The sequence below is a fragment of the Poecilia mexicana genome, unplaced genomic scaffold, assembly GCF_051168715.1.
Source record: "Poecilia mexicana isolate PSO_F unplaced genomic scaffold, ASM5116871v1 scaffold_16, whole genome shotgun sequence".
In the NCBI taxonomy this organism is placed as follows: Eukaryota; Metazoa; Chordata; class Actinopteri; order Cyprinodontiformes; family Poeciliidae; genus Poecilia; species Poecilia mexicana.
Window position 1 is genome coordinate 1,878,810 of NW_028263385.1, and position 258,691 is coordinate 2,137,500.

Below are 258,691 nucleotides of genomic sequence, written 5' to 3' on the forward strand. Positions count from 1 at the left end.
TCCCAACCATTCCTACAGGAGCTGATCATCCTTGATGTTTCTACAACTTCAGTGGAGCCACCTGTGGAAAATTCAGTTGATCTGACTTGATTTGGCACACCTGTCTATATATGGTCCCACAGGTGACAGTGGAGGTCAGAGGTCAAGCACAGGACTGTCATGAGGCTCAGATCAGCGGCCTCCATCGCTGGTCAGAGGCTTGGAACCAACCTGCTGAGGCTCACATGCTGCAGCTCATTTTAAAACCAGCCAGGAGCTGAAATGTCATTTTTGCAGGAAAGTAAGTTAATAAAGTTTATTGTGTTATTTTCAGGAAAAGAAATACAAGATGCTGCCATATTCCACAAACCAAAACCTTCAATAAAATCTGAATCAGAAGCAGTAAAATGAATGTGCAGCTCTTCTAAATAGTCAAGACTGCAGAGTTTCTCAGTACAGAGAGAAACTCTGCAGCTTTCCACAGAAACAATCAGTGGCTGGATCAACAGGTTCTGGTGTCAGAGAGTTGATGAGACGTTTCATCAAACATGTTTGATAAAATGACACTGAATGTTCACATACTCTGATCTTCATCCAAGGACATTTTCATTAAGACAAACTAAAGACTTGATGCTTCTTGACAAAACATGATGTTTAAATTGTCGACTCTTCTATGAGGTAAAGCACTTTGAACTGCCTTGTTGCTGAAATGTGCTGTAAAAAGAAACTTGATTATTGATTAACCTGTAAAGTGCAGAAAGAAAACTAAGAATCTTAAATTAACAAGAAAGTCTGAAAACTGGATTAAACCTTGTTTGGCACAAGAAACAGATTTTAGCTCCTCAGTCCAGAGCCAGCATGCCTAGGTGGGCCCCATGTGGGGGAAAGGAGGGCTGATATATGGGTCCCATATGGGTTTGTCCGCGGTTCCACAATGGCCCCACATGGGTTTGTCCATGGAGGGCCAGAGCCCACATGGGCCCTACATGAGCCCTATATGGACAAACCCATGTGGGCCATCACCATATAGGGCCCATGTAGAGCCCATGTGGGCTCTGGCCCTACATGGGCAAACCCAGGTGGGGCCATTGTGGAACCCGCAGACAAACCCATATGGGACCCATATATCAGCCCTCCTTTCCCCCACATGGGGCCCACCTAGGCATGCTGGCTGGGAAGTTGTATTTGTGTATAGAAGTATTTTATTTTTCTCCCTGTTCAGAGACGAGCTTGTTGGTTCATGACTGGCTGAACTGCAGATCAAGTGAGACTGATAAAAACTCACAACTTTAATGAAATATGACTTTCATTAAACTCATTAAACTCATTAAATTCATTAAACTCATTAAACTCATTAAACTCATACTTTGTGACATCTGTATCCTGTGATTCAAATCTCAGATTTCTTTATCTGGACCAGGCTGCTGCACTGAGGGACAAACAAGAGAAATCAGTTTCCTCGTAGTGAAAGGATTTCATCTGTGATGCAAAGTAAATATTTATTCTGCTGGCTGACAGAAATAAATCTGGATCTGGATCATCTGAGATCCTGCAGAAAAAGAAACAGAAAATGATCTGAGGATCAGATATTTTCAAACTTTATGAAATCAGGAAAACTTCATGCAGGACATTTGTTTTCTCTTGAATTGATTTTTGTACATCTAGTTAGTTTACTAGTTATTCATATTTTAAACTTTAAGCCAAATACAATATGTTTCAATGCAGGAACGTTTATTTGCAGTCAACCAATCTCAAAGCTCATCTGACTTTATTCACCACTGAGCCGATCTGGAACCTGATCACCACATGGGTTCATCTTTCTTTCACATGTTTTTATGAGGAAAACCTCAACATGTTGAGATGAAATGGTAAAAAATAAAGCATCAGATGAGAATCAGCTTCAGTTTCCCAGTTCACTTCTTTTTTCTTCTCCACCTTTCATGAATCTCTCCACAGAGTCAGAGCGCTCCCTTGTGTCCTTTTACGTTTTCCGTGTCCCTGAAGTAATTATTTATATGTAACATTTGCACTGCATAATGAACAGAAATATAAAAATGTCCAGATGGTATTATAAGTCCATTAAATGGATGATAAATTTAAAAAACCACATATTCCCTGTGAACTGCTCAATTTGTGATTGTCAGTTTATGCATGTTTGTTTTCTGCAGCAGTTCATCTTTACAGGCAGCAGACGGAACATTTACATTTATTTCTCTTTACAGACCTGTAAAAGCATCTTGGTGCTTTTCTAGATCTCTGACTCCTAAGCAGATTCATGAAAACTAGAACAGAACTTACCCATCCAGAACAGTTATAAGGTTTTAAATACAGTTATTGTTTTTTGTCCTGGACAGTTGAGGCTTGTGGTACGAAGTGTGAAGTTTTGAAGCATCCGCTCACATCCATCGTTTAGTCAAACTTTCCTCATGACAGTTTTTGGTTCAGTGATTCTTGAAGATCTTCTGGGAAAATGTTCAGATCTGGAAACACAAACAGTGTCACACAGTTTGACCTGAGACGGTGTTACGCAGTAAACACAGTGAGAAGAACACTTCCTTTAACTTCATGATGCTTTTATAACTTTTTATTCTGTTTTTATGATGTGAAGCACTTTGAATTACTTTGTTACTGAAATGTGTGGTACAGATAAACTTGATTGATTGATCACTATTTCCTTGCATTTTTTTATTATAGGGTAAAACACTAAAACCACAACATTATCATTTCAGTACAACGGCTGTTTAAAGTGCTTCATAACATAAAGAAACATAATAGATGTTTACATTAAGAAGGATTGATGTATTTTCCTGATATTGATGGAAAAAGACAAAAATAAAATGTACATATAGTTTGTGGCTTAAACAAAAGGATCCCTGACATGACTGTCTTTCTGCAGGTGCTGAAAATTACTGCAAAAAACTACAAGAAATGTTGTCATTATTGCTTTTATCTAAACTAACTAAAAATTAATGCATGGATGCCATATTTGGCAGGAAATAATATTTCATGTGTCAACCATTCATGCTCTGCACATCTCTGACATGAACAGTCGCATGGACTCACCTGGTGACACCTGGTGTGTCTCCATGGTAACTGAGATGCTAAATGCTAATGGGGGTTGGGACAACATCTAACGATAATGACAGATACAATCAATATCACAATCTTCAGCTATAGTTTCAGCTATCAACTATATTTCCCTGAAATCCTGCAGCTCTGATGCAAATATTTAGTGTTTATTCTTCAACATGAAGAAAAACCTGAACCACTGAAAAACCAAAGTGGAAGCATCAGAGCAACGCTGCAACCTCAGGATGAGGAAAACACCCAGAGCAAATGATCCAGTGCTGGAGGATTTCTGCTTCTCTCACTGCAGGGTGAAACTTTCAGCTTCAAACATGAATGTTTGGATTTAGAAAAAATGTTTAAGAGGACGGAAGGTTCTGGAGAAAAGAATCTGGAGCAGAGATGAGGTGTTAAACATGGTGGTGGTGGAGTCATGGTCTGGGCCTGAACTGCTCTCAGCATGTGGGACCTTCAGTGATGATGATGATGAAGGTCAGCAGAAACCTCTGATCTGCCACAGTTCTCACAAAATGAGTCCAAACTGGATCCATCAGCTAAAATATGAATTGAATCCAGATGAGTTCAGTGTCCTCAGCAGAGGAAACGTAAAGAGACGACAACAAGCTTAAGACGGCACACATGAAATATTTACACATAAACTATTTGCATCTTTAGAAGAAGTTATTGATAAACAGCTGAACTTATTTGAATTCGATTTTGTCGTGACAGGTTTGCTTCTCCTGCAGAGCTTCTCAGTAAAACTCACAGAAACAAATGAAGCAACTCTTTATTCTTTTAGATTAAAAGTGGTTTTAATGTGTTTCTTTTCATTCTGTGTAAAATAGATTTCATTTTCCTCCAGGATTTAATTTTTCATCAGATCATCGATGAGAAATCGTTGCTGGTCCTTCAGGATTTGGAGGAACAGATCCTTTGCGCTCCTGCCGCCTCCTCCTATGTCTCTGTACAGCCTCCTCATCTGGGCCTGGGTCGGCCGCAGCGACATGATCTCATCATAGGTTTCAGCTTGGATAACTTTGGCTTTTAAGAGTTTGTCCAAAATGGACGGAACGGTGGTGACTCTCTGGATCAGCTCGTCCCTGTGTCTGTCCACAAAGTGTTCCTCTGAGGAGAGAAAACAGGAAATGTTTAGTCTCTGCACAAGATTTAAACTAAACTTTCATTTCATTCTGATATTCAGATGATGTGCAGTTATAGTTTTATTCCCCCTGCTGAGTCTGTTTAGCTTGTGACTCTGCAGCTCCTCACTTTTATCCAGGCAGCAAAGTGAATGTTGGAGATGTTTTTTTCTGGGAGGTGGAATATGAAGGCTAACGTTGATCTACAGCAAAATAAATCATCTTAAAGGAGTCAAAGGTGCAGAAAGAGTAAAACTTATGAAGCTGTTTCATCCAACGCCGTCAGTCTCATGTAACTGAGTTCAGAAAGTAGAGCCAGCAGGTTCCACCTGCAGCAGTCAGCATCCAGGTTCAGAGAATCAGGCAGAAATCCGCACTGAGGAGGGAAGCTAACGAACCAATCAGGAGGGAACCTAACAAACCAATCAGGAGGGAAGCTAACGAACCAATCAGGAGGGAACCTAACGAACCAATCAGGAGGGAAGCTAACGAACCAATCAGGAGGGAACCTAACGAACCAATCAGGAGGGAAGCTAACGAACCAATCAGGAGGGAAGCTAGCAAACCAATCAGGAGGGAAGCTAACGAACCAATCAGGAGGGAAGCTAACAAACCAATCAGGAGGGAAGCTAACGAACCAATCAGGAGGGAACCTAACGAACCAATCAGGAGGGAAGCTAACGAACCAATCAGGAGGGAACCTAACGAACCAATCAGGAGGGAAGCTAACGAACCAATCAGGAGGGAAGCTAGCGAACCAATCAAGAGGGAAGCTAGCGAACCAATCAGGAGGGAAGCTAACGAACCAATCAGGAGGGAAGCTAACGAACCAATCAGGAGGGAAGCTAGCGAACCAATCAGGAGGGAAGCTAGCGAACCAATCAGGAGGGAAGCTAGCGAACCAATCAGGAGGGAAGCTAACGAACCAATCAGGAGGGAAGCTAACGAACCAATCAGGAGGGAAGCTAGCGAACCAATCAGGAGGGAAGCTAGCGAACCAATCAGGAGGGAAGCTAGCGAACCAATCAGGAGGGAACCTAACGAACCAATCAGGAGGGAAGCTAACGAACCAATCAGGAGGGAAGCTAACGAACCAATCAGGAGGGAAGCTAACGAACCAATCAGGAGGGAAGCTAGCGAACCAATCAGGAGGGAAGCTAACGAACCAATCAGGAGGGAAGCTAACGAACCAATCAGGAGGGAAGCTAACGAACCAATCAGGAGGGAAGCTAGCGAACCAATCAGGAGGGAAGCTAACGAACCAATCAGGAGGGAAGCTAACGAACCAATCAGGAGGGAAGCTAACGAACCAATCAGGAGGGAAGCTAACGAACCAATCAGGAGGGAAGCTAACGAACCAATCAGGAGGGAAGCTAACGAACCAATCAGGAGGGAAGCTAACGAACCAATCAGGAGGGAAGCTAACGATCATTACAGTATTTTGCTCTATGAGTTCTGGATCTGCTTCGTTTATCTGCAGGTTTATGACCAGCAGAGGAACAACAGGAAGTACAAACATAAAGCTGGGTTTTTCCTGCCTGACGCGGATCACAGGGATGAAAATCTGGAGCAGAAACAAACATCACTGCTGCTGTGATTATGAGCAGAGCTGCCTCCTGGATGTGCGGAGATGTAGAAACATTTCTGACTTTAACTTGTTTTAAATTTCTCTCTACAATGTTCTTATTAGGTGTCAACAGGCCGACCCGATCGGTTCTGGTTCTCCAACTAGAATCCCTCTGACTGCTGGAGCCTGAAGATCAGATCAGACACCAACCACTGAGATTTACTTTGACTGAACCTCATTTAAAACACGTCAAGTGAAATCTGTAAAATGTCTGACTGCAGACTGGAGTTAGTGAAGTTTGGCTGGAAAAATTGATCCAGAAAACGGGAAGAAGTGGATCTCGACCTTAACTCTACAAATAATTTCTGTCATATATAAAGTATGGATGATTTTCTTCAGGACATATTCTGTGCTGTGTGTTTTATTTTGAAGCTGCATCGAGGTTTGTATGAGAGTACAAACCTCACATTAGTTTAATATTTGCAAATTAAGCAAAAAGTGAAAAAAACTTGATGCCTTTTTTGTTCTAAATTATTTTGTCACATTTTCTTTTTTACATTGAAATACTAACATTTTTACAATCTGTTTTGTTTGTTCAGCTAAATGTGAATAATTTGACAGGCTGCAGTACAGAATGTAAACCACGTGGTGGCAGTGTTGAGCAACAGCAGATCATTCAGTCTCGCTATCCGGACTTCACTTTAATAGAAAGTAATTTATTCAGTAATAAAACTAATTAGTTTATGAAGCTCGTTGTCCGATCACAGCCCTGCAGCTTCCTGCTTCCACAACACATTTTAAATGAAGATGCTTCTTATTTACGTTCGCATGTAATTTTACGGTACAAATATGTAAATATGGCTTCATTTTAGCTGCCTGTTATTATGATTGTAATATCTCACATAAAATCAAGCAGTAAAGAGTTTAATGCTGTTAGTCCAACAAGATGCATTTTCTCTCTGCTGTCATTAAATGTTAATGTAATTAACATTTACAGTTTGTTTCTAACTCATTCCTGCTGTTTGTTTGAAATTGCCAATAAATGAACATATGAGCTGAACTTCGTCCGTCCAGCTGCGGCTCAGAGAGGATTGGAGCTACGCAGGAACTAACACGACTGCAGATCAAAAGGTTTCATTATGAAACATTTAACTATGACATAAGTGGTTATCAAAACTGGAAAAACAAATTAGTTCTTTAGAGGTTATTTATGTTCTAACTGAGTTCTGCTCTGTGGAGATAATCCAAAGGCATTTCTGGTGATTAAGAGAATATAAGTTATGATTTATTATTTATTAGCATGATCTTAGCTGGACTCTAAACAACATAAGGCTGCACAGAAAATGAAATCTAGAAATGGCGAATTTAGAGCAGAGTAACCAACAGACAGGAGGCTGAGGCCTTTGAGGCGCTGCACCGAAAATAAAACCTCTGACATCCGCAGCAGATTATGTTTGTTAGATTTCTCCAACATGTTGATTGAACAAGTAAAATCTTTATTCATAAATGTTGTTCATAAAATCAAAACTTGTGTATTTTGGAGTCATTTTGTTTTTAAAAACGTTTCTCTAGTTAAATTAAGTTTTGTCTTCTGAGGTGAATGACTGAGGTCAAAAGGTCGCGTTGGCCGGAGCAGCTGCTGTTAAACCTCCAGGTTCTTCATGTTATCAGGTAAAAGTATCGGTGTGTTTTCAGCACCACGTGTCTGAACAGCAACGACAACAGAAGCGATTTATTTCACCCAAAACACATTTTACCACTGAAAAACAGAAAAACGCAGATCTTCTCCTCCCTGTGGAAAATGATTGCTGCTGTTCATTCTGTAAATTATTTCTATCTTCAAAATAAAGTTGATGTGATTTAAAGTAACTTATGCTCCAACATTACCGCGTAGCTTCATGTTTTCTAGTTTTATGTTGAAACGGAAAACCCAAACAACGACCTGCACACGATCTCTGACTCGGTTTTTGTTTCTGGTGTTTAAAAGAAAAAATAACTCACCATCACTGGATCCATCAGAGGAACACAAACCTGCTTTTTTAGCCTCTTCAGCTGCAAACAATAAAAATTCAAAATCAGTGAATAAGAACAAAAACAAATTCTTTCTTCTGGCCAGAGGCATCATTTTAACCACAGTGTGTGTGTGTGTGTGTGTGTGTGTGTGCCTTTTGTCCTTTTATTTCCATAAAGTTTCAGTGTAAAATGTGTTCATATTAAATCATATCTATTTATATCCTATTTAAATGTACCGGATGTTCCTGGATGGTTTCACCCAGAGGCCTGGGGGCCTCCATGATGTTTGGCTCCCAGGAGCCACTTATGGGAGAATCTCCCGCAGAGCCAGGTACAGGGCAGCTCCGACAGACAGAGCTGTCAAAATGCGCTACTTTAGCGCATGAATCCTGAGAGCGGCAGCAGTTTGGATCAGCACCGATCCAGAACTAAACCGAGCCTAAAGCTTCCAGGAAGTCAGAACTAAACTGCTCAGTTTCTCAAATTCCCTCCAAGTGAGAAAAGAAAAGACTGAACTGAAATTCAAGCCCAATTTTTAGTTTTTGCGCATCGGGTTACTGAGTTGGAGCCAAAAGAAGGAAGCTGGTCTGATCTGGGTCAGCAGGAGTCGAAAGTGAAAGTAAAAAAGAGGCGCGCTGGTTTGGTTTTTCTCTGATGAATCACAGAGGAAACGATCCAACATGTTGCATTCTGAGTATAAAACCATCTGAATGTTTGATCTCCGTGTAGAAGGTAGATGGATCCAGACCCAGAGGATATTTACCCAGTTCGTCCGCGTCCTGCTTGCAGCGGATCTCTCTGAGGATTTCCTCCGCCACCTTCAGAGCGTTTCTCTCCGTGTAAACGTTGACCATCACCTCTGAAACCTCCAGGACGTCTTTACCCTCCACCTGGATCATCCTGACGCCGTCCTTCCGGTCCACCAGTTCCGTTCGGAACCTCTTAAAGTTTTCGGCGGACAGATCGTCCAGTTTGTTACATAAAAGCTTTTTGGCCGTTTTTGGAGGCATTTCTCACAGAATGATCCAGATGTGCTGCGACGGGCCTGATCTCCGGTCAGATTCTGACACTTTTCCGCTGTTGACGTGACGCGTTTCGGTGTTGTGGGAAAATGCAGTTTCGACATTAACTTCCTAATATTCATTAAAATGGTACATTTCTAGCCTGCAGATGTTTTATACATGAGTAATACATGATCGTGTTTCTGGATGTGCCGCTGGCTCCTTTTTCTAATTTTAAAACCCGCCAGTTTTCCAGCAGGTCCCTGAAGGCACCATGATGGCTTCCCCTCAGATTAGTTGTGAACATGTAACTAACACACCCAGCAGGGCCTGCATGTGCAGACTGAGCTGCTCAGTCTGAACTTGAACAGGCTCCGCCTGCAGAGCAGCTGGATGTTTGAACATTTACAGTCACATCGATCTCTGGCATGGAGCATGCTCAGTAATCGGTGTGTAAACCAGAGGTCAGAGGTTGAGAAAAGGGAAGAACGTGTGTTTTCCAATGTGAGGTCACGTGATCAGCAGCTTTACAGGAAATGTACATCATGTTCTACAAGCTGAACCATGAACAGAAACTCCTGCTATTATTTTCTATCAGCTTATTCCACTAATGTGATTCTTTCAAAATACAATATTGTTTCCATCTCGAAGCAGACGACCGCCTCGTTTGTCCCCACTGAGCTGGATGAGCAGAATCCAGGCTCTTCTGGACTTCCTCAGTGGAAGCAGCAGAACCTCAACCTTTACTCTTTAAACAAGATGAAAAATGTTTGACTGCAAACTAAGATGTTAAAACCTGCAAGACGGCCAAAAATAAAAACCGACTACAAGCAAATGAAATGTTGGAAGGTGAACAATCAGCTTTTTACCAACCGATTCCGTCAGGAGAAAAAATACCTGGCAGCTGAAAAAACCATCTTTCATCAGTCCAGACATAAACATCTGACACACACTCAGCTACACCGCCTTCACACACACACACACACACACACACACACCCTTCTGATGAACCTGACCTTCCACTGATCAAACCTGTTCCAGCTGCTGATCTTCAGGCATCTGCAGGACGGATCCTGGAAAACTGGCTCAGGTCAAAGGTCATTTCATCTACAGCCAGCAGCTTTACAAGAAATGCTCAGGTTGTAGGATGGGGCATTAGAAAACATTTCATATTTACTGTTTGAAATTGTAGAATTTCTTTGAACTCCTTCCTCCTCTGAATGTTGTATAGTTACAGACGGGACGAGTCACATTTTTCTGTGAGGAGGAACAAAACATTTTTACACAGCAGGAGCCTGACTGAGATTTACTCTACAGCTCAGCCTGAGAACAGCAGCCATGTTTAAAGCTGCGATTCTTCACTTGGTTCAGTGAGTGGGACGTTTTCAGGCTGCAACAGGAAATAAGTAACAAAATAAATAAATAAATAAAAAACAGCAGGTTTAGCAAACAAAATGTTTGTAGAAAAAAAAGCAATCAGATGTTTGCATCTCATCCACTTTTATTTTCATTTAAACAAAGTTCCCAGCACCAGAATCACATTATTCCAGACCAAAACATTTATTCATCTCCAGCAGTTGGATAAAAACACAGTAAAAAATAAATTCATTACACTTTATGATTTTAAATTAAAACTAAAAATGAGTCATTCATTTCCATTCTGCAGCTGAACTTCCTCTGGTTTCTGCAGAAACTTTGATTTCATCTCCATCATCTGCTGCTCCTGCAACACAACCATCTGGTTTCTATAGAAACACTTTGAGAGTCGTTATGAATGAAACATGTTTCAGAGCCACTCACCGTTAAAACGAGCTGCCTGTCATCTTCTCAGTTTCTCCTTCACTATAAAACAGATCAGAAACTTTCATGTAAAACTTGTCATATCAGTGAAAATCTGTTTGTTCCACCTGAATGGAAATTCTGCAGAAGTTGCTGATAATTTCAGTCCAGTTGATTTTTATTTATTTATTTATTTTATGTCAGATTGAAATACTTTAGGAACCTGGTAAAACATTTTATTCTGTCCTGATTGTAAAACAACATTTTTCATCATTACTAACTCCATCACGATGCAGTAACTAAAACAGACACTAGTGGGCGCTGATGATCATCAGGACTTAAAATAGTTTCGTTTAAATCTTCGCGTGAAATAAGTTAAATTTTGTTTTCTGTCGGTAACAAATAAGTCAAAAGTTAATTGAATTAAATAAGTAAAATGCAAACAAATCAGAATTTATTTCATTAATCTCAGGTCTGCAGTTTGTCTCCTTGTTTCCTCTGAACTTGAACTCGTTTCTAAATCTAAAAGCTCGTCGGCGCAGAGACAAACTGTCTCCTCAGCTCCAGCTGAACTCACCGAGTGTCTCCGCCTGATGGTTGCAGCCGATGCTCCTCAGGATCTCCGCGGTCACATCCACAGCCTTGTCCTCCGTGAAGGTGGAGACCAGAACATCCACGATGTCCAGGCGGCTCTTCCCCTCCACCCTGCAGCGTCTGACCCGCGGCTCCTCGCTGCGGTCCAGCAGCTGGAAGACAAACTTGTCCAGGTTGTTCTGGGTCAGGTCCTCCAGGGTTTCAGCTAGAAGCTGCTTAATGCTGCGAGGCATTTCTGTGGAAGATGAAGCTGCTGGAACCGAACCCGAACCAAAACCAGGGAGGAGTCTATGCTGGGAGGCGGGAAACAACGCAACACGTTTTTTTGGTAAGCTTTATTGAAAACATCTGCAGATGATATTTCAGGACAAGAAGCTATAAAAACATGAAAGCTTCAATAAAAAACACCAAGTTTTCAAACTTCATTTGAAAACTGATGAATCTGATGAAGGAAAACTTGATTTTATTTCCTTCAATTAAGTTTTTGTTACAAATCAATTACAGGACATAACATGTAACCTAAATCTTTATTAAAATCCCATTAAAACTGCCTACAGATCTTTATACTGTAGTCATTATGAGGCAGAGAATAATGCGCAGGATTCATTCAACTTATAAAAAGAATAATCTTTATTTACTCAAGGACTTTATAGTCTTTTAAGAGGAACTCAGTATGGCAGGTCAGGTCAGGTTTCCCCTCCAGAACCACTGCAGTTATCAAACATTCTATTAAAACCTGATAAAGAGTTCATGAAGTTTTTTAAAGACCACTTCGCTGCCAGTCTGGTGACAAAACCCAATGGGGTCCGAGTGCAGGAGCGTCTCGGTTGGCTCAGACAGAGGAGCTCAGCTGATCACTGGACTCACCTCTGACCCCTGACCTCATCCTCTCCTCCTGTAACAGAACAGCTGATCACAGCCGGCTCAGCCTCCCACCTGCTGCCCTCCAAACTGAGCTCTGCTGCGGGTCTCCACCTCTAGCTGCAGCTGAATTACTGCTCATCAGCTACAGCAGCAGTTCTGCTCACAAAAACAACTGGAGCAAACATGAAGCTGCGTGAAAATGTGACTCCATGGATGGTCATTCAACTCAATGAACATCAAACCCAATATTTTAACTTAAATTATTCAAATGAACCATATTTAGTTTCTTATAATAAAGTAGCAGAAATAAAGAAAGATGAAAAAAACCTCAGATTTAAATAGTCATTTTATTCAGCTTTGGTCACATGTAGATGTCATGCACATCGATCTGGGGATTTTAATTCTCCAGGAAGGAAAAGCAGATGAACTCCAAGCAGGTCGGGTCTGATGAGATCATCGAGGTTTAGACGATCAGATATAAATCTGAGGAACGATGCGAGTCACTGACACGAGAAATGAACTAAAATGTGTTCAAGAGAACGTGAATGAAGTGATCCTCCAGTAACAGAGAAGTGGAGCAGAAAGAGGAAATGTTCTTGTTTTGTCTTCAGGTCAAGTCAAAGTTTTCTATATTTTAATGATTTATTTCATCCAGTTGTAATCTAAACCCATTTTCCTTGCAGGGTCGGTCCAGATAAAAAGCAGCAGGAACAAAATGTGCATGGCATGAATGATGGTTGTCAGAACATTAGAGCAACTTTTCAACTGGACCCATGTTGGAGCAGAACCTCCAGAACCACCAGGAACTGAAATGTCCAGTTCAGTTTACAACAATATATCTGTTAATAAAAAAAACAGCAACTCAACAACAGGTGTTAACAGAAGTCCTGACCACTTTGGTTGGAAAAGATTTTTCTGTTTGTCAGTCAGAGGATCAACAACGTCACGATAACCAGAACCGAGTCTGAACCGAGTCTGAACCGAGTCTGAACCGAGTCTGAACTGTATCTTAACTGAGTCTGAACTGAATCGAGTCGGCACTGAACCTGAATCGAGTCTGAACTGAATCTGAACTGAATCTGAACTGAGTCTGAACTGAATCGAGTCGGCACTGAATCCTACTCGAGTCTGAACTGAGTCTGAACTGAGTCTGAACTGTATCTTAACTGAGTCTGAACTGAATCGAGTCTGCACTGAATCTGAATCGAGTCTGAACTGAATCTGAACTGAGTCTGAACTGTATCTTAACTGAGTCTGAACTGAATCGAGTCGGCACTGAACCTGAATCGAGTCTGAACTGAATCTGAACTGAATCTGAACTGAGTGTGAACTGAATCGAGTCGGCACTGAATCCTACTCGAGTCTGAACTGAGTCTGAACTGAGTCTGAACTGAGTCTGAACTGAGTCTGAACTGTATCTTAACTGAGTCTGAACTGTATCTTAACTGAGTCTGAACTGAATCGAGTCTGCACTGAATCTGAATCGAGTCTGAACTGAGTCTGAACTGAGTCTGAACTGTATCTTAACTGAGTCTGAACTGAATCGAGTCTGCACTGAATCTGAATCGAGTCTGAACTGAGTCTGAACTGAGTCTGAACTGAGTCTGAACTGAGTCTGAACTGAGTCTGAACTGAATCGAGTCGGCACTGAATCTGAATCGAGTCTGAACTGAATCTGAACTGAGTCTGAACTGAATCGAGTCGGCACTGAATCCTACTCGAGTCTGAACTGAGTCTGAACTGAGTCTGAACTGTATCTTAACTGAGTCTGAACTGAATCGAGTCTGCACTGAATCTGAATCGAGTCTGAACTGAATCTGAACTGAGTCTGAACTGTATCTTAACTGAGTCTGAACTGAATCGAGTCGGCACTGAACCTGAATCGAGTCTGAACTGAATCTGAACTGAATCTGAACTGAGTGTGAACTGAATCGAGTCGGCACTGAATCCTACTCGAGTCTGAACTGAGTCTGAACTGAGTCTGAACTGAGTCTGAACTGAGTCTGAACTGTATCTTAACTGAGTCTGAACTGAATCGAGTCTGCACTGAATCTGAATCGAGTCTGAACTGAGTCTGAACTGAGTCTGAACTGAGTCTGAACTGAGTCTGAACTGAGTCTGAACTGAATCGAGTCGGCACTGAATCTGAATCGAGTCTGAACTGAGTCTGAACTGAGTCTGAACTGAGTCTGAACTGAGTCTGAACTGAGTCTGAACTCAGTCTGAACTCAGTCTGAACTCAGTCTGAACTCAGTCCGAACTGAATCTGAACCGAGTCTGAACCGAGTCTGAACTGTATCTGAACTGAATCTGAACTGAATCGAGTCGGCACTGAATCTGAATCGAGTCTGAACTGAGTCCGAACTGAGTCTGAACTGTATCTGAACTGTATCTTAACTGAGTCTGAACTGAATCGAGTCGGCACTGAATCTGAATCGAGTCTGAACTGAGTCCGAACTGAGTCTGAACTGTATCTGAACTGAGTATGAACTGAATCTGAACTGAGTCTGAACTGAGTCTGAACTGTATCTGAACTGTATCTTAACTGAGTCTGAACTGAATCGAGTCGGCACTGAATCTGAATCGAGTCTGAACTGAGTCCGAACTGAGTCCGAACTGAGTCTGAACTGAATCTGAACTGAGTCTGAACTGAGTATGAACTGAATCTGAACTGAGTCTGAACTGAATCTGAACTGAGTCTGAACTGAGTCTGAACTGTGTTAGTTAAAGTATGGCTGCTCAGTGGTAGCACTGTTGCAGCAAGAAGGTCCTGGGTTCGATTCCTGGCCTGGAGTCTTTCTGCAAAGAATTCTGTTCCGACATCGTAGGAATGATTAGTTCTGACCAAAGAGCTAAAGTGGCTCATCTCATCTCCTTAATACAAACCTGCAGCTAACATTTCTCATTATATTGAACTAATCTGGGGTCAGCATATGGAAACCAGTTATTTAAATTAAATTCAGAAGTTCTTACACTTCCTCTTACAGCTGGTGCCTGGAAACATCTCCACCAGATCATTCCTGTTAATTTGCTTAAAAATGTCCTTGGTGAGCTCCACAGCCCTGTGGCTGTAGGTCTTCATCATCAGGTCCACCAGGTCTGAGGCATCGGCCTCATCCAGGAGAGTCACTGGGATCTGTGGGAAGCCTGAGCTCACATCCCTGTTCTTCAGGAACCATTTGAAGCCTTTCAGCTCCTCTTGTTTCAGGTCGTTCATCAGGTTTAAAAGCATCTCCTTATCTGATGTGATGGTCGCTGCCTAAAGATTTACAAGATCTTTAACAGTTCCTTGCTCAAAGTGCTGTGTAATGTTAGAAAAATGTTTACTCACTCTTTGTATCATTGCAGCCAGATGTTCATCCACACTCTGTATCTCTGAGGAGAAAAACCTTTCAGACTTTTATTTGGACAAAAATATTACAGACCGTCTGTACTTCCCCTCTACTTTACACAACTCTGTGGTTGCTATGGGGTACACAGCAAATTCAAAAGTGTTAGATTTTCAGTGATGGTGTTGTATGTTAAAATACAGTGTTAATTCAACAACATGAGTGTTAGTTTCCCTAAAGAGTTGGTGTTATTCCAGAGAGTTAAATAAAAGCAATTCGGTCTTTTGTTGATTAGAAATCAACACCAGACAGCTCCTCCCATAATTGCAACGTATCTGTGACGTCACGTGTCTGGCCTGGAGCGGAGGCAGCAATATGGCTTCTTGTCTGAATCATAACAAGGTAAGTTCCATGTTAAAATAATAATGTTTTTGACTATTTTTTATGGATGCATTAATTTTCCATTTGCAGAAGAGTATCTATTCATATACATAGTTTGCTTAACGTACGTTTATTTGTTTGTTTGCTATATATTAATAATTATTTGTTGTCTTAGCATTTTGTCAAAGATTAGAGCCAGTGTTGAAGACTTTCTCCTTACTGTGGAATCAAGACAGCCCTTCCACCTGCATGTTGGTGAAAACAAGAGCAGCACCAAGGACACTTCACCATCATTGATCACAAGACCATCCATGGCTGCTTTTGATGAACTTTCACAGCACACTTCACCTTCAGTGCAAAGTACCATGAATATATGACCTTTGTTGTAAATTGCTGGCAGTGCTGTTTGATGTTTTGAAATAAAAGTAGATTATATGCTGCAGCTTGTGTTGGTGTTTTTATAGATTCAAGTGGCATCTAATGTCTTTTAAAATGAATTTGGGGATTATTGACTACCAGTGGTATTTTCTGAGGAAAAAAAGGTTTTATTGGCCCTTGTGGCCTTTATTTGATAGTGAATTGACAGAAAAGTGGGTAATGAGAGAAGGGGAAGACGTGCAGTAGAAGTAAACCTGCGACAGCCATGTTGAGGACTATATGTAGGCTGTGCTTAACCATCTTACCAGTAGTATTTTAAATCTCAGATTTCTATGTTCTATACTTAACATTATTCTTTGTTAAATTAACATTTATAGTGTTAACTTTTGACACTACACACTAGTGTCAGGTAAATCAACACTGATGTGTTTTAAATTTCAACTACTGAGTTGGCCGACCGTGGCTCTGTGGGTAGAGTAGTCGTCTTGTGATCGGAGGGTTGTAGGTTTGATTCCAGCTTCCTCCTGCCACATGTTGATGTGCCCCTGGGCAAGGCACTTAACTGATTTGTGTATTGGTGTGTGAATGTGACTCTAGTGTAAAGCGCTTTGAGTGGTCAAAATTACTGGAAAAGCACTATATAAGTTCAGTCCATTTTTTTACTGTGTTGATTCAACTCCATCACAAATAACACTTTCATAAGTGTCATTTTAATACAATCAAGAGTGGACCAATATAGACACTTTCAAAGTGTTGAATTCAGCTCTCTAGGAGTTGAATTAACACTTCCAAATTTGCTGTGTATGAATACTTTTGAACACCACATCAGTTTGTCTTACCTTGTGCTTGGCCACTGCTTTGATACTCATCTGAAACGGGAATAAAACCAACCAATCAGATGCATTTGTTCCTCATAATGAGGCAAAGCTGCTAAGAAACAGTTAGTTTCCCTAAAGAGCCTTTTGTTCTGAATGAATAAAAATGAATGTGAACCGGACCTTTTCGAACAGAACACTCCCAAACCGGCTGGTCCTCTCTGTCGGGTCTGAGTGTCAGACTGAAGTTTCTGTTTGCATTTTCAACATAAACCTCAAAGAAATTTGGTTTTCCTCTTGGATATCGGAGTTTAATTCCCGTCTGAAAGCAGACAGGAGAACCGGCTCAGTGCAGCATCGCCTCAATGGCTTCTCATCTGAAACCATCCATCCATTTTCTTTACACCTTTACACCTTAGTGGGGTCGGGAGGGGTGCTGGTGCCTCTCCAGCTAACGTTCCGGGTGAGAGGCGGGGTCACCCTGGACAGGTCGCCAGTCTGTCGCAGGGCAACACAGAAACACACAGGACAAACAACCATGCACACACACACTCACACCTAGGGGCAATTTGGAGAGGCCAATTAACCTGACAGTCATGTTTTTGGACTGTGGGAGGAAACCGGAGTACCCGGAGAAAGCCCACACATGCACAGGCTGTGCAGCCCATCTGAAACCATTTAACACCAAATGCTTTCCTGCCTGAACTCATGTTCTGGTATCATCAGCTACCTTTACTGCATGCAGTGATGTTAATGTGAGAAACGGGGCCAATCTGATGGGAACCTGCAGTAAACTGGATGCAAAACATGAACATTGAAACCGTTTCAAACCTACTTTAGGAGAAACTTCTGCAGCCTCCAGGTCTGATGTGAGGAAGAAGTAATCGTTCATTTTCAGGGACTTCTCCGGGTCGGGCTTTTGGATCACTTTGTACCCATAAGAAGATTCTTTCTGGTCCATTGCCTGTGAATGAAACCAAGATGAAGTTCTGATATTTCTGACCCGTGAAGCTGGTTCTGTTAGACCCATAATAACCTGCTGTAAGGCCGGGTCGCGTGGGATGAGGTAAACATGCAGCGTGAGGAAAGCCGTGTTGGTCCGATAGAGCAACATGTTGCAGTAGACCTTCACAGGAAAGCCGGTTCTCATCAGAACCGCTCTGGGAGAGAAAACGGGTTCAGCCAGTTTGACGTGTGACGGTGAGACCTCAGAGACTTTCTCCACAGCGTCTCCACAGTCGTCCATGTGGAGGACAGCAAACTGCTCCAAAGGTTTACGGACGTCGTCTGAAGGAAACGCAAAGAGCAGGAAAAGTTCTGGGTCAACGGTGTTAAAAGGTTTGGTACCATCATGTTCTCCTACCGACACAGATCCAGTGAGGCAGGAACACCTCCGTCATCCTCCCAGTAATCAGACTGATGTCCAGTAAAGGACCAGCAGGCCGGTATCCTCTGCTCTCCATCCTCTCCAGGTGTCCGTCCCAGGAGCAGAACCGGTACCTGAAGACGACCCGTTCGGAGCAGAACCAGCGCAGACCAGAGACGCTGCACTCAAAGAGTCCAGCTTCACTCTGGAGGCTGAAATGACGTTGGGAAAACGTTTACTTGAAGTCTGGTGTTTCCTGAGCAGCAGGCCTGATGCTGCTTCACCTGTAGGTTGGAGATTCTGTCTGGTTCACCTCTGGTACCAGTTCAGTCCAGCAGCTGGAGTCCAGCTGCAGGATGCAGACCAGACACTGTTCTCACAGAGGAGCTAATAAATAAAATGTAAATATCACAAATCAAATACTGAGAAACTACCTTTTCTTCACGACCCTTGGCGACCCGTGAAGGTCCTGCTGGAGAAACAAGATTATTTAATCTCATGTATCTAATTTTACTTGAGGGTCGATGTTTTACAGAATCTCCAGTTTGCTAAAATTGTACAGGAAAAACGAAAGCATTCTGGTTTCATTGTACAGTAACTGAACAAAGGAGAAAGACTTAAACATGACTGGCTGAAGAGACGTCAGTGATCCATCGTCGTCAGAAAACTGACTCACCTGACGGACCTGCTGGGATGTTTCCTGAGATCTTCTGCACCAGATCAGAGCGATGAATCTTCTTTAAAACCAGCGCCGCCATGTCTAACGTCTGCTCATCAAACTGCTCCAACATCAGCTCTGCCACCTTCAGCTTCCTTCCCGTCTCCATAGTGACGGTTCCTCTCCCGGCTTTCCTGGACAAACTCTTCTGTACGACTCTCTGAAAATGTTCAAACTTTGCTTCACCTAAATCTTCAAATGTTTCTAGAAGTTTCTCCATAATTGCCGTTAGACTTGCTTCCTGAGGAGTGAAACAGATCATTTGTTTGTTGGAAATCATGTCTGAACAAATGAGAATATTATGAGAATGTTAGTCACCTTAGTGAGGCAACTTAAAATGTATGATAGTTAGAAAAGAGAGGGAACACACAGGCCTTCTCTGCCTGTAGAGACTACTGTAGCAATGTCCTCTGGGGTATTGAGACTAAAGTCAATATGTTTGGCTTTAATTAACAGAACCAAACACTGGCTGTCTGCTCAAACATCAGGATCCGAGACCTGAACCTTCCTCAAAAAGCTTGGAGTCTCCATCAGATTCTCTCAAATGGTGTCCTGCCCTGCAGAACCAACTGAAGAACAGGTCCAGTCTCTGGTTTAAAGGGTTCAGCTGTCTGAGTCCAACGTGGGAAGATTTATTCGTTTCTAGAGTTGCAGTCGCTGCTCAGAACCATCACTGGGTTCGGTTTATGGTCTACATGGTTCAGCTTAAACGGTTTTATTGAGCTGCAGTTTGGACCGACTGACTGCTGGCTTTAAGTTTTTCCAGAAGTTTGACCCTCTGAAGATGTTTTGGACTTTTCTAGACTCATTTTTAGGTGCATAGACCTGAAGATATGAAATGATGCAGCTGTACTTACTTTCTGGAACAACAGCGACTGAAACTCCTCTGAGGGAAAAGGACAAGAGGAACATTTGAAAATCTGTGACTTTTTAAACATGCTGATAATTCTTCCCTGTAAAGTCCAACCTGTTGATCCGGACCTGATCCCGGCCAGCTTCTGAACCACATCAGTTCTGTTCATGTCCATCAGAACCTCCTGGGCCACACCCACAGACTCCCCTCCTAGTCTCTTCACCATCTGATCCACCAGGTCTGCCGGTCCCTCCAGTCCCGGATCCGCCGCCCTGCCGGTCCAGTTCATGGGCCACAGCACGCTGACTGGGAGTTCTGGGAGGCTTTTCTGGAAACATGTGAACTGCAGCAAGCGTTTGAACCTCCAGACATCGCTGTGGCCCAACTCCATCATCATCTTCAGAAGAGTGCTTCTCACGGCCATCTTTCCTGGAACCTGAAACATTTAAAGACCTTGAATCATTTCCCAGGATCATGACAGGAAGTTTTATTTGCATCATCTTTCTGTAAACTGGGAAACTTTAGGTCAGATTTGTGAGAGAGCTGTGTTCCTGTTTCATCTCCGTTTCCTTGGTCCCAGTTCACGGTTTGGATCTACTGGATACAAGCCGACCTGCTCATTTCTCCAGGTGAAGTTTAACTCTGCCAATCATAACTCCTGCTCCACTTTGTTCTCTAACAAAAAGGATCACAGAATGCTTCACTTACTGTGTTTAGCATGGTCACTCTCTGATATTCATCTATGGACACCTTTCCTGAAGAAATGTAAAACATAATGTTCTGTAAGACCTTGAATTCATTTGAAATGAAGAACAACAAGAAAACCATGAAACATTTCCAGCAATAAAACATTGGAGGCTGATGCTGAGACTTCATTAAAAATATTGTTGCAGGAATTGTTTTAGACATTTCTTTCATTTTTAGAGAATTGCCACATTAAGAACTAATCAAAACTTTTATGTTTGAAGAGAACAAAAAATCATTTTATTTGCTCAGAAAAGAGAAACCTGGAGACCCTGGAGACCTGAGGAAAAGCTTTCCAGCCTGGTGGTCAAGCCTTGGTTCCTGTCGCTTTAAGAGGAGCAGGACGTCCCACCATGGGGACAGGATGTCCCACCATGGGGACAGGACGTCCCACCATGAGGACAGGACGTCCCACCATGTGGACAGGACGTCCCACCATGGGGGCAGGACGTCCCACCATGTGGACAGGACGTCCCAGCATGTGGACAGGACGTCCCACCATGGGGGCAGGACGTCCCACCATGAGGACAGGACGTCCCACCATGTGGACAGGATGTCCCAGCATGTGGACAGGACGTCCCACCATGGGGGCAGGACGTCCCACCATGGGGGCAGGACGTCCCACCATGGGGGCAGGACGTCCCAGCATGTGGACAGGACGTCCCACCATGAGGACAGGACGTCCCACCATGGGGACAGGACGTCCCACCATGAGGACAGGACGTCCCACCATGGGGACAGGACGTCCCACCATGAGGACATCCTATCAAGGTTGGGTGACTTATGTGCTGAAGAAGGGACGGAGGGGGACGGACGTGCCGGTGTGGGACGGTTTGTCTGACCTGCAGACTCTCTGGGCTTCTTTGCATCAGACAGCAGTTCAGCTGAACAGGTAACCAGAGGTAACCGTTGGAGACCAATGAAATGGGATGGCTGAGCACAACGAAGAGGAGAAACTGAGAAACGTGTCGGACAAACCAGATGAACTCAAACAAGATGAAAGTCTGGTGAAGGAGATTCAGCTCAGGATCTTCCAGGAGTTGTTGGAGTTTTAGTTGGAGGAAACTGGAGTCTCGTCCCAGAGACTTCTTCAGGTCAGGAGTTGAAAGCATCAGGCTTTTAAGTTGTAATCAGAAACTATCACACTGGTAGAGGTCACTAAGGAGGCCATTTTCTACCCACTTCAGTTCCCTGTGAGTGTCGTTGACGCTGACGATCCTAAAAGTCCCCAACAACGACAGCATGGGCTGTTAGGACCAACGTCTCCAGCTGGAGTTTCTGCCAGCTGGGTGATGAGTGTCGGTGTAAGAACGATGAAGCCACTTCCTCTGCTCCAGTCCAGTGTCACAAAGATGGCTCTCACTCTGCCTGTCCAAAATGTTAACCTTGTTGTCTTCAGTTTGCCAGAGAGGTCCAGACGAACTGCTGCGTTTGGTTCTGCTGAGTCGGTCAGTTTCTCTAAAAGTCCAGTTCCATTCCTGCATGTTGTGTTTGGGTGTTTGGGTTTGAGGTGAACTCCTCTCTGCCTGAGTGTTTCCAGATTAAAACATCAGGACAGATGTTCTCTCATCCTAAGAAGACCTGAGGCCGTTCAGACTGCAGGATCCAGATTTGTCTGAATTACCTTTAAGACCGGAGCTGGTCTCCAGGAGCCGCTCTGCCAGGTCGCTCCTGTTTATGTCCATTAAAATCTCCATGGAAACCTCCACAGACTGCAGGCCCAGCTCCTCCACCATCTCATTCGCAACGTTTGGGACAAACGGTCCAAATCTCAGCCTCATCGAAGGGTACCAGAGGTTTTTCCCAGAGAGGCTGAGGGTGGAGCGCAGCGACTTCTTGAAGTCCTCCAGCTCCTGTTTCTTCAAATCACTCAGGATTTCTGTGAGAAGCTGCTTGAAAGCTGCAATCAGAGCCACCTGCAACAAAACATCAGCACAAATGTGCTCATTATAATGTATTGAGATATAATCACACACAGCAGTTCGTATGAAGTCCTCCTGTCTTTAAAGCAACAGAATCTCATCAATATCTCTAACAAGAGAAAAGAACCGTTTGTGTAACAAAAGCTGAGCAGGAAAACAGACGTTCCTCACTTTCTGTAGAGCAGCAGAGCTTCTCTGGTCCGCTGGGAGTTTCTCTGAGAGAAAACCACGCAGAGCTTCAGACGTCAGACCAAAGCAGACGACTGACCAACATTTTTAAGGTTTAATCTTTACTGCCTTACTTGCTTGTGGTCTTCTGGATGCTGAAATGTCTGGAAGCAGATCTGCCCTCCTCATCCGTTTTAAAACCTCCCTGGTCATCTGCACAGACCGCTGGCCGAACATCTGCACCATCACAAGCACAGCGGGCAGCAGCTCCTTGACGGCCAGCAGTCTGTCTGCAACGTCACGCTGACTCTGACCCAACAGCGTGATGAAGAACATCTGCTCCTCTTCACTGAGATCACCCACAGTTTCCAGCAGCAGCTCGATGACCGACTCCATGGCTTCAACCTGGTGTCAAAAAGAAAATATTCTGCAAAAACAGCTGAATTTTGCTCCAACATTTTGATACGTTTTGATTCCAGATGTCTCTTCATCTGAAGATCCTGAACAACGGTGGCTTAAGAACCGGGGCCCAAAAACTGCCGTAAGTGGCCCTCAGGCTTTGGGCCCCTCTGACTGCAGCAGAGAGGAAAACCAACACAATGTGTAACGTAGCAACGTCTCACATTAAACCCATTTTAAACCAACATGCATTTAGTGAGAGTCGTCTTCCACATGACTCACTTTGTCGATCAGTCCGGGCCAAAGTTCCTCCACAGAAAGTTTCTCTGAGGGAAAAAAGATTTGATGATAATTAATGTAGTTTCTATTGACGACCAACTGGAGGAAAAATAAAGTTTCTGACTAAAACAGAAGAACCAGAATATGTCCAACCAACCAGCAGACGGGATGTTTTAAAGTTCAGGCTCATTTATGCCAGAGTTACTGTAACAGGTTACATTACCAGTAATGTACCAGGTAATAGCTATTAGCCTATAGCAGGGGAGCCCAAAGTGGGTCCTGGAGGCCCGGCATCCTGCATGTCTTAGTCTCTCCCTGGTTTAACGCAGCTGGATCAAATGGTGGCTCGTTAGAGGCCTCAGAGGAACATTGACCTGCTGAGAAGGTCGTTACTACCAGCAGGGAGAGAACTGAAACGTGAGGATGCCGGGCCTCCAGGACCGACCCTGGACTCCCCTGGCCTACAGCTATGACAGCTACGGATGTTTCTGTGCACCTGTAGCTTCATAGATGCACAGAAACATTTTGTTCACACTCTGAACTAAAAGCCTACATGATAAAATAATGCTGACAGCTGGTTAATAAACAAATCTGACATATTGTTTGTCTCGTTGCCATGGCGTTTAGCAGATAGAAATCATTTAGTGATTCTAACTGACCTGAAACCACAGACGTTCGCTCTGATTTAACTTCAGACTGAGAAGAAAGGTTTATTTTTCCTCTTTTGTTTGACTCATAAACCAGATCTCTGTGGATCCCATTCAGATGTTTTGTGGTTTGTTTTGTGTAAAAATGAGGAAAAGGCTGTTAGACGAGCGCAGCCTCCTGTCGGTGTGGATGAAAAGCCGTTGGTGTGATTTCTCATCTCACCTTCGACTCCACAGCTTTTCTCTGGCAGCTTCTCCAACAGGTCGGTTCTGTTCATGTCCATCAGAACCTGCCTGGTCACCTCCAGACACTGCTGGCCATATGAGCCCATCAGCAGATCCACCATATTTTTACAGTTTGACTTTTTCAGATCGCTCCATGAGATTTGTGGAAACTTGTTCTGGAAGGACTCAAAGTTCAGGAATATCTTGAAATTTCCCAGATCTAAATGATTCAAATCCATCAGAGTTTCCAACAGAATCTCTTTCACAGCTGCCATCGTTGCTGCCTGGAAAATGATAAAGAAATGACAGTTAACTGTTTTCCTTACATGATAAATGTCTTTAAGAAGCAACAGCTAATCAACATTTCTCTAAACTGTAACTATCTGACCTTGTAAACATTTAACAATAATCATTGAAACAGATTTTTTTCAGCCAGCAGCTCAGCGTTCGTACAACCAGTTAACTTTGGTCATGTTTATTTATTCAGCAGTAATTCTGGCAAAACTGTACCAGAAAAATCAAATTCACTAATTATCTGCTGTCAGGAAAAATCTAAAATTCATCTTAAGTTAGCAGCTTAAAGGTTAAAGGTCAGGTCACTGAACTAGTCTGACTGATTGGAAGGATTGAAGGAGAAACGCTCTTCTCTCCAGAAACAAGATGGCAGCACCAAATAGTGCTGCACATGAATGAAGGACCAGATTTCTGGACCGAAGCCAAATGTTTGGCTGAAATGACACGGTAGAGGAGGTGTGGTGATCCTGGCTTGTTTTCAGTCACAGGAGCCGGTCGGTCACCTTTGATCTTCTGTAAGTATCCGACCCATTAGCATCTAAACAAGCATCAAGGCCCAGACAGGATTTCACTCACTTTGTGGATCAGCGCCGACCGACGGTCATCAGGCGGTTCTGGTTGGGAGAAAATCACAGAAACAGGAGAAGCAGCTTCACAGAGATCAGAATGAAATGATTTAACTCGTCTCACTTTTATTCTCTTACTTCTGTTTCTGGGCCTGCAGTCCAGCAGACTCTGGACCAGATGGTTCTGGTTGATGTCCACTAAAATCCTCCTGGTGACGTCCACAGACTGTTTGCCGTGACTCTGAACCAATGAGATCGCTGCGATCTCCGGGTCGGTCCTCGGCGGCGCCAGGGCAGAAGGTTCTAGCAGCAGGTACCGCTCCCAGAACTCCCTCAAGCCGCCGCCGCTCAGAGCCGACAGCGTTTCCATCAGCAGCTCCAAATCCGACGCCATCACTCCCACCTGGGCGAGTCAGAGAGACGCAAGGAAATAACACACTTAGTATTATTAATATCAGTGGTATTAAAAACAGCTGCATACGTTTTACAGAACTGCACATTGTTTTATTTGCATTTTTCTTGTTTTGCTTTGTAAAACTGAACTTCTGGCCTCTGTCAGCCATTCTGTTTACAAAGTCATGTGTTTATTATGTGATCTAAATGAAATGGTTAAAATCAGCATATTTCATCATTTTTTACTGTGTTTTTCAGTGTGAGAATATTTCTATCTTCCATAAGTGAAATGTGTTGATGGGGCTGAAGTGACGTAACTTACTCTCTGGATTAAAGATGGATTCTCTAAAATAGAAACATAGAAAATATTTTTAAGCCTTTTATTAAGAAACACCAAAAATAATTCAGAATCACAAAGAAATTGCAGAAAGTCTTCGGGGCTTCCTGACCTCTGACCCCTGCCAGTCTGTGCAGCAGGTCCTGACGCCTCATCTTCAGTAAAATCTTCCTGGTCTCCTCCACACACCTTCCTCTGCACATCCTCATCATCAGCTCCGCCACAGCCTCAGTGTTTGCTGCCTCCAGCTCCCTCCGTGAGTCGGGCGGTAAAAACTTCTCTGCCACCATGAACAGCTTGAAGTCCCAGAAGTCTCCTGCACTCAGCTGATCCAGGGTTTCTACCAGCAGCTCTTTAGTCGTCATCGTTTCTGCCTGGAGAAACAAGAAGAAGCTTTTCTGAGAGCAGGAAGATGAAAAACTTCTGGCTTTCTAGAAACATCACATCTGTTTTAACGATATCTCTCTGAGGATTGGTGCCGTTCATATAATCACTAAACTTGATCACATCACAGGCCTGACTGGCTGCCGTGGATTTGTTGTTATTTGAAAGCTGCATTTTGTACTCAGGTAAGTTTACCTGGAATGGTTTTTATATTATGAAAGAAAAGAGTGAATCTTCAGACGATAAACCTTCATTACTGGTTGACTACTTGGAGAACATCCCCTGGCCTGAAGCAGGACCTGCAAAACGTGACTCTCTTCAGTAAATCGTTCCCTCAGTGAAACCTGGAGGACGTTTGGGTTCGACTGCTGGTTTGTTTGATGCGTTGAAGGAAACAGGAACCTTGAATTGCTGCAGCAGAGAGAACCTGTGATGAAACCTGCTGCAGACCTCAGACATCATTTATGGATCCAACAACAGAACAGCGACCCAAAACCTGAAAGCTGTCAGAAATGACTGACATACAGAATGAAATCTGCTCATAAATGTCTTCCCATCACATCTTTGTCCTAAACTTTATGAAATGTTTTGGTAACAGAGTGAAGAACTGAACAACCTGCTGCAAACTGGACTTTATTTGTTCAATTTTACTGAATATTTCAGTGAACAAATCAAAACCAAACTGTGGTTTGTGATAAGTGGGCAGTAAGGGATGAATTAAACCCTTTGAGTTTCTTGTGTTACTTCAGAGATCGTTCTGATTTCTTTAGGCATCAACTGGTTTCTCTGTAAACAGCAGGGAGATTTTCACACAACTTTCTGTTGTTCTGTCATCATTTTTCAATAAAACTTGATGATGATGTCAGTAAATTCAGTCATTTACTGACATTTTACAACACAAACAGATTACATGACTACAGGAAACATGAATTCCCCCAATAAAAACTTCCTTGAACACAACATCACCATAAGCTGCAGCCCTCTGACAGCTGTGATGTGAAACAGCAGCAGGGAAGAGGGAGAGCTTTTTACATTTTATGATCAAAACAGCTGCATCCTGTGAGCTGCAGGACAGCATGAAGCACCAACATGCTGCTTTCCCACCACTCAACTCGCTTTCATGACCAGTTACATCAAACCAGCCACAGATCCTGACCTGCAGCTGCAGGAGTGAAACCTGCAACCTTCTGATTGCCAGAAGGTTCTGCCCTCCGAGTTTCAATCAGCTGAATGTCAAAACAAAGATTTTAGTAAACTTACAGTACCTTCTGCCTGAGATTTTGTCTCATTTCCATGAAGTGTGTTTTAGTCTCACCAAATGTTTTCCTTCCTCTGAGTTTTCTCTTTCACTTCAACATGTCTGCCATCTCCTCCACCTTCATCTCCCTTTCATCCCTGCTCACCTGCAAAACCAAAGCAGGCTCCATCTGTAATGTTCTACAAGCATTTCATGAGAAAATGAACTAATCCTGCATGTCAGCTTTATATTTCACAAGCTCTGCAAAATCAAACTTAAATTACTCAACCCTGTCTCGTGCTCCGTTTCCGCATTTATCCAGGAAGTGACACCAGCACTTACACTGGTCACCTCGATTGTTTTAAAGATATTTAACTAAATGAATGAACACAAGCTCTTATAATGCTTAAGCTAAATACAAATGTTTTGAACAAATAGAAACGACAAAATGCACTAAATAAAATTCATTTTTCTGTTTCAGACAAGAATAAATCAAAGCTTCAAATAACATGTTGTATATTTGGAAGCTTTAACCGACCGAAGTAATGGATGTAATGTGATCTAATGTGATCTCAGATCAGGTGAGAACATTAAGCATTTGGTGATTATTAGCTCTGGGTTTCAGAAAGTAGTTTAATTTACAGCCGATCGATGATGGCTGAAATCCCTTAAATACGGTGAAATGTCCCTTTACTGAAGAACCGAGCGGATCGGCTTCAGCGTCACTGCAGCATCAGAAAAACATCAGCGGATAAAAACTGTTTTAAGCAAACAAACCGACTAAAAGTTCAGGACGATGTGAGGAGATCAGAAACAGGTGGAGGAAACTCCGCAGCGCTTACCTTCAACAAGCTGCTTCTTTCACGCAGATGTTTCAGGTAAATCCATCTGCAGGTGATCAAAGCTGTTCAGATGGAGACGAGCGTCACTGTTTCTGTTTCTGTGAACCAAAAGGTCTTCATCTGTATGCAGGAACTGAAGCCAAAGTGTTTCCTGCTGCTGCCTGGAGGATGAAGGATGCTGAGGGCAGAAAGCTTCACAGCTGTGATGCTTGTGACTCTACGGAAGCAGTTTGTGATCAGCACCGCGTTACAACAGGATCATTTTGATAAAACGTGATAGTTTCTTCCAGATGTTAGCGGTACAACTGATGAGTGTCAGAAACACAAATTGAATACAAAGAATCTGAAATGTAAATCTGAGAGTCTAGTGAGTAATTTCGAGTTAAAGTGTAAATCCCAACTCAATCAAAATGGTCTGAAGAACAGATTAACCAATCAGAAGCCACCTGGTGTAGCATGAGAAATACATCAAGATTCAGATTCTAACCGCAAATTCAATGGTTCTGTTGAAAACACGAGATGGTTTGACAGAAAATAATCATGAAACAATCAGCCCAGTTAGTTTTCTGAATTTCAAAATTTACAAAAGAAAAATTCCTATAGAGAAGCCAGGCTGCACAGTGGTGCAGTTGGTAGAGCTGCTGCCTTGCAGCAAGAAGGTCCTGGGTTCAATTCCCTTCTTTCTGCATGGAGTCTCCATGTTCTCCCTGTGGATAGAGGGCTCTCTCTGGGTACTCTGGCTTCCTCCCACAGTCCAAAAACACAACTGTTTGTTTGGCCTCTCTAAACCATCCTTAGGTATGGACATGGTTGTCCTGCAATGGACCAGTGATTCTGATGCCTGAAATGTCCTTCTGGAGACCAGGCCCTCCTGACCCTTCAACTTGGTACAAAATCATTTTTATAATGAAATACTGGGGTTATGTTTATTTCCCTTTAGCTCTCTTCCTGTCTCTCCAATCAAGAAACAGCCATTTAATCCAGGACTTCTGAATAAAAAATGTAAGTATGTAAAATTTATTTATATAGCAATCACATTGAAAATACAGGAGATAAAACACTAAAAAAAAAAAAAAATTAATAATAATGATAATAATAATAATAATAATAACAATAATAATAAACTGAGTACATACATCTAGTCTAAATAAATGAGTCTTCAGCTGAAAGAATCAACAAAATGAAGATTTCACAAGAGAAAAGCAAATCATTTCACAATCTGGTGGATTTCTTCTCTCTGGTCTGAAAATGTCAGATCAGTGAGTGTCTTCTCCACTGGAAGGGATTTTCAGAAGAGATGTATTAAAAATAAATGAATGAGAATTATGTAAAATGCTTAAAACAAATATTATAAATGGATGCAACAAAAGTCTGAACATTAAAGACCAAGACAGAAAAGTCTGACTGGTTCCATGAGGGTCGATTATAATTTTATATAGATTGTAATTTCTTGTGTTGCCATCATTTTACTTCAAACTGACACATATAATTCGATATACAGACTATTGTTTTCATTATGTTTATATCCAAAAAGGTGAAAATACCAAATATAAACCAACTAAGGCAATAAGAAATGATAAAAAAGGCTTAGAAAAATCACAATGTGAAGATACTCTGTAAAAAGTAAAAAGAAATAAATAAAAATAAAAACAGAAAAATAAAGAAAACGCTGAAAAATAAAAACAGCAACATTTCCAATAATAACAGTTTACTGGTGAGAGCTGTTATAAGTAATCCTCCTCAGAGGTTTAGGCTGAGGAGCTGATTATACTTTAATCAAACCTCCCCGTCATGGACAGACGACCCGGTGGAGTCACTGCAGACAGGTTCCTGTTACTCAAATTAAACTCTGAAACGTTTTCTGAGCTGACAGACTGGTGCATGTTTCTCCCATTAGCACAATTTGATTCAGGGGATTATTGGAGGTTTGTGTGCAGCAAACACAACATGCTGAGGGAGAGGAGTGAAGATGGTTTACTCAGCACAGAAACTCTGAGAACTCAGACCACATCCCACATCCAGCGTAAAGAGGTTCAGTGAATGTGGTGGTGAAGGTGTGGAGGTGGGTCACGTTGTCAGAGGAAACCCTGTAGAAGGACAGAACGCCGGCCGGACGGTCCACATACACCGCCACTCTGGCCGAGACAGAGGAGGCTGACGGAGAGGAGAAGAAGTAAGAAGAGGGGGATAAATGAGAAGAGGAAGAGGAGGAGGAGAGAGACGAGGAGGAAATGGGTGTTTTCTTCTTATTGTGACAGGAAAAGTAGCTACCATCACTGCAACACTTGAGACTCCAGGAGTGATCATTCACTGCAAACACAACGTCATCAACACTTCCCTTCTTTCTGATTCTTCTGTAACTGACAGAGACGTCAACCTCTCCTTTACACTCAACCTCCCAGTAACAGCGACCAGTCAGCTCATTCTGACACAATAATTGTGGCCAAACATCAAATCTGTCCGGATGATCAGGATACGACTGCTCCTGTTCCACACGCGTCACCTTCCTGTTGTCATCAGACAGCCTGAGTTTGCTGTTCACCGTGTTAGTGTCGATGGTGAGCTGACAGGAATCTGATGGAGAGAACAAACAGCTGATCATTTCCCCACACTGCGATGATGCTGCATTAAAATCAAATCATTCAAATGAGCAACACTCACACTTCCTCAGACCTGGTACCAACCACCGATCTCCATCAGGTGAAACCCTGCAAAGTGGAGGTGGATCAGTCCATCAGATATCATCAAAAACAACACTAACATGAACAATGATCTATTTTCTTTTAAGTCCAATCTAGTGTTGGTCATCTTCAGCCCAAATTAAAGTATAAAAGATACATCACCAATCACTTAGCAGCTGATTATCCATAAACTAGTGGTACATGGAAATATCCTAACTCCTTAGTGAAAATAAAACCTGTTTATTTAGATAGCAACATTACTAAAGGCAATTTACCAAGAAATGATTATATGCAGAAATGCAGTCAGTTCAGTGAAATCATACAGAGTCAATTATATACAGTCCAGTTCAATCATAGTTATTGAACAGTCAAGTCCAGAGTTTGGTAGACTGACGTATCAGCATATCCTAATCCTGAATGACAGTGTAGCAACAGTGAAAACTTCCCTTGAACAGGAAGAAACCCCCAGCAGAACCAGAACCAGAACCTGGCTCAGTGAACAGCAATCCATCTCAACCGACTGGGCGTTTAAGAAGACAGAGCACACAGAAAAGAGCACTGACCCAGGAGTACTTTCTGTGGTATGGAAAGTAAAGTGTTAAAAGCAGCAGGAGCTTCAGTAGTGGCTTCTTCTAGAAGAGAAACAACACTAAGCTTTGAAATACCCAGGTTCAACATATCACTAAAATATTTTTGGTATACCTAAACTTTGAGTATTTGGCTAATTCAGAAAATTGGAATGCTAGACTAGCAGATTGGAAGTTCAGGGGAAGACTAGAAAACAGGTGATGATCAGATTATTCTCCTCTGTCTGGAGGAAAGTGGTTGGTCTTTCCATACCTGAGAGATTCAGGTTTCCAGAGTTCATGCTCCAGCACAAATCCTGATTTTCCGAGATGATTGTAGCTCAGGTCCAACACTTTTAGATGGGAGGGGTTGGAGCTCAGCGCTGAGGCCAGAGAATTACAGCCTTCCTCTGCGATCAGGCAGCCTGATAGACTGCAAGAAATATACAGCACACAACTCAGACCCACAGAAACGGACAAAAACTGGTCAATTTTTAACATTGGTCAAAAAGTCATTGTCAGAATCTACAGAAATCCAGAAAATGGTTGAAAAACTGAAAATATGTAAATTAATTTGATCCTGTTGACTAGCATAAAGAGCGGCAGCCATGCAGGCTCTGAGCATCACCTGAGAACCTCCAGTTTGCAGTTTGGACTCTCCAGTCCAGCACAGAGCAGCTTCACTCCTGAATCCTGCAGGTCGTTGTTACTCAGGTCCAGTTCTCTGAGACTGCAGGACTGGGAGCTGAGAACTGAAGCCAAAGATTTGCAGCTTTTATCAGAGAGGTTACATCCACTCAGTCTGAGGATGAAATGTACAGAAAAGAAAATGTTAATGAGCAATCTGTCTTTTTTTACTCTGCCTGTAATTTTAATTGTTTCTGTATCAAAAGTCATGTGGAGCAGTGTGCACTAACAGAGCTTTGTTGGAAGCTTTGATGATTGGCAGCAGCTTCAGGAGAACCTCCTCTGAAGCTGAGTATTTCTTCAGGTCAAACACATCCAGATCTTTCTCTGAAGACAGTAAGATGAAGATCAGAGCTGACCACTGAGCAGGAGACAGTTCATCTGTGGAGAGACTTCCTGAACTCAGGGACTGTTGGATCTCCTCCTCTAGAGAACGATCATTCAGTTCATTCAGGCAGTGGAACAGATTGATGCTTTTCTCCACTGTAAGATCATCATTGATCTTGTCCTTGATGTATTTAACTGTATGTTGGTTGGTCTGTATGTCAGTTCCTCTCTGTGACATCAGATGTTGTAGCAGACTCTGATTGGTCTGCAGAGAAAGTCCCAGGAGGAAGCGGAGGAACAAGTCCAGGTTTCCGTTTGGAAACTGTAGGGCCTTGTTTACCGCACTCTGATAAAAGCGTCCTGGATCAACCTTTTTCTTAAAGAAAAAGAACCACCACATCCAGAAGAAATTCTGTGTTTCTTCCATCAGGTTGACTCCAGAGTTGATGAAGGTCAGATGGACATGAAGAGCAGCCAGAAACTCCTGAACACTCAGATGGACGAAGCAGAACACCGTGTCCTGGTACAGCCCTCTCTCCTCTCTAAAGATCTGTGTGAACACTCCTGAGTACACTGAGGCTGCTCTGATATCGATGCCACACTCTGTCAGGTCTGATTCATAGAAGATCAGGTTTCCTTTCTGCAGCTGATCAAAAGCCAGTTTCCCCAGAGACTCAATCATCTTCCTGCTCTCTGGACTCCAGTGTGGATCTGTTTCAGCTCCTCCATCATACTTGACCTTCTTCACTTTGGTCTGAACCACCAGGAAGTGGATGTACATCTCAGTCAGGGTTCTGGGCAGCTCTCCTCCCTCTCTGGTCTCCATCACATCCTCCAGAACTGTAGCAGTGATCCAGCAGAAGACTGGGATGTGGCACATGATGTGGAGGCTTCGTGACGTCTTCATGTGGGAGATGATCCTGCTGGCCTGCTGCTCATCTCTGAATCTCTTCCTGAAGTACTCCTCCTTCTGGGGGTCATTGAACCCTCTGACCTCTGTCACCATGCCAACACACTGAGGAGGGATCTGATTGGCTGCTGCAGGCCGTGTGGTTATCCAGAGGAGAGCAGAGGGAAGCAGTTTCCCCCTGATGAGGTTTGTCAGCAGAACATCCACTGAGCTGGACTCTGTAGCCTCAGTCAGGATCTCCTTGTTGTGGAAGTCCAGCGGAAGTCGACTCTCATCCAGGCCATCAAAGATGAACAGAACCTGGAAGTGTTCAAAGCTGCAGATTCCTTTGGTTTCAGTAAAGAAGTGATGAATCAGTCCCACCAAGCTGAACTTTTTCTCTCTCAGCACATTCAGCTCTCTGAAGGTGAATGGAAATATGAAGTGGATGTTCTGGTGGGCTTTGTCTTCAGCCCAGTCCAGAGTGAACTTCTGTGTTAAGACAGTTTTCCCAATGCCAGCCACTCCCTTTGTCATCACTGTTCTGATTGGTTGATCTCTTCCAGGTGGGACTTTAAAGATGTCTTCTTGTCTGATTGCTGTTTCTGGTCTGTGTGGTTTCCTGGATGCTGCTTCAATCTGTCTGACCTCATGTTCATCATTGACCTCTCCAGTCCCTCCCTCTGTGATGTGGAGCTCTGTGTAGATCTGGTTCAGAGGGGTTGGACTTCCTGCTTTAGCGATTCCCTCAAACACAGACTGGAACTTCTTCTTCAGAGCTGCTTTATGTTTGGGCTCACAAACAGCAACACGATGTTCTGAATTATCACAAAAACATAATTAGCATAATGAGACAATTCACATCTATGTCTCTTAAACAGAGATCATCCAAATACAGCGCCTTTCAAAGGTATTTGTAGCTATTGAACCATTTATAAGTTGTCACTTTACAACTGCAAAGTTTTTATTGGGGTTGTATTGATTGGGGTTGTACAGTACTGTGGTTCATAGTGCCTCAATGCACTGTGGGTAGGGCACCAAGTGGTCGAGGGGGAGAGAGCAGCGATCAGGCTCAATCGCTACATTAAGTCAGAATGACAACATATTTAACTAAAAATGTGTGAATAGATAAGAAATACATAAATCTGCTCCATAAAAAGATGAATCTCCTTCAGTCTCCCCCATGGTGCCCATCCCTCACTCTCAAGTTTGAACACAGCCTCAAAAATCCATCAAGTCGAACAAGAGACAAAGAAGAAACAACACAAAGAAGAAACTTGTGTTATCTTCCTCCCTCTTCTCTGAAGTGAGCCGTGGATTTGTCACGGCTGTGAGGGAGAGAAGCAGGATAGAGGATCAAAATTATTTTCCTGTTGATGGACAAATCATTTTACATGTAGTAAGCATGTAGAAAGCAGGACACAATATTGCTTTGAATAAATGGAAAACTTGATAAATTAAAATTACAATAGCAACAAAGGCTTTGAACAGCAGTGTTATCTAAAATAACTTCAGGTGAAAATGTTCACCTGTGCAGAATGTACGCATTTCTGATTTTAACAGGCTGCTGCTAATTAATCTTCCTCAGGGAAACAAAACCTGCCATGATTACATAGAATATGAAGAATTGTCCTCAAGTAGGAGCAGCACTACTCCACCATATTTATTCTCAAGAAAAACTAAGAAATATCCATCAAAGAAATAAGAAATGTAGAATAATCCTGTGGGACTTTCAGATACTAATGGACTACACTGTAAAAACAAAATATTACCAATAAATGTTGCTCTGGACTCTACTGCAAATATCTTAGTAGACTTGAAAAAAGACAAAACTAACTTAGAAATAACTTTTCAGCAAGAAATGGGAGCTTGGTTTAAGTCAGTAATTCTGTAATATGGATTAAAAAGTATTTGTTCCATTGACAGTTTATTTCACTTATCACCAGATAGTTTTCCAATTTTATAAGTGACACAAAAGGACTACAACTTTTTAATCAATATAAAAGAATTATTGACTTGAGACAAGCTGCTAGTAAGATTTTGCATCGTCGTCGTTGATGGGCAGCAGAAGACAGCCGCTGTGCTCGATGCAGCTTTCCTAAATGATGGAAGCAACGGAGGAGAGAAGCTGGAGAACCACCAGAGGCTCAGGGAGGAGCTGCAGCGGGCCTAGCAGGTAAAGGTAGCGGTTTTACCCCGGAGCATTGGAGCACTGGGGGAAGTGAGACTGGACAGGTGGTTCCAACAAATACCTGGAGAAACAGCTGGCATCTCAGTTCAGAGGAGAACAATCATAGAAACAGATAAAATACTGTGATATGTTGTAACATGACAAAATGGGAAAGAGTTTTGGGGGCGCTGATACTTTAGCAAGACTCTGTAAAAGATTTCCATTCATCGTTCATCTATCTGGTTAAATCTTCATGAAAACATGATCTTACTGCTCTGCAGGCGGACAGCCAGCTGCTCCTGCTTCATCCTCCTCAGAAAATGTACAATGATCTTCACAAAAGCTTTTCTGCTGCTTCTCTCCTGCTCTTCATCGCCCTCCAACACATTCTCATCCTCCCTCTGACTCTCAGCGAGTTTTGGACAGTCATCAGAGCTCAGAAACGTCTGGATGATCTTCAGCTCGTTTCGCACAAAGCTAACGATGTTGTCCTCCAGCATCTGGAACAGGATCAGATATGAAGGACTCATCAGGCAGATTCAGGGCAGATGGCTGCTGAACAGAGAGACAAGTCTCCGTCCAGGAACAGCAGCATGGAGATTATTGTAACCAGAACAGATGTAGCGTAGCTGCACATGTACACACCATGAATATGGAGTCCAGCTGTGCTTGATCCTGCTGTTCAGGCTGAACAATGGGAACATCTAACTTCTGCCCATCATCTCTGAGGAGGAACCATGAATAATTAGCTCCTATTAGAAAACCTGTTGTCTCCTCTGCTCATCTTCAGGATGTGCAAATACCGGGCCGCTCAGTCCAGAACATCAGTCAGTTTATTTACAGAAACTTTCTCAGTGGAAGGAAGCAATGTGGAAGATGTCGGATCATATAGTGGACCATGTGAACCCGTCCTGCTGGTTCCGGAAGCAAACCTAGTTTTTAAAATATCCAGCAGCTGTAGAACATTTTGTCTTTTCACACAAACTGGAGGGTTAACTTTAGAAGAGTTCAGAACCTGGAAAACTTATTTCAACAAGAGTCAGAAGAGAAGAAATAAATAGATTAAAACATTGCAGAGAACAAAAGTCAAAAGAGTCCAGCTGACAGTGGATTCTGGTGGATTGGTGGGTTCAGACCAGCAGATCCGATTGTCTCGGTTTGTGTTGGACGTTTCCCAACAAACAGAAGAGAAGCTTGATTTGATTACAGCTGTGAAGGTTTTGATTGCTGAACATCTAAGATGTTCTTGTCATGTGCCTTTTGGTAAGAAAAGAGGTTTTCTGTTTGATGTTAAAGGAGACAGCTTGGACCCGGATAAGTTCTGTTCTGGGTCAGGAAGGCAACAGAACCGTTGGTGTCGAGCATCAAGTCGTGTCCTGCTGTTTTATGTAGAGGTTTTCTGTGTGAGGACAGATAAACTATTCAGATAACCCAAAAGCAAAGAGGAAGGAAGAGAATATTATACAGTTTATATTAAACTTATTTTACTGAATTCAGGTTCTTGAAGAGGATTTACTTTCTTTTTCTCACAACTGTTCAGGTGAATGTTTACTTCATGGTTTGTGTTGTTCATTTATTTCATTCTTACTCTAATTTCTCTGTCACGTTTTTACATTTGCAGCTGATCCAGATACACACCTGTAACCGCTACAAGATGAATTTTGTCAAGACAAATGAAGTTTTGTGCCTTCAGTGACAAAATAAACATCAGTGACAAATAACTGGTCAATATATAATGACTGTAATATAATTTATTACAGTCAAACTTCAGACTGTGAACCTGAAACATCCCACCAATAAAATGAAATTGAAAATCAAATATTCCACTGAAACACGTCAGACGGATTTAAAGCTCACCTCCTTGCAGCCGCGGTGCGGCTGGACGTGAACTCGATGTTCTGAAACATGGACTCGTTGCTGCTGAAGGACTCGGGTCCAGGTTCTTCCTCTGGTTTCTCTCTCTGATGGATCCTAGGAGGAAAACATTCCTGATGACTTTCCTCTGCATTTCACCCAAATCTGATTCTGTAAAACTGAATGTGTTACTAATTATTCATCGGAAATAAAAGCTGGAGGGGAAAAAAAAAGATAAAATTCTAAACATACAATTATGACAAAAACATATTTAAGATATCATTTATCATCTTTAATAAATTTCTCAGTGTCTTTGGAAAAACCAAAACGCACAGTGTGTCTGATGGACCCGTGTGTTTAACATCAGTAAAGTGGGTGGCCATGCTGGAGCTGGTCCCCGGGTCACAGACGGGCTTTGGTTCTGGTTCCAGTCCGTTTCCATGTTCAGATCCAGCACCAGGCTCCGGTTCTGGACTGAGACTGTGAGTAAAGGCAGGTTAACGGGTCTCTGCAGCATCAGAGCTGACAGAACTCGGATCAGCAGAATAAACAGAACCAATACTGCTGAGACTGGAGACAAACTAGTTTTACTTTTTTGCTGAATTTATGGATTTATTGCTGCTATAGATAATGGAAACAGCTGAAAGAGAATCAAACTGTAATTAAAACAGAATTCATAAGACCTGCACCATGTGAAGGAGTCAGAGATCAGATTCTCACACATGCAGGTTGTTTGAGTCACTGATTAAACAAAATGCATTTTTTAATGTTAATAATTGTAAAAGTTATTGTTATTCACATCTTTCTAATTTCAGGACAGTGTTGATGATTGTTTCTGATGATCTGACATTTTAATCCAAATTATTGACAATGACTTGGTGGACAGATTACAGTGGAGACAGTTTTTTATTTGGCCTGTTTAGTATAATACTGTAGTAACATGAACCACATTCTGCTTCATTTTCAGCCACATTTTATCCACATTGACCAGTTATTTATTTTTTATTACAGTCAAATAATTTCCCAGAGTTTTAATACCATCTGATTTTATCTTCTGCTTTATTCCTGTTTCACTCGTCGACAGCCTTGGTTTGCATTGAGCAGTTAGAGATGCTGACCTCACCTCTGACCTTTGCTCTGACCCTCAGGTTCTCCACACGGATCAGTTTTAGAGAGGGGGTCTGCCTCCCCTCGGTCCTCACTCCGATCCATGCTGCTGAGTTCACACCAGATCACACACACTTCCTACTTTCACCTGCAGAGGAAACTCACATCATTCATCTGCATGTTAACACTACTGGATAAATAAATATAATTATTCCTCTATAGATCAGCTGCTGCTCCTCTGATTGATTTCTGTTCAACATCAGCATCCGTCCACTAAGTGGAGCCACTGAGCCAATGGTTAGTATAGAAATGATTCATTTAGAGCACATGTCAAACTCATGTGTCATTTTATGTGTATCCACCCCCCCCCCCAGCATTTTATAGGCCGATGATTGACTTAAAATACATTTTGAGCACGAATTGACTACAAACTACATCTCCCACAATGCATTCCGATTGTTACCAGCCAACATTACGGCTTCTCGCCGCTAGAGAGCAGCAGAGTCACCTCAAGCTGCTTATTGATTTTCCCAGCGAATAAAACTGAGACATGGACAAGCTAACATCAAAACGTCCAAGAAAAGAAACATCGATTTACAAGTAAGACTGTGAATGAAGATGTGTGAGTTGGTGTCAGGGCGGCAGGTGGCGCTAGACTTTTTTTGTTATCCGTTATCTTGACCGACAACATAAAAAAACTCGGACATGTACTATTTTTATCCTGAAATTACAATCATATTAACATCGGCTATTTAGCCGCATTTTATGCGGTTTAGTTAATATTCACCGTGAATCCAGATCCCATCACAAATTAAGCAGATAAATGCATCTACATTTTTCTCGTAGTGACAAAAACCACTGACTGAGGCCCCAATAACTTTTAATAAATTAAATTAAGCGACTTCACTTAAATTAGCATCACTTCACCCGCTGGGGTCTGAACGCACTTCCTCCTGGTTCCCATCTGCAGAAAAATCTGCGCTAATTCATCAGTCAGTTGGATCTGTCTGATCCAAACAGATCAACTGAACTCTGAGTGTTTTACCCTGCGCGGTCCGGTGTGAGTTTTTACTTTATTTATTTTGCGTGGTTTCGCTTCTCCGAAACGGACAGATGTTGCGTCTGCAGCTCCTCCAGAGCGCCGCTCTCCTGGGTAACGTGAACCCAGAAGGCTCCAAATAAACTACCGGCTTCTCAAATGGTTTAACACAACGTTGCATTCTCTTTAGTTTTCTCTGGTCTGTAATGGAGACTTGAATTTAACGCGCCAAAGGCAAAATGGCGCCTTTGGATGTTTATGGACTGAACAGACAGAAACAGTTACCATTATACCATTGATTTTATTTTTGAAACCTTATTTATTATAAAGTGTTGATTTTAGTTTTGAAGTATTGATTTTATTTTTGAACCCTTTATTTTGAAGTGTTGATTTTATTTTTGAGCCATTTTAATGTACTGATTTTGAAACCTTATTTATTGTAAAGTGTTGATTTTAGTTTTGATTTTATTTTTGAACCCTTTATTTTGAACCATTTTAATGTACTGATTTTGAAACCTTATTTATTGTAAATTGTTGATTGAAAGACCTTACACATGAATTGCCCCATACGGGGTTTGAACTGATGACCTCAGCATTACCAGCACGGTGCTCTAACCTGCTGAGCTAACTCACCTACCTTACAAACTGTTCAGTTTCCATGGATTTAAGAAGAACTTACATGATGTTACCACAATGAAGATTTGATAAAAGTGCTTATATTCTAATGTTTTTCAAAACAACATACATAATATTTTATTTTCCAGAGATTTTATATTTTGAAGTGTTTATTGTATTTTTAAACCATTATTTATTTTGAAGTGTTGATATTATCTTTGAACCATTTTTAATTTTCAAGTGTTGATTGTATTTCAGAGATATTTTTTATTTTAATGTGTTAATTTTATTTTATTTTTGAGCCCTTTTTTATTTGTAAGTACTGATTTTATTTTATAGCCATTTAGCCAAGTCTCTGTAGAACCATTTGTCTCTGCTAATGACATCTTCAATACATTTTTTGATCCCAGGCTTAGTTTATGGACTGTAATGTGAAATTAGGCACAAGTCTGACAGTTTGTTCACCAAGTTACTGTGCTCTCTGAGAGGATCTGTAAGTATTTGACTTTGTTCCATGCCCATCGTTGACATTAGTCACTAACAAAATGTGGATCATCTACCAGGAACACTGCAAAGAGCAGGAGTTCCTGTAGTGTAGTGGTTATCACGTTTGCTTCACATGCAAAAGGTCTCTGGTTCAAAACCAGACAGAAACAGATTTTGCATGTTCTCTTCATCACAGGTGTTTACTAAAGGTCAACAAGGTCCTGTGGTGTCATGGTGTGTACTCTGAATCCAGGCATATGAGTGCAAACCTGATTTGAAATTTTCATGTTGCATCTCACATCATCAACTTTGGAATCTCAAACTGAAACAAAGCAGAGAAGTTCAGTTCCTGTAGTGTAGTGGTTATCACGTTTGCTTTACACGCAAAAGGTCTCTGGTTCAAAACCAGACAGAAGTGGTTTTTGTAGGTTCTGCATCTCTTGGGGTGCAGTGAGACAATAAGAGCCTTCCTCTTTGGTGATGGTTCATTTGCCAATCGACTTCAATGTCGGCTTCTTTGAAATCAAAGCCACTTTACTTCAATTACCAACTGGCAGTTCTATGGCGTTGTTATTATTATTATTATTATTATTATTATTAAAGATTCAAGATATATTGAATATAACATTTAACTAGAAACTCTGTCCACAAAACTGGAGAAACAGTTTTGTTAAATAATGTTAAATAAAACCATGACAGACTGAAGATGCAGAACAATCAGCTAATAAACCAGATGATGTGAAGCAACAAAGCTGAATATAGGATCCATAATCTGAATGAAATAAATGTAATTTCACTGTGGAAGGTGCTGCAGGTTTCTGTCCTTTTTCACATTTAATCAGTTTTATTCACACAGAAAGAGATCAAAGTTTAACCTGGAATAAGACAAAATGTCTCCGAACATCAAGAAAACATTTTGAAAGAATGGAAAAAGCAAAACTTACAGTTATTCCAACCATCTAAAGTTTCGGAGAAGACGTCTTTCCTCAAGATGGGAGACCAGAACCGATTCGGACTTTGGTCCAGGTGAGCAGATCCCTGGATGGACTCAGAACCTCACCTGTTTTAGAGGCGGGGCAGAAACACAAACCTCACAGCCGCTACAGCCAAACTGAATTTCAACTTTAAATATTGATAATGATGTTCGTTCATCTATTCAGAAACACTGGAACCATGAGAACGGAGGCGCCAGTCAGGATGGACGTCACAGATCAACAGTTTTCATGTAATCTTCCTGCGTCGCTCTGATCCTCCCAGCACACAGACGGTTTCTGTCTGAACAATTTTTAACAGAACAAACGAACAAAGTTCATGTTAACGTAACACTGACACCAACCTGAAGACTGAAAGGGAAACATATTTAATGACAATGAAAACATGTTGAAAGGATTTTTTCTGAGACTCTTACAGAATAATGAAAACACAAAGATAGAAGGAAGTTAAAGTGACATTACTTTATTAAACAGACAAAAGAATCTGAGAAAAGCCTCAACTTCTTTTAAAAGTAATTAAAATTGATAATCGTCCAAAAGATTTTGATTCTGTCATAATACCATGGATAAACTTAGATATGAAATTTTCCTTTGATAAATTTCTGAATTGTATTTTCTCCAGGTTGTGATGGATTTACAGTCTGAATTATGTTGCTCTTGTCTGGTTTTGGTTTGATTTTTTTCTGATCTTCAGTTAAAATCCTCATTCAGACAAAACTTACATCAGCGTTCATTATTCACATTATTCTGTTGCTCTTTCAGTGGTCCTCACAGATGTATGAAAAAACTGTAACAAAGCAAAAATCTTGCCATAAACAAATTGGAACATTAAAGCAGATTCCTTCAGGTTTCTGCTTCCTTTTTGAAGTTCAAGTTAGAAATGAAAAATGTTTGTGTTTTGAAACAGACAAACGTTTTTCTCTTCATCTTTTGGATGTTGATTCTCCTCTGCAGTTTGGATTATTGATGGCAGTTCTGATTGTCTTATGAAACATAAAGCTACTTTCCTTAGACTCCACAGACTGCAGTAATAAATGCACATTTTGTTGTGTCCCATCTTTGTTCCTGTTTAGTATTTCATCCCTCAAAAGCAGCAGAACTTTTTAAAATTGTCTCCACCTGCAAGAAGTTTCTCTGGGGGTTTATGACGGTGTGTAAGTCCAGCTGGGTGTGTTAGCTGAATGTTTATAACGGAGCTGAGGAGAAATGGTGCCTTCAGGGACCTCTGTCTGCTGGTAAACTGGCCTGTTGTTTTACAATAAGGAACCCCGCGGCACTTCCAGAAACATTGTCATCTTTAATAATCTATCAAACATATGAAGCAACAAATGCCTGAGAGAAAATGTGTTTGAATTAGATGGAAAGATGTTGTTGAAACCGAGTGGCGCAACTGCACATTATTCAGGTGGATGCGAAAGCATAAATCGGCGCCCCCCCCCTCCCCCCCGAGGCGACGCTGCGTGGAGTGTAAAACTCGCTACATTTACCTCGTTATGTGCGAGAGGTGAAGGAGCGTGAGGCGCTGAACTGTATGGGAAAACATAATCGGCGCGTCGCCCCCTCCAGACGGGGTTTTGGCGCCCCCTCTGGTGCTGCGCCCCTATGCGTTGCATACGCTGCATACCCACTTTTTGCGCCTCTGTTGAAACCTCATTTCCTCAGAACTTAAACAGAGAACGTTCCCGCTGTCCGTTTGGCTGAGAGCGGAAACGTGTCTGGGCTGACTTCAGACCAGCTCATCTGGATCATGTTATGAGAAATGGCTCCCAAAACGGCCAAAAAGATTTTAAGTGACATCCTGGAGAACCTGTCAGACGAGAACCTTGACAAGTTCCGGTCAGAACTGCTGAACCGGGGAGTTGTGAAGACGAGCCAGGTGCAGAAGAAAGGGTTCTTGGTGATTACAGATGTGATGGTTCAAGCTTACACTGAGAAAAACGTCCTGAAGGAAGCGGAGGACATCCTGAGAGAGAACAACTGCAAACAGGCGGCGGAGGAACTGGGTAAATATCTGCACAACTTCTGGACCCGTTGATTCCTTCCGCACTGAGATCCGATCAGCTCAGCAGGAGAACTCAAAATGCTTCATCCTCAGGTTTTAACGTTTGAACGTTTTCTCTCTGAATGAACTGATTTCACAGAGTAAAAGTTAAACCAGTTCGCCTCTTTTTTACTTTCACAACCCTCAACATCCGGATAGTTCCCGTTTCCTGTTTCTTTAGTCTCTCAATGACCTGATGCGTAAAAACCACAGAAAAAAGGAGAAACGCCCTAAAACCGGCCCTAAGTTTCAGTTCAGACTTTTTTCTTTTCTTTGTTGGAGGAAACTGCAGTTTACTCCACGGGAAACTGTTGGAAACAGAACAGTTTAGTTCTGACCGCCCTGTTTGGATCTGGATCTGATCTTAAATGCCACGTCAGCTTCATTTTCTGTACATTACAGATATCTGATCTGAAACATATGACTAGATGCGTTAGTGAATTAAGATATCTCTAATCATATTTAATAATACTTATTTGATATATCTCTAACTTCTGGCTGATCATTGAGTCGTATGGAGGCTCTAATTCAAGATATCTGCAGTGAATTACTACCTACTATTACGATCAGTCATAAAGTGAATTTGAGATAACATGCTTTTTGTTCTGACTGTAGAGATATTGTGAATGACACCCATAATTCAAGGTATCTTAAAGGTATTTGTAGATAGTAGTTAAAAATCTTTAAAATACTTTTTGCGTAGAGGATAACCAGACAAACTGCAGAAACTGTTTCACACAGAAAACGATCTCTGACTGGATAAAGAGGCTCTGAGGTGACAGATCTGATGAGCAGGAGAGTTTGTGGAGAAACTTAAAGCTGAGGACTGAACTGTAAGGAAACTGCTGTTGCATCAGGAGTTTTGATGAACAGATGCAGCAAAAAAATCTAAACATTTTGGTGCAATAAAGGTTTTTGTGGGAATCGGTAAATTGAGAGAAGTTGAAGCAGCCATGTTTAAGACCCTGTGGCAGTTCCTGCAACAACATTACAGCTTTTCATCTCTAAAATATTTCTGTAATTGCAATAAACTATTGAAAACAAATATTGTTTTCTATATTTGCAGCTGAAGAAGCCAAGAAAGCAGGTCTAGGAACACCTGACCGTGACCCAGGTCCAGGTCCAGGTCTGGGTCCAGGTCCAGGTCTGGGTCCAGCTCTGGTTGGAGGTTAGCTCTACTTCTTTACTTCATTTAAAAATACAAAGCACTAGTAAAGTTTCATCCACTAAGAGTAAAATATTCCCACCTATCTTTGTTCAGTGATGTGCAGCTGGCTGTGCTTCAGTCACAACTACAAAGTTTTTACTTTTTATCTGATTATAGTTTTCCTATTCGGCACTAAAGCTGTTGGGGTGTTTCACAGAAATCTGTCAGTTCAAAGCTGACAGTTTGTAAATTTGTTTGAAGTGTTTGGAAATGTTCAGCATCAACTGGAGTCTGACAGTCCAGGAAGTGAAAGGTGGAGATCTGATGGTCCTTAAAGCCAGCAGAGACCCCGTCATGATGGCTGCAGGCTGCACCAGATCAGGCAGGTTTAATGGGTCAGTCTGTTCACAGACGCCCTGCAGCAGCAGCACAACACCTGGTGCAACAAGCCTGCAGGTAAAGCATGAAGCTCCCTGACCAACAGGGAGTGCCAAGTTTCCACTAAGATAGAAAAACGCCTCTGAGGTCGGCTGAGATGGATGAGAACGAGGTCCAGATGGACCTGCTCAGGTCCAGGCAGGCAGGCAGGCAGTTCACCAAGCAGACATGATGGCAGGAAAGACCTCAACACCATTTGGTCACATGACTGAACAAAGGCTGCTGGGAAATGGTGTTCGATAAGGAAAACAGAAACTTCATGGTATAAAACCTGCAGAATGTATTTTTCCTGTTGAGATGGTTTTTGTCAGAAACTAATATTGTTTTTATTGCTGCAGTTGTCTTTCCTCAGCAGGCAGTTCAAGCTTCAAATGCGTCTCTCAGTGATGGTGAGTTTTTCTGCTTTTTCCTCTTTAAACTTGTTGAAACATCATTTTAATATTAAAGAGAAATAAGAAATTTGAAAGCAGCAGAGAGCAGATTATTAAGCGACCTGCTGCTCCTGAAACTGAAACATTTCACTCCTCTGTGTTTTCCAGTAAAGTTTGAAAAATCTGAAAATGTGTTCTAATGCTGTTCATTTAAAATCATGAAGTGATTCTGTGACCAAGCAGCATGTCTGATGTTTTCTTTCAGAGTCTGACTTGAGGTAAAATCTGCACTACAGGGACCTTCCAGCCGCACCGTGACCCACTGAACGGACTGCAAGTCCATCAAGATGTTCCTGAAGAACCAGCAGCTCTTCACCGACATGCTGACCAGAAGTTCACTTTTAATCTGGAAACAATTACATGAAGATCAATTGTTGAACTTTAATAAATAACTGTTTAACTCTAAATGGCTGTTTAACATGAATGTATGATTGAGAAATTCAAGGAGCCTCAGTTACAGTCAGGATGTCAGTATTTACAATATGGAAGGTAAAAGGAATGATAAACTTTATCAAACAGATCATGTCCCAATCATTACCTGTTCTGTGGGATATTATTTCCATTAAAACCTGTCTGATAAAGTCACAGTCTCTCTTTAAGTGGTTGCTAGGTAACACAGCATTAAGAATCAATTATCTAAAGGGTTATTGACTTTTAATTCAGAAAATAATTAAAATAATGTTTTAGCAAAGCTGGTTGAATACAGAGAAGCTGTTCTTTACTGAGTCTTATTCTAATCTTAATTAGTTTAAATTTAAGCTAATTTTTATGCCCTTTGATTCAAAGTTCACAAATCTTCACACTGTTCTGTGATGCCACTGCTTTATTTTACTGGTTATTGGTTTCATTTGCTCCTTTATTCTATTTTATTTGTAATTTTGTTTAAGGCACTTTGAACAGTTTTCTGTTTTAGTTTGATTTCAAATGGTTTTCAGCCAAGTGTCTCTTGCTTAAAAGGGTTTTTGAGCTTCACATCATGTTATACGTTTACTCTCACCTGGAGAAACCTTGCTTTGATTCTTTCAAGCATGTTTGAGAAATCCATTGATCTCCATGGCAACCATTCATCTGTTAAAACGCCTGGGTGGACCGAGCCCCAGCTTCAGCCTCACAGAGCAGCGCTCCACCACGACGACACTCTGCTCCTACAGACTAGCCAGCAGCAATTAGTAAACACCTGGTGGAGCTGCTCATCAGCTGAGCTCTTCATATGAGCTACTTCTCAGTGAAACTCTGGTAAAAAAAAAAAAAAAAAACTTTGTTAAAGTGTTAGTAGAGGAACGATGCTGTCTGTTAACGTTGGTTTAATAATTGGAAGTGTGACCAACTTGGACTGAACGGCTTCTTTCACTTCCTCTGCTGCCATTTGTAAAACTACAGGCAGAATACAATAATAAAATAACTAGGTTACGTTCAAATTCTGGTGTTTTAAAGGCAAAATTAATACAGATAAATATAACTATAAAACAACCAACTGATGCTGAAAAACATTTAAAAAATTCAGGAAAAATTGTATGAAACTAATCCTTGCACTAGATGTTGTAGATGTATGTCAGAACAGGGTACAGTTCTTCCATTGACGATGTTTACAATATATTCATTTCAAAAGGCACCACAGGCAGAACAGCAAAGCTTCTGCACAAACAGGAGGTCTCACTTGGACATAAAATCTGGATGTCAGTGTCTCATAACTGCTTTGTTTAAAATATGATTTTTCCTCTCTCACAAAAGTCACTCATGTTGGGTAAAATATCTAAAAATGTTACAGACGTAATAGAAGCAATAAAGATATTGCTCTGATAAAAAGTACTGTGAAATAAAACTACTCCTAAAACTACATTAAAAAACCTTATTGAGGTAATCTGAGTAAATGTAAGTGGATGCAACCACCTGTTTGGATCGGCCTTATGGGGCCTTATGATGCCATATGGAGCCTTATGAGGCCTTATGGAGTCTTAGGGGCCTTATGGAGTCTTAGGGGCCTTATGGAGTCTTAGGGGCTTTATGGGGCCTTATGATGCCATATGGAGTCTTATGAGGCCTTATGGAGTCTTAGGGGCCTTATGGAGTCTTAGGGGCCTTATGGAGTCTTAGGGTCTTTATGGGGCCTTATGATGCCATATGGAGCCTTATGAGGCCTTATGGAGTCTTAGGGGCCTTATGGAGTCTTAGGGGCCTTATGGAGTCTTAGGGGCTTTATGGGGCCTTATGATGCCATATGGAGTCTTATGAGGCCTTATGGAGTCTTAGGGGCCTTATGGAGTCTTAGGGGCCTTATGGAGTCTTAGGGTCTTTATGGGGCCTTATGATGCCATATGGAGCCTTATGAGGCCTTATGGAGTCTTAGGGGCCTTATGGAGTCTTAGGGGCCTTATGGAGTCTTAGGGGCTTTATGGGGCCTTATGATGCCATATGGAGTCTTATGAGGCCTTATGGAGTCTTAGGGGCCTTATGGAGTCTTAGGGGCCTTATGGAGTCTTAGGGGCTTTATGGGGCCTTATGATGCCATATGGAGTCTTATGAGGCCTTATGGAGTCTTAGGGGCCTTATGGAGTCTTAGGGGCCTTATGGAGTCTTAGGGGCTTTATGGGGCCTTATGATGCCATATGGAGTCTTATGAGGCCTTATGGAGTCTTATGAGGCCTTATGGAGTCTTAGGGGCCTTATGGAGTCTTAGGGGCCTTATGAGGCCTTATGGAGTCTTAGGGGCTTTATGGGGCCTTATGAGGCCTTATGGAGCCTTATGATGCCATATGGAGCCTTATGAGGCCTCATGGAGTCTTAGGGGCCTTATGGGGCCTTATGAGGCCTTATGGAGTCTTAGGGGCTTTATGGGGCCTTATGAGGCCTTATGGAGTCTTAGGGACCTTATGGGGCCTTATGAGGCCTTATGGAGTCTTAGGGGCCTTATGGGGCCTTATGAGGCCTTATGGAGTCTTAGGGGCTTTATGGGGCCTTATGAGGCCTTATGGAGTCTTAGGGACCTTATGGGGCCTTATGAGGCCTTATGGAGTCTTAGGGGCCTTATGGGGCCTTATGAGGCCTTATGGAGTCTTAGGGGCCTTATGGGGCCTTATGAGGCCTTATGGAGTCTTAGGGGCCTTATGGGGCCTTATGAGGCCTTATGGAGTCTAAAGGGCCTTATGAAGCCTTATTGGGCCTTATGGAGTCTTAGGGGATTATTCAGGGAGGCAGAAAAATCTGTGACTATTTGATCGTTCAACCTTATCCTTATTTTCTTGTTGCCTTTTCTAAAAGTTGTTTTATTGGACTTTATGGGTTAATTAAAGGTAATTTTTAAACACAATTCATGTATCAGCATCAAGAGTTGGACAGAAATATTCCACAGACTAACAAAGTTAAAAAGGAAAATAAAGCACCACAAAGCTTCACTTTGTCCCATCAGGTAAATACACAAACTTCATTTTATCAAGATCTAAATTCCTTTAACTATCATATCTGTCATCTTTTGTGCTAAATGCTGTAACTCGGCTCTCCAGTCAGAAATCTTACTCTGGCAATAAAAAACACTGTCAAAAAACCTGAGATATGTTTTAGTCTAGCCATAAAATAGTTATTGAGGGTTGGATTGATTCAGACCGGGCACTACTGAAGGCCTAGGTGTGAAATGCACGGCCCGCCACTGGTTTTAGACTATTTTGGTCTGTGTTTTAATTCTGATTTTTAGGAAGAGTATGATAAGCATTTTCAAAAACTTTAAATATTCAGCATTACACAAAGAAAGTTTATGTTTTATGTTTTCTTCAACTTGATGCAGCAGGAAACAATGAATTCAAGGGTTTCATGTTTCTGACTGGTGAAAACTCTCATCACATAAACTTCATCACTGCAAACGCGCTGTGTTCACGCTCTCATCCAATGAGACTTTCTGCCCCTCATTCATGGCTTCAAGGTTGATTTCCCTGATTCCTGTTAACATCAGGCCTGATGTTGGACCCGTTGGGCAGAAACGACTCAAAATGTCTCAGGTAATGCAGTGAGTTCCACGTTTGTCGGAGGTTTGCTCTTCTTCCAGAACAGAAAATAAGATTCCAGCTCCAGCAAGGAGCTGAAATCTTCTGCAAGAATAAAACATTTTGAAGGCTAAATTTATTCACTGTAACATTTAATTTTGAGCAACATTTTTGAAACAGTAGTTAAGACCTTATAAAATAATGTATTCTTTTGTTAAAATATTTGCATCAAAAGTTTATTTGATAATTTGCACTAAAAACACATCATCCACTGAAGAACATGGGAATAAAAAATATGTATGGAGTTTTTTGTGTGAAGTGTTTCTGGAGTTTGTCCTGAATTTGTTTGGAAGCGGTTCCTGTTTGGATCATGAGCTGCCTCCGGACAGCGCCTCCAGCAGGTCATTCCTGGGTATTTTCCTGAGGATCTCCTTGGTTTTCTCCACGGCCTGCTGACTGAAGGTCTGCAGCATCAGATCCACCAGGTCTACAGCGTCTGCGTTCTGCAGCTGACCGTCTGTGATTCTCGGCGGAGCGGCTCCTCCGTCTGCTCTGCAGACAAACACCTCCACGTCCCTCAGGAAAAACCGGAACCTTTTCAGGTCCTGCTGCTTCAGATCTCCAATCACTTCCAGAAGCTTCTCTCTGTCTGAGCGCAGAGATGCCGCCTGGCGACATGGAAGCAAAGTTTATCAAATTAAATCAGTTTTATTGCATCTCTAATTAAATAGCATCTTTATTCATTTTGTAAAGTGGGAAGGTTTTTGCTCTGACTGAAAAAGACCAATGAGAGACTTAGAAGCAGGAAGAACGTTAATGACAACAAAAATAAATTAAAAAGTGGAATCAAACTCAATGCAGCTGAAAGAAAGTTTTAAATCCTCATCAGGAAACAAGACGAGACAGAAACAGTGAAAATCTGAGCTGCAGCCCATTAAGTTACAACCAGTAAACCAGTTTATTTAACTGGGATCTGAGTAATTTAACACCAGATGAGAGGCAAAGGCAGAAAAATGAAAACAAAAGCAGTGAAATTCAATACAAACTAAACAAAACCTGAAGGTCTGACAAACATTTATCCAGACATCAGGATGACGACTCACTGTTTGCGTGAGAGGAGACGGATGTTCCTCCACGTAATGTTTCACTGAGGACAGAAATTAATTAAAAATAATCAGAAACTTATTTTCTTTTAATGAGCGGTACAAAACAAGTTACCCTGGTGTGAATAAGCAACTCCAGTTGCTCCACCTGAGAAGAAATGTTTGTTACGTTTCTTTCTCTCCTTCAATGAAACTCAAACTCCAGAATATTGATTCATTTTTAACACTAGAAATGAATCTAAAACCCAAAATGCAGTTTTTCTGCAGAAACAAAGGATCTAATCTCTTACCTTTTCTCTCCTCAGTTTTTTGGTATTCATCTGAAATTCAAACAGAGAGAATAAAGATTTAGAGGTTTATTTTTAGCAGAGCGTTAAGGTGATGTGTGAGTCAGTGTGACTGTTTTAACGACCTTTCCGAAGTGCGCAGGTCCACACTGGGTTGAGCTGCTTTGCTTGTAAGAGTTTCATCTGGAAGTCTGTCTCTGGATTTTTAATGTACACTTCAAAGAAATTTGGCCTTGTGGGATTATACCTGAGCTTTAGTCTCTGTTCACACAGGAAAGGAAGGAAGGATTGGGTTTATTCAGTTCAAATCTGTGTGATACTGAGCTGCAGACAGAGCGAGAGCAGCAATCACACAACGCAGTAACAGAATCACAGTGACTGGTTCAAAAAGGTGAAGATCGAACATCTTTCTGCCCTGAGTTAATCTGCAGCTGCAGACCTAAAGCTAAGATAATGGATACAATAAATATGACTGGAGTTACATCACTTAGCAGCTTTATAATGTTTTATTTTGTTAATCTAGTATTCTTACGGAAGCTTTTGCATCTATGTGAGCAACAGACGTCTTTGTAATTTCTTCTAATCTAATATAATATAAATGATGATCAGCCTATCAATGCATTTGACCAGCAGCTCCAGGCTGATGCTTCTTTTCTTAAACCCAACAGAAGCAGAAACGGTTTCCTGACAGCGTTAGCTTCACCTTCGTTTAGTAAATTATGTGGAATCTGCTGTTTCTGTTTGCAGATTATTTTACGATTCACAGACAAAATTATATTTAACAAACAGCTGAACATTTCAGAGATTAGATATTATGATCAATAAAGGTTATTGTTTCTGGAGAACGGAGGATGTGCAGTGTACAGTCAGTGCTGATGTTGCTCAGCTCCATCCTCCTGTCTGCAAGACAATGGCCTAATTAAAGTAAGATACTGATTGCTCATAAATATTTTACAACACACCACTTGAAACAGCTGAGATCATGTTGTAGCTGCTGCATCCTTCCTCTGCTGGTCTGAAACGCAGGACTAATATCAACAGAAACTATCGTATTAAACATCACAGATGTGGAATCGTACCTCAGGACAAACTTCAGCCGATTCCAGATCTGCTGTGAGGACGAAGTCATCAAACATTTTCAGAGGCATGTCTGGATCTGGCTTTCTTATGACTTTGTATCCATAAGACGTTTCCCTTTGGTCCATTTCCTCCAAGCAAAAATAAGTTTATTATTTATTTATCATAAAAATCATAAATTATTATTATAAACTGGCTGTAATGTTGGGATTGTTTCTTACTGAGTCATTTTTTCAGTTGGTTTTATAGGATAATCAATAATTATTCATATATTTGAACATATGAGTGAAAGCAGTTATGTCTTTACACAGTTAAACTACTGGAGGTAAAGTGATGGAGAGTCATGTCTGATATCTGCTTAATTTCATTTTTAAAGATGTTTTTAAAAATGTTTTGGATGTAGAACTCCACATGCAAGCATGTCTTAAAGAGCGACACATTTCACTTCCCATTCTGTGCTTTATTTATGAATAGCTCTTAATGTGCAGAACATTATCACTTTTAGTAAAATAGCACAAATAAAACAAACAAAGATTAAGAGAAGCAGATTTCCAGGTACAGATTAAAACAGGATAATCTGGATTTCCATGGCATCACTGCTCTCCAGGATGGGAAATATTTCTCCAACAGCTAAACGTTGTGATTCTTCTAAGTGGGTCAGATGGATTGGAATGAGTTCATTACAAGCCAGAGAAATATTTACAATGACTCTGGACATATCAGCACGTTGTATGCATTACATTCTTCAACAATATTATTTAAATTTACAAAGTGCTTGTCAGTAATTTGGGTTTAATATGATAGTCTGATTTGATTCTGAAGATGTAAGAACCAAATACGACCAGCAGGGGGAGTCCCTAACGCTGTTTCACTCAGTTCAACTGAAATGTTTAATTCTGGCCAACAAACATGCAAAAAGCATTGAATCTGTTCTGGTCCAGGTCCTGCCATGTGAACAGACCCAAAGGAGAAAAGACTTTCAGATCTCAGCCAAACTGGTGACTCTGGGCTCGCCTTGTGTCCCGGTTAAGGACCGACAGCCTGGGAAAACTGAGGAGTTGATATGATAAAGAGTCAGCCATACTCATTAGGTTAAGGCAGAGAGAAGGTCTACTGTGGTTACTTAAGGCTATGAAAGCGTTAGTCGTGTAAGGTGTGTTTCTATTAAACTGGCTGAACCAAACCTGATGCGACTTTGGTTCTGACTGTGGCTGATGGCCTGTAGGACCCGGTACCAGCATTGCAGTTTGGGGGACTTTCAGTGCAGAGAAAAGAAAAAAAAGGAGAGAAGAAGAAGAAAAACCTCAAACTCTGTTGAGCTACAGTTAGCTGTTAGCTCCCAGCTAACGATGCTAACCCCAGGCTGACATGGTGTATGTCAGCCTTTGCATGAGGTTAGAAATGCTGCATTTATGCTCTGAAGTTTAATAACTGAGTAAGAATATTTTATAAATTGCTGTATCTTTTTTCATATGTGTATACTATAATGGTTTATAAGTCAACTATGCAGAAGTTCTGACCCGTTTTTATATGAAAACTCCTTCTACCATAAGACCTGCATATTAACCTGCTGTAAGGCCGGGTCGCGTGGGATGAGGTAAACATGCAGCGTGAGGAAAGCCGTGTTGGTCCGATAGAGCAACACGTTGCAGTAGACCTTCACAGGAAAGCCGGCTCTCATCAGAACCGCTCTCGGAGAGAAAACGGGTTCAGCCAGTTTGACGTGTGACGGTGAGACCTCAGAGACTTTCTCCACAGCGTCTCCACAGTCGTCCATGTGGAGGACAGCAAACTGCTCCAAAGGTTTACGGACGTCGTCTGAAGGAAACACAAAGAGCAGGAAAAGTTCTGGGTCAACGGTGTTAAAAGGTTTGGTACCATCATGTTCTCCTACCGACACAGATCCAGTGAGGCAGGAACACCTCCGTCATCCTCCCAGTAATCAGACTGATGTCCAGTAAAGGACCAGCAGGCCGGTATCCTCTGCTCTCCATCCTCTCCATGTGTCCGTCCCAGGAGCAGAACCGGTACCTGAAGACGACCCGTTCGGAGCAGAACCAGCGCAGACCAGAGACGCTGCACTCAAAGAGTCCAGCTTCACTCTGGAGGCTGAACAAAACGTTTCAATAAAGCAAATAAAAATGTGACGATTTATATTTTCAACAAATTTTGACAAATGTTTTTTGTGGAGAATTTTCTGAATCATCTGCATGTAGAAGATATTTTTAGTTTAGTTTCCTGTAATTTAATTGGCCACCTGGTGGACGGATTCCTCTCTGGTTTCCTCATCGTCTAAAAACATGTTAGATTTATTGGTGCCTCCAAACTGTTCATAGGAGGGAATGTCTCTGCTCTCATCTGTGTTTGTGACTGACTGGGTTTACTGGTGTTGTACTGGGAGGAACGTTGTTTTTCACCTGTAGCCTGGAGCCTCGTCTGGATCTGCAGTTTTCATCTCAGGTTCCACTGTAGTGCAGCTGCTGGAGTCCTGATGAGGACAACAATCAGGTTTACAACCAGCCAAGATGTTATGAGACGGTCAATAAAATAACGAAAGGAGAAAATCAAACATAAAAGTACCTTTAGATAATTGACTGTTTCTGCACATTTCAGTGGAAAATCCATTGGAATCCCTTTTTGAAAAACACAACATTTTATTTAAAGCTTAGAAATCATCCTTTACACCAAATCTGACACGCATTTAATCATCATTAAGACTGTTCTCAGAAATGCTTCAGCTGTGTGTGGGATCAGCTGGTTGACCAATGCCTTGGTCTTCCTCTGCAGGCAGCAGCTCCACAGTGAGACGCTGCATCTCCTCAGCATCAGCAGCTGACCCACTCATCCTTTTCTGACACACTCTTTCCCAGATGAAGGTATTCATAACCCTCTGACCTTAACACTTTTATGAAGCTCTCCATGATTTACCAGTTGTTCCTGTCTCTGCTGGTGCAGTGACCCCTCCCTGTCTTTGGGCTAATGGATTATGTTAGAAGCTGTTGCATCGTGTTTATTCTTATCATTGTTGCATATTTAGTTTGTTTTAGCTCCAGCCTCTGAGTGGAGTTTTATTTTCATGATTTCCTCTCAGTGCTCTGTTATGATAAAAGGCCTGAAATATTAATATAATTTATGGCTGATAATCCCGTCAGGAATTAAATTTTTTTAAACAACTTATTAGAGGTTCCTTAAACCTACCAATGAGGTTTGTATCTTTGTTAACTGCCTACAGGAGTGGAGTAACGTCCAGGTGTTTAGATTTGGGTCTATTAAGTGTATTTTTGCATTTTCCAGCCCTTCATCACAGAGGCTGATAATATTTCTGATCAAACCAAACATGCCACTGTTTTGCATCTTGTAAATCTTCTTTTCAGACATATGGATTACAGTTTCTAATCATATCTGTTCACATGTGCCAGAAGTTAGTCTACTCAAGTCATTGCATAACTAATATTTATATTCCACAATTAAACAGAACTATAACCTTTCAAGCATTTTTTGCTTTATGCCATGAATGTTTCAGTAGGTGAAGATAAATGCTATTTATTGGACAGCCTGATGTTCCTGTTTGCCACTCTTTCATAGAGCGAGTATAAATTTGATGCATTTTTGATCATGGGTTCTTTTACAGAAAACAAATAGTTTTCAAGGTTTGTATGAAATGAAAAACTTTTATTTTGAGTTCAGTTCTGTTATTCTGAACCAAACTGTAAATCATTTTTCTAAAAAGAGCTGAGATGGATGGGAAGGGGATGCATCGCTTTCTCTCATGGAGCCATTTCACTTTCAAGAGCAATCCTCCCCAATCATTTCAGGGCACTTCTCAGCAACTGACCAATCAGCGTTCCAAGTACAGTACTGCACAACACTGACAACATCTATCATAGAAAACACGGTCAGAGAGATTTTGAGGAAAATACTCGATAATCACGGTCCCAGTTGTCAGTCCCCACAGCCGTTTCCCAGAACATGCAGACGCTGGAATACAATTTATTACATTTCCAAAACCACAAAGGAGTCTGGATTAACGTAAGAAATGGATGTTGGTTTGCTGCCAACCTCATGTCCAGTTGAATGAAACTGATGGAGGGGAACAGCCATGTTAGTCAGCATGAAGGTAGTAAACATCCCATTTTTCATCATAATGACACTGATAGACAAATCAAGCCATGTAGTGGATAATTAGGCAAATAACTAAACACAAGTGAATAAAGAAAATTATATTTAGGATCCCCTTTGTCATGAATGCTGTTTTAAGCTAATATATTAGTTTTACTTATTAATATATTATCTGGAAGTAATTAAGGGCTCCGCACTAACAACTCACGACTGATGGATAAGTGTTAAATAAACACATTTATAGCTCAGCCTCTGTCCTCTTCTGCTCTGCAGTGAGAGGTTTGACTGACAGACCCACCAGGTCTGTTAACAATATTCACCCACTGTGGAAACTCAGTGACTTTCTTTCTGTATGTAGCGACATTTCAGACAAAAGAAAAATTCATTTATACCAGGTGAGTCTTTCTCACTTGAGAATGAGTACGGGTTGATTCTGAGCCTTCAGACAATTTTAATTAGAGAAGTTTCACTTAACTTAAAAGTTAATGTAAAAATTAATGTTTGTTTTAGCCACAAAATGCTTCTGCTCAGCAGCAAACAACAAATCCCAACTACAGCAGAGAGCAGCTCATCATGTAGCAGCCAGGAAGCCTGACGTAGAAACATTTAGCTAGACAATGTCAGACATTGATAACTTTTAATTATTGTTATCAAACGTTATCAAAATACCTCAGAAATATACAGAGTCACCATGAGAATGAACGAATTTAAAGTTAAAACTCAGTTTCACACAAATACAAACATTGTAGCATAAATGTTTGGCTGGTGAACCGGACCGGTCCAGGTCGCTATCATATATGTTAGCAGCTTTTCAAATCTTTCTGATAAACATTATGTTACCAAGACACAATAATATGCAGAAGAAGAAGAAGAAGAAGACATGCAGAAGACAATGGAAACATTTTACAGCTCCTACCTTCGGATGTGACCTCCAGCGGGCTTTGGTCCAGATCAGTCATGTCTGTTAAAACCTCTCTGGCTATCTCAACGGACTGTTGACCAAACTCCTTCACCATCAGACCCACCAGAGTCAGTGCTGTGGCCACCTGGTCTAGATGGGAATCTGGGATTTGCTGGAGGCCCCAATCAAAGCATGTGAACTGAAGAAGTGACTTAAATTTCACTAAAGTCCTCCTGGTCAACTTATGAAGAATCTCAAAAAGATCCCGGTGAACGTCTGCTGTGGTTGTTTTCTGAAACAAGACATAAAATTAGATTTTTAGCTTATTTAATTAATATTGCAGCATCGTTTGTCAACAGCAGAACTTAAGCTGAGCCACTCCTGTATGTTTTTAAAACACCATGTGCAAAAATGTTTTAAAATTATCACTGTTGTTAAATTTATGATTTATGATAATAAATGGTTAAAAGTTACATTTAAGCTGAATTCACTGAACTAAATCTTTGTTGAATAAAATCATACTTACTTGCTTCAGTAATAAATCTGCTTCCCCTGAGGAAAAAAATATAAAAATGAACAAAACAGAATTTGATCAAACTCCAACAAATGAAACAGATTGGGAATGTACAGTGGAACGAAACATTTCATGAAGCAACAAATGACGACAAATGAAGAGATGAATTATATAATTTTAAAATATTGAGCAGTTTTGCATTTGATAAATATTGGATACAACAGAAAAGTACCACTTAGTAATTGGTGCAGAAACATTTGTTGGGTAACTCAGAGTTTCAGTTTCTTCCAAAGACGGAAGCAGCTTTCAGCTTCTATGCACCACAAATCTGGAACAAAGATCCAGAAAACTGCAAAACAGCTGAAACACTGAGCTACTTTAAATCAAGACTACAAACCATGTTTAGAGTTACTTTGGAGCCAGAATGAACAGAATACTGACCAACATGGTTTCTCTACCGCTGACTAAATTTACAATGTTTGATTGATTGATTGATTGATTGATTGATTGATTGATTGATTGATTGATTGATTGATTGATTGATTGATTGATTGATTGATTCCTTCTTGTGCTCTCAGCCATGTTATGAGGGAGGCAGTTGGTGTTAATGGTCAAACATGCACACATCTTTGACATTAACAGATTTAATGTTTCTCACCAGTTTGTTGAAGATTCTCAGCCAAATCTTTTCTGTTTATTTCAATCAGAAGTTCATTGATCATCTTCACCGACTCCTGGCCAAACTTCTCCATCATCTCATCAATAACTTCTGCTCTCTCTGTCATGAACTCCAATCTTTGTGAAAACTTTGATGAACTTTCTTTAAACTTTAAAAACTCCTCCTGGGTTAGTTTGTCCAGAGTTTCCAGGAGTTGCTGTCTAGCAGCTGCCATCGTTGCCACCTGAAACATTCAGTTCATTCTAGAGAAAGCTGCTTCATTCAGGAGAAAATCACAAACATGGAGGCTAAGATTCATCACATTAGTAAACCGCAGCTTATTTCCTCAGAACCAAACATTAAATCCTAGAGGTTATAAATGATCTTTGTTTTAAACTCTTTCAGCTGAAGGACAGGAAATAAACTCCTGATGTCTCTTTACTCACTTTGTGGCTCAGAGCAGAACGATGTTGACCTGCAGAAGGTTTCTCTGAGGAGAAAACAGGAAGGAGAAAAGTCTGACCATCGCTTCTTTGTGCAACACAATACGATGTGATCAAAACCATGCAGAGAACATCACAACACAGTTATCAGCCATTCTGAGAAGTTTGAGATGTTTTAGTCTGAGATGTTGAACCTTTAGGTCCTGAGCTTCTGCCTGACAGCTTCGCTATCAGATCATCCTTCTTCATCTGCTTTAAAACATCCATGGTCTTCTCCACTGACTGGTGGAAATAAGTCAGAACAAAAACCACCACAATGTATCGCACATTTATTAATCTGGTTTCCCAAATCGGTATATATTCACTCTGATGGTCAATTTTATTCTGAGTAATTGTCTGAAACTTTTCCATCTCTCCCTCATCAAGCTCATCCAGTGTCTCCAGCAGCAGCTCCGTCACAGACTCCAACTTTTCCACCTGGTGAATAAAAACTCATCATCTGTCAGCTGAAACACATCAGAGCTCTTTTCATTAAACCAGGAGTTTCTTCTTCATGAGCAGCAACCAGAAGCTGATTCAGCTCTAGAAGAAACAAACTCCTCAGGATAAAGATCACATTTATTAAATAAAAACTGACATAACTCACTTTCTGGAGAAAAGCAGAGTTCAGCTTCATAGGAAGTTTCTCTGAGGAAAAGATGAAACATTGATCAGTTATCACAGATTCTGGTTTCAAATCTTTTTATTCTGAATCTGTTAGAAAACAGAGACTAACTAATCCAGATTGAAGCTCTGATTGATGTTTGAGTTTCATCAGATGTTAAAGATCCAACCATGTGGTACCTTTAGATGCTGAGCTGGTCTCAGGCAGCCTCAGAGCCAGATCGGTTCTGTTCAGGTCCAATAGAACCTCCCTGATCACCTCCACAGATTGTTTACCACATGTACTGACCAGAAGATCCACCACTCTGGTTCTGTTTGTATCATCCAGTTCATCCCATCGGATTAGAGGAAGATTTCTCTGGAATTTTGTGAACTGCAGTAACAGTTTTAACTCAATGAATTCAGGTTCATTTAAATCCTCCAGAGTTTCCAGAAGAACGACTTTAACAGCTGCCATGGTCGCCACCTTGGAGATTCAAGAACATTTTTCAGGACGTTTCTTCACAGAGAGACGAGAATAATCAGAATAATTTTCCTCTGCTGTCCACTGATCTGGAAAATCAAGATTTACTCACTTTATGGATCAGATCAGATGGATGTTTTCCCAACGGCATCTCTGAGAAAAACAAATGAAAAGTATAATCAACAGATCTAATCACTATATGTCATAAGGTAAGATTTTAAAATACAAAACAATGTTATCAAATGTGTGAGATTTACCAAACAGCAAAAGATAAAAGGTTTCCCCAACAACAATTTTCCACTTCCTGGTGTTGCGTCGCAGCCTGTGTTGTACATCTAAACTCGCAATTTACTCCATTGGCTTGATTTCCCTCAGGTTGTTTCCACTACTCTGTAGTGCAATACAAACTCTTTGTTCATGTAGAGTGTGCAGCAGAGCCTCTTCTCTGACAGAGGCGTATTTTAAACAACCGAAGAACTTTCAACATACTTAAAGATTTTCAGTCAGATTTCAGAGCACAAAACTGCAGCGGTGAAAGTTACTAATGGTATTTTCAGATTTGTGTTGGTTTTGGTTGTGTTAAATCTCAGTGTTGCTTTTGAGACATCAGCCACAATGTTCTGTTAGAAAGGTTTAAATGTGAAAAGGCTTAAACAAAGCAACAGAACGAGGCTGGTTTAAATCTGATTGGTGGAACAGATTCCAGTCTGTTCATGTAAATGATAAATCTCCTTCATCATCATCCAGGATGATGGAGCACCACAAGGTTCAGTGTTTGGACCAATACACCTGATATGCTTTCAATTGGTAATGTGATCAGACAGCATGGGATCAAATAAAGAGACTTCAACCCTATTAATCATTTTGTTAATGATAAATTATTAAGCAGAGTTATTAATAGTTACAAAGCCAAACATTTATGCAATACCTGTCGCAGTACACATGTGTGACTTATTTTTACGTTTCCAGGCTTTATCAGCTCACCTCTGGAGGGAGAGCTGCTGCTCAACAACCGCTGGGCCAAGTCCTCCCTCCCTACGTTCTTTAGAACATCTCTGGTCACCACCAAGGACTTTTCACCATTGGTCTGTACAATGAAAATCACCGTATCCTCCAGGTCCGCTGTCTCCTGCAGGTCTACCACCTCCTGCAGCCTCTGTTGCTTTCTGGGTAAATGCATGAGGTAAACATGACTCAGAATCTTTTTAAAGTCCTTGAGCTCTTGATCTCTCAGATGTTCCAGTGTTTCCAGCAGCAGCTTGATATCACTGTTCAACTTTAATATCTAGGACAGTCAAAGAAAATGCATAGAAAACATGTTTTCAGACTGTATGTTTAAAAATAACAGGTTTATGAATCCTGGTCATATAAAGAACAGTTTCTAATTCCAATCTTTATTTTCACTTTAAGTCTTTGCTAAGCAACATTTATCTAAGGTATATTTTATTTGGCCTCTGTGAACCTTTCTAAGAACTCAAACATTCCCAGATTAAATGCAACCAAACCTGAACCAAACATCTGGATCTCTCCTACATTTCCTTTAAAGTTTAATCAACTAATTTGTGTCTAAGATAATTTCACATCATCTGAGTATCAGCTGCAGCCACATCCTGCAGCCTTACTTACCCTCTGGTCCAGTAAAGATGGTTCTTCATCAACAGAAAGTTCATCTGACAAGAAAAATAGAAACATTCTGATTAGCAGAAATTTTATCATCTGGACTGTAAAATTTTAACCACAAAGTTTCACAACAGCAAAACTTTTCCAACATGTTTTCATTTATCGAGGCAACTTTCACTGATCAGAATAAGTTACATTTCCTAACAAGGTTTCCTGAAACAGATTCAGGAGGAAACATTTCTCTCTGCTCTGCTTCACCTTTTCCTCCTGAGTCAGTAGCTGACAATCTCTGCACCAGATCCAAGCGGTCCATCTTCATCAGAACGGTTCTGACGGCCTCCACACATTCTCCACTGCTGCTCTTCACCATCAGATCAACAACATCCCGAACGTTTGCTGCTTCCAGGCTGCTGGAGGTCACCAAGCTCGGCTCTGCTTCAGCCAAAGTCCTGAACTCTGCAAAATCTTCCAGGCTCAGCTGCTGCAGGGTTTCAACCAGGAGCTCGATCGTCTCCATCGTTCCAACCTGGACAATAAAACACAAAAACTTCAACATTAATGCTGCATTCTGGATGTTTTACATCAGTCACTTTCTGTGACACCATTAGTTTCATGTCAAAGTTTAACTTTACAGAACATGTAAAATTGAAATAAAATGCACAATGTGTAAAAACACTTCACATTACTCTGAACACACCATCCTCACTGTCAAACATAGTGGTGGCAGCATCATGCTCGGGGGGCTCCTGTGCAGCTCCCACCCACAGACATGAATACCACCCATTTCTCAATACTCCAGTATGCAAGTATGTTCTTGTGTTCTTGGCAAGTACATACCTGCAACATCAGTCAAGTCTGTTCTTACCGAGTTCACCAGGATGCAGGACGCTGGTTCTCCAATTGGAACGGGAAGTTCTTGATGATGATCTCTGGAGATGCAAGTGGCTCTTTGGCTCACAACATCAAATAATAAAATATTGCTCTGTGTTTTTGTTTCATTCGTTTTTAAGTGTCCCCATGAAAAAACACTGACTACCCTGGCCCTCGTGGTAGATTTAGTCCTGAAAACTCCAAACCTAACTCCTTATTTCTATAAATATTTTGTTAATATTCTTTAAAATACCAGAATGTTCACATAACTTTTATATTTTTGGCTGTCTGATGACATATTTTGAATATTAAATCAGGTGTTATGACCAGTTACTTTTACAGGTACTTTTTACACCGGCTTAATTAAAGCTTAAGTAAATCTACGTAAGTAAAAAAGTGTTGAAGTTATGCTACTCTGATTGGAATACAATTTTGGAGTACTCTAACCTTTATGTGTGAATGAACGATTGCTCTATGAATCTCTCTTTCTTTTTTTGTACAACAAACACTGCCATCACTGCAGCAGCCATGAGAGCAGGACGACTCAGGGCTGGTCGGCGGCCCTTATTTTAATTTCTGAAAGGTGCCGCTGTGCTCCAAGGCTCTGGTCTGTGCTGCCTCACCATCACTGAGCTGCATGCTGGAGCCGGCATGTTTTCAACACACACACCGGCTGACTCTGGTTTAAATGTTCTTATCGGCCTGGTTCCTTCTTATTTATGAACTTTTTCTTTGCATAATTGAAAGCCGTTATGGCTCACCATCAAATGACTCTTTGTAATTCTTTGTTCCCCCTGCTGGAACAGAAACAGGTAATAAAGCCTTCAGTTCCTCTGGCTCCGCTGTTCAGAACAACCTCATTCTGAACCGAAACTGTCAGAAATGTTTTCTCAGAAAGCTTTCCGCTCCATTTTAAGAAACTGACAATGGAAATCCTTTGAACAGGCCTTGTAAATTTTATATTCATACTGTGCTTTTAAAATTAAAATGGTTTTTGTAACAACAAAACTAACACTTTGCCAAATTTGCATGTTTTGGAAAAGAGCGTCTATGGCTAATGTTCTTAATGTTATAGGATATTAATTAAGACTTGTTGCTGATTTTGTAGAGGAGAAGCAACTTCCAGACTAAAAGTAAAAAAGACAAGAGTCCTGTTTAATAAATCTTTTACCTGCTGCTGCTGGTTTGAAATGAATCCAGTTAATCCATAAGTTACAGTAAGTCCTTCATGTTTCTGTTTTTGCAGCCACTAAGACAGAAAGTGAAACTCTGTGAAGCTCCAATGGCAGGAGGAAGTTGGCATTTCTGGATTGCTGGACTGATCAGCTTCTTCTTTTCCTTTTGGTATTTATTGGTGTTCAACAAACAACGTAATTGTGCATTACTGCTACCAGCTGGTAGGGAGTGTGGATTGGTATTACAAAAAAAGGAATATAAAGTCGTGTTATATTACCCCATTTTAGCAACCTGCCCTGCAGAGGATCCAGATATAGCAAGATTTCATTTTTATTAATGTTGTCAGCAGTGGCGGCGCCAGGGGGGGGCGCTAAGGGGTGCTCCTCCTCCTGGAAAAGTCATAGCACCCTCAGAAAATATTAGATTTTTTTTTCATCTGATTTAACATGTATGTAAATGCATGTTATTAATTTATTAATATAGAAAACTGTATTTGTCAGTTATGTCTAATATGCAGAACGATGGTTTCTGTGATTTCATACCTTCTTTCTTCACAGTGACAGTTTCTGTTGAACATCCTGTAGCTGACAGAGACAAAAACACAGAAACATTAAAGATAAATTCAGTTATGATGAAGATACAACCAGTAGTTTCCTTTCTGAACATCAACGTGACGCAAAATGAATTTTAAACATGAATTTCTCGTTTGAAATTAATCCAGTTAATCCATAAATTTAAAGTGACAGTAAGTCCTTTTCCTCTTTAAGCAGCTGATAAAACCCGCGGCTGCAGATGGCGGAACAGGGAGGCCAGATCCGACAGCAGCGTCCTCCTGTTTCCTCCCGCAGTAAAGTTAATATTGTCAGATTCTCTCCCTGCACACAGGCCGTGTGTTGGTACAGAGACAGCGGCCAGAGGCTCTGGAGCCGCTCGGTTCGGTTCGGTTCGGTTAGGGACCATCAATAAGTTCCAGTTGGTCGAAACCAGGGTGGCAACTCCATATTATTCAGGTGGATGGGAAAACATAAACTGGCGCCCCCTACAGACGGGGTTTTGACGCTGCACCCACTTTTTGCGCAACTGGTCGAAACAAATAATAATAATATAAAAACCTCCAGAAAACCATCAGCTTCCTGGCGACCCCAACACTGAGAATCAACCTGAACTCTGCTACAGACACACCAGGTTATTGATCAATAAGTATGAATACTTATTGATCAATAAAAATCCATGGATTTTTCTTCAGGAAGCTTCAAGTCATGAAAGCTATTAACTGCAAAATAATATTGTTATTATGTTTATTTTCCTTTGTCAGGTTTTGATAATTTGCTTTCATATTAAAAGAACTTATATAATTTTATAATTTTCTGTAATATTAATCAATATGATGTCAATATTCACCACTAAAAACTGATCAGTGAATCAGAACCAACAGTAAAAACGTTCCTGCTGACTCATCTTGTTTGGTGATATTTAATGAACTGAATGTTTGTAATGACCCAGTTTGACCTGTTAAAGGTTGTTTTGCTCCACATCAATGCAAATGTTTTGACTGATTAATTTTTTGACTGTTTTATGTGTCTTATTTCTCTTTATTTACATTTTGGTGATTATTGATGTTATCCTTTTTGTAAAATGTTGTTTCATGTTTTTCAGTTCTGTTTTCATCCAGGTCACCATGGAAACTAGATTTTACATGTCATCGGGTCTTTCCTGGTTGAATAAAGTAAAAATAAATGAAATATTTCCCCTCCTTTACTGGTTAAAACTGGAGGAACTGCGGATGAACAGGCTTGCTGTTGGACCGGATGTTAAGCTGCAGATGATCAGAAGCTCCTCCTCTCCTCAGGCTCAGGGCAGCAGTTGATCTGAACACCAGTTTGTGTTAAACACCAGGCCTGAACGGCGGCAGTCTGCAGCTCCTCTGAAACATGATTCTGCAGTAAAATGAGGGACCGCTGCAGGATTTCAGAGGGGAAACACCAGCAGCAGGTAGGAGAAGTTTCCTTTCTGGATGCTTTCATGTCTAATAACCGCGTCCTGACGCGTTCACACCTCCAGACATTCACTTCCGCTTCACCTGCGTCTTTTTCACCTGGAGGAAACATTTTGTTCTCGTGTTTTTCACAACACTTCATCTTCAGCTTCATTTGCATATTGACGTTAGAATGAAACGAGGAGGATGACCTGCAGAGCCGATGATTTATTCAGTTTCATTTTCTGATTTCTTCCGGGTTCATCATTTTCTAGCTTTTATTTTAACTCTGAACAGCAGAAAGAGAAAAGAAATCAACATTTGAGCTTAATGTTGGGATTTATTGATAAAGTTTTGCTTTATTTTATTGTTTTACTTTTTATTAGTTTTATTTCTGTTTATTTCCCATGATGCAACGCCAGGAAGGAGAGAGATGGAGGCTTAAAACTCAAATCCATCCATCCATCCATCCATCCATCCTTTGCTAAAAGAACCTTACATTCTCTCTTTACTGATATTTGAACGTTTTCGTCCCTCAGTTTTAAATTTTCTCCTGGTTTTTGGTGGTTTTCTCACCTGAGCAGGTGGAGTTGATGGAGTCCCTGGTGGAGCTGCTGCTGGGTGAGCTGAGTCCCAGTGACCTTCAGTGACCTCCTGCGGAGACGGCGCTGTCTGAGGGTTGGTGAGGGGCAGCAGGCGGTTGTGTGTTCGGTGGTTCTGATCGGCGGCAGGCTGGAACTGACCCAGCAGGTTCATGAACATGACGGATCTGGTCGACGCCATGCAGGACGGCAGCTCCACGGCCAAAAGTAAGACGACTCAACATTTTCAGGACAAAACAACAAGAGATGTCAACTTTAAACATGTCATAGATATTTTGTTTTTCATCAGATCTTTTCTTTTCTCTCCAGAAAAGCGGTTTGATGATCTTCTGTTCCACAGGGTGAGTGACGTCGCATCTTTGTGATGCTGCAGATAAAACCCTCATAATCATCAGGTGGCCATATAATAATTTTATCATGATATATTGCGTCACTGTTGTTATAACAATAGAAATGATAAACTCTTTCTTAGTTATTAGATAACTGTAAAGCGCCTCACACATAAATGGAAAAACCTTCCTGTTAGCTTTTTCAGAACGCCTCTCACTGAAAGAAAATGATTTATATCACTAACTGCACGAAGACAATTCATTTAATTATTTTTCACATGTATTGAGATTTATTGATCCTCTCATGGAAAAGAGCTGGTAAAATAGTAAAAATCACATTTCAGTCATTTTTTTACATTGACAAATGTAAATAAATGCTCTTCCCTACATCACAATGCTTTTTTAGATTGGAAGTCCACAGGAAGTCAGGTTGATCAGAAACTGATAAAATGATCATTTATCTGATCAGAAACTGATAAAATGATCATTTATCTGATCAGAAACTGATAAAATGATCATTTATCTGATCAGAAACTGATAAAATGATCATTTATCTGATCAGAAACTGATAAAATTATCATTTATCTGATCAGAAACTGATAAAATTATCATTTATCTGATCAGAAACTAATAAAATGATCATTTATCTGATCAGAAACTGATAAAATGATCATTTATCTGATCAGAAACTGATAAAATGATCATTTATCTGATCAGAAACTAATAAAATGATCATTTATCTGATCAGAAACTAATAAAATGATCATTTATCTGATCAGAAACTGATAAAATGATCATTTATCTGATCTGAAGGTTTGTTTGACATTTTTCCAGAAAACTGGACGTATAAAGTTAGTTCAATCTTATCTGTAGTTTTTGATCTTTAACAGATTTTATTCTCAGAAAATTTACTCTGTGAATTAATTGTTTGTTTTTTGATGCATTGACCGTTTTATAACCAGTTTTTTAGTTTTGTTGCTTTGGGACGTTTCATGCAGCGTTTACTGGATCTTACATAATAATCTAGAGAAATGCTTTTCCAACTAACTTGTAGTTTGCTGTTTTAAAAATCACATGTGGGACTTATTAATATTACTACTTTGGTTTGATGATTGGCCATTAAAGGTTTAGTTGTTAGTTTGGGTCACATGCTGGCGATTTGCTAAAACTGGAAACCAGCAGCAAACAGGACGACACTGGAACATCTGTGGCTGTGAACCGACAAGTCGGTAAATAAACTGACAGGCTTATAACTGCTGGGAGGCGATCAGTGACATGAGAGGAACAAACCAAACCGAGTGCAGAGGGTCTTCACCTCAGGGGATTTACAAAGTGACTGAATATTAAAGATATACTGTCTCCTTAGAATATGACTTTTTCATATACATTGAATTTAAAACTGAATGTTTATCCTGTGAAAATATTTACATACATTTTGTATTAACTGCTAAATTTCACCTGCAAACGTGTTGACCCTCTGGAGTCATGTGATCAAAGAGGCTAAAAGCTGCTTTACTCCATCCAGGCTGACTGCTTTGGAGATATGTATCTATATATATGATATTCTATTTTATCATTTTAAAATATATAAATATGTTTTTGATACGTCAAATTTATAACTAAAAGGGGAATGATTTTTGTTTTTAATCATTCGTGTTTTGAGGTTTGAAGCTTTGATTAAATTTGAGGATAAATGTTAGAAATGGTGTGATTTGTTTGTAAACTTAAATATTAGTTATATGTTTTCATCACAGTTTGGTTCCAGTCGATGTTCACACACAAAATTGCTCAGGACAAAGAGTCAGTTTTATAAATTACATAAGAGTATCTTCCTTCTAAGTCCAAAAGAACTGACCAATAAACAAAGACCCAGAGGTCACGACCTTGACTAGTTGGAGCTGATGTGACATTTCAGGTGTCAGCTGTGGACCTGCTGTTGGAAATCCTGACGGACCTGAAAGAAGCCGAGTTCTGGAAGTTCAAATGGTTCCTGCAGCTGACGCAGCTCCAGCAGGCTCTGCCTCAGGTCCCATGGAGCGCCCTGCAGTTTTCAAACCGCACACAGTTGGTCAGCATGATGTGGACCACCTGCGGTGATCGGTGCCTGGCGCTGGCTCAGGAGGTTCTGATGGACCTGGACAGGTCGGACCTGGTAGAGAAGCTTCCTCTGGTCACTTCCAGCGCTAAAGGTAACCAAAAATATTTATAAGTCATTTACAGAACAGCACTGCTTTTTATAACAATATGTTTTGAAAATGGACTATTTGTTTTGTTTTGTTTTGTTTTGTTTATTTAATTTTTTTAACCAAATAAAACAAAATAAGAGAAATTGAGCAGTTTTATTTTAACTCTTGATTCTGGACTCCAGATCTGCTCGGATGTTATATTTAAATATTTTCAGTAATTTTGCTCCAATATTCAAATGTACAGTTGGACGTTTTTATTTTTTAACTAATTATTAGCCAAATAAATATTTAGCTTCTTTGCTAAATATTTACCTCCAAATTAAATATTTATTTTGCTAAATAAGTTAAATAAATATTTATATTCAGAACTAAGCATTTAATTTTCACATGTTTATTTTATAAACTAAATATTTAGTTCATGCTTAAATAGGTAGCTAACTAATAACATATTTAGCAAGTCAGCTAAATATTTAGTTGCCTAAATAATTTATTTTGGAGCAAACTATGTATTTAGTAAAGTAAATAAATGTTAGTTTAATAATACTAAATCAGAACTTTCTACAGAAGTCTTTATTTTTGCAATGTTTTTAGTTTCAAAAGCTGAACTTTCACTTCAGCATATTGAATTTAAAAGGCAGATGTTGTATGTTTATTTCCTTTACAATCTAAAATGTTTAAATTTGAGGCCTAAATGACTGAATCTGACTTACAGGGAAACTTTCTCTGATGGATTTCTGGCCTGAACTGAAGCAGAAAGTGAGTAACTGGTCCGACTCCAGCTGACTGAAGCCTGTCAGCCTGTTGTGGTTTCCATTATTCTGTCTGCTGCTTGAATTGTTTAATCAGGTTAAAGACATGGAGTCTGTCATAAAGAAGCTGCTGGAGGTGTTGGAGGATCTGACCATCCAGGATGTGACAGATATCAGGAACGCCCTCAGCTGGGATTCGTCTGTCCGTCCTTATTTAAGCCTCTATTGGAGGCTGCAGGGCGTGAATGCAGACCTGCAGGAAACCGTGTTGCTGCTGGTGCAGACGTTCAGCCAGCGTCCTGTGGACAAGATGGAGGAGCTGCTGTCCAGAATGCAGAGGCCCGATCTGGAGTTCGCTCTGATCAGCTCCACAGGAAGTGAGACAATAAAGTACAATAATAATATTTGATCATGTTACAGTCAATATTTCATGACTTTAGTGTTTTTCTGCTTCATCCATTAGAGAAACATGTTGTGGGAAAACGGAAATCTGCTCTGGTGCAGAAGGTGAGAAAGAATCCGGATCAGAGGTCAGAGATCCACATTTATCATTTAATTCACACGAGAAAAGTTCATTTTCAATCATTCAGTTTGAAGCGAAATAACGGTAATTTTCTGTGAAGAATAACCTCTTGGTTGTTCCAAAGGTGGATTCAGCTGCTGCTCATAATCATCCTGAATGTTCCAGGTGGCTACAATGGCTGCTGTTAAGGCTCTTCTCCTGGAAACCTTCAACCGGCTGAACCTGAACGAGTTCCAGCAGTTCAGATGGTTCCTGCAGCTGACGGTCAGCCTGGAGGAGTTCCCTCACACCAGAACCTGGAGTCCGGCAGAGATCCAGAACAGAACCGACCTGGTGACGGTCATGGTGGAGGAGGAGGGAGTCGGGTCGGTGGAGAGAACCAGGAGCATCTTCAGGGTCATGAACAGAGCAGATCTGCTGCAGATGCTGCCAGGGAGCAGCGCCGGGAGGAAAGGTGACCGCTGCTGGGTTCTGCTGGGTTCTGTTGGGTTCTGCTGGGTTCTGTTGGGTTCTGCTGGGTTCTGTTGGGTTCTGTTGGGTTCTGCTGGGTTCTGTTGGGTTCTGCTGGGGTCTGTTGGGTTCTGCTGGGCTCTGTTGGGTTCTGCTGGGTTCTGTTGGGTTCTGCTGGGCTCTGTTGGGTTCTGCTGGGTTCTGTTGGGTTCTGCTGGGCTCTGTTGGGCTCTGCTGGGTTCTGTTGGGTTCTGCTGGGGTCTGCTGGGTTCTCCTGGGTTCTGCTGGGTTCTCCTGGGTTCTGCTGGGTTCTGCTGTTTCTGCCGGGGATGGTTCTGGTTCAGGATGTCTGAACTTGTCTGAACTTTGATACGCAGCCGGGCATTGAGCCATGTGGTACACCACAACAAGCAGAGCCAATAAAGGATCGAAACTCACGATGGAGGTTCTGTTTTGATGGGAAAAGATGATATCCAACATTTCATAACTTTATAAAATGAGAACTGTGAAGGTTCTGGTCCGGTTCAGGATTTTAACTCTGCTGCTTCAATGTGTTTCCAGAAGAAACTTCAAGAAGTTTGGATTCTGTGGATTGTGGAAGTGTGGAGGTAACCCATGTATTTTATAGTCTTGACCTTTGACCCTGTGTTTAATCTACGTAACATGTGAAACATCAACATGTGGGATGATGTGGTGCAGCAGGACTCCAGCAGCTGGACCAAAGTGGACCCTGAGCTGGACGGGGCGTCTCCAGACCAAGATCCAACTTACAGGTAAAAGCTCAGAGCCTGGAGGTCAGCAGGTCAGACTGTGACATCAGCACCTCAAACTTCCTCTTCCTGTCTGGTTCCAGCCTCCAGTCTGCAGCGGGCCACTTTGAGTGCAGCGTCTCTGGTCTGCGTTGGGTCTGCAGGGAGAAGGTGGGCTTTCGGTACCGGTTCTGCTCCTGGGACGGACACATGGAGAGGATGGAGAGCAGAGGATTCCGGCCTGCTGGTCCTTTACTGGACATCTCTGTCCTTACTGGGAAGGTGATGGAGGTGCAGCTGCCACACTGGGTCTGCACCGGTAGGAGAACCTCATGGAAAACATTATTTATGTTTCCAGAACCGATCCAGAAGTTTCTCACCGAGTTTCTCTCCCTGCTGCGTTTCAGACGATGTTCCTGAGTCGCTGAAGAACTTTGCTGTCCTCCATGTTAACGACTGTGGAGATGTTCTGGAGAAAGCGACCCGGGTCACAAAGACCCATGTCGGGTTGGCAGAACCAGTTTTCTCTTTGCTGGGAGCTCTGATAGATCTCATTTGTCATCCAAGAATCTCCTGCAACACGTTAATGTACTATCAGCCCAAAACGTCCTACCTGAAGATGCGCGTCTACCTGATTCCATCGGATCCTGCTCTGAAACAGGTGATCATTTACTCACTGATTTATTTTATAATATTCTTTATTTATCCACATTATGTCATTTTTAGATTAAAGTCTCTGTTTTAGACAAACAGCTTGACCTGGAAGGGACAGAACCTGCTGATATGGAGCATAATAATTTAACGTCATCTTATAATTAAATGTCATATCATTAGAGATGTTTAAACATGTTTTAATACAATAAATGAAAACAATCACAGATTAATCCAGTTACACGTCTTCCTGTTAAATCCTGTTTTCCAAATGATTTTTCTGTTTCTGCAGCATCGACTTTAAACTTGAAGTTTAAAATAAAAACATTTTATAAGCAGGAAGGATTATGAAAACTTTCCAGTCTGTAGTTTTTGTCCCTGTGATCAGAGATGCTTTAGAGTTTTAACTCCTCTGTTCTTAAAGATGAACTGATTTAACGTTTAGCAGCACCAACATCAGCTGAACGCTCAGTTTAGATTATTAATGATCTTTTTTACTTTAATTACCTTCCTCATTATGGAACCAATCTACTGTATATAAATATATTTTATTTACTTCAGATGCAACATGGCAGCAGGTTGATGGTTTCACTTCCTAGGAGAGAGGACTCTCTTCTGATTGGTCGTCAGTGTGAATCACTGGCTGTAGTTTAAAGCTCTTTGGGTTCCTCTGGATCAGATCAAGAGTTTTACAAACATCCCAGATAGCACATGATGTTAAATCAACGTTGAAAAATAGTTAGAATCGTTGATTTTTGGTTGAAGTCGACAAAGGACGGTGGATCAACCATCAAACAACCATCCAATCAAACCGTTGAAACTGTGACATTGAATCAACGTTGTTTTGTGGTTGAAATCTGATCACTGAAATGCCGAAGTCTGATTAATGGTTGATTTTTGGTTGAAGACGACAAATGACGGTGGATCAACCATCAAACAACCATCCACCTCTAGCCAAGTAACCAATGTTGAAACTGTGTCATTGAATCAATGTTGTTTTGTGGTTGAAATCTAATGACTGAAATGCTGATGTCTGATCAACATCTGATCAATATTGAATCAATGTCAGCTGTATTGCCGCACCCCTTCCCCTCCTCTCCTCCTCATCAGCGCTCTGGGTCAGAGCATTTTATTACTGAGCGGGGGTTATCACATTTAAATTAACCACTGCAGAGGATAGTCGGTGGTGATTCCTTTCTGTACATTTTCTTACTTGTTCATAACAATTCTCACTGACTGTGTGTGTGTGATATATTGACACAAAAACATCTACAACTTACTACAAGGAGTGGAGGGGTCCACCCCCACCGTTTACATGAGTGGGATGTCCCAAACACACAGCTGCTTCGCTGTTGGCTTGTTGGAAAATATGTTAATTCAATGTTGAATTATCATCACAAAGGTTGCATGTTTGGTTGAGGTCGACAACTGATGGTGGATCAACTATAAAACAACCATTCAATTCTAGCCAATTAACTAATGTTGAAACTGTGTCATTGAATCAATGTTGTTTTGTGGTTGACATCAAATAAATGAAATGCCAACGTCGAATCCAGTGTGTTTCAGCACTGGTCCTCCAGGCCCTACAAGTTTTAGGCATTTCCCTAATTCAACACACATGATATTAATTGACGTCTGATTAACGGGGTTTTGCTGAACTGAAAAAACGCAGGTCAGTTTGATTGATGTCAAGGTTTGGGGAAGAACTACCCAGATAGCACACGATGTTAATTCAATGTTGAATTATGATCACAAAGGCTGCATGTATGGTTCAGGTCAACGACAGAAGCTGGATCAACCATCAAACAACCATTCAATTCTAGCCAATTAACATTCATTGATTGAAATGCCACATCGAATCCAGTGTTTTTCAGCACCGGCACCAGGCACACTGCCCTGCAAGTTTTAGCCATTTCCCTAATTCAGCACACATGATTTTAATTAACATTTGATTAACAAGGTTTTGCTGAACTGAAAGCATGCAGGTCAGTTTGCCTTGAGGATAAGGTTTGGGGAAAAACTAGTAATCAAAGTGTTCAGGTGTTTTTTGCACCCCTCACCACCGCCTGCCATTCAAACGCCCAACCCCCTTCCCTCCACCCGCCAAAAACACACACACATCTCTTTCCCCCCACCTGGGCCCATCTACCCCTCAATCGGGTGAAACAACTTTAATTTTAAGTGAGGGTTTTTCATTTTTCACATTTTATTTTTTAAAAGATTGTTTTGGCTAGTGGCCTTTATTTGATAGTTAATTGACAGGAAAGTGGGTAATGAGAGAGGGGGGGGTAATGCAGCAAAGGTTGCCAAGGTCAGGAATTGAACCTGTGACAGCTGTGTTGAGGACTGAGTCCTTGATTGTGGTTTGTGCTTAACCCCTGCGCCACCACAGCACAACCCCTTTTAGGTGAGGGTTAATCACGTTTTAACTTAAGCACTATGTGTTGACAACTGAGTTGTGATTCCGTTCTGTACCCAGATTCACTAGCGGAACAAGTCAGCGTTGGGCCGGGGGGCGGGGCTAATTACCGGACCCCTAACGAATCACCAGGCCCCTGACGTTTATCGCCTGCGCTACCAGAAACTTTTGAGCGAGGGGCGGGGAGGTTGGTCTGCGTTTTTTGGTTGATCTTTACCCAGGAAACACATCGGCTAAACCGTGAGTGAAACGGTCACTGGGACTGACTAGTATATATTCCATTGAGGGAAAGTAACTTTAACATTAAATAGACCTTTCTCAACAGGCGGTAGACTTTCTCAGTCTATAATCAGATATTTAAGCCCCCCCCCATAGCTCTGCGCCTGCCCAGATTGCACATGATGGCAATTCAACATTGAATTAACATCTTTTGCCAACAAGCCAACAGCGAAGTGGCTGTGTGTTTGGGACATCCCACTCATGTAAATGGTGGGGGTGGACCGCTCCACTCCTTACTCCTTGTAGTAAGTTGTAGATGCTTTTGTGTCAATATATCACACACAAATGGTCAGTAGGACTTTGTTATGAAAAAGAAAGAAAATGTACAGAAATGAATCTTCACCCACTATCCTTTACAGAGGTTAATTTAGAATGTAATACCCCCCACTCACTAATAAAATGCTCTGACCCAGAGCTCTGATGAGGAGGAGAGGAGGGGAAGGGGTGTGGCAAAAGAGCTGACATTGATTCAACATTGATCAGTCGTTGATCAGACATTAGCATTTCATTCATTAGATTTCAACCACAAAACAACATTGACTCAATGACACAGTTTCAACATTGGTTACTTGGCTGGAGGTGGATGGTTGTTTGATGGTTGATCAACCGTCAGTTGTTGACCTCAACCAAAAATCAACCATTCTGATTATAATTCAATGTTGATTTACCATTGTGTGCAATCTGGGCAGTTTGTTGCAGCCCTCATCACCTCCTCATCTCCCCCTACTCCCTCCCAAACCTCCCCCACCCAGCTGCTCCTCCCAACCTTCTCCTCTTTACCCCCTCTCATCCCTTCTTCCCTCCCCCTCCTTGAGCTCTGGGTCAGAACATTTTATTACTAGGTGGGGGTTAATCATGTTTCAAATTAAGCACTACATGTTGAGAACAGTGGGTTGTGATTCCTTTCTGTACATTTTCTTACTTGTCTGTAAATATTATTACTGACTGTGCATAATGTGTTGACACAAAAACATCTACAAGTCTGTACTAGGAGTTGTACAGTCCACCTCCCCAATTTTACACTTGTGGTTTGTCCCAACCAAAAAGCCACTTTGCTGCTGGCTTGTTTGCTACCGGCTTCTGAATTGAATTCTCCGCTGAGCACTTTTATGGTAAGTTTTTCAATATTACTTTGATCTTAAATGTGTTTATTGAAAAAGAAGGGCATTGTTTTGTGCCCATAGTAATCCTGGTTATTTTGGGGCAAAACGGATATTTTTAATAATTGAGGTCATGTCTCCTTTTGTATTATTTTCATCCTACCCACCACTCCAGGCCTAAGTATGAAATCCTGCGAGATTTTGTGGGATTTGAGTTTTTAAAATAGGGCGGGGCCTATTGTTTGGTCTGGGAGAGCATGTGGTGGAGAAGGAAGTGTAAGGCTGGCTGGTCCAGGTGGGCTTTAAATTGTTGTGATAGTAATCACTTGTTTTTAACTTTTTATTATGATATGCTTAGGGTCGTGCTTAAATGAGCCTCTGTACCAGAACAGCTGAGTTGGATGATTACATGACCGTCTGCACTCATCAAGAAGTGCAGAAGGTTGTTAATCATCCACAGATTCAATCCAGGTGAGGCAGAAGGGAAACACTTAACATGTAAGGCAGGTGAAACACTGAACTAAACCTGCTAATGACTGATTCAGTCTGTTGATCCTTGGATTGGTAACTGGTTAAATTGAACTGGACTATTGTTACTTGTGTGGGATCTTTATTAGCATATAGACACTTTTTAAGGAATTTAATCAACTTATTTGGAAATATTTGTAGTTGATGGAAGATTGAACCAGCTATTTGATGGAAGTTTATTGTGTATTAATTATAATTTTTCCAACTACACTATAAATCACCTTTTGTTCGATTTATTTGTCTCTGGTGTGTTAAATAAACCTGATCCTCCCTGAGTTTTATTGTTAGGTTTTCTGATAAACAGCCCTTTATTTTAAATATTGATTTCATATCAATATCATAAATCCTACACTATACTGCAGCTTGATGGGTAAATGCAGTTGTATATGTAAACATTAAGATAAATATTAATGAAAGATTAAGATATTAATGTAACAGTGAGTGTACATGGGGAACTATATGGTTTGTATTTGTTCTCAGACCTGTAACCAGTACAGTGTTTAATCTTTCATTGTGTTTCAGAACTTTTCAAATGTTTATCATATTTCTAACTGGCACCTTCCTCACTTTTATTTTTTTCAGCTGTTGCTCTGCAGTTTGACCGAAAGCTGACTCCTGAGGACTGCAGCAAAACTGTCAAGAAGTGGCTTCATTATGCACCAGAATGAGAGGAAGACATCACAAGGAATCAAAGTGACGCCAACCAGAGTCAAACTGGGGTTACCACAACTTGTACTGTTTCCCTACTTCATACAGTACAAAGCTTAACTTCATGGACTCTGTTCTTCTGTGGACAACATACTGTTGTTTTGACAGTCAAAAAGGAATCAAATATGTTTAAAGATCTGTCCCTCTTTTCTTAAATAAAATGTTAAATCAAACCCATGTTTTCATTTTTAAACTTTTGTACACAGTTTACGCATCATCTGCCAATAATACAGTGTTTAACACCACTGAAGAAACTTTTAGTGGCATGTTATGATGTAGACCTATCAGACGTAAAATGTACATAAATCCTTAGCTTTCATTCAATATAAAAACAACCCAAATCTGCATGTACATCCACAGTCAAATGAGTGTTGAATCAACATTGATTCAATGTATAATCAACACAAATATGCATGCAGATCCACGTTCAGATGATGGTTGAATCACCATTGATTCCTAACTTATTCAATGTAGAATCAACACAAATATGCATGCAGATCCACAGTCAAATGAGTGTTGAATCAACATTGATTCAATGTATAATCAACACAAATCTGCATGCAGATCCACGTTCAGATGATGGTTGAATCACCATTGATTCCTAACTTATTCAATGTAGAATCAACACAAATATGCATGCAGATCCACAGTCAAATGAGTGTTGAATCAACATTGATTCAATGTATAATCAACACAAATCTGCATGCAGATCCACGTTCAGATGATGGTTGAATCACCATTGATTCCTAACTTATTCAATGTAGAATCAACACAAATATGCATGCAGATCCACAGTCAAATGAGTGTTGAATCAACATTGATTCAATGTATAATCAACACAAATCTGCATGCAGATCCACGTTCAGATGATGGTTGAATCACCATTGATTCCTAACTTATTCAATGTAGAATCAACACAAATATGCATGCAGATCCACAGTCAAATGAGTGTTGAATCAACATTGATTCAATGTAGAATCAACCGAAATCCGGATGCAGATCCACGTTCAGATGATGGTTGACTCAACATTGATATAATGTAGAATCAACATTGATTCATAACTGATTCAATGTACTATCAACACAAATAGGCATACAAGTTGACATACAGATGATGGTTGAATCAACATTGATATAATGTCAGTTATGGTTGAAACCCTAACGTTGATTCAACATACAAGTCACCGACCACTTTCAATGTTGTTTCAATGTCAGCGTTCAACGTTGATTCAATGTTTCTGGCTGACATTGATTCAATGTTGTTTCAATCATTCTGTGCTATCTGGGATTTTATTGCCTCAGTGTTTCTGTCTCCAGTTAAACTCTTGGACAAACATGCTAGGGGTTGAACGACTACATATTTTTTAAGGTCGACTACATCATGATAATAGTTGAGTCGATGTCGACTAGTCGCGGTGACGTCATAGTGACGTAAGCGCAAAAACCCTTCACAACTACTTGGAGGCTTTATCAGCTATTTTCACGGCAAATATTGACCCCCCCCACACACACACACACACACACACACACACACTCCCCTTCTCCTGCTTTTACTAAGTCTATTATGCAGAATTAAAAGAGCAATAAACAGATCATTCTTCGTGAGCAGGGAGAAAAGTTCGTTGTACAAAGTCGGGTCTGACTTTTTTTTTTTGTTTTTTTCCAAACTCCGGCTGATGCTGATGATCTCTGGATAGTTACTCGTATAGGAGTCAAATGATCACACTGACCACAATGGTGCTTTTGGAACATCACAAACCAAACTTATTATGAACGGATCCCGTTTGGTTACAGTTGAATTTAACGAAACCTCCTGCTGCTCCTCCTGCTGCTCCTCCTGCTGCTCCTCCTCCTGCTCCTCCTCCTGCTGCTCCTCCCGATGCGCAGCATGATCTCTGCTGACTCAGCAGCGGCTCTCTGAACCGACATGCAGACGGCGGCAGAGATCGCCTCTATGGGAGCTTGGACTTAGTTTCCAGATGTAGTCAAACCATCTTTATAAGAGCGTAAAGCTGCCAGGTTAAAAGCTTCAATACGCAGGGTGACGCTGATCAGTTGGATGGATAAAAAAGCCTGACATCATGACGCGTTGTAACACATTACTCCGGTAGTCTTTTTTATTTATTTATTTTTTTAAGGATTTTTTTCGGCACTAGTTTATTTGACAACAACCTGACTGTAAAGGGGCAGAGAGAGCGGAGAGAGGCATGGGCCCAGCGAATGGAGGACGGGAGTCGGACTCCTGACTACCGCGGGCTAAAGTCTCTGTATGCGGAACGCCGCGCTAACCACTGCGCCGCGCAACGCCCCTATTGCGGTAGCCTATGCTGTAATTTACAGTTTGTAATTATTAAATTATTTACATTTTTATACAATTTGAGCTTTCTGACGAACTCACCTAGTCCACCTTCTTTCATTTTCTGGGAAAAATCTGTTTAGTCATGTAATTGCGACTAGTCGACTGGCCCAGAAAAAAGTCAGTGCAGAGAAAAGAATCGACTAGTCGACTAATTGGTGCAACCCTCTGGTTTCTGTCCTGTCAGTTGGTCCACAGCAGAGAATCCTCCAAGGGATACGAAGAAATCATGAAGCCCCGACCAGACAAGCCTCTGAAGACGGACTGTGGTTTCAGCCTCCAGGCCACCGTAGAGACCGCCAGGATCCAGCCACCGGTACCATTTGGACTTGAAGCCCCACATACTCAGGCGCTCATCACTCTGTAGAGACTCACATGGATCGAAGCAGACACTGACCTGATACGTTCGCACTAAGATCCGTTTCTATGATCTTACTGTGTCACAGTAAACGTCTCGGCAGGAAGCCGTGTTCACATCCAACTGGGTTGGATCCGACACCGAGTGGATCCGGTCGGCACAAACGGTCAGAGAGACGCTTAGCGTGACTCTGACTGATGGCTCAGCATCCAGCCAGCATCAAATTTACTGGCATCCATTCAGATTGTGGGAAATGAAGGAATTCATGAGAAACGTGGGCGATGTGTACGATCAGCTAAAGCTGAGCCGTTCACAGCCAGACTGGGTCGCAGAACAACACAGAACACCTTAGGATGTGGGGACCTTTAGTTTGAGAAACTCACTTTTCATTTGAGTCCACTTTGGTTCTGATGATGGTATTTAAAACCAGAACCGCCCAGAGTGAATCTGGTGTTATAATCATTAAGCTGCAGGCTGTTTTTATTCCCTGAACCTTTTTGACCTCAGAGTCAAACTGACTTGTTGCTTCACAGGAAATCACTCTGAGGCACGACAGCCAGGACCCGAACTTCTACGAGGTTTTTATTAAGAATCCAGAAGAGAACTTCAACCTGGAGCTGCTGCAGACTCATTCAGAGAAAGTTTGGTTCTGTGAGATTAGGAAAGGTCAGTTTATGTCCTAATTATCACTTCTGTAAACTTTCAGTCTGAACTTCCCTGGTTAACTCGGCTTCATAATTCATGTTTCACATTGAGATTGTTTCTGTTTATTTCTAGATGATCATCCTAAAGCTGGTTCCACTGAAGGTGAGATGCTTCATTTAACTACAACAAACCTGCACTGAAGGATTTTTATGATTAAAATGACATTTTATGAAGAAACTATTCAATGAGCGACTTTTATATGATCATCTGAACTAGTTGGAAACAGACAGTTCAGTTTGATGGGATGAGTTAGAGCTGCGTCACGTTGATGTTCAGAAAGGAAACTACTGGTTGTATCTTCATCATAACTGAATTTATCTTTAATATTTCTGTGTTTTTGTCTCTGTCAGCTACAGGATGTTCAACAGAAACTGTCACTGTGAAGAAAGAAGGTATGAAATCACAGAAACCATCGTTCTGCATGTGAATATTAGACATAACTGACAAATACAGTTTTCTATATTAATAAATTAATAACATGCATTTACATTCAGGCCATGTAACGTAAAGAAATCAGTTTATTTTCAGTCTTTTTCTCTTTGTCATCAGAGGAACATTTTGTGGACAAACACAGAGAGACGCTGATCCAGAGAGTGAGGAACATCGGACCCGTCTTAGATGGACTTTTACAGAAGAAGGTTCTGCTGGAGGAAACCTACGACAGGATCCGATCCCTGCCGACCTCCGAGTCTCAGCTGAGGGAGATCTTCTCCTGCCTGAGAGCTGCTGATGACTGCAAAGACATCTTCCTCTCCATTCTTCAGGAAAAAGAGCCATACCTGATCGCCGACCTCCAGAGGAAATGCTGAGGAGGAACCAGGGACGGATCTGCTGCGGGTTCTGGTTCCTGCTGGCATGATGTTACTTTTTAATGAGTAAAAACTGAAACATTTGACCTTTTTAAAGGTTTCCATCCGCTGACCTACCAGAGGTCTGCATGTACAATTATCCTGTTTTTATTTCACATTAAATGAAGCATTTTAATGAAACAATATATTGAAGATGATTGAATAAACTTTAACTCATTTGGGTTTCCTTTGGTAACAAATATAACAATAACATTAATATTGTTGTAGTTTGTGAAATGTTTTTTTCTAAACCAGGTTGTTCAAGTGGAACCGTGATGAAAGGTGTTGGTCGGGTCCAGACTGAAGTTCTGACCGACTTCCTGTCTCCAGGATTTGAACAAGTCATCAGCCAATCACATTCCACCAACTAAGGAAATATTTTTGAGATCAGTTTGGTGATACTTTATTAAAATCTTAATTCTTAAAGTAAAATCACAAAATCTCAAGACAGTTTCAGATTTTAAAGGCTCAAACTGGATCATTTCAAACAAACAGTTAAAATGAGTTAAGAAACAGAACAGCGGTTACAGCACAGAGAGGCTTAAATAGATCTACCTGCGGGACTGCAGGTAGATCTGTGCAGGTAGATCTGCGCAGTTTCAGTTTCTGCGTCAGTTGACCCCAAACAGGACCGTGAAGGATTTACTGGATCTTTATTAAATAAGTGAATCATTTGAAACGAGCAACAGAAGGTAAAAGTTTTGTTATGAAATTTTAATTTGCCTTTAAGTAAATAATCAAGCAGACGTGGCAGATATTACAGTTTATTTATTACAACATTTATTCAGCTTGATGACTGAACTTCGCCCTGGGAGGAGCGAAGCTCTGAGTTTACGGTAAATAAGAAATTATAATAAAATGTTCTGCTGGTTGCCCAACAGCTTCGGTCAGCATCCAGCGTTATTCATGTTGTTTTAGGACACATTCAGTGCAGTTTTCTAAAGAAGTAATAAAATATTAAAAAGGTAGATTAGCTATAGGGACAAAATATCCCGACCAAATTTGTAGTCAAACAGTATTTGTGGTAATAGTGACGCTAAACGGGACTAAAGTCTTGTTTACAGTTTGGAAACAGCAAAAGTCATTTATGTTAATATGTTTGATTAACATAGCAGCTTAATTAAATAAAATTTACCGTAAACTTCTGAGAAACAAAACACAAAATGAAACTTCTACAGATATGACGGATTTATAAGAAACCGGTATGTGACGTAACATCGATGTGCGCATGCGCATTACCATAAAGGACGCAGGATTGACGGGTATGACAGACAGAACAGGTGTTCACGGCCAATGAAAATAACAGATCAGTTAGAGACGCATCATATCACCACGTCACCAGAATGAATCCACTGAAACCCCCGAAATGTTAACTAAAGAAGTCAGTTTGTGCTTTTTGTGACTACATGAACATAAAGCAGTGAAAAACTGATTCGCTGTTTTCACGGTGAATCAGTTTTTCTGCAGGGTCACTTTAAGGCCGGATGTTGTTATTTCAGCAGGACTTTATTCTTTGATTGCAGGTCAGTTTTGTTTGTGTTAGTTGCCTTCCGGTGAGTTTGGCTCAAATCTGTTATTGATTCTTTGACTTATTTTGCGTTGAAGTTTGATGCTTTGTTAAATATTTGTGGAATTATTAAATTGAAGTTTATGTCTCATTTTTGAACACATTTGTCCTGGTTTAAGTCTGGTTCCTTACAGTAACACTGAGGTTCTAATACAGTTGATTTGCTCCACACCTTCCCCTATAGCGCTTGGGAGTAACGATGACTTTGTGGCTTAAATTGACCAGCATTCTCTTGGTCTTGTCTACATTTATCTGTCGTTGTTTCTCTGTGCACCTCGTCACAAAATGATCCACCAGATTGCTGAACTCCTCCCGTTCCCCTCCATTCTCCATGTATCCGTTTTACTCTGGCTATCAGTTCATGAATGATAATAAATTATGTGTCCACATCCATTTCGTCCAGCTTCTCCTTTGGTAATCTAGGCTGCTGGTGTTAATGGCATCAGGTCTGTCCAGGAGGAAAAGGCCCTTCACAGGTATTTAACTGGATCATCCTCTCCTACATGGGGCTGGGATGCACACACCTGTGTCCTCAGGTACATCTGACCTTCATAATGTCAGAGGTCAGAGCTGTCAGTCTGTTTTCATCCTGGACTGTAGGAAATACTTTGCTTGGCACTGAGACCATAGAAAGGATTTTAACTTCATTTAGTACTTAAAATGTAAAATAATTTGTATTCTAAATGCTCCCACTTGTATATTAGAAGGAAGAAAAAAACTTTTTGGTTGAATTTAAAATAACTTTTGATTCATAAACAATCTGTGTCACAGAAAGTGACTGATGTAAAACATCCAGAATGCAGCATTAATGCTGAAGTTTTTGTGTTTTATTGTCCAGGTTGGAACGATGGAGACGATCGAGCTTCTGGTTGAAACCCTGCAGCAGCTGAGCCTGGAAGACTTTGCAGAGTTCAGGACTTTGGCTGAAGCAGAGCCGAGCTTGGTGACCTCCAGCAGCCTGGAAGCAGCAAACGTTCGGGATGTTGTTGATCTGATGGTGAAGAGCAGCAGTGGAGAATGTGTGGAGGCCGTCAGAACCGTTCTGATGAAGATGGACCGCTTGGATCTGGTGCAGAGATTGTCAGCTACTGACTCAGGAGGAAAAGGTGAAGCAGAGCAGAGAGAAATGTTTCCTCCTGAATCTGTTTCAGGAAACCTTGTTAGGAAATGTAACTTATTCTGATCAGTGAAAGTTGCCTCGATAAATGAAAACATGTTGGAAAAGTTTTGCTGTTGTGAAACTTTGTGGTTAAAATTTTACAGTCCAGATGATAAAACTTCTGCTAATCAGAATGTTTCTATTTTTCTTGTCAGATGAACTTTCTGTTGATGAAGAACCATCTTTACTGGACCAGAGGGTAAGTAAGGCTGCAGGATGTGGCTGCAGCTGATACTCAGATGATGTGAAATTATCTTAGACACAAATTTATTAAACATTCAAATAAATGATATGTAAAACTCCAGGTTCATGGTTCAGGTTTGGTTGCATTAGATGTTGAGGGAAATTTTGTTTTCTTAGAGAAGTTCAAAGAAACTAAATACAATCCAGATAAATGGTCCTTAGCAATATGCAACATTAAATAGAAAACTGTCCCTTATATAATCAGGATTTACATCATGCACTTTTCATCCTTGTTTGTCTAGAAACACATAGGTAAATACTGTTTTCATGTTTTTTTATTCTCTGACTCTCACAGATAGTGAGGCTGAGCAGTGATATTAACCTGATGTTGGAAACACTGGAGGATCTGAATGACAAAGAGTTCAGGGACTTTAAAAGACACATGAGTCCCTTCAGCAACTTCAGGTCCACCTTCAGTCATCAGGAGATCCAGCTGGACTCGGCAGACCGGCAGCATACAGTGATTTTCATTGTTGAGGCTTCTGGAAAAGAGTCTATAAAGGTGACCAGTGATGTTTTAGAGAACATCAGGAGGAAGGATTTGGTCCAGAAGCTAAGCAGCAGCTCAGCCTCCAGAGGTAAGCTGATAAAACCTGGAGATATAGAAATCAGCCTCACACGGTTCTTAACATGTTTCATATCCTTTAACACTTTAACAAAGTGAGATCAGCAGTGTGATCACAGTTAAGAAGGTGAGTTAATGAATGAACCAGAATCTTGGGCTTCATCAGGTCAGACAGCAGAGTGAGTGACAGCTGCTGCTGCCAGGGGCGCTGCAAGGGAATCTTGGGCCCCCTGACAAAAAATTTAATTGGGCCCCCTCACGCAGCTACTGTTGCAATTTCTTGAGATTATCTGACCCATGAAAAACATCACAATTTCAAAGGCTTGCAAGTGCCTTGCTTCTTTGGTCCAATACTGATAACTAGTACAATATTTACTGCTCATGAATGTAACATGCAAGAGTAAAATTCAGTCTGCATCCAGTATGCAAGTTGGTTGCTTAAACGTTTTCTATTAGTTTTAGATACTGAATGTCTCTCCATGAGCAACAGTCATAGGCAACATGCAAAATATACATAAAACAATCCAGACTTCTCAAAAATTCTATGTAGTTGGATTTCATTCAAGCTGCAGTCTATAACTTGAAAAAAAATATGTTTTCTCCATATTTGTTAAAACTGTCACCATGTCGTAGCAGTTTGTTATGAGACAGATAATCTGTGAAAACAATCAATCTCCTCCACCTCCTTCCTGAACTACTATTACTGGTTAACGTCATGCACCGTTCTGACCAAAACAACCACTCCTGCCACTGACTGGTTGTTTCTAGCACTGGGAGAAGGCAGAGGAAATAGATTTTTCACAGATTACCTCTCATACCATACTGTCACAACATAATGACAGTTTTAACAAATATGTGGAAAATATATTTACATAAAAAGTGACATACTGCAGCTTTAATTTCACTCAGGAGAGGACGGGTCAGGAGGGACGTGGTTTAGAGCTGCTGCTGACTGACTCATCTGTTGTTAAGTGATAAAAGGTACAAGGGACAAGTTCAATATATGAATATGTTGGTAATTTTTTTCCTTAATTCATTAAATGCTAGTGAAATGGAGGCAAACAGTAGTTTGTAGCTAAGCTAACGATGCTAAATGGTTGATAATCTCACACAGTCTACTCACCTCTCTCGGAGAAAAACTGGGTTATAAATTAACACTCTTGTCTTTCTCTCTCTCCCTCTCTACTTTTTTTTCTTTTTTTGAAAACCTGATTTTATATTTTTTTGTAGCAGCATAGTAACTGCCAGTCGTTCTTGTTTCCTACTGTCTGCTGCTGAACACCATCACCGTCAAGCGCTCCAAGCAGGAACGAACCATTTAACGCAGATGGGGGGATCAGGGCAAATATGGATGTGTGTTTTTTGATCTGGGAGTGGGAACATTCAATTTTTACTGCAAAAAACAATCTTCTAAAATACAATATGATTAATTTTGTATTTGACAGGACCTCAATTTTTTTATTTTATTTCTATGAACACAAAATAAATGAATAAATTGTGGAGGGTCCCCTGTTGTTCAGGGCCCCTATGTCATCACTTTTCCCCCCTATACCGCGCCCCTGGCTGCAGCGATGAGAGAAACAGAGTTAAATCAGAAAGACAGACAGATGGATCATCTATAGCAGAGGTCACCAACTTCCCTGAACATGATCCTGAATAAGAGCAAAATATATCTGTTGATATTTAATGCTCATGTTTTCATTTGTTTTTCTCAGAGATGCCGTTGGGAAAACATCCATCTGATCTGATCCATAAAGTGAGTAAATCTTGATTTTCCAGATCAGTGGACAGCAGAGGAAAATTATTCTGATTATTCTCGTCTCTCTGTGAAGAAACGTCCTGAAAAATGTTCTTGAATCTCCAAGGTGGCGACCATGGCAGCTGTTAAAGTCGTTCTTCTGGAAACTCTGGAGGATTTAAATGAACCTGAATTCATTGAGTTAAAACTGTTACTGCAGTTCACAAAATTCCAGAGAAATCTTCCTCTAATCCGATGGGATGAACTGGATGATACAAACAGAACCAGAGTGGTGGATCTTCTGGTCAGTACATGTGGTAAACAATCTGTGGAGGTGATCAGGGAGGTTCTATTGGACCTGAACAGAACCGATCTGGCTCTGAGGCTGCCTGAGACCAGCTCAGCATCTAAAGGTACCACATGGTTGGATCTTTAACATCTGATGAAACTCAAACATCAATCAGAGCTTCAATCTGGATTAGTTAGTCTCTGTTTTCTAACAGATTCAGAATAAAAAGATTTGAAAGCAGAATCTGTGATAACTGATCAATGTTTCATCTTTTCCTCAGAGAAACTTCCTATGAAGCTGAACTCTGCTTTTCTCCAGAAAGTGAGTTATGTCAGTTTTTATTTAATAAATGTGATCTTTATCCTGAGGAGTTTGTTTCTTCTAGAGCTGAATCAGCTTCTGGTAGCTGCTCATGAAGAAGAAACTCCTGGTTTAATGAAAAGAGCTCTGATGTGTTTCAGCTGACAGATGATGAGTTTTTATTCACCAGGTGGAAAAGTTGGAGTCTGTGACGGAGCTGCTGCTGGAGACACTGGATGAGCTTGATGAGGGAGAGATGGAAAAGTTTCAGACAATTACTCAGAATAAAATTGACCATCAGAGTGAATATATACCGATTTGGGAAACCAGATTAATAAATGTGCGATACATTGTGGTGGTTTTTGTTCTGACTTATTTCCACCAGTCAGTGGAGAAGACCATGGATGTTTTAAAGCAGATGAAGAAGGATGATCTGATAGCGAAGCTGTCAGGCAGAAGCTCAGGACCTAAAGGTTCAACATCTCAGACTAAAACATCTCAAACTTCTCAGAATGGCTGATAACTGTGTTGTGATGTTTCTCTGCATGGTTTTGATCACATCGTATTGTGTTGCACAAAGAAGCGATGGTCAGACTTTTCTCCTTCCTGTTTTCTCCTCAGAGAAACCTTCTGCAGGTCAACATCGTTCTGCTCTGAGCCACAAAGTGAGTAAAGAGACATCAGGAGTTTATTTCCTGTCCTTCAGCTGAAAGAGTTTAAAACAAAGATCATTTATAACCTCTAGGATTTAATGTTTGGTTCTGAGGAAATAAGCTGCGGTTTACTAATGTGATGAATCTTAGCCTCCATGTTTGTGATTTTCTCCTGAATGAAGCAGCTTTCTCTAGAATGAACTGAATGTTTCAGGTGGCAACGATGGCAGCTGCTAGACAGCAACTCCTGGAAACTCTGGACAAACTAACCCAGGAGGAGTTTTTAAAGTTTAAAGAAAGTTCATCAAAGTTTTCACAAAGATTGGAGTTCATGACAGAGAGAGCAGAAGTTATTGATGAGATGATGGAGAAGTTTGGCCAGGAGTCGGTGAAGATGATCAATGAACTTCTGATTGAAATAAACAGAAAAGATTTGGCTGAGAATCTTCAACAAACTGGTGAGAAACATTAAATCTGTCATAAGTCTAGTCATGTTTTTTTTTTTTTTTTTATGACGCTAGCATTGTATTTTGACCAAAATATAATTTAATACACACACACACATACACACACACATACACGCACACACACACACACACACACACACACACACACACACACACACACACACACATGTTTGCGTGGCTATCTTTGTGGGGACTTTCCATTGACTTCCATTCATTTCTACATCCTAACCCTTAGCCTTATCCCAACTCTAACCAAAACACAATTCACACCTTAGTCCTAACTCTAACCCCTGATCCAAAAACAGCGTTTCCCCTTGTGGGGCCAGGCTTTGGCTCCACAAGGAGCAGTGGGTCCTCACAACATTGTATGTGTCAGGAAAATGGTCCTTACAAGGTATCACAAACGCGCACACACACACACGCGCGCGCGTTTGTGTCACTTTCTTTGTGAGGACTTTCCATTGACTTCCATTCTTTTCTACATCCTAACCCTAACCAGTCCTCAATTCACATGTTAGTCCTAAATCTAACCCTTAACCCCAAAACAGCATTTCTCCTTGTGGGGAGCACCCTTTGGTCCCCACAAGGAGCTGTGAGTCCTCACAACGTAATGTGTCAAGAAAACGGTCCCCCACTGTACAGCGCCTGCAGCTGTATGGCTGTACGCACTCTGCGTACCCTGAGATTTTCCTTTGAGTAGAATATGTATATATGTAATTATTGTACTTTTATTGTTTTTCCCTTTGCTATTCACAAAATTGTGGAAAAAAATTAAAATTGTTTTTGTGTCTAAATATTCTGCATGTAGCCCACATCTGCATGGGTCTGTGGGGGTAGGTACGTGTCTGTCCTAAACCTAAATGTTACTTTACTTTTATTTGGCAGCTTGGCTCTTTCTGTAAGCTAAATGTGACTATGAAGTAAAGCTAGCTAAAAATGAGTAAGCTGACTTTTCATCCTCCTCCTCCCATGGATCACATGGGTAGGCTTTACTTTTCCATCTATTTTTTAGTGTAATTTGTCAAAAAACAAATGAAAGTTGGGTATGCAGGAATAAGTGTGTATCTGCGTTTGTGTGGCATTGTGTGGGACACATTGGGATATGTGTGGATTAGATGTGATATTCATGCGCATCTTGTTCCTATATCATATTTGTGTCGATTAGGTTTGTGCAGTTGATGCGTGTTGGAGATGCGGCTGCGTTCGTGTGGATTAGGTGCAATGATAGTTTTATGGGTACCCTGAGATATTATCTTACTTTACCCATGAGGCATCCAATACATGGGGCACACATACACACACATACTTGTTTTCCATACACTGTGAGGACTTTATTTAACCAGTAACTAGGTGGTCACACATGGGGACACAATTTTTTAAATGAGATAAAGTTTTGGTTTTTAGTTTTGGATTTTTTGGTTTTAGATTTGGATATTTCATGTTCCAGGGACCCTGAAACATGAAATATAATCTTTAATATAAAAATTAATGAAATTTAGAAAATTGAAAATCTGTCAAGTTTTTGGATTCACTTGTGTACATGTCCATCACCAACTACCACCAGGTGGCACTTTTTAAGTTTAGAGAACACTGAGATCCATATCAGGATGTCAAATATGAGTAATAATAGTTTTTTTAAGTCAATAAACTACATTATATTAGATTTTTTGTTTAAAATTATTTTTAAGTACCTGGCAACCTGTTTACTGCCAATCATCAATACTGAACACCACTTTCTGGTTGTATCAGTCCGTAAAATGTCTTGGTCCAAGTTTCAATAAATGTGTCTTGTTTAGTAGTTGTCGGGTTTCAGTCTTCCTTACCCTGGCCATGTCTCTGAGCACTGAATATTTTTTACTTCTGGACTCTCTAGGTAGGTTGCAGTTCTGGAATATGATGGTAATGGAAGATAACGGGTTCGTGGTAGCTTCACATTTGATTTTTCTCCAATTTTTGGCAAATAAGTTATTTGTGTTGATTAGGTCTTTATTTCTCAACACGTTTCTTGCGACACTATTGACTTTTTGATTGTTCTGTGATCAAGCCCCAGTATCTTAGCAATTTCAAGAGTGACACATCCTTCTGAAAGATTTTTTATAATTTTGGACTTTTTAGAGTCACTTAAATCTAATTTTTGGCCAATTTTGCCTGAGGAAAAGAAGCTACCCAATAATGATGGACACTCTTATATAGGGTGTGGATCTTCTTAGGCCCCACCCTCCTTCATTAAGCAAATACACATCAGCTGATATGTTTATATTCAATAAGCAATGGCATGGCAAAGGCCTTGGATACGCCCCTTTAACATGCACAACTTAAGATTTTAAAAATTATTACTCTCCAATGCCTTAAATCATCCCAATGAGGAGTTCATTAAAGTCCAACATGTATGAAAAGTAAAAAATGCCTAGAAATCACCCTTTGACCTTGTGTACCTCTAAGAGACTATTTTTCTTGTTTCTGTCGGTTCTGTACCAAATTTCAGCTCTCTACAATTTGCTAATTGGCCTATCTCATGTTTGGGGGCAATGTAGAGCCATTTGACCATGCCCACTTTTGATTCTATTAAAAGACAAAAACTTGACTTGGAGGATAATTTTTTGCAAAGTTTTGAGTTTTCAAACATATTTAATCCTCCATATTGGTACCTATTTGGAGGAGAATCACAATAATAAACCAGGAAATTTGAAGCACCTAAGCTTCACAGCACTTAGGTGGTTAGGCCTGATTGCATTTTTAATAAAAATAGAAAAAGTAAATATTGGTAAATTTCAGCTTTATCCATCCATTTTCTATACACTGTTGTCCCTTAGTGGGGTTGGGAGGGTCGCTGGTGCCTCTCCAGCTAACGTTCCGGGTGAGGGGGGGTCACCCTGGACAGGTCGCCAGTCTGTCACAGGGCAACACAGAGACACACAGGACAAACAACCATGCACACACACACCTAGAATTTGGAGAGGCCATTTAACCTGACAGTCATGTTTTTGGACTGTGGGAGGAAACCGGAGTACCCGGAGAAAACCCACGCATGCGCAGGGAGAACATGCAAACTCCATGCAGAAAGACCGGAACCGGGAATCCAATCCAGAACCTTCTTGCTGCAAGGCAACAGCTCTACCAACACTACTGTGCAGCCCAATTTCAGCTTTAATTAAAATTAAATAAAAAATTATCTATTGATCCCACACTGCAAGAAGTAAAATTAAAAAGCTAGATTAGTTAAAGTTGAATTGGGGATTAAATTGCAGTTCTCCTTCTGACCAATACTGGACACTAGAGTGAGCAGGCAGTGAGCAGGCAGACACTCTTCAAGAACAGTACACCTAAAGTGGACTGCAATACACATATGCTGGTCTCCACCTTTTTCGGAGGACAGGGCTATGGGGTCACTGAGAAGCTCCGGAGGGACATGGACTGCAATCAGCAGGTGGAAACACTTTGTGAGTCCATGGAACAGGAACTGTGGAACTGCAAGAGACAGGAGGACACAGAACTTTGTCTCTCTGTCTCATACAGATACTTTCTGATTTCCCAGAAAGACCCTGATTCATGCTTATACTGTCTGTTGTTGCTCTTTTTGGGGTTTAACGTGCACAATAAGGAAATACTGGGCAGATTCATAGCATAATTAATGGAGCAACTGAGAAAATATTGGGAATCTAATCAGCTTTCTTCTACTAGAGTAGGGAGATGTAAAATCATAAAAATGATCAGCAGTCAGTCATAATGAATTATTTTGGTCCGGTTCAGGATTTTAACTCTGCTGCTTCAATGTGTTTCCAGAAGAAACTTCAAGAAGTTTGGATTCTGTGGATTGTGGAAGTGTGGAGGTAACCCATGTATTTTATAGTCTTGACCTTTGACCCTGTGTTTAATCTACGTAACATGTGAAACATCAACATGTGGGATGATGTGGTGCAGCAGGACTCCAGCAGCTGGACCAAAGTGGACCCTGAGCTGGACGGGGCGTCTCCAGACCAAGATCCAACTTACAGGTAAAAGCTCAGAGCCTGGAGGTCAGCAGGTCAGACTGTGACATCAGCACCTCAAACTTCCTCTTCCTGTCTGGTTCCAGCCTCCAGTCTGCAGCGGGCCACTTTGAGTGCAGCGTCTCTGGTCTGCGTTGGGTCTGCAGGGAGAAGGTGGGCTTTCGGTACCGGTTCTGCTCCTGGGACGGACACATGGAGAGGATGGAGAGCAGAGGATTCCGGCCTGCTGGTCCTTTACTGGACATCTCTGTCCTTACTGGGAAGGTGATGGAGGTGCAGCTGCCACACTGGGTCTGCACCGGTAGGAGAACCTCATGGAAAACATTATTTATGTTTCCAGAACCGATCCAGAAGTTTCTCACCGAGTTTCTCTCCCTGCTGCGTTTCAGACGATGTTCCTGAGTCGCTGAAGAACTTTGCTGTCCTCCATGTTAACGACTGTGGAGATGTTCTGGAGAAAGCGACCCGGGTCACAAAGACCCATGTCGGGTTGGCAGAACCAGTTTTCTCTTTGCTGGGAGATGTGATAAAAGACTTCTTTCATCCAAAAATCATCTGCAACACGTTAATGTACTATCAGCCCAAAACGTCCTACCTGAAGATGCACGTCTACCTGATTCCACCGGATCCTGCTCTGAAACAGGTGATCATTTATTTCATTATCTCCTTTACTTATTTTCACCATGTAATTATTTAAGCTCTAATAACTACAAAACACACATAAACTGAGGCACTGTGTTGAAACGTTTTACAAATTATTAGATCTAATTATCATGAAGTGCGGTGTGCATGTGGTGAGAGATCCAGGTTGATGAGTGGAAAAAAAAGATGATTTTCCTGAAAACAGTCCACAAAGTTCCAAATACAGGCAGCACAGTTCAGCAGCAGACAGAGGCTCGAAAAACTGGTAGCAACTGTTTAACAGGGAACATCTGAACGAGGACAAGACCCGACAAGGACACATAGACACAGGTGACATTAAAGACACGGGGGGTAATCAGGGAACAAGGCCGTGGTTCAGTTCATTTTAATGTGTGAAGCTTGTTGCCTAAAGTGGATTTTACAAATTTCTGAGTTCCTACAACTGATCGTGATGTTTTAGTATGATCAGAAATGTGGCTGAAGAAATCTATAACTGATCATGAAATTGAGTTTGAAGGCTTCAAAGTCTCTAGAGCTAATAGTTTTGGAAAAGGTGGAGAATCAGTTTAAATTCAATCTGAATTTCAAAGACCCAACCCAGCGGAAGAAGATGGATGAATGGATGAATTTCAAAACAAACAATTCATTGCTTGCTAGTAAAGTCAGTCTTACTAATGTCTTTCACCTTACCTCATTAGGTTGCTACAGACCACATTCTGTAAAAGCTGAGACTCTTCACAGCTGTGTCACATAAACTCTGCAGCACTGAACTGATACTTATGGGTGATTTAGAATGGCTTCTTATGTCGACACAAATCCTGACTGAAGCTGGAGAAGAGCTTGTCCAAACAACTTTTCTGAACATGTTGGACTATGGAGTCATTTTCTACATGAAAGCAGCATTAATAGTTCTGTTATCTAGACATTTCAATGTGTTCCATTTTGTCACAAATGCCGCATTGAGGACTCACCGTTGTCAACGTTACGTCTTCCTCTCATGGCTTTGACTAAGTCAAAGTAGGCTTTTTGTGTTGATAAGTTTGAAAAAGGTGTTTTGTGAGTGGACTGCTTTTGTTGTATAGTTCTACTTTGCATACCCTGAAAGCTGCACTTTAGATTTTGGTTGTTCACCTGCAACATGATGATTTTTAGCTTCATTCTGTGAGAGAGAGGACTTTTATGATTGGTCGTTTATTTCTTCAATAGTTTTGCCTTCAGTAGATGAAATCTTGGAGAAACGTCTCGACCGTTTTCTGTCCTTACAGTCGATCCACAGAGAAGAATCCTCCAGTGGGTTTGAGGTTATGAAGAAACCTCATCCAGACAAGTATCTGAAGATGGGCCATGGATTCACCCTCAAAGCTACTGAAGAGACCGCCAGAATCCAACCGCCGGTACAGATTGGACTTAGCATCAGAAACTGGGTTTTCAATTTGGTTCTGGTGATCAAACTTTGATCCCAGAACCGACCAGAGTGAATCTGGGGCATTAATTATAAAACTGCAGGTCAACTTTATTGCCTGAAGCGTTTTTGACCACAGAGTCAAACTGACTTATTTTTCACAGAAAATCACTCTGAGAGTCAACAACCAAAACTTCTACGAGGTTTTCATTGAGAGTCCAGATAGAAACTTCAACCTGGAGCTGCTGCAGACAGAAACGGCTCGGATCAGAAAAACTTCACAAACTGTTTGGTTCTGTGAAATTCGGAAAGGTCAGTTTATGTCACAATTATTTCTTCTTTCCTTTTGCAGTCAGAACTTTCCATCCGCTCCCTTCAGCTCGGTAAAGCAACAGTATGTAAGTTTCATAAAACTTACATACTGTTTTATATGTAAGTATATAAAACATATGTAAACATGTTTTGTTTTTTTAAACTGTCATTATGTCGTAAATTCTTCAACTTGACCTCAAATCAGCAGTTAGGTTCTCAGAAACGTTCCAATAATCCACATGGTTCTGGATCAGATGAAGAAAGTTTATGGTTATTATGGATATTAATGAATGAAACTGAATGTAAAATATTAAGATTGTTTCTGTTCTTTGTTTTTTAGATGATCATCCCAAATCTGGTTCTGTTGAAGGTAATTATTTTTAAAAATCTGGATTTAAAGATTATGATGATTAAATGTGCAACTTTTCTCTGATCATCCAAACTAGTTGGAAACTCAACAGTGTGCTGGGATGAGCTTGGTCATGTTGGCATTAAGAAGAGAAGCTATTGGTTGGATCCTGCTGTTTGTTTTATCTTCATTATAACTGAATTAAAACCATTTCATTAATGTTTGTGTGTTTTTCTTTTTGATTGGGGGTCTTCAACAGAAGCTGCTGCTGTGAAAACAGAAGGTATGAAAGTTACTGCAAGACATAAAAACCATAAATCTGCATAAAACATTAGAAATTCACAACTGACATGTAAAGGAAAACAATCCTAAAAGATCTTTCTCCATTTTAATAAGTTAATAAATAATGGTAGCTGAATCCTGTATTCTGACTCCTCAGTTTTGGTTCAGTTTCTGTTCCAGCAGCTTCATCTTCCACAGAAATGCCTCGCAGCATTAAGCAGCTTCTAGCTGAAACCCTGGAGGACCTGACCCAGATCAACCTGGACAAGTTTGTCTTCCAGCTGCTGGACCGCAGCGAGGAGCCGCGGGTCAGACGCTGCAGGGTGGAGGGGAAGAGCCGCCTGGACATCGTAGATGTTCTGGTCTCCACCTTCACGGAGGACAAGGCTGTGGATGTGACCGCGGAGATCCTGAGGAGCATCGGCTGCAACCATCAGGCGGAGACACTCGGTGAGTTCAGCTGGAGCTGAGGAGACAGTTTGTCTCTGCGCCGACGAGCTTTTAGATTTAGAAACGAGTTCAAGTTCAGAGGAAACAAGGAAACTCCTGATTTATTAAGGCAAGTTTAAAAAAAAAATGCAAATTTGTTCAATTTAATTTTTGTTCATTTGTTACCTGTAAATCTAAATTGAACTATTTTACCTGCAGGAATTTTAGACAAAACTGCATTTTAGCCTTTACATCAGAAACGCCCCTTAGGTCTCAGTTTAGTTACTGCATCATGAATTGTTTAGTAATGTCAAAAGAAAGTATGCACAGATTAAATACTAGATTTTCCATATCAGGGCAGAGTAAAAATGTTTTTATGATAGCCTTAAATTATTTGAATCTGACTTCAAGTAAAACAAACAACAAACATCTACTCTTAGCTGTAGTGAACTTGTCATGAAGTTAGCTGATTTAAACATGGGGTTAAATAAACAATTTGGTTTTAATACATTTTGTCGTTGTGTTAATGTAACCTGGTTGTAATTTATTTTGTTATAATTACACAAAATGTCTTTTTTTTTGTTCTCTGTATTGTTCCTTATCTGACTGAAACACCTCAGTCATTGTTTTAACCGTGTTACTTTAAGATTGGAAGCCCCCCCTTTTTATTTCTTCTTCTGTGGTATTGTCTTTAAATTGTTTGCGGCCCCCTGGCCCCTCCCCTTTTGTCATGTTGTCCTGCGGGAGCACAACGCAGAAAAGGATCCGGTTACATTAGTACAACAACAAAATAGACAAACATCAGCAACGAGTTCAGAGGAGCAACTGGTGCTGAGAAGCTCAGAGAAATGACCAGGAACCTGAGAGCTCCATCTCAGACTCCACAGCAGGTTCAAGGTTAAAGGTCATGAAGGGACAGTTAGAAAGAGACTGAATGTTTATGGGAAGCAGAAAGTATTTTCTTCCTAAAACAAAATGTCAGCAGAACTTCTGGTCCTTTGGACTGATGAGATCAAATGTTAAACTGTCTGTTTCTGTCTGCTTGATATTTGCTGGATTTCCATTCAGAAGGAACAAACTTTAAAACTTTGTAAAAATTTCACTGATTTGTGGTGACAGATTTTTGTTTCTGATCTGTTTAATAGTGAAGGAGAAGCATGGAGGATGACAGGCAGCTCGTCTTTACGGTGAGTAACTATGAAATGTTTCATTCACAACATAATGTCAGCATTTAAATATTTAGAGAGCGAAAAGGTTCTACGGAAACGTGATGTTTGTGTTGCAGGAAACCTGAACAGCAGCAGAAGATGGAGAGATGACCTCCAGCTGCAGAATGGAAACTACTCATATTATCAACTTAAATAATATTTTTGTATCATGTTCTTATCCTACAATCCATTGCAGATAAATAAATGTTTTTATATCTGGGATGATGTGTTTTTGCAGCAAATTTCTGTTTAAATTACAATAAATTCATAAAAATATGAGTTCATTTTTGAAAGTCATATTTTCACCATGTTATTCCAACATTGATAAATGTCTGAGTTCCAAACTAAATATTTAATTCAATGACTAAATATATAAACAATTAACCTAGAAATAGACCTTTTAAAATCCCTAAATTTAAAGTAAACTAAAAACAAATGCAAGGAAAATTGAAAGTAATAAAATCAAAGAATAAATAGCTTTGACAAATTATTTTCTATTTTTCATTAAAGTAGTACTGATTATGCAAATAGTAAAAAATACCATCTAAAATAAACAGTATAAAGTTAAAGATTTTACACCAGAAAATTAGTTGCTCATAATACTTGTTTATTATCAAATTAGACTAGAAACTGTAAGTTAATTTGCCATTTTTTGAAATGCAAGTCGCAGCGTTTCCATGCGTGGCTGTAATTCCCTGACCTGAAGGCAGGGGGCGGTGGGAAGTCTCAGCGGCGGAGAGGCGCAGGAAGAAGAAGAAGCTACATAACAACACAGCGGACTCTCAGGTGAGCTGACTTCCAGCGGTTGGAGACCCTGTGGCTCCCGGAGCCTGGACGCGGCTTCCTGACCGGACAGAGAGCAGGTCTGGGCCGCAGCTTCCTGTCACATTTCTCGGTGTTTTTCTCTGTAAATCCGCCGTTAGTTTGACTATTTTAGCCAAACAATGAGGCTGTTATTGAACCGGCTGCTCAACGTGACATCAGAAGAATCCACAGAGTTGGTTTGATGTCTAGAGCTGCTTCAAGAAACTTCAGGAGACAGATGGCGCTTTGAACAGGTGTTATGAAGAGAAATGCCTGCAGGTGTTATTCAGGCTGAAGTTGGTGTCTGCTTGGACTTAAAGGGCCAGTACACTCTTTATTGTTCTGGACGCAATTAAATCTGTGGTAATAAATCAGAAACAGTTGGACTTGTGTCACCCGGCGAGTTTATCACACATTAGTCATTAGCATCAATGTCAGATTATTTTGGGCCTTTTTATGGTTTATCTGAGATGATTTTGCGTTAGTAGAAAACAGAACTAAGGATCATGAAAGAAAGTTTAGGGAAAAACATGGATTTATTGATGGTGTCTTTTTTAAATCACATAAAATCAAGTTAGGCTGAAGTATATCCGTAAACACCCAGTAATATTTGGTTGGTCAAGAAGCTCCTGCCATCATTCTTGGTAGTTTGTAAAAACCGATTGTTTCTCAGCTCAGATCCAGCAGGTTTGCACACAAGCAATAATTTAACTTTTACTGTTTCAGATGCTCTGAAGGCATCAATAAGTCTAAACAGTTCATATCCAGGATGTGTGGGGTCTGCAGAGATGTTTGCTGCCCTTTACCTGACCCTTGACTTCAGAAGGTGATCCAAAATCAGACTTTTTTTAACCCATTGTCACTCCTTCTACCTTGGAGATAAATGATCATTCAAAGGCACCAATCAAATAAAACCCAAATCAAGTTATTTTGCTGATAAGCTGTCTAAATTGGTTCTTAAGGCTGGTATCTTTATATGTCTGTGCAAAATGTGATATTTTTGTGGAAATGTATTTAATTTTGCAATATTTTAGCCTGAAACTGTCTCAGTGCTGCCCTCTGTGGGTCAAACAGTGGCTACTGTAGTTGAATTTGTTGTCCCATTAACCAGGCGTCCAGGTTGGTCGACGTCACTCAGTCCGAGTTCAGGTATAAAACCACCTGACTCAAACACACGCCCCCTGCTGGCGAGTCAGGAGGTGGAATAGTGAGTGAATGGACGACAGAGACTGACTGCAGCTGAGGAAGAGCTGAAGGCAGCAGACTTACTCAGGTCGGTTTCTGCAGAGCAGTTGGAGCTTCACACGTCGCCAAAGTCTCTAATAACAGAGAAAAAAGTTGCTACATTTGTCACTAGTTGCTTTTTTGAGAAAAATGGTTGCTAAGTTTATTACTAGTTGCTTTTTTGAAAAAAGTCAATTTGTTGCTAGTTGCTACATTTGTTGAAGGTTGTTTTGGGGAAAAGCTGCTAGGTTTTTGTAGTTGCCTTTTTGAAAACGTCACTTTGTTGCTGGTTGCTTTACAGAAAAGAAAAAGTCTAAATTTGTTGCGAGATGGGTTTTTGCAAAAAGTCAATTAAGGACCTGAAAAGTTGCTAAATTTAGCAGAAGAGTTAAGTTGGCAACAACGATTTCCCTCGTTTTGACCAAACGTTTGGACCTCCTAGGCTCACCCTGTCTTGGCCACGCCCCTCAGTGCCTCTTGGCTCCGCCCACTTAGGATGCAGATTAATTTTCCTGATTCTTAACGTTTTCTTTAAGATCTGCAGACGGTCCCAGAGATGACCAGCCGTCTCCTGCTGTTGCCATGGCGCCGGGGTTTCCGTCATGGCCGCCGTCTCCTCCTGTTCTCCCGGCGGTCCGGAACGTCCAGGTGGTTTAGCTCAGACGGTCGGATCAGCCGCAGCCTCCAGGAGAGCTACAGGGTGCTGCAGCTGCCCGCCGAGGGCCGCAGCAGCCCCGCGGAGGTGAGGGCCGCCTACCTGCGCCTCGCCAAGCTCTACCACCCAGACTGCGGCGAGCCCACCGCCGACGCCGGGCTGTTCGCTCGGGTCGAGGAGGCGTACCGGGCCGTCCTGGCCCATCAGAGTAAAACCCGACAGCCAGACGGAGCGACGGACGACGACGACGAGGACAAGACCCGAGGAGCCGCTCTGCAGCACCGACACTACCTGAGCTATGAGGGCGTGGGCTCGGGCACCCCCAGCCAGCGGGAGCGGCAGTACCGGCAGGTTCGTGTGGACCGGGCCGCCGAGCAGGTCCTCAGCTACCGCCAGAGGGAGCACGAGCGCGCGGCGGCGGCGGACGGGGCGCTGGCAGAGCGGGACGCCCGTCAGCGCAGCCACAAGATCAAGATCACGCAGGCGGTAGAGCGGCTGGTGGAGGACCTGATCCAGGAGTCCATGGCCCGCGGAGACTTCCGGAACCTGAGCGGCGCCGGGAAGCCGCTCAACAAGTTCCAGCACAACCCGTACGCCGACCCCATGACCCACAACCTCAACCGCATCCTGATCGACAACGGCTACCAGCCGCCCTGGGTGGTGACGCAGCGCGACATCCGGGAGGGCGCCGCCCGGGTCCGGAGCCGGCTGCTGGAGGGCCGGGCGCGGCTCGGCGACCCCATGACCCCGGCGGAGCGGCGCCACTGGGAGCGGCTCTGCGGCGCCGTGGAGGAGGAGCTGGCGAAGCTCAACAAGATGGTGGACGACTACAACCTGATCGTCCCCATGCTGGGCATGCAGATGGTCCACTTCAGCCTGGCCCGGGAGGCGGTGCAGGCCCAGAGGGTTGCCGAGCAACGGAGGGCGGAGCTTCTGCAGGTCCGGCAGGAAGAGAGGGAGCGGAGGAAGGAGGAGAAGAAAAGAGCCAACTCTGCAGGCAGGACTCCAGCTAAGAGGCGAGGGCTGGTGTCCTGGATGCAGAGTCTGCTCGGATACTAACCCTGCATAGCAACGGGCAAAAGTCTCCGACCAGCCGCTGCTTTACTCACCTTTAAAAGGTAAATTAAACTAAAACACAAGAGGGAAAACAAAGAATAATTTTTATCATCAACCCAGGATGTTTGTATTGTTCCTGTATGGAAAGCTCTTATTGAATTTAATGTGATGATCATTAAAATGATCCGTTCTAATGCTCCTTTGCACACAGACTGAAGGACTCTCTGGTACCGAGCGTTGGGTCGTCATCAGTTTTGTTTCCAAATTTAGTGCAAACTTTTAAACAGTGGCAAAAAAGAAAAAGTGAATTACCGTGTTTCCACCTGCTGGTTTAGAGAGAATCAACCAGGGTACGAACACGTAACTTCGTCACGTGTCTGGATTACGCTTGGCTGTAGCAAACAGGAAGTAGATGTTGCTAACTAACACAAACCAGTTTTCTCTGAATAACATGGAGAGAACCTGGTCTGTGCCTTACCACAGGCACAAAACCCAGGAGAAACTGCAGAAGCTCAGGAAGCGTCCAAATCTTCAGTGTGGTTTTCCTCTATGTCCTGTTCCTGTTCGTAGCCTGGTTGATTCGCTCCAAACCAGTAGATAGAAACATGCAGAATTCACTTCTTTTTTTTTTTCAGCTTTTTAAAAGTTCACTTATAATTTGGGTGGCACTTGTAAACGTAGCGAATGAGGTGAGAAGATGGAAAAAAAACAGAGCAAACACTAATGTTTGGTTACTGTGAGACATTAAAGATTATTTATTTAAAATCTTCTGGATATCTCACTTTGTGACATACAGTGCCATGCATGGTGGTGGCACCATCATGCTGAGGGGCTGTTTTACTGTAGCAGGGTGGCAGTGTTAGCAGATCATCCTCAGATGATCCTCCAGGTCTGGAGAATTGTTGGTTTATTCCGGCAGCGGCTGCAGAGCCACAGGGTTGCAGAGGACCACTGGGTCCTGGGCCCCCCGCTGCAGGGCCTCGGCTACGGCCCTGGGCGGCCCCACCACGGCGCTCCAGTCGTGGGCGATGTACTGGTGGTACGGGTCCTGGGAGCCCTCCAGCTTCTTGGACCGGATGTAGCTCAGCATGATGCCGAAGGTGAAGAAGCTGAAGAGGCCGACCACCAGCAGGATGAACATCAGCTCCTCAGGCTGAGGGCGACCCCTGGCGGAGGCCGCCGCCTGCTGCAAAGCATCATGGGTAGTGTGGTTCCCGGGCGGCTGGAGGCCGCTGCTGTTGAGGCAGTGCTGCAGGACGGAGAGCAGGAGAGACTGCAGCTCGGTGCTGTTGAAGCGGAGCATCACTGCCCTCTGCTGGCCACTCGGTGCACTGCAACCAGAGGAAAAAACCTACTGAAGCTGTTTATATGCTTATTTTTATTTTATATATAGTTCATACTTAAATTATGCATATACATTTATATATAAATACATTTTATAAATGTTATATTTATATTAGCTAAAGTTTAACATTTTGGATGGAGTAGCTTGACAAATAATTTTCCCTTGAAAATCAATAAAGTATATTCTGATTCTGTTATTCTAGGATTATTTTTGGTTTTATTTGCACATAAATAGCAAAATATAACAACAGAAACACTAAGCTTATCGTTTTCATTTCTATAAAAGGAAAATGCTGATAGGTTTGCCATAAAAAGTACAAAAAATTATAATAATATGCAGGAATTTCAAATATTTAAAGCATTTTAAACATTTCCAAAAGTATTTGGGTTGCACTGGAGGATAAATCTGATCACGTGAATTAAGAAAAGCCTCCATGAGAATAAACTCAACTCCTGAGTAATAATTAATCTTTAATGTGACTCTGATGATACATTTAGCTTTTATGTCAGCAAAATACATCTTTTTATCTTTAAAAATCCTCATAATGAAGAATATTTAACACTAATCAGACCTCACAGGACTTTTTTCTAGCCAACAAACTTCAGATTTTAATCCCGGATCTTTCTTGGCCGACCTTTTCAGAGCCAGTTTGTCTGGTCTGAAGGATGATAAGATCCAGCTTAAAGCCTCGTTTGGACCTACCTGGTGCAGCTGGGCTTCAGGAACATCTCCAGCTCTGCAGCAGGAAGCCGCTCCGAACCCTGCCGCCCGTCGAGGTCACGCTCCACGTAGAGACCGCACGTCAACACGTCTAATGAAACGGGAGGTCGCAGGGAAAGGTTAACGGATCCCTGCAGATGCTCCTCCAGCTGCTCAGGAGAAGAACCACGGGTCCGACCGGTCGGTTCTGTTGGATCTGTGTGAGTCTGGATCAGAAAGCTAAGGTTCTATCACATGCAGTGGTTCTGTTTGTCTCTTACTGGTCTTACTGGGTCAGTGTGATGCTGACCTGCAGCCAGAGAACAAAGCTGCTTTCAGGCTGAAAACCTGCAGCGGAGCAGAGATTCGGTTACAGCAGATCCACCTCCAAACGTCCTCTGGCTGTGTGTCGGCTGAAGATATTCAAGAGTCTGCATGGAACTCGGCTTCTTCTTTTTAACGTCATTCCCCACTGATGTGAGCATGAATTTGTTCAGCAAGTCTCCTTTCATGGAGCCAGATGATTCTGGTAAAGTTCTGGTCCAGTTCTCGGTTCTGTAGTTTTTCCTTCCATGGAGACAAACTTAAAAATCTCCAGGTTTTCTGAACATTTCTTCTCCAAAGATGACCTTGGATTGACCTCCAGAAAGCCCTGAGAACCACTGATGAAGATCCATTTGAGCACTAGAGGAAGGTTTGGTTCTTGGAAAGGGAAAGACAAAAACTGCAGTGGATCAAATTCAACAGAAATCAAACATTTCTAACGAATGTTAAATAAAAACCTGATTCATGAGGTTCAGTTGTTCTGCTGAGGCACGGCGGTGGCAGCATCATGACTGAGGAGTGGGCCAAAATTATGAAATCAAAAAAATGTTTTTAATTAAATCACTAAAAATTATGTGCATTTTCTTAGCTGATCAACAATAAACTAAGCATAAATTATTTTAGTTTTCTTTGTAGGAACAGGATGTTAAAACATAAATTCAAGAGTTTATCATGTATGTATTACTAGATGAAAGGTTAATCTTTTTTAAATTGTCTATTCTCAGCTATAAAAACTGGATCTATGTTAGACTTCATTTAAAAACACTTCCTGTTTTTAACCAAGTTTTAGTAAAACCAGATGTAGCTGCACCACAGTGAACTTTAGAGTATAAATCACTGGACATGTTTTCTATTACCATGAATTTAAAATCAACTGTATGGAGGAAAAATGATGAAAATGAAAATTTAATGGAAGAAACGGAACAAAAATGAGCAAGAAGAAAACAGGAGGATCTGACAAAGTGAAAGTGGGGAACATAAAGCTATGGGATGATGATCACTGGATGCAACAGAAATGAATAAATAAACAACTGAAATCAAAACAGATCAGGATCAATTAAATAAATTAAACACAAGATGGGAGAAAATGATCAAAATAAAATCAAAATCCAACAGAGAAGAGACAGGAAGACATGCAGTGATGAACTAACACCTGGAAATATATAATACTGATAAATATCGGTTATCTGTAGTAATATCAGATACTAATATCGGTCCAAGTTTTCACATCAGTTCATCCCTAGAAATAAGAAAACATAGAAATGATCGACAGACGGACAAGAAGAAGAAAGGAAATATTTTTTCTGCTTGGCGAATCAGGCGGTTTCCCATGGTGGCAGACAGGATGTGACATCAGAGTCCTTCATGTTGTCTCAGGTTAAGCTGAAGTGATAAAGCTGTCAGAACCACCTGAGAGGTTCTGGTGGTTCAGGTCAGACGTTTCCATCAGGAATAAACCTCATGATCATTCAAAGCCTTTCAGAGACGATGAACTCCTGAAGGATCCAGAATAAATCTGCAATCCGTCTGTCTGGATGTTAATTCACTTCTTAAAACTGACATGAGTAACTTTTATGAAAAATGTGGGTTTTTTTACATATTTATCAAACCTGTCATCATTACACTTTGTTGTGAGAGAAACAATCTGTGAAAAGATTGATCTGCTGTCTGAAGAAATGCTCCGAAAACAACCAATCAGAACCAGGAGGCGGGGCTTAGCGCTGTCAATCACCTCAGATTCAACAAATATGTAAAAGCATATTCGTTATGAACGTTTCAGGCTGCAGCTCCAGCGGAGCGTGCTGAATCTGCTCTGGCGTTACTCCGCCTGCACGCCGTCACAGGGATCCTTGGACTCCAGCAGTCTGGAAAAATCAGAAGAGACTGTGAGAATCAGCAGACAGGAAACAGAGAAACAGGAAGTGGAGACTCACGATCCCTCCGCTTCCAGCGCTTTCTTCGCCTCTCTCGCTTCGTGTTCGTCCCAGATCTTCTTGTAGCAGTAGACCATGACCAGGATGAGCCACAGCTGCAGCACCACGATCAGGACGTACATCACGATCTCAGAGATCACCGCCGTCAGCTCCCGGTTGGCTGCAGGAAACCAGCCAATCACGTGTCAGAAAGCTGGACCGGTCTGGGCTGGTCCCGCCCCCAGCGCCTCTCACCTGCGGCCACCACGGTGAGCTCCACCTCCTTCTCCACCACCACGTTCTCGGGCTGCAGCGGCAGGAAGAGGGTGCGGCGGAAGGTGCAGCGGTACGTCCCGCTGTCGTTGAAGGTGACGTTCTGGACGTAAACGGCGCCGATCTGGACGTCGTCGTTCAGCGTTCCCTGCCACTGCAGCCGGTCGCTGAAGTCTTCATGGAGGACGTTTGCGTTGGGGTGTTCATAGTGGAAGATCTGGGATGAATCAGGTCAGCTTTTGAATTGAACCCAATTGAATTTATTTACTTATATTTATTGAAAATATTTTCTGCTGATAAGCAAATCCCACACATTACCAGAAAACCAATCAAGCCATAAAAATTAGAAAAAGTATAAATTAACGTAACTTACATGTGATTTACCTAATTTTTAATTATATAATTGCTAAAATAAACTATATTTTATTTAGGTTTGAACAGTAGCACATTAATATCTAAAGTAATTTATTTTTAGATAAAAATTGAATTGTTATGACTTGTGAAATAATTAAATAATCTGCTAGATCAGTGTTTCTCAACCCTGGTCCTCACTGACCCCCTGTCCTGCATGTTTTAAGTATTTCCCTTCTGCCACACACCTGAATTGCATCTCTGGGTGATTAACAGGCTTCTGCAGTACTTGATGGTCATGCAATCATTTGAATCAGCTGTTCTGGAACAGAGGCACATCTAAAACATGCAGAGCCGGGGGCCTGAGGACCAGGGTGGAGAAACACTGTGCTAAAGTTTCAATTTGAAATTGCTGTTTTATCCGTTGAATGGATATGTTTTGAGAAACAGGATATTATGGCTAGAAAAAAAGACATAGAAATACATGATCATGTTATCTCTGCTCTGATTGGCTGATCAGGCCCTCCTGTCGCCTCCTCCTCCAGACACACGGGCTGCTAATGACCTTTTTTTTTTAAAGCAGTTTCTGATTTTGTGACCTTGTCTTTTTGTTTGTTTGTTTGTTTTAAGCAGTTGCTGATTTCCTGATGGTTCTGACTCACATGTGTGAACTCGTGGTCCTCGGGCCGTTTGAAGTGCCAGTCCACCGTGGCTCGGGCCGACACTTCCTCCCTCTTCTTACAGGAAATGCAGCCGAGCAGGAATCCTTCTCCGGCCACGGCTTCGGTCATGGAGTCCACCTCCGCACAGCCTGCGTGGCACCAAGGCACTTCACCGGAGAGCCGACCAGTTAGACAACAACAAACATTATCAGTCAGTCTGGAGATCAGATGTTAAAGAAATGAAACCAGAAATGTGATCCTGTTAGTTTTGTGGTTTTGTCTTTAAAGGGAGAAATATAGAAATCTCTTCTTCTGAGGAACTTTGTCTTCCATCAATTCAATGATTTTTGTATTTTTTGTTGCCGTACATGAGTTCAGACATGGAATCTGATCAGAGACCAAATCAGGATTTAAGTTTTAAGGTAACAATTTGAGCTGCAGATGTCTGAGCTGTTCTGTTGGTTGTGATTTCTTCTTCTTCTGTTCTTTAGTTCATCTTTTCTCTGGACACATCGTTTCTGTTTGGACAGTTTCTCCCTCTGGTTCTGGATGCTGGCCAGCTGGGATGATTTCCAGTTGCTATATTGTGTAACCGTGGCAACAAGATATTGTTTTTCCAACAGAGCAGGTGATTAGCATCTCAGAAGCTCAAATAACACCTGAACTTTGACCCCAAATCCCAGAGCTTCATGGATGCAGAGAAGAGACGGAAAGAGTTCAAAGGTCAACGTCTCTCCAACCGAACAGCCTGACAGATTTAAAGAGGAGCAGCAAAAGCAAAAGAGGTGGATTAGCACAGCTTTCTAGCAACTGATGATGTCATCCAGGACTTGTTACTGTGGAATATCAGATATTGAGCTGTTAGCAACAGTCTTCAGTCAGAGGCCTCTTCAGACACGCTGCGAGACTGACTGCTACTGGACTCGACTGTTTGAAGGTGTTTGGAAGATCTGAGTCACAAAAACATTTAATTGATTCACCTGCAGGATAAATAAAGGAGTTTTGAACTGAGCTGAATGTAAAAATCTATTTTTTTAATCTTTTATTTCCTTTGGTTTTAAGCTGACTTGGTTTCAGTGATTTCTCATTTTGTGGTTCTTTAAGCTACTTCAACCAGAATGAACCCGATTCGTGCCCCTTCTGGCTGGTTCCGGTTGAAAGCTCAGAGCATTTTCATGCTGGACTCACCAAGAAGACTGAAGGCGACTAAAAACGTCCAGCAGCTCATCGTTCTGCAGGGGAAATATTCAAACAGCTGCTGCAGAAAAGCCCAGACATTCCCAGATCCAGGAAAGTTCCTGCAGACTGGAGTTACTCTGGACTCCGGACCGGCACCATGCTTCTCCTGCAGGACCGCTCCACTCTAATCCATCAGAACTTCAGATATGAATCATCAGACATTCAGAGCCTCTGAGGTTTTACGGTAAGCTGTCCCTCTGCTGTCTCATCTGACTTTAAGGCGGCTAAATTTAGAGTGAGAATCCGGCGCTGGGCGTGTTGGGAGGCAGCAGAAACCTGAGATGATGAGACGTTCTCCGTAGCAACGTGACCGTCCACGCCGAGTTACACTGGGACGCTTTGGAGGGTTTCCTTCAGGAAAAAGATCATTTGAGTTTAAAATCTGTTTCTTCTTCTTGTCTGATGTCCTTCATCTAAAATCACCTCGCTGTGTTTTGTTAAACAAATATGTGAAGAGCAAGCAAACCCTGAGGTGAAAGTAAATATTGTCACGTGCAGCAGGAGGGTTTCATGTTGTCTGTAAATACAGATCATGTCCTACAGGTCAGAGGTCACGGCTCAAGCTGGACGGGACTCAGGGTTTGGATCAGGGACGTCCCAGCAGGACAAACACTCTTCTGTCAGCAGTTTGATTTGTTGTTGCTATAAAAATGCTCCATTTATTTTGTATTTTTACAGATTTGAATCTTTGATGTTTTCATCAGAAAACAAAGAAAAATTCTTTATTTGATTTTTGTTCTGAAATACAAACATTTTCTGTTTGATGGTCAGAAACAAATAATTTGCTTTTGATATTAAAAGTAATAAAAATAGCATTTATAGTAAAAACTGAAAACTGAACCAGTTTTTGTCAACAGACCTCTGATTCTTGTGACTGTAGGAGGCGCTGTTTTTACTCAGCTGTCGTTTCTCACATGTTTTCACCACAAAAATAACTTCACATATAAAATACAAACATCTGAAGCATCCATGACTGAGGATGAAACGTCTGTGGAAAGTTTCCAGCTGTTTGCTTTGTCTGATAGAACCAGAACTCAACTCTTTGCTAAAAGACATCATGATTTATGGCATCAGATATTACTGACTTGCTAACAAAAAGTGCAGCAAAGCAGGTTTTAACATCCAGACTGTAGACTGCAGAGGGAGCAGCGACGTGCTGCACGGCTTCTCCAGACGGGGAAATGTGAAGACAGACAATGAAGCTGGATCTACAACTTCTGGAAGGAACAAGTTATATTTCTCTAAGCTTCAAATTATGCTACTGACATCAGATCTCCTCTATAGAACATGCTTCATTTTTTATTTATTTCTTTTTTACCATAATTGAGACATAATCCACAGATTTGAGTGAATCTGTGTGAGCTGGTACCAGGCAGCGGCCCGGTCCATCTGGAGTCCAGGCTCATAAAGCAGATGCTGGCTGAAGGCCTGACTTGGCCCTGCCGCTGGCGTGATGAATGACCTCTGACCCCGCCGGGTCAGACTGAACACCATGTGGTCATCTGGGAGTTTTGCTGCAGCGAAGCGTCCCTGCCCCTTCGACCTCAAACAAGAACAGAAATCAGACAGAGCAGCAGCATAAACAGCGAAGCAGCAGAGGGGGGGGGGGCTTCAAGGAAATGTTGACATATGATAAACCCTGCATGCATCTGTACCCTGACCAGAACAGGGAGAGCCAGCTTCTCTCTCTCTCTGCTGCTGCTGGCGTTTCTTTTATTTTTAGCTCAGATCGAGTTTCCAGCCGTCAGTTCAGCTGCTGCAGGCTGAGCGTCTCCCAGCCAGCCGGACACAAGCTGTTCGCTGCACAGGCTGCGGCATGTGAGCTGACCACTGCAGGAGGTGACAAACTGGAGGCTGAGGGACGCAACATGGGACGTCTGGAAACTGCAGAGTCACTGTGATGCTCTGAAACGGGAAGGTAAAAACGCTCTTTTATTCGTTATGCAGTGACTGCAGCGCTCAGAGCTGCTCTGACGGAGAGTCAGGTTAGAGCCGGAAAACGTTTCCTCTAATCTGGGTTTAAATGCAGAACAATGAAACTCTGTAAATATCTTAGGACTTCTGTGTTTGAAACAGTTGATATAGTCATAAAAGATATAAAAGGCACATAAAATATTGTAATAAATATGATGATATTTTTATATTTCTTCTGTTTATGGGATTTAAAAAATCAGGTTAAAGTGACAACAAATCTACTGCGGAGCTGTTTCATAAATTATTTAATAATTCACAAAGTGAGTTTTCAATCTGTCAGGTTTATTTTACAGTTCAGCAACAAGGCAGTTCAAAAATGATTTACATAATAAAAACACAAAAATAAAAGTCATAAAAACAGCAGGCTGTCACCAAACATTACATTGTGTCTACAGCCATCAGCATAATCATCAACACACATCATGTATTTTCATATGCATTGATCATATGCAATCAAGCACATAATGCAATCTTTATAACGTTGCTGGATGGAATAAGTATTCATCTCAAATAATTATCATCTGCACTTTTAACCTGGTGTTAACCGAAAACTTTTTTAATATATTAATTGGCTTCTATCTTTGAATTTTAATAAGTTCCTTTTTATTTTTCATCTTTGTGACTGTGAGAATATTTATTCTTTTCTGTATTTCAGATCAGCGTGGTTCACCAAGTGTACAAAACTTTCTTTTAAAGCTTGAAAGATGTTGAGTCAGATATTATGGGAAATATCCTGCAGATTTCTTTTGTTTACATTATGACATTTACCAGAAGACTTTCATAATTGATATTGATCTTCCATAAAGAAATTCCAACTTAAACTATTTAAAAATGTTTTGCTCTGAACCCAAACATGTATAAAAGTAAATTGCTTTGTTTTTCCATAATGAGGGACGAAACAAACAATGCAGCTCCTCCTGAATCTGAGGCTCTGATATCCATCTGTCCAACAATATGATTAGTAAATTTGGTGAAATGAGTTTGAGATAATCCAATAAATGAACCAAACTCTTTCTGAAGCCATTCAGAGATTTAAAATAACAAGACAAGCTGATGAAAAGTGAAAACCTCTCCACTCAGAGTATTACATGTTTGCATCTTAGCATGTTTCCTTCTTTACGTTGTTTTTATTTTCAGCTGCAGTCAAGGTGACCTGCCATCCGCTCCTCTGGCTGTTGTTTCTGTTGAAGACATCTGATCTCCTTCTGGTGGGACTCTGTGGGATCAGATGAAGTGATGCCGCTACAGGAAGCAGGTGGGACTTCACTGTGCTTTACACACCCAATCCCAAGTATCGACCCCTTTATTACTAATCATTTCAGAGAGTTTGTTCTGAATATGTCTTCATTAAACACGTAAAACAGAGTTCAGGTTAAAAAAATGGATGCACAGACACTGATCGGACACCAGATGTCGCTTTGACACTGTGAATTCTTAAAGCTTGTATTTTTCCTCCCTTTAAATGAACTTTAAAGTTCAGAAAGTTGTGGGATTTTTTCTGTATTTGCTGTTTTCCGTTTCGTATCTGAATCTGTCATTGTGGTTTTCTTGTGGACGTACAAAAAAGACCGTTATTTAGGCGAAGTGTGGTTTTATTATTAAAACTGCCTCTGCATCGGACCAACTGAATGGTTCTTTATTTAAATTGTAGATTAAAGTTGATTAATCGCTTATTTTAATCTGTTCGCTGTGCTTTGTGTGGTGTAAACACTCCTTCCTCTCGCCACATCTTTGGGTACAGTGATTTCTCCCGGAATATACCAAAAAGTTTTCAGGCGGGGGGGTTTGGCGTGTTTAACTTAAAACGTATCACCATTTTAAGGAAGTATTTAGACTTTTTATCTATGACATGTTAAATCGTTCAATACAAAACATAATTGTAGATGTAATAATTTCTACAGTTTGCCCGGTTATATTAATGTAGCTCCGGAGGGGTTCGGTGTCCTCCCCTGTCTTTTGACTCAGTCTGCCGGTTAACTCACTTCGTTCTTTTTCACTTTCCGACAAAAACCGCTTTTGTTCGGCTCTTTAATCCGAGACGGTTCGGCTCTCTTGCCAAGCGTACTTCGATATTTAACCTACAATTAATCTGATAAAAGTGACTCTAACAGACTGGAGATGGACGGCGTTGGGACGGTGTTGTGTCTGCTGGAGGTTGAACCCTGCTGGTGATCGGTTTTCGGGCCTCTGGGGGTCCGCGGGGAGCAGCCGTTAGCCGGCTAGGAGCCGTTAGCTGCGGCCGGTAGATGCCTCCTCCTCCACTCTAGTCTCCCGCTGCTGCTGCTGCTCCTCCTGCTCCGTTTCTCGTCTGAGAATGTTGATGTGTTCCTGTGAGAAAGTGGATTTCAGCATCGGCTCCCGAACCGTGGCCCGGCTCGTTTTCGAGGCCGAACAAGACAGCAGAACCGCAGGAAACTCTTCCAATGGGAGGTAGGAGCTCCAAGTTTGGGCGTAAAGTTTCTCAGATCCGGCGCTGAAGCGAATAAAGGGCTGTTTCACATATTTACATCACCTTTAGTTTAAAATCTGAAACACGTAGTCCGGTCTAATCCGAACTGGGTCACGTTACGCTGCTCAGATGTTTCTGAAATGCAGTTTAAATGTTGCTCAGTGTGAAAACCAAACAGTGGAAACTGCAATGCTCTGACCTTTAGATCTCCTTGGATGGAGCAAGTCCAACTTGGAGTGGACAGCTAAAATAGCGGGATTTTAAGACTCATTTCACTCAGTTCAGAGCAGTTTGAGGTTAACCATGAAAACAAAAATACTGAAACAATTTAGAGGATAATTATTCAGTTTGTGGCTTTTAAATTAAATTATTCATGTAAATCGATCTTTTTGGCATATAGAACACCGTGGACAGGTTTGAAAACTTTACTCTGACTTTCTCTCTGAAATATTCAGTATAAAACAGGATGGCACAATATGAATATTCACGCCGATAATTACTACAGTAAACCACTAGATTTTTCTGCAGAATGTGACCCCAAATTACTTGTGGACAAATAGCTTTTTTACTATTGTTTTTCTTCTGTAAAATGTTCGACAGAAAACCCAGCATGGGAAGCTGAAATACCGTGTATCATCACCGATTGGCTGGCATTTGCAAAGCAGCCAATCCAGGAGCGCCATTTTTACCCCATTTGTCCTGATTGGCTGAACCGAGAGCTGAAGCGAGACTGGATGTTAGCATCTGCTTTAGCGCCAAAACGACCTGGATACTTTAGTATATGTTAAGATATATTTGGTGTTTGACCTGATATTCTGGGTTTTGGAGGGAGTCTGAAGCTGATGTTTCTCTGCTTCAGTTTAACATCTCAATCCTGCTGCTTCGCTGTCTGTCACATGACCAAACAAATACCACATGACCAACTTCCCCCATCAATTACTGTAATCATTGTGTTTTGAAATATTAATGCCTTCATATTTCAGTTTGCGGTTGAACTCTCATCAGCTGCAGTTCTCCTGCTGGAGCCCATCTGTCGTGACCTTTGACCCTGAAATAAACATGTTGAATTTGTCCTTTTTGCGTGTTTTCACACCTGGACTAAAGGGGGCATAATTCAGCTGAGCTTTGATTGGTCCAGGTGTTTCAGATGTTGAACTGCAGCTGTCGGCCTGGATCGTTTGAAAACAGTGGAATAGCCCTTTAATCAGTCCGACTCTAAAGCTCCTCTTTCCTCTCTCCACTTGGCTCGGTTCGGTTCTGGTCGGTCCAGGAAGTTGTCGGCTCATCATGTTGTCTTTCATCGCTCAGATTGTTTGGAGGATCAGGCTGTGCGGCTGCTGAGATTACGGTGGATTACTGAGGACAAACAAGCCGCTGCCCAGATTGTTCTTGTTCAAACAGATCGCTCCGATAGCGCTGGACGGGATCAGGATCTTTTCCCTGGAAGTTTCTGCTTTGAGGACAAACAATGGAGCGGAGCAGCCGGCTGCAGGGCTGCTGCATGGTTAGCGCCGGGCTTGGTTTGGACCGGATCTGTCTGCTGATGTTGGGTTCTGTCTTCTCTCTGTTCTGGTCGCCGGCTCACAGCGGCTACAACCACAAACTTTCTGCAACTTTTCAGTTCTTACTAAGGGAGTTTCCTCACAGTTTTTAAATATGTCCTTCATACATTTTACATTCTCTAATGTCTTAAGCAGTGTGTTACTTGCTATATTATTCACCACTGGCTCATTTGTATGGAAGATGATTAGTGCCACTGAAAAAAAATGTCAAAATTCTTTTTTTTTTTTTTTTTACAAAAATTTCATGGAAAGAAATGCCAATTCTAAATTTGTTTTACATAAATTAAAGGGAAAATGTCAAAATTCTCATTGTGTTTTACAGAAAATGGAGGAAAAAATGTAAAAATTAAAAATATTATCACAGATATTTGAGGAAAAATATTCTGAGATCTGAGGGGAAAAAAAAGTAAATTCTTTATGATCTGATACAATGTTGATTAAAAATGGTGACTTTTGAGAAAAAGTTGTTTTTCTCAGTTGTCTTCTGTAAACTCGTCATATCAGTCGGTTTTTTGACTCTGGGATTTTCCGTGATGGTAGAACTCGTCAGTCACCATCATGAGGCAAAGTGCTTCCTGTCTGAAGGTGCTGATGTCACAGACCAGAACCAGAAACACATTCACTTACATTGACAGTTTATTTACTTTACTTAACATAATAACTTCCTGGTTATCATGCTGGTCTTTAGTTTAAATAACCTTTAAATGCTTTAAAACGTCTTGGATTAAAGTGGCAGAATCTGTGATTTAATGCTGCAACCAAAACGATCAGATTCATCCAGAGATGAAGGTCTGTGTGTTGAGTGAAGCATATTGATCAGATCTGTACTGCAACACGAGTTAATAATCAACCATGTGGTCACATGACCCAGAGCGCGCGGCGGCGGCGGCGTCAGGCTGAACATCAGCTCTCTGCTCTCTCCACTCCTCAGGCAGACTCAGGTCAGGGTGGCGAGCCGCCGCCGCACCGCGCCTACGCTCGCCTGACTCTCTGATGCTGGCGCCATCTGGCGGGACGTTTTGGGCCAGAGGTCCAGAGGCTGCAGCTGGTTCTGGTTCTGGTCGGCTGTTGGAGTGAAGGAACGTCTGCGGAGCCGTTCTGAAACTGTTCTGTCTTCCACCAAACTTTCCTCAGCGTCACAGGGGTCGTGACCTGAGCCCCTCTGTCCGGCGCCAGCAGCATCATGGCGGAGACCGGGTCGGACCCGGCCATGGCCGCGCAGCAGTGACCCGATGATGAGCTCGTCGTCCCCGCTCAGAGTGGAGCCCGTCTCCGTCCCCACCCTCACCGTCTTGCCGCCGTCCTCAGACACAGAATCCTGGTCCCGCCCCCCCAGCCCCAGACCGCCGGGCCGGTCCCACCGCAGCAGGACCAGAACCAAGCGGCGCTGCGAGGGCCCGGCGGGCCTGCATGTCAGTGCCGCGCGGCCGGGATGGGGCGAGACGCCGCAGATCGTGGTGGAGGATGGTGAGCGGCGCCGCAGCCCGTCTCCCTCGGTGGAGCGGCGGAGCGAGGACAGCCCGTCACATGACCTGCTGCTGCCGCCGCCCCGGTCCTGGTCCAGAAGCCCCTCCCCCGGCCGGCGCTCCCGCTGGTCCCTCAGGAGCCTGCTGAGCAGAGACTCAGACGTGGACGGCTGCAGGTTAGTGAGCAGTCAGTCGGCACTGGACCGGACCGGACCGGTCTGCAGTTCTCCTTCAGCTCATCCACATTCAGGTCCAGAGAGGCAGTACCAGATTACTGGGCCTCAGTAATCAGATTAGGGACGTTTTTGTAGGAATTTCAGAACCGGCTGGATCTGTAGGGCGGAACAGATCAGAACCTTCAGATTCATGGTTCTGTCTGATGTCAGCTGGCCTGTTTCTGACCCGGTCAGAACAATCTGGCTGCATAACCTGCATGGAACCTGCAGATTACCGGGGTTCTAATCCCAATGTATAAGCAGCAGGAATAATGTAAACAAACAGGGAGAAGCTGCTGAGGAGGCGGGACCATTCCTCACCGTGATGACATCATCTCCAGCCAATGGGAGCAGGCTCTGGTTCTGATGATGTCATGTGAATCCAATCAGATCAGAGTGCATCACTGAAGTGGGCTGCATGAGCAGCTGCTGCCTTTTACTGCTGCTGCATGTTAACCATGCTGAATAATCTGCTGCATGTTAACCATGCTGAATAATCTGCTGCATGTTAACCATGCTGAATAATCTGCTGCATGTTAACCATGCTGAATAATCTGCTGCATGTTGGGTAGAAATAAAGAAATTCTGCTTAAAGTTTAGTTGAAATAATTTGTGTATTTAATTTAATCCAGACCTCCTTCAGATTTTCTTTGATACATTTATTATTCTCTCCAAACGTTTCTTTTAATTTGCCCAGGTTGTGGATTATTCTGAGTCTTTCATGTCGGTGTGTTGCCGTTGGAAACCAGTTTTCCTTATCGGCACTCGGACATGAAGAAACAGGAAGAGGAAAGAGAGCACATATAATTTTTAATCAGATAAAAATCATGACACTAGCTTGATGTTTAATCCTCCATTAACATGCCAGAGCCAAACCACAAACCAGATGAGATTATCTGCTGCAATAATCTGTGAAACTAACACCAGTCAGTCTCTGGGATGAGAACTTGTTCATCACAGTATCACAACCTGTCAGCTCTTCCACAGAAGTCAGTTTTCCTACACCAGCTTCCTCTGTGTCACTTCCTTTGGGAAAGTGGATGGAAGCAGTTAGAAATCCCACTTTTCTACACGTTCATATTATAGTGAACCCCAAGTATTCTCAGGGTCAGAGTTCACAGCTAAAGTCCATTATTTTGTAAGACCTTCTCTAAAATTCAGTTCAAATTCAGAAATACTTTATTAATCCCCAGAGAAAAATGTAAGACCCTGAATGCAACATTTTCAATTCTTCATATTTTAATCTACCATATGCATCAATACGCACAGTGACTGGGCTGAGGAGACTCCAGCTGTGTCAGGAGGACGTTCTCCTCTGCAGGAACCTGGGATCCTGCCAGACATTGAAGCTGGAGCTGAGCTGCATTCACAGTCTGGGTTTCAGGCTGCAGGTATAAAACTGTTGACTGTAAACATTGACGGTGAGGAGCATCATGGCTGCTGGTTCCGGATGGTTCTTGACCTCCAGCTCGTCCTGGTTCTGTTGGGTTTGCTGTTTTATCAACAGTTTGTTCATTGGAGCTGTTTTCTTCCTGTCATCTCTTGAAGCGTTTCTCAGAGTTTTTAACCTGATGTGAACGCAGACAGGAAGCTGATGAAACCACCAACTTCAGACCTCTGCTTTCACCCACTTCCTCTCCATGCTGTCGGCTCGTTTCATCTCTGTTCTCTTTGGCTCGGGTTCGGACCGCTCCTCATCGTCTGCAGATTACACAGAGGGACAGCCATGCATGCGGGCCTGGCTCAGGCCAGCCTGGATTATCATCTGGACTCTAATCCAGAGAGATGGACGCAGGTTGGGGGTTAAGGGATTGGGTGGGCTCGGCTCCAGTCAGGCCAGATATTCTGCTCAGATGAAGCCAGATTAAATAATCTGTGTTTTTCATGTAGAACGGTCTGGTGGTGAACGTGAGGCTGCAGTTTGTCCTTCAGCTCAAACCTTCAGTTTTCCTCTGCCTGGTCATCCTTATCTGAGCAGCAAGGCCTGCTCTTCCTCCTCCTCCTCTTCTTCCTCTGCCCCCTCCTCCTGTTACTCCTCCTCCTCCTCGGCTGCAGGGGGATTAGGGGTCGGCTGACAGACGGCAGCCCGTTACCGGCTCTTGTGTTCGGGCTAGTGGGTTGGCTCGGTCCGGTACCGGGGAGCTCCGCCCGCGGGACGCCGCCGCTTTCCGATCCGAGGCAGAGCGACTGAAAGGCGGCCGAGCTGCGGTCGGTGATCCGGCCCCCTGCCCGGATCCCCGGGCTTTCTGAGTGAGCTCACCGGGGGAACAGGCAGCCAGCGGCCGGCCGGTCGGCGGTTCTGGTCGGGTTTCATCTGGACCTCTGCCGCCTCATGACATGTTTGAGTAAGTGTTGCTTAGCGGGGCCGCGCTGCGCTGCCAGCCGGCTCTCTGCGCTCGTAGCCCGGCTTATCTCCGGGGAAATGAACCGTATCCTGCAGATTAGAGCGCAGCGCCGGTTAGTGGCGGTAAACAGAGATTTGACTGAACGGCTCGCTGCTGCGGGGCTCCTCCATCCCGCACGGAGCGCGAACAACGCGGCCCCGCATGGGCGCTGCTGCTCGGCCCCGGACCGTTGTTGTGCTGCTGATGCTGCAGGCTGCAGGCTGCAGGCTGCTGCTGACCTGTTAGCTGCAGTCCGAGCAGCAGAAGCCTCTACGGATGATTTATTGACGGGTTTAATGTGATGAAGGCAGAAGAAGTGAAGCCGGTTTACCGTCCTGACCTGTTGATCTGATTGGCTGCTTCCTGGTTAGCCTCCATCTTTAACCAGCATGGACTGGTTTCCAGTATGAGGGAGAACTGAGGTTTTAGCAGTTACGGTTTTGCCTGCTGAGCATCATGAATTAAAATCATTTCCATTCTGATGTTCTTTACAGAAACATCACAATCCATTTTATTTTTGGTTTTAGTTGTTTTGTATATTTAAAATATCTTCCAGCTACAAGTTCTTTACAAAATGAAACTTTATTGGTCTTTGCATGATGATGATATCAATAAATTACTTGAAAATGGTCTCACTACAACATGATTATTATTATTGTTAATTACAGTTTGTTGTCTGGTAATATGTGACAGGAAACGTTGTGGTTTCAAAGCAGCTCAAAATTCCCCTCATGAAGTTTTAGTACAGAAATAGAAATTACCTTTAACATCCCACAGAGAGGAAAGAACATGTCTGTCTGTAGTTTAACGCAGGGCTATGCTGTGCACTGCTGCTCAGCTGGCTGAATGCAGGAGAAATGTAGAATCTGCATAATGAGGAAGATCTCTGGAGTAACTAACATGTCTGTTTCTGGAATAGTTGGAATATTTGTTGCTTTTTATTAGATTTTGACCATGTTTTATATTTTTTGGTGGTGTTTTCTATCAGACTGGTGAACCATTTTTGATCCTTCTTGCAGCTTTTTTTAATTTATGTTTTTTAGTTCTGTACATTATCGGCTTCCTCTGCTGGTTGAAGCTTTCGGACACATTAACGGTTTCCTGTCGGGGGAATCAAAATGTTTCTGAGGGATTTTTCATGATCCGTCCGTTAAAGACGTCAGCTTTGTTTAGCTGGCGGCTCAGCTAGACGTCAGACCATCTAATGCCTCTTAAAACTACCAATCATTGCTAAAGAGATGTGAAACATAAAAGCACCATGATTCTGTTCTGAGCAACATCCAGTTTCCTCTTCATGTTGCTCATAGTTCCTGTATCAAATTCACACCACTAATGTGACAAAGGTCACATTAGTGGTGAAATCTAAAAGATAAATGGAGTTGGTTTGACTCTGATGTTCCTCCTGCTGGTGAAACGGAGCAGACGATCAGTTCAGACCCACTGCTGGGGACGGCAGAGGGCGTGTGATGCTCTGGGCCTGTTTCTGGTTGCAGATAAATTAATCGGCTTCGTTTGTGTGGATCCAGCAGCAGAGCGAAGCGTTTCAGAGCCTGTGCAGTCCTGCAGCTTCCTGCTTCGGTTGAAGCGTTTCCTCTGGACGGTTTGACTGTCCTGCTGAGCAGGAAGCTGAAGCATCGCTGTGATGATTGTAGGGAAGCTGTTATACATAAAGAGTGGAGACTGAATCCATCAGTAATAATCAGAGTTCATAAGACTGAACTCAGACTCCATCTGCAGTTTACTGATGAATAATTACTGGATTTCAGTTCAGTTTGTTGGTTTTACTCCGCTAATGTGTGTGTGTGTGTGTGTGTGTGTGTGTGTGTGTGTGTGTGTGTCTGCAGCACGGCCAGTAACTCTCCACGCAGCACGCCTGGCAGCTCCCCCTCCCTGCGGCGGAGGGTCCTGGGGGGGGGCAAGGCCAGCGAGGGTGAGGCAGGGGGGGGCGGCGCCGACAGCCCTCTGCCCTCCGTGCCCTCCGCCTCCTCCCTGTCCTCCGCCTACCCCCTGGCCTCCCGCCACTTCAGCCGTAACGCCAAGGTAAGGACGGCTCTGAAGGCCCGACTAGCTGGACCCTGAAGGGAATCTAAATGTTGCCGTAACTCTGATCATCCATGTGTTTCCAGTAGCAGTAAGTGTTGCAACGAATCTGGAAACGCCTCTGACTGAAGATGGTTAGCATATGATGATAAAGTGAGAACTAGAACGCTGTTCTCTGAGGGCCGATGTCCAACAAAATAAAAATAAGTCTGTAGAGATGTTTAGGACAGCAGACGCAGATTCAAAGAATCGGAGTGAGATTATTGTTTTGGTCAGGATTTAAAAATGAATAAAATGTCTTTAAATATTTGTGCATGAAACAACAAAATACTGTTAATAGTATTTAAACGAATACCAGCAGGGTATGAATACTTATTGCTTGGAGCAGTGTGACAGCAGCGTCCATCAGGGGCGTTATTTTACCCAGAATCCCTCTGGCTCGGTGCTCCGGGGGGCAGAGCAGCTCTTCCTCATGACTTTGTCTCCCTGCTTCCTCTCAGCTGCTGCAGATTCTGAATCTTCAGTCAGTTTTAGGGGTTTTGTATCTGCAGCTTTAAAACAGGGAAGCTGAAGCTGACGGGTTGCAGCAACCTGCTGCAGCAACCTGCAGAGTTTCCACAGCAGGCTGCAGCAACCTGCTTTGGAAACTCTGCAGGTTGCTAAAGCCCAGCAACTGTCTGTGCTGGTGTGAAATCAGTTTCTGTGGTGACCTTATCTGGCTGCAGAGCTTAGTGACTGTGTTGTTTCTCTTTGCAGAAAATGCAGAGCTGGTACAACGTGAGTACTCATTAACGCCGCCGCTGAACTTTGGCTTCACCTGAAGCCTCTGGCCTCTGAAGCCATGTCTGCCTTCCTCTCCCAGGTCCTCAGTCCCACGTACAAACAGCGCAATGAGGACTTCCGAAAAATCTTCAAGAAGCTCCCCGACTCCGAGCGGCTCATAGTGGGTGAGTTCAGGACGCTTACGGGTCGTTCTGGGATCAAAGTTCAGACAGACGCCCGGTTCTTCAGCCCGGCGGCAATGAAATGAGGAAGAGGAGTTTGGGTGATTTAGTTAGAAGACCATCGGCTGAAAGGAGAAGTGAAGTAAGAATGAATCGCTGCTGTTTGTCAGCCACATGGTTCCCTCACACTTTGCCCTGGAGGAACATCTAACGACCATCACACAGTTTCACTCACTCACACACACACACACACACACACACACACACACTTAGATCAGCCTCAGAACAAAGCAGAACTGGTCAGAACTAGAGCTGCGGTTACCATGACGCTAAAAACCCACACTGCACCAGGATGGGATGTTAAAAATGTGCGTTCTCTCTGCATGCGCTGCCTGAGCAGCAGGTTGGCGTTTCGTCTCGGTGCAGAGCTCAGGAGGGCGGAGCGTTGGGAACACTGCAGTCGGAGAGAAGGAATGAGTTTGGAAAATGTGGAACAATCGGAGCTGATATCGGTGCTGCGCTCTGTTCACACACAGCGTCTTAAAGGGGCGGCATGTGTTTTCTAGGCACGTAGTGATGTTTTATAGCACAATCAACTAACTATGTTACCTTCAGTTGGTATAAAAATGACTTAAATTTAATTTGATTTCACATCAAAGCATCACACCTGATGCCTTCAAATTGGACTCTCTCTTTAAGAAGCTCCCACTGTTTCCAATATGCCGCTTTCAGCACGTCATCACAACAGTGCTCCTCCATGATGCCGTTCACAACCATTCTACGTTGAGCTAAGGGTCCAGCAGGTGTTTGCTAATTGCTGCTGCCGCTAGTCTGGAGGAGTGTGAGGGGTTCTCTGTGCGGCGGAGTCTTAACCCTGTGGGCGGTTTGTGGTTCTGGTTTCTGTCTTATAGTTGTTGAGTTTTGCTAACTCTGCGGCTAATTTAGCCTGATTGACTGCAGTGGGGCTTCAGTCAGAACGCAGCAGGACGTCAGCAGATTTTAAACTGTTTACTGTAGAAAAAATTAGCTTATAGGAAGTTCAGTGCATTAAGGGTGTTTAAGGTTAGCAAAATAGTGAAGCTAAAAGTAGCTTCACTACGACATTATCAGATGTGCACACTACTGGATATAAGCAATATGAAAACAAGATGTACGTATGCTCCAGAGAGCGATTAATGTTGATGACCTGAGGAAGAACCTCTGGGTTATTTTACTGTTGTAGACAAAAAACACAGCAAAGCATCATTTTCCAGGCAGAGACGCCACAAAGCGCTGGTGTCTGACATCATGGATGCAGAGAAGCTGGACTGATGGTCTCTGCAGACTGAATCCGTTCAGATCCGTCTAAACAGAGTTGGTTTCACAACAAGCTGCAGATCTCTGGAAAGTCAGAAAGTTTCACAGGAAATCCTCCGGATCCACACCGTTGACCAGTCAGAACCTGACCTGAACCTGCGCTGAGGTTCGCTTTAAAGGTCAGACCAAAATCTGCCTGGAGACCAAACACAAGGGTGTCTGATTGGCTGATGTGTCTAAAGGGCAGAAAACACTGAAACAAGTTGGATTTACAGTTATTCCTTCACCAGTCCTGATTATTCTAGTTATGAAGCTTTCAGCTCTTCTCTGAATCATCAGTGAGACATCAGTGAGCTCCTCCATCCCTCAGGAGGGAGGAGATCCTCCTCCCTCCTGAGGGATGGAGGAGGAGCTCCTCCATCCCTCAGGATGGAGGAGGAGTGTTTACACGGTTTAATCGCCACTGTCAGCCCGACGTCTGGAGTTGAAGTGATTCCTGCAGAGGTGTGTGTGTGTGTGTGTGTGTGTGTGTGTGTGTGTGTGTGTGTGTGTGTCAGCTGACCTGCTCTCTGCTCTGTTTTCACCAGACTACTCCTGCGCTCTGCAGAAGGACATCCTGCTTCAGGGACGCCTCTATCTGTCAGAGAACTGGCTCTGCTTCTACAGCAACATCTTCCGCTGGGAAACCACTGTACGTCACACACACACACACGTTTGTGTTGCTATCTTTGTGGGGACTTTCCATTGAGTTCCATTCATTTGTACAGCCTAAACCTGACCTTTACCCTTTTCCTAACCATAACCAACCAAAACTCAACTTGTACCTTAGCCCTAACTCTGACCCCTGACCCAAAAACAGGGTTTCCCCTTGTGGGGACCAGGCTCCGGTCCCCACAAGGTATTACAAACACGCACACACACCTCACTGCAGACGTCTACTTCCTGGTCAAACTCTGCTGTTTGAAGGTTAAATGATTCATTTCACCATCTGAGGTTTTACTTATTAAGTTTAAAGGCTGACGTCTTTATTTCCACCACAGTCAGTTATAAACAGTTATAAGCGGTTATAACTGGGTTAGTTTAACCAGGTGTCTGCATCCTTAAAAAGTCTGAAAATATCTGGAACTCAACTTAAAAACCAAGTCGGCCTTTAATACGTTAAACACAGGCTGACATTTTGTCTGGACAGGATTATTTCATTTGAACATTTCTGTGGAGATAAAGGTTTTAATTTCCATTCATAAATGTCTTAAAAAGGTTTTGAAAGTTTTAAATTTGAGTTGCTTAAATCTGCAGAGAGCCTGTTAAAGCAGTAAATCATCCTCTAATTATGACATGAGGCTGCGTCTTCATCACCACGTAATGCAGAAGAGCTGCAGTTATAATAAACTGGAGCTACTGTAAAACCCCCTGTTATGAAATGAACCTCAGTTTATCACAAATCATAAGTTACAGTTTAAAGCTGCTTGTTGAGTTTTTCCTGTATGAAGTCAGATCTGTGGTTTAGGAGGTAGTGAACTGAGGAGGTGGTCATAATGTTCTGCTGGGTTTCTAACCGGTCTCGGACCTTCAGCAGCTGTAAACACAGAGGAGTTGTGAAGCGGCCCGGTACCGTCGCTCCTCTTGGTTCCAGTTGAAACAGTTCAATGTTCCTCTGGAGGTTCTGGTAGAACCCGTCCGCGGTGGCGGTACGCGCGGTGGCGGCGGTTCGCGCGGCGGCGGCGGTACGCGCGGCGGCGGTACGCGCGGCGGCGGTGGCGGTACGCGCGGCGGCGGTGGCGGTACGCGCGGTGGCGGTACGCGCGGTGGCGGCGGTACGCGCGGCGGCGGCGGTACGCGGTGGCGTTCCTGGAAATGAACCAGATTCATTTTCAGATTTATCCATTAATAACTGCATGAAAAATATTCTTAATAGGAAATTTATTGTTTTGTCTTAAATGGAAAGTGTTTCTATTTATTGCTCAGTTTTGGCTTAATTACATCTCGACTGTTGTTTTTCCTTTTTACACTCCAGTTATTGATTTATTGATTCTGAACTGGTTGATTATTTCAGCGCTGCTGGAGACTCTCTGCTCTCAGCTGATCTGTTTTCCACTCTTTGTGAGACCAGAAGCGCCGTCTGTCTGGACCTCTGTTCAGTTCAGTCGCTGAAAGGGAGCGAATCTTTACGCCGTCTCTTATTTTACCTTTCATATTTTTACTTGTCATTAATTCGTAGAAACAGTTTTCACTTTGACATGAGAAGGATTTTCGTTGTTGATCAAAATAAATTTATAAAAGCAACAAAAGGATAAAACAACCAAGGGAGCGAATACTTTTCATCCTGTTAATGACTGTATAGTTTAACCTGCAGGTTTTGTGTTTTTATTTCTTTAATGATGAATGAAGCTGATGTTGTTTCTCAGATCACCATCCAGCTGAAAGACGTGACGTCTATGACGAAGGAGAAGACGGCCAAGCTGATCCCCAACGCCATCCAGATCAGCACCGACAGCGAGAAGGTACGCCGCCCGCCGCACCTCCTGCTGCAGCAGCGATAGGCGCAGCGTTCCTGCTGCTGCTGCAGCAGGACGGAATCGGCTGACTCGGCTGGATCTCCTCACGCTGACGAAGCGAACGCAGGAAGTCCAGCTGTCTCTCTGTTCTCACGCCTTTCTCCCCGTTTCCTGCCTCAGCATTTCTTCACGTCGTTCGGCGCCAGGGAGCGCAGCTTCATGATGATTTTCCGCCTGTGGCAGAACGCGCTGTTGGACAAGGTACGGCCTCCCGCCCACATCGCCACGGTTACCGTCTCCGAGTGGATGACAGTCGGGAAGGAGCTGTGAAAACGGAACCACAGGCCCGAGGGAGCGGATCTAATTACCTGCTGAGTTCCTGAAACATTAGTTATTGGATGAATTGTGAAAAACTGTTTAAAGTTGTTTTTTAATCACCTGATCAGAATTTTCTTTAGTCCGTCGTAAAGAGTCGCCGTTTGTTTCCGTAGCTGTTGTAGGACAGTCCGGTCTGACGGTGTGAAGCAGGAGGCTGCTGGTGAAGTCTGAGTCTCGGTTCTGTTTGCTTTCAGTCTCTGTCCCCCAAAGAGCTGTGGCACATCGTGCACCAGTGCTACGGCACCGAGCTGGGCCTGACCAGCGAGGACGACGACTACGTCTCTCCCACCAGCGAACACCTCAACGGCCTGCTGTGAGTGTTTCCATGGAAACCAACCAGAGACTGAGCTTCAGATGAACTTCTTTCAGCTGGACTTTATAAAACTAAAGTTCCTCTGTTGTTTGCATCTGTTCCTCAAAAGCACAACCAGTTTTCAGCGTGAACATGCAAATGCTTCCCCTGGGGTTTCGTTTGCATACTCTAACCAATATTTCTACTGTCTGTCTGCTTTACATTAACCGCCTGCCTCCTCAGGCCGGGAGAGGAGTCTGTGTCGGTGACGGACCTGTTGGACCTGAGCACGGTGTCGGCGCCGTCTGCCGGCAGCTCCCCGCCTCACGTCTCGGTCCACTGCGGTCTGACCAGTCCGGCGTCCGCCCCCATCCTCAGCGGCGCCTTCCCGCCCCCCTCCGCCGCCTGCCAGCCCATTGAGGTGCCGTCCTCTTCAGGAAGTAGACCCGGCCCAGAACCCATGGAGCCCAGCCCGCCCAGCTGCCACGGCTCGCTGCTGGCCCTCACCCCCCCCATCACCGCCTCAGTCTCTGCAGCTGCTTCCTTCGTAAGTGATCGCAGCATCCACACTTACAATCAGCTCTGAAAAGCTGCAACTGAAACATAAACTGCAGCAAATGGAGAAACGTACGAAACAGATTGTTTAACTCTTTAACCTCTAAAGTTGCTTTTTTAACACATCCAGGATTTTAAATTTTAATGTCCTTGAAATTTTATGCTTTTTGTTCTGTTCTCTGAAATGAGTGTTCACTTCCAGATTCTGCTGCTTTTTCTGCATATTTTCTAATTTTCAAAATTTAAGGACGAAGAGCAAAATATGTTGTGATATGTCAAGTTGTTAATTTATAGTTTTTTGGGAATCACAATTTGTTACCAAGCTAGTTTACTGCTAAATAATGGAGTTTAAATAAACCAAGCTAAATATGCTGATAATGTAAAATAAGAAATCAGAAGCGTAAATAAATCAAGAACAGGAAAATTAAACTAAACTGAGAAAGTTCAACCCAGTTAAGGTGATGTTTAACACACTGATGTTAGCTGTGCTAAAGCAATGCATCGTAAAATAAGCTATGCTAGCAAAATGTATTTGCTGTGCTAATATAATGTAGCAAACTATGCTAGCACACTACATGAAGTGAACTGTGCTAATAACGAAAATAAGATACAGCGTAGCATAAAGTAAGCTATGCCGACGGCGTAAAGTAAGCTATGCCGACGGCGTAAAGTAAGCTATGCCGACGGCGTAAAGTAAGCTATGCCGACGGCGTAAAGTAAGCTATGCCGACGGCGTAAAGTAAGCTATGCCGACGGCGTAAAGTAAGCTATGCCGACGGCGCAAAGTAAGCTATGCCGACGGCGCAAAGTAAGCTATGCCGACGGCGCAAAGTAAGCTATGCCGACGGCGCAAAGTAAGCTATGCCGACGGCGCAAAGTAAGCTATGCCGACGGCGCAAAGTAAGCTATGCCGACGGCGCAAAGTAAGCTATGCCGACGGCGCAAAGTAAGCTATGCCGACGGCGCAAAGTAAGCTATGCCGACGGCGCAAAGTAAGCTATGCCGACGGCGCAAAGTAAGCTATGCCGACGGCGCAAAGTAAGCTATGCCGACGGCGCAAAGTAAGCTATGCCGACGGCGCAAAGTAAGCTATGCCGACGGCGCAAAGTAAGCTATGCCGACGGCGCAAAGTAAGCTATGCCGACGGCGCAAAGTAAGCTATGCCGACGGCGCAAAGTAAGCTATGCCGACGGCGCAAAGTAAGCTATGCCGACGGCGTAAACAATTCTATTGTGGCACAAAGATGTGCTAACAGTGTGAAATAAAATCAAATAGGCTTAGCTCATGTAACTAACCTAAACTAAAATAAGCTCAAGGGGAAAAAAAAAAATGTAGCCGTAGCTGCATCCCGTTTCTCACCCATCACATGACGCTGGGCCGTGTGCCCCTCTCACCCCCCTCTGCTTCAGACCCTGGAGGAAGGAGGCGACAGTCAGTCCGAGTCGACCAATCACATGCCGCCCCCACCGGCCGCCAGCCTGGGAAACCTCTCCTCACTGGACATCACCAACGACGAGGAGCTGCCCACCGACCCCAGCAACTCGTCCGACACGCAGGAGGAGAGTAAGTCTGATCTGTTTCCTCACATGAACTGGTTAAAAGAGGCTGAACTCTGGAAAACGTTTCTAATGAAGCCGTCAGAGGGGAGTTTTTACCTCCAAGACTCGGTTCTTAATTAATGTCAGCCTGGAAGCACCATGAGGCCGGTGAAGTTTAAAATTAAAGTAATTAATTAAATTAAAGTGACAGGGTCAGTGTGCGTGTGCGTGTGTGTGTGTGCGTGTGTGTGTGTGTGCGTGTGTGTTGCGCACACTCTTTAAAGCAAACAGGTCTCGCCTCCAAGCTCTTATTAATGATAAATATCTCGATTATTTGATTCAAACAAGCTGTGCTTAGTTCAAGTTCATCATGTAAAAACCAGCGTCCTTAAGAACAAAGTTGATGCAGAACCAGACCGTAACTGGACCTCAGATTGCTGAACTGTTAGACTCTGAGTTCACCCGGGTTGACTCTTTCTTTCCAGTTCAAACTTTAAATTGTTTCTTTCTGGGTCACTGTGGGTTTTTTAACCCAGCAGTGTCTGGAGAACCCGTCTGGTTCTGCCTGGGTGAATTCGGCCTGAAGGAGAACCTGCAGGTCTCTGAACTGACCCTTGACCTCACCTGACCTCCAGCTTACAGGAATGGTGTAACGGTTTGTCTGTAAATGCCCAGGAAACAGTTTTCATTTTCAGCGGCCTTTAAGCGGTTCTGGATCAGAGGTTCTGCTGCAGAACCGACCCGGACGGCTCTGCAGCAGAACCTCAGAGACGGAGATCTGTGACCCCACAGAGGTTGAATGAGCTTCACCTTTAAATCACTTTATACCAAAACAGGATTTATTTACAGCTGCAAAACATTCCTAAGATTTGGCCCAAATGTGACGTTTAATTGACCGAACCAGATTCATGTTCTAGGAATAATTTTAGATCTTTCAGAAAGATTAATTTTATTTGCATTAAAACATTTGTTTTAAAATGAAGCAAGAATTTTCTCAAAAGACCCAAAACGTTCCTGTGGATCATGGAAAGTTCTCCAGGTCTAGAGCCAGAGCAACCAGATCAGCTCCAAACTTCAGATTCAGGATGTTTCCACGCCTGCATGGAGGAGGAATGGCAGACGGTTTACTTTAACTATTCACTTACTGCAGATGAACAGCAGCCTCCAGTCAGCTCATTTCTGATCATCTCTGGATTTATAAATAAAATCTCTGCTTAATATTTTGTTTCCCTTTGGGTGGAAATAAGTATTTTAATTGAATTCAGTAAAGTTTCAAACTAAATAATTAGCTTGTAACTAAGATTAGAAATTATATATGTAGCTAAGAGCTAAATGTCTTACAAACTAAATATTTAACTTGAATTTAAATATTTAGCTTTAAACTAAATATTTAGTTTAGTTTTTGTTATCTTGGAGCTAAACATTTAGTTTGATGCTAAACATTTAGCATCAAACTAAATGCATATCTTGTAGTTAGATATTTAGTTCAACTAAATTTTTTGCTTAATAATCTAATATTTAATTTAGAACCTGAATATTAAGTTAGCAAGCCAACAATTTATTTAGTTGAACTAAATATTTAACTTCAAGATATGTGTTCAGTTTGAAGATAAACATTTAGCTTTATGCTAATTACTTGGTTTACAAACTAATTTTAGCTCCAACTAAGTTTAATTAACTACAGTTGTTCTGTTTTTTGTCAGGAAAAAATAAAAATACAGAAACATGTAAATGGATGTGAATTGTTGTGAAATGTGTTGGGAATGAAAGGATGTTGGTAGTTTCAGCTGTTTTCTGATGAGCTGAAGCAGCTTTGGCTCCCGGTTCTGTTGGTCCGTCTGTGCAGCCAGCAGTAACTGTTTGGGCCGGATGTCAGGGCTGCCGTTTGGTTTCTGTGAATGTTTGCTGGGACGTGAGCGACCCGCCTCTGTGTGTTGCAGCGTCTGGCGAGGTGGAGGCGTTCTGTTCGGACCTCAGCGGCCGCCTGAACATCAACACGGCGGTCCGGATGAGCGTGGACAAGCTGCACGACCTGCTGTTCTCCGCAGACACGCACTTCATCCAGCACCTGTTCTCCCAGAGGCACTTCACCGGTACGTCAGCCCCTCCCCGGCCCGGGTCCGGGCCCGGCCCTGTCTCCGCCTCCCTGGCGGTTCAGTCGGCTGGTTCTGCAGAGCGTGTGTGAACTTGTCTCTGTGAACATGAATGCCAGTTTTTCCTGTTGAGGCGGCGACCGTTGGAGCGTTTTGTTTTCTTGCTGCTCTCATTGAGCTCCTCAGACTGCTGACACACACACACACACACACACACACACACCTCTAACCGTGTGTGTGTGTGTGTGTGTGTGTGTGTGTGTGTGTGTGTGTGTGTGTGTGTGTCCTCCTGCTGCTTTCTGCAGCCGTCATGAGGAAACTTGCTGCTCATCAGATCATCTGAACCCGGTTCAGTCAGTTTGAGCTTCCAGATCAGTGTTCGCACAACGCCAGGGTGGAAAGACATCAGCAATGACATGGGGAGGGTCAAAGGTCATTTCCAAATGACTGGACGGTGACTCTCCTCTGCTGGTTTTATGGGAGTCCAGCAGCTGAATGTGGGTCAGCCGCTGCTGGTTCTGGTTCTGATGGAGACGCTCAGCGTCGAAGCTTTTCTCCAGGTTTAGAAACGATTTTAACCAAATTAAACTTAAATCACAGAAAGATCATAAAACGACCACAGCCCACATCAACTGTTTACCTTCTGGACTTTTTCATGTTTTCATGTCCGCCATTTTCTCTCTCTCTCTCTCAGACCTGTCGGTGGGCGAGTGGCAGCAGGACGGCGCCAGCGGTACCAGCAGCCGGGTTCTGAGCTACACCATCGCCCTCAACAACCCGCTGGGCCCCAAAACCGCCCCGGTGGTCGAGACGCAGGTTGGTTTGTGCAGCCGAGAGCGTCCAGGTCCAGCTGACCTTTGACCCTGCAGAACTAACCGTGCTGCCCCTGCAGACGCTGCATAAGAGCTGCTCCAGAGGAGAGTGCTACGTGGTGGACTCAGAGGTCCTCACGTCTGGGATCCCCTACCAGGACTACTTCTACACCGTCCACAGATACTGCCTGACCTCCATCAGCAAACACAAGAGCCGCCTCAGGTGGGCTGCGCGGCGCCGGTCGCCTCACCGCAGGGGGGCCAGCTGGTGTCTTGGTTTAACATTCAGAGTTATCTTTGGACACAGTAAGAAGAAACAAACATTTAACAAAATGATGAAATGACGTCGGTGAGCAGAAATCTGTGTAAAGTCACGTTATGATGATGATCTCATCAACCTTCATAATCTCAATCTCAAATTAAGCCACAACATGATAAACGGAGCTAATAAAACTTTATTTGACCAATAAATAAATATAAAACGACATCAACCATAGGAAACCACAGGATGTGGTTAATCTGTTCCAGGTAGAGCTGCTTCATGCTGTGCTGCTGCTTCGCTTCTTTGGGGAAAAACATCATTTCTGAAAAGTCACTAAATATTTGGACCAAGTTTCTGGTCCAAATAAGCATCCAGTCATGATGTGGGAGCTTCATGACTGTCTGAGTGTTTTTAGGCTTGAATTGGTAGAAAATATTAAAACTGACCCAGATTTAAATCTGTGGATTTAAATATTAATAACTTTGTTTTGTTTTGCGTCTGAGCTGCTCTGACCACCGTTGGCCTGCTGACCGGGTCGAGCCGCTTTCCTCACTCTCACTGTTTGCTCTGCGATAACAAACCAATCCATGATTAGATAAGGGAGCACAGACTGAATGATTGTGTTGGTGAGCGCGGGTCGGGTCAGAACCGCTGCTGCTCGTTGGCAGCAGCTCCAACGTTTCCAGCCTGTCTGGGTTTAGTGAGCAGGAGACGAGCGGCACATCAGACATCCACAAGAACAAAAGGCTGAAAGGTTCTGACCCGTTTGGGTCCATCTGAGGACGTAACTGATGAGGTTCAACCTGTTGAACTGTTTTACTGTCATCTTTCTCATGCTAACGTCTAGGAGTCGTTTCTGAATAAAATCGTAAAATGTTAAAGTTACTGTCCAATGTAACGTAAGCTAAGCTAACTGAGCTAGTCCAAAATAAACTCAAAGATGCTAAAGTTACTAAGCTAAGCTAGAACAGGCCATGCTAAAGTAAGCTAGGCTAACTAAGTCTGTCTGGCTACTTACTCAAGCTAAGTTAATGTAAAATAAGGTGAGCTAACATCAAAGCTAAGCTAACTGATACTGAGCTAATACAGAAGCTAAAGCAACCTAAGCTAAGATGAATTATGCTAAATGGATTAACGTGAGGACAAATCTAAGGTTGGTTCAAGTTTAGAAGTGAATAAAAGCCATTTTTGTCCTCATGAGTCGCTGCAAGTTGCTGCTGCGCGTCTGACGGCTTTGCTTGGTTTTCCCTCCATGCAGAGTTTCCTCAGACATCTGCTACAGGAAGCAGCCGTGGAGTCTAGTCAAAGCACTGATCGAGAAGAACACCTGGAGCGGCATAGAGGAGTACTACAGGAACATGGGTGAGGCGCCGCGCCGCGTCCAGCCTTCGTTTATCCTCATCATTCAAACATGGATGATGATGATGATGAGACTGGAGGTTTTCCTGCTTCTTTAAAACTCATAAAAACCAGATAATGTTTTAAAACCTGAATATAATAACCAATGCAGGTTGTTTTTTTCACTGAACTTTCACTATAAAACAATATTAAAGGTACTTTATTTGGATTTAATCACAAAATATAATTTTTTTAGTTTTTAAATGATTTTCCAAACATGTCATCCCTTCCTCCTTTTGAAAAAGTTTGTTTTTCTTTATTTTGAAACTTAAAATAGAAACAAATGTGATTCTGATTAAGACTCACTCGCAGCTCTGAGCGATTTATTTTACTGACAGCAAAAATGGCTTTTGATTAAAAATGTTGCCGACTTCTTGTTCATATTAAAGCAGATTTATGGGTTAGAATGGCCTAGTCAAAGTCCAAACCCAAATCTAGTGAAGTTCTCAGGGTGTGAATATTAATCTCCTTCTCACTCTTCCTCCTCCTGCTTCCCACATGCAGAGAACGAAGTGTGCAAGCTGGAGACGCTGCTGCAGACCGAGGTTTCCGTGGTAACCACAGGCGAAGCCGCGGGCGCCGACGCCGCAAAGACGCCGCCGTCCCTGCGACGGCGAAAGCGCGCCTCCTCCCGGCGGCAGAGCGAGAGGGAGGGAGGCGGTGCGGAGGCGGGCGATCGAGGGGAGCGAGGCGTCGGGGAGGAGCGGAACCGCAGGGAGGCCAGTAAGTCCAGGCCGCCCCTCTGCTGCCCCCCGGTGGCCGGAGGGAGACGTCAGAGCGCCGCTCGGTGTTTCCTGCTGCTGAATCGCTGCTTGGTGTCTGCAGGCGCTCCGTTCCTAAAGCTGGGCGAACGCGGGCGCGCCGGCGGACACGGCGGCATCTCCACCGTCCTCCTCATCGTCAGCTTCATGTAAGCGCCCCCTCTGGTCGCCGTCGGTCCTGCATGTTTGCCTCTCTGCTCTGATTGTCTCTGAATGTTCAGCTGCGTCTCAGTAAGTCAGAAAATCAGTGAGAAACTTAAAATAAGTATTTATTCCTCTTCATTTTAATGATTGTGGTTAAAAACACAATCTGTTTCTCAGATTTTATATTTTCCAGTAAAACAGATTTGGAGCTCGTTGAGGCTCCGTCCACATGAACCGTCGCTTTCCTTCCACTCAACTTTCCCCCCATATGTTTAAATATAAATATTTTTATTAAAGTTGTTTTATTGGTGTGATATAATCTTTATCTTACAAACATATTGTTTGGTTTCTAGCTGTAAATAATCTGTCGCTCTATAAATGATCCACTTCGTTTTTAATCCAAATTGATTTAAATCAACTTTTCAATGATATTTTTAACTTACTGAGACGAAGTCGAGTTGACCTTGCACGCTGACCCCTGACCCCTGCTGTTGACTCTGTGGGTCGGACTAACAGCCTTCCTGTTTCTCCCCCCCCATGCGCAGGATCTGTATCAGGTTCGTATGACAGCTTCTGCTTCTCTGCTGCATAAATGAGACGATGTGAATGACAAACGTCCCAAACTGTGAAAAATCCACCATTTAATGAGAAAGCCGCCTGCAGACGGAGAACTGGGCTGCAGAACCGCTCGGCTTCACGACCAGAACCAGAAGTCTGAAATATTCAAACCAATAACCTGAAACACAGAATCATAATCATTTTATTATTATGTGGCTCTAATAAAACAAGGAAGCGACAAATAAAATAATTAGATGTATAAACACTTGGATAAAGTGATAAAACTCTGATTATAGATGGTTTATGGATTCACTGAACTTCCTGATGGGTTTTTATTGGCTGAGAGATGAAAGTTACAAATATTAGTAAATGTTTAAATAAATGACGTTTTGGAAAATGGCTCCAGTTTGATGCAGTTTCAGTTCAGATGTGATAACTGAAGGTCTCAGAAACAAGTTTAGCCTCAAAGCTAAAGGCCGCCCCCTAGCATCTGAAGGAAGTACTGCGCTGCCGCAGGTTGAACAAACTGCTTCCTGTTTGTTTTAAATTCAGAGCCTGAAATCATGGAGTCCATAATCCTCCACATAGCTGCTGATTCCACTGATATTAAATGAATCTGACGTGAAGAGCAGCTGCAGTTACCAGTTTACGTCAACAGGAGGCAGAGTTGTAGCATTTCTGCAGGTATTCCTTCACCTTTCAATAGGAAACAAATCACTGTTATTAAAGATTATCTGATGGACTCTGAAATGTTTTCACTCCTAGACATGAAAAAATGATTTCTGGTTAATTCTGAACCAAAACTGAAATCCTGTTTTGATGATTCTGGGTTTGGTGGATTGTTCCCACAGTTTCATGAGTGTGTTGTTTTGTAAATGAGTCTGAACTGTTTCTGTTTCCTCTCCATCCCGTTTGCTCTGGTCTCCATCTTGTTTTGTTTTCTGGCTGAGTGTGCGGTCCGGTCCGGTCCGGGTGTGTCTGACCTCTCCGTCTCTTTGACCCCCAGTCTGGTGGTGCTGGTGGCTCTCAACATGCTGCTGTTCTACAAGCTGTACGCTCTGGAAAGAGCAGCTCACACACTGGAGAGGTGGCACTCCTACTCTGTGGCCGACAGGTAAACACGCCGCAGGTGTTTCACACAGAACACGAGCCGCTGGGATGGAGGAGGGGTTCTGGTCCCAGCAGGGTTCTGGTCTCCAGACGTTTTCCTCCCACTGAACTGTGTATTATCATTATGTCATAATTTACACTTTAGCTGCTTTTCCAGTCGTTTGCAGTTCATTAGCCAAACACTTTCTGTTGAATATTCTACGATTCATTGAGACTGGAGCCCAGAGTTTGCCAAATTATTTTCTTTGGGATTTTCATAGATTCTAAAACTGGAACAGAGTAAAACTATTTTAGCTCCAACAGAGACATGTTCGACATGTTTACATGCATCTTTCATTTCAAGAGCATGAAAAAAATCAGTTGTGTTGTTTTTAATGTGACTAATTTATTTTTTTAAAATATTAAACAGAACTTATTTAGTAATTAGTTTCATAACTAATTAGCTCTGATTTAACTAATCTTAGTTTTTCTTCTTGTTTTTATCAGATTAGCATAGTTTATCTTAACTTTTCTTGTTCTAGCTTAACTATTAGCTTAGTGTCAGTTAGCTTACTTTAGCTGGATTGATTTGAGCTTATATTATTTTATGGTATCTTACCTAGTTTGGCTGAACATAGGTTAGCTTAGCATGAGTAGCTTAGCTCCACTGGCTTTGATTATGTTAACTTGGGCTATGTTGCATTAAAATAGCTTATTTAGCTGAGTGCTAGTTAGCTTAGCTTAGTTGACCTTAATTACTTTAGCTTAGCTTTGTTGGCTTTTGATTAGCTTAACTTATTTAGCTTGGTGTGAGTTAGCTTAGCATCATTGGTTTCAATCAGCTCATTTTTTAATTTTGCTTATTTATCTTGGTGTCAGTTGGTATGGCTTTGATTATGTTCCATTATTTTAAATGAAGTTAGCTAAGCTTATTTTTTTATTTCTGTCTTACCCTAGCATAATCGTCCATAGCTTTAGCTTAGCCTTTTCTAGTTAATTTAGAAGAACTTGGCGTATTGAACATTTTTACCTTAATTGGTTTCTCCCAGTTTACTCTAATTTATTTAACTTATCCTAGCATAATATAGTTTCTTTATATCTTTAATAGTTTGATTTATACTAGCTTAGTTAGCCTAGCTTAGCTTGCCTTGGCTCCGGCATTAAGAGGTCAGGGACTGTTGTGACCGGTGAATGTGTGGACTGGATCAGAACCTCTGAACTGTTGTGACTTGTTGCTGCTGTGCCGTCAGTCCTCTGCCCCAGACGGCGGGCGAGTGGGCCCAGGTTCTGCACCTCCAGCGGCAGTTCCACCAGGCGCAGCTCAGTAAGTGGCAGCAGATCCTGCAGTCCTCCGTCTCCCTGCTGGACCAGGTCAGAACCCACCAGCTCCACACAGAACCAGAACCTCCCGCTTTCAGCCGCCGCAGCTGACCGGTTCTGTTTGCTCCCCAGATGAAGCATTCCCTGGAGAAACTCCACAGGAACATCGTGGTTCCGGACCAGGAGCCGGATCCGTCCGCTGACACAGAGTCCCTGTCTGAGACCTGACCTCCGACCCGACCCGCATCCCCCTGTTCCGGTCTCAGGACTCCGACACTTCCAACCAGAACCCGGTCCTGGGTGGGACAGACGGACGAACTACACTACCCACAACCCCCCTCTCCTGACTGACTTGAAGTCGCATCAGACGCCTTTAGCTTCGACCAATGAGAAGCTTCCAGAACCACAGCAATAAGCCCCTCCCCCCGCCGCCCCATGAACCTGAACAGAACCGGGCCACAGGCGGGCCGCCGGGTTCCAGACTGCTTCCTGACCTGCTGCGTGGCGCCGGGACCGGACCGGTTCCGGCCGGAGACGGACCTCCTCAGTATTTATTATTACCTCCCAAGTCTCGTCCTGCTTGAACAAGTCATGTGATGGCGGTTCTGCACTCTGATTTGCTGATGTTTGGACCAATAGGAGAAGGAGGTTCAGCAATAATGAAAACCTTTTGCTCTTTACGAATGTTTCTCTGAAAACTAGTTTATTATAATATAATGATAATAATAGTGATGATGATGATGAGTGCGTGAAGAACGAGGAGAGGGTGCGTCGCCATGGTTACGTTATCACATGCTACTTTTTCTCTTCAGTGTTTTTGTTTCTTTTTGCAAATTTTTCTTTGTGTCCAAACCTTCAGCCGAGTTGGAATGAAACGGACCAAGCAGAACTTTTCAGGCCCGGAAGAACAAAAAGGGAAATAGTGTTTTGTTTATTTTGTTTTGGTTTTTTGTGAAATTAATCTGAATTTACTCGTCATTATTTTTTACTTTTTCACTTCCTGTTCTAATTCTGACTGAGGATCGGTTTCTCATCTCTGCTTTCTGGGATTTTCTCCCGACTTCAGCGGCTGCAGAAGCTGGTCGGCCCTGCTGTGCACGGTCGTCATGGAAACGAGAGGCTGGTGTATTTATTGTGGAAGGATGAGGAGAGAATGTACTGTAAAATTGTGATTGTACAAAACAAGATGGAGAGAAATGAAAATCCTAAAACATGCAACAACTCGCTCCTGCCTGACTCTGAGGTTTTTCTTCACGTTATCTTGAAAAATATCAATTAAATGGTTAGAAATTATAAATAAAACATTTTAATTAATAAATGTTAATGTTTTTATTTTGTTGTGGAATACTAAAAAAGCAAATATAAATTTCCAGTGAGATATTTTAAGATTTTCATTCATGTATATGAAGCTGAGAAAATTAATCCCTTAATACATTTATATCCTTAAAAACTATTTAAGAATGTTTGTCTATTAAATCCTAAAATTTCACAAACACATTAAAAACAGAATTAATATTTAATTTCTTAATGGTTTATTTTTTCCTGAATTTGCTAAAAATGTAATGTTTAAATACTAAAAATAAAAAAATAGTAAACATATTTGAATTTGTCATTTATAAGAAAAACTACATTTTATTTTGTGTCCTAAAAATAACCAAATGTACAAATTTTTCATAAAATATAACTAAAATGTTTATCTGTGGAGCCTCTGCATTGAGAACTAAAAATATAAAGTCTCCAAAGTAAAAATGTATTTTTCCTGATCAGCTCCAGGTGGAAATATTTTAGATTTTCTGTCGGTTAATATTCAGAAGATCCATAAATATTCAGTTTCTTCTCCGTGTCGTTTTTTTCTTCCGGTTCATTCAGTCAACATGGCGGACTCCTCGGAATGTTCTTCGGGTTTTCTGTTGGTTCTGTTCGGTTTTCGGAACCGAACCAGTTGATGGTTTGTTTTCGTCTCCTTCACAAACTCATTCAGACCCAAAGAACGACTCAGAACCCGACCGGGAAACTTTTATGTTTTTATTATTAGGACTGACGTTTCCATGGCGACGCATGCAGCCAGCCTGCGGTTTTGTTTCCATGCAGCGGAACCGGAAGAGGAGCAGCTTAGCCTGGTTCTGTCCAGCTTGGTGTTCCGTTACCGGGACCCAGAGCGGAGCAGCGCTCTGCTGCCCCCTAGTGTTCACTGGAGGCAGGAAGAAAAGCTGCTGGAGCTAGCAGAGCCGGCCCAAGGCATAAGCTGGCCACACATCACAAAACTCTACATTTATGTTTATTAAAAATAAAACTTTCAGCGCGAGTACATGAAGAGATTTTAATTTCAATTTCAGATTTGAAATTGGTAAGTTTTACTTTGTAAAAATGCAAATAATCTGGATTATTAGATTGCAGTGTAACCATAGTAACAGTCTCATGCATAACAATACATTATCACTGATTACTTCTAAAATCACCCAATTAAACTCCACCACCTTTTCCAGATTTCACCTAATCTGGATTAAAACGCTGCTGGTGGAGAAAGTTTTAACAGGAAGACCAAGTCAATTTCTACGGAAGTCTTTAAGTGCCAGAACTTTACCCAACCTGAAAACAAGGCTTCACCTCTGACATTTTCTGAGGGTTGGTGTCGTGGAGCATTTGCTGCACGGCAGTGAGATTGCAGGTTCTGCTGCGATGATCCGGTGAAACGCAGGAAGTCTCGCTTTGAGCTGCAGCTTCCTTCTCGGCTCAGCGCCTAAACTTCCTGTTTTCTGCGTTTCTGGGTCCGATTGTCACTCTGTGAGCTCCCAGAAAGAACGTTTGGTTCTGAGCTCTGACTCCTGACCGCTTCTGGTCTACAGAACCAGCAGATTTCCAGTTCGATTCGGTCAAATTTAAATACGAGGAAAAAACATCAGAGGAGGAAAACTGATGATCAGACATGTTTAAAAAGAGTGAAATTTGAGATTCAAATGTGAAAAAACTCAGATTTTCTTTTTTCAGACAGATTTGGTTTGATTTGCTTCAGTTAAAAACAGATCAACAATAAATAAAATGTAACCAATGTGAGTTTTTCCATTGTTAAGCAGGAATTTTCTTTATGCTGGAACATTTGGACTGAATGTAATGTTCTGCAGGGTTCTAGTTCTGATTCTGCTCAGAAAGACGCTGGACATTCGGACACTTTTACAGGAAACTTCATTAATATATTAGAAATATAAACGTGAGCTGCAGCAGCGTGAGGCTTCAGCTGGAGCTTTGAATTATTTTATGATTACAGCAGATTATAATCCGTGGAAGGCAGAAATCGGCTTTGAGTTAAAGCACTTCTGGAGAGTCATGCATCGAAAAAGGACTAAAAACTGTCCAAATATGCCGACTGGAAGGTATATTTTAATATTTGCCGACTTTTTACTGGGCAAAGCACCTTTTAAGACATCATTTTAAGCCTGATTTGGTCCAGAGTTGCATGGAGGAGGACCCGAGTCTGCCTGGGTTCATCTCCTCGGTGCTGGTGCCGGAGCAGCAGATCCCACATCGGCCCTTTTCCTCCTGGTCCAGTTTAGTAAACATGCACAATTAAAATGTTTCCGCTGTAATAACGCAGGTTACTGACAGAATGTCCACAGCTTGATACTCTGCAGAATATTCAGCTGTGATACGTGTAGACTGAGGCCTGGAGTTTAATTTATTGATTTATTTGATAAATAAACCCCCTGAACGCCGCGGAGCATCCAGGCAAAACGCGTCGTTTCTCTTTTGGTCCACTGGGTGGCACTGCTGCAGCACCGTTAAGTCCTCTGATTAGACAACATGCAGAGGCGTGAAACATGAGCCAGTTTGGTTTTGATGCATAATAACTGATGAATAATGTTTGTTTTTCTCTTTTTCTGCAGGTTTTAGATGAGAAAATCCAAACAGGAAAAACTTCAGCAGCGTTAACAGTTGGCAGTGAGCAGCTGAAGGTTCTTAAAGGATTTTTTAAAAACTATTTGTTGCTGCTTTCCTTTTTAAAATGTCATCCTTAAAAGCAAACAGTGAGTTAAACCTGAGGAGGAAGGAAGGACTGGCTGCTGGTCAGCATGCAGTGGGAGGCGGACTGGAGTGGAAGCATATTTACAGCGGCTCTCCTCCTCCTCCTGCTGCTCTGCTCTCTTCTTCTCTCACTCCTGCCTGCGCTCAGGGCTTCCAGGATTTCCATCACGAGGAGAGACGAGAGGGAGGTGGAGTTCCTCAGGGCCGTCGCCTTGGACTCTCCATCAACCTGGAGGTTAAAGCCAACAGAAGAAAAGTTGCAGCTCCGACGTTTCACTGCATTTTGTTTTGGCTGCAGAAAAGTTAAAGGAACACAAATAAAATCAGAAACCAGTGGCGGTTCCTGATTGGGCTGGTATGGAACTACATTGGTGCAAAAACCTGGAAGAAAAGCGAAACATGATGCCTGTTAGACGTACCGGGTCATTCTGCCTCCTGGACGGCGCCGCAGTTCTCTTTACTCTCTGAAGCAACGGCTAAATACTCGGCCCTGCAGGGACAGAGAGACGGACTGAAACGGATCTGGATCTGGATCTGGATCTGGACCAGGATCTGGGTCACTCACTCGGTCTCCCTCAGCGCCTCCTCTCCGGCCGCTGAGATCTTCCTGTAGCAGTAGATCATCTCCACCACCAGCCAGAACTGAAGCCCGATGATGGAGACGTACATCATGACCTCGGACAGGATGGACGCCATGCTTCTGGTTACTACGGCGACACACAGGGAACACGGGGATAACAGCCAGTGGTTGCTATGGTGACCCAGTGACCTCCAGCTGTTTGCGCAGTGAGAACAGCTGCAGACCAGCAGGAGGCCGTGTTCTCCACTCTTTCCCATTTTGAGGAGAACCTGAGAGGAACTCGCTTCTCTGGTTTCCGACTGAAATTCAAAATAAATTTGACTAAAAGCTTCTTTTCATGAACGGCTGCAGCTTCATGTCGTATGAATGGATGTTTTTAGACTCATTTCTAACACAAATATTTAATAAAAGTAGAAATGCGTCATAAACGTGATGAAAGCAAACAGGAACACTGCAGACGTTTCTTCCTTTGTGATGAGTTGGTTTGAAAAGCAAACAAACCGACTGCTGCAGTTTGCTGAGCTGCAGCTCCATGTTTGACTAACAAATGAAGCACTCTCACACACACACACACACACACACACACACACACACACACACACACACACACACACACACACACACAGCTACTGCTGCAACGTTCAGCTGGATCAGATTACAGCAACAATCAGACACAAAACCTGAGAAGCAGATTTTATGTTTCCATCAAACGTCTCTGATGATAAAATAGAAAAAGCTTTAAAAAAGAAAATCATCTTGACTCAGTTTTCCTCTTATTTTTCCTTAAACGTCGTCAGGAAAAATGATCAAACTCCAGTTTTTATTATATTTAGCTAATATTTAGCTCCAAACTATTTATTTAGCATTTTAAATATTTACTTAAACTTAATATTTGGCTCAAAACTAAAATATTGAGCTAAATATTTAGATAATATTCAAATTAGTTTACTGATAAGCAGAAGTAGACTTTCAAAATAAAAGCTGGGTATCACAAACAATGTAAATATAACAATAGAATAAATTGATCTTTTAGCTTTCTAGCTAAATAATTGGCTTCAAACTAAATATTTAGTTTGCTAACTAAATTGTGATATGAACGAATGAACGAATGAATGAACGAACGAACGAACGAACGAATTAATGAATGATGGTGAAAATATGAAGCCGTATTTTAGTTTAACAGGATAAAACTAGATCTTTGTTTAGCTCTGCAGCAGGAACATTCACGGCGACCCGGTTCTTACGTTTTGGGACCACGTGGAGGCGGATCTGCTTGGTGGTGCTGTTCTCAATCTGGTAGTTGGTGTAGATGAGGGTTCTCCTGAAGGTGCACATGTAGGTTCCCGTGTCGTTGAAGGTCACGTTCAGGATGTAGATGGAGCCGTCCTGCAGGTCCTCCGTGTTTTTGCTGCCGTTCCAGTCCAGACGCTCCTCGAAGCGCGGGTCGAAAATGTTGCCCCTTTTCTCCTCATACTCATACAGCTGGAAGCAGAGGAGAGACAGGAGCCGTGAGAAGTTTATGGGAACCAGACCCAACCCTGAGGAACACCGAGCCGCTGCGGACCGCAGGCTTCCTGCCTGGACTCCTGCAGCGAGTGGATGACCGTCTGCCCAGAGGACAGGAGGATGTAAGACTCGGCTCTCTGCTGATGAAGGCGTCCGATTCCCACAGGCAGGAAAACCAAACAGAAATCCTGCAGACGATGAGGGAACCAGTGAAGCTGCTTCCAGCTGTAGCAGGTGGATCGTTTCTGCAGGATTTCTCTGCTGATCAAACTGCAGCTAAAATTCTAACTATAAAAACCTGCAGAGGAAAAACGGTGGAGCTGCAAACACCTGACTGACCTGAGCAGCAGTTTGGGATTTGTTCCCCTGAAGAGCGTCGGTGGTCATCTTCTGTTCATGACCTGTTTAGACAACCTGCCGGCGGAGAGCAGCAGAGTGATGAAGCTGTGGCTCTTACCGGAGAGAAGTCTTTGTCGTCGGCGCCTCTGAAGGACCAGGAGACCACGGCTTTGGCCTCCACCTCGGCTCTCATCTTGCAGGAGATGCAGCCCAGTTTGAAGCCCTCGTTGGCCACGGCCTCCGTGTCCGAGTCCACCTCCACGCAGGCGCCGCGGCACAGGCCGGCTGCAGAGAGGAGGAGTTCTGTCAGTTCCTGCTGGTCGCAGGTCAGAGGTCAGAGAGCCGTGGGCGGCCGTCGGGCTCCAGGAGGAGCTGCAGCGTTTTCTCTCAGTACTCGCAGGCAAACTCTCAGTACTTCAGAAAACAGCAGGAGCTTCTGCAGCTGTGGCTTTGCGTGCTTGCTAAATGCTCAACACATGCGTGACTTTTTTTTTTTGTTCTTTTTTTCTTGCATTGTTTTTATTTCCGCTCATCGCTTCACTTTGATATTTGATAAATTTGGGTTTCGGTTCTGCTGAAATTTTCTCTTCAAAATGTGAAACTGAGAGGAAATAAAGAGGCTGCAGTGAGACGGTTGTTCTGCATTCTGTCAGTTCCCAACCGGAGCCAACATCATATATAGAGGCGAGAGTCTATATATGCCGATTATCATCATCATCATCATCATCATCATCATGACACAAACTCGTCATCGGCCAAAGTAACACACCTGGAGCTCCACAGGTTTCTGTCTCAAACTGCATCTCGCAGTTTCCACTGAGGCCTCAGCACCGATCTCAACCAAAGACGTGCTACCCTGAACTTTCACCTCAGGGGCGGGACATGGGGGCATGGGGGCGGGGCATGGTGAGCATGGGGGCGGGGCATGGGGAGCATGGGGGCGGGGCATGGCGGGGGCTTTTATTTTAATAAGATGGAGGGGGTTGGGAGGTGAAGGGAGAAGACAGGAAACAACTGCAAATCAGATCAACGCTGATAAAAGCTTTAAAATGTGTTTGGTTTAAATCTGAGGCTGTTGAAGATCAGAGGAGAATGAAGGGGAAGAACGATGGAGGACAGAGAGGAAAACGTTCACAAGATGGAGATGAGGGGAGAGAACAAGAAGAGGTCAAAGGTTAGCTGCAGAGGAAAAGGAGGAAAAGAGAATATTAGGAGCAAAATTATATAGAAAACTGTTTATTCATCATTTCATATCGACCAACTGATCACTTATTGATTGTTTTTATGATTTATTCATTAGTTGTTCATTTGACCAGCAGCATCACAGTCAGAGGTACAAATGTGACGTTTATAGTTTATAGATCTGTTTCTGTCTCTGAGGTCAGGAAGAACCGATCAGCTGATCGATCAGCTGATCAATCGATCGATCAGCTGATCCATCGATGGATCAGCTGATCTGCAGAAACACCAAAGGAAACAGATCAGAAGCTTCTGATCCACAAACTGAAGCTGTTAGACCTTCAGATCTCATGAAGACCAAACAGCATCGCGATAAAACTTTGGGTTTTGGTCCAACCTTCACTAAGACCAAAGATCCAACCGATCATCCAAGTCCTTCCTGAAACTGGACCCAGACTTTATGAAGAACACTCAGTATCTCAACCAGACTTTGGATAGACCGTCTAAGACGTCTGCGTTTCCTTACAGACGATCCAAGCTCTCATCAAGCGTGTCTGAAGTCTGGATGGTGGATCCACATTCTGGCTGATTTTCATGTCTGGTCCAGAAGAAATCATCTTCTGATCATCAGCTGATCAACGGCAAACACTTTTATCCCACAAAACATAGAAATGCAACAATTTAACTAATAAACCAAAGCACAAAATCTTAGCAACATTATTTAACAGGATATTCTGCCGACGTCTCAGGGAAGTTATCTGTTATCTTTCCTCCTGCATCAGAGATTCTCCAGCCTGAGAGAATCACTGATTCCAACACAGAGAAACCAGACTGTCCTTTTAAACCACTGAGCTTCGAGCTGCTTCTGTCTGAGTCCAGCGCCGCCCGGCTGCGTCTCACAGGTTCATGTTTTAACCCGAAGCGACGGCTGATCTGAGGCCAGATTCTCCGGTTATCTGCCTGGCAGATCCGCAGCGCGCCGAACAGACCCGAGGCAAAAGGTGCATCTATAAATACTGAATGCCAGAAGAAGCAGCTACTTCTGGTGCTTCAGCTTCATCTCTGCTGCAATCATCTCCTTCGCCTGTGAGCAGCTCCAGCTGCCGGAGGGACACAAAGACACTCATCGCTTCACGGCAGAGACACGGACAGCAGCAGGCCTCCAGTTATCAAAACACTGACTATTCATGACACTCTGCAGCTGCAGGCAGGAGGGGAAGGTTTGATTGGAGAAAACCTGGAATGCAAGTAGAGGAGAAACTCTGACTCTGCAGCAAACACGGGAAAAAACTGGAGTTTGGCTGCAGGATTCATCAGCCTCAACGCAAAACAGGAAGCAAAGCAAAAAGGTTCAAATCTGGAGGTCAGAGATGGAAAAACTCACGACTCCACATCCCGAGAAATAAAAGCAGCCGACGCTTTAGGAAATAAATCCTTAAATGACTCATTTTAACTGATTTAGGAAGCAATAAGAGCATCAGAGCAGAAACTGAAGGTCAGCATCGTCTGCTGGAGTTTATCAGGGGTCTGCTGGTGTGTGTGTGTGTGTGTGTGTGTGCCTGAGGCACAGCTGCTGCTTCACATGAATCTCCACCATTCTGGGGTTTGTTCTTTGCCGTTCAGAAATCTGCGTCATTCTGGTTCATCCTGATTTGCCAGGAGGCGCCGCGTTTATCCGTTCAAACACTTTCATGATGTCATAGAGAGGATGGGAAAGTCCAACCGTCATTCTGCTCAGGAAGGAGACGAGCTCTGGTCCAAAAGGTGCAGATTAACTCCAGAACAAAAGCCAAAGGGTCAATGCTGCGGTGTTGGCAGCGTCATGCTGCGGTGTTGGCAGCGTCATGCTGCGGTGTTGGCAGCGTCATGCTGCGGTGTTGGCAGCGTCATGCTGCGGTGTTGGCAGCGTCATGCTGCGGTGTTGGCAGCGTCATGCTGCGGTGTTGGCAGCTTCATGCTGCGGTGTTGGCAGCTTCATGCTGCGGTGTTGGCAGCGTCATGCTGCGGTGTTGGCAGCATCATGCTGCGGTGCTGCTTTGCTGCAGGAGGAACTTCATAGAAAAAATGGAGCATCTAAGGCCAGGAAGTTGAAGCTGCAGATGGACGATGTCTGCCACAGTTTTAAAGACAGTTGTCCCGATCCTGAGGAAATGTATAAAAACTTTTGACCTTAAAGATATTAATCAATCAATAACAGATTATTTCTGTCATTGTTGAGGCTTTTGGTACATAGATGGTGATTCTTGCTGACCTGGAACAACAGACGTTTGCTCTGATTTAACTGCAGACAAGAAGACGGATTCCCTGGGTGTATGTAAACTTTTGGTCTCCACTGCACTAAAATGAAGCCGGATAATAAAGTTCAAACACGTTTTTAAAACAGGAGTTAAGAGATGATCCTGGTCGCTGCGTTGGAGGAGCTGGGAGTTCGGTTCGGATTCTCCGACTCAATCCAAGATGGCCGCCGCTGAGGATGGAGAACTTTAGCTGCTTCTGGTGTTTTTTGTTCGTTTGTTTGGTTCCATCTGTAACTCTGAGCGACTGAAACCGACCAGAGCAGCAGGAGGCGGAGAAAAGACGGAGCGGAGAGAAAAGAAGATGCAGAGCGACAGGAAGGAAGAGCGGAGTCATCACATCGAGGAAGGACGGTGATCCGGTCCAACAGCAGCAGCAGAGGCAACGCAGCAGCAACAGAGGCAACGCAGCAGCAACAGAGGCAACGCAGCAACAACAGAGGCAACGCAGCAGCAACAACAGAGGCAACGCAGCAGCAACAACAGAGGCAACGCAGCAGCAACGGAGGCAACGCAACAGCAACAGAGGCAACGCAGCAGCAACAGAGGCAACGCAGCAGCAACAGAGGCAACGCAGCAGCAGCAGAGGCAACGCAGCAGCAGCAGAGGCAACGCAGCAGCAACAGAGGCAACGCAGCAGCAACAGAGGCAACGCAGCAGCAACAGAGGCAACGCAGCAGCAACAGAGGCAACGCAGCAACAACAGAGGCAACGCAGCAGCAACAGAGGCAACGCAGCAGCAACAGAGGCAACGCAGCAGCAACAGAGGCAACGCAGCAACAACAGAGGCAACGCAGCAGCAACAACAGAGGCAACGCAGCAGCAACAACAGAGGCAACGCAGCAGCAGCAGAGGCAACGCAGCAGCAACAGAGGCAACGCAGCAGCAACAGAGGCAACGCAGCAGCAACAGAGGCAACGCAGCAGCAGCAGAGGCAACGCAGCAGCAACAGAGGCAACGCAGCAGCAACAGAGGCAACGCAGCAGCAGCAGAGGCAACGCAACAGCAACAGAGGCAACGCAGCAACAACAGAGGCAACGCAGCAACAACAGAGGCAACGCAGCAGCAGCTGAGGCAACGCAGCAGCAGAGGCAACGCAGCAACAGAGGCAACGCAGCAACAGAGGCAACGCAGCAGCAACAGAGGCAACGCAGCAACAACAGAGGCAACGCAGCAGCAGCAGAGGCAACGCAGCAGCAACAGAGGCAACGCAGCAGCAACAGAGGCAACGCAGCAGCAACAGAGGCAACGCAACAGAGGCAACGCAACAACAGAGGCAACGCAGCAGCAACAGAGGCAACGCAACAACAGAGGCAACGCAGCAACAACAGAGTCAACGCAGCAACAACAGAGGCAACGCAGCAGCAACAGAGTCAACGCAGCAACAACAGAGGCAACGCAGCAACAACAGAGTCAACGCAGCAACAACAGAGGCAACGCAGCAGGAAATCCAGCCTGCAAGCTGCTCTCTGAGGTCTGGGATTATCCAGCAGCAGCAGATTAGGATTTTGTTGCTGCTGGTTTTAATCTGTCACATCAGCAGCTGTTTGTCTCTGAGGACTGAAATGTCCTCCAGCTGCAGAAAAGGACGACCTCTGCAGCCACAGGGGACACAATAGGCCCGGTTCTGGTTCTGTGTGTGTCCACACTGGATCCTTTGAATCCAAAAGAGTAAAAACACTTTCCAGTAGAAGAGGAACAATGGTGTCCTCTGTCCTCAGACTGGGTCATTCCATCCATCCATCATCTCTGAACCACCGGTTTGGTTCGTTTCCAGTCCACTAACTGGTTTCTCCTGGTCCCAGTTTGGACAGCCGTCTCCGTCCTCCTGCAGGTTGGACTCATTTTGGGACAAACTGAAGACGTTTCCGGCTGAACAGCAGCTCTGATGTCATTCACAGAAACTTCCTGACGTTTCTCACGAATGAGGAGAAACACACACACACACACACACACACACACTCACACACACACACACACACACACACACACACACACAGACACTCACACACACACACACCCCCTCACACACACACACACAGACACTCACACACACACACACACACACACACACACAGACACTCACACACACACACACACACACACACACCCCCTCACACACACACACACAGACACTCACACACACACACACAGACACTCACACACACACACACACACACACACACACACACACACACACACACACACACTGTGCAGCCGTGCATCACCAACGCTGACGAAGCTGCTGCAGCCCTTCCTGTCCTTCTCGGTCCATCTGTCTGCAGGGCGTCATCTTCCTCTGCTGCTTCGTCTTCATCGTTTGTGTTTAACTGACAAGTTTCGCTTTTTGAAATGAAAAACTGGATTTTAGTTTCAGTTTTTATGAATATCTTTACTTTGTTTTTGTTCCAACAATTATTTTTGTTTTCTTGAGAAAAATAACTTCTAGTGAGAAATGGAGAAAAATGTAGATTTACAGCAACTCTTTGTTTTAAATGCAAAAGTATGTAAATAAAACTCAGGAGGTTTTAGAACAGGGAGCCCAGAGTGGGTCCTGGAGGCCCGGCATCCTGCACGCTTCCGTTCTCTGGCAGAAACAACCTCAGCAGGTCAGTGATCTCCTTAGGCCTCCATGAGCATCAGGTGTGTTAAACCAGGGAGAGAATAAAACATGCAGGACCCACCGGGCCTCCAGGACCCCACCGGGCCTCCAGGACCCCACCGGGCCTCCAGGACCCACCGGGCCAGAAGATTCCTGTCGGTTCAGGTGTGTGTGTGTGTTTGTGGGGGGAGTGTGTCTGTGTGTGTGTGTGCGTGCGTAATCAGGTCAGAGAATTATCTCGCTCCAGATTCTTCTGTCTGGGACAGACCCATGGAGGAAACCCGGAGCTTCAAACAGAATCAGAACCGAACTCCGTCCCGTCTGGACTCAGCTGCCAGACGGAGCCGAGCAGCGAAATCACATCCGACCCGTTTAGCCAAGCGATGACTCCGATGAAGAGCGTCAGTCAACAGCTTCCTGTAACCAAGACCAGCTGCAAACCTGCAGCGATTCATTCTGAAGGAACCGGTTCCGACCCGCTTTTGGGTCTGTTTGCCGTCAAACCGCCGATTAAGAAAGATTCTGCGGGTCAGAACCTGGAGGCGGTATCATGGTTCGGATCGTCGCCGTGGACGGAGGAAAGACGTCAGAACCTTAAAGACACCGAGTTTCACAAGGATCAGTGAAAAGTTACCTGTGCTGCTAACATGCTAATGCTAACATGCTAAACCAACGAGACGTTTAGCAAAAGCTAATGCTAACATGCTAAACCAACGAGACGTTTAGCAAAAGCTAATGCTAACATAAACAGCATGACTGTTCCCGCCCTGACAGCAGAGGCGGAGGCGGGGGGGCCAGTGCCCCCCCTGTCATCTGATTGGTCCCCCCAGTGGCCCCCCCTGATGATTGACATGTAACAGCACCAGGTCATTCCTGTACATTATTTGGAATCATTTTAAGCCAATCTAATATCTAAAGAAGAAAAACAATAATAAATATATGAAAAGAAAATGTATAAAACTTTATATAAGTCCATGTGATGACATAAATAGATTTACATCAGGCGCGATATCAGCCTCTTTTATACTTTTACTCATAAAAACGAGCTGATATTGATCTCCTGGATGTTTTAAATGTGCTGCGCTGTGGTGCAACTCAAAGGCTAAAACACTTCATACCTGGTGGTTGTAAAACACCAAGAAGTTATTTACTGATCCTCCACAAAAAAAACAAAAAAAAACGAAGAGGGGACGACAACGTTCGTAGTTTGGAGCAGAGGTTGCGATAGAGATTTTTCGTTGTCCGTCAAAGAAAAAATTAATTTTACTTCCAATTTGTAGTCATCAAACGAAACATTTAGTATTTCTCTGTGAGAATGTTTTTGAAATCAGGTAACATTTCACGAAATGACGTGATTAGAAGACGGCAGAACTCTGATCGTTTCCTGATCACTTCCTTCGGCCTGCGGGAGAAAAACCCCGCAGAAGCGGATCAGCTGCTGGTCGCTCCAAAGCCTCTGTCCGTTAAAGCGTCCAGATCAGAAATGATTCTCTGACAGATATTGTTCTTAGTATGATTAATAATGAGCTCCATGATGTTCTCTGTTCTCTGTGCGTAAAGTTGAAACTTCCTGCGCACCAAGTGTCAGCTGCGCTTGATCACAGTCTGGACAGAAATTAAATTAAGCGACTCCACTTAAATTACCATTAATTCACCCGCTGCTGTCTGAACGCTCAGCTTCACAAATTCTTCCTGGTTGCATCTGCAGAGAAATCTGCGCTGGTTCATCGACAGTTAGATCTGTATGAACCAAACCGAACAATTGAACTCTGCGAGATTTTTTTCCCCCCCTTTTAACCATGTGTAGGGTTCGGGCGTTTTTACCAGGATTTTTTATTTTTATTTTTTGCATGGTTTCGCTTCTCCAAAACGGACAGATGTTACGTCTGCCGCGCTCCTTCTGAGCATCGCTCTCCTTCTGGGTGCGGGAGGGTAACATCTTCAACTCCATTTGTTAAAACTGCAGGGCGAGTTAAGTTTAATTCTTCGGAGCGGCGGAGCCGCGTCCGCATTGGTTGTGCAGCGGACTGCGCATGGATCTAATTAACTTCTGCACCTTTATTTAGTTCCTCAAAATAAACTGCTGGCTCCTCTGTTTAGACTATAAATGGATTACAACAACGTTGCATTGTCTTTAGTTTTCTCTGTTCTGTACTGGAGACTGGAGTTAAAGGCGCCATTTCAACTAAAGATTTGCAATGATCTTCCTAACCAAGGTGTCCTGACCATCACTCTTCAACACGCTGTCAGCTCCCGGTCTGAAAGACACATTTAGTTCAGTGTCCATGAGATGATATTCAGAAAGGATTCTTTTATTGATTGATTTTAGTTGCCTCTGCAGTGAAATCTTTGCGTAAAGTCTGTCATGTCTCCATGTGAACCAGTCAAAGGTGTTTATATATATATATAAAAAAAAAATTCCCCTCTCACCCTCCGTGGGTGGTCTCTTTCATCCTCTGAGCTCGGGTCCTCTACCAGAGGCCTGCGAGCTTGAGGGTTCTGCGCAGTATCTTGGCTGTGCCTAGAACTGCACATTTCTGGACTGAGATGTCTGATGTTGTTCCTGGGATTTGTTTGAGCCACTGCTCCAGTTTGGGGGTGACTGCCCCGAGGGCCCCGATGACCACAGGCACCACTGTGGTCTTCACCTTCCAGGCCTTCTCCAGTTCCTCTCTGAGGCCCTGGTATTTCTCCAGTTTCTCCTTTTTCCTGATGTTGTGGTCACTTGGTATTGCTACATCCACCACAACAGCTTTCCTCTGCTCTTTATCCACCACCACAATGTCCGGTTGGTTCTCCATTACCATCTTGTCTGTCTGGATCTGGAAGTCCCACAGGATCTTAGCTCGGTCATTCTCCACCACCTTTGGGGGTGTTCCCCACTTTGACCTCGGGGCTTCCAGTCCATATTCGGCACAGATGTTCCTGTACACTATGCCCGCCACTTGGTTATGTCGTTCCATGTACGCTGTCCCTGCCAGCATCTTGCACCCTGCTGTTATGTGCTGGACTGTCTCAGAGGCCTCCTTGCACAACCTACACCTTGGGTCTTGTCTGGTGTGGTAGATCTGAGCTTCTATTGCTCTGGTGTTTAGGGCCTGTTCCTGGGCGGCCAGGATGAGGGCCTCTGTGCTGTCCTTGAGTCCAGCTTTCTCCAGCCATTGGTAGGATTTCCTGATATCAGCCACTTCAGTTATTTGTCGGTGGTACATCCCATGTAGGGGCTTGTCTTCCCATGATGGTTCCTCCAGCACCTTGTCCTCTGTTCCCCATTGCCTGAGACATTCGCTGAGCACATCGTCCGTTGAGGCTTTGTCCTTGATGTATTTATGGATCTTGGATGTTTCATCCTGGACAGTGGCTCTCACACTCACTAGTCCTCTGCCTCCTTCCTTACGGCTTGTGTACAGTCTCAGGGTGCTGGATTTGGGGTGGAACCCTCCATGCATGGTTAGTAGCTTCCGAGTCTTAACATCCGTGGCCTTTATCTCTTCCAATGGCCAGCTAATTATTCCGGCAGGGTATCTGATTACTGGCAAGGCATAGCTGTTTATTGCACGGATCTTGTTCTTGCCATTGAGCTGGCTTCTCAGGACTTGCCTTATTTGTTGGAGGTATTTGGCTGTGGCTCCTGTCCTTGTGACCTCATCGAGGTTGCCATTTGCTTGCTGTATTCCCAGGTACTTGTAGCTGTGCTCTATGTCTGCTATTGTTCCCTCTGGGAGTGAGACCCCTTCTGTGTGGATGACCTTCCCTCTCTTTGTAACCATCCGGCCACACTTCTCTAGTCTAGTAAATTAATAAGTAGATTAAAGCTGGTGGTAATTCATGAATCTGATCAGATAAATCTGCAGCTTGTTGTTTCCCTCCTTGGCGTCCAGCTGAACTTCATTCACTGCTTGAGTTTCATGAACGCAGTCAGTTCAGCTGCGGCTCTTTAACCGAGTCACCAAAACCTGAATCCCGCTGAAGACGCCCTTTGACCCTTTAGAAGATGAATGCAGGAAGTAAAGCGTCCGTGATGGAGAACGTTCTTCTTCTCCTGGTTTCAGGGATTTATCTCATTTTCAGACCAGCAGATGCTTTTGGGCCTTAAAGTGGAAATGATAAAAAAAAAAAAACATCTCACACTTAATCATCTAATCATTAAATATGAAAAAAAAAATTTGGTTGTTGGCTGAATTTTTAAAAAAAAGTTCCTCAATATAAACGTCTGACTTTTTAATTTATTCTGTCTTTTATTTAACCCAAACCGTCATAATCTTCCTCTTTCTTCTTCACGTCTGTTTCCCACTCATCCCCCTTCAAGACTCATCATCATCATCATCATCATCATCATCATCATCATCATCATCGTCATCATCCGTTTTTAACCCAATAATCTTCCACTTTCTCCTTCTGTTTTTCCCACTCATCCATCCTTACAAACCTTTCATCCCTCATTATTTTAATGAACTTTTACACTCATCCTTCCTGCTGATGTTAAATAAAAATCAACATATTTATCAGTTAAATATGATGTTTCCCAGCATTTTAAAGTAAATTATGGTTTTAAAGAACAGAAGGAAGTTTTGGAAATGAAAAGTAACTCCTCATTAAGCAGCAGCACTTAACGAGTTGGGTTTTGCAACTTTCTGTATTTTTTCTGCATCTTCAGCCGTTTGCTCAAATGGTCATGAATAAAAACTCCTGTAAACACAGCTAAAGTTCAGGAAAATAAAATAATGATATTTTAGAGCAGTTCCTCGTTGGATCAGACTCCCAGCATCTCCACTGTTTAATAAAAGAAGGACTAATCCCTCTTTGGTGACATTTTCAGCCTCTGTGTGGTTATTTGTCCCGTTCAGCAGCTTTAAAACTCAACCTTTAATCGCTGCTGATCGTTTCCTTCCTGTCCATCTTTACTTCTATCTGCAGCCTGATCTGAATATTTTATGACTGATGGAGGCGTCCAGAAGTTCACAGCTCGTCTTTAAGCTTCTCTTCTTTGGCTCTTTATTTCTTTCATGTTCTTATATTTTGGTTTCCAAGCAGCTGGGAGTTCTTACATAAACGATGATATTTCTGCAGCATCTCTGAAGGTCATGCATGAGGAAAAGTCCCAGAAAGCCTGAGGAAGTGTTGGTTAAAATATCAAAGTTTGCATGCTGACCTCCAGTAAAACAAACAGGAATCCTGGTGAAGCCAGAGATCAGCAAACAGCCACTCACCTTGAAGAGCCAGCAGGGTCAGAGGCAGCAGCAGCATCCCGGCTCCGTTCAGGCACCAAACACACACCGACACACACTCTGCGCCCTGCAGCTGGCAGCGCCGACACGTCCGGACCCTCTGCAGCCCGGAAGAGGAGGACGGAGCTGCTGGGACTCTGGGTGTGGTCTGCCCTCCTCTTCCTCTCCTCCTGATGAAGAGGGGAGCCGCCGAGGGAGGAGGAGGGGCTGAGGACCTGATGGAGGACGGCCGGTCCAAACGGATAAAGAGCTCAGAGTCCAGAGCAGGAAATGGAAGCAGCGTCGGGTCCTGGAGACGTTTCAGCTGCTTTTACTCTCACATTTCTCTGCTTCCTCCACAAAAAAATCTGATATTCTCCTCCAAAACCACCGATGGGTCAAAGGTGAGCGGATTCCATCCCGCCGTCCAGCAGGAGGACGAGCTGCAGACAGGCTGATCCGGAGCGGCCAGACCGGCCGAGGAATCGGCTCTGGAGCGTTTATTCCCTCAGAGCGACGCGCGGAAACTGACGGAGGGATGATGCGCTCCGGGACGGGGGAGGGAGGCGAAACATAGCAGCAGAGAGGAGGAGGGGGGGAGCCATAGAAGTGTTGCTATGGTAACGGATTTCCCTGTGATGTTTCCGTATCCTCTGAAGGTCCCACATGCTGCAGAGGAGAAGATGCAAAAACAGAAACAGGCAGGAGGTTTTTAGGCAGATGAAAAGGTTCTGCTGATGAGTTAAAGCGTCATAATTAACGGCTCCAAGTTCAACAGATATGACACTTTTAAGAAACAAACATAAAACAGAGAAGATCTCAGAGTTCATATCAGGACTTTTAAATCCTCCTGACCTGTAGGGGGGGCTACACAGTTAGCTGCACAAACCCTAAAACTCTAATCACAAATATTAGCACCACTAAAGCTAAAAGGCTATTCCAGCACTGTAATTAGCAGAAGCTAATACTAACGCAAATACCAACATAATATTAGTGGAAGCTATTGCTAAAGCACTATAACAACATTGTATTTAAGCTATTGCTAAAGTGAAATAGCATGATGTTAATGAAAGCTAATGCTAAACTGCTATACCAACATGGTATTTAGCAGAAAGTATGAAAAACGCTATAAAAACACATTTGATGAGAGCTAATGCTACCAGAGCTACAGTAACCATCATGGTATTTAATGAGAGATGAAGCACTACAATAACACGGTGCTAATTAAAATTGTTGAAGAAGATTTTAGGTTATAATAAATTTTGGAAAATTTCTGGCTCTATCTTCTTCTCACAGTTCTCCCAGCGCGCCACGTGTAGCCACACAGAAAACAAGTGTTGACGTCACATAATTACAGAGTTTAATCCAATAGAAGACAACGCATAAAATTACAACAGAAACTGCAGAACAACAGAGACATACATTCATTTACCTGATACAAATGGAAAAGAAGAAGAAGGAAAGACAGAAAGAAAAGCAAAGACGTGCAAAGATGTCTTTGGATAATTGCAAGAGCAAATCTGATTTTTTACTTCTGTGTACAAACTTTTATAGTAAAGGCGTATTCTTGTCTTTTAATTTATTCAAATAAGGCGTATCTTTGCTCATCCAACCAGGAGCTGTCTCAGACCCTCTTTAAAGTTAGAAACTCCCTGCAATTTGTTTCCAAGATCAAACACCAGTTGTCTCCTTTATCTAAACAAAGAGGAAGCGGAGACTCTCCTCTAGTGGCCTGGACTCCTGCTCTTTTATGGCTTTTCACGGATCAGTGTGAAGCTGGAACTTCTCCTGATTGTTTCCCACACAGACAAAGGGCAGATCAGAAGATCTTAGCAAACAATCTGCTGTAACTACAGGTTATATTTATGCAGTTGCATAAATAAATAATGTATCGAAAATAATTGGGGACATTAAGTAAAGCTGAAATACTCTCTGCTTCCAGGGGCTTCTCTCACTTCTGGGTGACAGAGGGACACCTCTAGAATACAACCAGCAAATGTTAACGTTGCGTGTGGGCCGGCTTTTCGAAGAGGCGGCTAGATTTAACACCAGTTTAAAAAACTTAATTTTTTTTTTATTTTAATTTTGGTACTAATTTAAGCTTCTCTCTCTCTTTTTTTTTTGTAAATCACTTAGCTGAAATTAAGTATGTCTTGGTTTTTATCCATATTATTAGTTTTTGGTATCACCACAGATTCCATCCAGGTGTGGCAGAAGGAAAACACCTGAAACATGCAGGACAGGGGGCCTGAGGACAGGAACTGAGAAACACAGCTCCTGTGTCCTGCCTTACAGAAATAAACTGCTGAAGGAACAAAGCAGAGCTTCTACTGTTATTGTTACTATTACTGTTCATATGAATTAGTCTGAGCCGGAGGACAGAAACTGAACTCAACATGTAAAGGCTGAGCGCCGTCAGTAAGGATGGCTTTAGTTTCCCTGATGATCCATTTATCGATTAGTTCTGTAAGTGAGCTTTTTTCAACTCTCAGATTTTATTACTAGTATTTATTACTTTGTTGTCCTAACACTAAGATTTCCAAACAAACAGAGGAGAGAAAACGTCAATATATGATCCATGAAATAGGATCATCGTATCAACCTGAAACTTTCTTAGAGCAATCTTTCCTGGCCCTTTGTTGCTGGTTCTCTGCAGGCCTGGTGGCATGGGTGGGCATTGGGAGGAGTTGGGGGGCGTTGGGGGACCCTAACCCATAGAGTCAGCCGTGCCCACCTGGGCTGGAAGCTGTTTTGTTGTTTTTACCTTAGAATGGCCAACTCTCTGTTATTCCTATGTCAATTTGATACAGTAGAGGCTTCCACACTTCACATATTTGTGTCCTCTGTCACTTTTATCAGCAGTTAAAACTGTTTAATCCGTTGTTAACATGTCGTAACCTGTTTTTCCGAGCCGCCTTTAAACGCAACATGATTGCTACGCTGCTCGCGCTGGGTTTCCACCTGTGAAGGAGACCTGCTGCTGCTGTGCGGAGCTACGTAGGTTTGTGTTAGAATCACGGCAGCAAACCAGCAAAACGCAAAGATCTTTTCAGTTTTTCCCTCCAAACGAACCGACTGAGTTGAGTGAAGCTGCTGGATGCAGGTAATGTTAGCTAAAAGATGACTAGCTAATGTTAGCTAAAAGATGACTAGCTAATGTTAGCTAAAAGATGACTAGCTAATGTTAGCTAAAAGATGACTAGCTAATGTTAGCTAAAAGATGACTAGCTAATGTTAGCTAAAAGATGACTAGCTAATGTTAGCTAAAAGATGACTAGCTAATGTCAATACAGAACCTTAAGCTTGTTAAGTACAGGCTACTGTTGTTTATGTTCAAAAGTGTGTAGTACTTGTTACATTCACTTGAGTAACTTTTTTGGAAAAAGGTACTCATAAAAGTAGTTCTACTGCACTGTACCGTTTTCTTTTACTTGAGTAATATTATTATTGCCCTGTAGGGTAACACTTTATTCGAAGGGTTGTGAATAAGACTGACATGACACTGTCATAAACATAACATCTGTCATGAACATGAATAAGCCTTCATGAATATTTATGACTGCTGTCATAAAACGTCATTGGCTAAATTATGACACTTTAATACAAAGTTGACATTATTCAAAATGTCTTTGTTATCCCTGATAAAAAAAAGACTATACTTTTTATTATCTAAATACAAAATTTTAACATACTTATCGATGTACTTCAACTGTACTATTTTGGAACAACTTTTGGAAAACTAATTTTGTACTTGGTATACTTTAGTAGTATTTAAATAGTATAAAACTACAATTAATAGTATACTTTAGTATACTATATGTACTTTTTTGGAACAACTTCAAGTATACTTAGTGTACTTAAAGTATACTTTTTAAATTTAATATTTCAGAGCTTTATTGTTATATTTTGATATAATTATTATATTTTGAGTGTATATAATTATGTCTCAAAATTATATATATATATATATATATATATATATATATATATATATATATAATATACTTCAAATATATTTTAAACATGCTATTAATATAATAATGTATTTAAATTACACTTAATTTTTATTTTTGATTTCCTGCTATTGATAAACTACAATTTTAATTACTCTTAATTCATCTTTATTCCTACGTACCTATTTTGTACATGTGACATCACAATGAAATAAAGTATCTTAAGCAAAAAATAAATAAATAAATAACCTCCGAGAATAAAGCATGGGTTAATGAAATACACATAATTTTTGTTGTATTGATATGTATGCAAGGATGTCTTGTATGTATGTATTTTATTTGTGAAAGTCCACGAAGTAAAAAAATATCTGGGTCACAACTTTTACCGGAACTGATAAAAGGAACAAGGGACACTGGATTAAAAGAGAGAGAAGTGGATGTTGTGCTCCCTTTATGAAAGTGTTAGTTCTTAAGGTACAGCCACCACAAGCATAGTAGAAGTTGTTCTCCACAACCCTCCTTACTTCTTCGTCAGGTGTTGTATTTTCCTTTGTGTGTCTCTGCAATGCAGAGACAGCACAGCATGGGCTACAGACAGTGCCAAATGGAAGAACTTGCCATTCAAACACAACTGGAGGTTGTATTATTTTCACATCCCGCCATAGAAATCTTAAGAGAGGTTTGTCCTCAGATAGCAGGCGGACCTGATGGAACATTCCTTTAATGTCACTTGAAATGGCAATGCTGTGTTGTCTGAAGCGCAAAAGCACTCCCAAAAGTGTAGGGCCGAGGGTTGGTCCTGGCAACAGATAGTCATTCAGACTCTGTCCTTGGTGTTCAAATGAGCAGTTAAACACAATTCTGTGCTTTCCATTATGTTCCACCATGTGGTGTGGTATATACCACGCTTCCTTTGTTTGTGCAACATCATCTGGCTTTAACTTGGTGATGTAGCCTGCATCTTCCAACTTGGCTATTTCTTTATTGTAGATGTCTGCTCTGTTAACATCCTTCAGCAGTTTCCTTTCTGTGCTTCTTAACAGTGGCAAAACAGCTTCTTGAGCAGCATGCAATGTGGGCATATTTATGTTGCGAAGAAGCGGGGTTGCGTACCTGTTAACACTGTTGACAGTCACTTTTGTAGTTTTCTCCTCTAGAAGCATAACTGCCTGACGATCTTGTGATCGCATAATCACCTTTTCATTTCTGAAGGGCAGCACATCCAATTACCAGAGTTGTTGCACATTCTTCATCAGGTCAGAGTCTGTGGAGCGTGTGGATGTGAAAAGGCACTGAACCTGTGTGGGAAGCTGCTCTTTTAACAAGCTTGTAGGACCCTGTAGAGTCCATCCCAGTCTGGTTTTAATAGCGGCAGGACCACCAGGGGGTCCAAGTCTTACAGGCTCGATTGGTGTGATTAAATGCGGATAGTCTGAACCTATCAAGAGGAGTGGCTTCACTTGATGGAAGGAAGTGAGGGGGAGGTTCTTCAGGTGAGCATATTTACTTTGTAAAGTGGCAACTGGGTGTGAATGTTCCGCTAAGCCTAAATGCTCTGCCGTAAAGGCTCCTGTTATTTCATACCTTTTCTTGGGATTTGAAGCTGGTGAGACTGTAAAGGAAACTGACTCACCTTGGACAACTCGAATGTCTTGTCTGACTGTCTTCAAGGCTAAATCCTCATGATTGCCATGGAGTTTAAGTTGCTGTGCTGCAGCAGATAGAAGAATGGTTCTTTCAGAACCTTCGTCCAAAATGGCAAATGTCTCCATATTATGGTTGCCATTCTGCAAGATGACCTTACTCATCTTGAGTAGTACATGGCTGGAAGCTGTTGGTCGGTCCACATACAAAACCTCACTAGATGAGTGTGGAGGAGTCTCTTCTTTTGCTGGTCTTGATTTACATCATGAAGGGCTTCTAAGTGTCTGCCATTGCATGTACTACATCTAGTTTTCAGCTTACACTGAGCAGCTTGATGATTCCTTCCACATTTCCAGCATTTTTTGTTACTCTGAATCCACACTTCTCTCTGATCTTGAGTGAGATTACTGAAGTTTGTGCAGTGATTCAGAAGATGTTGGTTGTTATTGCAATATGGGCAGTACAACTTAGATTTCTGACTGGCTGTGGATGACTCTGTGGAAATAGAACATGTCTGTGGAGGGGTGGCAGCTGTGGTCCTAGGTCCTGTGCTGAGTAAAACAGTAGAGGACTTTGGGTGTGCTTGCTTCTCTTGTCGCTCCCTCTGTCTGTATGGTCTCTCTCTGGAACCTGATATTACTATTTCACTTTCCTGTACCTGGACTTCAAATTCCAACCAGTCCGAGAAATCGTACAGTGTGGGTACTTGTATGTGCTGAGAAAGAGCATAGCGACGAAAATTAGTCCTTAAAGCATGTGGTAATTTCGATGTGAGTCGAGTGACGTGAGAACCACAAGTCAGTTCGATTCGTCCATTTTGTCCTAGTTGATCCAGCATTCCAACAAGAGCTCGCAATTTTAGAGCAAATCTGCGAAAAGATGCAGTATCACTGTCTCTGACATTAGCTCCATCCATTAACTCTGCAATTCTTTTTAAAGCGAGCTGATGAGGCTGCCCGTACTGTGCTGTGAGTGCCGCCATGGTATCACTATAGGGGGAGACTGAGTTGCTGTAGGAATCTGCAATGAGTAATGCATCCTCTAACTTGAGGTGGTCAACCAATATTTGATACTTGAACCGTTCTGTGGCATCACTTGGTAGAAGGTTGTCCAGAGCTATTTTAAGCCTGGAGAATTCTCTGGTATCGTCATGTATAAATGGGGGGATTGTAGGCTTCGGTCCCCTGTAGATCTTCTCCTGATTTTCTGGTCTGGGTACAAAATCTTGTGGTTGCTGATTCTGAGGATGAAGAACATTACTTGTAGCATGGGGATACTGCACTGCATGATAGTGAGATGGTTGTGAATATTCTGTGAGAAATTGGTACTGCTGTGGCCGAACATCACCATATGTGAGTGAAGGTCCTCCTTCCCTTACGTCCATCCTTTGCACATCATGACCTACATCTTGTATGTCATCATTCATCACTGAAGCCAACTTGAAATAGGAGTAATGAGAAGGAGACAAGCGTTGTCTTACAGCTGGGGGTGGGTCTTGAAGGGGTAAACCTTCCTCCTCCACTTCTGCATCTGCTTGACCAACGTTTGTCTTTAAACATTCGAATTGGGAAATGGCTTCTGACTCTGATCCAGATGTGCATGGAGAATCTTGAAGTTCCAAATCTTTAAATGACTTAGCTGCAATAGAATGTTGCCTTTCCTGCTGGACTTTGGGTTATCTGCAGCTTGCTTACTGCTTCTGTGAGCCGTAACATGTTCTCCTGCATCTGACGGCTTTCTTGTCGGATTTCCCTAATTGCTGTAAAGACCATCTCGTCTCTTGCTTGTTCACCGAAGGCTGGTGTCTTATTTCCAACTTCAAAGCTTTGTATGGGGAGGGGTGTCATCCTGGCAGATCCCTCATAACGTTGCTGATGGCCATTATGTAAGGGTGAGTGTTGATGAGTGTCCTTGCTGTACACTCTCTGTCCAACAGCTGCGTAACGTCCACCATACGAAGGTGCTCTACTTTGCTGACCAGCATACTCCACATAAAATTCATCGAGGTAAGGTGGCTGACGTATTTGCCGTCTGGGTCTAACCTGTTCGTCCCGCTCCATTGCATTCTCAGGAAAAGTCCAAGACATGCTCTCTTTGTGGCAACTGTAATCCGGCTCGAAGGACCATTAAATGTTGTGCTCCCTTTATGAAAGTGTTAGTTCTTAAGGTACAGCCACCACAAGCATCCGGTAAAGGATGAGAGGAGAGGTTGCAGGTCCAAACTTTCTTTAATAGAGCTGAGAGTGGTTTTTATTCATTGACACGCTCCCAGGTTCTTGAACAATCTCTTAAACAAACAGCTTTAACGCTCTCCGTCGATTACTCCCGTGAACTTTCTAATTATCCAACACTGAACATGTGCTCTAACAACAGTAACAGCTATTGGTAGCCTGAAATTCCAACGAGCCAATCACAGCAGACATTACTCAGACAGCTTGCTGAGCTCTTAAAGTGATATACACATAGTTACAATAGTCCATTTTCAACAGTGGGTGTGGCAGCACGCTGGAAAAGGACTCCGAGCGACGGACCGAGGAGCTCGAAAGATTAGCCCGGAGATACCTGATTGTTGGAATAAACGCGTTGCCAGATCAACTACTGAAGGAATCAAAAGTCTTCTGGAGGCAAGATAAAGCCACACGGGGCGGGTACGTTTACAGGCCTGACAAAGGGAACCGCCCGGGTACACCGACGCCTTCCCGGTGAGACTGATACATTTTTTGGGCCCCAACGTTGTTTTTTTTTGCGTGGACGGAACTTTATTTTTGATCGCCCAATTATGGACTTTTCGATTAACTATTATTATTGATGAAATATTTTTTCGTTTTGATTCAGAGGCTGGGCTATAGAATTGAATGCGGGGTTATTTAATTGTAAAAAGTTCCGAGAGTGACTGATATAATGCCATGATTCCAGGAATCAGATGATTGGTTATTAAACGTAACGGGCAACTCTTAGCCGCATCAGAGAGCAGACGTGTCCTATCCTTCTTTTTATTTAAATCAAATAATTTTTCTAGCTTTGATTAGGGAAAGCAGCGATCATACTTATTTCTAAATTTGTATAAAAAACAAGTCAAAGAACTCTCTTGGGCGTGTACATTTCTAGTTTATACTAAGATTTGTTAGACATGACATGCATAACTACACTACAGTACTTACACTGTTTTAGGCTAAAATTACATGGAAAGATCAATTACTCAAGATGCACAAGGTAATTCAAATATTTTTATTACAGACATTTTAAAATTGTCCAATTTTACTCACAACTTTATGAACTTTACATAAATTTTCAGTTTACACATCAAAGTGAACACATGAACATGAAAATTTAAGTGTGACAATAAAACATGAAAGTGAGGATCAACGACAGAACATTCCAGTTCACTGCACCTTACAGAAACCTACAAAAAAAGAACAATAGAGCAATTAAACAGAGAAAGCATTTGTATTTAAAGAGAACAGAAAAATGGCAAATAAAAAAATAATACTTACAATTTCAAGACGTTGTGGACTCGCCATGCATGTGACATCATAAGAACTGATTATGATTGGGACCAGATGCCTGGGGGGGAAAAACATTTCTGGGTGTCTTCTTTGCCTGTTTAGGTTAGAAGCAGAAAAAATTGTCAGCAATGTCATAGAATCAGTTGATGTTGGCATTAACTATGAAGCTGTTTTAAGTGTGGACTTAAGGAGACAAACTACCTTAAAATCTTTCCATCCATGATCTGAACATGCTGATCCTTGCAGGGTGGTGAGGGGGGCAGGTGGTGCCCATCTCCAGCAGCCATCAGATAAGAGGCAGGGCTCATCCTGGACAGGTCACCAGTCCATCACAGGGCCCTGAAAGCCAACAACAAATAAAAAAAGAAAGATAAATGTTAGATTAACAAGAAGAGAAAAATTCTTTCCAGTTATCTTTAAATCAAATCATGTTTATTAAGCACTTGCAGGGTTTCCCCCAGTGTATTATAAGCCTGGCGGCCCACCATGCTTTACTAGCCCCACCGCCAGGCTAAGCGTTGCTTGTTTACGTTTCTAGGGGGAAAAAAATCAAAATTTTTTTTTTTATTAAAAGCCTGGCTGCAAGCGTCTCTTTTGCTCTTAGCATTTCACTAGCAGAGCAGATTTATTCTTAAGGACAGGTTTATAATAGATAGGTTTATAGTTTATGCATTTAAAAGCCGACAGCGCGGACCAATCACACCGCTGGCGCCTCTGCGCTTTGCCTCGCGCGCTGCCGCTGCTTTACCTCAGCGGGATCGCGCGCTCCTCCTTTCACTCAAACTGGACACAGGCTGACCTGTATGCATGGGCGTAGGTTTGGGTAGGGACGGTAGGGACATGTCCCGACCAATATTCACGGGATATGAAAAAGTCCCGACCAATTTTTGCCATATTGACTCAAAGAACGTGGATCTACGATCTTTGATTAGCAGCAACAGGCGGTGCGCGGAACGGAAGCTTCTTAGTTTGATATTTATTATGAGCCTCCGAGACCGTGTCGGAACGGTGCTGTGGGGGGGGAGTCAGTTGAATCGTCGGACGTTCTTTGATTAGCTGCAAAAGGCGGCGGCTAGCTGGGCACACGCGTCTCCTTCTGAGTCTCCGAGACCATGTCGCCACCAAAAAAGAAAAGGACAGACATTAGAAGTTATTTCGCTACGTCGGCTGTAAGTACAGTGAGTGGACCCATAAGTTAGATATCTATCATGCAACGCATTTGTTGTAAAGTCCGGTGTTTAGTAAGGTCAGCACTGAATGTGAGGTAGGAAAGGAAAAAGTAAAGTGTTCTTGAACTGATCTGCTGAGTATGACTGTATCTGGTTGTATACACAAGATGTATGATATGGTTATGGTTGGGGGGAGGGGGTTATTAAGCCAATGTGGTTTCCCCCCCCTTCTCAAAAATGTTCGGTGCTCTTGGGCATTTCACTGTGCTGCCGGGGGGGGGGTCAAGGTCCCCACCAAAACTTAGACCGAACCTACGCCCTTGCCTGTATGGATATTTACATCAACTTACTGTGAGGAATTATGATCCTTTGGAGAAACTCTAGGTAAGAGTTTAAAACCCGCCGCGTAGCTCTGGTTGGGCAGCTTAATGTGAACCGCAGGAATAAGTTGTAGCAAATTCAGAGGCGCGTTGTGGAGCGGTGAGAATGATTTATCTTTGTGAACGAACAATTATATGTGGCGTTTACATCTCAACACGCTGCCCAGCGTGTGGCTCTGTGTCTGTCTTCCCTGTAAAGTTTATGTCTGTGGTCCCTGTTGGCCGGAGAGTTTGTGGATAACGAGCAGCGCTAACCTGATCATGCAGGTTCAGCCCGGTTGAGGACCGCAGTGAAGTTAGTTTCAAGTTGGATATTCGATATTCGAGCTCCGGGGAGTAAGCGGCGTTTAGCTCAAGGTTGATCTGATTTATGAACGCTAATGTCGGCCAGCGGTTCTCCACCGCTCCCGGCCCGAGCTCCGCGGAGTAACCGACGTTTAGCTGAAAGTTGATCCGATTTCGGAACGCTACTCTCGGCCAGCGGTTCTCTATCGCTCCCGGCCGCAGCGCCCGAAGGTTCACTTAGGGACTATCAACAAATTACTGAACCTAACATTCCTGTCAAAGAAATATAATGTTTTCTTCAATAGCTTCCAGGTCATTTGACCTAATGACTCAAAATCACTTTGAAATAATTATACTAGTCTCTTTAGATGAGGCACAGACATTTGTTTTCCATTTTAAATCATTTTCAATTTTTTATTAATTTTTTTCATCAAAATTGAGTGTTTTTCCTCAATAGCTTCCAGGTCATGTGACCTAATGACTCAAAATCATTTGGAAATAATTATAATAGTCCCTATAGATGAGGCACAGACATTTGTTTTCCATTTTAAATCATTTTCAATTTTTAAATAATTTTTTTCGCCAAAATTGAGTGTTTTTCCTCAATAGCTTCCAGGTCATGTGACCTAATGACTCAAAATCACTTTGAAATAATTCTAATAGTCCCTTTAATTGAGGCACAGACATTTGATTTCCATTTTAAATCATTTTCCATTTTTTATGAATTTTTTTCGTCAAAATTGAGGGTTTTTCTTCAATAGCTTCCAGGTCATGTGACCTATTGATTCAAAATCATTTGGAAATAATTATAATAGTCCCTATAGATGAGGCACAGACATTTGTTTTCCATTTTAAATCATTTTCAATTTTTAAATAATTTTTTTCGCCAAAATTGAGTGTTTTTCCTCAATAGCTTCCAGGTCATGTGACCTAATGACTCAAAATCACTTTGAAATAATTCTAATAGTCCCTTTAATTGAGGCACAGACATTTGATTTCCATTTTAAATCATTTTCCATTTTTTATGAATTTTTTTCGTCAAAATTGAGGGTTTTTCTTCAATAGCTTCCAGGTCATGTGACCTAATGACTCAAAATCATTTGGAAATAATTATAATCGTCCCTTTAATTGAGGCACAGACATTTGATTTCCATTTTTATCCATTTTCCATTTTTTATAGATTTTTTTTCATCAAAATTGAGGGTTTTTCCTCAATAGCTTCCAGGTCATGTGACCTAATGACTCAAAATCACTTTGAAATAATTATAATAGTCCCTATAGATGAGGCACAGACATTTGTTTTCCATTTTAAATCATTTTCAATTTTTAAAGAATTTTTTTCGTCAAAATTGAGGGTTTTTCTTCAATAGCTTCCAGGTCATGTGACCTAATGACTCAAAATCATTTGGAAATAATTATAATCGTCCCTTTAATTGAGGCACAGACATTTGATTTCCATTTTTATCCATTTTCCATTTTTTATAGATTTTTTTTCATCAAAATTGAGGGTTTTTCCTCAATAGCTTCCAGGTCATGTGACCTAATGACTCAAAATCACTTTGAAATAATTATAATAGTCCCTATAGATGAGGCACAGACATTTGTTTTCCATTTTAAATCATTTTCAATTTTTAAAGAATTTTTTTCGTCAAAATTGAGGGTTTTTCTTCAATAGCTTCCAGGTCATGTGACCTAATGACTCAAAATCATTTGGAAATAATTATAATCGTCCCTTTAATTGAGGCACAGACATTTGATTTCCATTTTTATCCATTTTCCATTTTTTATAGATTTTTTTTCATCAAAATTGAGGGTTTTTCCTCAATAGCTTCCAGGTCATGTGACCTAATGACTCAAAATCATTTGGAAATAATTATAATCGTCCCTTTAATTGAGGCACAGACATTTGATTTCCATTTTTATCCATTTTCCATTTTTTATAGATTTTTTTTCATCAAAATTGAGGGTTTTTCCTCAATAGCTTCCAGGTCATGTGACCTAATGACTCAAAATCACTTTGAAATAATTATAATAGTCCCTATAGATGAGGCACAGACATTTGTTTTCCATTTTAAATCATTTTCAATTTTTAAAGAATTTTTTTCGTCAAAATTGAGTGTTTTTCCTCAATAGCTTCCAGGTCATGTGACCTATTGATTCAAAATCACTTTGAAATAATTCTAATAGTCCCTTTAATTGAGGCACAGACATTTGATTTCCATTTTAAATCATTTTCCATTTTTTATGAATTTTTTTCGTCAAAATTGAGGGTTTTTCTTCAATAGCTTCCAGGTCATGTGACCTAATGACTCAAAATCATTTGGAAATAATTATAATCGTCCCTTTAATTGAGGCACAGACATTTGATTTCCATTTTTATCCATTTTCCATTTTTTATAGATTTTTTTTCATCAAAATTGAGGGTTTTTCCTCAATAGCTTCCAGGTCATGTGACCTAATGACTCAAAATCATTTGGAAATAATTATAATAGTCTGCATAGATGAGGCACAGACATTTGATTTCCATTTTAAATAATTTTCCATTTTTTATGAATTTTTTTCGTCAAAATTGAGGGTTTTTCTTCAATAGCTTCCAGGTCATGTGACCTATTGATTCAAAATCATTTGGAAATAATTATAATCATCCCTATAGATGAGGCACAGACATTTGTTTTCCATTTTGAGCCATTTTCCATTTTTTATTAATTTTTTTCATCAAAATTGAGTGTTTTTCTTCAATAGCTTCCAAGTCATGTGACCTATTGATTCAAAATCACTTTGAAATTGTTCTACTAGTCTGTATAGATGAGGCACAGACATTTATATTCGATTTTAGTCCTTTTTATAATTTGTAGGTATTTTTATATTAGCTTCTATGTCATCAATCAATCAATCCAATTTTATTTGTACAGCACATTTCAGCAGCAAGGCATTTCAAAGTGCTTTATATAATAAAAACATGAAAACACAGAGTCATGCAACATAGAATCAACAATCAAAACATTACATTAAGTTAAGAGCTGTCATTAAATTCGTAATTGATTACGTTTCAAATACAGCTCTAAACAGGTGGGTTTTTAGTCGAGATTTAAAGGCTCTCAGTGTTTCAGCTGTTTTACAGTTTTCTGGAAGCTTGTTCCAAATGTGTGGTGCATAGAAACTGAATGCTGCTTCTCCTCATTTGGTTCTGGTTCTGGATGCAGAGCAGAACCAGAACCAGAAGACCTGAGGGGTCTGGAAGGTTGATAAAACAGCAGATCTTTAATGTATTGTGGTACTAAACCTTTCAGTGATTTATAAACTAACAACAGTATTTTTCTATTCTAGTCTATGAGCTACAGGGAGTCAGTGTAGGGACTTTAAAACTGGTGTTATGTGCTCTATCTTCCTGGTTTTAGTGAGAACCCGAGCAGGAGTTCTCACTAAACTTTCACCCAATTACTCTAAATCAGTGTAAATTTGTTTTAGTAGACTGGAACAATGAGGTACGCTCATTTTTAATTCATTTTGACCCATTTTATTATTTTTTAGGCAATTTTATATTTAAAAAATATATTTCCTATTTTCTCTTCATCTCCATAGGCTGCCACCTTATCGTGATGAAAGGGTTTGAGTGCTGAAGTGACTCTAGGAGTTATGCTGTCAGGGGTTTCATACCCCTTGTAGGGTCACCCAATGCTAGAGGTCGTAGGTCATGACAAAGAGCAGCCCAAGACCCTTTATGAAGAGCACAATCAATGGATACAGTGTCCCCTCACCTGGACGCAGGTCACCAGGGCTCCACCCTGGAGCCGGGCCTGGAGTTGGTGCTCCGTGGCAGCATCTGGTGCTAAAACACATGGAGTCTGGCCAGGCTCACCCCACAGTGGATTCACCTTCCCATGGGCTCACCAACTGTGGGCCAAAAGGGCTGGGTGCAATGTGGGATGTTAGAAGGCCGAGGGAGGGGACCTTGGCCATCTGACCCTGGGCGATAGACTTTTCATCAGTGGGCATCACCTCTCTGGTGGGAGCCTGAGCTGGTGTGTGAGGTTGAGAGGTTCTAACTAGAAATAGTCTCATCTCATCATGACCCGAGATGAGAGCCATGCGCTAATTAATGGAACATTAATAAACAATCTGATATGTAGTGAGATAATGTAATGTTTCAGTTGTTGGCTGTGTTTCTGTGACTTTGTGTTTTTGTGTTTTTATGGTGCAAAGCTCTTTGAAATGCCTTGTTGTTGAAATGTGATATATAAATAAAATTTGATTAGATTTTTGGATTTGGGTGTTTTCTGTCCGAGGCCACGTTCTGCACAACCGGGGTTCTGAAGGGATCCATTTTGGTGGCCTTGGGATCACACCTCTGCTTTTGGCAGATGATGTGGCCCTACTGGCTTCATCAGGTCGTGATCTACAGCTTTACTGGAGCAGGATGCAGATGAGGAGGATCAGTACCTCCAGATCCAAGGCCATGGTCATGGAAAAGGGTAGAGCGCCTTATTTGGGTCAGGGAAGATTGTCCTGACCCAAGTGGAGGCGTTTAAACATCTTAGGATCTTGTTCACTGTTGGAGTTCATTCATTTCTGTCTCTGTTCTCCACCCATGTCCATTAACCAGTTTCAGGACCCGACCAGAACCACTCATCATAAATGACCTTGAGAAATAATCAGATTTGGTTATATATAAAAACAAGCTTTAATGCTAAAAGATGATCCAATTCCACAAGCCATACTTATCATCCAAATGGAACATCATGCTTCTTATGTTACATTCACCGTCAGGCGTTGGGCCAAGTGAGGCAAAGATTGTAGCAGGTTTAGCTTTTTATTCATCTCTGCAGTCTGTACCCTCCCTAAACGGTACTCTAATCAGTTTCAGTCTGTTTACATGTCAGCAGTCACATATAAACATGGTTATGTATGCTGCAGCGTGTTAAGAGGGTAAAAGAGATGGAGGAAAATACAGAATCCATAACATCAAGAATGAGGGCAAAATGGACAGGAGATCAATAGAAGGATTGGTGCAGTAAAGTGGTCGCTATGCCGATCTGTCGTGGTGAAGAGAGCTGGATCGAAAAGCAAAGGTCTCGATTTGCCAGTCGATCTACGTCCCTACCTTCATCTATGCCATAGGCTGAAGGGTCCTGACTGAAAGAACAAAATCACAAACTAACGGCCAAAATTAGTTTTTTCCATAAGGTGTCTGGGCTCTCCCTTAGTGATAGGATGAGAAGCTCAGTCATCCAGGAGGGACTGAGACTGAGCTGCTGATTTTTCACTTCGAGAGGAGCCAGCTGAGGTGGATCAGGCGTCAGATTAGGATGCTTCCTTGACGCCTCCCTAGTGAGGTCTTTTGGGCACGTCCCACCAGGAGGAGGCCCACAGGAAAACCCAGGACACGCTGGAGGGACGATGTTTCTCCAGCGTGGACGAGCGTTCCAGCTCCTCCAGGGATTCCCCTGGAGGAGCTGGAACAAGTGGCTGGGGAGACGGAAGTCTGGGCCTCTGCTGACCCCGCAACCCGACTGCAGACAAGGGGAAGATGATTGATTGATTGATTTTTCTTCAATAGCTTATGGGTCATAAGACCCATAAGTTAATTGGGTCTTATTAACTCAAAATCAATGTGAAATTATTCTACTAGACAGGATAGGTGGTGCAAACTCATTTTTATTCCATTTAGCCCTTTTTATTCCTTGTCAGTGGGTCACATGAAATTTAAGATATTAAACACCAATCATATTTTTTAATTTGTAAATTTAAATGATGTAAAAAATGGATAAAGATCTAAAATGGGGAAAAATGAGGGTGCCTCATCTCTAATGATTAGTACAACGATTTCAAAGTGGTTTTGAATCAATAGAACACATGTCTTGGAAGCTATTGCAAAAACATACTAAATTTTGACAAATTAAATTGCTAAAACATAAAAAAATGTTAAAATAGGAAACAAATGACTGTGCCTCATCTATACAGGATAAAAGAACAATTTCACACTGGTTCTAGGTCAATAGGTCACAATAACTGGAAGCTATTGAATTAAAATACTCAATATTGACAAAACAAATTGCTAAAAAATAAAAAAAATGTTAAAATGGAAAATAAATGTCTGTGCCTCATCTATAGGGACTATTATAATTATTTCCAAATGATTTTGAGTCATTAGGTCACATGACCTGGAAGCTATTGAAGAAAAACACTAAATTTTGGCAAAAAAAATTCCTAAAAAATGGAAAATGATTTAAAATGGAAATCAAATGTCTGTGCCTCAATTAAAGGGACTATTAGAATTATTTCAAAGTGATTTTGAATCAATAGGTCACATGACCTGGAAGCTATTGAAGAAAAACCCTCAATTTTGGCAAAAAAAAATTCATAAAAAATTGAAAATGATTTAAAAATGGAAATCAAATGTCTGTGCCTCATCTAAAGAGACTAGTATAATTATTTCAAAGTGATTTTGAGTCATTAGGTCACATGACCTGGAAGCTATTGAAGAAAACATATTATTTAATATTAAAATTATTGAAAATGTTGTATATGACTTTAAAATTTTATAGATCCTATTTTGGCTCATGTAAAAGCCTGAATTAGCACTGACAATTAGTTAGTTGGTTACAGTTCAAGGCATTTATTAACATTTCTTTGACAGGAATATTTGGTTCGGTAATTTGTTGATAGTCCCTAAGTGAACCTTCGGGCGCTGCGGCCGGGAGCGGTGGAGAACCGCTGGCCGACATTAGCGTTCATAAATCGGATCAACCTTGAGCGAAACGCCGCTTACTCCGCGGAGCTCGAATATCGAATATCCAACTTGAAACTAACTTCACTGCGGTCCGGTACCGAGCTTTAACGCTCTCCTCGGAGTCACGCACCACGCTGATTTTATATTATTTTATTATTATTTTTAGTATTATTTTTCCGGTTACACCATGCATCAAACCATATCAAATGCGTCGTCTACTTAGAGATAATGCATGCGGAGATCTGAGAAACTCGTCCCATAAAGTCGATCAACCAGAATAGTTTCTGTTACCCTCATTAAAAACTCAACAGACACGAAACGGAAGAGCTACTAAAGCCACATTAGCCGCATTGAATTAAATCTCCCATTTGTTGTGCATTTCTGCGTAGTGCAGTGGATTACCTCATCATGCAGGGCCGGTCCAAGGCTGTATGAGGCCTTGAGCTGAATTTGATTTAGGGGCCCCTTTTGTTGCTAAAAACATCCGCACCTCTAACAGCTTCTGTGTTAGAGTTAGTTAAATATGGGAGAAGGGAGTAGTTTAATTGGCCAGCTTAAAAAGCAATAAGTTATAATCGCAGTTTACTAAATTGGATTTGTAAATTCAAAGATTAAACTCACAGCATCAGTTTGTTGCTATGGTAACAAAACAATCTAACTGTGAATATTGTTCTTTGAAGTTTTACAAAGTAAACTTGCCAGCTCCTTAAAATCTTGTATTTAAATGTAAAACAATTTAAAATAATTTAATTTATGTATGCCTAAACAATTGAATAAAATTTAACAGCATTGATCATCTCAATAAACAAGCGTTACATTTATGTATCTGTGGTCTGTTTTAAATTATTAGCATTTATGGGGCCCTTGAAGCTCTTGGGGGCCTGATGGAGCTGCTGACTTAATTTGGATTAAACAGAAGTGCAAATTTGTTGTTTTTAGACTAATTGTGGGTTTAGATAACATTTCACTGGAGATCTTTTCCTGTAACATAGGAAAATGTTACAGGAAAATATTAAATTAGTATTTAATACTAAATACTAATACTAAATATTAGTATTTAGTATTAGTAAATACTAATATTTAGTATTTAGACTGCGGTCCGGTGGACCGACTCGACGCCCCGACCACCGGGCTTAGCAAGTTTTCTGGGGGAAACCCTGACTTGGTGTTGCTAACAGAAGGTTTTGTTGATGAAAATGTAGCTAGCTCCTCATTAAAAAACCAAACTTACATCATTAAGACGATGTGGAGGTTCATCCTCAGAGTTGGTTGGTGATCTGGTGGAGTCAGAGCTGCTTCTGAGACAAAAAGTCTTTAGTTTCCTAACACCCGATTTCTCTGGCTTCCTCTTTCATCTTCATTTGCTTAGACTGCAAACATATGTTGAAGATAAAAACATTGATGAACGAACAACAACCTCACAATATCAAATATATTTTCTCTCTGTCATATGGAGCTTAATTAAAACCAGGTTAGTTTATGAATTAAAGTTTAAGTCGCAACAAACAGCCTCCATGCAGTTATAACATGAAGCTGAATGATTACTATTGTAATAATCATACAAGTCACAATAAAATTTATAAAATAATTAAGAAACCAACGTAAGTTATATATCTTTACTGCACTCCGGGCTCCTTTTGTGACACACATTTCATTTCCATCGGTTGTTGTCCCATTGTGTTGTCGTCTAACTCGGATTAGGACGTCACCAGCTTGAATTTACCAAAATTAGTAACTATTGTCAAGACCCTCTCTACTTTTAAGGCAATATTATGCGAGTAAAAATGGCGAATTTGAACAGCGTCTGTTATCTTCCCTGCGTTCAAGTTTTTTCTTCTCTTTGTGGCGTTTTTTAAATAAATGAAAGTGTGCAATACCGCCACCATCTGGTCTGGCGTATGAACTGGAGCTAATGCCGTTGATTATAAGGTTTTAACAGCTGTGTGAAGCTGACACCCCACCCACGTCAAAAAATTCAGCAAATAGTCTGAATGGTTAGTGCTCCGTTTGTGCAGGTTTGTGCCGTTAAAATTTTCGTTTGTGCAGTTTTGGTTTCTGAGATATTAAAAATTATTTTTTAGGTCATCTAGAGTTCACCATCCCCCCATATCGCTCCAAAACAAACCAAAGTGGGCTATTTCGTTAGTGCTCCGTTTGTGCAGTTAAAACTGTCGTTTGTGCAGCTTTTGTTTTCGAGATATTAAAAGTTATAATTTTGGCCGATGACGTCACCGTCACCCCATCTTGCGCCAAAACAAACCAAAGTGGGCTACTTCTTTTAATTCTTCAGATTTTCTGCTGTTGTACAATGTGTACCTTTTGTTTTGAACTTCAATAAAGACTTAGAACAAGAAAAAATGTGTCTCAGTTCAAGTAATGTTTCAAGATAGCAATGTTTTCTCACGAACGTAGCGTTCTCTCCACAATAATTGAATCCTGCTAATAAAGGACATGCAGCCCTGACCCTAACGTAATGTGTATAACCTGTTCAACTGTGCTTTGATTTCGGAGGTGGTCTGAACAATTATTTTCACATTGTTGACGTACTGTCTGCTGATTATGCAGCAAACGTGTAAAAAAATATACATTAGCCTATAACGGTTCAAAAAATAGAAAAAAAAAATCCACAGCCAATTTGCTAGTTGCTTGAGCTAAGTTTTTGCAAAGTAAAACGGAAATGTGTCATTGGTTCAAAGTTCATCCAAGTAATGTACTTAATATTTAGTAAATATATTTTCAATGCAACGACTTTCATTTCATCCAATTTCTTACATTAAATGTGTATGGGCTTCAAGGATTTTGAAAAGCTCCACGTTTTGCAAACTTTGACATAGTTCTCACACAACTGGGATTGGCTCCACCCACACTGTAGTGAGCCCCCTCCCCCACCACCCCCGATCTTGTTTTGGCGGCAGAGCAAGTGTAATTTCAACCTCTCGTTAATATTGTAACCGGGTGGTTTTATTGGAAGATGTAGTTTACATCTAGTGGTTGTAAATTCCCACCGTGGGTTGGGCCTTTGAACACATCTAGGCCCCGTTCCCCACCGTCACTTCCGTTCACAGCCTTGTCGGGCTCATTAAGCGTATATAGGCACCGGGTGTGCACGCCAATCTGTGTGTGTTTGTTGGGTCCGTCGTTCGAGTTGGCTCTCAGGGCAGATGAGCGCTGGCGCCGTGCTCATCGGGTTGCTGTGAGTGTTCGGATCGTGGACATTTAATACTGGTAGGATAAATGGATTTTTATGTCACTACTCTACCTGTCTATTATTGTCAGCAGATGCGTCATTGTTTTCTTTTGGTATTGCAGACTGCTGCTGTTGCCTATTATGCTCCCACAAACCATACAGAACCACAAATATTGCAGAACCACAAATAATGCATAGCTCTTTATATTTTTTATTAGCTTGCTGGGCACAGCCTTAGGACTGGGTTGGGGCAATGTGGGGTTTGTTTTCTTTTGTCTAACATTATTTTGTGTTTCTACTAATTTGGTTTGCATTTGTTTTTGGTTCCAATTGCTTCTAGTCTTGTCCTGGGTTTTTGAGCCTTATTGCGTTTTAAATTAGAATAATAAAGTCTATTTTTAATATTGTAAAGGAATGTATAAATAAAATATATTTTGTATACTACTTCTGTTTCCTCATTCTCAGCCAGACCTACCTGGGTATCATTAATTGGGGAAACTCTAGACCACTTGATATTTCAGTAGTCTACCAGTTGGCTTTAGGGCCACGTCCTCAGTCACAATCCGGGTTCTTTCCCCCGTGTTACAATTTTCTGGTGTTGTTGGCAGGATCTGGCTGTTTGAACAGATGGTATACATATTTTTACATTCATTTCTGATAGCGATGGTGTTGGTTCTGTGGTAGTGTTGCTTTAGTGGAGAGCATTATTGCTGTATTTATTCATTGTTTGGAGCGCTTGGAGTGTGGGAGCATAATAGTGCAACAGTAGGCACATTGTGCGACCTGGCTGGATATTTCCGCCTGTGAATGAGGATCAGCGTTCCTGGGGCAATGGCTGAGGAACTTCAAGAACTCCGGGCTCGAGTCCAGCAGTTGGAGGCCGAAAGGAGCCGTCTGCAGCAGGAGAGGGATTCTGCACAGGCAAATTCAAATCAACAGGATGATGAACAAGCTGGCCCGAGTACAAGTGGAGCTCCGATGAACACTCGGACAACTGATCGCATAATCTACCTGCCGAGGGAGCGAAAGTGTCCAATCTTTCGAGGAACTCATGGTGTCGGGGTGGAGGAGTGGATAGAAGAGGTTCGCACCAGCATGCGAGTCCGCCATGTTGGACCCACAGATCAGGCTGCTTTCATTTTTGACCATCTTGAAGGTGAAGCTCGAGATGAGATTAAATATAGATCCTCAGCTAAACGTGAGAATCCAGAAACTGTTTTCACCATTTTAAAAGAACTGTATGGTTGCCAACAGTCGTATGTCGCATTACAGGAGGACTTCTTTTCACGGAGACAATTAGATGGTGAATCTTTGCAGGAATTCTCTCATTCATTGTTTTGCTTGATGGACAAAGTTACATCTAATTCTCCTCATGCTATGGCAAATGCTGACATTTTACTTCGTGATCAATTTATTCAAAATGTTAGTAATTCTGACCTGCGTCGAGAGCTAAAGCGTTATGCTCGTGATAATCCGAGGTGTACATTACTGGAGGTTAGAGCTGAGGCAATTATGTGGGAGCGTGAGGGCGGGGTGGAAAATAAAAGTAGTGTTGTCCCCTCTTTTTGTGCTGTACAGAGTGCCAGTGTGTCCCCTCCCCAAATTGACTCTCCCACTGGTTCTGTTGCCTCTCAACTTGCTACTCTGACTGTAATTGTACAAAAACAGCATTGACTAATCTGAACAGTTGGATCAGATTAGTCAATCCCTTGCAGCTATGCAGCAGTCCCCTGTGGCTAGGCCTCCCAGTTCTAGTAGTGTGATTTGTCACAAATGTCAGCAACCAGGCCACATTGCCCGGTATTGTACCGCTCGTGGCCGTTTTAAGTCCCACACACAAGTGGTGCCCCTCAGGTTCAATCCACCCCTAGCCATCAGCGGTCGGAAAACTAACTCCCCCTAGTGTTAGGAGCCAGACATTAGGAGGGGGTGGTTCAGGCTCGGTGGGTCCCCAAATTGAAGAGGTGAAGGCGTGTTTAATTGCATCGTGCCCTCAAGTCACTGTAAAACTATCTGGGGTTCCAGTCCAGTGTATTCTTGACACTGGTTCTATGGTTTCTACCATTTCAGAAAGCTTCTTTAAAAAGCATTTTCCAGATAAGTTAAAGTTATGCCATTGGTTAGAGTTGAGAGCTGCAAACGGTTTGAATATTCCTTACTTGGGTTATCTCGAGCCTGATATTGAGGTGTGTGGAATGGTAATCCCCAGAAGAGGGATCCTTGTTGTTAGGGACCCTCCAGGTCAGGCCAGTTCACCTCAAATACCAAGCATAATCGGGATGAATGTAATAAAGGCCTACTATCTTCAGCTATTTGACCAGTATGGCCCTGATTTGTTTAATCTTCAATCTGTTCAGGGGGCACAGTCTTCCTGGCTTCCTGCCTTTCAGCTATGTCAGCAGACTGAGGTTCAAGAAGGCCATATTCAAACCAGTGTTGCAAAACTTCGTGGTAGAAGACCTGTTGTAGTCCCTGCAGGCACTATAAAGTTTGTGCCTGCCACATGTTCAGCCATGTTAGCGCTGGCTGGGGCAGCATTAATTGAGCCGTTGGATGTAAAGTTTAGCTTACCTGAGGGTTTGTTAGTGTCTCCTTCCCTTTTGCAGGTTTTTTGGGGCACTGTTTATGTTCCTGTGGTGAATGTAGGGGTGTGTACAGTCACACTATAAGACCCCGTAGTGCTCTGGGTCTTTTGTCTCCTGTAAAAGTGGTCAGTTTACCGTCAGAGTTGCAGGAAGTTCCTTGTGCACAGGAGCAAGTCGTGGCTGCAGTCAGGTCCCATACTGCTGAGACTGGTTCGGTTGGAGAGAAGATAACATCACTTAATCTTTCTATGCTGGACAGTGAAGAGCAGCATAAGGTGAGAACATTGTTGCTAAAGTATGAGTCTGTGTTCTCTGCTTTTGATGGCGACCTTGGTGTTACTAATTTAATCGAGCATAGCATTCCATTGTTAGACAATGTTCCTGTGCGGCAGAGGTATCGGCGTATCCCTCCATCTGAATATGAGGCAGTTAAGTCCTATATTAACCAGCTGCTGGCAACCCAGGTTATCAGAGAGAGCAGTAGCCCTTATGCATCACCAATTGTCCTGGTCCGAAAGAAGGACGGCAGTCTTCGCCTATGTGTGGACTACAGACAACTTAATAAAAAGACCAGAAAAGACGCTTTTCCACTGCCCCGAATAGAGGAAACATTGGACTCTCTATCAGGCGCCTGCTGGTTCACAACCATGGACCTTGTTTGTGGCTATAACCAGGTTCCAGTTGCGGAGAATGATCGCCCAAAAACAGCCTTTTGCACGCCTTTTGGCCTGTTTGAATTTAATCGCATGCCATTCGGGTTGTGTAATGCACCAGGAACTTTCCAACGTTTAATGGAGAGGATGTTCGGGGCTCAGCATGGTCAGTCACTCTTGCTATACCTGGATGATATTATTGTGTTTTCTTCCAGTGTTGACCAGCACCTGGCACGGCTGGAGGTGGTGTTAAGTTGCCTGAAACAAGAGGGATTGAAGGTCAAGTTGGAAAAATGTGACTTCTTTAAAAAGCAGGTGCAGTACCTGGGACATCTCATCTCTGAGGATGGCGTGGCCACGGACCCAGACAAGATTGCAGCAGTGTCAAACTGGCCTCACCCTACAAATGTCTCAGAGCTGCGGTCATTCCTGGGATTTGCCAATTATTATCGAAGGTTCGTAGAAGGTTTTTCTCAACTGGCTGGCCCGCTCCATCGTCTTGTTTCAGAACATGCTGGGTCGAAGGCGAGTCGAGGACGAGGGAAACTATTGGGAGGAGCATGGTCACAAGACTGCGAAAGGAGCTTCCAGGAGCTCAAGGCCAAGCTTGTAAGTGCTCCCACTCTTGCTTTTGCTGATTTTTTCCCTGCCTTTTATTTTAGAGGTCGACGCCAGCCACAGTGGACTAGGAGCTGTGTTGTCTCAGGAACAGGGTGGCCGAGTACGACCCATTGCCTATGCCAGCCGCAGTTTGCATGCTGCTGAGAAAAGTTATAGCTCCATGAAACTTGAGATGTTGGCCATGAAGTGGGCTATGGCTGAAAAATTCAAGGAGTACCTGTGGGGCCACCGATGTGTCGTTTGGACTGACAACCCACTGAGCCATTTGGACACTGCCAAATTGGGTGCCACGGAGCATCGATGGGTTGCTGAACTTTCTGCATTTGACTATACGGTCAGATATCGTCCAGGCCGTGTGAATAAGAATGCTGACGCCCTCTCAAGGCAATCAACAAGTGGGGACAGAACACAACTACACCACCACCTCCCAGGGACAGCCATTCCAGAACAAATCTGTGAGATGTCGAGGGGGTGCAGGAGGATGCTGTGCAGTTGGCGATCACTGTCCTTCCATCCCGCAGCAGAGAAGATCTGTGCCTACTTCAAGGGGCTGATCCGTCCATTTCAGCCTTCCTGGAGTTTTGGCAGCAGCAAAGAGTGCCGAGTCGGGCTGAGAAGGAGCGTCTAGGGCCGGGTGCCCGTGGACTTCTGAAACAGTGGGACCGAATTGTCCAGAAGGAAGGCCTTTTGTATCGGCGCACCTGGAGACCAGATGGTGGAGAAGAAGTTCTTCAGTTTCTTCTCCCAGAGAGTCTAAAAGCAGAGGTGTTGCAGGAGCTTCATCAACATCATGGCCACCAGGGGGTCGAGAGGACAACTGATGTAGTGAAGCAGAGGTGTTTCTGGCCAGGAGTGGATAAAGATGTAAAGGATTGGTGCCAACAGTGTGAGAGGCGTACCCTTGCTAAGAACACCCAGCCAAGAGTTCGAACTCCTATGGGTCACCTGCTTGCTTCAAGACCAAATCAGCTGCTGGCCATTGATTTTACACTTTTGGAACCAGCCCGTGATGGAAGGGAGCTTGTAATGGTGATGACAGATGTATTTTCGAAGTTCACCCAAGCCATCCCTACTCGTGATCAGAAAGCGACGACGGTGGCAAAGGTCCTGGTTCGTGAGTGGTTTTACCGTTTTGGAGTGCCGGCCCGTATCCACTCTGACCAGGGGAGGAACTTTGAAGGTGTCCTAGTACAACAGTTATGTGAGTTGTATGGAGTTCAGAAAAGTCGCACCACGCCCTACCACCCGCAGGGAAATGGACAATGTGAACGTTTTAATCGAACTATGTTCAATCTGCTTCGTTCCCTAGCTCCAGATGAACAGCGAAATTGGCCAGAACATCTCCCACAGCTGGTCTTCCACTATAACACCACTGCCCATCAGTCGACTGGTGAATCTCCTCACTTCCTCATGTTTGGACAAGAGCCCCACTTGCCAGTTGATTTTCTGCTTGGCCATCTTCCTGAGCCCACAGAAGCTAAAGTGTGTGATTGGGTGGCAGAGCACAGGAGGCGCCTAAATGTGGCCATTGATGTTGTTAAAGGCAGAGTGGAGTTGGCAGCCCACAGGAGAAAAGTGAGGCATGATGAGAAAGTCCGGTGTGAGCCACTTCAAGTTGGACAAAGAGTGTATCTGCGTGATGTTGGCCCAGGGCGCAGAAAGATCCAGGATGCCTGGGGGTCTACAGTGTACAAAGTCGTGAGGGCGCCAAGTTCAGGTGGTGTTGTATATTCAATTGCTCCAGTTGATAACCCTCACCTTGTTAGACAAGTGCACCGTACCTCCATAAAGCCTGCCCTGTCACCAGTGTTGTGTTCAAGACCACCTAAACCGAGACCAAGACAAGACCAAGACCAGAGTGTATCGAGACCGAGACAAGACCAAGACTTTTAGGGTCCGAGACCAAGTCAAGACCAAGACCGAGGGAAGTCAAGACCGAGTCAAGACCAAGACCAGCGGCCCGTGCTACATGACACAATAAAATGTAAAATATGATTGAAATTGCTTCTCAGAATAATCTGAAAGATCCATATTCCTATAAAAACACCTAGATATTAAATACTTAATACATTTTACCAATATTAAATATTCCATTTCTGTGTTACAATGTGTGATGGTCTCATGCCATCCCTAAAAACATAACACCCTGGGAATTTGCCCATATTGCTCATATAAGAAACCACCACTGTTGCACCATTAAACATAGCAATTGAGGCAATGCCCTGACGGTAAATAACGCTCAACCATGAACACTGACCAAGGAGCAACAAGCAAGAAGTAACCAAACAGAAGGCGCTCATCGTGACTGTTTTCACTCTCTATCCCAGTACATGAAGCCAGGTAGTCTGACACCATGGCAGACATTACTGCTGCCACTTTGAACAAAAACAAAGAGCAATGTGCATGCTCTGCGTGCTCTTTCGTTCTTGTGTTTTAGTTATTTGTTAATTTAAATATCAACGTACATAATTAAATAATGATGCAGCGTACACAGAGCATTACTAGAACAAAGAACGGGTGTTCTGTCAGGTCAGATCGTCATAGCTTAACACGAACTCACGGTGTTCTGTCAGATCAGCATACGTTGTCAGATTAGTCGTACGCTTAGCTCAGACATGCATACGCTGTCATTACCATATGATTTTATTTAATTAGCAACATAGAATCATGACGTAGATCATCATACACTTGGTTATTAACAGTTGTATGGCATCCAGCTGCAGCCAGACCTACTTTAAATACACTTTGAAACCACGACAACGCATGTATATCTATCTAGTTATCATATTATGTCATATTATAAACAATTTAATGACTTATTTTCGTCATAACTTGTTGCATATGCTGAACTGACAACTCCTCTGACGGTCGGACTTCTTAATGCGCATGCGCAGGCATGGTACTCACTGCACGTATGCTATTCTGACAGTGTATGGTAATCTGATAGAACAACGGCTCTCAGTGAGTGACACTCCAGTCCTATCTAATAAATAAAGAGCCGTGGAGAAGAATCGACTGTTTCTGAATGTCACATCACTATATTGCAGACTTTTGGACATAGCGTTGTCCTATATATGCGACAAGTCAGTCAACATCTCCGCACAATAATTCAGGCAGTGAGTGACTTTTTTTCATCACAATTCTTATGTGTCTCTGTACAGCTAGCTTTGCTAACATCACGTTAACGGAGCTTACCTTCTTTGAGCTACTTTTCTAAGTGACGAAAATAGTTAGATGTTGTCCCCATCATCTCTGAAAGCGAAGCGCTGCTGAGTTAGCTCTGGCCATCGGATTTCTTACTATTTATGCAGCGCTATTATATTACTGACGATTAGACAAACATTTTCTGCCGCTGAGAGAAAACCACTGCGCATGTCCTGGAGCGCCGCGTGCGAGTGAAAGGTGGGGAGGGGGAGGGGGAGGAGGGAGTAGCGCCGCGCACGAGTGAAAGGTGGGGAGGGGGAGAAACACTAGTTGCTTGGATTTTAATCGGTGAGTTTTGCATCCACTGAAAACAAAGATGTTAACAAATAAACTGGACAGTATGCTGTACGTTTAGTGGTATTTTCACAGTTGCGGTCTCGACTGGTCTTGAAATAAAATGCCGAGTCCTCAGAGCCCGAGACCGAGACAAGACCGAGACCAAATGCGGTCGAGTCCGAGACGAGACCGAGACCATCAGAAAACGGTCTTAAGACCGGACTCGAGACCAAGACCGATCTCGAGTACCACAACACTGCCTGTCACCTTCAGAGACCTGCTATGATGATTGGCCACCGAGGGCACTGGAGGAGAACAGTGATGAGGAGGATGTGGAGTCGGGATCGTGGCTGGTGTGTCGAGAGGCTGTTGGTAATCCACCCAGGCCTGTGGACTCAGAACCATCAGAAAGGCCTCCAGCTCGAACACCTGTTCAGGTGCCGTCAGCTTCGCAAACTCCCCAGAGCACTAGGGTTGCCCCTAGAAAGTCCACCCGTAAAACTGCAGGCAAGCACTCCAATCCTCAGCATCTCCCAAGATCAGCTATGAGTGAAGACAGAGGGGCTGCTGTTTCTCTGGTTCCAGGTGTTAGCAGTATGGCTACAGCCATTTTTCGACCTTGGTCATAGTTTTACTTAATCGGTGGGTCACCGATTCATAGAGGGGGGGTAGGATGTAACCGGGTGGTTTTATTGGAAGATGTAGTTTACATCTAGTGGTTGTAAATTCCCACCGTGGGTTGGGCCTTTGAACACATCTAGGCCCCGTTCCCCACCGTCACTTCCGTTCACAGCCTTGTCGGGCTCATTAAGCGTATATAGGCACCGGGTGTGCACGCCAATCTGTGTGTGTTTGTTGGGTCCGTCGTTCGAGTTGGCTCTCAGGGCAGATGAGCGCTGGCGCCGTGCTCATCGGGTTGCTGTGAGTGTTCGGATCGTGGACATTTAATACTGGTAGGATAAATGGATTTTTATGTCACTACTCTACCTGTCTATTATTGTCAGCAGATGCGTCATTGTTTTCTTTTGGTATTGCAGACTGCTGCTGTTGCCTATTATGCTCCCACAAACCATACAGAACCACAAATATTGCAGAACCACAAATAATGCATAGCTCTTTATATTTTTTATTAGCTTGCTGGGCACAGCCTTAGGACTGGGTTGGGGCAATGTGGGGTTTGTTTTCTTTTGTCTAACATTATTTTGTGTTTCTACTAATTTGGTTTGCATTTGTTTTTGGTTCCAATTGCTTCTAGTCTTGTCCTGGGTTTTTGAGCCTATTGCGTTTTAAATTAGAATAATAAAGTCTATTTTTAATATTGTAAAGGAATGTATAAATAAAATATATTTTGTATACTACTTCTGTTTCCTCATTCTCAGCCAGACCTACCTGGGTATCATTAATTGGGGAAACTCTAGACCACTTGATATTTCAGTAGTCTACCAGTTGGCTTTAGGGCCACGTCCTCAGTCACAATCCGGGTTCTTTCCCCCGTGTTACAATTTTCTAGCGGTCTCAAATCGTTTTGAATAAGTTATTTTTGGAATTTTTTCAACCCCGATTTTGATTTTTGAACAAGGTAAGTAAATTAATGCTCAGGTTTCACATAAAATATTGACTCAATGCCAGGGGCGGATCTACTGGGGTGGCATGGGGTGGCAGCTGCCACCCCAAATGAGAGCCTTGCCACCCCTGTTGCCACCCCAGCTGGCGACTATGAATTCAATAAATAGTTATGGAAAATCGGAGATTAAGCGCATGAATCTCTTTTTTCCGACAACTTTTAATGCAACACAATGTAACCTGACACCTACTGCTGAGTAGGTGCGAGAGAAAGACAGTGTGTGAGGCAGCAGCATTGATATGAATATAAATTACTGGACTGGACATTACGTGACTTATCGTGCGCCATTGCTGTCCATTGAGTCAACATTATGGGTGGTCAGGAAAATACCACAGGCCCGCAAAGAATCTGAAAAATGGAGGCAATATTTAGCGGTTAATTCAACCCTATGAATTGGATAACAATGGCTTCAGATTTCACAGGTGAGGAAAACGTTTTAATTTAAAGAAAATATTGAACAAGTGAGCAGTGGGTCAGTTATACTAGCCTAACTGTTAGCCTGGTATTGACTTTGATAGCCTTAGCATGTGCTGCGCAGTTCGGTGTGTTTTGGTTCCGTTAGCACTAAAAACAACCCGCCACCAACTCATCGGTAGAGCAGCTGTTTAAATCAGTTAATCAACCACCGCGGTGTTCAGGCGAAAACATATTAATAATCACAATATAGACATTAAGCCTGACAGCATAATGTAACGGACTGGATGTTCTGTTTTGGTGTTTTTGCTACTTTTTTGTGTGGGAAATGTTTGTTTTTTGGTGTTGATTCCCCTGATCGGTAATCTCTGCTCTATCTGCTCGTTGAGCTGTTGTCTGTCGGTTGCCATGGCAACGGGTAAAGCCGACACGCAGCGAGAAAAGGCAGAATAGAAGTGGTGTTTGGTTCTTCACCTGTTTATCAGCTTTATTGTACCTTTATTGTGGCGGACTGTCTGCAGCCGCTGCAATTCCTAAAAACAAGCGACAAAAACTGAACTAATCATCAAACTACGGCTCCTACAGCATATTTAAAATGAAACCATTGACCAATATAAACAGAAATTCGCCCCTTCTTGGATCTTGACAGAACTAACAGAAACAAAATTGTTTATAGATTTGTATCACGGAGAATTTATCAATCAGTTTTCCCCTCTTTATTTTAAATCGTATTTAATAGATATATCTGATAACAAATAATAGTGCTACAAATACTTTTGTGACAGATTTCTGCTCGTCCTGCATGGGGATAAAATGGTTTTCTGGACACAATAAATCACATTGTGACTAATAGGTGCTGTCCAATCCAGTAATACATATCAATTAGCAGGAGTATGAAAGACATAAAAATAATTAACTATCCTATATTAACAAATTATATTTAATTGTCAGTGCTACATGAAGCTCATTTTGAAAAAATGCAAGTTAAAAACAATATTTTGCAACAAGTAAATCAAGTAAATTAAGTCTAATGTTAGGTCTGTGTAAGCTAAGTGTGAGAATAAGACGTGTTATATATATATATATATATATATATATATATATATATATTGGCATATGCTGCCACCCCTGAAAAAATCCCTGCCCCCCTCTTGCCACCCCATAAATATTTTTCTAGATCCACCCCTGCTCAATGCAATCCATCCCCATAAAAGCAGAGAGGATGTATGCAGGGCTAGCTTATATATGCATTTATTTAAATTCACAACTTGTATTAAATCGATATTTCAAACCTTTTGAAACATAGCGAGGCATCATCTTGCAGCCTTTACATTTATATTGAATCATTAACACTTAAGCATATGCACAAAGGGCACATCTTCTGAATTCAATTTAAAAAATTATTCCAAAGGAAACGGAAAGTACAGCCTACGGCAGGTGAAATTAATTATCCCCTAATTGGGTATAATTAGGGGATAATTATACCCAGTCGATCACATTCAGACATAATCAGCTGAATCTTAAACTCTGAAAGCGCCAAATAAAGTAAAATCAAATCTAGTCATTTGTATAATATAATCCTTGGGTGACATTGTCGTCCATTTTACATACCAGTTGGTGGTGGCGAGATAATAGTGGTAAAGCAAAAAATTTCTTGTTTGGAGCAAAATGGGGGCCAAAATTCTAACTTTTAATATCTCGAAAACAAAAGCTGCACAAACGAAAATTTCAACGGCACAAACCTGCACAAACGGAGCACTAACGAACTAGCCCACTTTGGTTTGTTTTGGCGCAAGATGGGGTGACGGCATGGGCGTAGGTTTGGGTAGGGACGGTAGGGACATGTCCCGACCAATATTCACGGGATATGAAAAAGTCCCGACCAATTTTTCCCATATTGACTCAAAGAACGTGGATCTACGATCTTTGATTAGCAGCAACAGGCGGTGCGCGGAACGGAAGCTTCTTAGTTTGACATTTATTATGAGCCTCCGAGACCGTGTCGGAACGGTGCTGTGGGGGGAGGGGGGGAGGGGGAGTCAGTTGCTGTGGGGGTGGGGGGAGGGGGAGTCAGTTGAATCGTCGGATGTTCTTTGATTAGCTGCAAAAGGCGGCGGCTAGCTGGGCACACGCGTCTCCTTCTGAGTCTCCGAGACCATGTCGCCACCAAAAAAGAAAAGGACAGACATTAGAAGTTATTTCGCTACGTCGGCTGTAAGTACAGTGAGTGGACCCATAAGTTAGATATCTATCACGCAACGCATTTGTTGTAAAGTCCGGTGTTTAGTAAGGTCAGCACTGAATGTGAGTGACAACAAACATTGCAATAATACAGAGAATTTTATTCATGTTTATTTTTTTGTTAGTGCAATATATTTTATTTTATTATTGATTTCTTCTTATCTGCAATTGTGTTTGCTGTATCCAGAGGATATTTCTTTTGATCTTACTTGTAACGTTTGCTGAATTTTGTAAAGGAAAAAGTAAAGTGTTCTTGAACTGATCTGCTGAGTATGACTGTATCTGGTTGTATACACAAGATGTATGATATGGTTATGGTTGGGGGGAGGGGTTATTAAGCCAATGTGGTTTCCCCCCCCCCCTTCTCAAAAATGGGGGGGGGAATCCATTTTTGGTTTCCCCCCCAAAAATGGGGGGAAATAGACGGCACAGACCGTGCCGTCTAAGCACGGTCTGTGCTTAGACGGCACAGACCGTCTAAGCACGGTCTGTGCTTAGACCGTGCTTTTCACGGTCTAAGCACAGTGAAATGCTGCTTAGACCGGCAGCATTTCACTGTGCTGCCGGTCTAAGTTCAAGGTCCCCACCAACTTAGGTGGGGACCTTGAACTTAGGTCGTGACGTCACCCAACGTCACGCCCTTGGGTGACGTTGACGTCATCGGCCAAAATTCTAACTTTTAATATCTCGAAAACAAAAGCTGCACGAACGAAAATTTCAACGGCACAAACCTGCACAAATGGAGCACTAACGAAATAGCCCACTTCGGTTTGTTTTGGAGCGATATGGGGAGATGGTGAACTCTAGATGACCTAAAAAATAATTTTTAATATCTCAGAAACCAAAGCTGCACAAACGAAAATTTTAACGGCACAAACCTGCACTAACCATTCAGACTATTTGCTGAATTTTTTGACGTGGGTGGGGTGTCAGCTTCACAACATCACACATCTGAACATTTATTGGGTACTTTCTTAAAAATTACATCATGATTATCATTTTTTTATTGTATGCAATTTTAATAATTAATAATATTAATTAATTAATATTAATATTAATTAATATTAATATTAATTAATAATATTAATTAATTAATATTAATATTAATTAATATTAATTAATAATATTAATATTAATTAATAATATTAATTAATTAATATTAATATTAATTAATATTAATATTAAGGCACTTGAAAGTTCATACATATTCATTCAGATTTTATTCACTTTTATTTAATATATTAAAGTGTATTTTGGTACAACTATGTTTAAGTGTGTTTAAAGTACTAATTTAGAAATTGGTAGAAGTGTATTGTTTGTATACTTCAGATATACTTATAGGTAGTACACTTAATAATTAGTATACTTAAAGTGTACTTTCACAAAATTAAGTATGTTTAAAATATACTAAGGTATACGTTTTTTTTAACCAGGGATGACAACTTGACATTAACCAATAAATCATTACTGTTTAAACTTTACCTTTAATAACATAAAGTTACCTAATTTTTAAAGTGCAATCAGTAATACTTTTATAACAAATTCATGTCAGATGATTTCTTCGTTAATGTCAAGTTGTCATAACAAAGACATGTTGAATAATGTCAACTTTGTACTAAAAGTGTCATAATTTACCGAATGACGCTTTATGACAACAGTCATAAATATTCATGAAGGCTTATTCATGTTCATGACGGTGTCATGACAGTCTCATTCACCCTCTTCAAATAAAGTGTTACCCTATGTATTCTTGTTGCCCCTCCCCCGCATCTATCACCCCCACCCTGGGAAAAAAAAAATAAGCGGATGACCGCCCTGTTAAGCTCATCTGGAGCCGGGGCTGGTTCTCTGAATGGCAGGTAAATTTTAACTTATTACCCAAAATAATATGGAAGGCGCCAAACGGTTTAAATATAGACAAAAATAACTCAACTTTTATCTCTATGAAGTAAATATGTTTTGAAACAACTTTAAATTTGTTGAGTTCGTAGGTAATCTGATTTCTTGAGTTATCAGTATCAAAACAATTTTTCAAAGCACCGAAAATTATAAAAGAAAAATCTCAGACTTTTAACTTCAATTGTTATGCATTTTTTAAGATATGATTTTATGACATAACTTTCATTTAATGAATGAAAACTTAAAAATAAGTCGGCTGAAAACCAGATTATCCTCCACTGAGTCTAAAGCTGAACCTGGAGTTTTTACCATTAAAGTTTTACTGTTTGGCTCTTTGATGGCGTCCAGCTGAGGGGAAACCAGTGAAGTAGCAGGAAAGCCTGTTTTGCGGTCTGTGTTTCTGAAGTGTGGATAAACTAAGCACTCAGGAGTCCAAACCGTGGCGCCGGGGCCATTGTTGGACAGTTTAATATAAATTTGGCTCGCCATGCCTCCACATGATGCAGACTGGAGATTTTTAAACCACCAGGCTGAGAGATTTTCTCAAATTTAATTCTTCCTCAAGTGGAAAATGTCTGGTAGAAGACAAAATGGTTTTTTTACTTTTAATCGAACCACAAACATCGCTGGGGAAATAAAGCCCTGAAATGAAGAACCTGTTTGTGTTTCGGTTAAAAGTCTTTTCATTCGCTGAAGCTGGTTCTACAAAAATCCTGTTTGGGTAAAAGTAGAAATTAATTTTTCATTTCTTATTTTAGAAGATGGACGTAGTTTTGTGGCTCCTGAGTTTTTCTACGCTGATGGTTTCTGGCCCATGTGGTAAAAAGTTTGGAGCTCCTGGCTGCCTGTGGTTTTATTTTGAAATGCTGAATGCCCAGTGGCCCAGACTTCACCTGTCGCTGTCTGCCTTCCTCCTCCTCTTCCTCGACAGTCCTCCAGGCCAGCCTGCCGCTCCTCTACAGCTCCACGCTCTTTCAGCGGGACTCACCTGGCAGGTGCGTCCGCTGCGCCATGGTGGGGAACGGAGGAATCCTCCGAGGCGCCGGCCAGGGCAGGAACATCGATGGCCACAATTTGGTCTTCAGGTGAGGAACGGAGACGCTCCGGTTTCACCTCCAGTTATCATAGTTCACCAAACTATAACTGAGACCAGGCAGGCATTTTCAAAACTAACTGAAATTATTAGAATATTATAATATATCTGTTGCTTTCATGAATCCGTTAATTATTAGCCTTTTGAACTGATGTGAAATTAAAAAATGGGAGAAAACGCCAGACAGTTTTTCAACAATAACTGACTACATTTTAAAAAAATATATATCTTCTATTGATTAGTTACCCAATCCATGGAAACATAATCACAATAAATACTGACTAAAAATGAACCAAAGTATGAACAACTAAAACTAATAGGAAACTAAACTAAGCTGCATAGTAAACAGCATTCAACTAATAGTAGCCTATAAAAACTAAGAAGCACTCCAGAAACAAACAAACTATCTGAATTAGACAAAAAGTCGCAATAAAACTAAAAACTCAGAGCTGTTTGGTTTCTCTGGATGATTCATGTTTTTCTGTCGCCTTATTTTAAATCATTTTAAAGAATTGTTAAAAACCAAATGTTCATAATCCTGAACAGGAATCAGGCTGACGGCTTCTCATGTGTAAACCCTGAATTATCTTCACACAAATATCCTGCAGAGGTTGTGGGTCAGGTTGCTGGTTTTGGTTGCTAGTTTCTTTGGTAAGATCCAGTCCAACTGATCTCTGTGTTTGCAGAAGATTAAATTCATCTTCATCCTGCCAGACGTCAGAGATTATGAAGTCCTGCAGGGCCGCACAGTTGCCTTGAGGTCAGACACAGGTGACAGACGAGCTAGTCACACCTGGGACGGGATGTTGTGGAAGCAGTGACGTGCGGTCAGGGAATATGTGGAAGACTGTTATTCTTCCACATATTCAAACTACCTCAATTTATATGATGTTATTCTGAAGGAGGCCATATTGTAGCTCATCAGGTCCATGAAATCTTTACAGTTTACCAGAATTGAGCTTTTATTTCACAAAACTTCATCAAAGTTTTGTAAATTGTCAGTTATGGTGTTGACACATCATGGTTGTGACAAGCAACTTAGGAATAAAACAGAAAAAAACCCCTAAAGAATAACTTGAGCTAACTAGCCCTTTTAGCAGTTCATCTAAGAGGGCTAGATGAACTGCTAACCCCCCAATAATGTCTGATTTTTTGACGTAATGCGATCTGTATCCGATCTTTTCATAGCAGTGTGAACAGCACAGGTCGGATTCTTTTTCGAATGTGACCCAAATCTGATACTATCCGATTCAAATGCGACCTAACGTCCAGGTCGCATTCATTTGAACTGAACGTCACTGATACTCAACAAATCTCACTATTCTGCATCCTGATAAGCGCAAGTGGGAAGAAAAACAACAACCATGACGGATTATATGAGGATGAAGTTGTTAATATGCTGCTGCGGTTGGACAACAACTTCAAATATGTAAGCTAAGCTCCACCGTTAGCCTCCATGTTTACTTCCGCAAACACTGAGCACTTCTTCTTTTTATGGCGGTTGGCAGAACACTGAGAACGCTGACGCTATTGCGCCCTCTACTGTGCATGCGGGACACTTTCAGGTCGTTTGCCCGTTTACACTGCAGAAGGCATACAGGTCGCATTTACTGGCAGTGTGAACGGCCCCGGCAAAAAAATCGGAATTGAGTCACTTCAGGCTGCAGTGTGAACGCACCCTCTCTGTGCTGCCAGGTTTTTGGATCATTAAAACATCTTTTCATTCCAACCTGGGTCCTCAGTGTCTGCCTCACCACCTCACACCACACTACATGACACTGACAGTGTTGACAAAAACTTGGGACAAAATTCAATTGAGTTGGAAAATATATAAAATTATTTTTAATTCAATTTATTGATACTTTTATATTGATTTGAAAACTTATACTTAATTGTCATATTATTTTATCCATCCATCCATCTTATCCGGGGTCGGGTCGTGGGGTCAGCAGCCTAAGAAGGGAGGCCCAGTCTTCCCTCTCCAGCCTCTTCCAGCTCCTCCAGGAATCCCAAGCCATTCCCAGGCCAGCAGAGAGACATCGTCCCTCAGTGTGTCCTGGGTCTCCCCTCCTCCTGGTGGGACCTGAACTCCTCACCAGGGAGGCATCCAGGAGGCATCCTGACCAGATGCCCGAGCCTCAACTGGCTCCTCTCGACGTGGAGGAGCAGCGGCTCTACTCTGAGTCCCTCCTGGATGACCGAGCTTCTCTCTCTAAGGGAGAGTCCAGCCACCCTGCGGAGGAAACCCATTTCGGCCGCTTGTATCTGTGATCTCGTTCTTTAGGTCATGACCCAAAGCTCATGACCATAGATGAGGGTGGGAACGAAGATCGACCGGTAAATCGAGAGCTTCGCTTTTTGACTCGGCTCTCTCTTCACCACGACGGACCGGTACAGCGCCCGCTTCACGGCAGACGCTGCACCAATCCGCCTGTCGATCTCCCGCTCCCCTCTTCCCTCATTGGTGAACAAGATCCCCAGATACTTAAACTCCTCCTATTGAGGCAGGACGACCCCCCTGACCCGGAGAAGGCTCTCTACCCTTTTCCGGCTCAAGACCATGGCCTCGGATTTGGAGGCACTGAGCCTCATCCCGGACGCTTCGCACTCGGCCGCGAACCGTTCCAGCGAGAGCTGCAGATCACGTTCCGATGAAGCCAACAGGACCACATCATCCGCAAAAAGCAGAGATGCGATCCTAAGGCCACCAAAACAGATCCCCTCAACACCTCGGCTGTGCCTAGAAATTCTGTCCATGAAAGTAATGAACAGAATCGGTGACAAAGGGCAGCCTTGGCGGAGTCCAACTCTCACCGGAAACGAGCCCGACTTACTGCCGGCAGTGCGGACCAGACTCTGACACCGGTCATACAGAAACCTGACAGTCCGTATCAAAGGGCCCGGTACCCCATACTCCCGGAGAACCCCCTACAAGGCCCCCCTGGGACACGGTCGAACGCCTTCTCCAAGTCCACAAAACACATGTAGACCGGTTGGGCGAACACCCATGCCCCCTCCAGGACCCTGCTGAGGGTGTAGAGCTGGTCCAGTGTTCCACGACCAGGACGAAAACCACACTGCTCTTCCTGAATCCGAGGTTCGACTATCCAACGGACCCTCCTCTCCAGGACCCCTGAATAGACCTTACCAGGGAGGCTTAAGAGTGTGACCCCCCTGTAATTGGAGCACACCCTCCAGTCCCCCTTTTTAAACAGGGGGACCACCACCCCAGTCTGCCAATCCAGAGGAACTGCCCCTGATGTCCATGCGATATTGCAGAGTCACGTGAGTCAACACAACCCTGCAACATCCAGAGCCTTAAGGATCTCATCCACCCCCGGGGCCCTGCCACCGAGGAGCTTTTTGACCACCTCGGCGACCTCGTCCCCAGAGATTGGAGAGCCCAACCCAGAGTCCCCAGGCTCAGCTTCCTCAACAGAAGGCATGTTGGTGGGATTGAGGAGGTCTTCAAAGTATTCCGCCCACCTGCCCACAACGTCCCGAGTTGAGGTCAGCAGCACACCATCCCCACTATAAACAGTGTTGGTGCTGCACTGCTTCCCCCTCCTGAGACGCCGGATGGTGGACCAGAATTGCCTCAAAGCCGTGCGGAAGTCTTTCTCCATGGCCTCTCCAGCGCCATGAAGAGGCCATGGTGCTCTCCATAGTCGCTGAGACAAAAACCCTCCCACACCTGGGTTTTTGCCTCAGCGACCACCTGAGCCGCATGCCTCTTCGCCCGCCAGTACCCATCAGCTGCCTCTGGAGTCCCACAGACCAAAAAGGCCCAATAGGACTCCTTCTTCAGCTTGACAGCATCCATCACTGAAGGTGTCGCGACAGGCACCGACAACCTTGCGGCCGCAGCTCTGATAAGCTGCCTCGGCAATGGAGGCACGGAACATGGTCCACTCAGACTCAATGTCCCCCACTTTCCCCGGAACGTGTTCATAGCTCTCCCAGAGATGGGAGTTAAGTTATAGCTCCGCCTCACAGGGTACTCCACCAGACGTTCCCAGCAGACCCTCACCACATGTTTGGGCCTGCCAGGTCTGACTGGCTTCCTCCCCCACCTCCGGAGCCAACTCACCACCAGGTAGTGGTCAGTGGACAGCTCCGCACCTCTCTTCATTCGAGTGTCCAAGACACACAGCCGCAGATCCGATGAAACGACGACAGAGTTGATCATCGAACAATTAAAGTATTCCTTTAATTGTTTTAAACTATTATAATCTAGAGTTCTGCTCCAGGACAAGGAATTTTACAGACACCATCCACCTACTACAATGTTTAAAATGAAAAATATTCAGCGAACACCAGGAAAACATACATTGTTGTGCTCACATGGCCCAGGTTAGTCAGATCTTTGAAAAAATTGTATTTTGTGTATATTTTATTAAAATTTTGTGCTTTATCCATGTTTTGTCCCTCTTCTGAAGAATCACTGAAAAAACATTTCATATATAAACTGATTTTCCATCATGTAGCTTATCTATATAATATACAGTGTTTTTGGTCACCAACGTGTTTTGTGTACTGAGGAGTGATCAGAAATGGCAGAGAACAGATTGAGGCAAGCAGTTTTCTAGCCTCATGCCAGGGGGCACTCATGATCCCAGACATTTTGACACCATAGCTGCAGAGTAAGAGATAGTGAGCTTGTGATACAGTAAATAAGTGAAGCTACACACGAGTCTACGTGTAGCTTGGCTACAGAGAGTGAGATAAAGGTGGCTTGAGTTGTACTTCAATGGGTTTCCCCTTTGTTGTGCAACATAACACTATAATATAGATATATTAATATCTATATTTCCAAGTTTCATTAACGGAATTATTCTACCTTGGCACCACGGCTATGGATGACGTGAAAGTATAGTCTTTTTGCCCTTCAATGTTCGCATGCGCGAAATTTCCGTATGTAAACAATCACATAAAGATGGTCTTATGATTTTGATTAAGTCAGTGCCTCACCAGCCATGAACCTCACTGTACGTCTCTGTGTGGAAGATACTAACATGGCGTGGGGCACTGGATTTATGCTGTAAAGTTAGTCACTAAAACAAACTCAGTCTGTTCAAGTCTGGATCTTACTGCGTCATAAAAGATGAAATGGTTTCAGTGCTGTGACATCAGAAATGCCGTCTCGTGGAATCCTTTCACTCTTTCACTGCTGCCCAACCACACGACAAAATGAAACAAAACAATTCCAATCATTTAATTTGCATATTCAAAACATCAGCAGTCTCTGACAATTGTACATAAAAAGAAAAAAAAAAGATTATTTATTAGAAATCAGATCTATTATGTTCCTAAATAATGCCTATAGATTGTTTGAGATTTTTAAAAAACTAAGTAAACAACATAAACTTTGTTTTCTGGTGTGTGGAAAAGGTGGGTGCTCAAAATAATATGCATGTGTTACACATTGTGCCATATGGGTTGTTAAATAAAACTAAGGCTTTTTGAAATCATGCTTTCAATTTCACATATTTGGCAAAACATTAATATAAAACAAGGTTGGGTGAGTTAGAGGTTTGAATAAGGCCAGAAATCTTGCTGCAGCAGCAGACTTCTGATTTTAACCTTTATACTCTAACAGGAGAGTCTGTGAGAATGCTTACGTTGTTCTGAAACTGTATTTAGTTTTTTTTACAAGACACTCTCAAACACTGAAACGATTTCATATTAAAAGAAATTCACAGAACAAGGAATATAACAATAGCAAAATTCATATCTGTATTCAATGCATAGTAACTGCCAACAGTAAGACACTAACAGAAAAATCAATAAAATCTTCTTGTCCTGATGCTTGTATGTTTGTATTATTGTTGCTTGATTCACTGATTTGGATTTTCTGAGAAACAAAGTCAACACCTTGATGACTGTTCCAGTACAAACTAACTGGCCATCTTATTAAGCCTGAGAGGAGCTGTTATTTGACAGGACTGTTATCTTGTAGGCCACTGGGCCTCTGAATGTAAATCCCAGGTAGAAGGTGACATTTTCATTACTGTGGGGTACTGAAGGCACATGAAGAGGCTGGATGCTGAACTTCCTTTTTTGGGGGCCTTCAAGGTACACTACTCCATCTTCAGTCCACCCAGAAACACTTTTCAACATCTGAGCAATTTCAGGCATTTTCCACGCCTCACCTGTAAACCACTTCATGCGTTTCTCATGCAGTGTTCGACCCTTTGTGTATTTTTCAGTCTTGCTTTTGTGTACAAACTTATCCAACCCAGTCCCATGTCCCAGAAAAAAATGGGTGTAAAGTCTTCTCCTCCGTGGAGGAATGTCCTTTATCTTTGCCCAATGGTCCCTTTTCAGGTACTCAATTGCTGATTGCACAATTTCATATTTTTTGTTTTTCTCGTCTCCTTTCTCATGATCTTCTGGCCAAAACAGCATGGTGAGTAAGAACAGGGCAGATGGAGAACACTTCCTTCTGTCAGGGGGGAACTGGTGGCTGAGAGCTTGTAGATCTTGTAAAGCAGCAACTCCTGGAGACTGTGGTGAGAGACACTTCATAGCTATGTTGGCTGCTATGTAATTAACTATGTCATTCTGGGGAAATTTTGCTGTCAGTGGATTGCTTGGGTAAAGGGAAAGAATTGTCTGAAGGTCCTTTGTGTCTTTTTCCTGCTGGTTATTCAGTTTGAAGAAGATTGAGGTCAGATTACCTCCACCAAGGTGGTAGATAATCATACGTCTTGTGTTGGGACTTGCATTTGCTAGAACTGATTTGGAGGACTTCAAAAGTTTGCCTGAAACTCCACTCAGGTATTTTCCATACTCTGAGGATGCTTCAGTCAAAAACTTGAGTGGATTCCTTACTGTCTCTTCAGGACTTTCAGATGTCTCCTCTTCATGTGCACCGATGTCTTTCTGGAAGTAACTGAGGTCTTCTGAAATCCATTCCAGTGATTCTTTAATTGTGTTTTTAAGGTTTTTCAGACGGTCGTGGAATGGCTCCCAAGCCTCCTTAATTTTCTCTGGAATGTAATCTTGGTTGGTGAGGTATTTTATGCACTCAGAAGAGCTGTCATCTCTTTCTGCAAACTCTTGAATTGAGAAGATCAGTTTTAGCAGACTGCATCCAACCTCAACTTCAGCAAAGAACCCTAGCTTGTTCATGGTTTCTGGATGAGCTTCAGCTACTTTCTGACAGTGTCTGAAACACTCAATAGCTGTCAGTGCAGTGTTCACAGCGGATGCCATGTTTTTGGCTGTCTTTGCTACATTATTAGATTCAATAGCTTTCAGTTTTGCTTCAAACCATCTTCTGTACACCTGGCCCTTTGTGTTGAGTATGTATGAATTGTTGGACATCCTGGTAGCAGCTCTCTCTGCCCACAGTTTTGCATCTGAAAATTGTTCATATGAGTAATGCAGTCGAGCAATTGTTTGTGCAAAAAATGCATCTTCATGAAAACACTCGTATGCTTCCTTGAGTACCTCAAGTGCTAACTTTGGACTTTCATTTTTACGCACATGCTCAATAAGAGGAGAAAACAAGGTGTCATTTTCATCTCCTCGGCTAACCCTTGATCGCCTGTTGAGAAGTGCTTTAAGAAAGGCCAAGTAGTCATCCCTCCCAAATCTGTGGTCAAACAGAACTTTCTCACCAAGCAGCTCTTTTGCCAAGCTACCTCGTGTTTCTTGGTCACCAAGCAACTGTTTGAGAATTTCCTCTGCAACTCGAGGGTGGATTATTCTGATTGATTTAATGTGTGTCTTCTCATCTCTGAGATACAAGAAGATGAGTTTGGTCTGCTCATTGAGAGACATTTCAAACACTGATTGTCGAAGCTTTTCTGTGTATGTGCTTAAGCCTTGTAAAGCCTCATAATGGGATTGAGAGATGAAAGAGTTTTGAACATAGGTGTTCAGCAATGCCACGTAGAGTAGGAAGCGAGAGACAGGAGATGTACGATCAATGCCATGGAGCAAATTTGTCACAAAGTTTTCAACATATCCTGCTACCTTTTCAAATTCTTCACTCATCAAAACAAATGTGAGGATGAACTCTGGCTTATATTCTTCCTCTAATACCTTCCGTTTTGTAGAAAACATCCGTTTTTCTTTCGAAGACAGTTTGTGAGTGACAGAAAAATTTTCTAACGGAGACTCCTTAATTTTTTTGTCTGGATCATGACATCGTCTGCAGCTCAACAAAATGAAGCAAGGTTTTTCATAAAGAATCTTTTGGCTGCGAATGGCTTCTTCTAGTTCATCCTTCAGGTCATCAAGGTATTCTTGCTCTGAGTCTTCAACAAGGAGCATCACAGGAAGACACCTTTGAGGATCATTTTCATCGTGTTCTCTCAGCTTGACTGCGTGCTGAGCAACAACATCAGCTGAGTATGAAGGCTTGACTACCGCGCACCTTAAGTCTGTTCTTTTGTTCCACAATACTTGCCTTGCCACAGTGCTTCCTCCACTCCCAGGATGGTGGTAGATGTTGATTCTGTTCACAGGACTCTGCATGGTGTTTAATTTTAGATCTTCAAGAAGTTTAAAAACTTCATAGTATGCATCCCTTTCAATAACATCTCCAACAAATTTGTGCTCAGCAAGCCAGAGATGCAACCAGGTCACTTTCCCACCATGATAGAACTGCCGCTCAATGTTTTCTTTCTCTTCTTCAATGGACTCTGCGGATGTTTCATCACAATGATCAATTGCCAGGATGTCCAATGAATACATGTCTTCCTTTCCTCGTGTGTCAAGACAACATTTTCCTTTTGCAAAGGTGGGTAAATGTTTGGTGCTGTGAGTTGTCACAGGTTGTATTTGCTGCAGTGTTGCTTCAATGTGGCTCATTTTCATGCCAACAACACTGTGATTATTGACTATTTCTGTGCCATACGTTCCCTCTGCAAAACTGTTCCACTTCTCAAAGTTTTCCTCTGATTCACAGATGCAAATTATGTCTTCATGGCCTTGTGTGTCTGCTGAAAACTCATAAAAAGTTTGAAGTACAGGTTTTTCAACCGGTGATGTGAGGAGAAAAAGTACCTGGAATGTGCCTTTTGGCAAAATGTGCTTACAGATCAAAGACACAGATTCTCGTAGGAGAGGACGTTTTGTGTTGGTCCAGGTTCCTTCATCGCATGGGGGTTCACTTCCTTTAAAATCAGTCCGTCCATTGCAAAAAATCCAGCTTGTCTGCTCAAACAGATGCAACTTGTTTGTGAATTCTTTGATCGTTGTTTCCCTGGAAGTCTGATAGCTCTGTAGAGAATGCATATTTGCAGCATGGTGTTGACTGTATTTACTGCAAAGACCTGATATGTTTGAGTCTGGATCAAAGTCAAACACACAGAAGATGTTCATTTTAAGTAGCCAGTCAATGTGACAAAGATCATCACGTTTGAATTTGTTTGTCACAAGTATGAACCATTTCTCCTTCTCAATGAATTTCTTCCCACTTGTCATTAGCATTGTGAGTTTTCTTCCAAGGTTTTGGTAGATTTCAGGTTCATTGGGAAACAGACATTTCTCTGCTTCTTCTCTCTGAGTATCTCTATGTTGTACACGCTGAAAAAAATCCAACTGATCTTCAATCACTGGTTCTGTCTTAGAACCTACCCGACGCAGAATGGTGTCTTTGTTAAATTCAACTTTGTTTTTTGACTCATTGAACTTTGGCAGACGGACTTTATAGACCTTTCCTCGAACAATGCTTATCGAAGGAACAATGTCTACCTCTACCACATACGTCTTCTCTGTACTTGTGTGATCCATGACCTCTATAAATCTCGGCGGACGCACACACTGACGAACGTCTTCCTTGCCAGAGGAGAAGCATTTTTCAATGTAGTCCAAAGCATCTACAAAAACATCTCTGTCTTTTATGGGAACACCAATTATCTCACCGTGAACATATCCTGCATCTTCTCTGCTGTCCATCACACCAAAGTGGATTGTACCATTTGTTCTGACATTCATACACCCAGTTGCAAATTTGAGAACTTCGTAGGCAAATTTGACTCGAAGTCGCGTGTCATCCAGTTGAGAGGCAGTTACAAGAGACTTAAATTCCCGGCAGGGATTGATCAGATTAAAAGCTCCCGATTCAGGTTGCAGTACTCTGTGTTTGACATATATGAAGTCAGGATCTTTATCAAATGGTCTTGCTTTGCAGTCTTCATTTGTCACTGAACATTGTTCCATTACTGGTTGTTTTTCTTCTGACACATTTTCCTCTTGCTTAACTTTTTGTTTGGGTTGACGGTTTTTATTTTCTGACTTTTGCTTTTTATTTTTCTGGTCTGACTCAGCATTGATGCTACTGGAAGAGGTTTTCTTCTCTTGAGGCTTTAGATTAACTTTAATAAGCTCATCTCTTTTTTTAATTATTAGATTGGCAGGCCCTGATTTCATGGAAACCTTAGTCACCAGGAAGTGTTCATCGAGTGCAAGGAGGCATTGTCCATCCACCTCTTCTTCATAAAGTTTTTGAATGTATGGCTCCTTCACTCCAATAGATCTCAACCAGTCACTAACTTCAGTTTCAGTCCATTGTTTAGGTGACTGGCAAGGTTGGTCTGCTAAGTGATGAAAACAAGGGAGAAAGCAAAGGTTTAGTCATAAATAATAGCAAAAGGTTTATATACAACAAAGGTTCTAATCATTTGCATTTTATTGCATGAAGTATTGTAGAAGAATATACTAAAAGGCATGCTGTTGGTTGATTCACATTAAGATATGTTTTGACTGAAAAGAAATGTACTGTGTCAAATGTACTAGGTCAAACTGACCTAGAAGTCAGAAAGGAACTCAGATTGGAGAGATGTGGAATAAGCAATCACTAAAGAGGAAAAGGTTAAGTTGTTGTGCAAGAAACTTTTGGCAAACGTCTTTTCCTGTTTGCGTGCAAAGAAGTCGGCCAGGACTGGGAAAGAATCTTTGTTGGACAGATAAAGAACTGACAACTTGACTAATAGTTCTTCTGATGGAGCAGATTTAACTTCCAGGAGGTCAACCCCTAATTCTCTGAACTTCCAACACACATCCAGTGTAAGACGGAGCCAGAATTGCTACGCAAGCGAGGTCCAGTAATGCCATTGGTCAAAGATTCCCAATACACAACAGTAGAACTGGAACTGTATAAAAACTTGATGTCAGAAGTAAGAGACAAGACATTTTGGATTCTGAGACGATGAAAATGAGATGATGAAAATGTAATGTGTGAATCCGCAGATGTGCATTAAATGTCTTCCTGGTTGTCTGTGAGCCGGAGAGAATGAACTTTGTGTACCGTTTCTTATTTCATGAGTTTAGCACCTTTTAATTCCTCAATAGTATTCGATCCAGCAGCAGTGATTCAGGCTCTCACTGACCTTTTAAGCCCCTTTTGCACTGCACAGCCAGACCCGGACCGACCCGGGCAGGCCTGGCTTCAAAGCAGGGCTGATCATTTTTACATTAGCACTTCCAGCCTGGTACCACTCAGCTCACTGAAACCCCAAGAGCTGCGGTTCCAATCGGGCCGGCCAGACCGAGCTTAGCCATTGATTGTATTGGCTGCGGAGTGGGACCAAGACCCAGATCTCTGGGTCAGATGAACGACTGTCATTTTTAACGTGGTGTAAAAAAAATTGCCATCATTTAAAATCTTACCCATACGTTTTTAAACGTTTAGTAATGACAGTATATTCAATTGTATTTTATTTTCTTTTGGTTAAAATCATTTTAAACAAGTTGAATGAACGATCCATGTTATGTCACCAAATTAAACAGATAAAAACGCAACTTTTTCCCGCAGTGAAAGAAAAAAGAAAAACTACACTGACTCTGGTCCCACTATAGTTTGGATATAAATGATAAAATTTAATGTTTTCACCTAAATTATGAGCTATTTATCTGCGGTATCCTGAATGAATACCTCAACTTCCTGGTCTGCATCAGTTGTAATCATAAGGGTTTTGAAGTTGATCTGAATGATGACTCTCCAACTCTGTGCTACACTGGGATTACAATAGCCTCTTCTGCTAAATAATTTTAATGCTAAATGTAAAACACACTTATCCAATTGAAGTCGGTAAGGCTGTAAACGAGGGGATTGTTGCATCTGACGTCGCTAAAGCAGGGAAATCCCACAAACCGCAGTGGTATTTCAGCTGGCCGCGAGCCAAGTTCAGAGACCACACTCGGATGAGATTTTATTTTCCCGTTAAATGTAAAGCTGTGGTAAATGTTTCCCTCAGCGCATACAGAAGGAGCTGGACAGGAGACCCTAGAAGGAAACTGTTCTGCGGTTGCTGGAGAGATCGCCTCGGTAGCTTCAGCAAGAATTCGATTTACGTGACGTATCCTGCTCAATGCAAAACGACCAGGGCTATAGGACCAATTGGACCGGGTCGAACGGAGCCGGTCTGGTCCAGGCCGGACCCTGCAGTGCAAAAAGGGCTTAAGTTTGTCTCAAAGTATCCCTCCTATCCTTCACTGAAGTGTACCTGTTTTAATTGCATCTGTAGAAGACACCTGTCCACATACTCAACCAGCCTCAATCCTCTCCACCATTGGTAGACTGTAGAGCTGTCAACAGATACCAGGGGTATCATTATAGACTTGCACCAGGATCGGATGGGCTACATGACAGCTACTGTTGCTGCAATTAGTAGAAAGTGGAAGAAACTCAAAGTTTAGTCTCCCTTATGAAGTATCAATGATCACAATGAGGGATCAACCCAGAACTACATGGAAACCCCTGGTCAGTGACTGAAGAGAGCTGGGACCACAACCTCAGAGGTTGTGTGGATAAAGGATGAGCTCAGTTCTAAGAACACCATCCGAACCATGAAGCATGGCACTGAAAGCAACATGCTTTGAGATTACTTTCCTGTGGAGGTGAAAGGTTGACTGTGTAACCCAGGTTAAAATAGCCTCTTCATAAAAATAATAGTAAATTAGATAAATAGGAAATAAATAAATAGGAAAATAAATAGGGAATTAATCGATCTTAAAATTGTTATTCTCTTATTCTGAAGGGTCGCATTTATGTGTAACCCACGTGACTAGCTTCAGCCAATCGGGTTGCTACGTTCTCTGACGTGAGAGAAAGCAAGCAGAGAGCGTAAAGCAAGCAGAGAGCGCAGAAGCAAACGGGATTGTGCTGAAAAGAAAAGACAGATAAGAGAAATTGAGCACTCGTAGCTGATTTGCTGTCTAAGACGAGTTTGTGTTTTTATTTCTTGAGAAGGAGCTTTTCGCATATTTTTTCTCTCACCCTGACTGCGTTCGGGATCATTTTTTGTGTTGTGGAACTGGACTTGGTGAGTTGAAAGTGTATTTTGTTTCTTTTGTTTTCTTTTTTTTTTAAAGATAATGTATTTGTTAAACATTTATTTAACTTAAATGGAAAGCTGAAGCGAAGGCTGATCAGCGGAGGCGTCGGCTGTTGCTCTTGGTGCTAACAGCAAGCCAACTGAAAGTCAACAGGAGTAACAGCTGATCCGCTGAAGCTAACAGCTGCTCTTGTCAACAGAAATTCAACGGCTTATCAGCAGAGGAGCTAACTGTTGCTAACTGTCGCTCTTTGTTGGCAACAGGCTTTTTTTGTTGTTGTTTTGTTTTGTTTTGTTTTGTTTGTCGTTTTCGTTCGGCTGGGATCTGGACTAAGGAGTCTCGGATCGTCACTGAACTGGATCTTCCTAAGGAGAACGAGATGGCGAGCCAACCCTGGAGCTAAAGACCATCAAGTAGGAGCTACGCCTTCTGCTGGACATTGCCAACCCTGCAACTTGGTAGAGAGACAGCAGGCGCAAATCGTGACACCGCACCTACTACTGGCACTTCCGGTGGCAGGTGTGACACCTGCCACAAGTGCCACTGCGTTCGGGACTAGCTGCCAGTGCTGCCGCTGCGTTCGGCTGACTTCGGCTGACCTCGGCACCTCGTACTGGCACTTCCGCTGACACCTGCCACAAGTGCCACTGCTTTCGGGACTAGCTGCCAGAGTTGCCACTGCGTTCGGCTGACTTCGGCTGACCTCGGGACCTCGTACTGGCACTTCCGGTGACACCTGCCACAAGTGCCACTGCGTTCGGGACTAGCTGCCAGTGCTGCCGCTGCGTTCGGCTGACTTCGGCTGACCTCGGGACCTCGTACTGGCACTTCCGCTGACACCTGCCACAAGTGCCACTGCTTTCGGGACTAGCTGCCAGAGTTGCCACTGCGTTCGGCTGACTTCGGCTGACCTCGGCACCTCTTACTGGCACTTCCGCTGACACCTGCCACAAGTGCCACTGTTTTCGGGTCTAGCTGTCAGTGTTGCCACTGCGTTCGGCTGACTTCGGCACCTTCCAAGGGTTTCCACGACCTCATACTGGCACCTCCCACGCCTCACGGACCGCTCTCGCCTATTTTTGCTGACGAGATTTAGGGCGGCCATCTTATAGCGTTCGACCGCTCCACTCAGCGTTATATGTTTAACAGGGACAATGACGTATTTGAACATTTAATCTTTCATAACACGCTGTTTTGTTACTGGAAACCTTATACATGCAGCCATATTTATAAACAGTTGTATTTTTAAAGTATTTTTAATTGTATTATACATACTTCAGCATATTTAAATATGCTTAGTGGGGAAAACAATAGAATAGGAATAGAATATTCTTTGGTGACAGCTTCTGTGTCAGATTTAATATGAATGAATTTATAATTAATGAAAATAATGGTGGATCTGGCACAAAGTATTGCATTTCCTCTTAAGTATTCTGTTCCCTTAAAAAAAGCAAATATGCCCTGGTCTATTTTTTATACAGTCTCAAATTTCAGTTTCCAATAAACAGCCTCAGTGAAAACATGTTGACAGTTGCCATAAGCTGTCACTTGTGCCACGGGCTTCTGGGTAAGGTGCCACTTGTGCCACCTTACCACTGGGTAAGGTGACACAAGTAAGGTGGCCATGGGTGCCACAGGCTGCTAACCTCATTCTCTATCTGTTTCAGACAGAATGTAGCATATGAATAACTTTAGATCAAACAAATAGAAATAAAATATATCTTAATTACAACATAATTCTCATACATATTTAAATATACAGCCGGTGTTCAGACTTAAACAGAGAAAGACAACTCCTGCACTGTCAGATGGGACCTCTTCTGCAACAGCTGATAATAGCTACCACTAGGTACCTACCACTACAACTGACACTCGGTTGCCATGGTATGCCAGTGCTGACAAGCTCCTGTCAGTTCCGGATTATAATTATTTTCATACAGGGACCTTAATATAATGCTATTGATTATTAAACCGAGTAAGTTCACTAATATTGACTTATTAGTTAATATTAGTGACAGTGGCAACATGAGATATTGACAATTCCAGAGTGACATTATGTTCAGCATGGTTCCATGACAGTGCACAGGGTGTCATAAGTTATAGTGGCTGCCTGGTCTATTATCTAACAGACCAGGCAGCCACTATAACTTTCATTGTTTTTTGTTAAGATAATGCAATTTTTAAAAAAAAACATGTTATCATAATTTTCCAAAAATGCCTGTTAACCAGTTTTAAATAGTTATTACTTGTTTTTATTTATTAAATTTAATCCCCACTATTTTTCATTATTTGTCAAGTTTATTACAGATTTGTGTCGCATACATGAAGGTTGCTTCTCTGTGTTTGTTTCTGGTTCTGTTCATTGTCTTCAAAGTTTTCTTATTCAAAGATGAGAAAATGACTAAAATCTGAGCTACAAAATGCATTTCAATAACATTTTCAAGGCAGCAGGAGGACTTTCACTTTCAAGTTAAACCGCCTTCAAAATTTTTTACACCAATATTGAATATTGATAAGTCAAAACACAAAGTATTTACACCTCAAAAAATTTGACAATGTGTGAATCATAAGCAGCATTAAGAACAAGATTGTTACATATTTTTGGAAATAAAAATTACTTTGGGTTATACTTAAGATGAAAATGCTTTTTTCAAAGAAAATTGTGCTGCTTACATATTATTTTATTTGGCAGATATGTTTCAACATGTTTTCAAGTTTATGTCACAAAGTATATGCATAGTAATTGATTTGTCAATATTTATTAGCCATTGTATGTAAATACTTTAAACAGCAATTTGAAGTCTGCTGTAAAATTCATGTTTAGTCAATGTGTGAATTTACTACATCAGGATCAAATAACTTATTATTCCTCCATGAGAAATTATGATCATTAAGCTTAAATTTATTTTTCAAACTTTATTAATTTCTACAATACACGTTATACAGAGTCTGATTATTATTACTATTATCCAGTTGCAACATTTGGCTTCCTGTTGCACCATGTCAGCCACTGTTCTGCGATATAAACATAGGCAAGGGTTGAATGTCATTTTGATTAAGTAAAAAGTCCTATTAACTATCAGTGATGTGTGATTAACCAGATGTGTCCTTGAACATAGTGACAGGTTCCACTGTAATAGTGACACTTTATAGTATATTCAATTCAACCGGCCATCTTGCTTGAATTAAACTCAGTCAAAAATATTCAAGGTGTTAAATGGATAAATAACCAATTACCATTGAATTTTTTTTTATAAACACGCATTATAAGTAACACGTTTTCAAAAAACTGTCATTGCCATCCCCCAAAACATCGGCACCAGTTGTGACAGCTCTGAAACATCCTGGACACCTAACGGCAGCTCTAGTGGAAGCCAGACTCAGTTGTTACAAAGGTGACGAAACCAATGGCATCCCTGATACCTGCTGTGTATTTGATTAATTCAAAGACGAAAGGAGTCGGCTGGATTATTCAGATGAACTTTAGTGAATAAATAGGATGAACGAATCATACATGATATACAAAACGTGTAGGAATTCAGCTAACATAAGTATTTCTGCGAAAAAAAAACTTATTAAATTCTGTCTTCTTCGTCTGTCTTTAAGTTCTTCTTCTACTAGTAATAAAGCATCATGGGATATGTAGTCCATTTGCCTAAGTCAGTGGCAACACTGACAGCTAGACCCGAAAACAGTGGCACTAATGGCAGGTGTCAGCGGAAGTGCCAGTACGAGTTGCCGAGGTCAGCCGAAGTCAGCCGAACGCAGTGGCAACTCTGGCAGCTAGTCCCGAAAGCAGTGGCACTTGTGGCAGGTGTCAGCGGAAGTGCCGGTAAGAGGTGCCGAGGTCAGCCGAAGTCAGCCGAACGCAGTGGCAACTCTGGCAGCTAGTCCCGAAAGCAGTGGCACTTGTGGCAGGTGTCAGCGGAAGTGCCGGTAAGAGGTGCCGAGGTCAGCCGAAGTCAGCCGAACGCAGTGGCAACTCTGGCAGCTAGACCCGAAAGCAGTGGCACTTGTGGCAGGTGTCACACCTGCCACCGGAAGTGCCAGTAGTAGGTGCGGTGTCACGATTTGCGCTCGGCCCTGCTGACTTGGTATGACCTGCCCATGTTGTCATGCGTATTAGCAGTGGGTCACTGAAACAGAATTAACTGTTGGATCATCGGAAGAAACAAGACATCAATCTGAAGCACAGTTTGATCTGTCCTTTCTGAATTGTTCTGCTGTGTTGTTGTTTTGCTGTTATGTTTTTTTTTAACTCCTTAAGGGAAACACCAAAGAATTAAAAATAGATTAAACAGATTAAAACAAACTGTAAATCAAAATAGATAAATAGTATTAACTAGAACTTAAATAGAACTAAATAGTATTAACTAGAACCTAAATAGAACTATAACCTAGGTAAAATAAATAGTATCCTTAATTTAGATTTATAAAATACTCTGAAAGGAACTGGAAACTATTTTTCTTTTTTTGAATTTGTGTCATTATGTGTTAATTGTGTAACATTGTTGTTGTTTATTCTTTTATTGTTCTTTAAACTAATAATAAGCCGGCTGTTTTAACTTAATTTTCTTTGGTCTGTGGTCATTAATTCAAACTACACTTCTCACTACTCCAGTAGCCGAACCTAGCTCTGGTCTTATTACCAATTTATTAACTGTAAACACATAGCGAGTGTTACAGATGGTGGCGACCCTAACTTTCAAAGAGAAGATCAAGAGTATTAGTACCAATCAAGAGAGAAGATTGGACATTGGAGCGCGTGTTGGGAACAACCAACGCAAGAGAAGACACGATAAATTCATGTCCAAAACTGTTTTTTGGAAATGTGATATCAATACAAATATAGCCTGAATATGGAATATTCTGACCATTTGCGGCTTCAACTTCAAGAAGGTCGTGTATGGAATGGATCTCCAAATGTGAGAGATAACTATCATAAAACGACTGTGATACGGTTGTCACTTGTGAGCCGGTGTCAAGAAGGCAATTACAAGCCTGTCCATTAATTAGCACCTCAGCAGTGTATTTGGCTCCAACTAGGCCTTTGGGTAACTTCACTTTGGCTGATTTGTTGTGATGGAACCGTTTTCTGTTTTTTCTTGAATGCTTAGTGGGACTGGTTTCGCTAACAGCACTCATTTGTCCCGCAATGAGAGCCTCATCTAGTTTAAAGACTGTGTTTGTTTGTTCTGTTCGTCCCAAAGTAACTGCTTTGCTTTTAACTGCTTCCTCTTATCAGTTACAAGGGACGGATTTGATTCATTGGAGCAAGCTGAAACAATATGGCCATCTTCGCCACATCGAAAGCAATACCAAGGCTTCGGCCTACTCTTTACAGTTTGGACTGTCGTGGTTTGTTCAGGTGCTCTAGGCTTAGTTTGTGTCTTAGCTTTAGGTGCACTAGCATTTTTCTTAATGGAGTTTAGTGGTTTTAGTTTAGCCAAATGACTTTGCAGCTCAGTAATTTGTGCTTTTAGTTCTGCGATCAGATCATTTTGGGGAACCACAGGTTGAACTACCTTTTGGGGTTTCAATCTTGTCAGCTGACTCTGCATCTGGGTTATCTGGGTTTGCATCTCAGTGAGATTGTCTTGCACTGTGGGTTCAAAAAGGTCAGAAGTTGCAGTAATAGTGTGGGAGGCTACTTTTGGTCTAGTAGCAGCAAAGTGTTTTTTCATTCTACTCTCCTTTGCACTACGCTTGTCTTCTTCAATTCTCAACTGCAACAGCAGCTCAGTGAATGAAGGGGGGTCATTTCTTTTTCTTTCAAGCTGGAGCTCTGCTAGTAAAGCATTGTCCCAACATCCACGGCAGAACTGACGCAGAAGGTGTCGGTCTGCTTCAGTGGGGACTGCTCCGCCTCTGCTCAAAGCTTTAGAGAGGACTGTCTGCAAGCGATGAAGGTAATGTGATGCTTTTTCACCAGGGTCTTGGAGGGTGTTAAGAAATTTGGCAAAAAGCTCATCACCATCTTCTACTGTGCCAAAAGCTGAATTTAACAGTTCAAGATAAGCTGATGGTAATGCTGTAGGGCCCAAGGGTTTTACTACATTGGATGCAGGTGGCACCAGACTGTCTAAAATCTTTCTTGAGCATTGCAAGACAGATACATCTGGATCCTTAAGTAGGAGCTCAACACTGTTGCGCCATGTATCAAAATCAGCCTCGTGACTAGGACAAGGTAATTTGCCTGAAAACTGCCTCAGACGAAAAGAGGCACTCACCTGTGAGAATGGGGCTTCACTTCGTACTATATGCTCTACAATTACTTTTTGCACCTCAGGGTGAGTGACAAGGTTCTGTGATAAGTTGGAGGCTAGATTGAGTCGAGGTTGATTAACTGAGTCAGAGTCAGAGCTGCTTAGAGTAGTTTTAGACTGCTCTACATTTTTACTTTGAAAAGGTTGGTAATTTTCTTGGTTTGGTCTGGCAACTGGGTTCATTAAGTCACTTTGTGTTTCGAGAGTAAAACTCTCAGCTTCAGGTGTCTCAGAGCTGCCTGTGATTGATTGAGAGCATTTGGACAGATGCTCATGCAGGACAGCTTCAAAAGATTTTCCACATAATTTAGCAATTTCTTGCAACTCACAGAAAAAACGGTGGGTGGCTCTGTCTGTGACGTCAGACACGTACTCACTGGACAGGGCTCTGATTTGAGGAGAGACTTTGGTTGAGCTCTCAAACATGTAAGGGAGTAGGGGTTCAAGTGCTGTCAAGGCAGTTCCACTCTCATATTCCACAATTGCATTTTGGTGGTAAGAGGACTGTGAGTCGTCTAATTTTAGGATTCTCCTTATCTTCCCATACCTGTTCAGGAAATCTAATACATCCTCATCAGCTTCCGTATCGGCAATACCACTGACAATGACCGAGTTCGGGACATTGACGTTTTCTCTGTTGATTATTTCCATATTTTCTATTCTTGCTGAACTTGGCTTTTTTTTTTTTTTTTTTTTTTTTTGATCAGGGTCAGAAATAAATGTTATGCTTCTATTTCCTACTCCTGGCTGGCTCGCCACTTTCTGTAACACTCGCTATGTGTTTACAGTTAATAAATTTGTAATAAGACCAGAGCTAGGTTCGGCTACTGGAGTAGTGAGAAGTGTAGTTTGAATTAATGACCACAGACCAAAGAAAGTTAAGTTAAAACAGCCGGCTTATTATTAGTTTAAAGAACAATAAAAGAATAAACAACAACAATGTTACACAATTAACACACAATGACACAAATTCAAAAAAAGAAAAATAGTTTCCAGTTCCTTTCAGAGTATTTTATAAATCTAAATTAAGGATACTATTTATTTTACCTAGGTTATAGTTCTATTTAGGTTCTAGTTAATACTATTTAGTTCTATTTAAGTTCTAGTTAATACTATTTATTTTGATTTACAGTTTGTTTTAATCTGTTTAATCTATTTTTAATTCTTTGGTGTTTCCCTTAAGGAGTTAAAAAAAAAACATAACAGCAAAACAACAACACAGCAGAACAATTCAGAAAGGACAGATCAAACTGTGCTTCAGATTGATGTCTTGTTTCTTCCGATGATCCAACAGTTAATTCTGTTTCAGTGACCCACTGCTAATACGCATGACAACATGGGCAGGTCATACCAAGTTGCAGGGTTGGCAATGTCCAGCAGAAGGCGTAGCTCCTACTTGATGGTCTTTAGCTCCAGGGTTGGCTCGCCATCTCGTTCTCCTTAGGAAGATCCAGTTCAGTGACGATCCGAGACTCCTTAGTCCAGATCCCAGCCGAACGAAAACGACAAACAAAACAAAACAAAACAAAACAACAACAAAAAAAGCCTGTTGCCAACAAAGAGCGACAGTTAGCAACAGTTAGCTCCTCTGCTGATAAGCCGTTGAATTTCTGTTGACAAGAGCAGCTGTTAGCTTCAGCGGATCAGCTGTTACTCCTGTTGACTTTCAGTTGGCTTGCTGTTAGCACCAAGAGCAACAGCCGACGCCTCCGCTGATCAGCCTTCGCTTCAGCTTTCCATTTAAGTTAAATAAATGTTTAACAAATACATTATCTTTAAAAAAAAAGAAAACAAAAGAAACAAAATACACTTTCAACTCACCAAGTCCAGTTCCACAACACAAAAAATGATCCCGAACGCAGTCAGGGTGAGAGAAAAAATATGCGAAAAGCTCCTTCTCAAGAAATAAAAACACAAACTCGTCTTAGACAGCAAATCAGCTACGAGTGCTCAATTTCTCTTATCTGTCTTTTCTTTTCAGCACAATCCCGTTTGCTTCTGCGCTCTCTGCTTGCTTTACGCTCTCTGCTTGCTTTCTCTCACTTCAGAGAACGTAGCAACCCGATTGGCTGAAGCTAGTCACGTGGGTTACACATAAATGCGACCCTTCAGAATAAGAGAATAACAATTTTAAGATCGATTAATTCCCTATTTATTTTCCTATTTATTTATTTCCTATTTATCTAATTTACTATTATTTTTATGAAGAGGCTATTTTAACCTGGGTTACAACTGCACCATGTGGAGTCAACCTTTGGTGATGGATGGGGCCATTTATCACCAGATTTTGTGATCACCAGTAAGAGCATTGAAGATGGGTCATATGTGGGTCTGATAGAGTGACAATGACCCCAAACACCTGGCCATGGAAGCCACGGAGTAGCATAGCCAGTCTCCAGACCTGGACCCCATAGAAAATCTTTAGAGGGAGCTGAAACTCTGTTGCATTGCAAAAGCCTTGAAACCTGAAAGATGGTGCAGTGTGTTCAACCCTGGTTCATTACTAATTTCCACCACTTCATCCATTTCTCTGACTGTCTGTTTACGTGAAAGAGAGACTTTTTACAGTTCATAGAATAAATATGTAACTACTTACCCATGCTAAATTTATGTTTCTTCTTTTTTGTGTGTCTCTGTTGGTCTTGTTGCAGTCATCTGCCAAATAAAGAATTATTGTTTTAGTCATAATTCATCCATGGTGTGCAAAAAATATTTTTTATATTAAATATTTTTTTCCAATCACTTTGGTCAAATTTTTAAGTCACTAAAATTTCCCTAACATCTTGTGCATTTCTCAAAGCAGTTTGTAGCATATCTGTGTAAACAGTATACTATATTTCTAAATAACTGAAAATAGATCATGACCAACAAGGCCATCAATGGGCCAGTTCTCAGAAGTCAAGATACGACTCATAAAGGAGTAGACAGACTAGAAGTTTGCAGATGTGAGTGCCTTGTATTCTCAGTGAATAATTAAGTACATATATACATTACAATAAGAAAGGGAAAAAAACATTCAGATGGCCATATTAAATAAATAAAAAAAACAATTAAATCAAAGAAACATAAATTAGCTCCGTAGTTCTGGCAACAAGCCACACCATTCAGTTTATAAACCCCCCGTGCCCTCCCGAACTGGGGTGGTTCAACAGGGTCAGGTGAGTTGGTTAGAGCGCTTGCTGCAGTTCCTAGGCTGACAAAAGTCAGATCAGAGTGGGAACAGTTTTGTTCATGGGCTGCAGGAAGTCTCCCACCAGCCTGGTGGGGAAACCAAATATTTTGACACCACAGGTGAAATCCTTTTAGGCTCTTGGACCTGATTCTTCAGCTTGCCATCAAACCTGGCCTGTATAATAAAACAGGACCAGTCTCAAATATATATAATCAAAACATTCCAGTGTGCACACAAAAAAAGAAAGAATTGGCACTCACTGCACTATGAATAATCCAATCATCATTTTGGTAATCAATGTATTTCTAAATACAAAAATTTAAGATAAATCTTATTCATAAAAAGTCAATAAATATACAAAATCAATCAACACCAAAAATGTAAAAATCATCAAGCTAGGCAAATACTTAAAAAAAATTAATAATTATAATATTTAAGGCACCTCATTGTTCTCCGATTTGTTTGTTCAGAGTCTCATTAGAGCATCCGGATTGATATCAACTAACACTAAGTCTTCATAAAATGACTCACCAATTCCGCAGTTCATAAGGCATACAATTGGTTTTATGTTTTTCCTGTCCCTCAGCTCACGACAGGAGACTCGTAAAGTTAGTACAATTTTATCAGCATCATACAAGATTACAGAAAAAACTGAATATTACACTTAGCCGACCTGCAGCTCTGCTCTCCCAAACTTGCTCTGATCTTCCATGCTTCTCACTCCAGCTAATATACCTAGCTAATGGCCGACGGTGGTACATGTGACTCAAACACTCAACGATTGGCTGCTTAGTAATTCTCACGAGAATTGCATATGTATATATCAACTATCGTGAGATTTTGAAAGGCAAAGGGGATAAATAGTAGAGAACCAGAAAATGAAACTTAACATCTACACTCGGGTTACAAGTTGGTACAAACTTCTCAATCTAGTTGATAGCCTAAAAATGCATAGTTTTTGTTAAAGGCAGCATCGGTGAATGTGTTATCAGCAGGCCCTGATTGGTTAATCATCTGAAACCTGTCTTTTTGAATAGGAAGGAAACATATATGTATTTTCAGTGGCCTTTGAGGCTTGGATTTGAGAATCCTTGGATTTATCAGTCAACATCATACATCAGCATCCAGGGTACATTCTTCTGTTTCTCTGCATCCATCTTTTCCTAATTTTCTCGTCATCCTGTCCATCCTTTACGACTCTGCGACCACAGCTGACAATGTTCCCATAGGCGTAAACAGAGACATCAATACTAGACGCCTCATGGAGCGCTGAGTCCTACGTAACGGCGTCTGCCATCTTGTATGTGGCAGCAGATCGGAGCTCCTTAAGTCCTGTTCTGTGTGGACTTTTTTCAACCGTTTTATGAAACAAACTGGGTTCATTGGCTTTACCTTCCACAGGTAAGGATGAAAGATCAGAATTACTTTGCAGCCAGAAATTTGCTTCTAAACAACCGAGAAATATTTCCTATGTAGTTAAATTGGCCCGAAGTAACCGCTGATTGTTAGCATAGCAGCTATCGTTTTCATACTGTTATCTAAAGGGAGAGAGAGCTGATGAGAAACCGCTGTTAGAGGAGAAGTTCATTAGAAACCAGAGGATTTAGGGAGGAAAGATCAGTCAGGATCAGAGCTGGAGCTGCTGTTCTTCAGTCTGTTTCCAGCTCAGCTTCACCATGTCGGTATTTAGCTATAAAGATGCTACGAGTCAGAGCCCAACATGCTGAAAATGGCTTTTTATGAATGTCAAGGAAGCATATCGTATGTATTTTCTATTAACTTTTGGATAATTTCTCTTTTATCCTTGGCTTCAGCCTGTGAACCAGGACGTCTCAGAAGTCATTGAGTTCTCCCAGTGTGACCAGCAGACTGAAGCCTGTGACCAGTGCTCCTAGTATAATAAATAAATGTTTTATTCTTTCACTTTTTGTGTATTTTTAAATATCTCAGTCTGAAGTATTAGTGTATTAATGCAGCTTATGTAACGAAATAAAAATAATTTACTCTGTTATAATTATTTTCACTCTTTGCTGTCAATAGCAGAGTTGACATACTGTAATAAATATGTATTCTCTGGAAAAAAGTAAGAAAAATATGTAGTTTAATGTTTGACAATGACTGGTTTATAAATCAAAGTTATGTGAGTTTGTAAAGAAGCATTATAGATCATTTCAAGACATTTTTTAAAAATAATTTATATGCTAAAACGTTGTTTTTTTGTTCGTTGCCTCAGGACAACATTGCACAGTTAGGGCCCTTTTGCTCAGACAATATTATTCTAATGCGATGATATGCAATTGATTACAAAATAATTATCAAAGCCAATTTTTTTACTTTATTATTGACTAACAGCAACAGGAGATGGATGCAAGATCATTTCATGGACAAAATGTGCATGGTTCATAAGCTGGGGTCATTCCCAATGAAAACATGAGGATCCATTGTAAAACCATTATTTCATTGTTTGTTTATCCTCAAAACTAACTTCAGTCCCAAAGGGTGAAGAGCTGGTCATCAATGAACAAATGGCCCCATTCCAAGGCAGGCAAAGACTGAAGCAATACCTGCTAAACCCAAATATACGGGTCTGCAGGGAACTTCATATGGCTGGTGCAGATGGTGTTCCTTACAACTTGAAAATCTACACAGGGCCAAATCTACCAGATATGGGAGCTGGTGGAAATGTTGTCCTTTGCTTGGCTCAAATTCTACCAAAAAAATCAGATCTACAAACTCTTAAAAAAAGAACCTGCAGCCCTAAGTCATGTCACTGATGTGAATCTGGTCACTACAACCCATAGATAATCAGATAAACAGATGGTGATTCCCAGGTATGGCAATAATCAAATGCCAAAATGTAATACACACTTTTTTTCACATCAGCAAGCAATTCCTTCCTGATGTTTAACATATAATGGGAAAAAGACTGATTTCAACATCCTTAGTGATTCTAACTCTGCCAACCATACACATGTACAAACACACAAATGCTCGTTTTAGTAATTTGTGCAAATGTACCATTCATTAATGAAAGTTAGTTGTTTATTTTATATTTGGTGAGTTGGAACCATGTCGGATTTATTTTTGTCAAAAAACGTTTTTTTTTATTTATATAGTTTTTGTTTGATTTGTATTTAATTTCTTATAATCACTGTAGAAAACTTGGCGTTTTAGACCCCTTGTAGCTCAATGTTGCCCTGAGGCAACAAACCCAAATCCGGTTCTGGGAGATGTCAGGGTCCAATTTTATGATTGATATGTAATTAGGGACCAACAAGCTCCCAAAGAATGCAGGAAAATATTTTTTTCCCCCAAAAAATTAAAAGTCATGCCATAGAGGGTTAATAACACAAAGCTTTAGCCTGTTATAGCCGCTGGAGAGAAACTTGATGTGTGAATCAAACATAAACTGGAGATGCGCTTTTATTCTGAAAAGAGAGCGCCCTGACCATAGACATCAATACATATTTACGTATTGATGTCTATGGCCATAACTTGTGCTGTCGCGCACATTAGAATAGAGTGCAGGCTGGCTTTACTGCCATTTCCGAAGAGACAGCTAGCTTTATCCCACTGATAGATGGGGTTTCCGATGCTGGCTGTCGGCTTCTAAACACTTCTGATAATGCTGACATTACTGTGGGAGCGCTAACGATGTCATTTAAAATATTAGTTGCCTCTGTGAGTCGCTGCCGCTCAGCTATTTTTCTGTCCGTGAAAACCCGCCTACTCCTGCCTGGGGTCCAATCAGAAACTGAAATTACGTGTAAGAGAGTTTGACTGTGAATGTGAGAGAGTTTGATAGTATGTGTAAGAGAGTTTGTAAGTTTTGGCCCATGGGGCCTCTCATACAGTTTTGGAAGGTTAAACTGTGATTTTAATGCATTCACTTAAAGTAGTTTGTATTCAAAGATACTTATGCCAGTTTACAATAGCTTAATATACATGCACATAAAATGTCACTGTGTGTGATTAAATATGCATATAAAGTGCAGTGAATTGAAGGTACATGATACCTGATGGAATTGTGACTAAATATGACGTTGAATGGATTATTTCTGCTTTAAGGAAAGCTAATGTTGATGTTTATGTTTATGATGTAATATGTCTACATAGACTACAGTAAATTACTGAACTATAAATTGGGATGTATTGACAGTAAAATGAGCTGCTTTGTTGAGAAAAATTGGAGTAACACAGATTGCATCTCCCGTGTGCTCATTTACATGCTGTTTTTCAGCTTCATCATCTGCTGCTAACGGACCCAGAACCCTGGTACCCGTTACATCTGCTAGCTGCAGCATAGCACAGAGCGAGGAGGAGGAAGGATCACATGAGATTGTGATTGACAGCGCTAAAACTCTCCTGCCACATACTGGTTGTTTCTAGCACTGGGAGAAAGGAGAGGAAATAGATTTTTCACAGATTACCTCTCATACCGTACTGTCACAACATAATGACAGTTTTAGCAAATATGTGGAAAAATATATTTTTATAAAAGTTATTGCAGCTTTAATTTCACTCAGATTGGCCACATATAATTTTAATAACTAAAAAAGATTATTGAATAGGATTTAATTGACTCTCCTGTTGCTAAACATGAGTTTCACAAAAACTTTGTAACAAAATTGCATTTACTAATTTTTTAAGTATGTCTATCTGAGTGACAAGGCTGCTATGCTACAGTTTAAACAGCAGATGTTACTAGTGAGAAATGAATAAACGACCGAGTAATGAACCTTTGGGCAAAGCAATGGGCTGGGAAGCTTCATTGCTTCATGAGGCTTCATTTGGCCATCACTAGTGATCAAAGCACATGACTTGGGGAGCTCCGAACGCTCTACTGCCACACACAAAATGGTGGCGACGTGACATTGGACTCAGTGCTACGAAGGTCTACGAGCTTTGGAACGTGACGTCACTACTGTATACGTACTCTGCGGCTGAAGGGATATCAGTGCCATCTTCAGGGGCTATGAACAATAACCGACAAAAACAACTTTCTTGCAGATTTTTTGAATCCAAGTTACTTAAAGTAATTTAGCTATGGTACAAACTTGTTGCGTTATTGGATGTAATGTCTGATCACGTGACTGAAACGATAGAAAGATGGAAAACGGACTTTCGTTTCACTATTTTCCTGCTTGGAAACAACGCGAGGAGGCTAAGCTATCGGAGCTAACTAAAAGAAGATGAATGTCCTGCTATCAGCGGTGAGACGTCCTGATGTTACCTTCTCCAACATCCCCGGAAACCTACAAGTTTGCTCCAGACATTTCCATTCTGGTGAGTGTCTAAATTTGCTTTGTTGGTGTTGTGTCATAATTGGGGCGTGCCATAGCAATGCATAGGGAGAGCAGTGACTGACCTGCTTCGCAGGTCATGCATTGCATGGCAGGCACCTATTGTTCTACACCTAATAGAACGCCTCTTTATTATAGTTATTTATTTTTCTTCCGTCACCGTTAATGCGGCTCGTACCGCTGCGAGAAACCCCACAAAAGTGGTATCAAAACGTGCGGCTGAATCCCGGGAAGGGAGCTATTATTTTTATTGGGGATCGGAGTTGCGACGTAAAAAGCGAAAAACAAGCGAAATTTCCAACTGCCGAAACGCAGAGTGTAACTTAAACCAACTGCCGCTTTTTTAGAGTGAGAAATTTTGAAATCGCTCTCATGGGTGCAAAAATTGCTCTATTGGTATGAAAGTCGGTCATGACATTGATACGAATGCCTGCTCCGGTAAAATGTCTTCAAAATTTCACTAGGGCTTACGGTTTTCGGTCCAGGTGCTTCAGAGCAAAGTTTTGGGACAGGATAACTGACGCTCCTCCCCAGTGTTTTAGATACATTTCTGAAAAATCTCTGAGCTCAGCGCACAACATTTTTCTCTCATCACTGCAATTACTGTGATTGAGCTACAGATATGAATCGCGGTAATAGATGAGATGAGAAATAGTCCTCTCATATGCTTCAAACGGTTTTTGGATCGGGCTTACGGATCCCGAACTGGAAGCAGTCGTTCGGACTGCTTTTTCCATTAAAACTGACTGGGTGTCTCATAAAGATAGATAAGTCTGACACACACAGGGCAGTTTCATCACCATAGCAACAGAATACAGAGGAAGGCTGGCAGCTGGTTTGGACTACAAAGACTCTGTAGTTCTAAACATGGCGGAACACTTTAATACAGAGGGCAGAGCAGGAGGTCAGAACTACAACATGGCGGAACACTCAATTATTACAGAGGAGGGCTCAGCTGGCAGTTAGAACTACTTCCTGTTTTGGGCATTATACAGGTAGATTAACCAAACCACTGTTACACATTGGATTAGTGTGGTTATGAAAATTAAGTTTGCTGAAAGTTTCAAAATAAAACTCTGCAAATTCCACTCACAAAGGCGGTGCAAAAATGAAAATCTTTTTTTTATGTTTTTTTTCTCAGGATAGTGAGCATTTCATGGGTGTCTCAAAGATAGAAATTGTTCCCCACCTTTCTGTCTCACACACACAGCAGTCAGCTGAGGATTCACCGCTATACCAACAGAATACAGAGAAAGTCAGAGCTGCTGGTTTGGACTACAAACCAGCAGCCATAACTGCCATAGCTGTAGTTCTATCTATGGCCAAGACTCAGGGTGCGTTCACACTGCAGCCTGAAGTGACTCAATTCCGATTTTTTGGCAATTCCGATTTTTTTGCCGGGGCCGTTCACACTGCTAGTAAATGCGACCTGTATGCGTTCTGCAGTCTGAACTGGCAAACGACCTGAAAGTGTCCCGCATGCGCAGTAGAGGGCGCCATAGCGTCAGCGTTCTCACTGTTCTGCCAACCGCCATAAAAAGAAGAAGTGCTCAGTGTTTGCGGATGTAAACATGGAGGCTAATGGTGGAGCTTAGCTTACATATTTGAAGTTGTTGTCCAGCCGGAGCAGCATATTAACAACTTCATCCTCGTATTGTCCGTCATGGTTGTTTTTCTTCCCACTTGCGCTTATCAGGACGCAGAATAGTGAGATTTGTTGAGTATCAGTGACGTTCAGTTCAGATGAATGCGACCTGGACGTTAGGTCGCATTTGAATCGGATAGTATCGGATTTGGGTCACATTCGAAAAAGAATCCGACCTGTGCTGTTCACACTGCCATGAAAAGATCGGATACAGGTCGCATTACATCAAAAAAATCGGAATTGAGTCACTTCAGGCTGCAGTGTGAACGCACCCTCAGTTAAAACAGAGGCCTGAGCAGCATGTCAGAACTACAACATGGCGGAACACTCAATGGGCTCTTTGCACCTCAGCTTCCGCGTTCGGGGTAAAGCGGCTCGATTGTTTCCGATCCAATACAAATATCATTTACAATAGGTGCTTTCAGGGCTTGGCCAAGGTTTGTACATCGATCCGAAGCCCCAACAAGTCAGCTGGAGAAAGGTTTTAAGATGTTCGCCTCGTTATGCATTCACTGATACGAAGGTGAGTTTTACTTAAACTTTGTGGCTAACATTAACGTTAGCTTATGCTAGTAGGCAATATTTTCGGACATTGTTCTTGTAAAATGTGCTATTTAAGTATCTAAACATTCTAACGGACAATGTATTTATCTTATTTTCAAGTATATCATGTGTGTTTATTGTCGTTAGTGTCACAGACTAACGGGGTTCGGTTCCGGTTCGGGCTTTTAGCTTCCGAAGCCTGACGAAGCACAACAAGCCTCATAGCTTAACAGTAGCGCAGCTCTGGTGTCAGAGATCTGGTTCAGCTGTTCAGGTTCAAAGTTGCTGCTTTTAGAAAAATATGACCGTGTTGCTTCATGTCTCCGTGTTATTTCGTTTTATTACCTTTGCATGTTTCTTGTTCAGAGCTCAGATAGGACGGTGTTTACAGCAGGATGTACAGGCGGATCAGTCGCTCGGCTGTCTGGCTCTGGTCTGCTCTCTCGTTCCCATAAACTCTTTCAGGCTGAATATAGAAGTGATTCCATGGAAATAACTCAGGGAGGCTCCTTTATTTATCATCCGTATCCCCGGTAGTTTTAGGCTGATCCGGAGTGAAGGCTGCAAACTTTGCTGTGCGGCGTTAGCTGGTAGCGACAGATATTTACAAGCCATCTTCTTAATTCAGGATCGCTTGGAAATTAACGAAAACTTAAAAGCCCATTATATTAGGAAGACAACAATGTTAATAGTATTGTTTTTTTGCATCTGAAATACGACTTAGTCTTTTCTACCAGTCATGGTAACTCAAAGCGGAAAAAAGTGAGCCGCATTAGCTCCTGGAGATGTGACGTCAACGCCTTAGGTGCAAAGAGCCCATTATTACAGAGGAGGAGTTGGCTGGTATGCTTTGAGCATCATAAAGCTGATTTAACCCGATCACTACTACACATGAAATTAGTATAGCCATTTCAAATGAAGCTTATTAAAAATTTTCAAAATAAAAGCCTCGACAATTTTTACATCATGTAATTGCTCTTTTGTTGTGTTAGATAACTGTTTTAACCAAACCACTGTTACACATGGGATTAGTGTTACCATTTCAAATGAAGCTTACTGAAAGTTTCAAAATAAAAGCCTGCATACTCCCCTCACGTCAGTGCACCGCCATAGGCGGTGCAATAATATTAAGCTTTTTTTTATGTTTTTATTCTCAGGATAGTTTATTAACATTAGCACAAACATTAGCATTTCACTGCCACCCACTAGTGCACTTCCTTGCACGCATTAGCATTTTACCTAAAATAACCTATTAGTTAATTTTCTTACTTATTTGCCAAGTTTAGCATACTGAATGGAGTAAGTCAATAACAGACAACATGCTAGTTATGCCCCAAATGCTACTGATAGTCTTCATGCTAACATTAGCATTTTGGCATATAGTTTATGCATTAATTTTAACACACTGAATGGTACAAGTACAGCTTAGTCCACATGTTTCTGACTCTCCACAGGTTATTGACTACATTGAAGCTTTATTTAGCATTAAGGCTAATTTTTAGCATCGGAACGCTGGGTCCAAACCGACGGGCACACTTTGGCATTCCCCTTAAAATTTCTGCAGGAATTTTCTAGTTCTTTGCTATAGTTTTGTCCGGGTGTGCTCATGTTCGGTTTTTTGCAATATAGCAAATTGCTCATGTTATTCAAAAATTATCAAAATCTTTTCAAAAAGTCCCAGATACATCAACACTTATCCCTGGTTTGATTTGTTACTGTTATTTTTGATTTAGTTTATTTCTCTGCATTTTATTCATTTGAATTCTGAATATTTGGACTCAGATTTTATGGTTTTATTTTATTATTAACTTTTTCATTTTTGCAGTTGGGTGCTACTCCCATATCCTTTCTTTCTAAGAGGATGTGCACATACACTACTCTTTGAAAAGACACTAGTCCAAAAGTTTTTAAACAGTACATTTTTGGGATGTACTCTATCAATACTGAATTCAAATACAAAGTGCTTCATTTTAATTTTTTTCCTCTGTTACTTTCTACTTCTCTCCTCACTACATTTGAGAGGGAAATCTTGAACACTTTGCCACCCATCAATCCATCCATCCATCTATCTGTCTATCTTATCCGGGGTCAGGTCATGGGGTCAGCAGCTTCAGAAGGGAGGCCCAGACTTCCCTCTCCCCAGCCACTTCTTCCAGCTCCTCCAGGGGAATCCCAAGGCGTTCCCAGGCCAGCCGAGAGACATCGTCCCTCAGCGTGTCCTGGGCCGTGCCCGAAACACCTCACCAAGGTGGCGTCCAGGAGGCATCCTGACCAGATGCCCGAGCCACCTCAACTGTTAGCAACTCACTAACCGGCTTTTGTCAGAGCTTTTAGGCTATAAAATATGTGGTAACACCAGCTATCAAAGCTCTGGGATGAGCTTTTACTGTCAGTTCTTCAGAGAAAGGAGCTGTTAGCAGCACTGCTAATTCACTGTCATTCCATTACAAAACTTAACGATCTTGTTCCTGTCGCTCCCCGTGATTAAACTCATAATTACAATCCTCTGCACTGAGCAGCTCTCTTATAGCAGATGGTGTGTCCGTCACATTTCAAAAACCACTCCTGTTAACGGTAGCTGTTTCTCTATTAATAACGTGCTCTTGTTAAAGAAACATCTGAAGCCCCCTTTGCTACTAGGATCATGTACATTGATTTTACCTTAATCAGAAGAATGAACTCTTAATTGACTCAATTAATTTAACTGTCCAGAGCATTAATCAGACTTTAATATTTTATTAGCAAGCTTTAGCAGGGGAAAATGACAAACAGCTTCTTCAATCAACAGATCAAGAGATTAATATATATAAGAAATTTAGAAATCACACCTCCCTCCAGTCCCTATACTGTGTCATCAGTGAGGCTTTGGGATGCAGTTCTACTCGTCCTCAGATGTTGAGTTGATCTTGGCAGCGGGAAACTTTAATATCCATGGTCTGAGTCCTGTCTTAGCAAGGCAGAATCCTTTTCAGAATAGATCCAAAGTTGAACTGGTGTGTTCTTTGTGGACTCAGTTCCTTATCATTCCATGATCTTTGTCTATTCCCCATGTCCAGTGCAGCATAGTTGAGATCTTTTGGGTTGAGCGTAGGGCAGTTGTCAAATCAGAAACCTGGGCTGTGGTTAAAAGGATCTTGTTCCATTCTCGACCAGTGCGAAGTCTTCACCTTCCCGGGGTTTCAGAGCGTAGCCCTCCGTTGATCCTGCATCTTTGTGTGGTCTAGACTCGAACACTGCAGAACTAAGAACCCCAGTTCCTCCTCCTCGTGTATTCTTATACTTTCTGCATCTTGGTTCTGTACGCCTCAACTGTTACCCAACCCTCATTGTACAATTTTCCACTCCAGGTGTCAGCCACTCTTGGTTAACCGTAAACCTATACTTTGAACTTCCTCTTTCCTTGAAATACTCTTGCTAGGCCTGTCGCGATAAACGATATATCAATTAATCGCACGATAAATTAAACCTATTGGCCTCATTTTAATTATCGGCTTTATCGTCTCTTCCTGCCTTTTTTTCTTTATGTTGATGACACTGAATAAAAAAGGCTCAGCTCCGGTGCTCTCTCTCATTTCCTTGATGTAATGTCCAGCGCACACTACACGAGTTGTCAACCAATTGTCGGTCCATTTTCAAATCTGAGAGACACATTAGCTGACAGAAATCCTGGGTATAACGGTTCGATCGGGTTCGATAATGCCATGTGGTGTCCAGCCACCTGGGCACAAAATAATGGCTACAAGTCCAGTTAACTCATTTTAAAACCAGGCATTAATGACTGCTTTACTAGAATCTACCTGTGATGCATGTGGCTAGAGTCAGCGTAAAGTTCTGACTGAATGAAAATCATTATAACCTATTTATGTCACGTTAACGAAGAACAGCTGAAAACTTACCAGGTTTATCAACTGCTGTAGCAATTTGGCTCCGACTCCTCCCTTTGTCATTTCTATATTCTTTGCACGACATGTTGAATAAACATTAATGTTTCCACATATCATCTCCGATGTCCGCTGGACTTCGGGTTGCGCCGTGTCAGTTGTTTGGGATTCCCCTTGTTATTTCCCCTCAGAAAGCAGGAGAATCCGCGCTTTCTGATTGGCTACCTGTCACATTCAGCGTTAAGCTCCCAGTTGGGGAAAGCCCCTGATTTAGATCGGAGCGGCCACGACGATCCACCGTAACACACCACGCACTGCAGGATGATCGGTTACGAAATCACCAGCGAGAATCTTGGAACGCCCAACGTTCTAAGATTGTCATAAGGGCAAAATGGGGGCAAAAAATCGTGTAGTGTGAACTATTGCATCAGGATGTGCCCATCTTCTCTATTTAAATCCGTTATCAACAATTTTATTGAGGGATCAGACTTGGACACTGAAACATCAGCAATACAAATTTGTCCTCGTTTTTCCATATGTGAACATAAAATATAAGACAATACGAAAAACAAAACAGAAATGACATCAACAAAAACATTCCCATAGCCCATCCCCTCCTTTTCCCTAGGACTTATATCTTAACACACCGAGGCTCAAATCCAATCCTCTTCAAAAAGAGTTATCAATATATTGCCGAAGGGGTTGCCAAGTTTTATTAAATTGCTTTAAATTATTTGCTAATGAGAACCGTAATCTTTCCAAATGAGAGAGCCTTACCATTTCCTCAAGCCATAACTTAACAGATGGAACTTCTGCTTTTTTCCAAAACATCAACACTAGTTTTTTTCCTATGATAAAGGCATAAGATAATAATTGTTGTTGGCATTTATTAAATTGAAAAAGCTGACCAGAAACTCCGAGTACAATCAGAAGTGGTTCCATCCTCAGCTCTGTATGGAACATATCTGATAAAGTTTTGAATATACCAGACCAAAATGGGGTTAATTTAGTACACAAAGAGTAAGAGTGGAGAAGCGTGGCTTCTTCAATATGGCATTTATCGCACAACGGGGATGTGTTAGGAAAAATTTTATGTAGTTTCACCTTACAGTAATGGAGTCTGTGAATGATTTTAAATTGAATAAGACAGTGTCTGGAGTTAGCAGAGCACTTATGTATATTCTCTAAAGCAGCCTTCCAGAGTTCATCACTTATCTCGGTTCCCAATTCCTGTTCCCAGCCTGTTCTAAGGCCCTGCGTGGACGGCGAGGATCTGAGTAATAACATATTGTAAATCTGAGAGATTAGATGCCCTCCCCACCACCCAATTTAAAGAGCTCGTCAAATTCAGTAGGTATTATATTCTCTAAAGTGTGCGTGTGTTTTTTAACATACACCCTGACCTGTAGGTATCTGAAATGATTATGTTTATGGAGACCAAATTTGGCCTGAAGTTGAGAGAAAGAGGCAAAATGACCCCCCACCAACAGGTCACCAATAGTCCTGATGCCTAACTCTTTCCATTGTATGTAACCTGAATCTAAAGTGGAAGGGACGAATGAGGGATTCTTTGCGATTGGTAATAAGATGGACATAGACTCATTGCCAAATTGGGATTTTATTTGTTTCCAAGTACGTATAATACTGTGGATGATGCAGTTATTGTTATATGTCGAGGTGTCTATAGTTGTTGGTGACAAAATAAGAGCACCAATTTCATGAGGACTGCAGTCTTCCTTTTCCATTATGATCCCCTTGCATTGTATAAAATTGCAATCTAGCCACATTGTAATGGTGCGAAGCGCACAAGACTAATAGTAAAACTAGAAAATTCCTGCAGAAATTTTAAGGAGCCTGCCAAAGTGTGCCCATCACTTTAAACCCAGTGTTTCAAATTTGCTATGAGAAACAGATATATGCAGGTCTGACATACTTAACCCACCACTAGCACATAGTAACTGTAAATATTGTCAGGTTTATTATGATGATATGAGTCTCCATTGAAAAGCAAGGTATAAACCCAAAGTGAGTGAAATTTAATCCGAGACCGACGACTATAAGCTTCTCACATGTGGTTCTCACTCATGGTCCAAAATAAAAAAAAAAAAAACATGAAGAAAGTTGGTAATTGTTAATTTCTAAAAAAAAGATCAATTTTCATACTAAGCATTTTGATTTACACTCAAAAATTCAGAGAAGTAATCATTTTATGTAAGCAAAACATGAATAGTCACAGGAAATATGTATTCTTCCCACAATGCATTGTGAGATCTGATTCAGCGCTGTGAGAATACTCACTGCCTCTGTCTAGGACCCGTTGCTATGGTAATTAATTATCTGCACCTGGGCAGGCTCTCTCTGTCAGACAAGATGCTGGTTTCTATACTTGTGAGACACCCAGCGTTGGTCTCCAGGACCCTTACAAAAAACCATAAGCCCTAGGAAAATTTTGAAAACATTTTACAGGAGCAGGCATGTGTATCTATGTCATGACCAACTTTGAGATCAATAGGCCTCTATTTGTGCCTGTGAGGGGGAGTTAAACAGAGTTTTGGAGTCAGACCTCCACTGTGCTGTGTGTGTGTTTCAGAGAGAAATCTTAGTGATGCTGTGAGTTCCTCAAATTAAAGTTTTCTCGTTTTTCTCAATTTATGTCGTCATTTTATCTCAGAATCCCACTAAAAGTAATAACTCCAATGCCGGGATCGAGCCACTCGTTTTGATACCACTTTTGTGGGTGGGCACGCAGCGGTACGAGCCGCATTAACGGTGACGGAAGAATAATAAATAATATGAAAAATAAAGAGACATTCTATTGGGTGTAGATTAATAGGGGCCTGCCATAAGCAATGCATAGGGAGAGCAGTGACTGACCCGCAGGTCAGTCAATGCTCTCCCTATGCATTGCTTATGGCAGGCCCCAATAAAAAGTTTGGGAGGGCCAGTCCACCCTTTGTTTTTGCCTTGCAAAGGTGAGCTTTACTAATTCTGTGCATTTTATAGTCCCATAGAAATGGAATGATTGTAGAGTCAAGTTTCTTAAAAAATTTCTTAGGTAAAAATATAGGAATATTTTGAAACAGATAAAGGATCTGAGGGAGAAAGACCATTTTAATTGCATTAATTCTTCCCACCAGGGAAATGGGAAGAGATCTCCAAAACAGAATGTTATTTTGTAGCTTTACCACAAGGGGGGAGAAATTAGCTTCATACAGTGAATTAAAATCCCTAGTAATCTCTATGCCAAGGTAGGTGAACTTATTACTAACTATTTTAAAAGGCATACTTTCCAAGGTCGAAGAGTCTTTGAGCTTAATTGGCATCAATTCACTTTTAGACCAGTTGATCCTATAACCGGAAAACCTGCCAAAATGAGAGATTATGTCTAGGACAGCTGGTACAGTACACTGAAGATTGGTTATGAACAAAAGGATATCGTCCGCACATAAGGAAATTTTGTTTATTGTCCCTTTAGTAGTATATCCCTGTACAAGGGGGTTGGCGCAAATTGATTGTGCAAGTGGTTCTAGGGCTAAGGCGAAAAGTAAGGGTGACAGCGAGCAACCCTGTCTGGTACCCCTATAAAATTGGAATGCAGGAGATAATGTCTTATTGGTGACAATTCTAGCACAAGGTTTGTGATAAAGGATTTTTAACCATTTTTCAAAGTCCTCACCAAGGTCGTATCTTCTCAGGGTCGCAAAGAGATGGGGCCATTCTATTTGGTCAAAGGCCTTTTCCGCATCAAGGGAAAGGGCAGCTAAATCAGAAGTTTCCTCCCTCTGAGAGTAGATCACATTATAAAGACGTCTCAAATTGAAGAAAGAGTGTCTGTTTGGTATAAAACCCGTCTGATCGGGATGAATTAATTTGTCAATTAATAAACTCAACCTATTAGCTAGAATTTTAGCAAGTATTTTTTGATCATAGGTCAGCAGTGATATTGGTCTGTAATTACCCACTTCCTCGGGGTCCTTATCTTTTTTGGGTATTAGTATTACAGTGGCTACTCTCATAGTAGGCGGTAGTATAGTATCTAAGTTTGCTTGAATATACATTTTTAACAAATATGGTGATAAAAGGTCACTAAATTCTTTATAGAATTCCCCGGGGTATCCATCGGGACCAGGCGATTTCCCATTCTTTAATGCTTTAATAGCAACCTGAATATCTATACAAGAGAGATTTGCATTAAGAGAGCTCTTGTCTTCTTGAGTTAAGGTTGGGAGATTACAGCTATCTAAAAACTTCTGTATAAGTAAGTCATCTTTTACAGCATTGGAGGAGTACAATGATTCATAAAACTGTTTAAATCTATGATTAATGTCTTTGTGTGAGGTTAAAATTTCCCCATTTTCTGATTTGATTTTGTTAATTGTACGGTCACTTTCCATTTTCCTTAATTGTCTTGCCAATAATTTATTAGGCTTTTCTCCAAATTCAAAATATTTCTGTCGTGTAAAAATAAAAGCTCTAGTGATATTATTTGACAATAATTGATTGTATTTATATCTTAGAGAAAGAATTTTTTTATGAGTTTCTGTAGAGGGGTGTGTAGCGTTATCCTTGTCCAGACACCTAATTTGTTGCTCTAAATCTACCAACTCTGCTCGGTTCCTTTTCTTCCTTGCTGCTTGAAAGGATATAATACCTCCCCTTAAATAGGCCTTCATAGTTTCCCACAATATTGAAGGAGACGTTCCGGGAAGGTCATTCATTTCAAAGAAAAATGTAATCTGCTCTCTGATAAACTTGCAGAATTCTGGTTCTTTCAACAATTGTGGGTCTAATTTCCATGTCCTTTCGGTTTGGCTCAAATTATCTAAATGTAAATCTAAAGAAAGGGGGGCATGATCTGAAATTGCTATATTGTGATATTTTACTTCACTTGTATAGGGTAATAATTTTCCATCCAACATTAGATAATCAATTCGTGTGTACACATTATGAACATTTGAGTGAAATGAATAGGCTCTCCCCTGCGGGTTAAAAATCCTCCAGCTATCGAACAAATTAGAGTTATTTAGATATTCCTTAAGAATATTTAGATATTCCTTAAGAATATTTAGATATTCCTTAAGCAGCGGCATTAGAGGCCGCTGCTCTACGTGTTGATGAACGGTCTAAGTATGGATCTAATACAAGATTTAGATCCCCTCCAATGATTAGATTAGTTTGCGAAATGTCAGGTATTTGGGCTAAAACATGTTTGTAAAAAAGAGGAGAGTCTATGTTGGGGCCATATATATTAACCAGAGTTATAGGGACAGAATACAATTCTCTAACTAGTATTAAATATCTACCTTCCTTGTCGGATATGGTTGACTTATGGATAAAAGGTGTACCTTTCTTGAATAATATTGCCACGCCTCTAGCTCTCACTGCACAAGTAGAATGATAAGCTTGCCCTGTACACCTGCATCTCAGTTTTATGTGCTCATTCTTGTTAAGGTGGGTTTCCTGAAGAAAGATTATGTCGCTAGACATTGTCTTTAAGTGTGCTAATATCTTACCCCTCTTCACAGGATTATTCAAACCTTTAACGTTCCATGTGACCAAAGTGACTTGTCCCCACTTCTTTGTTTGTGTTACATCAGCCTGCATAACTCTGATTAAAATGAGAGAATATAGAATTCCTCACGAGTGTGATAGAAACGATTAAACATGGTATCTAAGTCCCAGCCCACCCTCTCGAACAAAATACTTACTGTCTTGCCTATACTAAGAAAAACCTGCAAAGTAAGGCGCGACCCCTCTAAGGAAGAAAAAAAAAGAAAAAAAGGAACGAATAAACAAAAGAATTAAATTAAGAGTAACACTCAAACAACCAAGATACATTAACCTGCTAAACTAACAACTTCCCTTACTTTTCACTCCTAATTAGAAGTTGAAAAAGGCTCTGCAAAAATAATTCGTTCGAGCACCAACCTGACACCTGAACAGTTGGGAAATGGTCTAAAAAACATGTCAGGTTATATAAGCTGCCTATTTGTAGACATCAGACCACCCTAGATTATCAACGATATTCAAGGCAGCTAATTATTTAAGCAACACCAGAATTCTAAATATTATCTAAACTTAACTGGTTAAGCATCACAGTCCAGGCATTAGGTACCACCAGAACCTGGTCACTCCGCGTCTGCATCAGGTGTCCGCTGCGGGTCGCCTACATCTTCTCTCCCGGCGCCAAAGTGGAGCTCTGCGAATCTCTGGGCTTCTTTCGCGTCTGTGAACATTGTTTCTGTTCCTCTGAAAGTCACTCTCAGCTTTGCAGGATATAAAAGTCCATACCGAACTCCCGGCTTGTCCCGAAGAAGTGCTCTGACACCGTTAAATGCAGCTCTGCGTTTTGCTATCTCGGCGGTGAAGTCAGGAAAGATACGGATCTTCTGTCCCTGGTAGGCGAGGTCTCTCTGAGTCATGGCCTTCCGGAGGATTGTTGTAACGTCGCGGTAATAATGGAGTCTCACCACCAACGCCCGAGGGGGTCCTGTGTCGTCTGGGCGCCTTCGTATCGCTCTATGAGCGCGATCCACCAGCGGCAACTCATCCAGAGTCAGCACTTCTTTCGGGAGTTGCGAGACGAATCAGTTCAATTCCGCACCCTTTTCTGCCCCTTCTTTTAACATTGCAATCCATATATTTTGACGTCTGGACCTTCCTTCGAGATCTATGTGTTTTTCTGTTAGCTGATTCATTTCTGTGCATAGACGTTTTATCTCCGACTGTAGCGCGGTTACTTCGTCTGCTGACTGTGTGGCCGCTCGTTCGAGCTCAACAATGGATGCGCCATGTTGATCGCTGGACATTTTCAGAACGTGAATGGCGTTTTGAGTCTCGGTCTTAAGGTTGAGGAGTTCTCTGATAGTGGTGGACACTCCTTCGATGCGAGTATCTATTGTCTGGCAAATTTCGAACTTGGTGACTTGTAGTTCTGTACGAAGAGAGTTTATAGCTTCTAGGATGGTAGCATTAGCCATCGGATAGCTACCTTCAGGCGAGTCCGGGGCGGCAGGGCCTGGCTCTCTCGATTTCTTGTCCTTGTTGGCGGCATGCATCCTTAAATTTGCTTTCATCCTGTCCTGATGCAGTTAAAGTCCGAACTGTTCTCACTCCCAACCTGTTATAAGACTGCCCAAATTCCAAGCTAGTAATAAATATATTTAGAAATTTGCAGGAGCTCAAGGGAAACGCTACCTACTTCTCCATCGCTCACTAGCGCGCCCCTCCCGCCCCCTCTATTTAAATCTAGTGATTACTGAAGGCCAATATAGTATACAGACTTTATGATCTGCACTCTTTTGGTTGAATGCAGTATTTATTTCCACTTTGGCTTTATGTTGTTTAGTTTTTATTTAAGTAAGTTTTTTGTTAATGGAGACTGAGAATCAATTTTATTTTTGTTTTTGATTGTTTTGTTTATTTAGTTTATCAGTTACAGTATTATGTGTTCTTTTGAAAATAAAGTGTATCTATCTATGGCAGGAAATCGCATGCATTATTAGTCAATATCGTTTATCGTAATAATTTTTTAGACAATCGCTCAGCAAAATTTGTTATTGTGACAGGCCTAACTCTTAGGCCTGTCACAATAACAGGCCTATCAGCACTCAACCACCTGCATTTTGCAAGTCACTTCTGCCTTTTGCAACACTTCCTGTTTTCTTCATGCTCACAGTTCTCTTTTCCTCTTCAGCCTCTTGTTGAGACACAGTATGTGACATTTTCATTTTACCTTCTTACTTTGACTTTTCAGCCAGAATCTCATAACTCATTATCTTAATTATTAGCAACTTTTAACAAGGAAACGTCAATCAACATCAAATCATAATACAATTAATAGTATATTTAAACCAAAGATTACATAAACTTTAATCAGCATTAAATCATAGTACAAGATTACTTGTTGCCTCCAGGCTTCTGTAACCCATTTTCTGTGTGTCCTGATAAGATCTCAATCAGTCCCAACAGGTTTCACAACAAGTTTTACTAAATATTGTATTATAACTGAAAAGAGAGATGTAACTTCTATCATGAATATAGATTAGCAAAAACCCTACAAATTACAATGAAATAATGCTACTTCCGCTAGCCGCCGGGAGTAACACCCATAATCATTTCCCCAGTAAGCCTCTCAGGAATAAAGTGGATAAGTAGTGTGTAGTTTAAAAAAAAACTAGACTTTGACCATTAAGTAATTGCAACATACTCAGCTTTGTTAAATTAACTTAAGTTATGGTCACTAAAATTGCACAAGTTAATTGAACTCTAAATTCACAAGTTAGTCAAGTTGTGTGAACCTAAGATGTACAACTTGCATGTACCAATATTTTTAAGCTTTAAAACTAGATTTATTTGAGGAAATTTGTTTGGACACTTTTTTTAAGTAAGGTGAACTAACTAGATTTTGCATCCTGTAAAAATTCATTTTGATGTTGCATGAGCCCAAACAATGCTTAAAATAATATAAATATACACAAGATTTTTGATTATTAGTGTTCTTTATGTTCCAGTAAGAACACAAAAAACTGACCTTTATTGTAATTTAAAGACTTTCATTTTTTGTGCCTTACTTGATGTTGCAGCTGGACACTCTTCAACTCTAATCCTTTTGTTTTTGAGTCCAGGCTATCATCTGGAATGGGTCTTATAAACACAGGAAAAGGGAAAAGGTTTGACTGTGAACACATTATTCACCAGAATGAGGTTTGGAACAGAAAGTTAATGTTTGACTTTCACTTATAACAAACCTTTGAACAGTCACTTCAAGATTTCAGACATAAGATAAAAGCATATTAACTGTCTCCATCAGGCTGCTGTATTAATGAATATAATCTCTACTTTGTTTTTCTATTAAAGCATATCTAAGCTGATTTAAAATCAGTTCTGCAACAATAACTAAAACAGTCCCTCGTTTTATCTGCTGGGTTGGATTCAATTATTTATTTTTGAAGAGCAGGAACGGCTTTCACATAATAATCAAACATTACTGCGTATCTGAAAACAAAGCTTACCTTCTGAAACTGGCTTCTGTTAATCTGAATGTGGATCTTTTTAGGAGCTGGGATGAGTTTTTAGAGCTGAAGTTGGTAAGAAGTTATAGCGTTCTGTCTCTGCTGGTTTCTGCTTCAGTCCAAACGTTACGTCTGTGTTTTTATACCCTTAGGTTTCGTTTCTAAGAAATAAATACCACACCCAAACATGTGACCTGTACAAGCAGTGTAATGTGATCAGCAGCCATCTTTTCCAAGCAGGCTAGAATGATATCTTTTAAAGCGGAAGCAGAGATGGACAAATTAAAAAGCAAAAGTTCAAAAGAACATCTGCTTTTTGGGAGTCTGTTTCCTCTGCAGATCATAAAGGGAGACATGTTTTAACAAAATAAAACTCTAGTTTTCTTTTTTCCTTTTATATTTAGCTCTGGGCAGTCACATGAAACTAACTGGTTTTATGCAAGAGAAAACTGAATTATATAGAAAATTTAAATGTATAAAAGTATATTTCTTTAGCAGTATGCATAAGCAGAAACCTCTCCAGAGAAGGTGTGGCACAGTCAGTAGGTAAAGACAAAGGGGAAAAGGGTGGAGTTGGTTCAACGTGCTCTGAATACTTGTACTGTGTTCTTAATGTGTATTCAGAGGTCCTGTTTGGGAATCAGCGCTATTTTTAAATACCTCAATGAGTCATAGAGAAAGTCAACTCTCAACTAAAGAAAGTTTTTGACCATGAAACTCTGAGCTAAAGTATAAACCTGTCACACAAAATATGAGCAATCTGGATGCCAGCTGGTATTGAGGGACACAATTCTATAAATTAAAAGTCCCACAATTTATATTCAGAAACTTTTAATAAAACTTGCATGATGCAAGATGCATTCTATCTATTAATAATCTATAGTAATGATTAGATTATATATTATACTTAAAGTATTTGTATGTGGGTATTAAATATTTTTACTTAATTATGTGTTGAAGACAACCCACCGGTCACAATAGTGACAAAGAAATTTATTTTACTTTCAAGGACTCCAAAAAGCTTCCTGATTAATTTTCAGTTAATGTTATATGGAAAGTTTAGAGTGTTTGGATACTTATGCAGCATCACATGTTTAGAGTAAATTATCACATGACCAGAGCTGATTATATCTTGGTTGCACCTTGGCGAGAAGAAGAGTGACACAAACCTCCCAAAGAAGAGGCTAGTAAAGTATGTTTAAATAAACATATAACAAAAGTTTTTGGTGCACATGATCTTTAAAGTGTCTAGTTATGATATACACCTTTGCATTTACAAAAATTAGTTTGGTGTGTGAGCAGGATGTGTAAAGATGTTGACGGTCACAATAGTGACCGGTGGGATAATACCTTTGATCTAGGTAAGCTTATTTAAATACATACCATATTCTTCCAATTCCAAACTGTTTGTTATTACGCAATAGTCAGCCCCGCCCTTATCTCACCTCCGACTGACTACTGACCAGTTCTCTGTCTAACAGGTCCGGAAAATCCCTGAAACCCGGGTCTTACCCTAGAATAGGTTTATAGGAGATATTCTATTTAAACTGGCGGTGGAAAAGACAAGTCTAGCTCTAACTACCTACAAATCCAGAAGTTATGACCCTTTTCAGTTGAGAAACAGTCAGCTGAGTAGCCCTCACAGCTGCATAGCCTCTACAACCACTCCTGTTAACGGTAGCTCTTTTCCTCAAAATAACGTGCACTTGTTACTGGCTAGATTGGATTTAGTGACTTAGACTTAAGTCCCAGGGTCATTATTTTTTACACTCACCAAAGGAAAGTACGAAGCCACCACATCTCTGGAATCATGTATGCTAATTTTATTATAATCAGGAGAAACTACAATGATCAAACGACTCAATTAATCTCAATGTCCACAAGTCCCATCGGTAGTTTTAGTATGTAATTTATTAAGCAAGCTTTAGCAGGGGTTTATGACAAGCAGATTTACTTTCAGAGATTACAAACTTGCAATAATACAACAAATTCAAATTAAAATCAATCATAACCTATTTTCTTCTCTATCCCTATCCTGTGTCACTAGTTTCACTAAGCGAGGCTTTTGGGGGGCAGTTCAACTCACACCCGATGGCAATTGATCTCGGCAGCTGAAGTCCTCAGATGTCCTTGGTCAGAGTCTCTGTCCTGGCGGAGCAAAGTCCTCTTTTCAGAATAGAAGCAAAGCAGAACTGTCCGTTGTCCTTCAAACGCACAGAATCTTCATCAATCCGTGACCTTTGTCTTTTCTCCAAGTCTGCTGCAGTAGAATAGGGATCGTTGGGTTGAGGCAGAGGGGTTGGTCGAATCAGGAACCAGGGCTGGGGGCAGATGGATCTTGTCCCTTCTTGGCTGCGTGAAGTCTCAACTTCCCCTTGGTCCCAGGGTGCGGTCCTCTGCTGATCTTCTGTCTGCATCCTCTTGTTGACTCTCCTTCAGCGCCGCGGACAAAGAACAGTTTCCTCCTTCGTCTGCTGGTTTTTAAACCCTCTCAGCCCATGGTTGTGTATGGGAGAGGTCTACGTGACTTCTGACTCATCCCCCTTGAGTGTGTGGAAAGTCCCAACCTTCCCCAATCACCATCTCCTCCCTGACTCATTGCAGCAACTCTCTTCGGTACTTCCCTTTTTCTACTGGCCATCTGGCCTTTGAGGCCATGTCTCGTAACTTACTTCCTTTGAGTTGTTCCAGCACCCCCGCCCAGCTTAATTGCAACACAGTCTGTTTTATTTCTCATGATCTCAAATCTTCAGTCATCTCATTTCTGTAACTTTATCATAAAACATAATCAATTTAACATTTTACCAACTTATAACTACCAACTTATAACTCACAGTACGATTCTTCATCACTTATCTGTTCTGTAACTTAAGCTGTTACCATTTCTAATCATCAATAATCAACATACAACAATCAAATTGTTACTGTTTGTTACAATTCAAGAATACAGAACATATATTTCAATTATGCATTACAGACATTCCAACCATTACATATTACATATGTGTGTATTTTGTATTTATCTTTTTTAATCATCATTAAATCAATATACAAGATTACTGTTATTTCTCAGGCCTTTGCTCCGTTTTCTGCGTGTACCTGGAAAGATCTCACACCCTTACGCCAGTTTTCACAACAAAACTTCTTCCTTTTTAAGATTAATTTTGAGTGTGGTTCTTGATATGTTGGACTTAGCGATGACCAGACAAGTATACAACAATGTAGTTGTGAGAAAAATGGAATCCTAACTGATTTTGATAGTGGTGACTCAGACATGGATTATAAGGGGAAGATGGGCCATTTTCCATGCCTGGTTTTGAATGCATATGATATGATCAGTTCATGGGAAAAGAGGATGATCTGACCCTTCATCAGTCATGTGGCACTCTGTTACCACCTGGAAAAGTTTCTGATGAAGGAACAACTGTCTCTTTGATGTACCCTTTTGTAAAGTAGGTTAGGCTCAAGGGTCAGAAGTGAGCAGAAAATCAGGACCAGCCACTGCTTCAGTTTCTTCCAGTTATATTTTTTATTCAGTCATTTCTCAGACTTCTCCCCCAGCATTCAAAAACTCACTGGTTTTATACACATTTGGCACCACACCTGTGCTTAATTGGACACAGCCACCAAGGAACAGGTCAAACAAACAAATTCTAAACAAAGAAACACCAAAACTACAAATCAATTTACAAACTCCTACCTAATGAAATTATCTGCAAAATAAGTCACATGATCCAAAATAACTCTAAAAGATTATTTTTAAAGAAAAACAAACAAAGCAATACACAAAAGAAAAACCCTCTAATTGGTAGAACCCAATAAGGTAATCAATGACATCATCCAGCCACTTAATCAGGAAGTACTGGGTCGGCCCCTCCCACACTCCTGCAGATCTACAAGGGCAAATGATGGTGAATACAAAGAAAAAATAAATACACCTTGAAACAAATTCAACCCACAATCCAGAAATAATAACCAACCTAAACATAGATAGATCCTGCAACATAATGCTAACACAAACAAACCCGGGATAGTAAGTAAAGCAAAATTGCAATGTTTACATTAATTATTATAACCAACTATAAAATAAGTGAATGATAAAATATAAGGGACAAGTGGTGAACATCAACTGAACCACTTTGTCACATTCCCCCCCCCTTTAAGTCATTTAATCTTCATAGGAACGGGAAAGGTAATCTGCCACAACATTCTTCTTTCCAGCTTTATACTGAATCTTAAAACGATAAGGTTGCAACGACAGGTACCATCTGGTGATTCTTGCATTGGTCTCTCTCATTTTGTTCATCCATTGTAAAGCTCGATGGTCAGTCTCAAGCACAAATTCACCACCCAGTAGATAATATTTTAAAGTGTCAAGAGCCCATTTTATCGCCAAAGCTTCTTTTTCTATTGTTGAGTATCTAATTTCTCTGGGAAAAAGCTTTCGACTTATGTACTGCACTGGTCTTTTGTCACCTCCATCACCTTGCAGCAACACAGCTCCCAGCCCCACCCCTGAAGCATCAGTCTGCACAGTAAATGGGCGTGTAAAATCTGGACACTGCAACACAGGTTCATTACACAAACAGTTTTTCAGATCTACAAAGGCAGCCTCACTCTCAGGAGTCCATTTAATCTTGTTAGGACAAGATTTACGTGTCAAGTCACTAAGAATGGCTGATCTGGTAGAGAAATTGGGGATGAACCGACGGTACCAGCCAGCTAAACCTAGAAAAGATCTCAGCTTTTTCTTAGTTGTAGGAGGAAAACAAGCAGCAAGGCTATCAACCTTACTCACCTGAGGCCGGATAACCCCACCCCCGATAACATACCCCAAGTATTCAACTTCAGTCTTCGCAATGTGACACTTTCCAGGGTTGATGACTAATCCAGCTGCTTTGATTCTTTGCAGGACATCTGTCAGATGCTTCACATGGTCTTTCCATGTCTCACTGAACACCACAATGTCATCGATGTATGCTGCTGCATAGCCATCAGCTCCTTTTAAAACCAAGTCCATCATCCTCTGGAATGTAGCTGGAGCTCCGTGAAGTCCAAAAGGCATAGTTCTGAAACGATAAAGTCCACTAGGAACCCTGAAAGTGGTTAAATCCCTTGAGGATTCTGTTAGTGGAACTTGCCAATAACCTTTACAGAGGTCAAGTGTTGTCAGGTAGTTAGCATTCCCCAAGCGCTCAATAAGTTCATCAACTCTCGGCATTGGATACGCATCAAAGACAGAGACAGCATTAAGTTTTGAGAAATCAATACAAAATCTTTGTCTTGAGTCATTTTTCTTGGGAACAAGCACCACAGGGCTGCACCACTCACCTCTGGAAGGTTCTATGATCCCCATAGACAGCATTTCTTCCACCTCCTGTTTCAGAGCTGGCATCAGCTTTGCTGGAACTCTGGAGGTTGTATCTCTGATGGGTGGTTGATCTGGATTGCGCAGTCGTATGTCATGCTGAATGAGATGGGTGAAACCTGGCTTTGTGCTGAAAAGTTCTTTTGGCAGAATAGTCAGCAGTTCTCCTTGCTGTTCTGCCGACAGATGGCTTACATCTGGCAGAAGCTGTTCGCCCGCTTTAGATGGAAGGAATTGCTCTTGAAGCTCTTCTTCGTCGATTACAGCTCGAGCCCACAACTGCATTGATGGAACTGGCCGTTCAGTCCATTCCTTTAACATGTTGACATGAAAAACTTGTTGTTTTTTCCGCCGATCTGGCATGTTGAGTTCGTAAGTGACAGGACCTACTTTCTTGTTAATGACAAAAGGCCCCTGCCACTTGGCTAAGAGGCTGCTCTCAGTAGTTGGTAAAAGTAACAACACTTTCTGTCCTTCTGTAAAGGTTCTCCTGCGAGCTGTTTTATCATAGTTCTTCTTTTGACGCTGTTGGGCTTCTACTAGGTTACTATGAGCCAGTTCCTGAAACTGTTCAAGTTTATCCCTCATTTTCAACACATACGAGAGTGATGTACACTGTTTTTCAGGTCTGGTCCCCTCCCAGGCCTCTTTGAGGACATCTAGTGGACCCCTGACAGTATGACCATACAAAAGTTGAAATGGAGAAAACCCAGTAGATGCTTGAGGTACTTCTCTATAAGCAAAAAGCAGAAATGGTAACCACTGATCCCAGTCTTTCCCCGAGTCTTTTACAAACTTTTTCAACATTGACTTCAGGGTTTTATTAAACCTTTCAACAAGTCCATCAGTTTGAGGATGGTAGGGACTAGTTTTGACCCCGGTAATTCCCAGAAGTTTATAAACCTCTTTCAATAAGTTTGAAGTGAAGTTCGACCCTTGATCTGTAAGTATTTCTCTGGGAATTCCCACCCTTGAAAACAGCTGAACCAGACAATTGGCTATTTGGCGAGCTTTAACTCGTCTTAATGGGAAAGCTTCAGGGTACCTAGTTGCATAGTCGCACACCACTAGAATGTATCTATGTCCTGAGCTACTCCTCTCCAGCGGACCAACAATGTCCATAGCAATACGAGAGAAGGGGGTGTCTATTACTGGCATAGGAATAAGTGGGGCTCTGTCACCTTTCTTACTCGGAGCTGTTAACTGACACTGCGGACATGATTTGCAGTATTGTACAGTATCTGAAAACTGTTGCGGCCAAAAAAACCGGCTTGACATTCTGGAGAAAGTTTTCACATATCCCAAATGACCCGCCCAAGGAGCTGAATGTGCCAACTGTAAAACTATTGGCCTTAAACTTATGGGAACTACTAACTGGTCACCCACTTTGCTACGACGATACAGGCGTTCATTCTTTATAATGAAAACTTCCCGAACTCCCTCTGTAATTTGTGTTGATTCTGTTACACACTTAGCAAAAAGAGACGATAAAGAGGGGTCCTGCCTTTGTAGTTGGACAATATTGCTCGGGATCACCAGTAGCTCATCAATGTCAGGTTCAGAAAGTAACTCAGCAACTTCTGTCCCCTTTACCCTCTCATGTCTCCTCTGCATTCTGCTTTTTCTTGGACATTGACGTGTTAGACCTTCCTCACCAGGAATTTCAGTGTTAGCAAAAGGTAACTCACTCAAACCAGGCACTGACTGAGACTTCCTAGAGCTAGACCTAGTGACGGCTAGCAGACCCTCACTTGAAGTATCTAGATCTTTCTGTCTTTGCCAACATGTCCCTGAGGAGAGGCATATCCCGACCCAATACAACCTGGTAGGGAAGTTTATCCATCACTCCTACAGTAAGTAAATGTTCCTGGTCATGCACTTGAAGGACAACATTGGCCATGGGGTAATCAACATCATCCCCATGAACACACCAGACTTTAACTTTACCAGAAAATGTGGTGTCTCTGGGAAGACAATCTTGTCTAACGAGGGTGCGGCTACTGCCTGAATCTAACAAGGCAACACATGGCTTTCCCTCAATGAAAACACAAATCGTGTGCTCCTGACCCCTAGAAGGTACAGCAGACTCAGGTTTTTCCCCCAGTACATCAAAACACTCTGGTGAAAAACACATGCAAGTTTTACTGACTTGTGGACCCGGGCAATCAGCCTTAAAATGACCAGTTTGGCCACAAGAGTGACAAACCAAAGGACCTCTTTGTTTAAATTCCCTGACACGATTATTGCCGCTGATCGGGGAACTGTCTTTGGGATATTTATGTCTATGTCCATTCCCAGCCCCCGACTTACCCACCATTAAGGGGCCTGAACTCTGTTTCAAAGTCATGAACCCTTTATGTGGGCGGCGAGCCGCAAGGAAAGCCTCCGCCATCTCTGCAGCTTCTTTTGAAGTGGAGGGGTTGCGCTCCTTCACCCAGGTTCGAAGATCCGGGCTGAGAACTCTCAGGAACTGCTCCAGCACCACGACATCTCCGATTTGCTCTCTTGTCCTCTTCTTTGGAACCATCCACTTTTCATACAGATCTTTCAGGCGTGTTCGCAGTTCCTTGGGTGTCTCGTCATCCCTCAACGATGTGGACCGGAACCTGGATCTGTAAGTCTCAGCACTTATTTCAAACTTCTCCAGTACAGCAGTTTTTACTTTATCATAGTCCATTGTGTCATCAGTGTCCATAGCTACATAAGCAGCTCTTGCTTTACCGCTGAGAAGAGGTGCCAGATGCAGGGCCCATTCTGTCCTTGGCCACTGACATCCGGTTGCAATTCTTTCAAATGTTGTCAAATAATGTTCAATATCTTCATCCTCACCATAGGGCTGCATCTTTGGACCTTTCCAACTGGTTGTTCTCAGACTGGATGCTTGTGGTTCCTCAGATGTGCTGGGAGGGCTTCGTCTCTGTTGCACCGATTGTGGCACCTTTGGTCGCACCGCAGGACCGGGAAGTGTCCCAGGATCAGCTACAGCACCCTCCAGCTGCATCTGCTGCTCTTGATGTTTCATTTGGACCTCCTGCTGAAGTTGACTGAACTGGTGTTGCATTTTCCTCCACCGACCATCTTGGATTTGTCTGTCGTGCTCCCATTTGGCTTCCTGGTCAGCATGCTGCTGCATCAGGCTTTTCAATAAAACTGAAAGTTCAGAAAGACTTTGTGCCTCAGGTCGCTGCTCACCGGAAGCTTCTGGTAGGCTTTCATCATCTTGGGCCTCCTCTGTGGAACCCTCTATTGGCCCCTGATGTCTTTTTGATTTGACTGATCTCTGCATTTCTGACACCTATCGGCCTGGAACCACCGCTGCCACCATTTGTAAAGTAGGTTAGGCTCAAGGGTCAGAAGTGAGCAGAAAATCAGGACCAGCCACTGCTTCAGTTTCTTCCAGTTATATTTTTTATTCAGTCATTTCTCAGACTTCTCCCCCAGCATTCAAAAACTCACTGGTTTTATACACATTTGGCACCACACCTGTGCTTAATTGGACACAGCCACCAAGGAACAGGTCAAACAAACAAATTCTAAACAAAGAAACACCAAAACTACAAATCAATTTACAAACTCCTACCTAATGAAATTATCTGCAAAATAAGTCACATGATCCAAAATAACTCTAAAAGATTATTTTTAAAGAAAAACAAACAAAGCAATACACAAAAGAAAAACCCTCTAATTGGTAGAACCCAATAAGGTAATCAATGACATCATCCAGCCACTTAATCAGGAAGTACTGGGTCGGCCCCTCCCACACTCCTGCAGATCTACAAGGGCAAATGATGGTGAATACAAAGAAAAAATAAATACACCTTGAAACAAATTCAACCCACAATCCAGAAATAATAACCAACCTAAACATAGATAGATCCTGCAACATAATGCTAACACAAACAAACCCGGGATAGTAAGTAAAGCAAAATTGCAATGTTTACATTAATTATTATAACCAACTATAAAATAAGTGAATGATAAAATATAAGGGACAAGTGGTGAACATCAACTGAACCACTTTGTCACATTTAAAACTAAAGAGGATCCTAATGAGGTTCCGACACAAGATGATAAACTGCTGATCCACTAGAAAAACAATATTTTCACAGTAGAAACAAAGATGAGAAAGAACTATACAGAGACTGATGTCAACTAGATCAATGAGCACATGAGAGGTGTAGACCTTCATGACCAAAACCTCTCAAGGTTCAGAGTCACGATCAGGTCCAAGAAGTGGTGGTGGCCCATCTCAAAAGCACACCTGTAAACAGGGTGATGGTAGCCTAGGAGATTGGAGTTTATCTGGTACTTGGTGGGTTGCCTGCTGGAACCCCCACTTTGTCTGTCAGTCATTGTGACCTTGATAAAGAGGACAATTCACCTGCCATGTCTGCCGGTGGTTGTCAGAGGAGCCGGTGGTGCCAGTGAATGACTGCCTTACTTCTGTCAAACTGTGCCAGGGAAGCTGTAGCTACAATATAGTAGCTTACTGCTGTCAGTGTGTGAATGGGTGTGTGAATGGGTGAATGGCTAAATGTGGTGAAAAGCACTTTCAAGTCATTTGGACTTGATAAAGAACTACACAAGTACAGGCCATTTACCTTTCAGATATTATTTTACAAATGTGTCGTAGGAGGAACGACCGATTTGCTCATCATGGGGTTGTGGCTTATTATCTTATGCAAAGGTTTGGTACAAGGTACAAGGTTATAAAAATAGATCTCAAATGGACACTTCTCTTCAAGATGTGACCAAGACACTCCGGGCCGGCCCCAGCCCCCATGGGGCCCTAAGCCAAATGTGGTTTTGGGGCCGTCTAGTTCTGCTAACAATGTGGACCGGCTGCAGTCAGCAGTCCAATCATTAGATCATTCACACACCTGCTATAAACCTATTGCATCTCTGGCTGTTTACATTATATACATGTGATACATTTATTGGCCAACTGTTTTATCAACCAGGTGATTTCTGGGCACCGATTTCCTTAATTTTGGGGGATCGTGATCTGCTGATACTTACATGTGAAGCCCATCTTATCCCCTAATCCAGGGGCGGGTAATTATTTTTTCCATGGGGCCACATAAGAAACTGAAAATATTGTGGAGGGCCGGGTCAAAACACTGAACTCACTTCTGCATATTTATTGTATTTCTTTATATCAAAAAGCAGTAAATAGTATTGTTTTGACAAGTGGGTAAGACTAGTACATGTTAAAGTTATGCAATGAAAAGTGAGGTTGCCTCCCAAAAGATGTAATTTATTCACACAAATTTCTCAAAACAATGGTAGATAAAATGTTAACATTTCTACTATTTGTGACTCATATGGGTGAACATTAACAAGGAAGGTAAAGGGAGAGGAACTCATTTCACCCTCCATTGTTCTGAGATCCTTAGAGCGCCTTGAAAACTCATGCAATGCTCCTAGCATGGCTGAGTCTCTGCACAGGTGATCTTCTTTCAGGGTATGCATGTGAGTGAGAGTGTTGCTCTCCAGTTGTCTTAAAATAAACTGCATCTTTCTCATGAAAGCCTTCACCAGGCTGTGCATTTCATGTACAAAGAGGCCCTTGCCTTGCAGCTTGGTGTTCAGTTCGTTCATCAGGGCAGTCACATCAACAGCAAATGCAAAATCTTCCATCCAGTCTTCATCTGAGAGCTCTGGGATGTCTTTGCCTTTCATCTCACAAAATTCTCGAATCTGTACTTTCAGGTCCCAGACTGTTTTTAGCATTTTGCCCAGGCTGAGCCATCTGACTGGAATGTGGTAGCCAATGTCACTAGGCTCCTCCAGAAGTGTGACAAACTGTCTGTGATTCAGTGCCCGCCCTGATGAAGTTTACTATTCTAGTAACATCAATAACATGGTTAAATTTCAGCACTGATTTGCACAATGAATGTTGGTGTATAATACAATGTAAAAATACCAATTTCTGATCTGGGTCAATTTCACTAATTTTATCCTGCATACGTTTTAAAAGTCCAACATTTTTTCCTGTAAGATTTGGACAACCATCTGTTTTGTCCCATTTCAGTCCCAACTTGTCCATACACGTATTTACTTCCGTGAAGAGATTGCTCCCTGTTGCCGTCCCTTTTAAGGACTGCGTAGCTGACAGCCCCTGGGTAATCTTGAAGTCCGGCATTATCCCACGGGCGAATATGAGTAGCTGGGCTGTGTCGCGGACATCACAGCTCTCGTCCAAAGCCAAGGAGAAAAAGTCAGAACTTGGCACTTCACATTGCAGCTGTAGCTCCAGGTTCACTGCAATGTCCTCGACATTGCAGGGGCTTCGAGTAAGCCCCTGGACAACGGGGCTTACTCGAATGGGGCTTTTTTTTTTTCAGGGCATATTAGCACTGCAGAGTCTACCAAGCACTCTTTCACAAACTCCCCCTCCAAGAATGTCTTGCTGTTTTTGGCTGTTTTGTGGGACATCACAAAGCTGGTCTTGCTTGCTGCATCTCTGGATCCGTGGAGCTTGGTAAAAACGCCTTACGTGTTCGCAGTTTAGCTAACAAAGCGTCTTTATTTTCGCCCTTTTTTGGCGTCAGTCAAGTTTTTATATTTCTTCCCGTGTTTTGTCTGGTAATGCCAATTCAGATTGTAGTCCTTAAACACGTCGATCTGCTCCCCATAAACTAAACACACGGCTTTACCTCCAACTTCAGTAAATAAATACTTAGCCATCCAATTTTTGTTGAAAATCCTACATTTGGAATCTACCTTTTCTTTTTTTAGTCTGAGCTGACATTTTGAGGGCTAAAGTCGTTTTCTGTTAACGTTCAATCACGTGCAAGTCTTGCATGAAAAAGAAAAACAGCAACTTCAGAATAAAAGCAGTTCAACTTTAGTCCATGAATTAGGTGAAATTAGAAGGTATGTTTATTTTGGAATTTCCGGTTAACCTTGCACAGCGGTTAGAGTCAACTTAGGGTTTGTGATCTGGGGCGTACAATGCCCAGGTCTGTCATACAGGCCAGAGTCTGTGGCCTGTATGACAGATCTGTCATACAGGCAAGTGTGTCCCGCGGGTCTGCACTAATCTTATCTTTGTCAGCAAAGGTTTATAAATCAGCCTCTGTCCTCTTCTCTGCAGTGAGAGGTTTGACTGACAGACCCAATTACAATTACAATTGTTACAATTAACAATATTCACCCCACTGTTGCAACTCGCCGACTTTCTTGCTATATTTAGCAACATTTCAGACAAAAACTATTCATATCAACCAAAATCAAAATCGGCAGGTCAGGCGTTTTAAAGATCAGTAACCAGGGATCGGCCAGAAAACTGCAATCGGTGCAGCCCTACACACATATTCATGACGTGAGGCCTGTTTTGTGTTGTCAGGGAGGAAGGACGCCATAAATTAACACTGGCACACATGCAGTTTCTCAAGCGATTCTAGGCTGGGAAGACCAAGTTTGGTCTATTCACATAGTTTATCAAGTTATTTCCCACAGGGAGAGGAAACACTAAAACTTTAAGAAAAACAAACTAGTATCTGGGGTGGTATGAAAAGGCTGGTGGAAAGTTGATAACACATAATTCTTTTAATAACTGTAATTTAATTAGTAGGACACAATTTAGTTAAAATTAACATGATTTGAACTAGTCTAACTTGTAGTTTTTATATTATCAAGCCCTAGTTTAGTGTCTAACTCATATTAAACTGCAATCAATGAATCAAATTTTATTTGTATGGCACATTTCAGCAGCAAGGCATTTCAAAGTGCTTTACATCATTAAAAACAAAAAAACACAGTCATGTAACATTGAATAAACAATAATAATAATAAAAAAAACATTAAAACCCGCATCCCTTTAGTAACTCTTTAGAACTTTAGTTAAAACGCCGTTTAACTGGGACTCTAACCCCTTTTTTAGCCATAAGCAGCTCTAAACAGGTGGGTTTCAAGTTAAGATTTAAAGGCACTCGGTGTTTCAGCTTTTTTACAGTTTTCTGGAAGTTTGTTCCAAATTTGTGGTGCATAGAAACTGAATGCTGCTTCTCCTTGTTTAGTTCTGGTTCTGGGGATGCAGAGCAGAACCAGAACCAGAAGATCTGAGGGGTCTAGACGGTTGGTACAGCAATAACAGATTTTTAATGTATTGTTTTGCTAAACCGTTGAGTGATTTATAAACTAACAACAGTATTTTATAGTCTATCCTCTGAGCTACAGGGAGCCAGTGTAGGGACTTTAAAACTGGTGTTATGTCTCTATCTTCCTGGTTTTAGTCAGAACAGCAGCAGCTTCTGGATCAGCTGCAGCTGTTTGATTGATTTATTAGTCAGACCTGTGAAGACGCTGCTGCAGGAATCAATACGACTAAAGATAAATGCCTGGATGAGTTTCTCTAGATCCTGCTGAGACATCAGTCCTCTGATCCTGGAGATGTTCTTCAGGTGATAGAAGGCCGACTTTGTGACTGTCTTTATGTGGCTTTGAAGGTTCAGGTAAAAGTCCACCACTTGTTATACATCTACAACTCTAGATCTATAACTCTAGAGTGTTCCTTTTTAGGTCCAAAAATAATAACGTCAGTTTTATTTCTGTTCATCTGCAGACAGTTTTGGCACATTTATCCGTTTGAAGTAGGGCTGTTGTAAACGAATATTTTAGTAATCGAGTAATCTGTCGATTGTTCTTACGATTAATCGAGTAATCGGATAAAAAAATATATAAAATGAAATATTGGTAAATCTGGCATAATACCGGTGTTACTATCAGATATCAATATCAGTCCAATTTTCCATATCTGAGCATCCATAACAGTTGCTATTTTGTAGTTTAGAAAACTAACCTGTAACAATAATAGCTCACTTTCTAAGTTAACCAGAAGAAAAGTTATAGAAAAATCTGAAATTATATTGAATTTAATAACAAAGAGGCAGGCTCACAAATATGCTTATAAAAAATGTCTACAATCCAGCTTTTAGTTTATATATTCATCTTCAGTGAGTTTAATAGATTAATTAAACTCACCTTAACCACCTAACCTGTCACGCTTTGGGTTTGAAAATACGGGAAATGCCGCCTGGAGTGGGAGGAGAGGGCGAATGAACGAACGTAAGACGGGGTGGAGGGGAGGAAATAGACCAGCGGACTGACGAACCGTTAGACCGGGGGACGAACACGGGGGGAAGCAATACGGGATATTTACGACACCTTCACTGGTCACACTCAGAAACTCATCTACCAGCCATGTACGATGCGCTCCGCCACCCGTTTCTTCAGACCGGGATATGAAATTTATTGTGCGGTTCGTCGGTAAAGCTACATTTACACGGTAAGCATCAGCTACTCAGCCGCCCGCCCTGTTCAGGCTATCCGCTCACCTCAGCGCTCTTCCCGCCGTTCGCTTTCAACCAGCAGCCCCGGAGGAGAAATGCTGCCGTACTCCAGGCATTCCCCCAGTCATTTTAAGGATGCTTATTGGTTCCCCAAAAACGATAAAAAGTCGGGCATTATCATCAATCAATAAAATCCCCACGGGCCAATCTTGAAGATTGGACTTTATGCCGCTGAGACTTAGCTTTTGTCAACAACTCAGAGGCGGAAGTGAGAGCTCCGCGCAACGCAAATGAAGTCCCGGCCGGAACACGGCGCGCTAACTAATAAAACATAAATTAACGAAGCTTCGAGGCAGGTAAATTTTCCTCGAGGAATTTTAGTAATCGAGGTACTCGAATCATTCGAGGAATCGTTTCAGCCCTAATTTGAAGCATCTATTCAGTGACTGGAGGGGTTCTACAGTCACTGTAGTTTAGTCTACAATGACTGCTAAACAACTAGTAGCTCAGTGTTCCAACATCCGCAAACGGCAACTGCTATCACAACTTGAGATTGACGAGGTACAACACAAGTGCTACGGCAAGGGGGAGGAGCCTGGATGTCAGGACAGGGCGGAGTTAACTACAACTACCCCAGAGACTGGGTATGTAGCCCCAGTAATGAACGAACCATCTGAGCTGAACGAGACAGCAGCTGACCTGAGAGAGAGAATCGTGGCCCGAATGAACACCAGACAACCCCAATGCCAATTACAGCGGCTGAGTGAAGTACCATCAGAAAGTCTCATTGAAGATGTGAATGCAGCATTGAGAACAATCCCTACCAACACCATAACTGAAACCAGTGAACTGATATACAACTCAGCCTCAGTGATCTTTGAGATGCTTGGCTATAAGAGCAACCATGAGACCCAATATCCACCATGGAAAAGACGGTTAGAGGCTAAGATCAAGATAACAAGGAGGGAAGTGAGCCAACTGTCAGAGCTCCAAATGGGTGCAATGAAAAGATCAGTACCTAAGAAGTACAGCCAGATGCCCATACCTGAAGCACTCGAAACTGCCAAACAAAGGCTCCAAGCCTTGGCCAGCCGCCTAAAGAGATACACAAGAGAGAATGAATCCAGGAGGATTAACCGGCTCTTCTCCACCCAACCAGCTAAAGTGTACTCTCAATGGCAGGGTAATAACAGCAGAGCAGACCCACCAAGGCTGGAGACTGAACATTACTGGAAAGGCATATGGGAAAGGGAGGCGTCCCACAACAGCAATGCACAGTGGCTAACCTCTCTACGAGAGGACCACAGCAACCTCCCTGAACAAGCCCCGGTAACCATCACTGTGGCAGATGTCCAAGAAAGAGTCTCGGGTATGAAAAACTGGACAGCACCAGGGCCTGACATGATCCATGCCTACTGGCTAAAGAAACTCACTGCCCTCCATGAGCGACTGGCAGCTCAACTGAACCAGCTGCTACAGAATGGGACTCACCCATAATGGTTAACTGAAGGGCGCACAATCCTGATCCAGAAGGATCCCTCAAAGGGTTCAGTCCCATCCAACTATCGGCCGATAACCTGTCTCTCTACAACATGGAAGCTCATGTCAGGCATCATAGCAGCTAAGATAAGCGGGTACATGGATAAATACATGAGCACAGCACAGAAGGGCATCGGCATAAATAGCAGAGGAGCCAAACACCAACTCCTTGTAGACCACACAGTCGCCCGAGACTGCAAAACCCGACACACCAACCTGTGCACCGCTTGGATTGATTACAAGAAAGCCTATGACTCAATGTCACACACTTGGATCATTGAATGCTTAGAGATGTACAACATCAATAGGACTCTAAGAGCCTTCATTGCAAACTCGATGGGGCTGTGGAAAACCATCCTTGAAGCCAACTGCAAACCACTTGCACAAGTGTCCATCAAATGTGGCATATACCAAGGAGATGCTCTGTCCACTGCTGTTCTGCATAGGCCTGAACCCCCTTAGCCAAATCATCAACAAGACTGGCTACGGATACCGACTCAAGAATGGGGCCACCATCACTCTCCTCCTCTACATGGATGACATCAAGCTGTACGTCAAGAGCGAGCGAGACGTCGACTCACTGATCCACACCACCAGGATCTACAGCACTGACATTGGGATGTCATTCGGACTAGAGAAGTGTGGTCGGATGATTACAAAGAGAGGGAAGGTCGTCCGCACAGAAGGGGTCTCACTCCCAGAGGGAACAATAGCAGACATAGAGCACAGCTACAAGTACCTGAGAATACAGCAAGCAAATGGCAACCTCGATGAGGTCACAAGGAAAGGAGCCACAGCCAAATACCTCCAACGAATAAGGCAAGTCCTGAGAAGCCAGCTCAATGGCAAGAACAAGATCCGTGCAATAAACAGCTATGCCTTGCCAGTAATCAGATACCCTGCCGGAATAATTAGCTGGCCAATGGAAGAGATGAAGGCCACGGATGTTAAGACTCGGAAGCTACTAACCATGCATGGAGGGTTCCACCCCAAATCCAGCACCCTGAGACTGTACACGAGCCGTAAGGAAGGAGGCAGAGGACTAGTGAGTGTGAGAGCCACTGTCCAGGATGAAACATCCAAGATCCATAAATACATCAAGGACAAAGCCTCAACGGACGATGTGCTCAGCGAATGTCTCAGGCAATGGGGAACAGAGGACAAGGTGCTGGAGGTACCATCATGGGAGGACAAGCCCCTACATGGGATGTACCACCGACAAATAACTGAAGTGGCTGATATCAGGAAATCCTACCAATGGCTGGAGAAAGCTGGACTCAAGGACAGCACAGAGGCCCTCATCCTGGCTGCCCAGGAACAGGCCCTAAACACCAGAGCAATAGAGGCTCAGATCTACCACACCAGACAAGACCCAAGGTGTAGGTTGTGCAGGAGGCCTCTGAGACAGTCCAGCACATAACAGCAGGGTGCAAGATGCTGGCAGGGAAAGCGTACATGGAACGACATAACCAAGTGGCGGGCATAGTGTACAGGAACATCTGTGCAGAATATGGACTGGAAGCCCCGAGGTCAAAGTGGGGAACACCCCCAAAGGTGGTGGAGAATGACCGAGCTAAGATCCTGTGGGACTTCCAGATCCAGACAGACAAGATGGTAATGGCGAACCAACCGGACATTGTGGTGGTGGATAAAGAACAGAGGAAAGCCGTTGTAGTGGATGTAGCAATACCAAGTGACCACAACATCAGGAAAAAGGAGAAACTGGAGAAATACCAGGGCCTCAGAGAGGAACTGGAGAAGGCCTGGAAGGTGAAGACCACAGTGGTGCCTGAGGTCATCGGGGCCCTCGGGGCAGTCACCCCCAAACTGGAGCAGTGGCTCAAACAGATCCCAGGAACAACATCAGACAGCTCAGTCCAGAAATGTGCAGTTCTAGGCACAGCCAAGATACTGGAGGAGAACCTGAAGCTCCCAGGCCTCTGGTAGAGAGAGAGAGAGAGAGAGAGAGAGACCACCCGCAGAGGGTGAGAAGGGAATTTTTTAATTATTATATTTTTTATTCTATATTAATATATTTATGCTTTTATTTCTTATGTCAGTTTTGGTCCTCCATAGGAAACAAGATGGAGGCAATTTCTTCCTGCCAACTGTTGCCATTTAATTGTTACGACTTTCTGGTTTAAATGAGAACATAGTTTTAATAACAGATAAAACTCTTTATTACATTTATTACAATTAACTTTCTTGTTTTAACGAGTTACTGTCTTTATTTCCCAGCGCAGTCAGTTAAGCGCCTCTTGTGATTTTTACGAGAATAGCAGGTTTAACATATTATTTAAATAATAAAAGAAGGAAAACTGGGCGATATTCTGTTCTTGATGCTGAAAATTAAAAAAAAAATCTAACAAAATTTTGATAAAGATGATCAATGTGAAAAGTTTAGGACATTTTATGTAGTTTTTATTTAATCAGTAAAACCTGAAAAGAACAGTTTGTTTCATAAAACAACCAATAAAAATAGAGAATGGACCAAAGAAATGGTTTAAACAAAAACACTCAGTTTCTGCTGCAGCTGCCATTCATTTAAAAATCCCAGAGAAAAAATCTGTTTGTCCCGTTGTTTCAGATTTTATCTCCAGAAGCTGCAAACATTTATGGTAAAACATGGAGATGACATTTAAGATTAACTTTTACATTTCTGCAGCCTGAACGCTTGGCTGTAAAACGTTTCCTGTTTTTTAAACGATCCTCTTTTCATTTTTGACTAAATAATAGCCTTATAGTCTATTATTATTTTGTAATGGTTTTATTATAAATAATAATTTTCCCTCCAAGAAGCCAGATTTTCAACATCCAGACTTTCTGAATAAATTTCTTTGGACGTTGATCTCAGTCTTAGTTCCATCCTGAACTAGTTTTAAACAGAATCCTCCAAAATTGAGGCAGAACCGGCGTTTTGGTCCACAACAGGTTCAGTGATGGACCGGCACGCAGCGGCTACAAGACACCACTGGAAAACATCCATTCAGTCAAAAACAGGACAGCAGGAGAGACCTAGACCCAACTGTTAAACTCACAGCTGCTTCATAAAACCAAATAAACTCATAAAGTTTCACTGTTTACATTACATAAAAACACACAGCCTGGTTTTCTCACCGTCTGACATGAAATCAGGTTTTCCTGTTTCAGTCTGGATTAACAAAATGATTTTTGTTTGTGTCTAAAAATGAGACTTTTTACAGAATATCTTAATTTTCTTCATATTCAGAAGTTTCAACTTTTTCCCAGATATCTGGTGGAACCACCTTTAAACCAAGATTTAGCTCTCAGTTATCTCCAAACATTTTAAATCAAAATCTGCCTGTTTACAGCCACTGTTGGTTCATTGTTGCTCTTGTTTGTACGCAGAGATGCGCCTGGTCACGTCACGTGTGTGAGCGCATGCTAGAGGGGTCGGGGTCAGGGGTCGGGGTCAGGGTCAGGGCCAGGGGCCCGGGGAGCATCCGGCAGCCGTGAACCGCCGCAGAGTCTCAGGGTGACTAATCTGCTGTTTCTTTTCCAGGAAGGCAGGAAGTTTCCGAGCTCTGAGTTTCTGCAGAATTTAAGCAGCAGAAAAATAAACATTAAATGTTTGGAGGCCAAAACTGAGAGAAACGAGATTCAGGTCAAAAGTAAAACTGTAAAAAATTTACAGCAATAATTTGGTTTATTTAAGAAAATATTTAATTCACAAACTAAAAATTTAGTATGAAAGCTAAGTATTTAGTTTTCAATTAAAATATTTAGTTAGGAAGCTAAATATGTATCTCCAAAAAAATAAACATTTAGGTCTGAGTTAAATTTCATATTGGATTTCAGTATTTAGTTGTGAGGTAAATATGTAGCTAACAATCTAAATATTTAGTTTCCAGACTAAATATTTAGCTTTCAAATTAAATATTTAGTTTAGAAATTAAATGTTACATTTGGAAAATAAATATTTGGTTTGGGATTAAATATTTAGCTTCCTAGCTAAATATTTAATTTGAAACCTGTGAAGTAAATATGTATTTTGGAGCGCTGATATTTATAAATGTATTAATAAAGTGATGAAAGTATGACTTTGAAAAATGAACATCTCGGCCTGTTACGATAAATCAATTAATCGCACGATAAATTAACATCATTGACTTCATTTGATCGTTTCTTCCTGCCTTTTTCTGTTTCTGTTGATGAAAACGTCTGAACTCCACTGACCCTCCCTCCATCGTTCCTCAGTGTCAGGAGGACAAATATAGCATCAGACATGCCCACCTTCTCTATCTATGTTTTATTTCCACTTTGGTTTTATATTGTTTAGTTTTTATTCAAGTGCATTTATTGTTGACGTGACTGAGAGTCCATTTTATTTTCGTTTTTGGTTGTTTTGTTTATTTTATTCACCAGTTCCAGTTTTAAATGTTCATTTGAAAATTAAGTGCATTTATTTTTGTCAGGATGTTCCTGCATTATTATGTCATTACCATTACATCAGTTTAAAACAGTCTTCAAACAATGTTATTGTTTATCACAATAATTTTGAGACAATTAATTGCTCAGCAAAATGTATTATTGTGACAGGCTTATGAATACCCACGTTTTTTCTTTATGACATAAACCAACATATTTCTTTCAGACGAGACAGAAATGGGGCTGTTTCACCACAATAACAGAAAAACTTATGAAAGAATGAAACTGGGAATCATGGAGGTGGCAGTATCATGCTGTGGGGCTGGAAAACTGAAGCTAAAACTTTGACTATGCAGCGCATTTCAAGAAATAAACCACAAAGACATTCAATAAACAAAAATATCAAATACACAACATTTAAAAATATAAAAATGTGTTTTGCTTAAAACAAAAATTAATTCAATAGAAAATGAACATCACCGTAAAACCAACCGGAACGTTTGAAATGAAGCGAGAAATTTAGTTTTTCTTAAAAGTTCTTAATGTCAGTTTTAATCTAACAGTTTCGCAGAAACTAGAAGTGAGTTCAGAAGAAGAGGAACCGAGACGAGTGGGCCGGGATTCACATCCAGGACGGTTCTCATGCTCCGGTCCCGGATGTCCTGCTGGTTGTCATGGAAACGAGGGGATGTGAATCCCACCTGAAGAGCTGCGTGCGGTCCAGTAGAACCGGGCCACCAGGAGGACAGGGGAGCTCATCTGCACATCAACATGGCCGCCACTACGGCCAGCAGGACCAGGGCCGGCACCAGCAGGAGGCCCGCGTAGAGGAGCCACGGCTCCGAGTACCGGCGCCGCTCATCTGCACACAGAAACACACAGCTGGAACTACGGCATGCTGGGAATTTAACTACGGCTCACAGAAACACACAGCTGGAACCACGGCATGCTGGGAATTTAACTACGGCTCACAGAAACACACAGCTGGAACCACGGCATGCTGGGAATTTAACTACGGCTCACAGAAACACACAGCTGGAACCACGGCATGCTGGGAATTTAACTACGGCTCACAGAAACACACAGCTGGAACCACGGCATGCTGGGAATTTAACTACGGCTCACAGAAACACACAGCTGGAACCACGGCATGCTGGGAATTTAACTACGGCTCACAGAAACACACAGCTGGAACCACGGCATGCTGGGAATTTAACTACGCCTCACAGATACACACAGCTGGAACTACGGCATGCTGGGAATTTAACTACGGCTCACAGAAACACACAGCTGGAACTACGGCATGCTGGGAATTTAACTACGGCTCACAGATACACACAGCTGGAACTACGGCATGCTGGGAATTTAACTACGCCTCACAGAAACACACAGCTGGAACCACGGCATGCTGGGAATTTAACTACGGCTCACAGAAACACACAGATGGAACTACGGCATGCTGGGAATTTAACTACGGCTCACAGAAATTCTAAAAATGTCCATTTCAGCAGGAATAAAAATGAAAGTTGCTAAGAATGACATGTTGATGTTGCATCTTTTCCAGCTGCTGAAATGAAAAGTAATAATGATCCTGATTTTATTTAAAACCTTTTTTGCATCAGACAGGAAACCTGCATGCATCTCTAATGTTCAGCTAGAACCAGTGAATTTATTCTTCTGTTTTTGAAGGATTCACCTTGAAGCTGATATCTACCCGCCTGCTGGCTGTGGAAGGAGCTGCTGGTTATCAGGACGTCCTGCAGCCTCAGTTGGCAGCCATATTGCCCGTTGCCGCTCAGATGGACGGTGGCAGACAGAGTGATGGTGCCGTTGGCGGCGCGGCGCTCTGAGGGGGCGGAGCTCTGCATGACGCAGCCGTTTCTGGTCAGCGTCAGAGTCAAACCCGGATCCTGCGACACGGTGACCTCACAGCGCAGCAGGGAGTCATGGTGGCTGGAGAGGTTAAAGGTCATGGTGTCTGAAATGACACACTGTTGCTTTAAAGACGAACTTTAGTTGATTCCTTCTGTTTTCTCTGTGATTTAGGTAAAAAGATGTAAAGGTTTTTTTTAAATGTGTTTTAAATTTTAATTCAGGGTGTACAAACTTTTTGTCCAAAATTGTTGAGTCAAAATCCCCCAAATTAAAATTGAGCAAATAAAGTCGTCAGATTTAATTTATTTTTGTAGAAATGTAATTTTATTCATTCTAGTTTCAAAGGGTAGAAAGAATTTCTTCACATTTGATGAATTTACGGAAAAATGTCTAGTTATCAAATTTGGTTCAATATCACAAATTTATTCTGTGTTATTTAAACAGGATTTGTGTCATTTTATTTCAAACTGTTTGCTATATTCAGCTGAGTTTAATAAATTAAACAAGTTGACTTTTCAGTGAAAGTGTCTGGATAAATATGATTCTACTTATAAGATGCCAACAGTCGTTATTATCTGCAATAACTCTTTGAAGAACCTGAATTAATTTGAGCTACAACATTTCATTTCCCTCTGGCACCAACACATTATTTTTCAAATAAAATTTTGAATTGAAAAGCTTTGTGTTGTACTTAATGTTTTCCATTGTAAGAAAAATAATGTTTGTATTAATTTTACCGTGATTAAAAATAAAAAGTTTTAGGTCAGTCTTGAGCTGCAGATTGAGGCCCTAAAAAATAAGTCCAAGGATCACGTATGGCCCCCGGGCCGCACGTTGTACACCCCTGCTTTAATTCATTAGCAGATGATTGAGTTTGGTTTTCTGAGTCTTAAATTCAGGACACCAGGAATCTACTTTCTTCATTCTCATATTTCTGTCTGTAATTCGCCCGGCTGCTCGGTCAGCTTCGTTAAAACTCATCATTTCTATAAAATCCTGCTGGAAACAAACGTCTCAGGCAGCAGAGAGGTTGGGACTCTACCGTGGACGATGAGCGTGGTTTTGTTTCCCTTCAGCCTGAAGCTTCTTCTCCTGTCGGTTCTCATGGACAGTTTGCACTCGTACGTCCCGCCGTCGGACCACCGCACCTCCTTCAGCTCAATGGATTTGTTGAAACTGGAGGAGGTTTTGTTCTCGTTAAACGGGAGCTGTTTCCCATCGACCTCCCAGTACAGGACGGGCTGGTTGAGGAGCTTCTCATGCTGGGAGTCCAGCAGCTGGCAGGGCAGCAGGACGTCCTGGCCCAGCGGGCCGGCGACCACCGCAGGCTGCTGCAGGGAAAACTCGGCCCTGGCAGCTGGAAAACCACCACAGAAAGCTGAGAGACAAGGATGGAGACAGAGCAGCCTGTAAAAAACACCATCTTTACTCAACTGAAGGTTAACAAAACAGCCAAGGATATTAGAGCTCTGGAAAATGTCTGCAAAAGTTAATTTAGGGAAAGCTATGTGTTTTATTTCAAAGTTAGCTAAAATGGTAAGCTAAACATTAGCTTTGCTATTAGCGGCTAACTTCCTGTTCAGCTGAAGCAGAAGAGCTCTACTGGGAAACGAAGACGTAAACATGGTGAGAAATAAACCAGCAGTGGAAATCAACAGGTTTCATCTGTATCTGGGTCAGTTTGGTTTAAACTGACGTGGATCAAGCATCCTGTGGTGAGCAGCGCTCATCCTGGGAGCCAGTTTCTAACGGTCAGAGTTCAGCAGAATCTGACTTTCCCCCAGCAGTCTGGAGAAAACAGAGCAGAAAAGCTGCATCTGACGGAAAACCAGAGGAAATGGAATAAATCCCCAAATTCAGCCAGTTAAAAATGAACTTTAATGCAGATTTTACATATTTAGTTTTGAAATGTTTGGAAATAAAACCTGATTGAAGAAAACCAGGAGTGAAGAAGTCTAGAGATTAAATCTTCAGCACAATTTCTGATATTTATGCAGATTATAGTGAATTTCTATGTCTGACCTATTATTTATAAGTAATATGTAAGTACCCCTTTGGGTACTTTACACATCTAAATCCAATTATCCCATCATTTTTAAATCCTCTGAGGTTTTTTTAAAATCATCAAGATTAAGATTATGGTTACATTTAAACTGTTGAATCTCTGAAAAGATTCCTGAAATCAGAAAGATTTCAGTTATATAATGTTAGTTTCATTCTAATCTCAGAGTTTCGCGTCTCTTGGTCTTTATTCCTGGTAATTAGCTCAAAACTTTTTTAATCTTTTAAAAGCTGTAGCTAAACTGTGGTGTCTCTGTGTGAACTGGAAGCCATGTTGCATGTTTTTCTCTTAGGTGGATTATTTTAACGACCTTGTTAACTGTTTTTTGATAAATCTGCAATGCATCACATTCAAACTGCAGAAAGCTGCAGCTCGACTCTTACCAAGCTAGAGAGTTCACATTACTCCAGTCTTCACTTCTTCTCAGGCTGCCAACTAAATGTCACAGCTGCTGCTGAGCAGTGACCACTCACACCTGATCATCATCACCCTGATCACCAGCTGCTGCCATATAAGGACGGATCTTCCCCCTGCACGGTGTCAGATTGTTGTGAAGCCCTCAGTGGTAAAACCTTCAGGAAACTACAGCTAACTGCCCAGTAACTAACCTGTCTGTCTCTTCCTTCTGCCTAGTTGCCTCTCCTGTCCCCGATCCGGACCCTCTCCACTGGATAAGGACCTCCTGGCTTTGACCTCCTGTCTGTCTGACCCTGAGATCTGGAACCGCCTGACCCTGATTTGGATTCCCTGGTTCTGACCCTGGCCTGTCTGACTGAGAACAAGTTTATTTCCTAATAAACTGTTTTTGTATTCTCTGTTCAGTCCCTGCGTCCATCAGTGCCTGATTGTGTCACTAAATGTTGGCTGCCAGCTAATGTTAGCTAAGGTGAGCTAATGTTAGCTAACACGAGCTAATGTTAGCTAACATGAGCTAACGTGAGCTAATGTTAGCTAACATGAGCTAATTTTAGCTAACATGAGCTAATGTTAGCTAATGTTAGCTTTTTCTTAAATGCTCTTTAAATGAAATCTTTCTACTTTCAGTAGAAAGGTTTCATTTTTACTTCTAATTTTCAGCTGTTGCACCTCAGTTGTGATGTTCTCCCATTATTCTTATGTTGATTATTTTAAAACACATAACGTAACTAAAACAAACCTGAAGACCAAAGAAACTCATTCAGATTGTCTGGACAAGTGATGAGAATAACATGGACATTTTGACTTCTTGGAGGGACAATATGAACAAACGAGGTCTGCATCAGACTATTGGAGTCAAAAATGAATCCAGGAACAAAAACTGTGGAAAACAGGAAAGGAAACTTTCCCTCTGAATGGAAACAAGAAGTGGGACGGAGATTTTTTCTGTGGCATTTTTAAATTGATCACAGCTGCATTGTTTAATGGCCGCCTGCCTCATGTGAGGACTAAATGAAACTGAATATATCTGTAGGATTAAAAGACTTAAAAAGCAGCAATAATATGATTTATCTGCTCTATTTAATGTGGAGTCAGGTGAAAATTCTACTGAGGCATTTTTTGTTCTTTTTAATAGTTTTTGAAATTCAGACTGTTATAGGTACAATGTAAATAAGTTATTTATGGCTGTCATATCTTCCCATAGGGAATAACATGAACAGACAATCCCACTGCATCATCATTCATATATTATCACTTTAATAATTTTGCTGTTGCTGGAGTTGAGCTGCGGTTCAGAGCGGACAGACTGGCAGTCGGGCCGACCGGGGCCTGTCCCGGCGGGCTGGTGCGTTTGGGGCCCGGTGGTTAACGAGCTTTCACGTTCGCCTCGGCGTCACGCAGCACCTTCTTCATTTCGTGGCGCCACTAAAGCCTCAAACTATTCCAAATGTCTTCTCTCCCATGAACACTTTAAACATGAACAAGCGTGCCAGCGGCCAGAGCAGAATCAGTAAAACCCGTCCCATAAAGCTCAGGCTACCAAGTCAAACTGTGATAAACTATAATATTGTTGGTTTGAGACCATTTTCAGTAATAAAATATTTTCAAAGACATTTTAAATGTTCAAAATAAACAAAACAACAGAAACTACAAATAAAATGAATTATGAAGTCCTGCTGTGGTTTTCTTTCTGAAACTCTACAGTTAAAAACACAAACATCCTTTTTTTAGGTTGAAAATATTTTAAGTTGTGAAAACTTGAAACAATTTAATGAATCCAGAAAAGTGATGTAGTTTTTTACATTATTTATTGAGTTCTCAGTACTTCTGTGTCTAAGTTTGTTTGTTTTTTTTACTTTTGTTGTGAAAAGCAGGAAAACCAACTTTTGGAGTTGGTGTCTGATTTTGTTAGGAAAGTTTTGCATTTATTTAATTAGATTTAAATGGTTTAGGAATCTCTTGTTAGCATTAACTGTTGGATAAATGACCTGAAAACTAAACACTAGAATAATTTAAGGAATTCTTCCCCAAATGGGTTTTACATAATTAGTATCTTCTCCAAAGATGAAATTGTTGAGTTAAAGCCCAAAACTTGAACATTTCCTGAAGTTTTCTGAGTTACTTTCTCTTTTTACAGTGTA

General features: G+C 42.0%; 14 protein-coding genes, 3 long non-coding RNA genes and 2 pseudogenes across 42 annotated transcripts in view; 8 read left to right on the forward strand and 11 right to left on the reverse strand.

Annotated features, from left to right (window-relative positions):
- Window positions 1-3,831: 3,831 nt before the first annotated feature.
- LOC106920436 (apoptosis-associated speck-like protein containing a CARD) lies at window positions 3,832-11,434 on the reverse strand. Its single transcript, XM_014991443.2, has 4 exons — window positions 11,122-11,434; window positions 8,528-8,776; window positions 7,753-7,803; window positions 3,832-4,170 (listed from the first exon to the last, which is right to left on the reverse strand). The coding sequence occupies exons 1-4, from the start codon at window positions 11,369-11,371 to the stop codon at window positions 3,911-3,913; spliced, it is 810 nt and encodes a 269-aa protein (XP_014846929.2). The 5' UTR covers window positions 11,372-11,434; the 3' UTR covers window positions 3,832-3,910.
- Window positions 11,435-12,330: 896 nt separating this feature from the next.
- On the reverse strand, window positions 12,331-28,589 carry LOC106920438 (uncharacterized). The gene is made up of 24 exons (XM_088013660.1): window positions 28,280-28,589; window positions 27,516-27,603; window positions 25,929-26,190; window positions 25,802-25,824; window positions 25,225-25,489; window positions 25,097-25,134; window positions 24,225-24,510; window positions 23,358-23,401; window positions 22,811-23,081; window positions 22,680-22,723; window positions 22,211-22,502; window positions 20,551-20,597; window positions 19,957-20,278; window positions 19,847-19,875; window positions 18,948-19,230; window positions 18,706-18,740; window positions 18,556-18,620; window positions 18,269-18,483; window positions 17,942-18,192; window positions 17,741-17,869; window positions 17,089-17,227; window positions 16,930-16,959; window positions 15,334-15,377; window positions 12,331-15,261 (listed from the first exon to the last, which is right to left on the reverse strand). Exons 3-24 carry the CDS (start codon window positions 26,179-26,181, stop codon window positions 14,962-14,964), a joined length of 3,405 nt encoding a protein of 1,134 aa, XP_087869786.1. The 5' UTR covers window positions 26,182-26,190; window positions 27,516-27,603; window positions 28,280-28,589; the 3' UTR covers window positions 12,331-14,961.
- Window positions 28,590-29,273: 684 nt separating this feature from the next.
- On the reverse strand, window positions 29,274-38,691 carry LOC106920439 (NACHT, LRR and PYD domains-containing protein 3-like; annotated as a pseudogene). The gene is made up of 7 exons (XR_015765625.1): window positions 38,577-38,691; window positions 37,457-37,570; window positions 36,245-36,323; window positions 35,871-36,099; window positions 31,801-34,247; window positions 30,941-30,987; window positions 29,274-30,853 (listed from the first exon to the last, which is right to left on the reverse strand). The product of XR_015765625.1 is annotated as an NACHT, LRR and PYD domains-containing protein 3-like (transcript).
- A 4,451-nt stretch (window positions 38,692-43,142) lies between these two features.
- Window positions 43,143-46,156, forward strand: LOC106913540 (uncharacterized). 3 transcript variants are annotated; one of them, XM_088013984.1, is made up of 4 exons: window positions 43,149-43,695; window positions 44,800-44,901; window positions 45,657-45,707; window positions 45,986-46,156. In XM_088013984.1, the coding sequence occupies exons 1-4, from the start codon at window positions 43,452-43,454 to the stop codon at window positions 46,111-46,113; spliced, it is 525 nt and encodes a 174-aa protein (XP_087870110.1). In that variant the 5' UTR covers window positions 43,149-43,451; the 3' UTR covers window positions 46,114-46,156. The 3 variants fall into 3 exon arrangements, with proteins under 3 accessions (XP_087870111.1, XP_087870110.1, XP_087870112.1); XM_088013986.1 differs by having other exon boundaries at window positions 43,156-43,695; window positions 45,955-46,156; XM_088013985.1 differs by lacking the exon at window positions 44,800-44,901 and having other exon boundaries at window positions 43,143-43,695.
- A 3,702-nt stretch (window positions 46,157-49,858) lies between these two features.
- On the reverse strand, window positions 49,859-64,014 carry LOC106912845 (uncharacterized). 2 transcript variants are annotated; one of them, XM_088013966.1, is made up of 22 exons: window positions 63,613-64,014; window positions 61,830-62,097; window positions 61,578-61,621; window positions 60,936-61,236; window positions 60,064-60,104; window positions 59,669-59,954; window positions 59,472-59,512; window positions 59,020-59,302; window positions 58,829-58,872; window positions 58,383-58,626; window positions 57,737-57,762; window positions 57,226-57,502; window positions 54,771-54,823; window positions 54,608-54,678; window positions 54,085-54,299; window positions 53,758-54,008; window positions 52,193-52,321; window positions 51,239-51,374; window positions 51,117-51,146; window positions 50,942-50,974; window positions 50,827-50,870; window positions 49,859-50,391 (listed from the first exon to the last, which is right to left on the reverse strand). In XM_088013966.1, the coding sequence occupies exons 2-22, from the start codon at window positions 62,086-62,088 to the stop codon at window positions 50,092-50,094; spliced, it is 3,108 nt and encodes a 1,035-aa protein (XP_087870092.1). In that variant the 5' UTR covers window positions 62,089-62,097; window positions 63,613-64,014; the 3' UTR covers window positions 49,859-50,091. The 2 variants fall into 2 exon arrangements, with proteins under 2 accessions (XP_087870092.1, XP_087870093.1); XM_088013967.1 differs by lacking the exon at window positions 50,942-50,974.
- Window positions 64,015-65,450: 1,436 nt separating this feature from the next.
- LOC106910859 (caspase recruitment domain-containing protein 8-like) lies at window positions 65,451-81,349 on the forward strand. Of its 5 annotated transcripts, none has more exons than XM_014977556.2 (17): window positions 65,451-65,609; window positions 66,177-66,401; window positions 66,504-66,535; window positions 68,439-68,712; window positions 69,422-69,465; window positions 69,556-69,835; window positions 69,922-69,965; window positions 70,147-70,435; window positions 70,993-71,039; window positions 71,131-71,204; window positions 71,285-71,499; window positions 71,588-71,841; window positions 79,409-79,537; window positions 80,113-80,245; window positions 80,357-80,386; window positions 80,635-80,676; window positions 80,834-81,349. In XM_014977556.2, the coding sequence occupies exons 2-17, from the start codon at window positions 66,347-66,349 to the stop codon at window positions 81,091-81,093; spliced, it is 2,202 nt and encodes a 733-aa protein (XP_014833042.2). In that variant the 5' UTR covers window positions 65,451-65,609; window positions 66,177-66,346; the 3' UTR covers window positions 81,094-81,349. The 5 variants fall into 5 exon arrangements, with proteins under 5 accessions (XP_014833042.2, XP_014833044.2, XP_014833043.2 ...); XM_014977558.2 differs by having other exon boundaries at window positions 71,134-71,204; XM_014977557.2 differs by having other exon boundaries at window positions 70,996-71,039.
- On the forward strand, window positions 75,652-77,038 carry LOC148154911 (uncharacterized). The gene is made up of 2 exons (XR_015765628.1): window positions 75,652-76,100; window positions 76,740-77,038. It is a non-coding gene; the product is annotated as an uncharacterized LOC148154911 (long non-coding RNA).
- Window positions 81,350-81,620: 271 nt separating the features above from the next.
- Window positions 81,621-97,005, forward strand: LOC106910858 (uncharacterized). Of its 7 annotated transcripts, none has more exons than XM_088013971.1 (21): window positions 81,621-81,824; window positions 83,538-83,805; window positions 84,014-84,057; window positions 84,397-84,679; window positions 86,382-86,422; window positions 86,532-86,817; window positions 86,974-87,014; window positions 87,184-87,466; window positions 87,615-87,658; window positions 87,861-88,104; window positions 91,897-91,943; window positions 92,038-92,108; window positions 92,189-92,403; window positions 92,492-92,745; window positions 94,010-94,138; window positions 94,311-94,578; window positions 94,799-94,828; window positions 95,067-95,090; window positions 95,258-95,539; window positions 96,669-96,705; window positions 96,804-97,005. In XM_088013971.1, exons 2-21 carry the CDS (start codon window positions 83,547-83,549, stop codon window positions 96,835-96,837), a joined length of 2,916 nt encoding a protein of 971 aa, XP_087870097.1. In that variant the 5' UTR covers window positions 81,621-81,824; window positions 83,538-83,546; the 3' UTR covers window positions 96,838-97,005. The 7 variants fall into 7 exon arrangements, with proteins under 7 accessions (XP_087870097.1, XP_087870096.1, XP_087870095.1 ...); XM_088013970.1 differs by having other exon boundaries at window positions 81,623-81,824; window positions 91,900-91,943; window positions 92,035-92,108; XM_088013969.1 differs by having other exon boundaries at window positions 81,625-81,824; window positions 92,035-92,108; window positions 95,070-95,090.
- A 455-nt stretch (window positions 97,006-97,460) lies between these two features.
- dnajc28 (DnaJ (Hsp40) homolog, subfamily C, member 28) lies at window positions 97,461-101,230 on the forward strand. 4 transcript variants are annotated; one of them, XR_015765622.1, is made up of 3 exons: window positions 97,471-97,589; window positions 99,291-100,527; window positions 100,677-101,230. XR_015765622.1 is itself a non-coding variant. In XM_088013979.1 (3 exons), exon 3 carries the CDS (start codon window positions 99,311-99,313, stop codon window positions 100,466-100,468), a length of 1,158 nt encoding a protein of 385 aa, XP_087870105.1. In that variant the 5' UTR covers window positions 97,489-97,589; window positions 98,642-98,803; window positions 99,299-99,310; the 3' UTR covers window positions 100,469-101,230. The 4 variants fall into 4 exon arrangements, 3 of the variants coding, with proteins under 3 accessions (XP_014831540.2, XP_014831538.2, XP_087870105.1); XM_088013979.1 differs by adding an exon at window positions 98,642-98,803 and having other exon boundaries at window positions 97,489-97,589; window positions 99,299-101,230; XM_014976054.2 differs by having other exon boundaries at window positions 97,461-97,589; window positions 99,299-101,230.
- A 125-nt stretch (window positions 101,231-101,355) lies between these two features.
- On the reverse strand, window positions 101,356-102,642 carry LOC106909649 (potassium voltage-gated channel subfamily E member 1). Its single transcript, XM_014976060.2, has 2 exons — window positions 102,513-102,642; window positions 101,356-101,796 (listed from the first exon to the last, which is right to left on the reverse strand). Exons 1-2 carry the CDS (start codon window positions 102,536-102,538, stop codon window positions 101,373-101,375), a joined length of 450 nt encoding a protein of 149 aa, XP_014831546.1. The 5' UTR covers window positions 102,539-102,642; the 3' UTR covers window positions 101,356-101,372.
- Window positions 102,643-103,220: 578 nt separating this feature from the next.
- On the reverse strand, window positions 103,221-108,076 carry LOC106909648 (sodium channel regulatory subunit beta-1). Of its 2 annotated transcripts, XR_015765623.1 has the most exons (6): window positions 107,221-108,076; window positions 106,033-106,199; window positions 105,002-105,236; window positions 104,768-104,927; window positions 104,566-104,698; window positions 103,221-103,345 (listed from the first exon to the last, which is right to left on the reverse strand). XR_015765623.1 is itself a non-coding variant. In XM_014976057.2 (5 exons), exons 1-5 carry the CDS (start codon window positions 107,258-107,260, stop codon window positions 104,653-104,655), a joined length of 648 nt encoding a protein of 215 aa, XP_014831543.1. In that variant the 5' UTR covers window positions 107,261-108,075; the 3' UTR covers window positions 103,724-104,652. The 2 variants fall into 2 exon arrangements, 1 of the variants encoding a protein (XP_014831543.1); XM_014976057.2 differs by lacking the exon at window positions 103,221-103,345 and having other exon boundaries at window positions 103,724-104,698; window positions 107,221-108,075.
- Window positions 105,123-107,043, forward strand: LOC106909650 (uncharacterized). Its single transcript, XR_015765626.1, has 2 exons — window positions 105,123-105,250; window positions 106,004-107,043. It is a non-coding gene; the product is annotated as an uncharacterized LOC106909650 (long non-coding RNA).
- Window positions 108,077-111,229: 3,153 nt separating the features above from the next.
- On the forward strand, window positions 111,230-136,614 carry gramd1a (GRAM domain containing 1A). 3 transcript variants are annotated; one of them, XM_088013975.1, is made up of 20 exons: window positions 111,230-111,675; window positions 114,188-114,898; window positions 119,166-119,361; window positions 120,118-120,138; window positions 120,224-120,308; window positions 122,189-122,292; window positions 124,007-124,102; window positions 124,277-124,357; window positions 124,669-124,787; window positions 125,010-125,313; window positions 126,731-126,884; window positions 128,800-128,952; window positions 129,647-129,768; window positions 129,845-129,987; window positions 131,285-131,388; window positions 131,929-132,147; window positions 132,250-132,334; window positions 133,894-134,001; window positions 135,227-135,347; window positions 135,429-136,614. In XM_088013975.1, the coding sequence occupies exons 2-20, from the start codon at window positions 114,489-114,491 to the stop codon at window positions 135,522-135,524; spliced, it is 2,721 nt and encodes a 906-aa protein (XP_087870101.1). In that variant the 5' UTR covers window positions 111,230-111,675; window positions 114,188-114,488; the 3' UTR covers window positions 135,525-136,614. The 3 variants fall into 3 exon arrangements, with proteins under 3 accessions (XP_087870101.1, XP_087870102.1, XP_087870103.1); XM_088013976.1 differs by lacking the exon at window positions 114,188-114,898 and having other exon boundaries at window positions 111,235-111,675; XM_088013977.1 differs by lacking the exons at window positions 111,230-111,675; window positions 114,188-114,898 and adding an exon at window positions 116,991-117,282.
- A 693-nt stretch (window positions 136,615-137,307) lies between these two features.
- On the reverse strand, window positions 137,308-153,653 carry scn1ba (sodium channel, voltage-gated, type I, beta a). Of its 3 annotated transcripts, XR_015765624.1 has the most exons (7): window positions 153,027-153,653; window positions 141,860-142,026; window positions 141,141-141,378; window positions 139,882-140,023; window positions 139,736-139,806; window positions 137,886-139,545; window positions 137,308-137,562 (listed from the first exon to the last, which is right to left on the reverse strand). XR_015765624.1 is itself a non-coding variant. In XM_088013983.1 (6 exons), the coding sequence occupies exons 1-5, from the start codon at window positions 153,061-153,063 to the stop codon at window positions 139,740-139,742; spliced, it is 651 nt and encodes a 216-aa protein (XP_087870109.1). In that variant the 5' UTR covers window positions 153,064-153,653; the 3' UTR covers window positions 137,308-139,545; window positions 139,736-139,739. The 3 variants fall into 3 exon arrangements, 2 of the variants coding, with proteins under 2 accessions (XP_087870109.1, XP_014831548.2); XM_088013983.1 differs by having other exon boundaries at window positions 137,308-139,545; XM_014976062.2 differs by lacking the exon at window positions 153,027-153,653 and adding an exon at window positions 142,511-142,611 and having other exon boundaries at window positions 137,308-139,545.
- Window positions 153,654-161,827: 8,174 nt separating this feature from the next.
- On the reverse strand, window positions 161,828-172,421 carry LOC148154912 (uncharacterized). Its single transcript, XR_015765627.1, has 4 exons — window positions 171,922-172,421; window positions 162,328-162,465; window positions 162,115-162,220; window positions 161,828-162,023 (listed from the first exon to the last, which is right to left on the reverse strand). It is a non-coding gene; the product is annotated as an uncharacterized LOC148154912 (long non-coding RNA).
- Window positions 172,422-174,343: 1,922 nt separating this feature from the next.
- LOC148154913 (uncharacterized) lies at window positions 174,344-182,185 on the forward strand. Its single transcript, XM_088013987.1, has 3 exons — window positions 174,344-175,075; window positions 175,150-175,176; window positions 181,502-182,185. The coding sequence occupies exons 1-3, from the start codon at window positions 174,685-174,687 to the stop codon at window positions 181,843-181,845; spliced, it is 762 nt and encodes a 253-aa protein (XP_087870113.1). The 5' UTR covers window positions 174,344-174,684; the 3' UTR covers window positions 181,846-182,185.
- Window positions 182,186-193,688: 11,503 nt separating this feature from the next.
- Window positions 193,689-231,784, reverse strand: LOC148154914 (sterile alpha motif domain-containing protein 9-like). 2 transcript variants are annotated; one of them, XM_088013965.1, is made up of 4 exons: window positions 231,605-231,784; window positions 231,164-231,236; window positions 210,643-210,701; window positions 193,689-199,037 (listed from the first exon to the last, which is right to left on the reverse strand). In XM_088013965.1, exons 3-4 carry the CDS (start codon window positions 210,644-210,646, stop codon window positions 194,401-194,403), a joined length of 4,641 nt encoding a protein of 1,546 aa, XP_087870091.1. In that variant the 5' UTR covers window positions 210,647-210,701; window positions 231,164-231,236; window positions 231,605-231,784; the 3' UTR covers window positions 193,689-194,400. The 2 variants fall into 2 exon arrangements, with proteins under 2 accessions (XP_087870091.1, XP_087870090.1); XM_088013964.1 differs by having other exon boundaries at window positions 193,689-199,040.
- Window positions 231,785-241,157: 9,373 nt separating this feature from the next.
- On the reverse strand, window positions 241,158-243,117 carry LOC148154915 (general transcription factor II-I repeat domain-containing protein 2-like; annotated as a pseudogene).
- A 9,082-nt stretch (window positions 243,118-252,199) lies between these two features.
- Window positions 252,200-258,691, reverse strand: part of LOC106921198 (neuroglian-like) — a 7,188-nt gene continuing 696 nt past the window's right edge. For 2 of the 3 annotated variants that reach the window (XM_088013980.1, XM_088013981.1), the window contains 3 exons: window positions 255,114-255,449; window positions 253,893-254,174; window positions 252,200-253,058 (listed from right to left, as the gene is read on the reverse strand). In XM_088013980.1, coding sequence (XP_087870106.1) covers window positions 252,952-253,058; window positions 253,893-254,174; window positions 255,114-255,449 — 725 coding nt within the window. In that variant the 3' untranslated portion in view covers window positions 252,200-252,951. The remainder of the gene's footprint in view (window positions 253,059-253,892; window positions 254,175-255,113; window positions 255,450-258,691) is intronic. The other variant, XM_088013982.1, reaches the window with a different exon arrangement.

What these genes read in the sequence shown, in the direction of transcription:
- LOC106913540 (XM_088013984.1), top strand. Translation starts at nt 43,452, where the DNA reads ATGGCTCCCAAAACGGCCAAAAAGATTTTAAGTGACATCCTGGAGAAC. An exon ending in ACAGGCGGCGGAGGAACTGG is followed by an intron (nt 43,696 to 44,799) that starts GTAAATATCTGC and finishes CTATATTTGCAG; the next exon opens with CTGAAGAAGCCAAGAAAGCA. An exon ending in GGGTCCAGCTCTGGTTGGAG is followed by an intron (nt 44,902 to 45,656) that starts GTTAGCTCTACT and finishes TTATTGCTGCAG; the next exon opens with TTGTCTTTCCTCAGCAGGCA.
- LOC106912845 (XM_088013966.1), bottom strand. Translation starts at nt 62,088, where the DNA reads ATGGAGACGATCGAGCTCCTGGTTGAAACCCTGCAGCAGCTGAGCCTG. An exon ending in CATCTTTACTGGACCAGAGG is followed by an intron (nt 61,237 to 61,577) that starts GTAAGTAAGGCT and finishes TGACTGTCCTAG; the next exon opens with ATATTAAAGTTGAACAGTGA. An exon ending in CATCTGATCTGATCCATAAA is followed by an intron (nt 59,955 to 60,063) that starts GTGAGTAAATCT and finishes TGAATCTCCAAG; the next exon opens with GTGGCGACCATGGCAGCTGT.
- LOC106920436 (XM_014991443.2), bottom strand. Translation starts at nt 11,371, where the DNA reads ATGCCTCGCAGCATTAAGCAGCTTCTAGCTGAAACCCTGGAGGACCTG. An exon ending in CCATCAGGCGGAGACACTCG is followed by an intron (nt 8,777 to 11,121) that starts GTGAGTTCAGCT and finishes TCATTCTGTGAG; the next exon opens with AAATGCCTCCAAAAACGGCC. An exon ending in CTCTGATGGATCCAGTGATG is followed by an intron (nt 4,171 to 7,752) that starts GTGAGTTATTTT and finishes TTCTCTCCTCAG; the next exon opens with AGGAACACTTTGTGGACAGA.
- LOC106910859 (XM_014977556.2), top strand. Translation starts at nt 66,347, where the DNA reads ATGAACATGACGGATCTGGTCGACGCCATGCAGGACGGCAGCTCCACG. An exon ending in TGGATTGTGGAAGTGTGGAG is followed by an intron (nt 71,040 to 71,130) that starts GTAACCCATGTA and finishes GATGTGGTGCAG; the next exon opens with CAGGACTCCAGCAGCTGGAC. An exon ending in CCGCCAGGATCCAGCCACCG is followed by an intron (nt 79,538 to 80,112) that starts GTACCATTTGGA and finishes GTTGCTTCACAG; the next exon opens with GAAATCACTCTGAGGCACGA.
- LOC106920438 (XM_088013660.1), bottom strand. Translation starts at nt 26,181, where the DNA reads ATGACGACTAAAGAGCTGCTGGTAGAAACCCTGGATCAGCTGAGTGCA. An exon ending in ACAGAATCTCCAACCTACAG is followed by an intron (nt 18,484 to 18,555) that starts GTGAAGCAGCAT and finishes ACGTCATTTCAG; the next exon opens with CCTCCAGAGTGAAGCTGGAC. An exon ending in CTGCAGAAGTTTCTCCTAAA is followed by an intron (nt 17,228 to 17,740) that starts GTAGGTTTGAAA and finishes GTCTGCTTTCAG; the next exon opens with ACGGGAATTAAACTCCGATA.
- gramd1a (XM_088013975.1), top strand. Translation starts at nt 114,489, where the DNA reads ATGATGAGCTCGTCGTCCCCGCTCAGAGTGGAGCCCGTCTCCGTCCCC. An exon ending in TCAGCACCGACAGCGAGAAG is followed by an intron (nt 124,103 to 124,276) that starts GTACGCCGCCCG and finishes TTCCTGCCTCAG; the next exon opens with CATTTCTTCACGTCGTTCGG. An exon ending in GAACACCTCAACGGCCTGCT is followed by an intron (nt 124,788 to 125,009) that starts GTGAGTGTTTCC and finishes CTGCCTCCTCAG; the next exon opens with GCCGGGAGAGGAGTCTGTGT.
- scn1ba (XM_088013983.1), bottom strand. Translation starts at nt 153,063, where the DNA reads ATGCTGCTGCTGCCTCTGACCCTGCTGGCTCTTCAAG. An exon ending in GACCCTGCTGGCTCTTCAAG is followed by an intron (nt 142,027 to 153,026) that starts GTGAGTGGCTGT and finishes TCCTCTCTGCAG; the next exon opens with CCGGCCTGTGCCGCGGCGCC. An exon ending in CCTCCACGTGGTCCCAAAAC is followed by an intron (nt 140,024 to 141,140) that starts GTAAGAACCGGG and finishes GTGTCGCCGTAG; the next exon opens with TAACCAGAAGCATGGCGTCC.
- dnajc28 (XM_014976054.2), top strand. Translation starts at nt 99,311, where the DNA reads ATGACCAGCCGTCTCCTGCTGTTGCCATGGCGCCGGGGTTTCCGTCAT.
- LOC106910858 (XM_088013968.1), top strand. Translation starts at nt 83,547, where the DNA reads ATGGAGACGATCGAGCTTCTGGTTGAAACCCTGCAGCAGCTGAGCCTG. An exon ending in TGGATTGTGGAAGTGTGGAG is followed by an intron (nt 91,944 to 92,034) that starts GTAACCCATGTA and finishes GATGTGGTGCAG; the next exon opens with CAGGACTCCAGCAGCTGGAC. An exon ending in ACAGGCAGCTCGTCTTTACG is followed by an intron (nt 96,706 to 96,803) that starts GTGAGTAACTAT and finishes TTTGTGTTGCAG; the next exon opens with GAAACCTGAACAGCAGCAGA.
- LOC106909648 (XM_014976057.2), bottom strand. Translation starts at nt 107,260, where the DNA reads ATGAGCTGCTGGACGTTTTTAGTCGCCTTCAGTCTTCTTG. An exon ending in GCTCACCGTGGTGGCCGCAG is followed by an intron (nt 104,928 to 105,001) that starts GTGAGAGGCGCT and finishes GGTTTCCTGCAG; the next exon opens with CCAACCGGGAGCTGACGGCG. An exon ending in GCGCTGGAAGCGGAGGGATC is followed by an intron (nt 104,699 to 104,767) that starts GTGAGTCTCCAC and finishes TGATTTTTCCAG; the next exon opens with ACTGCTGGAGTCCAAGGATC.
- LOC148154913 (XM_088013987.1), top strand. Translation starts at nt 174,685, where the DNA reads ATGAGGATCAGCGTTCCTGGGGCAATGGCTGAGGAACTTCAAGAACTC. An exon ending in ATATAGATCCTCAGCTAAAC is followed by an intron (nt 175,076 to 175,149) that starts GTGAGAATCCAG and finishes GTCGCATTACAG; the next exon opens with GAGGACTTCTTTTCACGGAG. An exon ending in TCTTTTCACGGAGACAATTA is followed by an intron (nt 175,177 to 181,501) that starts GATGGTGAATCT and finishes AGACCTGCTATG; the next exon opens with ATGATTGGCCACCGAGGGCA.
- LOC106909649 (XM_014976060.2), bottom strand. Translation starts at nt 102,538, where the DNA reads ATGTTCCTGAAGCCCAGCTGCACCAG. An exon ending in CTGAAGCCCAGCTGCACCAG is followed by an intron (nt 101,797 to 102,512) that starts GTAGGTCCAAAC and finishes CTCTGGTTGCAG; the next exon opens with TGCACCGAGTGGCCAGCAGA.